The following is a 211,845-nucleotide window of genomic DNA, read 5'->3' as shown; positions in this document are numbered from 1 at the left end:
TATCTCGATATTTCCGTGTTGTAACATATATCTCGATATTTCCGTGTTGTTATATATATCTCGACCACTCCGTGCTGCAACTTTTAGAAAAATAGTACTTTCGGAAAATAATAATATTAGCTTTTGTTATATAACCTGTGAATCTACACAATACATTTAGTGAAGTTGACGCTGCTGAAATTTGAAGGCTGTCTGTATTCCGTTGTGTGCAACCTATGTTGTAAAACCATGATGAGGTTGAATTTCACACAAATCAACTTCCTTTTCTCATAAACGAGTCCAGTTGTATTGATAATTTTATTCAGTAAAATCCCGGATGTTGTTTTGACTGTCATAGGGTTATTGAATCGGATCATTTGTTTTTAATTATGGTATTTAACAAATAATGAAGTATCTTCTCTACTCATTGAGTCTCTTTTCTACTTGACAACAACGATTTTCCAGCAAAACTGTTTCCTATTGTTTGTCCGACCTTGAGAAAAAGATTTTCTGATGAACCCATTATGTATCAAATATAATGGTTGCATGTGGAGTTTCTGCTTCCTCAATTAACTTAGGAGAATGTCGTAATACAAAGAGATAATTGCTGGTGTCCGGGATGAATATTGACTGGAACATTGACTTATTGTCCTATTAGACGATAAACATCACATATACAATATGGGCTATTTTCTCTTTTTCCTTTACATTATAACGCTAACCAACTCCTATTGTGACGTCACGTACGTTACTATAATTTGCGGATACAAAGAGATAATTGCTGGTGTCCGGGATGCATATTGACTGGAACATTGACTTATTGTCCTATTAGACGATAAACATCACATATACAATATGGGCTATTTTCTCTTTTTCCTTTACATTATAACGCTAACCAACTGATATTGTGACGTCACGTGCCTATATTTTGTAACCGACATCCCCATTGTGACATCACGTATCTATAATTTACGACCGACACCCTCTATTTAATATCACGTATTTATTTATTTGTGACCGACAGCATCTCCTATTATAGCTTCACGTAACTATAACTTGCGACCGACATCTCCTTCTGTGACGTCATGTTTCATGGCAATATGGCTTCTCCAATCGGACAAAAGAATTCTGCATTTCCAATCAAAACGTAGTTTTTTGGTAGAAAAGCCTAGATACTCTTAATTGCTTGTTGTTGCGTTTCTCTAACTTTCATCAGTTAGTTTACAATTTGTACTTAGTAAACTCGTGTTTTATGTAGCTTGTAAATCAACTAATTCGAGGTATAGATAGAAACGAGGAGGAACTGCAAATCGTTGAGAAACCGCTGTGGATAAAAATATACAACTTTAATACATTTCTTAATAACTTATGTATATATCGCCCTATCTTATCACACGAAAATTGCACTGAGGAGCTAAACATTTACATGGTTTGTTGTCAGATCAATCCACAATCAGAAAAGTATGAGAGAGGCCTAACTCAGGTGCATCTGTATAGATCTACTTCTTAATCGACACTCCTACACGCAACGGACAGCAACTGGAGCGATCAATTTGCTATCATGAATGTATTTTTTAAATCAAGAAATGACGTGTTTTTATTTCATTATAGGTATTAAGTCGTCAAACGTCGTGCAAGGGATGGAGTCTAATTGGCGCAAAGCTGTAAGCATTATAGCTAACACGCCATTAATTATAGCCGGATGGCGCTATACCATGACATGTGACTCGGTAACTTCACTAATGACTTGGCTTGTTGAAGTAAAACACATGCTTTGACGAGTTCATCTATTGAATATCGATACGTGTAAAGTAGGTAAACAAGGAGTGTTTTGACCTCTATCAGATCAAAAAGAAAATGTACTATTACTTTCGATTCATCCTATTTCGCAAGGTACACAGGAAAGAACTATGACCAGCTTTTCTTTCTTCTTTTGAAATATACGGTATAAAACTTGTATACCTCTGGTTCTTTCCTAAATGGATTGAATAACATGACTTCAATGTCGTATGTTTTTTTTATATAACAATGATTTAATCTTGCTTGTAACAGCATTTTCATTGGCTTAAAAATGTATGTTATCAGCCATTAACGTAAAAAAAATGACGTCGCCGTTTTTAACGTCGCTTTTGATTGGCTAATACAGCAGCGCAACAATTTCTAAAAGAAAAGATTCCATCAATAAAAGTGGATTTCCACAGAGATTTTGTATAGAAGATTAAATTATAAGGATTAACTTGAATATATTTTTCATGTTATGGAGCTATAACACAAAAAAACCCGGAGTGTACTCTCATCATAAACCGCTTCGCGGTTTATTTAGATTACACTTCGGGTTTTTTGTGTTATATCTCCAAAACATGAAAAATATATTAAGGTTAATCCTTAATTATGCATAAAAACACACATTATGGCGTCTTATTTAGATTTGACGTCATGACATTGTATATATGACGTCATGACATTGTAGATATGACGTCATGTCATTGTAGATATGACGTCATGACATTGTAGATATGACGTCATGACATTGTAGACATGACGTCAACATAGCCTCTATTAAACGAAAACTTCCACACTAGTTTCATAAAAATCATTTCAGATGGAAAATCAATTAAATGTCTATAGTTAACGTTGTTCAATTCCAAACGAAACCTTTATTTTACTACGTTAATGCGTCCAGTCTTCAGTCCATGCCATACAAGGTGACGTTTTCATACTATGACAATACATTATGATGAATTTTCAAAGTAGCAAGGAGGCCATTTTGTCGGCCGTTGTCCTTTCAAATTCGCCTTCCACTTATTCCATTTCTGGAGTTTATACAGTGTCACAGTAGTAAAATGTTTGGACTTTGAGTTGATTGAGCTAAAAGCAAACAAGCAGATCTACAGCTGCAAAAATGTTGTTTATAAGAGCGTAGCTGTCGGGCGTCGAAGCTCTTTAATGGAAACGCATGCGTGCGTAAACAGAGTTGCTTCCCCTTGCTACACATTGCCTTCATTTTTTTCCGTCCGGAAGTAGACGTCCAGTGGGGAAACCGGAGGTGTACCCTTGAAGCAAAGACAATTGTGTTTTAACCCATACATGAACATCTTCATATAGTGAAAGCAATCCTCATGTTTTATAATCTGTTTATGTAGAAAAAAACTAGCATACATTCTGAGTGAATCAAATCTATCACATAAATTATGATACTAGCAGGCATAAATTTTCGTCCAGAGATTATCATACTATGACGTCACAAGCATGTCGCACTCCATCGGCCTTCATCGGTTATTTTCGAATGGATGAAAAATAACCAGAAAATCTTGGAACTGATTTCCGTTGCATTATCTCTTTGTCGGTGCTTCATGACTTTTTTTATTTCAGTTTTTGCCACAGGCACAAACAGTTAAAATGCTGATATTTTCTGAAAATCCTTTTTGCCATCAACCAGGTTCTGTTAATATTTCTACCTGGAGATAACTTCAAACAGAGCCGCATTAAACTAAAGGGTCAACGTGTACATTTATTGTTCATCGTCTAAAACTTTTGATTTCCATTTTGAGAATATGAACGAAATAATTAACATTTTTGAAAGTCTGGTTATACCATTTACATACTGTATGTCATTTATGTCGAACTCAACAATAATTGTCCGGACAACCAACCCGAGGTCAGACGCCCTTTTTCAGCAACGTATTACTTTTTGCACAACGTGTGCCGATTTATAACTATAGTTACAGACAGAAAATGTTTAATTTTATTTGGCATCATTACCTGTCGAACCTCGGTGACATTTACAAAATTTGAAATTCAATCTGGTGTTTCAGGATGGAACAGGAATCGATATAACGACAATCACAGTTTCAAATGTTTTTATCTAACAAAAACAAATATATAATATGTACTTTTTTGTATAGCAATTACCTAATATTTTCCAAACCTATCTCAATCTTTCTTTTTGTGCCTTGACGGAAGCACTCAGAGGATTTAATTCTTTAATGTGAAAGGAAGATGGAATATCCGGAGAAAACCCGCGTGGTCGGAAGTGCTACTCTTTTACGGTCAAACTTGTAATACTATGACAGCTTCAAATAATATACATAAAGGCCAAGACAAGCACTCACTACCATATTGCTGTACGATAAGAATTTATTGAAATATCACTTTGGGCCCGGATAGGTTCGGCCAATGAAACCATGGCAAGTTCGGCCAATGTAACACATAAAAAGTCGTAAAATTGGCAGTAAAATCGTATTTTTCAAGCTTTATGACGTTATAATTAAGCCGATTCCTATGGGGGCCGAACTTACCCGAATGCCTGTCAAACATATCCAATGGCGGGGATTGCTCAGCCATCCGATCTTCCAACAGGGAAAATTAAATAATGTTCAAATACGGACGTGCTGCCATAATTCCCAGAACGGACTTTAATAAAAATGGGCCGAACTTGCCCCGATCTCCCCTTTTGTTATGCCGGTCTTAATATCATTAGAGCTTAGGTTTTATTGTTTATTCCTCGACTAGCCGACTTTAATTAAAGTTATCTTATCTATCTGAAAGCAGTATTGTGAATCAGTAGATATCAGAGATCAACAAAAGCTTTGCCTTTTCATGCTATGGATTATTTTAAGTACTGCAATACAAATGGAACTGAACCGTATCCTATCATCGATGGCTTTTTTGGAAAGATTGTAATATAGAAGCGTTATTTGCTAGTATTTCGTCTTTCAAGAAATGATGGGGAAATATATAGGTAAGGTTTTGAAGATTATGGATTAGGTTCGGTTCCTTTGCAAAACAGGAAATATATAAGTGTCTGTTGAAAAGGATTAAGCTAGTATGTGCTTTGTATGAAGGCACAACTACATGCTTATCAGGCCGATCGTTTCCTGTGGATTAGAAACCTGAGTCGAGCAATACAGAATGATTTATTGGTGTTTTTTTTAATTCAAATCTATTATCCTCTTTGGGCATTGACCTGTCGATTTAAACCACTCTGAAAGTAAACCAAATCCGACATGCTCTCGATTTGCCAATTGTCTTCAACGGAATCTATCTTGAATCTTCAAGTATCTTGAAATTCATATTCCAATTAATAGAAGAACTCTCAATACTTTGGATCATTCAGGTTAGGCTTTCGTAGCTAAGTCACTCTGTATTGACTAAATGATATTTATAAATGATATATATCCACTTTGAGTATAACATTATGCAATAATTGTTAGAGATTATCAGTGTTTCATATTATCAACATGTACATATAAAGTTTCTGCCATAAATTTCGATAGGTTTGCTGTTCTCGACACATCCCTACGTCGATTGTATCATTAGAGGTAGCATCGGTTTATTTTTAGTCAAGTTGGACTTGTCTGTATCAGTAAATCTTGACTGATTGCCACTATCATGGGGAAAGGCTCGCGCATGATATCCTTTTCATCCAAATTAACGATCTCTTAATATTGAGATAATGATGTAGTGGGGCAGGCAGAGAACTTTAACGAAACTGACATACCACAACGCATTTAATTAATTCGTTGCAAACAAGCCTTTACGAACAAAATCAATATAATCTACAGGTGTGTCTTGTCATCAACAAGGGTCGGTTCGTGTGAACTAAAGCCAAAATGCACAGTCGATGGAGAAACAGAGCCAGAATTAACAACGATAAAAATGAAAACTAAATTCAATAGGTTTCATAGAAATAATGCAAGATATATTTATCGTTGACATAAGTACAAAATATGAGCTATATTTTGGACAACACTAATTACTAGTGTTAATGCAATGAGCGGTACTCACAGCTATATCGATTGTATTTTTAAAAATTCACACCCATAAATTAAAATAACCTGAAATACTGTCTCAAACATAACTATGTATAGCATCGCTGACTGAATAGATGTCATTTAAACTCGATGGCATCATAACGCTGGCAAAAAGGTGTCGTATGACACAAGTTATATCGGCGTTTATTCAAATTCATCAACACCATTCTAAGCACCAGTCAATCAGGTTACAGTCGTATTGTGAAACAGCATGTGAAACTGTATCAATCAGGAACAGAGTTAATAGAATGTGGACTTTAAAGACCTCAAAAGATCTTTTCATAAATTTTGTTCATTATTTCGTCATAAATATTATACCTCATACCAAAGTGACGAAACGTCTTCGATCTTTATTTTCTGCGCTTTATTTTCCAAGTATGGTCAACAGCGTTACTAATGTATGGCTGTGAACTATTACCAGCATTTTGCACACTGTCTGCAAACCACTACAAAATCAAAGATAAATTGATAAATAAAAATGAATAAATAATAAACGATTGAATGACGGAAAGATATTCCGTTCGCATACTCAATGGAGACAAAGTCTACCAAACTCTGGACAAACATTTTTTCCTCGGACGTACAAATTATAGAGAATCAGAACGGTGATGAAATACATTGTTTAATGTCTTTAGATAAATAGACAAATAGATAAAAACAATTGACTACGTCAACCGTATATATCCTCCTGAACTTAAAATTGTGTACACTGCAGACTTTTTTTCACATCAGCCGCTTATCTCAATCCTCAATAAGAACAATACAAAAAGGCACAGCTTACTGCTAAACATGACGATCCGACTTTTTCAATCGTGAACTTTCCTTTCTTAATAGTAACACCCCTGCTTCCCCCACCTTCTGTGTGTTTCAAGTTACAGATGATTTGTTACCCAAGGGCATATTCAAAATGTCATTATTTCAATGAAAGAACACTAAGTTTCGAGGAAGATGGAGTTCGAGGAAGATTGTGGTCTAGTCCCATGGTCGTGAATCATGTTCTCAATGGTAAATTTTGTAATTCTATGTTCCAGATGTATAAAACGATTTTTTTTAACATTAATGTGCCCTGTGCTTTTTGGATACTATCTCTAAGCGATGAAGCAGGAAAAAAAATACTTTTCTGGAATATCGTTATTTCTTTGTCTTTTTTGTTCCAATAATATCCGTTAAAATCTTTGTTATTTTCATATTCTGCCTAAGTTTCATTAAGCTTGAGTAAAACAAACCGGTTTTGTTCAAACTTTGGTATTTCCTAGAGAGTATTTTTTCAGGAAATGACAGGTTTTTTTTTTAAATATTTATGTTTTAATCTTCTCCAACAAACAGAAATAGTTATGAAAACACCGACACTCGTTTAGGTGGACGCCTTGGTAGTGATAACATTTTGTACGTTTCACCACAAAAAATACCAATCTTCTGAGAACCTTTTGTGAAAATGTAACGAATTAAGAAAACAAAAAGTGTGACCGGTAAAAACGGGAGGGTTTGTGAAATAGAGGTAATGGGACTCTTACATCGAAAGGTGCAATTTCAGTCGAATATTTGTTCTCACGCGGGGCGATTAGATTCGTCTAATTTACAAAGTTGATAGCAGGGCTGTTGTGTCACGTACTTTCTACGTATCGTCAATTGAATTACTGTTCGGGATACCATTTGAAGCACTACCTGACCAGGCTCACCTGCCATACGTTGCGATAACTGTATAATATGTGTCACCATCGAACGGGTGACATATACAAATTAAACCTTGTTTAATGTAATTTATGAATGTCCTAGTAATACTTTGTTTTTTGTTATGTTTCAATATCATGCATTTTAAAGTACTGTATTAAGATTATCTATTGTTGATATGAGCGGACGCTGACCATTAGAAGGAAGTGAGAAGGTCAAAAGTCGTATGGATTTGTGGCTATTTTTAGCACCCTATATAGGAACGTGCACTAGCTGACCCTAGGTCACAAGCCTGCTGAAGATGATGGAAGAACAAGGTGTGTCCCTTCTTTTTACATCATGATCTAATTTTGAAAAAATATCTGAAAGTGAATATTATTACCCACCACCTCCCCTTCTGGCCTCCTTCTCGATATGAGTATTCCTTCTTTAAGGGGCGTTTTCTTATCCCATCTAAGACTTTTAAGTACATTGGACAAAAACTTTAAAAGATAAAGTTGGTATATAAACATGTCGTTTTGAATAAAAACGGCTATTTTCAATTCATTTGAAGTGTTCTAGTTTTTTATGTACTTAACATGTCTTACAAGCTTGCCATGGTGATATTTACTTGGAATCAGGCATACAGATAGTTCTCCCACCTTGCGAATCTAACGTAACAATCTGGTTTCGGATGCTTACTACAAATCAGATTTTTTTTTAAAAACTCCCCGTAAAACCCTTTCGTCGAAGATGACAAGTCATGTATCGGCAAACCTCCTCGAGATTGCATCCAGCCTAGTTGGATATAGACCGGAAGTTCCGGTAGCATGGTAGCTAAATTCAGGCAAAGATAACCGAAGAGGGTTTCAGGCCTAAATGGATCATTATAACAGAAAGGGTTTTTAGTTAAATGTATCCTTATAGGGGAGACGTTTTCTGTGTTGAAGTGAACACAACCGAGATTAACTGAGATTTTGTTATATACATACTAACTTACGGGTGTGATGGAGATATGATTGTGTTAATTAGCGATACTGGTAGCTGTATCTCACTGTGTGCGATGCAGGCTTTCCGGATATCTCGTACCGTTTTCGTTTTTGTTCAAGATGATTTTATGTTAACCTTAAATCCGAGTCACGGAGATGTTTGGAAGAAATAAAAATGGAATCTGAAAACATACTGAGCGAATCCCTAACAATTTAATAAAATATGGCATGCTGGAGTATAGAAAGGGTCATCTCCAGGACCTGCACAAAATGGTTTGACTCAGAAATATAATATGCATGTCGTAACTAATATGTTTTACGGCACGGCCGTTAGTGAGGGCGGAGCCAGGTTGTACTGTAAATGTTTCGGAATATCGGTACTGTAAACTTTCAAGCATTGAGTGATGTGTTGAATGACTAAATCAGACCAGAGACGTGTATTTATACGTCTCTGATCAGACCTACATGTATAGCTATACAGTGTATATTACAGTTAAGTTTCCTTTCTTGATTTCTTTTTGGCTGACAAGATGTTTGATATCTTGAAGTTTTCCGCCTAGGCGTATGATGACATGACATTAATGTGAGAATGCGAAAGGTTCATTAGACTCTATATAAGTATTTAAATTTGCACCTCTTGAATCCATTGCAAAAATCAAGTGCAGCATATTCTACAAAGACATTGAAATAAAACATATTAGGATGGATATTGTTAATCATGTATAATAGCATAGGTATCTGATATCCATGAAAAGATATACATATATATATATATGTATATATCTTCACGAATAAGCCCTTTGGATTACTTCAAACTTAACTTCAATGATTTATAAATATTGCATCCAGAGAGAATTTATGCAAAGTATTTTACAATTTTTGTGCTTTTTATGTGTAAAAATTAATTTGTTCAATGCTATAAAAACTGGATTTATATGAAGTTTCTATTAAAATAAGAAGCATATGCGAAATCACAATTTTTGTCATTTTTCAATACCCATCATTGCAGCCAAGAGAGTCAATAGATCTATATATCATATATATATTGTGGATGAATACATTTGTTTCAGTAACTAACTGACTATATGCTTTATATGTCTCTGCTTTATGTATAGTTTTAGCAATAGAGAAAATGTATTGTTTCCTCAATTAGAATTTGAATCATAAAATTGTATAGTTTGTTTTTTTAAATCGTGCAGATTTGTAAAACAGCAGATTTTCTTTTATTAATAAAAAATAGCTGTGAGATAGTAATCAAAAATGAAAATGTTACAGTATGGATTCAATTTTTTTCTTCAGTCTATTTTTTTCATGCAAAATATCAATAAAAAAAATCTTATGAAAATACTTGTATGTTTTTTATCCTATCGTTTTGCGTCACTGTGATAAACTCCCTTTTTGTTGACAACCAGCACGTTGTTTTGTTGATATTCCGTTTTCTAAATATATATATATACCACTGCAATCTCTACCCAGAGTTGTCGTCGGGAGTGCAAGGACCGTAACTCTGCGTGATAGTCTCGTTCAACCAGACTCTTGTTGTCTGCGCAAGCGTCTGATTGAACGAGACTACACTGCCGATACAATAATATTTCGACCATTCAGAACTAGAGCAATGTAGCCGGTAACGTTATGTCAAGAGAATTTACATCTTTAACCAAATCAAATATTTAAGTATCCTATAGTTAGATATAAGTTTTAAATCTTACAAAAATGTAACGTTTGTTCGAGATTCGGCAAACGAGAACTTGTTTCGAGATCAAGATGGCGGAGACTACAGCGCGTGCGACTGGCGGCCATGTTACGACAAGTTTTTCAGTTCCATAGTTATTGTGAATAATCTTTATTTTTTTTTTACATACGTGTTACCTATAGGGAGAGCTTTGCTCTCACGGGCCCTTTGGGCCCGTGAGAGAGCTCCGCCCTCTATCAAGAAAGGGAAACTCGAAGTCGACACGGTTACTGTATTTCTTAATTGTAAGCAGTCCCTGTAAATCATGCTGTAAGTAAAGATCGAGGTAAGCGGTGGATGTAAAACAGTCTATTGTGTCATTGATCTCAAGTTTAGATATGATTAGCTAATAACAGCACGCATTTGGTATTTTTGCCAGATTCACACCTTTAATCCGGCCGTAATATTAATTGTATTCGTCAGAACATGATGATTATATTACATTCAATATTCAAATAATATAAACATCCTTATAATAAATTTACGGTTAACAAGTTCTATTTTTATTCTTGACTTTTTTGCAATTTCAATAAGATATATCTCATTAAACAAAATAATTATCAGCAGAATGAAATATATCAAACATCTCTTTTATAAGATATATCATGCCAAAGTAAGACACGTTCGTATGTACACGTATGTAAAATCTGCTAAACTCTCCCCTTCCTCCTGAATTCTGACTTATATGCAGCTTCCCTTCCAGGAGGATCAACATACTTCTGACTCTGTCAACATCTGATAAATCTCCTGGCTTTAATTCAGACAAAATTCTCTTAGCTGGCCCACGTAAACACATTGTGAACCGTTTGGCCTTTTCTATATCATCCCATCCATACCAGACATAAATTTGATCAAATGGGTCATGAAATCCCTAAAACTAGATTTGTAACGAACGTACGGGCGGAATCCTATATCCCTCGAACTTTCGTTGCAAGGGGATAATAATTGAATACACACCTTGTATGTTTGGGGTTCAATGTCCCAACAACAGATCAGATCAGATGACGATGGGTACTAAGGGAGACACCGCCGGAAGGAAAGAGAGGAAAAGTGAAGAAAAGACAAAGAAACTACGTGTTGTTATAGGGGCAGCAGTTGAATATGAATTCCTCAATGCCCCTAGCAGTGGGCACAGAAGAAATCTCCCGACTCTGCAGGGGCCTATCACTTATGATTAGTTACCTCTGGTGAACATGCAGTGTGATACAGCAGACCATTTCTCTACTAGAATCTTCAGGTGTTACACACCTTGATATCGCACAGGTATCAGGTGTGTCGGATTGCTGAACAACACGAGAGACCACGATACCTTACTGTATTATACAGTATAAGGATATAAATTCCATCTAATATTTAGTATGTGTAGGAGTTGATGAATGTATTTTTCTTGTTTTGTACAATGTTGAGTGCACTGAATATAGTTAACACTTTCCCTGGCAGTATTTAGGGAAAGACATGGGAGTTATAATGCCGTCATCATTATATTGCAATGACTATATTGCCTATATATGTCATCATCCTTTCATAGTAAAGTAATTTCAGTGTTCATGATTCTTTTATGATTGTTTAAATGTATCTATTTAACTGTTAAGATGGAGAACGTCTACGGAAGCAATCGGAAACCGTCGGCACTTTCTGTAAACGAGAAAATACTTCGGGAGTAGAAGGCGGAGTAATACAGACAAATTCTCGTTTACGGAAAGTGCCGACGGTTTCCGATTGCTACGGAAGGAGACGAATCGGAAGGTAAGACCTCTCTCCGTTACACTCTCCTGTAGCGTGGGCTATGATAGTTAATAATTTACCGAGTTCAAAAATTGAAAAGTCTTCATGGTTTTGATACATCATCAAACGTGTTGTGGTATGTATTAAAATATCATACCGAGTAACTATGCTCAGGAATTCAAAAACCAATTCCAAAGTCGGACAACAAAACATTTCACTGATCCGTTTCGATATCGCAGGGTCTCGCTGTTTTCAGTTCCTTGTCAAATATATAAACAAACTGACGTATCGTCTAAATTCCAAGACGGAATGGGACAACATTTCGGCAAACGATCAAAACAACTCCCAGAAAAAAAGTTTTTGGCCCGAATCACATCTACGTCCATTACATAAATAACGGGGGAAATCGGAACAACCAAGAGTTGGTTTTCGGGTCGTCGCAAGAACGTTCGACAGATATTGCCTCTGGACGGCCTTTTCCTAGAAGCGATGACATCTCTATACATTGTACTTTATATATATGGTAGACGCGCCACTGAGTGGTTTTGCGTCTGATATGATGTACAGCAAGTCTGTTATTTTTCGCCGTCACTTTTCTTGCGCAATGTAAACGATTTGGATGCAGAACCTAATGGCTTTCAGCGTGGACTAGTTAGTGTAAATACGTGTTGTATAATGTAAGACGCCAACTATGTAACAGGAGTGTCACTCAACAACTCGTGCTGAAGTGCACGAACGACCGTCTCTATCAAAATGGCGACTTCAGATCGGCAGGGAGAACACAGTCTCTAATTCAGATATAAATGTGGTTCAGAGTGGTCATTAATTAAGTATTTCTTACTGAATATTTAGAGTTGAAAGTTCATACGTGTTTCCCAGTGCTTCTTTTAGAGAGGTCGGTAAATAGCTATTTCTTTTCGCATGTTTAGAGTGGTAAGTTTATAAAGGTATTTTGATTGATGTATTATTAAGAGTGGTACCTGTTAGGTGGAGGTGTGACACATCTATCCACAAATGTCTGGAGGCCATATATATGTATGTTTTGCCTAGCCTCATCCGATTTTATACTTCCATTTTTCTGGAATGTATTTACATATATATCATTAATAAAAAGACCATTTATGTTGTTGGGTTTTTAAACGAAGACAATAGAATATTTGCATTCACACGAAGAAGAGTCCATACAGGGGAAAAAAAGTTTCAGCATAAATGATAAAGGAACCGACGACCAGGAAATTTGGGCGGACATTGTAAAACCAAAGTGAAAACATATAAGTAAATGTTTGCAAGTCCTAACAATCACAGGATTCTGCAAATCTGATTAGTCAGAATAAAGCCATAAATCTATGTGTGTTTTTATATATTTGTTTTTAGAAAACCATGAAATATAATCCTTCTATATCTGAGTTATCATGTCGTACACTATAGATAACTCTTTGACGTCATTGTAAAACAGTTTAATCTCCTGCTGATCCTTAGTGTAGATCATGGAAACACGGTTATAATGTGAAGTGTTTTTTTAAATGTACAAAGAACTGTCCAAGAAACACTTCCAACCTCTGAAATTGTATTCTTATGAACTGCAGAAAGAGTCGTCAATAAATTTCAGATTTGATGATAGACATACGTACATGAAGAAGCTACATCATTAGGACCGTTTAGAACAACATGAAAAAATATGTTTATGGAGCTAGTCACCCGCCATTATATAGAATAAAATCTGAGTCAGATTATTCACCCATGAAGTTATAGGAGAAAATAACAAGCTAGGTCGATAAAAATATCGTTTTCTAACAATATAATGGTCCTAAAGAACTTAACTAAAAATACATCAGATATCATCTCTCCCGGTTCTTCCTTCAGAACGAAAAACACCATACACAACGCTCAATCTTGTTATGATTGTTATAATGTAGACAAAATATCCTACTGGTTGTCGGTGCAATCTGTCAAACGTAAACGCCCCTGTTAGTAAAAATATGATTTTTGATCGGATCCTCACTTTAGAACAAATGATCGCACAAAGTGCAAGATTCCTTTTCAACAACGACAGACAAATGGTGAAGAAAAGTGGCTATATGTTGAAAGGAACTCAATTTGGGATTCGGGAACAGTTCCCTGATGCCGTGGAGGAGCGACGCAAAAAGCTGTATCGCGTTATGAAGCATCACAAGGCAAATGGACACAGTGTTCAAATGGTCAGAGATAGGCTGTATATTGACGGAGAACCGTACTTCCCAGGTGATGAGTTATACCAACAAACGGAACAAAGTGACCAGGTAACGTACAGTCAGGCGTTACAACAAGGCGCGAACACAGAAACACCGCGCGGGGAGAAACGCGGGAGGACCTCATCGACGCCGAATGGGGATAGTTCCGAGAGACCACAAGCTCGCGCCAGGACATCTTCGCCTCTTGTCCAGTCTCCCATGTTCACCAGGGATAGGGATCTACCAAGTGCGCGACAGTCACCAGCTGGATATGAGCGCGTTCGATCACCGCGACTTCCAGCAGAGGATTTTACCGCGTCACAACGCCACAGTCCGCGTACACCAGACGGTCATGTATCAGGACAGCGACCCACGATACCGCCAAACGGAAGTAGGCATGATCACAACGGCAGGTTCGATAGAGGATTCGGTAATCGACGCGGGAGATAGGAAAACGGGGGGAGTGTGACAGTAATATCTTGGAATGTTTGCAGATCTCTTACTGACAAGCTAAGGGAGGATGGTTTTCTGGACATAGTTTGCAAGCATGATATCATATGTTTATACGAATGCTGGGTTAAGAAAGATGATGTCATAGAGTTAACTGATTATACGGCGCATGTCGTGCCGAGATTAAATGGAAAGGGGGGAGGAATCGTTATATTTTATAAAAATGAGCTAAAAGATTACTGTAATATTGTTGAAAATGTAACGGATAGTATTGTAGTTTTTAAAATATCCCGTGTATTATCACTTGATGACAAAGATACGTATCTATTTATCAATTATTTTCCTCCAGCGAATAGTACTTACTATGAAAACCATGATGTAGATCTTTTTGTAAAACTAGAAGAAAGTATTTCCACACAGTGTAACCCTTACACATGTAATATATTAGCTATTGGAGATTTTAATAGTCGAACCGGAGAAGTTGATGATTTTATTACATCTGATCGAATTGGTAATATATCTTGTAACATCCTATCTAATATCGTGAGCTATTTACCTGATAATAACATGAAAAAACGTACAAGCATGGATAAGACTGTTAACCAATTTGGGAGACAATTAATCTCTCTGTGTAAAACAACCGGTTTACGTATTATAAATGGAAGACACACCGATGATGCTATAGGAAATGTTACTTTTTATAATGCAAGAGGTTCGAGTGTCATAGATTATGTATTAACACACGAGTCATGTTTTGAAATTGTTAAAAGTATTGAAGTTGGAGTTTTTAACATATATTCTGACCATTGTCCGGTCATTTTTTCCATTTGTGTAAATAAAGGTATGTCAGATAACGTGGCTGATGAGTGTTCCGTGAGTCAGCATGAGAGATTACAGCGTGTGAATGTGAAATGGAAGGATGCGAATACAGAGGAAGTTACGAGAGTACTAGAGAGAAATATTGATAGTTTAATAGATATCTGTAATGTATCTGATCTCAGCAAAGCTAGTATTGATATGAGTGTAGATACGTTCGCATGTGAACTTAATAATCTTATTTTACCTTTTTGTACTAGTAGTAATAATGTTATACGTAATAATGTGAGAAACTCAGACAGAGTTGATGATAAACCATGGTTTAACGTACATTGTAAACGATTATATAGAGAGTATAAAAACGCCCTTTACACGTTTAATAATTGTAAAAACGATGAAAATCGTATTAGTCTTACTAATAAGAAAAAAATGTATAAAAAGTTGGAATATAAACTTAAAAAAGAATACAAATGCCATCAAGGTAACATGTTAAACTATATGAGAAAACATAATCCTAGGGCATTCTATAAACACTTTAAAAATCGAAAAAAGAATGTAAAAAGTGAACTGAATGCAACCGATTTTTTCGATCATTTCCAAAAGTTAGCTATATCCAGCCCAACCAATAACGATGACGTTAACGATTTTTTGCTTGAACATGACACTAACGGTCCAAATGTTACATTTGAAGAGTTAGACGTTAATATAACAGAGTCTGAGATATTGTGTGCAATAAAGAAATTAAATACAAATAAGGCATGTGGTCCTGATGGCATTTTAAACGAATACATGATTAAATTTAAGACTGTTTTATTGCCATGCTTAGTTATTTTATTCAACAATATACTCACATCCGGGCACTTTCCGGAAACATGGTCTAAAGGTAATATTGTGCCTGTCTTTAAGAAGGGAGATGCAAATAATACTAATAATTACAGAGGTATTACTCTAGTTAGCTGTTTGGGAAAACTTTTTACGTCAATCATTAATAATAGACTGATGTCATTTGATAAGAAATACAGTAAGATAACTGACGCTCAATTTGGATTTAGAAAAAATCTTTCAACTATAGACGCTATATTTGCATTACAGGCCATAATTAATCGGAGTCTTAAACATAAGAAACGATTGTATTGTTGTTTTATTGATTATACAAAAGCATTTGATTTTATTAATCGACAAAATATGTGGTTCAAATTAATAAGGGAAGGAATTGATGGAAAGTTATTAGTGTTAATAAGGTCTTTGTATAATAACGTAAAATGTTGTGTTAAGTATAATGGTTCATTATCTGACTTCTTCAATTGTGTAAACGGATTGTTTCAAGGGGAAATTTTGTCTCCATTATTGTTTTCATTATATGTAAATGACTGTGAGATGCAATTTTTAATTGACAACTGTCCATCGATAGAAATTCAAACTTTAAATCTGTTCCTGCTGATGTACGCAGATGACATGGTAATTTTTTCGGAAACACCAGAAGGCTTGCAAGACATGTTAAATTCTTTAGAAGCATTTACAAAAAAGTGGGATCTAACGGTCAATACAGATAAAACAAAAGTGCTGGTTTTTAGAAATGGTGGTATTTTAAGAAACAATGGAAATTGGACATATAACGGATGTCCTTTGGAAATCGTAAATGAATTTAATTATCTAGGTATGTTGTTAAATTACAACGGCACTTTCAGAAAAACACAGCAAAAAATAGCAGATCAAGGAAGGAAAGCTTTATTTTCAGTTATGAATGTATGTCGTAATAATTATTTTAATATTGAAACCCAACTATCAGTATTTGATACATATGTAAACAGTATTTTGTGTTACGGTTCAGAAATATGGGGTTTTCATAAAGCCCCGGATGTTGAAAAAATACATATTATGTTTTGTAAAAAATTACTCGGTGTGCGTAAAAATACTTGTAATGCTATGGTCTATTTAGAGCTTGGTAGATATCCATTATCACTGCTGAGGAAATTCAGAATTTTTAAGTATTGGATAAAGATTATAAATACTGATAATTGCATTTTAAAATCATGTTATGAAGACATGTTAGTGCGTAACGACAAATGGGTAATTAATATCAAGAATGAATTATATAGAATAGGTCTAGGTTACATATGGCAAACAGATAACATTGATAATAGCTGTTTGATTATAATTAAAGAAAGACTTTTAGATATTTATAGACAAGATTGTATAGAACAAATTAGAACATCATCAAAAGGATTTTTTTATACATGTCTTAACAAAGAAGTTGGTATACAGGGTTATTTAAGAAAATCGTTTATGAAAGGTTACTTAAAAGAAATAACAAAAATTCGGCTTTCAGCCCATAATTTAAATGTAGAGAAAGGTCGTTATCAAAATATTCCGCGACTTTTAAGAATCTGTACCGCTTGTGATATAGATGATGTCGAAGATGAATTTCATTTTATTCTTAAATGCCCCTGTTATTCTGATTTACGTGAGAAATTTTTAAAAAAGTACTATTGTAAAAAACCGAGCATGTTTAAATTAATTCAGTTATTTAACGGACAAAACACAAATGAATTAGCAAAATTGGCCAAATACATTAAAGCTGCAAATTCAAGAAGAGCTTTATTAACATAAGTAGTTATGCTCTCCGAGTGTTTTGTCTCGTCTGTGTATTTATTAGTATTTTCGATATTTGTCAATGTTATGAGAAAGTATATATATATATATATATATATCATGTATATGTGTTACACTGATGAGTCGCAAGACTCAAAGTTAATAAAGAACTTGAACTTGAACTTGAACTTGATTCGTGAAGTGTCCTATGAAAGAGTAAGAACACTTTACATTTAAGGAGTTGGCTGTCAAAGATCAAGGTTACTGTGACTAAAATAGAATTTGTAATATCCGGATCTTAACCCCAGAATCAATGTTCACACGAAACTCAGATTTGAAGAGTTGCTAAAATGAAAAGGAAGAAACCTTCTAGATTTATGGCATAGTCATCAAAAGTCACGTTTACTAAACAATGGAACTTCGCATAACAATTAACCAAAGAGGCCAACCTCAGAACGAGTGATCGTACTGAAGTTTAAACATAGCATGTGGGTTACCCTAGGTTTGGTTTTATTTTGCGTAACGTCCTATCTACAGCTCAGTCATTTAAGGACGTAGTTCCCCAATGAATAAGGTAAGAATTAACCCTACTGATTTTGGAAATTCTTTGTCAAAGGTGAAGGTCATCGTTAAAAAGGTCACTCTTACTGAAAGAAAGCATGATGTCCCATCCTTTCATAAGTAAAAATGGTTCCACAAAGCTTAATGCAGGTTACGTTTGAGGAAGAGATAAAATGGCCACTCCTTTGATTTCAAATTTCTTTTGGTGAGGTGTAGACCTAATCCTTATCACAATAAAAACACCCATTAAAATTCAAATGAGTACTTGGTTCGTTTTTTTCCCCCCAAAAGACGAATATTTCCAAACTAACAATGCACTGGAGAGGATCATTTATGATGTAACCGAAACTAGGGATCATGTACTACAGTATACATATAAAACTTCCTTGCTTTGGTTAGGTATCAGATATGTACAGACAAATCAACAGCCAGAAGCCATCTCAAGCAATTATTTGTGTTCAGACAAAAATGTGTTCATCTTAAAATAAAAAATATATCGATCCAAAATATGTGGTGGAACATATTCAAAGAAGGGATCAAATGACTATATGGTCTATACATCAAAATGCATGACTATATGTATAGTCTAATCATTATGATTTAAAACTGACAGAAAAGAAGTAAAAAATGGTTCCAGTTTGGATGGAATGAGTATTTAATCAACAGAGAAGATGGTTGGAAAAGATTCGATGTTTGATTCCTTTTCAGGATGGCCACCAAAACATTCATGTTACTGCCCAATCAGTTGTCAGATTCGTAGACAACTATGAATGGAGTTCTGAGATTGTGTGTTTGTTTTTTTATATATATATATTAAAGTTAGACGCCGTATTAACAGCTGATGACATTTACAGATGATGTTTTGCAAGATTCAAGAGTATGAAATGTGTTAGAATAGTGGAGTTGGGGAACTAAGGAAGAAAGAAATGATGCGAAGCTTTGAGTTTGTTTTCCAACTGGTGATTCTAGATTCACAAGAAAACAACTTATTTCAAGCTTTGTCGGAACTTTTTAGCCCTTGGGTGCAACAGTTTTGGATTTTGAAGATTGCTATGATAGCAAATATAATAAAGTATACTTGATGTAGGAGCACACATTACCATAGTTCTTTGACCAACTTGGCATTGACGGTGGTAATCTTTTATTGGATTATTATCATTTGGTGTCGTGTACTGAATCCAAACATTATATTTAGTCTGGCTTTTGTGTCTAGAACAAATCTGACAACAGACGAGGTATTGCGAGTGCCAATACACCCACATTTCATAACCTTTACGAATTCTGACTTTGCTCTCTTGGAGAGAGCTAGTTGTGTTCACCCTCTGAGCCAAACAGTTTGTTTTTGTAAGTAGAAACTGGATTTGATGTACAAGGTCTCTGTCTTTTCTTTTAGTTTCCGGTGATCTTTGATAAATTGGTCCCTGTATCCAATTGAGACATGCAGTCACAATCCTTAGAACCTCCTCAATTATATCAATGAAGCAATTTGATATTAATTAAGTTCTAAAATGATCCAATGCTTAAGACGGCAATGATACAATCCATAGCGATTCAGTAACTGTTCTGTCAATGATAGCCTTCATATCAAAGTGTTGGCTCTGACCAGTCTAAAGATATGTTACATTGGTAGGACATCCCTAAAGCCACGATCAACGACCACAGTGTCGTCTTGCTCCAACCATATGAGCTTGTCCATGATTTTCTTTTGTAATGCTTGCATCATTTTGACATCCAGAGAATGGTCCTTATGTGTCCAAAATGTAGCCATCAGGTAGAACTATGTTCATGAATTTAAGATAACTACGCTCCTTCTGCCCACCGTAAGACATTCTCTGAAGCTTATGGTAAGCCCCTTTTTGAATACAAATATAAGTACCGTCTATGAAGGCACCAAAGAATATTTCTGAGAACAAAGTACTGTGTGAAAGTATGTTCCCTACTCCAATGGTAAGGACCAAGGAACACTGGAACTATAGATTTATTCAATGCTTGTACAACAGAATGAAAGGTTTTTTGAACAAGAGGCCCAAGGGCCTTAGCGGTCACCTGAGTTATATCATAGGTACTGGTAGCTTTATTTTATTGTTTAGATGTGATGTGGAAATCAGCATGTAAACTAAGTGAAATACAATACTTGTCATGTCATCAAAGGATAAGAATTTGAAAATATTGGTAAATGTTCCCTTTGGGGTCCCGCCCTAGCCCCTGGGGATGGGGCAGGAATCCCAATTTTCCAAAGTAATACTCTCATTCACCAAAGATGATTCTGACTAAGTTTGAGTAATTTTCTGCTGAAAATGGATAAAATATATACCCAAAAGTGTTATTTCCCTATATAAACTATAGTAAACTTTACCCCCTCCCCAAGGGAGAACGGATAGCTCGGGGGTCCTGAAATTTACAATTTAAATAAAGCCCCTGATGATCTTTCCATCCATGCAGAGAAAATGACTGTAATACCTCTGAGTCTGGAGAAGAAGATTTTTGAAATATTGGTTAATTTTCCCTTTTGGGCCCCGCCCTGGCCCCTAGGGTTGGGGTAGGAATCCCAATTTTACAATTTAAAACCATCTTCCTCCTCCAAGGATGATTCTGACCAAGTAAAAATAATTTCCAACAGAAAATTGTCAAAATATACCCAAAAGTGTTGTTTCCCTATATAAACTATAGTAAACTTTACCCCCTCCCCAAGGGAGAACGGATAGCTCGGGGGTCCTGAAATTTACAATTTAAAGAAAGCCCCTGATGATCTTTCCATCCATGCAGAGAAAATGACTGTAATACCCCTGGCCCCTATGGTTGGGGTAGGAATCCCAATTTTACAATTTGGTATCCTCATCTACCAAGGATGATTCTGACCAAGTTTGAAAAAATTCCATCCACTGGTTCTTGAGAAGAAGTTGATTATGTAAAGTTTACGCACGACGCACGACGGACGACGGACGACGACGGACGGAAAGTGATTGGAATAGGTCACTTGAGCAAAGCTCAGGTGACCTAAAAACAGGCATGGAAATGCCGAAAAGAGCGGAACACTTAATTACAATAGATATCAGTTTTCATCATAACCCAAAACAGTAAAAGAGCATTTTGTGTATTTTTGGACTTTACTGAAGAAGAAAGAAAAGTGACAAAGTATGAATAGATTTTGAGAAACGGTTCTTTGATCAACCTGTCCAAGCTTTGCAGTCGGGTCATGCAAGAGACAAACATTGGGAGTGGTGGCTGATTGATTCTTTGATAAGACGTACGACACTTCTAAAAGGTCATCAATTATTTCAGATGACCTACTTCATAATTGCGAATTCAAATACTCTCTGTCTTATAGTATAATGTGTGTTCCAAGGGTTCAGGTCATTGCCAATAAGAAGAAATGAGAATACACGTGATGACGCAGAACACCACAATTTATATGTGAAAATTAATTGATTGCCTGGCACGTCCCTTGGAATTAAAATTGTTACAACAAAGACAACATTTTGTATGTGAACAGGGCCCGTAAAACAGGTCATTGATTTTTAACAGAGGAAAACTGCTAGTAGTTTCATCTTCAAAACGTTGTTTCAGATTATCTTTTGCGCAGATACCTAACGTAGCACTTCGGACAAATACTAACTTCTTCATTTGAACAATCTAAGCCATTTTGTTAGTCAGTATAAACAAAAGCCATTTATATTAGGATTTATTTTTTTAACATTTCGTGTACGTTTACATTTACGAGATTTCGCGAAGATACGATGGTGACCTTCACCAATACATTTACTCTTCATTATGAGATGAATATGATCAAATGAGTATGAAATATCCCCTAAAAATAATGTAAAAACGAAAGTCTGATGATAAAATGTATAAGAACAAATTCTAAAAAGTGACAAGGATATTACGTTTGATCTTAAAATTGATTGGTAACAAAAACTTTATCAATCACGCCAAATTTGAATTTGGAATTTGTTGTGACCTAACATGCACTGAAAGGTTTATTGTAGGCTTACAACGAATTTCATTACCAATTAAATGTACCTGTAATCAGGTGCATTGCGTTTTGGTAGACGCCAGGGAGGTGTCTTAGGCCCTCACCCTTTTGGATAACAGTGTACTTTGTTGTGCGAAATGAATACTTTCCACCACTTTTTTTAGACTGAATTTTTGCATACTTATTTGAAATAACACTACTTCTTCATAATATGAAATGTTTGGTATACAAGAATAATGAGAATGAAAAAATACTATATTCTACATTAAATTTTTTGATTCGACCCCAATGCTGTAATTAGGTTAATTAATCATCTAAATAATTAGTAGAGTAATTCAAAGTAATAACATTAGATGTATAAAGGATTGAAAAAAGTAACAACAGCAACATAAATCTCGTAGCACTTCTGAAACCAAATGTATGAAGGGGCAGGCTCCTATGTAACTTTAACATAGCTTGAAATAGCCCCTTTGGTTGAAATCAGACCATGGTTTGAACAGTTATTGAACGGAAATTAAAGCGTGAAAGGTGTACAAATACGCAGCTAGACACATCCAAATCAGTATTTCTCGTTTTACCGTAAAAACTGAGGGAATGACTCAATATGGCAAAACCGATGTTTGATCTTGTGCAAGATCATTTTCTCAAATACTTAAAATGACATGTCTCCGTTTTTGTTAAGGTAAAGATAACCTTGTCTTTACCTACCTAGGAAATGACAGGTCTCACGCGCTATTATTCCGAAAACGTCACCATCTCGTCATCATTTTATCCAGCATAACTAGGGCCGCCTCTTCAATTTTGTGTCACATTTCATACGCCTTTAATGATGAAAAGGCACCGTGCATAGTATTCACCATTACAACTAGTCTCTACGGTAGGTTAGTGCGCGATGCTGAAATTGTAACCCTTCGAGATAAGTATATCTGTCTTCTTCACACGAGAGGGATAGATTTTGTTACTCTAAATAATTGCTCTGTCATTGTAGATTGTATGGAAAATTGAGTGAATATGAAATATAAAACCACAGACACGTTTTTGATGATAAATTCCTTGTATACATAAAAGCATAATTATATTAATTAAATCCATTTCTGTCTATCAATATTTTCAGAGGGGCCTCAATAATCAAATCACCACTGTCACCGGGGAAAGTCGTTGGGTAGTTTAACGGCCGGATTCATTGGACAAAAAGATGACCAAAATGCCCCCCCCCCCCTCAAATTAAAAATGGCCTGATAGTGGACAAACGGATCAGTGGCGACTGGATAAAAGAGGCTCCACTATACACAACCAGACTATCACAATGGTTACATTATGAATGGAATATTCTTTTCGTTTGTATAATCATGTATTTTATACATCAAATTACAATGAGTGCGGAGTCATCCCACAAACTAACATTTGTTTTTAACTTAAATTATTAATTAACATAACCACCACTAATAAAAACTAGTTAAACCTCAATGTCCTTGTTGTTGCATAATTTATGTCATACGAGGATATTTTTCCGATCTAAATTATATTCCATTTGTGTGTTAACTCATTTTCCCCTAAAGACACATTTGAACTCTTCCAATTCAAAGGTTGGAATAGTTCATTATGAAATTTCAGGGGTACCGGTAAATGAATTAATAGTTCCAAAACTCAGTTGCATATTTTGTTCACATTTCCAGACACTTCGAAACTACATTAGGAGTTTCAGACAAAGTTTGAATCTCACATTTCATAAATATGGAAATAAAATATTAAATATCTGCATAATTTTTCGCTTGGCATGAATAACCAATGCAGGCATATGAATAATATAAATACATCAAAAGTGTTATATTCATTACAGAACCATAAAAATGATGGTCCTGATATCTGTTTCGTTACTGTAAAATCAAATAATAATATTTCAAACGTCCCAACAACACAGTAAGGTCATAAAAGGTCACAATGTAAGTCTAAACGGTCCATCAACAAGGTAAGATCATTCTGGGTCTAAACGATAGTAGAAACAGTCAACCCACAAGGGTAGTCGTAATGGCCTAACACAAGTCACGGCATACACAGTCACGACGGTATTCTTTACAGTAAGGTCAAGCATGGTCATATAGTCTAAATTGTCCATCAACACTATCAAGTCACAGTAGGACATTATTCTAGAAGACACACGTGCCCATACAACCTAGGTCTCATTTTCATAAAAAAAAACAATAGTTTGTAAGTAACTGTTTGGTAACAGGGGCACCATCATTTTTAAAAAACACACACATTTTCTATCAAGTTAACCCTTTCACCACTGTAGCTCTTAATGGACTCGTCCAGATCATTGCATGGTAGAATCTACTAATATAACATAGGAGTGAAAGGGTTAAGCTTTATTATAACAACCATATCATTTATTACACCTTCTTGATCCTTTCACCACTATAGACCATAATGGATTCATCTAGATAATTATTGGGTAAAGTCTACTAAAGTAACCTAGTGGTGAAAGGGTTAATTGATATTTAATTATGACTTTATTTTGTGGAATGTTTTGGTTTTGAACTCTGAGGAGAAACTTTTATATATAAATAATATATGATTTTATAAATCTGTTCACTTGTATATTGACAACGTAATATAATATTCTATCAAATTCCATATATAAATCATAGAAAAACATTAGAACATATTTAAGTAACCAAGTAATGAGATGCAATATCAATTAACTGATTCACCCCTAAAGACACATTTGAACTCTTCTAATTCAGAGGTTGGAATAGTTCATTATGAAACTTCAGGGGTCAATGAATTTAAATTTGGTGTGGACGCCTGTCAAAGTAGACAAATATCTGGATAAAGGGAGATAATCAAATTGTTTCCCAAAATAATTACCTGAGTGATTTGATTCTAATTCCGAAATGAATCAATACATTAATTCCGATTAATTTCTAATATAGACTCTCGATAAACTTGATGAAATGTACATAGTATATCTAAATATGCTGCGGTATGAAATCAATACATATTAAATATATTTCCTGACGTTAATACAAAACAACACTTGGCAAGAACATACAATATTTCCTTTTAAATGACTTCTTGTGTAACACTTGTTCTGTAGGCTTCTACACAATATGCATCATTAATATTCTGTGGTAATATATAGTAGTTTCCACATTGTCAATGAGGATCTCCTTGTCAGGAAATTAAACTCCAAATCTTGGAAACATAATTGATAAATGTAACTGTTTCTTGTTTCAATATATTTAAATAAGTACCTGGGAGATGAACTGAATGTTGAACTGAAACTCCTTTTGAATTATTTATCTCAGCATCGCGAAAAATTAATGGGTTACAAGCATATTTGTTATATAGGGTGAACCTTGTCTATAAAGATCATGCGAGCACAAAAAAAACTCTATAAAGCCCCCTCAAAGAAGGGTTCAAGCACCTGTATATGAGAGGGAAAGCAAAACCTTGCCTACAGGGATCACAAATCAAAGAGAGCATAAACACTTGTCTTTAACCCTTTCACCACTGTAGACCGTAATGGACCCATCCAGATCAAAGCATTGTAGAGTCTACTAAAGTTACATAGAGGTGAAAGGGTTAAAGACCGCCAAAGGAAAAGTAAAAACCTGTACAAACCTTCCATATAGACCACCCATGGGACAAGCAAATGCCTCGTCTTTATATAGACCATCAAAACCAGAGACCCCACTTCTGTGTAATTATCACCAAAACGCGTAATGAGAACAACAAGGATCACTAAGGCTGAGCTTTTCTATTTATATCTAAATATCCTCAATCTCCGAAGTACATTTCAATGTCTACTTGATTGATTCCCAAGGTCACAAGGACTAAGGATAACTCATAGAAAATTTGGATGATACATGTTTATGTAAACAGGGGATCTCAACCATTTCCATGTTACGACTGAATTTTAAACAAAAAATAAGACAACCCAGAGGGTGGGGTGGGGGAGGGTGGAGAGGGGGCAAACAAGGCCTAATAAGCAGAACCTTGTGTAAACCTAATTTTGTGTTAGACTGTGGCCTTTGTAGACAGGTTGTACAGACATGTGCTCTCTATAGACAGGCAGTTGTCAACTATTGAGGCCTTTTTGGCAGGTTAACAATTGAGGCCTTTGTGGCAGGTTAACAATTGAGGCCTTTGTGGCAGGTTAACAATTGAGGCCTTCGTGGCAGGTTTTAATGTATAGCTCTCAGTTGAGCACCCCAGTATCACTGCCATAACTTTGTCTATACATGTCCATTAGAAACTGGGTTTATTTTCTGCATGACTATAGCTTCTGATAAATCATTTCTGAAGAGAAAACCATACCTTACAGAACTTTTATGAAACAATAATAAAGGTGAATTATACAAAATATTATCAACAACATTGTTCTGAGTGTATTAAATCAGCAGGGCTAGACTTGGATTAGAAATAGGGTCCTAAGATTCCTTTATACTGTTGCTCTAACCGACTGAGCAACCTGGTCAATTAAAGTGTCCTTGCCCAACTGTGCCTACTGTTATATATCCAACACAAAATTTAAGGGAGGCAACTGTATTTACCAACAAGGAATTCGGATTGATATGTCTTGCCTGTGCCCTCGCTTTGAGCATCAATTCACATATCAGAGAAAATAACTTAAACGCAAAAACTTAATGTTGATGGAGATGCTGACAAAATCAATGGACCATGAAAGGTAGGCCGCATCCAGCGTTTGATGCATGGGCCGAGAAGTACCACCTAAGATGCATTCATATATGGTCCAAGTTTGGTTGGTCTAGCACTTATACTTTCAGTGAAACTAAGTTAATGGCAAAAACTAAATGGCCCTAGTCTTGCTTCCGCTACTTTGTTGTGGCGAGATAAAAAACGAGAGTGCAGCGTGTGGTACTGGGATCCTAAAGATCTGTAATTTAACTGTGTTGCAAATTTGACATAACTTTGGTTTAAAATAAATCAGTTTTATGATCTTAATCAATTAGAAGATGCTCTAAAATATGCTTATCCTTTACAACTTTAAGGGGTATGGTTATATAAGAAAAGAAATTGACAGTAGATATAAAACAACATTTTTTTCTAAAAGGTAGAAAAAATAGATAGCCCATTTTCCATGCTCAAACTGAATTGTGGGTTTATCATTACATTGTGTTTTGGATAAGAATGGTGATAAAATTGTCTTTTATCAAAACATTTTGGTGAATTCTCTTCAGTTGTTTTCCTAAAACTTCAATTCAATATTTCCTGGACGGATAATATTAGACAAAATGCACATTACAAAATTTCCCTTTTGATTATTTAACTTATTTAGGGTACAAGAAACAGAATCTTGTACTTGTAACATATTTATTATGAGATGACATTAAGTAGGCGGTATATAGTTCTAAGTCTTGGACCTATAGAGAACTTTGGTCCTAGATATGCATACCTGTCAACTCTGACCTGAATAGCAAAACGTGAAATCTGATTTTTGAAAATCGAACTGTTCTTCCAGAGTTTGAGATTTTGACCTCTTCGCAGTATAACGTTGTTTCAGCAACCTGTTAAGAATCGACACCTATCTTAAATCAAAGAATTACAAAAATTGTTGATATTCCTTTGAAGTTGTGTGACTGTGTAGGTACCAGAAATTGTATATCATCATGGCTGCCGATGGTAACTGATACTCCTAATTATGATTTAGTCTAGATCTGACTGATCACCCAGTATTGCCTAATTAGCCTCTTACTGTCCGAAACTATGACTTGATATTGACTGTAAAACTTTAATACGAAAATTGGTCAAAGCATAAGATGTTCACACCAAGGAGCACTAGGAAAAAAAAGGGCCAGAGAGTTGACAGGTATGGTATTATGGTAGTAAGTTCATATAACACTAGATATTAATTTCCCGAATGGGTTCACCATCATCTAGCATCACTACGCCCCGGGGCGGAGATTCTTGGTGGGGGGTCCTTGACTGCCTTGAATTGGACCTGTCATAACCTGGAGGAGCTGTGGGATTCCCCTGGGAATACCCTGGGGAGTTTGAATTCCCTCGGGCATACCCTGGGGAGGTGGGATTCCCCGGGGAATACCCTGGGGAGGTGGGATTCCCTCGGGCATACCCTGGGGAGGTGGGAATCCCCGGGGAATACCCTGGGGATGGGTGGTTTCCTCTAGTGTGTCGATCTGGATGTTTATTCCTTGGATCACCATTAAAGTCTAGTCTAGCTGGACGCGGTTGGTGGCTTGCATTGTTTTTGTCATCAGACTGTGGAACATTATAACGATCATCAGATCCAGGCTGTGCTTCACGGTTGGAACGAGGCTGAATGTCAGGGTTATACCTATCCTCTGACCGTGGTGGATTTTCGGTGTTGTAACGATCAACTGACCGGGATTGAGGTGTATATCTCACAGCTGGTTGTGTGTCTCGATTGTAATGATCATTTGAGCGTTGGTTACCGCCTTGGTTACTGTGCGAATGTGGCACAACGTCAGGTTTAATACTAACACTAGACGGTGATGGAACATCCGCCTGATTTCTGTTGTTGGGCCTTCTTTGAACATCTTGATTAAAATGATCACTGGACGGAGGTTTAGCATTTTGAAAATGACGATCTTTGTCATTCCGCGGGGCTGCCTGAGGGCGTTTGGACTCGACAGATCCTGCACCAGTTGTCTTCTGCTGGACAGACATATTGTCATAGTGAGGCGAAATATCTGGTTGATAGGCAGGACCGTAGTCAGGTGTCAGACCTGGGTTCATTTCCTGGTAGAGGGAACCACTGGTATTTGAATCCTGACTACTTTCGGGGTACGCATGTTCTGTATCAAATCTTGGACTTGTACTGTGTGACCTGTTGGTCTGACGAGGGTCTAAGTACTTTGTATAGCCTACATTATGTGGAGGTGTTTTGGTTCTGACAGATTCACCTGAAATAACAGATTGGTCTTCAGGGGAGAGATCGATGTGTTCCGAATCTTGTCGGCTGTAGCCTTGCTTTGAGCTATCTCCATCACCGAATCCATCGTCAACATCTCCTTCACGGAATCCAGTATTATCATATTCAAACGTGATTTGCTCAGAAGAAATGATTTTCTTGTTGTCTTTGGTTGTTTCCTTGGACGCCGACTCTTTACCCTGGCGTGGCCTACGACCGGACATCCTGCGGAAACTGCGCCTGACAAAGTCTCTTGCAATGGCTGAAGAACAGAAAAATATATTTTCTTTACAAAGAAAATGAACATGACACATGATACAATGATTTAAAAATATTTTTTGCTGCACACTTAACAAAATTAACAGATGTGGACAAGCAATGATTTCAACAAGGGAAACCTAGAGAAAGTCAAACTACAAAATTATTTTAAGATCTTATTTAGAGGTGTTTCTGATGCGAATGTTCGCCTGACATAGGAAGGAGTACATTGAGATTTTCGAGGTTCTTATATACCACCTTATAACAACCTAGTTCATAGGTCGTCTCAAAGTGGTTCACAAAGTATTATCCGTGGTTAAAGGGCCTTTGCAACCAGCCAATATCTTTCTCAATTCCCTGGGGAGCATAAGCCGGTGATGCCGTTTTCGGCGCTCACAGATATCATTCAACAATTCTAGCACTGACCAACCACGTACTCATTTACAGCTGAGTAGACTGAAACAAGTGGAGTAAAGTATCTTGCTCAAGGACACAACACAGTGCCGATAATGTTAAATTACTGTTGAGGTAGACAGGTATAATAAGAACAATATTCACATTACCTGTACCATCTACTAACTTATCAGTCAAAAATCACTGTCACCTGAATGTTTGTAGATGGTCGCACGGCCGTATCCATCAGGATTGCGCTTGATGTATATCCCATAGATGACAGCGAGGACGATGACAATGACGACAAGGGGCACAACTACGGCTACAGCTATGATGGCACCAGTGGTACTTTGATCTGTAATCTGTGCATCCCTTGTATCTGTGGCCAAAAAGTGACAGTTACATATCACTGTAACTAAATAATTATAATAATAATAATAATAATTTGAGGTTCTTATATACCACCTTATTACAGCCTAGTACGTAGGTCATCTAAAAGCGGTACACAAGTTATTATTATCAGTGGTAATCGGGCCTTTACAACCAGCCAATATCTTTCTCAACTCCCTGGGAAGCATACAGCCAGATCTGCCATTTCGGCACTCACAGCTAGCATTCAACAATTCAGACACTGCCAAACCACGTACTCATTTACAGCTGAGTAGACTGGAACAAGCAGAGTTAAGTATCTTGCTCAAAGATACAACACAGAGCCGTAACCGTGACTCGAACCCACAACCCTTCGGTCACGAGCCCGGCGTCCTACCACTAGACTACTGTGTCTCCTTCAATTGTATTTCAAGCTAACTTTCAACAAAATCAATTAAATTTGTTAACTGAAAAATAAGAGATGTACACATACTAGTATATTTGAATAAATGCCATTTTATAATTCACAAGGGATATCTATGAAAACTGTTTATTTTCTTAAACATGAGAGACCTAGAAAGCTTGCTTTTACGAACTAAAGTTTTGCCACTTAACAAATTTTGTAACCTTTAAGTTGCATGTAGGTACAGTGTATCTGTCTGTATGCCATCAACCTCTATCCCTTGTTGTAACCTTTTTGTTTAAACTATTTTCATTATCTAAAACACACGACTAAGGACCATGAGGATTGGACACAAGTTTTTCTAAACTTAATACTGCCTTCTCTTATATCTAAGCATTCACTAAAGTTATTTTTCTTAGTGTAGAACTCTTTGTCGAATGGAGTTGCAAATGCATGTAAGGTATGGTATACCCTTAACAATACCATCATAAGCTGAAACTAAAAGAGAAAAGAGCTGCATGCATATGAAGACCAATGTACTTTATGATAAAAACGATAGATATACTGTAAGGAAAATCTAAGTTTTGGAATTTATGATAGTACAGTTTACATGTATTGGCCAAGTCTCAGTTGGGCTGATATGGCATACGAACAACTTACTTTCACAATGGACGCCATGGTAACCAACAGGACATTCACAAGTGTAAGACTGAATCCCATCTTCACACACCCCTCCATGTAAACAAGGATCTCCCAAACAGTCATCAATATCTGTATAAAAATTAAATATGTATTACTTACAGGCAATGAATGGGTGTGTGTTTTGAAATTTGGTTAGAACTCAAATGTTTTCCCTATTACATATATCAGAACCTAAGACTGTACCCTTCAGTTAATTACCCTGGTCACAATTGACTCCAGTGTACCCTTCAGTACAGTTAATTACCCTGGACACAATTGACTCCAGAGTACCCTTCAGTACAGTTAATTACCCTGGTCACAATTGACTCCAGAGTACCCTTCAGTACAGTTACTAACCCTGGTCACAATTAATCCCAGTGTATCCTTCAGTTCAGTTACTAACCCTGGACACAATTGACTCCAGTGTACCCTTTGTTACTTACCCTGAGTGTACCCTTCAGTACAGTTAATTACCCTGGTCACAATTGACTCCAGAGTCCCCTTCAGTACATTTACTAACCCTGGTCACAATTAATCCCAGTGTCTCCTTCAGTACAGTTACTAACCCTGGACACAATTAACTCAAGAGTACCCTTCAGTACAGTTACTTACCCTGGACACAATTGACCCGAGTTCCCTTCAGTACAGTTACTAACCCTGGTCACAATTGATCCCAGTGTATCCTTCAGTACAGTTACTAACCCTGGTCACAATTGACTCCAGAGTATCCTTCAGTACAGTTACTAACCCTGGTCACAATTGACTCCAGAGTATCCTTCAGTACAGTTACTAACCCTGGTCACAATTGACTCCAGAGTATCCTTCAGTACAGTTACTAACCCTGGTCACAATTGACTCCAGAGTATCCTTCAGTACAGTTACTAACCCTGGTCACAATTCATCCCAGTGTATCCTTCAGTACAGTTACTACCCCTGGACACAATTGACTCAAGAGTACCCTTCAGAACAGTTACTAACCCTGGTCACAATTAATCCCAGTATATCCTTCAGTACAGTTACTAACCCTGGACACAATTAACTCAAGAGTACCCTTCAGTACAGTTACTTACCTTGGTAACAATTGACTCAAGAGTACCCTTCAGTACATTTACTAACCCTGGTCACAATTAATCCCAGTATATCCTTCAGTACAGTTACTAACCCTGGACACAATTGACTCAAGAGTCCCCTTCAGTTACTAGCCCTGGACACAATTGACTCAAGAGTACCCTTCAGAACAGTTACTAACCCTGGTCACAATTAATCCCAGTGTCTCCTTCAGTACAGTTACTAACCCTGGACACAATTAACTCAAGAGTACCCTTCAGTACAGTTACTTACCCTGGTCACAATTGGCTCCAGTGTACCCTTCAGTACAGTTACTTACCCTGGACACAATTGACCCGTTTTCCCTTCAGTACAGTTACTAACCCTGGACGCAATTGACCCGTGTACCATTCAGTAGTTACTTACCTTGGTCACAATTGGCTCCAGAGTACCCTTCAGTACAGTTACTTGCCCTGGACACAATTGACTCCAGAGTACCCTTCCGTACAGTTACTAACCCTGGTCACAATTAATCCCAGTATATCCTTCAGTACAGTTACTAACCCTGGACACAATTAACTCAAGAGTACCCTTCAGTACAGTTACTTACCCTGGACCCAATTGACTCCAGAGTACCCTTCAGTACAGTTACTACCCCTGGTCACAATTAATCCCAGTGTATCCTTCAGTACAGTTACTAACCCTGGTCACAATTCATCCCAGTGTATCCTTCAGTACAGTTACTACCCCTGGACACAATTGACTCAAGAGTACCCTTCAGAACAGTTACTAACCCTGGTCACAATTAATCCCAGTGTATCCTTCAGTACAGTTACTTACCCTGGACACAATTGACCCGTTTTCCCTTCAGTACAGTTACTAACCCTGGACGCAATTGACCCGTGTACCATTCAGTAGTTACTTACCTTGGTCACAATTGGCTCCAGAGTACCCTTCAGTACAGTTACTTACCCTGGACCCAATTGACTCCAGAGTACCCTTCAGTACATTTACTAACCCTGGACACAATTGACTCAAGAGTACCCTTCAGTACAGTTACTACCCCTGGTCACAATTAATCCCAGTGTATCCTTCAGTACAGTTACTAACCCTGGTCACAATTGACTCCAGAGTATCCTTCAGTACAGTTACTAACCCTGGTCACAATTCATCCCAGTGTATCCTTCAGTACAGTTACTTACCCTGGACACAATTGACTCCAGTGTACCCTTTGTTACTTACCCTGGAAACAATTGATCCCAGTGTACCCTTCAGTACAGTTACTTACCCCGGTCACAATTGACCCCAGTGTACCCATTGTTACTTACCCTGGACACAATTTTGACCCCCAGTGTACCCTTCAGTACAGTTACATACCCCAGTCACAATTGACCCCAGTGTACCCTTCAGTACAGTTACTTACCCCGGTCACAATTGACCCCAGTGTACCCATTGTTACTTACCCTGGTCACAATTGACCCCAGTGTACCCTGCAGAACAGTTACATGACAGTATCTCCCCTCCGATATCAAAGTTCCGAGGATTAGATCTGCTTCCGGCTGTTTCCTTCACACAGGACCCATACTGGCAGGGACACACAGCTGTAAAGGGCAGACGACCAAGTAGATTAATTCAGACTTTTTATGAAGCATTCTTTTAACAGTTGTAATTAATTCAAACGATGATTGTAACTTTTCACTATGATTTAAAAACTAACTGTTTTCTGTAATCAGTGTCTAGTACATTTAATAAAACATTTAAAGCAGAGCTGGAAATGGTCACAGATTGCCATTGTTTGACATTTGTGACATAACAACTAGGAAAACTTCATGGGACACATACATGTACCCTTCCAATTGCATTCTAGATTTCATTTAGTCAGCATGGGAAATGATGCTTTCATGAAAATTTGCAAGTAATATTGGTAATTGGGTATGACTGATCATTACAAAATCAGATTATTATTTACATAGTTTGCCAGAGGTTCACTTGAATTTAGTGTAATAAATCTCGTTTTATACGTCATTAACATGTGCTGCCCTTGTGGTAGGGAAACAAGATTCTTTGTTTTCCTGAGATGATGCATGTTGTACGAGGACGAAAATACATTAAAGATGAGCAGGCTTCTGTGCCATTGTTGTCGTCTACTTCAATCATTCAGAACTCAGGTATAGTGCTTCTTATTCATTTTTCTAGAGAGGCTCCATATAAATAAGGGAAATATGACCTGGGAAATGTGTTGGTAAACACAATGTTTTGTTTCTCTGTCATTTGATTACATAATCCCATCAGACACACAGCCATTGCATACAATGAAGTTACTCATACACATCACTTAGTCTAAATATTAAAAACGGTGTATTTGCAGTTTTTTTGGTTGAGAATGAAAATAAAAATAATCTCAAAATCATCCCCATTCTATTTGATTTTTGTGAAACATGCTGAAGCTTTAATGAAAAATATATATATATATATAGAAAATATAACACTGTATCCTGTTAAGGATAAAACGGTATTTCCAGCTTGTGATGATGGATTCAGTACTGGAGTTGGTATGGTGTAACTCTGACCAGTACTGGTCAGTGTAAACTTACTCTCACAGGTGTGGCCATAGTACTGGTTAGTATTAACTTATTCTCACAGGTGTGGCCATAGTCCTGGTCAGTATAAACTTACTCTCACAGTTGTGGCCATAGTACTGGTCAGTGTAAACTTCCTCTCACAGGTGTGGCCGTAGCACTGGTCAGTATAACCTTACTCTCACAGGTGTGGCCATAGTACTGGTTAGTATTAACTTACACTCACAGGTGTGGCCATAGTACTGGTTAGTATAAACTTACTCTCACAGGTGTGGCCATAGTACTGGTCAGTATTAACTTACTCTCACAGGTGTGGCCATAGTAATGGTCAGTGTAAACTTACTCTCACAGGTGTGGCCATAGTACTGGTCAGCACACACACAACTGGACACCCCAAGGTTGTTGTGACACTTCCCACCAAACTGGCACGGGTTGTCCACACAGTCATCTGGAGAAATAATTGGTCAAACCAAATTGAGAACATTATATCATATTATTTTAGATTTGTAGGGTTTTCTGTTTGTTAATTAATATAGATTCTAACACTATTCGTTTGCAACGCGTGTTTTGATTGGATACGGACCATGTTCTTATCTGCGATAGAATCATGGTCAATCGTGTTAAGCTCCTCCCATCGCACTTAAACCACACCCCGTTTCTAACCAAAACAATATGGCGTCAAGATCGCCTCATAGCGAAATCCCGCTGATAAGGCTAGTAGGCAACAGAACAGAAACGACCGATGAAATGCATTTGTTGAATTAATTAAAAAGTAAAAAGAACGCATTCCTTGTTCTTACCTCCATTTATTACTGAAACGTTCGTTCCATCCGTGTAAAGGCATCTATTTAGATCCGAAATCAAATCAAACATTTCACATGTGTCGTATGCATTTACACAAAACTCTTCAAAAATTTATTCAAATAATCACCGATTTTGTCGATAAGCACCGATTGGTATGCATACTGACATGGAAATGTAAGAACTTGTTCAATATTAATCTGAATGTGTCGTATAAACTTTGGTAACAGGATGTTCACGAACAATCCAAATATTCCGCCTCGTCAACATACAGATCGAGCTCTCGCCAGTATGGGCAGGGCTAAATGACCGACTTTTGAAAGCTTCTTCCCGATTGGTCAGTCCGCTGCAGAATGACACGTCGCCAGTTCAAGTCTCGACCTGTCGGTCTCGAGTTCAAACACAAATTTCATGTTCTAATCACCAGTATAGCCACTCAAAACAACGTACTATCCCCTAATTAGATAATGATTGTGAAAATTTCACAACCCCTCAACGTTGCTGAATCTACTGTTTATCCAAACAAGAGGACCATGGGCCTCAACATTCACCTGAAACTTGTGTCCCTATATAAAGGGCTTAGTGAGCAAAGAATGATTTCAAAACAATTTGGTCTTGATCCAACAGCGACTTTCAGAGGAGATGTTTTTGCACTCTGTGACCCATTATGGCCCCGCCCCCACATCTCGGCCCGAGGGAGTCAGCCACTACTTTTCAGTACATGTTTGATAATCCTACAACAGGCTGATGATTACCCCCAAACTTCGTTAAAATCTGCTGGAGGGGTTTCAAAGCAAAAAACGAAAATATGATGGTTAACGGCTGATGATGGACAAAAAAACAAAAAAACAATCCAAATAGGTCACCCGAGTTATTCAGGTGCCAAAATATGTCATTGGTTTTATCCTCGGATTGAGTCAAATTTTGGAGATTTACCGTATGTCTACTGTAACTATCGGTGTGTACATCACACATCAATTTGATAGTCTTTGGCGCTATCCCTACAAAACTGTACAAGTTTGTGTGTCCTGAGAAGCGGAAATGACAAAGATTTTTATAAAAATGTTACTAAATACACAAATATCTCATTCATTTTTGTTTCTGATTTTTGTTTCTGGAAATTACAACTTATAATTAAAAATGATAATTTACTTACCCACAAAAATAACAAAGACACTGGCAGAGACCATTTCTGCAACAGAAATAAAAGTTTTGATCTATATAAACATTTATTTAGATAATGAAATCTAGGAAATTTATTGGCTGTTTCCATAGCAACTGTGTACTTTTGTATGATAACAATATTTTGTTTTTCTTTGACAGCACAACACAATTGTTTTATCAACAGGGACTATAATCTGAGACACTCGTTCTCCTGAAAACCAGGAACCTTTTGCCAAATCAATTATTTGCCATTCACAGGTAAAATCCATATTCGCTCAACATTAATTTTGCCCTTCTTGTGTATTTACTATAAATGGTATATGTTGTGTACGCTAGCTGTCACAACAAATTTGAAATTATTAAAGGGGGCGAAATTTTGCCGGTAATTACCCCTAGGCAGCTACTTTACTCCAAGACAAATACATGTACAAATACTGTACTCCTTAGCAGGTACTTTATAATCATAAACAGGAACTTCACAGGTTATTACAGGGGTGGAATTTATACAAAAGGGTTAATGGCCCAAAGGTCCAGGTGAAGTAAAGATTCACTGGTTCTGTTTAAAGTACACTGGTCCAGAAAAAGAGAGCCGGATGCCCAAGCGAATGCCTGAGGCACTTGATACATGGCATGCCCTCAGAAAAGTTTGAAAGAAGCTGTGTGGTGCATTCTGGGCTTAAATGAAGTTTTTAAATCTGCTGAAATTTTAGATAAATTTACAAAATATCTACTCGCCCGGCGGGATAGCTTGTGAAAAAACCTAATGGTCCACCCAGAAAACCAGTGGCCATGGGCCAGGAGACCAGCCTTTGATTCCACTCCTGTTAGTACACCTTATCTTATCAAATACTTACCCAACAAGGTTGTACTTGTCGTGTTTTGAGAGTACAGGAAGAATGGTGTTTCGCGCCCGTAGTCCCAGTGACACTGGCCGGTACGACCTTTATCTACGACAACCATCCACCCCCTAATGGTTTCACATCCTGGGGAGGAGTTTGATGTGATCAGGAAGCGATGACCTTTACCTGATTCTCTAAAATTCAAACGTAGAACTCATTTAGTATCCAGTGGTGTAAAATAAACTCATTACAAGGGAATCTTCTAACTGGCTAAATAAAGATTGGATAGAAACAGGAACAATACCATATTTGCTGTTATTAGCACCCCTACCCTTATAATGCCTTTCCCTTTTTGGGCACTTATTGAATCAAGGCCCCTTTCCCAAACACATGCGACCTACTTTTCTGACCCTTTCTAGATAGCGAAACATGGTGCTACACACTTTATGTCAAGACTGGCTGTTTTCCAGTGTTTCAGCAAAAGAATGAACAATTTTGGGAATTATCGCTAGAAACATGCCCATCTGTTATGTCACAATACCAGCAAATGTAGCAACTTATGTTTGTTACCTTAATAAGCGCCCCCTTCAGCAAACCCCGTTATGACGCCAAAATTTCCCTGGACAAACGGTGGCAGTAAAACAGGATCAGGGAAAGGGCATGTATAGACTTTGCTTGTTGCCCCCAAATTCCCATTAAAGCAGACTGATTTAATAAAATATTTTGAAATGAAATGAACACGGTTGTTCTGTATCTACAGTGTTTTAGCTACAGTGGGACAGGATACTTTAAATGAGTTGTATGTCAAAGACTTACCCTTCAGCACTACAATTAGAGATTAGCTGAGGAGAAAGGTCGGTGTAGCGCTGACCTTGCTGGACGATGTTATCGGCAGTAAACCAAGAGGTCATGCTGTCTGACCAACTGTTATTGAACACAATGTTTACAATCTCCTTCCCATTTCTGTCATACATACCAACTTTCACCTGAAACCAGATTACAGATTGTTCAACATCTTATTTCATTTCAACGGAAATTTAATTGTTTTCAATTCAACATTACATGTTAATAAGTATCAATTTTACATGTTTATAAACATATGCACATATGGAACAGACTATATTTTCCGTTGCATTTAAAAAAATAAAAAAATAGGAGAAAACAAATTAAAATGATAAATGGTAGCAAATATATAGGTTATCTCCCTTGTTAGAATACTCCTGGATAAAACTTTACCCAGATTTAAAATCTGAAATCCAAAACGCATTTTCATGGTTTCTGAGCTTATTCTGGTGGTTGGAAAGAGAGACAAATACTCTTTCACACCCAAGCATGTAGGATAGGGAAATTCGAAATTTGAAAAAGGTGGAATTTCCCTATCCTACACCCCTGGACATGAAAGAGTCTTGAATTCTTATGAATATATAATGATGTAAAAATGATTACATTTTGTATATTTAACTTTGCCCAGTTATTTACAATCCTGGATTTGTATGTTGGCATCCCTAGGGAGAAGAACGAGTCGTGAACTTGGGCGATGCCAGCAGCGTCGTCGTTCAGGTGATGAGACGACGTCCAGAGGTCAAACAAACTTGTTAAGGGAGACACATCCTCACCAGATGCCACCTTCAGGACTACTCTCCAACCTGACAAAGAAAAAGGATCATATAACTCATTACACAATACATCTCCAGCACACACACAGGCATACACACATAGGGAGATATTAGCCAGGTGGCATAGGACTAGTAGTTAGCGACTGAAATGGCAGCTCCTGCAAATTCCTCAATATCGTATTGATTAATATATATGCTAATTGTATTGACTGTATTGAAGTGTAAATCTATGTACTGTAAAGCGCTTTAGAGTGGCTTATGTTAGCTAGATAGGGCGCTATATCAAATGTTGTATATTTTATTATTTTATTACAAGATGAAGGGAGATAACTCAGAATCTGACAAAGGGAAATAACTTAGATAACTAAAAACCTGACATAACTATATATACCTCAAAATTACACTCATTTACAATTATATAATACCATTTTGACCTCACAATTGCAGGGTCTGAAAATCGAGACTAACATATGCTACATTGATGCTGTCTGTTCCATTCATTGAAATTATTCCTATCATTTTGATCGTTTTGACAAATAATCATGAATTTCTTTGATAAAACTCAATCTTGTATATTACAATGTTAAACACTTATATGATGAGTAACAACTAATGATGAGCAATCGGTTTAAAATCACAATGGATAATCAGTTTGTAATCGGAAGTAGTAAACTGATTGATGATCGATTGCATAATCAGTTTATAACTTTATTGGACTGAATACCAAATAGTGTGACAACACTACCATACCATCAATAGACAGAGTTGTTCACTATACACTAGGTTTGGTTCTTTTATAATGAACGGATTTCCAGCAACCTTTATTCAGTTCTGTCAATCATATAGTAAAAATCATAAAAGTTAATGACTTAAGCTTTCAATGCACAAATAGATTGATTTTCGATTATAATCGATCATCAGCTCATCACAAGTCGTGACAGACAAGTTTGCAGAAATAGATGCAACCGACCTCTGCACAATGTGACTGACCCCACCAACAGGACAACAATAAGCTCCAAACTCCGCGACATCTCAGTTTCTGGACCCTGTTCTCATGGACACTGCAAAGGAATGGCAAATGTATATAGTATGAAGATCAACCAGTTTAGAATATGAACAGTGGATGCGGCAACAAAATTACTTGTTATCCTCGTAACAGACTAAGACTTTCAATCTCTAAATTGATTTTTCTATATGTGTACACTTCACTTTACCAAAATGATCAAACAGTTAACTTTTTATTTGATTTTAAATTCCTTTGACATTTTAACATTGACCTTTACAAGAATAATCCAATCAGCTATAGATACTGATATTGTTATATCACAATATGGTATGCTGCAATTTATTACGAATAATCTGGGGAGGGATTAAAAATCTGGTGAGGGATTGATAATTCTGTTGAGGGATTGATAATTCTGTTGAGGGATTGATAAATTTGGTGAGGGATTGATAAATCTGTTGAGGGATTGATAAATCTGTTGAGGGATTGATAATTCTGTTGAGGGATTAAAAATCTGTTGAGGGATTGATAAATCTGGTGAGGGATTGATAAATCTGTTGAGGGATTGATAAATCTGTTGAGGGATTGAAAATTCTGTTGAGGGATTGATAATTCTGTTGAGGGATTGAAAATTCTGTTGAGGGATTGATAAATCTGTTGAGGGATTGATAAATCTGTTGAGGGATTGGTGAGATATCTTGTACACAAGATTTTCATCATAGATACACAGTTAAACATTGTCCTGAAATAAAGGTAAGGGTGAGGCAATTGATTTAGCCCTTTCACCCCTATGTTACTTTAATAGACTCTACCATGCATTGATCTGCACAAGTCCATTATGGTCTACAGTGGTGAAAGGGTAAAGCACCTTTTTCAGAATATATACATTCCGTCTTACTAATTTATTACAGTAGTCTTGCCCAAGTCCAAAATATTTGTTTATACAGGTTGGCCAAAGATTTATGGGAGGAGCTAATTGATTAGCAAATCTGCGTCAATATAGTCGCAAATGTAACAGGAAAGAGAATAGTGTGCTTCCACCGGGGATCGAACCCTCGATCTCCAGGTTCCTAGTCGGACGCTCTACCACTGAGCTAAAGGGAAATTCCCCCTAGCTCGAAGCTAGAAGGCGACCTTAATCTTATGTACAATTGAACCCTGCCACACTAATAACAGACTGTATTCTCTTAAAAAAAAGCACAACATCAAGTGAAAGAGGATATATATATATATATAGTCAATTGATTTGGATTACTGTGTTAGTATATGTATCATCTTCTTTAATGGGAGAAAAAGAACCGCCAACTTAATTATCGTGATTTTAATTTGCAATTCATTATCATGTATTCTAATAACACTCGTTATTTGAAAATAGGAAAAAGACACTCGGCAAACATAAATGTCGTAAATAAACTGAAACTTTACTAACCCTTTCACCACTGTAGACCAAAATGGACTCATCCAGATCAATGCATAGCATAGTCTATTAAAGTTACATAGGGTTGAAAGGGTTAATTAAGTTCACCTGAAAACCATAGCAACCACCTATTATATTATGGGGAGTCTAAGTTTTAAGACACATGACTTACTATATATGTAGAGTATATGTAAATTTCAATTCCACTTTATGTGCTATCTTAGGCTACATTCGCGTATCCCGGTTGAAACGGTACGTGTGGCGCAGAAATTTGCCACGATAATCGAGCACACTTGGACCATTCTATCAGCAGAGCTAAAAATCCACAGTTTCGGAGAATAAAAAACAATGTATCAAGAATATTATGCCCTTCTCTCATGCGTCCACTAAATTACATAACGTATCTTAAAAATTACATGTGACTTGACATTGTTTCAGAAAGAAATAACGCAAATTGGCAATAGTCAGCATTTTAGTTTCGGTCAGGTACGTCTAGACCCCTCAATCTACACGTACCAAATTTTCCTGAGGTCAGCCTCGGTCAAAATCTGAACCTGTCGTTTTCTTTACAGGTTCAAACGGTTCAACCGTATACGCGAATGTAGCCCTAGGATCTCTCTGGTGAAATAACAGCTTACACAAATCTGTTACACCAAAAAGGAAAGTTATAAAAAGTTGAAACTTCATTTTCAGCAGAGTTGTACAAATCTGCAATAATTATGAAACTGACAACTGAACCCCCTATTGACCATTTTGCATGTGATTTTTTTGTTGTTGAAAAATAGACGTACAAAAGGGTAATATAGCTCGATGACACTTCACATTTCACAATCCTCTTATTGACTGCCACAGGGACAACGACGATATACATGTGTATTGTTCAAGAGCAGGAAGTACAACTAAACTTGTTTTTTTTTCGTACTGTGACCTTATATTTCAAATTCGATTTACATATATCACTATATACTTTGATAAAATTACAGGAAGTAAAAGGTAAACAACCGGCCATAATATAGATAGTTGACTCACCTGTATAGTTCACACCTGTCCTCCATTTATCGTAATAAGATTTACCTTACATTCTTACCTTTGTCCGAAGAATTTTATTCTCTGTCGTCTTCAAAAGATCAAAAGTTGTCGATATCATATTCGTTATGGGTAGGCCATGTTTGGGTGTGTTCCGGTAGCTCCCTATCTATGCTTCTGATTCCGGTGTGGCACATTTTAAGGCTACACTTCCGTTTTTCACCTGAGGGGCCCCAAAAGGGGTATTGGAGACAATAAAGACGATAATGTTATGTAACGGAGTACAATTCGAGCACTTCATTTAGTTATATACGGAATATATCAATAGTGTCAACTGCAAAAGATAATAGTTTAAACCTTTCTTATTTAATGTAAATGGAAAAAGGGAAAACACTTTACCGTCAAGTGTATAATCACAAGGACCTACATTTATATGTTGCTTTGTACTTTAAATTTCTGGTCTGCATAGCTGTTTAAAATGTTTTAAATGTTTAAGAGAGCACGATCAATACCAGAAGATATATTTACTATAGTACTGTTACATTTTGTGAATGTGACCCCGGTTTCACGGACGTTCCATTAATTTATGGAAATTCCTTAACTTAATTAAGCTTTCCCATATTTGGAAAGCATTAGTATTTAATGTGAAGAGAAACTGAAATTGTCCAAATCCGACCTTTTTGTGAGACGGAAATTCTTATCATTATATTTCTTTCGTGTATAACTTTTTTTTTTGCTTTAGTAATTAATGGGCAAGCAGCCCAAATTCAGTCACGATCAAATTGGAACTCTTCTTTGTTTGAATACAACACAAAGTGATCTGACTATCTGCCTTATATATATTCTAAATTTTACGATTCTCAAATTTTCAGCGGTAATAAAGTTTGATTTTCTGCATCTTCAACTCATTCAAGTCAAGTCGATTATATATTTTAAACGATAATTTATAAACATTTTACAATCCCAATTAATGTTTGGGAAAATATAGTCCTTAGACTGAAAAATATGAATTTGAGAATTGAGAACGTTCTTATCAAATGTGGCTCCTGGGTAAGTCTTCGTGCACTTGTTAATACAAAACGTGACAGAACGACTAAGAAACCCTGTCGATAGGTGTATGTTTAAGAGAAAACGGAGATCATATCTGCAGAAGGAGGACACCTTTTACGTGTGGGTCATTAATGCCTATTATTCTTTTGGGGCACAGTAGCTATCTAGTCTGGTGGTAGGACGCCGGCCTCGTGACCGAAGGGTTGCGGGTTCGAGTCACGTCATGGCACTGTGTTGTATCTTTGAACAAGATATTCTACTCCGCTTATTCCAGTCTCACTCAGCTGTAAATCAGTACGTGGATGGGCAGTGCTAGAATTGTAGAATGCTAGGTGTGAGCGCCGAGATGGCCCCGGCTGCTGTATGTTCCCCAGGGGGTTGAGAAAGATATTGGCTGGTTGCAAAGGCCTTACAACCACGGATGATAATTTGTGAATCGCCTTCAGACGACCTACGAACTAGGTTTTGATAAAGATATATATAAGAACCCCGAATTATTATTATATTATTATTCTGATAATTTATTTGATTTTACAGAAGACATAATTGACTCTTGTCACACGTATAATAATACTGGACGCAGGCAAAAGCCTGTATGTCCAGATCATATTATAAAATAAAATCTCAGGCCGGTGTACTTAGCATTTTTTTGTGAGGCTTTCATTATGTACTTCAACAATCTTTTTTGTTTTGGGGTATTTCTTTGGTTCCCGTTGTCTTTAAGCACGGAATTAGATCAGATTGCTATCTAAGTCTGTGAGTTAAGTATAGATCTTCAGTTTCGATTGCATTGGCCTATCGAGAGTCTGGTAAAACTAAATATCTTACATCTATGATATAAGAGTCGCAGTTATTTGAAATGAAGTAAACGTCCAATGGCAGAACTTATTCATTGTGGAGTAAAAAATACACCTTCATACTAATTAACCGTACGCAATTAACGCGTAATGGCGAATATTTGTTATTTCTGCGCTTCAGTCACAGTGAATGTATATTAAAATGTGTACGTGCTGATATATAGGGCAAAATGTTGATACTATCTGAATGACCTCATGAAGACACTTTTTGTTGTTAATTTTGACCTATTTCTCAATAAAACGTTAATTGAAAAAGTAAAATATTTATTAATCTTTAGTAATCACCCTTTGGCTGGACACATTTGATGAATCACTGAGGCAGTCTAACTGAGGAACATTTGAGAGGAAATGGGAAATGTTGTAGAATGCTTTTAACAATGTCCGTGATACCGGGACCTGGTCAACCAACTGTAATTTTCGCTCTTTTTTCGGGGTAGCCAAAATTGACATATAATAGCATGATTTTATTCTGACAAATTGAGCAATGTTGCAATATTTTCAGTTTTTTTCTTCAAAACAGTATTTTGGCGTTACAACAGTCTTTACCAGTGTTCATATAATATATGTTCAAATTGTTTTAACAGTGCCTGAATTTACACAATTTCACGGAAGATTGTCCATGCATGTAAAGTCATCTGTGTAACGAATGTTTTCCTGCGTTTTATAAATTTGAAAAATATGTCCGTGTGTAGATGAACCTTCCTTGATTTTACAGTCATATTTCCCGAACGCTGTCTTCATGTAACTACATGATCGCCTATATATGCGTAGTTATGGTAATAATCGCTGCGATACTCACACCTGTAGACCCTCGAACCAGACATGCACACCCTTACGCATACAAACACATATATCTGCTACAAAGGACACCTACAAATATTCATTCTTCACACACACAATAACACAATGGAATCTCCTTCCCATAGCAGCAGTACAATGCACAACACTAGAGGACTTCAAGGCACACATACTCTATGCAGCCCTTGAAGCCCTCATCACACGCTAAAACATACGCCAGCTTTTAATCTTTTATCTTATACTCTGCACAAAAAACCCCCACCTTATCACTGTAAATAATCCCCTTTTTTACACGCCTCTGCCAGGTTCCCAAGGGCATACAAATCACTTTTGATTTAGCCCTTGTACGGTTAAGAAGAAGAGGAAGAAGATATATATGAGCATCGCACTTGATTTGCGTATTCAATATTTGGTCTAAACATGAATACAGGAACTAAAAACTCTCCTTATTCATATATTCCATCATTCTCCGTAGGACTGTAATGTGAAATGGTTTTTCATAACTTTTTCCACATAAATGCTTATAAAATGCCGCGGTTTCATTGTCTATGGCGAAACCAATATATGTTCGAAGAGCACAAATTCTAATGCTTCTGCATTTTACTTGAGAGTGCATGTAGATCATTTGATCGGTATTGGAGTGGCTCGCGCGCATCATTTTACATTTGTTTGGATGAAAACTTATATTAGTTGCATGAATTCTTCATCTTGTGTATTACAATTTTCCTCATCATTGAATGCCCTAAGAATGTATTCGTTCCGGGACTTTTTACACTCGGCCGTTTTCGTTTATCACGATCCAAACAGTTGAAACGGTCAGACGTAGCTTCTGACAACGAGATTTTTTTTTTATATACATTGGGTCGGGACAGAGGAGGCCGGATATATTAATTAGTACTACGTACGATCGGGCCAGAGTTGTTGGTTTCTGAAGTAAGGTCGGCCTAGTAATCAGACCCTGTATTTAGGCGAGCCTTGAAAAAACCTTGCAAGGCCTGCGTAAACGTTTGCAGGTCCGCCAGGATTTATACCAAAAATGTTATATTAAAAACGGTCGAACCGGTTGTTCCGTATACTAGCCTCGTCTGTCAATACACCCAGACCATTATAGTACCTGTGCCCCAGGCAAGGATATAAATTACAAATAAAAATCAGGCGCGGATTTAGGGGGGGGGGCACACCCGGCCCCGCCCCCCTTTTTGGCGGCGGACTGACCTTTTCCGGGCCGGCCCATAATGGTCTGATCTGCCGGGAATGGGAACATATTAACATTTTAAAATTCATCAAATAATGCACGGAGCTTGTATAAAAAAAATCTGGGGCTACGCCCCACACATCCCATACGGCATCCTAGCAAATTTTGTGGGTTTCCGATATCCGATATTTTTACTTTATTTTCTTTATTAAAACAATATTTGTTGGCATCGCTACGCTCGTCTACTTTGTATCTTGACCCTAAAGTTTTTTTGTTTTATTTTACCACCTCCGCAAAACCCCAAGTTGCAACTTGCAACGCTCGGCGGAAATATACTAGCATAAGTTGCATAATTATATTATTGACCGCTCGTTATAGATAATCTGAAAATTAATACTTTTTATTGTAACCTTCCTAACCGCCCGGGCGATATTAATCATATCATTATACAAGAACGATAACGGTTTTTTTCGGCTGACAATATTATGTATAATCGACTAAACATATCCATTCAATTATTTTGGTATTATATATATTGTTGGAACTGTTTAACTATCTTGTATGTACAACATAATATCTCATTGTGGTACTTATAGCTTACCATCGTGTACGTACAAGAAAGTATCTTCACACAGCATACTATTGTGTACGTAGTNGCTAATATTGTATTGAATATGGCAATTTATCATATTCATTAATTAAAGACATACTCTGATAAAAAAAAATGTCAAACCATGACACTTCAACTATAAAATATACATGCTCCAAGTCAGGAACCGTTACATTAGTGCATTTCACAATTATTTTATGTTTTTTAGCAAAAAAAAGGTCCAAAACTTTTTTCGCCTCGCACCGCTCGGCGACAGATTTTATTCTACCCCCCTCTTTCAAATATCCTAGAAACGCCCCTGTATATAGCTATTGGCCTTGGGTGTCTCACTGATTTGAACTAACCGTTTGTTTAGCAACTTAGTGATGCCATGAATAACTCATTAATTAAACAGCAACGATGTTATGGTGTTATTTGTTCTTTTGTACGACAAACGTACAATGTCTGAAGACTAGATTTATATTTTGACGGTGGACTTCTCGTATCCCCCTTGCGGGCGGGACGCCAAATTAGGTAATAATGAACAAGCCCCCTGTGGATTCATACATTTGTCATCACCAGGTTGCCCCTATAATTATACCATCTAACTTCTAAAATACGCTGTTGATAGAGAATTTGAACCGAAACTTTAATTTTCTTTCCAGTACACAAAAAAAGTCTTTGGGCCATATTTAAAATAAGTTTTTTTCTTCTTGTTAATTAAACATAAAAACAATCCTCAGAACACGGAAATCGCTTCCGAGACGTTCTAGAAAACAATTTTTTTTGGGGGGGAGATCCCCCAAACCCCCCTTACGGGGAGGGGGTCTGTACCTCCCCCTCCTTGCTCTACGCGCTCGGGCTGCTGCCTTTCGCAACACACCGTTGACTATTGAGAAAAATTTCTCGGCCCCCCCTTTTAGGAAATCCTGGATCCGCCCCTGAAAATGGTCCTAACTGAACATCGGCCCTTGGTGTACACCGCGTATTACAAGGTTCCATTCCGACTGTTCTCCACTTACATTGTAATCACGTGCACACATGTACACTGACCTTGACATTATGACAAGAAACAGCGCTTCAGAAAATATTGATATGTCATTTTTAGAGTCGAATTTCAACAAGAGGCCCAGAGGGCCTGTATCGCTCACCTAGAAATGTTAGCAAAATTGAATTTGAAATAGCCAGATATTGCTGTAAATGTATCACATGGTTAGTCAGTGGTTATATTTATATGCAATTGGACAAAATCCTGTCATTCCCCTTCACCAAAGGATGCTTTAGACAAACTATGGACATAATCATCCTACAGAAGAGAGATTTTTTTTAAAGAATTTGCTAAATTACCCCTATTGGGTCCCATCCCTCAGGCCCCAGGGGGTCAGACACCCCATTTCTACAAAATCGATTTACCTTCCCGATAGGATCATCCCATGGGAAGAAAAAGGATATTAAAGCTATCCCTCTATATCCCTTATTGGGCCCGCCTTTCTGCCATAGGAGGGTGAGGCCCACCTTTTATACAATATTGGTTCCCCTTCACCACTGGGTGCTTCATATTAAATTTGGACAAAATCCTGTCATTACTACAGCAGAAGAAGGATTTTGATGAATTTGCTATGTTTCCCCTATTGGGCCCTGCCCCTCTGCTCCAAGGGGGCCTTACTCACTGTTTATACAAAATAGGGTCCATTTTGCCCAAGGTTGCTCCAGACCTATTGGGATTTAATCCTATAACCCCTATGGTATAAGAAGGATTTTTAAGCTTTTAACTCTATTTCCTCTATTGGGCCCCGCCCCTCTTCCCCCAGAGGGGCCACAACCACCGTTTATACAAAATTGAGTTCCCTTGGACCAAGAATGCTCCAGACTAAATTAGGATAAAATCCCGTAATCCCTACATTAGAAGAGGGATTTTAAAGGTTTAACCTCTAGTTCCCCTATTCTGCCGCCCCTCTGCCCCCAGGGGGGCCAAACCCACCGTTTATACAAAATTGAGTCCCCTTGGCCAAAGGATGCTCCAGACTAAATAAGGATAACAATCCCTAATGCCTACAGTAGAAGATGGATTTTGAAGGTTTTACCTCTATTTCCCCTATTTGGCCCACGCCCCTTTGCCTCCAGGGGGGCCTCACCCACCGTTTATACAAAATTGAGTCCGCTTGGCCCAAGGATGCTCCAGTCTAATTTGGGATAAAATCCCTTAATCCCTACTTTAGAAGAAGGATTTTAAAGGTTTCACCTCAATTTCCCCTATTCGGCCCGCCCCTTTGTCCCCAGGGGGGCCACAACCACCGTTTATACAAAATTGAGTCCCCTTTGCACAAAGATGCTCCAGACTAAATTGGGATAAAATTCCTTAATCCCTATGGTAGAAGAAGGATTTAAAAGGTTTTACCTCTATGTCCCCTATTTGGCCCTGCCCCTTTGCCCCCAGGGGGGGGGCAAATTCTAAAGAATGTCTATTGCAGTCCAGCACTAAGCTCTGGATATTGTGTATTGACAGTAAATATACGGTCTAGCAGCACTAAGCTCTGGATATTGTCTATTGACAGTAAATATACGGTCTAGCAGCACTGAGCTCTGTATATTATCTATTGACAGTAAATATACAGTCTAGCATCTAGCAGCACTAAGCTCTGGATATTGTCTATTGACAGTAAATATACGGTCTAGCAGCACTGAGCTCTGGATATTGTCTATTGACAGTAAATATAGTCTAGCAGCAGTAATCTCTGGCTATTGTCTATTGACAGTAAATATACGGTCTAGCAGCTCTGAGCTCTGGCTATTGTCTATTGACAGTAAATATCCAGTCTAGCAGCACTAATCTCTGGATATTGTCTATTGACAGAAAATATACAGTCTAGCAGCACTGAGCTCTGGATATTGTTTATTGACAGTAAATATACAGTCTAGCAGTGCCAAGCTCTGGATATTGTCTCTTGACAGTAAATATACGGTCTAGCAGCACTGAGCTCTGGATATTGTCTATTGACAGTAAATATACGGTCTAGCAGCTCTGAGCTCTGGCTATTGTCTATTGACAGTAAATACACGGTCTAGCAGCACTGAGCTCTGGATATTGTCTATTGACAGTAAATATACGATCTAGCAGTGCCAAGCGCTGGATATTGTCTATTGACAGTAAATATACAGCCTAGCAGCACTAATCTCCGGATATTGTCTATTGACAGAAAATATACAGTCTAGCAGCACTGAGCTCTGGATATTGTTTATTGACAGTAAATATACAGTCTAGCAGTGCCAAGCTCTGGATATTGTCTCTTGACAGTAAATATACGGTCTAGCAGCACTGAGCTCTGTATATTATCTATTGACAGTAAATATACAGTCTAGCATCTAGCAGCACTAAGCTCTGGATATTGTCTATTGACATTAAATATACGATCTAGCAGTGCCAAGCTCTGGATATTGTCTATTGACAGTTAATATACAGTCTAGCAGCACTAAGCTCTGGATATTGTCTATTGACAGTAAATATACGGTCTAGCAGCACTGAGCTCTGTCTATTGTCTATTGACAGTAAATATACAGTCTAGCAGCACTAAACTCTGGCTATTGTCTATTGACAGTAAATATACGGTCTAGCAGCTCTGAGCTCTGGCTATTGTCTATTGACAGTAAATACACGGTCTAGCAGCACTGAGCTCTGGATATTGTCTATTGACAGTAAATATACGGTCTAGCAGCTCTGAGCTCTGGCTATTGTCTATTGACAGTAAATACACGGTCTAGCAGCACTGAGCTCTGGATATTGTCTATTGACAGTAAATATACGATCTAGCAGTGCCAAGCGCTGGATATTGTCTATTGACAGTTGATATACAGTCTAGCAGCACTAAGCTCTGGATAATGTCTATTGACAGTAAATATACAGTCTAGCAGTGCCAAGCTCTGGATATTGTCTATTGACAGTTGATATACAGTCTAGCAGCACTAATCTCTGGATACGTTTTCTATTGACAGTCTAGCTCTGAGCACTGGATCTTTTCTGTTGACAGTCTAGAACAAAGTCTTGTAATAACTCTTGATATTACACCCTTGAAAGTCAAGTATTAAGTTCTAATTCTTTCTGTTGATAATCTAGCACTAAGCTTTACAAAAAAATACTTTGCCACCAAATTCTAGACTATCTCTAGCACCAAAATCTAGGAAATAGCTGTATTATATTTTCTGTTGGTAGTCTAGCACCACGCTGTATGTCTTTTTTTTTAAAATTCATTCAAGAACGACTTCCTGCTATACAAATCCATACTAACTTTCCTTGTGGATTTCACAGAAATCAATCTTAAAAATAAGGAAACGTTATTTTCATAAATATGTTTTGGTTTCAAACCAAATTTATTCAGATATGCATACATGTACCAGTACAGTGTTTCAAAAGCAGAAGTAGTCTTTAATAAATACATGAAATGAAAGATGAATATATTCATGAATCTGTATAAAATCCATGCTTGACGCTATCACATATAACAATGCATAAGCTTTATCTCAATGTTAACTATCATAACATGCCCCTGTGTATATCAAATGTTATCTAGACTCACAAGTCCCTTTGTTTACAATATCTCAACCAACATCACAATCTCTCGTCAACAAATTCTTAACTAACATATAATATAAACTCACAGGCCCCTGTGTATGTAAAAATTAATCTAGACTCACAGGGTCATGAAATTTCATAAATACATTTACCATATGAATACCTTGTTATGCAGTCACATAAATTATGTTCATGTAATGTGTGTTTTATCACTCCGGAAATGACATCACAATCAAATAGGAACAAACAATGTGACGTTAGACGTCACATCATTGTGTAGCAGACGCAATTTTCGTCGTTTCAGAGGCGGCCAAGTGCAAAATAATCGTTTCAGATCACAATTATACAGTTTACTTTGTATTACATATATGATAAAAAGAATCTGTCATTCGTTTCCCATCATATTAGATTTATGATACTCGTTACAGGCTCGCAAACATGAAAAATCCAAAACTTGTACATGTATCATAAATCTAATATGAAGGGAAACTTATGGAAGATCTTCTATATATGTGAACAAGTCCAGATAATAAGTTGGCATCACTAGGGAGTAAAAAAGCTACATTAAAAGTTGGTGGTCTATATGCATACCTGGAAGTTCTAGACAAAAACATGCACACAATGTCATATTGGATCACTTTTACAATACAGGTCTGAAATATAAATTTCTTTTTCAAAATGTTGTATTTTTTTTTTATTAAAAACAACAACATAAATAATAAAAAAAAAAATCAAATCAAATGTATATATAAAAATAAATAAAAAATGTACAATATAAAATATCTATAGAACTTCGGTAAAGTTTATGTGGTCACACTTTCTTTTTAATCTCAACTGAAAGCTTTTTAACTTGCACTGTCAGCTTATTGTATTTTTGGGAAGATTGCTCAAAGGGAGATAAATCTGAAAAAAAGGACCTTTTTTAGGCAAACAATCTGTCAAACCTGAACATCACTACCTTTTAAAAGCATGACATAACACTGTAGAATTATACATAACATTTGACATATCACTTTCATTCAACGACCAAACTTTTATCTAAATTTAAGGAAAAGAAAAAAAAGATAATGTACCTAAATTGTAAATAAGACTGTCATTTGAATGAAAAAAAAAGAAACTCGGGCAAAATTGAAACAAAAGGTAGATTTACATGGTGACCCTTGGAAGAGTGTTAGCAGAATAAGACCAGAAGTTCCAAAAGGGTTAATGTTTTCAGCTTCATTGACCACACCCACCATGTGAATCTATATCAATCCAAGTAATGTCAGGTCCTCATAGTGGGAGCCGGCATAGTGACAATAAAACAAGGCACACTGATGAGCATGAAGAATCAAACTCCAACTTTATTTACACAAGGAAATGGAATATTATAAGACTCTTTCATGCCCAGGGGTGTAGGATAGGGCAATTCCACCCTGAGGGATTTTCAAATTTGTTAAAACCCGGGGCTATGCCGATGGTTTTTGCCTAATTTTAAATTCCTGAGGGTGCAAATTCCCTATCTTACAACTTTGGGCATGAAAGAGTATTTTTCTCTCATTCCAAATCACCAGAATAAGCTCAGAAACCATGAAACTGCGTTTGGACTGGCCACCATTTTGGAAATATCAATTTTTTCCCTGACCTTTTAAGACGAAAACGATTAGCCAGCCAGATTAAGCATATCCCATATTTGTCTTAAAAGGTTTAAATTTCATCACGTCACCTTTTTTCGTCACTGCGGCATCGGAGAGTTCCATTGTTGAGCCATTGTGACGTCACTTCACGTGAAATAGGGTGTAAGATAGAAATTTCCTACACCCTTTTCTCTTACCCGGGACAGCTCTATCTTACATGCATGGAAATGAGAGCATAATGTTCCTTTGTCATTTAAAATAGTTTGCAAACAAGGATCAAGTAATACTTCCTGCCAACAAAACCACATACTTTATAAATATTTTTAGGGGTAAATGTTGCCGACACAAGTGGTATAACCGTCTGACCAAGAAGCCACCAAACAGTTAACTGTGGTGTATACAGGCATGTGCAGAAGTAAAAAGCACATTAATAAACTTAATTTTCATATAACTTTTTTGTAAGTATATAAACAAGTATGCATTGTAAGATATAGTGTATACAATGTATACGATGTATATATATACAAGCATAAATTGGTAATAATGAGCTTTAACAGTAAAATATACTTAACGTTATACAATATAATGAAATCAATGTCCTTTATTTCACAGGGACCCGAGTATTTATTACAGCTATATTTGGATCTAAGGTGTTCAGAGTATTTTTTTTACATATTTTAGGGTTCAGATCAACTTTCGGTAACCCCTCCCCCTATCCCAATGATGATATATATGATCTTCACCCCTAAAATGTGTAAAATTACTCAGGTCCCTGTGTTTTATTGGTTACCTGAATATCAAAAGTATTTCTTGGTCCAAGCAAACAATACACTAGGTATAGGTAACACAGCAGCATTAAACTTAAAACACACTGACACCCATCCATTTGACTTAGCATATACAGTACCTTTGATAAGACAGGGGGCCAATATTCTGTTAAAACATGCATGGTCAAGTAGAATATGGACTTATTCCCGAAGGGGAGGATACATGTATGTGTACTCACCTGACCTTCGAGTTTGAGTCCAAAATCATCAATGAAAAAAAAATAAAAAATAAAAATATCAAAAGAAGAAATATCAAAGGCATTTTTATATAAAGTGCACTCCTGTATACCAAGGAATTTTCAATGCTGTTTAATCTTCACATTTTTTGCCCTCCATGATGCAGGCGAATTCATTATTACAGCAAATACATTAAATGTGAAAGGGCGAAATTAACACTGGTCAAAAATTGATTTCATGGATGAAAGTCGAAAGATTGACTGGGTGAAATTTCCGGGTATACTTGAGTATGTATTTTCCTTGTGTGGCCTAGAGTTGTACAGTGGGCTCTGTGTAATACATAGTTCTGGATTGATTTAGAGAGCCTGCTTTAAAATCATTGCTGAATGTATTAAAATGAGAACTAAGAATACATTATGAAGTCTATATTTTGTTCAAATATGCATAGACAAAGATCCATATTGGATAGAGTCCATTTAATACAGAGTCCACTGTATTTCAAAGGTATAAGAAAGATGGTCACGAAATGGCCTTTTTCATTTGTAACATATGTAAGAAGAAGGTTAGGCTTATAACTCAGCGTGGAGTTTTGACTGAATATAAACAGTGCTTTATACATGCACATGTATAATTTTTATTTTTGTATTTTCGATGGCATATATATACATAATGTGATTAAAACTTTGGTCAGATGTCATTGGTCACTTGAGTTGATGACCACTGCCTTCATTATGACAGACAATCAACAGAAAAAAACAAAACCAGATGATGTTAACAGACTGTGGTCCCTAAGCCATAAAACCTGAGGCAAAGGTGGGGGCTTAGATACAGCCCAGGAATGTTGGTGTAAGAAAAATGGTGTTAAAATATTCTTCATTCTTTCCATGCTGTAGATTCTAAACAAGATTTTAAAAACTCCCTCCCCTTTTGTTTAACGTCATAATTATAAATATCATTATACTATTATTTTGAAAGACTTCCTTCCCCATAGTAATACCAAAGACTTCCCCATTGTTTTGTAACACTGCACAAAAGTTTAAAGATTTTCTTTCCCATTGCCTTGTATACTGGAGAAAATTTTAAAGATTCCCATTCCCACTTGTTCAGTATATTGGAAACAATTTTAAAGGCTTCCTTTCTCACGGTTTAGTAAATTGGACCAAATTTTACAGACTTCCTTTCCCCCTGTTTAGTATATTGGACAAAATTCTATTGCCTTCCTTCCCCATGACTGACAAAACTGATGATGATGGTAATGAAGATATACATATTGCGTACCCGTGACCAGATTAAAACTTTTAGTAACACTGGTGATGCCATTTGGCGGGAACAAAACCAGTTCTCCGACCATACAACATCAATGAAACTATGTGTTTTAGTAATTCTCGGCATTCATACTAAAAGACCATCAGATACGCAAACAAGTTTGTTTATGCATTTGTATACAAATTTGTGAACCACAGGATCCAGACAAATGATGATAGTTATATACACAATACATAGTGTAATTTGTCAACAAATTGGTCACATTCTGTCAACTAGCTGTTCCAATTATTTGAGTTTACTAAGGTTTCATAATACTAAGGTCTTATTTGGTAGATTTGATAAGATATGACAGCATTATGACATATATGACAGGTTGTCAGAATACTCAGGGGTCATAATGGACATGTTTCACTTCATCATTCTTAATATTATTAGCAAAACAAATTGGCTATAATTTACCCCCTGAGATGTGAAGCAGTTGGCGTATCATTTAGATAACACAATATATGTGGTCACTGATCAAATGACACAGAACTTATGTACTGTATACCAGACATTTTTTGCTCTGGTTTAATTTTCACTTTTTTTTCGCCCTCTGTGATAAAGGCATGTTTATCATTACAGCAAATATATGTTTAGGGCGAAATTAATTAACACTGTGTGAAAATTGATTTCATGGGCGAGGACGAAAGTTTCCCTCAGTGAACATTTCTCCATATGGTGGATATGCAGTACTTCTACAAGAGGCCCATAGGGCCTGTATCACTCACCTGGATATCTAAGCAATCATGGCAAAATATTCGACAAATGAGATCCAAGGGAATATGCCAGACCCCAATGCCAATCCTTGTAGCATCTGTATTAGATTTTTCAAGCCCAGCAATTTTATGTATGGTTATGGGGTGGGGATCTCAACTGTTTCCAAGCTGTGACTCAGAAACTAGGTCCCTAGGGTTGTGGCCAGACACCAGGATCAATTCTAATATCATGACTGCATTTGTCTCTTTTAGCCCAGCATTTGTATATATAGTTTTGGGGTGGGGATCTCAACTGTTTCAAAGTTATGACCCAGGCGTTAAGTCTGCAAGGGTGGGGCAGACCCTGGGGTCAATTCTAATATCATGACTGCATTCGTCTCTTTATGTCCAACAATTGTATATATAGTTTTGGGGTGGGGATCTTAACCGTTTCGAAGTTATGACCAAGGGGTTAATTAAGTCTCCAAGGGTGGGGCAGTCCCCAAGGCCATCCTGGAAGCATATGTGCATTCACCTCTTTATACTCGGCAATTGTATATATGGTTATAGGGTGGGGATCTCAACTGTTCCCAACCTGTGACTAAGAAACTAGGTCCCAAGGGGTTCAGTCAGACCCCAGGGTCTATTCTAATATCATGACTGCATTCGTCTCTTTATGCCCAGCATTTGTATATATAGTTTTGGGGTGGGGATCTCAACCGTTTCAAAGTTATGACCCAGGCGTTAAGACTGCAAGGGTGGGGCCAGACCCTAGAGCCATCCTGGAAGCAAATGTTCATTCTTCTTTTTATAATCAGGTAATAAACTTTTTTGGGCCCCACCCCTTAGCCCAGGGGGTCAGCCCAACCATTTGTACAATTTTGAATCCCTGCCTCCCAAGAATGCTGCTTCTGACCAAATATGATTGATATCCATCTCTTCGTTCCAGAGAAGAAGTCGCTTAAAGCAATATAGCCAAATTGCCCCCTTTTTGCCCCGCCCCTCAGCCGCCTGGGGGGTCAGCCCCACCATTTGTAAAATTTTGAATCCCCACTACCTAGGGACGCTTCCAGTCAAATTTAGTTAAATTCCAATCAGTGGTTAAGAAGAAGATGTCGTTTAAAGAAATTGTTTACGGACGGACGTCGGACAGACGGACGCCACGGTATGGCATAAGCTCACCTTGGTCCTTCGGACCCGGTGAGATAATAACTGTTTATTTTTTGTGTACATATCAATCATATACCTGGTACCAATTATTTTTCTTCAGATAAAATATGTTTTTGAGTTAATGCCCAAAAGCACATTTATGAAGTTGAGTACAAAAAGTATATATATATATATGTGTGTGTGTGTGAAAATTGACAGAGAACTAACATCATCGTTACGCTTCACTTCTCAGTAGTAAATATTAGCACATTTCTACAAGTAAAAGAACTAGGAGCATTATGGGTCATTTTCGGCCTCATAAAAATTTCAACTTGAATTTATTAACAAATTTCTATAATAAACATCCTATTGATTAATTGAGGCTATCTTTCTTGGTGCAGGTGTTTTTCAATGAACATGCATATATGCCCGTATATGCCCTACATTGCTATGCACAAATAGCCAAAATATGGTATTTTTGGACAGGTTAGTTAGCATGCAGAAATGAAAGCCTCCGCATGTGACAAACAAATATTGCTTTCTATTAATGAACACAGGTATGACAATGTTTAAGCTTGTCAAATATTTATTTGTTTGTTGCATGCAGAGGCTCTTTAAAATTGAAGAGGGTTTGATTAATTTAATTTCTTCAAAATTGCCAATTTTCAACGTAAATAGCACACAATGGACGATATTCACGCATATTACTATGAAAAATGCGGGTTTATACATCGTACCACCATTTGTGTTGCCATATCCTCTTAACCAATTGTCGGATGAATTTGAAATTTCATATTTGCATAACTCATTTATTCCAGATTAGGAAGATAACTAATTCTAAATCCATGATATGGCCAGAAATGACCGTTAATACCCCTAGTCTTTTATTACACTGTCCATATACTGTAGGGGGCTTTCCTTTATGTGGTTTAACTAACCATAAATATCAGGATTAATTAAAATGAATAGTACAATCTTTGTCAGATATCTTTGGTGGGATGGTATTTATACAGGTAACAGAAAATGTTAATGAAGCAGATGAATGACAATTTCTTCACTTCAACAAAAACAAAAGTGTCCAACTTGTTTGTCAGTCTCTCCACAATTATGAAATCCAGTTCAACCATTCTCCCCATGAAAAGGTAGGCTGACTACTTTCATCATTTATACACAATAGTGTGTCATGCTACATTGTTTGAAACAAAATATATGTATCTTCAAGAACTAAGTGAATAATTTCATCTTGGAATCTAAAACCTCCGTTGTCAATCCATCTTCTTCAAGATCTTCAATATCAAGAGACTGAAAAAAACCCAAAACACTTTAAGCTGTATAACTTAAAACACTCCCAGAGATAAGTAGTTATGAGTAATACAAATTTAAAATAAAAATTAAATTGAGTTTTTTTACCCTAAGCATGCTTCAGACCACATTTCGTTTAAATCCCTACATTTGTACTTTTGTACGGAAGGGGAAAGATTTTTCTCTATTTCCCCTATTGGTCCCAGCTCCTCTGCCCCTTGGGGTGGGGGCACATCTTTCATTTATGGATATTGTATTCCCTTTGCCCAAAGATGCTTCTAGAACAAATTTGGTCAAGAAGAAGAAGATGTTTGAAGATTAACCTATTTTCCCCCTATTTGGCCCTGCCCCTCTGCCCCCAGGGGGGCCATACCCTCAAATTATATAAAACTGAGAACCCTTTGGCCAATGATGCTTTAGACCAAATTTGGTCAAAGTTCTCTGAGCCGTTAAGGACTAGTAGCGTTTTAAAGGAAAAAGTTGAAGGATGATGGACACTGCGCCACGGCATAAAAAAAGTTAAAACTTTTTTGGAGATTTAAAGCTGCATACTTTTTCATGTGATTTTTTTTTTACTTTTTGATCGTTTGACATGACTTAAGCAAGTTACAAGAAAGATGGTTTGAACACAGAATCTCTGCTTGAGCAATTGTACTATGATATGTGTCTGAGGCTGACTGACTGACTGACTGATTGATGCAGAATACAACAGGGAAAAAACGTGATTTTGGAACTTATTGTCTTTAGATGTTGAAAAAGAGAAATCATTCCAAGTTCAATTTTAATCAAAATGTCTTGATTTATTTACAGAACAACATTATGCTACTATCAACAATGATTAGCCTAGTTTTTAAAGGAAACATACCTTCGTCACCCCAAGTTCTTCCTGTAATTTTCCCTTAGTACCAGCATATCTCATCCGTTGTTCTATGTTGCATCCTAAAATCACAATATTCCAAAACTAAAATTAAACTAGAAAATGTCTGCAAGACATAAATGACCCTGCTGCCATGTGAAATTAGTTTCAGTGTTATATAAAAAGTTACAACCACTTTGATATTGATACATTGAAACATGCACACACACAAGGTACTACACTTAAAGTTGATAGTTGATTTTAATATTCATATGTTTTTTCTGTATGTTATTACAACTCCATAACATATTGAATGAAGTTGCTAAGTGTTTAAATTGAATCAGTTGATGATTTTCTATAAATAGCAACAGTGACCTTGGCCTTGACCTTGGAACCCTGAAACACAAGGATGTCAGAGGTATACCCATATTTGACCTTTGTATAAAGATTGACCAAAATCCGTAAAAGAATGAAGTTGCTAAGTGTTTAAATTGAATCAGTTGATGATTTTCTATATATAGCAACAGTGACCTTGGCCTTGACCTTGGATCCCTGAAACAAAACGATGTCTGAAGTAAACTCATACTTGACCTTTGTATAAAGTTTGACCAAAATCTGTCAAAGAATGAAGTTGCTAAGTGTTTACATTGAATCGGGACGGGTGTTTACATTAAATCGGGACGGGTGTTTACATTGAATCGGGACGGGACGTACATGGGCAACACTATATACCCCATTTTATGGCGGGCATGCAAATATAAACCCTGTTACAACATTCAAAGGTGCCTGAATTGATAGGCCCCTCCCCCTAAAAAGAATTACCTTTTTTCCCCCTCTATTGGGCCTCTGAGCCCAACCAATTGAGCTAAATGTACCTGGTCACTGGGTATTAACTAAGTCCACTTCAACTAATTCTCTCTGTTATGGACTCGCCCGAGCCCAAAACCTTTAAAAAACTATGAAACTCTCTAGGTTACAGTATCAAGGCTTGATAAAGAAAAATAATTATGTCTGGGAGAAAAGCTGACAAAGAACAAGTACTAATTGTAATGGGGGGCCATTACAGAAGTCCCCCAAACTGCCCCCATAGTCGCAAAGATACATCAGAAAAGGATCACAATGGCATAAAACTACTTCATACTAAATTTGATTGAAATAGAACAATATCTGAATTTCGACCAATCTGAAGCCTCCATGTTGTTGATATGGCAATGAAACCTATATGCAGTCGAATTTGCAATCCCCTAATACCCCTATATACCAATTTTCATAAAAATCAAACAATATATAAATTTTGACCAATCAGAAGCCTCCGTGCGGTAGGTATGAGGTTGGTATGGCAACCTAACCTATGCGCTTGAATTCACAGTCCCCTAATAATCGTATATACCAATTTTTTATCAAAATCGAACAATATCTACCCCATAGTCGCAAAGATGCATCAGAAAATGATCGCAATGACTTTATATATACACCTACATATTTGAATGAAATTGAACAATTTCTAAATTGTGACCAATTAGAAGTCTCTGTGTGGTTGCTATGGTAACGAAGGTATGCGATTGAATTTGCAGTCCTTTAATACCCCTATATATTGATTGTCATCAAAATCGAACACTATCTAAATTTCAACCAATCAGAAGTCTCCGTGTGGTTGATATATGGCAACATAACCTATGCGATCGAAATCGCATTTAAACAAAATCGGACAATAATGGAGTTTGACCAATCAGTAACCAGTATATAGCAGCCATTTTGTCTAATTAGAAAACGGATGTCATGGTTGAGTTCGCGGTAACATCATACACATACAGACCAAATTTAGAATGCATTGGAAAATATCTATAAAACATGTGAAATAGGATAGGTGACATTGGCTATCTTTAGCGAACACATTTAAAATTTTAAAGTCCCAAAAATTTCTAAAATTCATGGCAGCAATTTTGTTGACAAAAGGAAACGGAACAATAACAACAAGTCACTCGACTTCGTTCGGGGTGACTTAATAATAATAATAATAATAAGTAAGAAACAGAACAATAATAAGAAGTCACCCGACTGCGTTCGGAGTGACTTAATAAACGGAGTAAAAACAATAAGTCCCCAAACTTCGTTTGGGGGACTTAATAATGATTAGGAGACACCTCTGTGTGTGTAGCAGACAAAGAAGAATGGATAGGACATGACCATCACTACTTATCTCTGGGAGTGTAGAAGACAAAGAAGAATGGATAGGACATGATCATCACTACTTATCTCTGGGAGAGTAGAAGACAAAGAAGAATGGATAGGACACGACCATCACTACTTGTCTCTGGGAGTGTAGAAGACAAAGAAGAATGGATAGGACACGATCATTACTACTTATCTCTGGGAGTGTAGAAGACAAAGAAGAATGGATAGGACACGACCATCACTACTTACCTCTGGGAGAGTAGAAGACAAAGAAGAAAGGATAGGACATGACCATCACTACTTAACTCTGGGAGAGTAGAAGACAAAGAAGAATAGATAGGACACGACCATCACTACTTATCTCTCGGAGAGTAGAAGACAAAGAGGAATGGATAGGACACAACCATCACTACTTACCTCTGGGAGAGTAGAAGACAAAGAAGAAGGGATAGGACATGATCATCACTACTTACCTCTGGGAGAGTAGAAGACAAAGAAGAAGGGATAGGACACGACCATCACTACTTACCTCTGGGAGAGTAGAAGACAAAGAAGAAGGGATAGGACATGATCATCACTACTTACCTCTGGGAGAGTAGAAGACAAAGAAGAAAGGATACGACATGACCATCACTACTTACCTCTGGGAGTGTAGAAGACAAAGAAGAATGGATAAGACACGACCATCACTACTTATCTCTGGGAGTGCAGAAGACAAAGAAGAATGGATAGGACATGATCATCACTACTTACCTCTGGGAGAGTAGAAGACAAAGAAGAATGGATAGGAGAGACGGCCGTCATCATGTGCATATTTATAGCTGATTATAATGTAGCGTGGCTGATGTTCACAGATTTCCTCCTGAATTTCCTCAAGACTACAGTCCTGAAAGAGAAAAGCAAGTCCGTCATTGCGCATACATCTGGACATAATTCAGAGAACGTCTGAAACAAACACCTTTCACCTGCTGTCTAATTGGATTTTCCTCCACATCCTTTAGATGAGATGTTCCCAATTTAATTCAAAGCTGCCGTGACATCTTTCGGTCACGCAATAGTTGACCATAGTGGGGTATGGCCATAGTTGACTGTAGTAGACCGTAGGTAACCTTAGTTTAACGCATTAAATGTAGCTAGACGTGGTTCAACGTAGTTATAAACGTAGTTTAAACTTCAAGAAACCCATGATTTGGCTGTGGTTAGCCCAACATTTTTGTTCAAAATATCTCTACTGTGAGTTTGGATGCCAAGACCCTACTTTGATCGTAGTGTGAATGTAGTTGACCCTAGTTGACTGCAGTTTTTACTGTAGTTGACCATAGTAACAGGTCAAGCAGGGTCAAATAGGGACAACTAATAGGGTTGGACTACATTAGAAGTACGTTCACAGTACAGTTAAGTACGGTTAAGTACTGTTAACAAGGGTCAACTAGGGTGCTGATTGACTCACTATGTTGAATTACATCTTACTACGTCTAATTATAAGGTCACCTAGGGTCTACTACAGTTAACTACGGTCATCCCCCATTACATTCAACTACATGTACGTGTGTGACCGTAAGATATGACCGTGGCTTAAAGAAACAACTGGTTTATTCCAGCCGAACTGGAATTTTGAATTCAATGGAATACACTATACAACACTTCTCACCACAACATGTACCATGTTTAGAACCAAAGACTAATTATACAAACTACGAATCTCTCTTCACCACAATATAACTGTAGGCCTTTTGTACCAAGTAGTGAAGAACCACAGACATGATGTCAAAATTATTTGTTCCCTTCTCAAAACAATAATTAAATACTTATTGTGCCACAAAGTTAAGATTTGGTAACAAATCATATTAATCGATGGAGTATAATAATTTTACCTACACATTATATTTATTATATTTTCCTTCTCATCGAAATAATTAAAGGCCAATGTACCAAGAAGGTAATAACATGAAGCACAGAACCACAGGTACATCACATATATTTAATGTGCCAAACAAATTGCATGGTCATTAACTCATTTACCCCTGAAGACACATTTGAACTCTTCCAAGTCAAAGGTTGGAATAGTTCATTATGAAATTTCAGGGATGAATGAGTTAATTAATTACTTTAGTTATGTAACCTGTTCAGAACTAAAGATTTATCAAACAAAAATTATATCCTCACCATAATTAACTAGAACACTGACAGGTCAGGAAGGGCCCCGTCTTGTGGCAATATATCCCCCATAATCATCAAGAATTCCCACAAACATTGTTTCAAAGTGTCATAATGAAATATTCACCAGCAAAAAAAACCTAAATTTTACCTTGACCTTTGACCGAGTGACCTTGACCTTAAATCAGTTGACTCTTTGTTAAATTCCGACCAACTTTGCTTCATAAAGTCATAACAAAATGTTCATCAGGGAAAAGATACAAAATTTGACTGTGACCTTTGACACAGTGACCTTGACCTTTGGTCAATTGACTCCTTGTTTAATTCTGATCAACTTTGCTTCATCATGTCATAACAAAATGTTCATCAGTGAAAAGATGCAAAATTTGACCTTGACATTTGAACCTAATGACCTTGACCTTTGACCTTGACTTTTTACCTCAATGTGTATTTTTTTGAACTGGACATTTTGACCAAGTTTCATGTACATCAGTCAATAAATACCAAAGTTATCAGCCAGGAACGAAATTTGTGGACGGACAGACAGACAGACAGATAAGACTACTATTACAGATTACTATAGGGCACCCGTATCTCCGATACGGGCCCTAATAATTATACTCAATTCAAGATTCTGATTCAACATATTAGAAACTACAGACATCAATAAGTTGTTTTTACCTCTAATTCTGTTTCCATTTCTACTTCATCGGTTTCAGCGTTAATCTTCACTGCAGTAGTTAAGAAGGATACATTATTAGAAACATTTATGATCAGAACACACAAACAATACGCATTTTATTTTGCCTGCCAGTCTAGAGATTCAGTAATCCTGATGCAGGATGAATGAAGCTTGATTTCGTAACAAGGCTGGAGTGTAAATATTGATCACATGATTTAAGTTCATCTTGCTGACAAATGACTATATCTGTAATTTCTGAAACGAATTTGCATTTTACCAATGTACCCTCTTTACATATTACAATTAAAGTTTAAATTTACTTACTGTATGAATTAATGTAAAAAAAAAAAAGAAGAAAAAAATAGAGATTTATACAGCATTAAATTTTACGATAAAATTTCTGAACTTTTAACATTTACTTGTCAGAACATTTCCTACAAATAATTATGAAAAATCTAATTTTAAAGAAGAAAAACTTACATATTCTTGCCGCTATTGTTTTTTCCTTTCTGAATCGAAATTTTTTGATCTGGCTTTTGAGACCATCTGGTATAGCGGAAAAGTTGGCAGCAGCAGCCTGCAAAACAAAAGGTAAATTGAATTAACGATAAATGGTAAATATTATGAGACTCTTTCATGCATCCTGAGGGTGGACTTTCTGTATCCTATACCCTTGGGCATGCAAGAGTAATTTTCTTTCATTCCAACCACCAGAATAAGCTCAGAAACCATGAAAATACGTTTGGACTGGCCATCATTTTGAAAATATCAATTTTCCCCCTGAGCTTTTTAGATGAAGACAAATAAGCCAGCCAGATTTAGCATATCCTATATTTGGAAACAGCGCGTATAGCTAGTGTTTGCACAGAAAAATTAATCACATCTTTCTAATGTTTACGGTAAATATATCGTAAAAGGTTTTAATTTCATCATGTCACCTTTTCCGAATTGCGGCAATGGAGAGTTCAAAATTTGTGATGTCACATCATTGTTGAGCCTTTGTGACGTGAAGTCACATGAAATGGGGTGTAAGATAGAAATTTCCTACACTTTTTTCCTACCCTGGAAAGCTCTATCTTACACACAGGGAAATTAAAGAATATAAGACAAGGTCGGGTATAGACAGTTTAATGGTTTATAGAGGCTTTTATAATGGACAAGGCCTGGTATAGACAGTTTAATGGTTTATAGAGGCTTCCATAATGGACAGTGTACTGTATAGACAGTTCAATGGTTTATAGAGGCTTCCATAATGGACAAGGTCTGGTATAGACAGTTTAATGGTTTATAGATGTTTCCAAAATGAACAAGGTCTGGTATAGACAGTTTAATGGTTTATAGAGGCTTTTATAATGGACAAGGTCTGGTATAGACAGTTTAATGGTTTATAGATGTTTCCATAATGGACAAGGTCTGGTATTGACAGTTTAATGGTGTATAGAGGCTTCCATAATGGACAAGGTCTGGTATAGACAGTTAAATGGTTTATAGATGTTTCCAAAATGGACAAGGTCTGGTATAGAGAGTTTAATGGTTTATAGAGGCTTTTATAATGGACAAGGTCTGGTAAAGACAGTTAATGGTTTATAGATGTTTCCAAAATGGACAAGGTTTGGTATAGATAGTTTAATGGTTTGTAGAGGCTTCAATAATGGACAAGGTCTGGTAAAGACAGTTAATGGTTTATAGATGTTTCCAAAATGGACAAGGTTTGGTATAGATTGTTTAATGGTTTGTAGAGGCTTCAATAATGGACATAGTTTAATGGTTTGTAGAGGCTTCAATAATGGACAAGGTCTGGTATAGACAGTTTGATGGTTTATATGGACTTCCATAATGGACAAGGTCTGGTATAGATAGTTTAACGGTTTGTAGAGGCTTCAATAATGGACAAGGTCTGGTATAGACAGTTTCATGGTTTATAGAGGCTTCAATAATGGACAAGGTCTGGTATAGATAATTTAACGGTTTGTAGAGGCTTCCATAATGGACAAGGTCTGGTAAAGACAGTTAATGGTTTATAGATATTTCCAAAATGGACAAAGTCTGGTATAGATAGTTTAATGGTTTGTAGAGGCTTCCATAATGAACAAGGTCTGATATAGACAGTTTTATGGTTTATAGAGGCTTCCATAATGGACAAGGTCTGATATAGACAGTTTAATGGTTTGTAGAGGCTTCCATAACGAACAAGGTCTGATATAGACAGTTTTATGGTTTATAGAGGCTTCAATAATGGACAAGGTCTGATATAGACAGTTTAATGGTTTATAGAGTCTTCCTTACTGAACAAGGTCTGATATAGACAGTTTAATGGTTTGTAGAGGCTTCCATAATGGACAAGGTCTGATATAGACGGTTTAATGGTTTATAGAGGCTTCCATACTGAACAAGGTCTGATATAGACAGTTTAATGGTTTGTAGAGGCTTCCATAACGAACAAGGTCTGATATAGACAGTTTTATGGTTTATAGAGGCTTCCATAATGGACATGTCTGGTATAGACAGTTTAATGGTGTATAGAGGCTTCCATAATGGACAGTGTACAGTATAGACAGTTTAATGGTTTATAGAGGCTTTTATAATGGACAAGGTCTGGTATAGACAGTTTCATGGTTTATAGAGGCTTCAATAATGGACAAGGTCTGGTATAGACAGTTTAGTGTTTTGTAAAGGCTTCCATAATGGACAAGGTCTGGTATAGACAGTTTGATGGTTTATATAGACTTCCATAATGGACAAGGTCTGGTCTAGATAGTTTAACGGTTTGTAGAGGCTTCAATAATTGACAAGGTCTGGTATAGACAGTTTAATGGTCTGTAGAGGCTTCCATAATGGTCAAGGTCTGGTATAGACAGTTTGATGGTTTATAGAGGCTTCCATAATGGACATGTCTGGTATAGACAGTTTAATGGTGTATAGAGGCTTCCATAATGGACAGTGTACAGTATAGACAGTTTAATGGTTTATAGAGGCTTTTATAATGGACAAGGTCTGGTATAGACAGTTTAGTGTTTTGTAAAGGCTTCCATAATGGACAAGGTCTGGTATAGACAGTTTGATTGTTTCTATAGGCTTCAATAATGGACAAGGTCTGGTATAGATAATTTAACGGTTTGTAGAGGCTTCCATAATGGTCAAGGTCTGGTATAGACAGTTTGATGGTTTATAGAGGCTTCCATAATGGACAAGGTCTGGTATAGACTGTTTGATTGTTTCTATAGGCTTCAATAATGGACAAGGTCTGGTATAGACAGTTTAATGGTTTATAGATGCTTCCATAATGGACAAGGGCTGGTATAGACAGTTTAGTGTTTTGTAAAGGCTTCCATAATGGACAAGACCTGGTATAGACAGTTTAATTGTTTATAGAGGCTTCCATACTGAACAAGGTCTTATATAGACAGTTTAATGGCCTGTAGATGCATCCATAATGGACAGTGTACAGTATAGACAGTTTAATGGTTTATAGAGGCTTCCATACAAAGTATATATATGTACAGGTATTTTATAGATAGTAAAAAAGACCTAGGTTAATATATTGTGTCACTGAAGAAGATGGACTCAAATACTGACAAATTAGGTCTTGAATTATAGCTATATTTAAACACTGATTAGATAGATTTGAAGAAGACAGACTTAAACATTGAAAAGATATTCATCTCATGTATAATAACTCACAAAACTTGTAGCGCCCTCGTCTGCACTATAATGTTCCTGTAATGTCAAAGGACATCTTGGTGACATTTAAAGGACAAAACATCCCAGTATGATTGATGTAGATTCAATCATAAATGGCTCTTCTTTAAGATACATTTAGCCTTACTATCTACCTAATTAGGTAATGTCCCTTCCCTCACAAATGTATACATGGATATGTAGCCTTACCATTGTCTACAAATTATGAAATAATCCTACTACTTCTCTCATATACACAAACATCAAATTATGTGGCTTTGTTTAGGTTACATATTATCAAATTTCTCTTCATTCAGATGAATATATGATTAAACCTTTCTATATTCTACGTATATATTGTTTTCCTTAGAAGTAAGATACATATACTTTTTTCCCACTTGAAATATTCTTATTCATTATGTTACACATATGCAACACTGTTGTGCGTAACAAATAACATGATGGCAGTTTTTCATATTTTACACTCTGTACATCAAGCTGCCAATACTTATCAAGATCTTGTCCTGTTGCAGGGATAATCCTGGAAGGGGCCATGGGGCCATAGACCCCTCATAACTGAAATTGACCCCCTCCATCTTCCAATTTTCTTTTAAATTTACATAGAATGTCCCCTCTTAATTTTGATATTCACAAAAAATAAAATGGTAAAAATGGCCCACTGCTCTCCAATTCCAGGATTTTCCCTGAAGTTGCTATATAGGTAACATATATATGTACAAATAATGTACTAGTTGTTTTTATATCAACTTTAAATATGTGTATGTCTAGAAAGTGTATATCAAATTCAATATGACATTATTACATTTAAATGGTTATCTACTTTATATACAATGTTAAGGTATTTTGAATTCACCTTTATACACAATTATAATTTTCAAAGATATGCGATATCAAACAATATATTTTGTAATTTTTATTCATTTTTTTTTTTTTTTAAATAATTAAAGGTGAATCCTATGTACTGTTACTGTATATTTTATCAATATAAGAAACTGCATTCCAAGGCACAAACATATGTTATTAACTGGGTCTATATACATACACCGACAAAAGTATTGCAAAAGACTGTAAAGGGATGTTTTCTGATACTTACATGTACATAATATATCCTTACTTTAATGTATATATACGTGAAAAATGTGAGCTATCATCAATTAATAATATTTTTCATAATAATATTTTATTGATACACATTTTCTTCTGTGATTCAAAACGGAAAAGGAGAAGCTGCAGCCACAAAATGCTGATTCCCTGAAGACTTATTATATCAGTACAATATTTTGTTTATGCTAAATTTGTACTCAGATGCAACATAATACATAATACATGTTATATATTCTGATATCTTCTTACATTTTTTTAAAAGATGTACAGATATACAGAAACAAGAGGCCCATGGGCCTTAACGGTCACCTGATATATTTATACAGAGAGTTGATTTTTGTTTTTAACATGAACAGAAATATTATTCAAAGTGACAAAAAACAATAAAACCACCTTATTCAATATCTAGCATGCAGATTAAGACTGAAAAGTATTTTAAACTAGCACCTCTGATTCTAAACAAGGAAAATGAAGAAATTTTGTTTTAGCACACAGACTCCATTGGGCCCCACCCTACAGCCCTTGGAAGTAGGGATGGCTCAAAATTTACAGAGTATCAAACTGTGAACTTAGGGTTATAATTCCAATCAAGTTATCAACATGTAATATTCAAAGTATCATTTGCCATTATAAACCAGGGGGGAAACGCGAGACCCCAGGGTCATGAAATTCACAATTTTGGTAAAGCACCTTAAGACCCTTCCATCTATGAAGAGTATTTGATTCTACCATATCTGGGTCTTGAGAAGAAGATTTTTGAAATTTCAGTCAATTCAACCCTTTTTAGCCCCACCCATCAGCCCCGGGGGGTCAGTCAGGGCTGATATGTGCATACCATCAAACTGCTATCCAATACTGATAATGCTAACCCAAATTGAATTACTTCCAATGGCAATTAAACAAATGTTGGTCCAAAATGTGATTTCCCTATATAAACTATAGTAAAGTTTACCCCCTCCCCAGGGGGAAACGTGAGACCCCAGGGTCAAGAAATTCACAATTTTAGTAAAGCACCTTAAGACCCTTCTATCTATGAAGAGTATTTGATTCTACCATATCTGGATCTTGAGAAGAAGATTTTTGAAATTTTAGTCAATTTTACCCTTTTTGGCCCCGCCCCTCAGGCCCCTGGGGGCTGGGGACCATATAATTCACAATTTTAGTTGACCTTTGGCCATGGAAGGTTTCTACAAAATTTCATTGAAATTAGTTCAGGGGTTTTGGAGAGGAAGTCGAAAATGTAAATTGTTTACGGACGCACGACGGCCACCGTACTCCGCCGGACAAAAGGCGATCGCAATAGGTCAGTTGAGACTTTGTCTCAGGTGACCTAAAAAGGTAAGCTTACAAGTTAATTATATAAGTCCAATCTTTGGAAATCAAAAGATAGTAGAACTTCAACCTTTATACACAATACAAATACTTGCATTAGAAAAGAAAGACTTAATCAAATAAATACATTATAAAACTCAGTATCTGTCATAATGGACACCACATCTTGAGAAGATGTGGACACCCTACCTAGCTGTGTTTGTTCCTGCAATGTCAAAATTCCTGCCACATACTATCTTTATACTAACCTGTGTAACAGGAAGGAAGTAGTGAGAAAGCTGTGTGCGTTTGATAGAGATGGAACCATTGACCCTCAACTCTCTAGTCGGATGCACAGTTATAGGTGTCAACCTCTAAAACCTCCAATGAGGGAGATCCCCCTCATTCCACATTTCCAATGAGGGAGAAAGTGTGTGAAACGTAACTTAAACTGCTTTGCTCAATTTATCGTTCCCTTAAGTTTTATTGTATCAAAATAACTCTAAAAGACATTCATTTAATTTTCGAAGGAGATTGGTAAATTTTGGACAAAATGAGGGAGTCTCTCTCCTAATGAGGGAGGTTTGACAGATATGTGCTCTAGTCCCGAGATAAAGATATCTCTCTCTAGCCAAACTAGTACAGTAACTTTATGTACTACACATCCTTTACATATCTTGTGAGATAACAAGTTGTAATGACAAGTATTTTTTTCACTGTGACCCTTAGTATATACTAATTTATTGATCAAACAAACTGAATTTACTTTGTTCCTGATACAATGTTTTATAATCAGACTGTAAATTCCCTCAACTTTCTGAGAGTTTCTTGCATAAGCAATGAACAGATTTTTGCTTTAAAAGATATCTATTGTTTTTCATATACAATTTTTGGTAGAATTGATCAGTTTTTGTTTTTGATGTTTTCCACAAGTCTTAGACATTGGATGGATGAAAAGTCAAAATATTGTAAAACTAAAACATTTAAACCAAATATTGTTTATATCATACTTGCAAACTTTTTGAAATTTTTCATGTGGGAGATTATGTGCTATGAATTATACACCTAAGGGGAAAAGTAGCACTTCTAAATGGCATCTTTGGAGCTGTTCTCAACAGATCTTAGAAATTAAGAATAGTTCAGCAAATTCACTTGTTGAAAATACTCAATTTTAAGGTCCAAATTTGCGCGTCTTCCTCCAAAATAGGGCGAGTTATATTAAAAATATATGTATTTATAAGCAATTTTCAATAAAGCTTTTATATAGGGAAGTGATCGTACATGTGATGTGCATTCAACCATTATATAAAATGTTTCTCACACATTTGTACCAGCAGTCTTAAGGCATGCCTCAGTTCCCAACAAACTTGACAGCTAGATTACATGTAGATGTATTATTCTGTTTGGGTTCCACAACCGATTCAGTCCATTTTGGTGATTCGTAATACTCATGTAGGTTGAGTTCTACTAGATTTAATTATCTATTGTTAATCCATCAAGGGCCTTCGACTCTTTTGCGATAATCAGGTTGGGCACAACGGCTCATATGGGTAATGATCCTGTAACTGTTACCCATTTGAGTAACAATTTTATTACATTGTACTGAAATTGGGAATAAAGTGAAATGGAAACACGTAAAGTTCTTTTAAATATTATGAACAAAAAAGGGTGTCAATCTTTCAACACAATCCAATAAAAGATACATTGAGATGCAATTGTGTGCAAAAATATGATAATTCAGTTGTCTAAATCTTTGAGAAAATGACAAATTGTATCACCTCCATCACTTATAGTGTGTTGTAGAGTACATGTATCTATACATAGCACACAGAAAAAGTCATGCTCACTGTCACATTTACACTGGATGATCCCATTGACTACACACTGAAGTCAATGGAGAACGAAGTCAGTGATGTGGTTTGTCATTTTCAAAAAAGTTAGACATCAGAATTGATAACTTTTTGTGTACAAATGTATTTCGTTGCGTTATTCATTGGATTTAGTTGAAAGAATAACGCCCTTTTTGCTCCAAGTTTTTAAAAGAGCTTTGTGTGTTTTTATTTCACTTTATTCCCCATCTCAGTAATAAAATTGTTACTCAAATGGGTAATTGTTACCCAAATGCAGGATTATTATATGAGCCGTTGTGCAAAACCTGATAATGGAGCTCGAGCCAAGCATTTGATTTGGTGGTTGACAGGTCCAGTACATTCTGCCGATTGAGCTACATATAATAGATGTATATAGCTATAAAGACCTATATAGGTAAATTCCCCTATACATTATAGCTGTATTGAGCTTTATTTTCTCAGATTTCAACTCTCATTAAATGAAAGCAAAGCAACATAAAACAATAAGGTTATGGTAATGTTGACTACAAAAAGCATACAGTTAAATGTTTATTTTCATTTTTCATAAATGTAAAATTTCCGATTTTTTTACATCATTATTTTTTTTTAAAGAATACTTATATTTGATGTCTTTCGTTATCAACCTTATGATACAATCTTATTTTAAAAGCGACTTTGTTTCGTTTTCCTTACAAAAGAAAATCACATGAAAATAGCTCAAAAGACCTATTACAGCTATATAGCTCAATCGGCAGATATACTGGACCTGGTTGAGGAATATTAATACTACTGAAGTATTTATAAAACATTTTACACCATTCTATGACACGTTACATGACATTTTGTGATGACAATGGGCCTAAGAGTGTTGGTATTCAGAGTAACCACGGAATCAGATAAGACTCATTGGAGTGACTGATGACAATACTATGATGATGGTGAAGCAGATTTTTCAACGCCCCTCCCCTAACAACCGGTCACAGTCTAAAACCTTATGTTTTCTGGTATTTGTGCCGGAAACCTATTATTTTGTAACATGACCTGTCTGCGATTTTCAAAACACATCAGCATTTTTCAAACATTCCTTAATTGTCCATAAAACACACTTGATAAACTTACCATGGCTTTAACCTAAAGTTGACAAGAGACCGGAAATAGGAAGTGAAATTGTGATTTGTACATATTACAAAATAGAAAAAATCGTTTTATACGAACAATATTTGGTCAATCATATGTTGTGTTTTGAATTTCAGTAAAAACAAGAATTTTTGGTGTATCACTTTTAAACATTATTATTGTTTAGTATAAAAAAAAATATTTCATAATTTTAACAGAAAAAAATAATTGCTTTCGTTTCGGATAAATCTAGGATAGTAAAACCCACGTGGATATTGTTGTCGTGTGCTGTGACTATACAGTAGGGCCTAAGTATCAGACGATGTATTCGTGCATGCGTATTTTATGACATTAAGGAAAGATAGAAAAGGTTTTGGTCACGTAATTATCACTTAACGAAACGATTGTGTAAGACTGTATCTTAATCGACAAACCAATAACATAATATTATTAATATAAAAGAAATCATCACAGCCTGACACAGGTGTCTACTGTCTGTTGTCTACAGTACATGTATATACCTTATTCACTGTATTAACTACGTATATATAGATCGATGATTTATTTGAAAATCTGTTGACATTGAGGTTTAGCGTTGTTTAAGTAACAGGTTGGAGGTAACATGTAGAGTGGTTGTCAGGATTCCCACGTTGGTGTACTATATATATAGGATACCAGTTAAATTTAATGCAGGCCCCCAGATTCGAATCTAAGCCTGGCAGTGCATTTTTCCTGTCATGTTACACACATGGAAAAATGCATGGCCAAACTGAGATTCAAATCCGGGCCCTCCAAACTCTTAGATGGATGCTTTAACCAATTGACTTAATTACTTGCATCATGTTGCAGGCGAATGACCCAGCTTGTCCAGTCAATTCTGCTACGCCCCCTCCCAGTCAAACAAAGGCTTCCCTATACCACCAACAATGGCTATATTTCGTTGGGTGCCAAATGTAACAGGACAGGACCCTTTTATATTAAACTCTAGATGGAATATGTTTTAACCAATTGAGCTATCGAGCTGTACCTCGGGTAAATGCTAGCAATCGACCCAGTACAGTTCCGTTCATTTACAGATTATATCATGTGACATGTCCCTGTGTCTGCCCACAGCACCTGTAGATTAGCCACAGTACACTCGCTAATCAGCCTGTGAAAAACATCTAATTACTACCTGCTTGATCAAGGTTCATTTTGCTGTTTAGAATATCTTGAAAGGTTAAGCTCATATAGCTAAAAATATTTTAATTGGTAACAAGACTACCGATGTAAAAATTGTGTCAACAATTTCAGCACTAACCTTTTTAATTATCTTGGGATAAGATTTAATTTTACATTTTCCGTTAGGAATTTTCATATGCTTTTTTTTTTTTTTCAAATTAAGATTGAACCCCAAAATTACTCCAGATGACATGTAAGATATAGAGAGCTCCTGGATTTGATTCTTTTCCAAGAAAAAAGTGAATTCCACCAAGAGCCTCCAAGAGTGCTTTAATGCCTCTAGTGGGAGGAATATTCAGACATTATAAAAAAAGGCCTCCCAACCAGCCAGCCCCACCCCACCATCAACCCAATCCTGCTTTCAAAATTCCTGAGTGTGTCCCTGAGTAGCTAAACAGACTGTCCAGTAGATTCAGTTCTAGATATCCTTTTCATTGTCACTCTGTTGGGATTGAGATATTACATCATATGATACGTTCTTGCTTGTAAAATATGACAAAGATATTCTTATTCTTGTAAATTGTGAGTTAATGTGCAAGGAATAAGTAATGAAGAATGTGAAGGAGGAATTGTTTTATTTTTCATTTCTGTTACAGGGGATCATGATGACTGACAGTAACTATCAGCTCCTGAGAAGTCCACACATAAACAAGGAGAAATTAGTAGATGATGTTGTTTATAAAATTACACCAGTCATCTCTGACGATAATTTCACCAACCCTGAGCTTTTGCCCTTGTTAGGATTTTTGGAAAATATTGTCAACAACTTTTCTGTGAATGATGTTGTAGTGACGAAAGTTTGTGATGATACATCTGATAGAATTTGCCTTCCTATACTACGTAAACTTCACCCATCATTTGACAGTCGGTCCCACAATCTCGTCTTGCTGTCCAGAGTGGGGTCACTACAGGCCCTCTGTGCCCAGAGGGGTTCACCTAAAGTCTTTGTGTCTGTTCTCCATCTGTGCTCGGAATCATTGAATTATCACATTCTTGAAAGGACTACATCTACAAACAGAAAGTCTGAATCACAATCAGAATACCTTGATGTAATTTGTGCTCTTGAAGTTGTGAAAAATTTGATTAGAATTTGCATTGAAGAAGAGTTTCAGCAAAGGTTAACCAAATTTGAGGTGCCATTAGATAAACATCTTGAGGAAGTGTTTAAACATTTGTTGAACATTTTACAATTATTTGACCAGCAAACGATCATACACATGTCAAGCCAGAGTCTTCTCTTATTGCTGAAGTTTGATAATGGTAAGCCAACAGGACGATTGGCAGCTTGCTGGAACACTATCATATCTATTTGGAAAGAAGACAATCTTAGCTGCAAGCCTAGCATGTTACTTTGTTCCTTAGCGAACTACTTCTTGCCTGCAGAAGGCAACATGGTGGCCGAGGTGGACCTACGGAAATTCACGTCATACTGGAGTATCATACAGGCAGGGTTTGGTAGTGAGAACACGCTAGTCAGGAAACAATGCATGTACTTATTGAAGAGGACAGTAGACTTGTGTCAGCAAGGAGGGGTGGACGTGAAACTACAGGACACAACAGAGCACCCGCCAAAGTTCTGCTGGACCAAACTGGGTGAGGCAGGTCTGAGTAAATTATGGGAAGATGTTATCATGCTTGTGGAAACCTTGGAGGAGAAACAGGTATATAAACACACTGTATTCAAAAAACGTAATCACCATACATTCCCATATTGTTAAATCATGAAGGTATATTGTAAGATTGAAATGAAATGAACATCATTTGTAGTTGTCAAACCTAGGGTGAAAGTAAGTATTATATGTGCAGACAGTACAATTAATATTGTCATTCAGCATGGTTGTCCTATTATGTACACCAAAAGAAATAACTTCTACACAGGAGCGGAATTAAATATATATTGACTGTTTTGATTTCTGTACGGTAGAAGCGAGGTGTTTACATCCTTGTATAAGTGGCGACATGATATAAAATGCTATAAGACCGTATATTGTATTACTATTGTAGGTCCATGTCGTCAGCCCTTTACTTCCTAGAATGCAGAATCTGATCAAGGCCTCATCAGTGGACCAAGGTAATAAGCTCTAAACTTTCACAGAATACAGAATCTGATTGAGACCTCCTCAGTAGACCAATGCATTAAACATTGCTAGAATACAGAAAAACCAATCAAGTTTTAAAATTAGTAAAAACAATTCACAACACAACATATTCATTGCTTGGCCTAATCTTGTAGACATACCTTTGCATACCTCCTGGTTGACGGCCTTGATCAGACGAGCCTTGAAGCACGAGAGTGTTACCATAATGAGGTGGGCAGCAGAAACAGTATTGTTTTTAGACCTGGAGTTATGTCCCCTCCTTTACCAGGGAGAAGAAAAGGTATCAGATTCTTAACATTAAAGTATTGAACTTTGTATTAAACTACAAATTCTCATTTTAATTAATATTTCATCGTTGGAGTTCAAATTCTTGCAAACAGTATCTTCTTCCCTGCTGCTACTGTTGCTGATTGACGAGTGGGACGACCTGTCGGATTTATCATTTATCGCAAAAACAATATGTTCATCGTTTGTATCACTTTTGTTAGTATTTTGTTCCACTTGGAATTGTATACTATTGATATTTCCTTGATAAGTTTCTAAGGTAAGTTTCTTGGTATTATTTATGTAAATGACATTCAATTATTTTCTATTGCAGTATATTTGTGGAGAATTTCTTCTAGCCATTCAGGACAGTAAACATTTCAGCAAGTAAGTCATTTATATTTTGATTTTGGGTGGAATCCGTTTTGCATCCATCTAACTAATGTACTATTTTCTTCAACATTTGTTTTCAATTTCCCCTTGAAAGAACTTAAAAGGTGTTAAGTGATTAAAAGCAATGGCACAGATTTGACAATTACCTGGTTAGTATGAATTATATTTTATTTTTTTGGGGGGGCGGGAAGGAGGAGAGGACATCAAGTATTACCCACGAATATCCTGTCCCGCCCAGTCCTGTCCCTTAAGATTTCCCATCTTTATCGATATCATCACTCGAATCATGACATATCTTAACAGATTTTGATCAGTCTTCATACAAATGTCAAATACAGGAATACTTCAAATGAGTTTTCATTTCACGGTTCAAAGGTCATCATTACTATTTATAGAAATTTGTCCACCAATTTAGTAACATCACTCCAGTAACTTCATTTCATGACAGGTTTAATCAGACTTCTTGTAAATGTTAAAAAGTTCAGGGTTCCAAAGTGAGGCCAAGGTCACAGTTACTATTTATAAAATTGTCAAGCAATGACATCGGGGGCATTTGTGTCATACAGACATGCTCTAGTCTTTACTAATATTAACCCTTTCACCCCTAGGTAACTTTAGTAGACTCGAACATACATTTATTTGGATGAGTCCATTATGGTCTACAGTGGTGAAATGGTTAAGGACGGGAACTTTGTAGTTTAATTTGTCTGTGAATAATTTTGATAAGGAATCGGCATATTTGTAACAGTAATAAACAATGTCTTCTTCAGACCTACAAATGCCCTCCAAGGTACAGCTTCCAATGTCGGTCGGGGATTGACGGACTTCTTTGCAAACTGTTGGAGAGCACTGAAAACAGAAGAGAAGCGGGGTAATTTGACCTTCAAATTGTATTTTACTTCAGAATATCTCAATGTATTCAAGCCTAGGACATAATCGAGCTATACATCTGTATTTAAACAGTAAAACCCTGATATATTGCCACAATTTTGTCTATTTAATCTTCAGCATTACATAAATGATTTGATGATAAAACCAGGACCCATAAGTTGTTAGGCAGTAACAAAAAGGAGGCCTTGAATATGTAATAAGGTGACAAATACAACGATATATGATGGTTTCTAATAAATGGATGGTTCTTACTGTACTCATAGACTTGTCTACACCACAGGACCAATGCTTTTATCGTGATAAACAGGTGTTAATGTAACTCAGGTTCAGTTAATCTAAAATGGAAATGTATTAAGTTACTTGAGACCTTAAGTCAGAGGTCACCAGCTACATAGAACAGAAATGTATTAAGTTACTTAAGGCTTTAGGTCAGAGGTCACCAGCTACATAGACTAGAAATGTATTTAGTTACTTGAGGCATTAGGTCAGAGGTCACCAGCTACATAGAATAAAAATGTATTTAGTTACTTGAGACCTTAGGTCCACGGTCACCAGCTACATAGAACAGTAATGTATTTAGTTACTTGAGACCTTAGGTCAGAGGTCACCAGCTGCTTTATACAATTCAATATTTGTAATACTAGCCTGCAGGTAAATTTAGAAAAAGAAAAAAAAAAGATGAAAACTAATCTGACATACACTTTTTAAAAGTAGATGTATGTAATAACACTTTTGACAGCCCTGACATAAATTCTAATTACCCCTTCTTTCTGTCTTAGAAATTGGGGCCTGAATGATTTATACTTACTTGCGGAACAAGACTGGGTCGATCATCGGCGACCAGGTAGCTCAATTGGTAGAATGTCCGTCTAGAGTTTGGAGGGTCCTGGTTCGAACCCCGGTCTGGCCGTTGCATTTTTCTGCTCCTGTTACAATTTTATTGTTCTTTTTTATTTCAGTGTCGTTCTTCCGAGATGTCCTGCACACCATGAGTGGGATCTCGTGGGGCCCACTGCCCTTCCTGTTCCTGTGTAAAGGGCTATCCTATGTCCCTTCTTCACCCCTACTAGACAAGGATATCATCCTCAGTTTGAGGTACGGTACATGTCAAGGTAACATCTTGATAGGTTTGATGGCTTGTGTCCATTCCTCAATTAAAATATATGTGGCTGTTTAGTTTCAAAATGTGTCTCCTATTTATCTGATGACAATATTAAAGAAAATGAAAAAGTAACAACACAAATTCTTCCTACTCAAAGAGGAATAACATATAATTAATAGCATCGCAACATAAGTTAGTGACTCGGGGGGGAAAAGTCTGATGTTAGAATATTAATTACTCATGGTGATTAGGTACAGTCAACTATAGTAAAAGGCAGATAGGAACTACTGTTTTACAGTAGTAGGACAAGGAATAGTGATAAAGATAGGGCTGTCGCTGGGGCTGGAACCCACGACCCTTGGCTTTCCAGCCCGATGCTCTACCGCTGAGCAAAAAGGAAATTCCCCACAGCTGACGCTTGTAAGGCAACCTAATCATTGCACATTTTTTACACTATTCCCCCTTTTCTTCAAACACCAACCCAGGTTCTTTGACTCCCGCCAAGGGTTCTCCTACCTTGAATGGGGAGGGTCAACAACACCAGTTTGAAGTAGGGCGAGGAATAGCTAGTATTAGTGATAAAGATAGTGCTGTAGCTGGGGCTAGAACCCGCTTAGAATATTGTGCTAAACTCCCGATTGCGCCAATGGTAGTTGCCATATATTGTTTTCTGTAGCATGAGTTTTCTATGAGTACGTCGAGTCACTATGAGGTGAGAATTAACATGTGATCAGTGGTGAGCTTGCATCAACATTTTGTTTCCAGGAAGACCATGAGCGCTACCCTCAACACAATACACAGCTATATCCGGGGTGCTGCCCAGTGTTATTTTGCCGAGGCTTTGGTCAACCTAGTCGACACAGTAAGTTAATGATAAATATTTTAAATCATAGTGATTTATGCAGGACAAGGATATATTATAGATCATAGTCATTTATGCACGACAAGGATATATTATAAATCATAGTGATTTATGCAGGACAAGCATATATTATAAATCATAGTGATTTACGCAGGACAAGGATATATCATAAATCATAGTGATTTACCCAGGACAAGGATATATTTTAAACCATAGTGTTTTATGCAGGACAAGGATATATTTTAAACCATAATCATTTTTGCAGGACAAGCATATATTATAAATCATAGTGATTTACGCAGGACAAGGATATTTTAAATCATAGTGATTTATACAGTCAAGGATTTATTTTAAATCATAGTGATTTAAGCAGGACAAGGATATGATGTCCTTTGATATTTACCCAGATAAAGTTTGATGTTATTTGAGTCCTGATCAGCATTTAAAAATATTGCCAAATCTAAAGATTACGACACTTAATTCAACAAATAAATAACAGAAATCGTATATTATAAACTTTTTCATGGGTTTATACAAGTGTTCTTGGTATTGAAACATGCTGAGGGCTTCCTAACTGGAAAAGCTTGCTTTGGATTGCTTTTCACGTACAAAGGTTAAAGGTCAAGGTAGCTGTTTTAAAAAGAAAATCATTTTCTGCACAATAACTGGACTTTCATGGGAAAACCAAACTCAACCATTACACAGGGCTTCCTGTCTGGACGTGAATTGATTTTACGGTAAAAAAATCACTGTTACTATAAATAGAAACAAATTCTGCAAAATAAATACCTTGTTATTATTATGGTAAACAGGTTTATTTGCATTTCAGAGAAGTGTACTGCCTAAGGAGTTGGCTGCCGTGTTAGCAGTGTTTTCCATGAGCGAGAGTCTACAAAGGGGAACAACCCTGTGGAAAAAAGTTGTCAATCAAATCGAGAAATTTTGTGGAGCTGATACAGAGAATTGGACACATTCTGACATCCAGAATTACCTACATCAAGAGACTACATCCTTTGTTCAAGTAACAGAAGGTACGATAAAGATAAAGATACTCCCTATCTCTGGTGTTGATAGCAGGTCTGTGAGAATTAAGATCTACAGTTAGGGTGCATGTGGTTGTACCTTGGTAACAGCTAATTTTGCAGCATTAAAATATTCAGTATTTACGAAGTTTGAGGGGAGTATGAATGTGTCATGGAACTCTCTGTTATAATAGGTACACTCCGCTCTAGAAAACCATCCAGAAGTGTGTGAAGTCTTCATCACTTTTCAGTAATTGGACACTGGTGGACCAGTATGTATATGGTCTGACTTCAACATCCATGGCAACTTGTGTCAGTCATCTGAACCAGGTCTTAAAAAAATTGTAAAGATATTGTTTATTTTGGGATACCCCTTAGGTGAAAGTATTGAGAGTCTGCCTCAAATTTAGTGTTACATGTTTGTATGTCAATTAAAAAAAGTAAAGCAATACAGGTAGAAAGATCCCGTTGATATTTCTTTTGAATAAAATAATATTCATCCATTGTTGTTTCCCTCCTGCAGGTTCAAAGTTCCTTTGGGCAGAGCTGGAGGCTGTACAGATTGTACGCTTCACATTTTTGGCTGTGGATGCGAAATTGTTGCCGTTGGTAGCCGATATCAACAAACCACAGCCATCTTTATCAGGGATTCTGGGAGAGTTGACAGAGATAGCGAACACAGTGAACAGTCGACCCTACCTGCCTGCACACAAAGCAGAAAGGGCCATAGAACTGTTGCTGTGTTTTGTGTCAGAACTTGGTACACTTACAGGTAAGTTAAAGCCAAACCGGCCTATAAAAAACCCAGAGTAGGGAATGCAAAGGTGGGCATTTAAGGGAGGTCTTCATAGACAGGTAGCCTTCTAGACCAGAGGGCAAACAGATGGGTGTTTTTTATAGACAGGTAGCCTTCTAGACTAGAGGGCAAACAGATGGGAGGTTTATATAGACAGGTTGCCTTCTAGACCAGAGGGCAAACAGATGAGTGGATTTTATAGACAGGTTGCCTTCTAGACCAGAGGGCAAACAGATAGGTGGTTTTTATAGACAGGTTGCCTTCTAGACCAGTGGGCAAACAGATGGGAGGATTTTAAAGACATGTAGCCTTCTAGACCAGAGGGCAAACAGATTGGAGGTTTTTATAGACAGGTAGCCTTCTAGACTAGAGGGCAAACAGATGGGTGGTTTTTATAGACAGGTAACCTTCTAGACCAGAGGGCAAACAGATGGGAGGTTTTTATAGACAGGTAGCCTTCTAGACCAGTGGGCAAACAGATGGGAGGTTTTTATAGACAGGTTGCCTTCTAGACCAGAGGGCAAACAGATTGGAGGTTTTTATAGACAGGTAGCCTTCTAGACCAGAGGGCAAACAGATGGGAGGTTTTTATAGACAGGTAGCCTTCTAGACCAGAGGGAAAACAGATGGGAGGTTTCAATAGACAGGTAGCATTCTAGACCAGAGGGAAAACAGATGGGAGGTTTTATAGACAGGTTGCCTTCTAGACCAGTGGGCAAACATATGGGAGTTTTTTTATAATCAGGTAGCCTTCTAGACCAGTGGGCAAACAGATGGGAGGTTTTTATAGACAGGTAGCCTTCTAGACCAGTGGGCAAACATATGGGAGGTTTTTATAGACAGGTAGCCTTCTAGACCAGAGGGCAAACAGATGGGAGGTTTTATAGACAGGTAGCCTTCTAGACCAGTGGGCAAACATATGGGAGGTTTTTATAGACAGGTAGCCTTCTAGACCAGTGGGCAAACATATGGGAGGTTTTTATAGACAGGGAGCCTTCTAGACCAGTGGGCAAACATATGGGAGGTTTTTATAGACAGGTAGCCTTCAAGACCAGAGGGCAAACAGATTGGAGGTTTTTATGGACAGGTAGCCTTCTAGGCCAGAGGGAAAACAGATGGGAGGTTTCAATAGACAGGTAGCCTTCTAGACCAGAGGGCAAACAGATTGGAGGTTTCTATAGACAGGTAACCTACTAGACCAGAGGGCAAACAGATGAGTGGATTTTATAGACAGGTAGCCTTCTAGAGCAGAGGGCAAACAGATTGGAGGTTTTTATAGACAGGTAGCCTTCTAGAGCAGAGGGCAAACAGATGGGAGGTTTCAATAGACAGGTAGCATTCTAGACCAGAGGGAAAACAGATGGGAGGTTTCAATAGACAGGTTGCCTTCTAGACCAGAGGGAAAACAGATGGGAGGTTTTGATAGACAGGCTGCCCTCTTGACCAGAGGGCAAACAGATGGGAGGTTTTTATAGACAGTTTCCCTTCTAGACCAGAGAGCAAACAATTGGGAGGTTTTTATAGACAGGTTGCCGTCTAAACCAGAGGGCAAACAGATGGGAGGTTTTTATAGACAGGTAACCTTCTAGACCAGAGGGAAAACAGATGGGAGGTTTTTATAGACAGGTAACCTTCTAGACCAGAGGGAAAACAGATGGGAGGTTTTTATAGACAGGTAGCCTTCTAGACCAGAGGGCAAACAGATGGGAGGTTTTAATAGACAGGTTGCCCTCTTGACCAGAGGGCAAACAGTTGGGAGGTTTTTATAGACAGGTAGCCTTCTAGGCCAGAGGGCAAACAGATGGGAGGTTTTTATAGATAGGTAGCCTTCTAGACCAGAGGGCAAACAGATGGGAAGTTTGTATAGACAGGTAGCCTTCTAGACCAGAGGGCAAACAGATGGGAGGTTTTTATAGCAAATCCCTAGAAACACTTATGGAGAAATTCTGAAGCTTCGTGTTATTACCTGGTGGTCTTTATGACTAGGTTGTTCAGTTGTAAGTAATGAACTGCTTTCCAGTAGGCATTTATGTATGTGCACATGCTTTACAATGAATTCCCCTTTGTTCAGTTGGCATTCATATTACCTATGAATGCCAACTGAAAGCAGTTCAATACTCAATAACTTATATATGTGTACCATGTTGAAGTATGTCAATCTCATTAAAAATTAAAATTAACTTATGAAAATTCAGCATTTAGGTAAAAGGAGTGTATTTATCGTATAGGCTTGTTGAATAAATAGAATATCCATCTGTCCAGGGAGGGTCAGTAGTATGCATTGGGAGCCTCATTTAGGACTGTGATGTTTAAAGAACAATTAACTTAAATGTGTTTTAGTTGCATTTCGTTTTGTAATGCAAAAATACTTGAGCATATTTATTATGTTTATATTACCTGTAACTTTAAATCTAGTGGCATGGTTTAAATATAATAAAGTGATTTTGCTCACATTTGATCATTACAGCTGACAATGATGCGTTGTACAGCATTGTCCGGGAGGGGCTGGCGAGTTGCCGGGCAGAGCTACTGTTATTTATAGAGCAGAGGATGACAGGGGGCTGGAGAGAGGTGAGGATAATTCTGCCATCTCTACACGTGATTGGCCCCAAGTGTATCTCCTAGTATTACGTATAATAGATTATTGTTCTCCCACCTCTGAGAAATCACATAACAATATCTTTGAAAATAAAATTCAAAAATTCTTACAATGACCCTTTTTACAAAATAACAGAGTGAAATACCTTTGACATTGTTTTATGCAATGAAATAGTTCAATTTGAGCAAGATAAAGGTAATTCTGTTGATTTCAGAAGTTAAAAAAGGACAGTGAAAAGTTGATTATCTAATATTTCCAAATATGTTCTAGATTAATTTGTATTTTGTCTGGAATATGTACTTCAATTATTCAACTTTCACAATGTTTTTGTCAACTTTACCAAAATCCAGGTTATGGAGGATATGAAAATTCTACCTCGAGTGTAAAATCTGAAGTCACAGCTGTGATGAGAATCACCATATGATCCCATACTCTATTAATTATACTGTCCTATAATGTCATTCAGTCATTCAGCTATCTAAGTAAGAGATGTTTCATAATAAGAAATAGTTGAATTCCAAGATTGATCAGCACTATGCAAAGTAATTTGGTAACTTTCAGGAGGTCTGTGTTGAAACCTTTGAAATGTATAAAGATTTCAAGATGAAAGTTTGTTGGTTTGGTTGTTGTGTCCTAACAACAGTTAAAATTATGTGATATGTAACATGATGGAAGATGCTTTTCAGTTCAATCAAACTAATCTCATCTGATGGTATATAATGATGAGGAAAATGCAAACTGAGATTCAAACCCAGATCCTCCGAGAACAACATGTATGTTTTACCTTTCTCCATAAAACTGATATGTAATATTTAATTTCAGACTAATGATCTCCCAAGCATAGAACTCTGTGAAAAAGCAGTTGCTATGGTGACGAGGTGTTTCCATGACAACAGTTCAGTGAGCTGTATCCACCGCCTTGTCACATGCTGTTTACAAACCCTCAGACAGGTGTCTGCATTGCCTCAGGTGAGATACATGGTTACATTTATGGCCCATTTCAAATTTAATACAAATGTTTGTTATATCTGTACCCTCTGTAAACCATGGCATAGTTATACTCAAACAGGTCATTTTGTGGCCCCTAAATAACATGCCTGGCACTTTATAACACTGCAAATTAAACAATTACATAACTTTCCAAACAAAACAACATGATTGAATATTTTTTGTGTCATAGCTATAGTGATAAGATGATTTAAGTATTGAATAAGAATTTTAAAAATTCTCATTATTTAAAGGGAAATATTCAACATTAACAGAAAAAACATCTAATATGCTGTGATATGCACACCATTCTATCCTCTCTACTGGTTCCTCTCAAGAACTTGGCCAATTACTTAAACGATTTGTGATAAACTTTCTACTGTATGGTTCCTACCTATTTGTTCCCCAGGTGAGTATGGAAGGACAGATCCAGCTGGTAGGGGCTGGAGCAGTCCTCGGTGCTGTGGCCACTGTACACACTGTGCCCTGGAAGGGCCTGACGCCACAACAGCAGGCCCTGGTTGAGGATATTCTCCGGTTTACACAGGAGGTAGACATCACAGTATCACTCACAAGACCATCGACAGTGGAGAGGTCAGTAACACCTTGTTTCAGAGAAAACAACAGTTCATTAGAAGTTGTTTCACATGGAGTTGTAAGGAAATTATTTCATAGAGAACTACAGTTCTGTATGATCTTGTATCAGAGGGAGTTGTAGGGACCATGAAAACCTGCAAACCTGCATCCTCGATACTCCAGGGGTTACACTCACTTTCGCTCTTTGCACCCCTGGAATATGTCATACTTAGTAGCAAAATCGAAGGCTCATGAGTGAGCACCACCTTGTGGATGAGACAAGAAGACTAGTTTGATCCTTTGATGTACATCAAAAGATTAAGAAGCTCGCTTTCGCTTAATGGTAAAATTGAAGTTGAGTGTCGCTCCTCTGTAATTTTCAAAGGACAGGTATCAGCCTGGAGATTGGTCAGGTTATTTTTACCCGAGACCAATCAAATAGCTAGCATGTGCCTTCAATTTTGCGATGACATATTTCAGGGGTGTAGAGAGCAAAAATGAGTATAACCCCTGGAGTAACGAGAATGAAAAACCTGTAGTCTATAAACTACAGTGAAATAAACTGCTTTAGGACCATAAAATTTCAACAAAATAAAAAGGTTTATTCAAATCATCAGAGGCCATTTTGATTGGTCATGATAAGAAACAATTACTTTCAATTCTTGAATCATACTGGTTATGAAATTATCTATTACTTGATGTGCGCAAGTAGGAAATTAATTTCACAGGGCTATGAAAGTATGAAAGGATTTGTAAACTTAATTTGAGGTACAAGTAGTAGCAAATCCATCGCTGCTCTAGGAAGAATGTCATTCACCAAGGACACCATTCTAAAAAAGGGAGAGAGAAAATGGAGTTTCAGTTCCCTTGCTCAGTATCTATTAAGAAAACAACCTATTTTTAAACACTGTAGACATTTTCAGTTTTAAGACTTCCTTTAGCAGATTCACAGTACAAATATTTGATTGATTCAAACTTTCTGAGCATGCTGGTACATTTTAAGTCAATTTTAGTGTTATTACTGGTAACATTCATGATTCCACTCAAACCACAAAAATCTTGAAAGGGAATAATACTTGGCAGAAGTTACATGTTGTACAATTTTTCAAACCTATGATATAAGAAGTGACATATTTAATGTTGACCTATGTTTAGTCGTGAGGAGTGGGGCCGGTTCTCATCCAAGTTCCTATCGTCCCAGTGGACGCTGCAGCTGCTGTACCTGACCCTCGGACGACCTCTACATCGCCCAGCCACCATTCTCCTGGACCTGTGTCTCGAGTGTCTGTCCCTCACCAAGGCAGACACAGTCTTGGTGGTGTTAAAATGCATCAAGTCACTCCTGCCTCTGGTGAGTCAGCATCAAGTCACTCCTGCTTCTGGCCAGTCAATGTCAAGTCAGGGACGTATACTGTCCCTGGTGAAGTTAATAAAAATAATAATTATTCGAGGTTCTTATAATTAAACTGCTTTATCACCACCCAGGTCTACTCCTATAACAGAAGAGGCCGCTGGTCAGACTTTTTTCTATCAGATATGATTTTGCTAACTGCGATGACGCCTGTCAAAAGTATCTCGCCGTATAAACCTCTAACAATGTTGGAGTAAACCTAGTTCCTAGGTCGTCTCAAAGCGGTTCACAAATTATTATCCTTGGCTATAGGGCCTTTGCAACCAGCCAATATCTTTCTCAACTCCCTGGGGAGCATACAGCCGGTGCTGCCATTTCAGCGCTCACAGCTAGCATTCAACAAGTTTGTCACACTCATTATAATTTCTTACAAATACATAAGGGAGGGGTTTGAATTGAACGAAGGCTGAAGAGGTTATACACTTGTTCTCAAAGGTCAAAAGTCAAACTTATTTTCACTCTGTTTGGTTTTTGAAAATTAATTTTCCATGTAATTTCATATTTAGTGATGATTGGTATTTCATTATAATTTTTGTTAGTTTTTACCTAACAAGTGACACAATGAGGAAGCACATGCTGCTGAGACAGCAAGGTAAAAGTCGCAAAGTTTCCTAGCTAAACATCAATTGTAAAATGACCGATGTTTCCCTGTTTTTATGAAACAACCACTTTGTTTTATACGCCTGTAACATAGGTGGATAGGAACAGTAATTATTTGCCTTTTCCATCGGACCCACCATATGTCGGTCTATCTGTATGACATACTAATTATACACTGATTTTAGCTCCATTGCTCTTAATGCTTGAAGTCGGTGATTACCTGAATGCATTAACTGAGTTCTTAAATCGGGACATTTAAACACTATTTGGCAGAGTTATGAGCCTTTTTTATTGCCAAATAAGGACATTCCGTCGAAAATGCATGAATTTTTAATTGTTTGTTCAAGACTCCTACCTCAAAGCCAAGGTTCTAGTTTTAGTAAAAGCAACATCGACCACATTGACCACAAAAGTGTAATCCTGAAACACAGGATAGCTTGTACCATAAACACAGGATAATTTGTACCATAAACACAGGATAGCTTGTACCATAAACACAGGATAGCTTGCACCTGACCGTAAACATAGTAAATGAATGGCAAAGTCACAGTCACCAACAAACGGTGAACACGGTGAAACACATTTATATCGTATGTCACTACCTGCTTCCAATATATCAATACCCTTCCGAGGGTCTGACAGGTGTATCATGCTTTCGCTCTTGGTTAGACTTTAAGTTCCGTTCCATTTCTTTAGAACGGCTTTATGTTTAGCTAATTCATGTCCATAAAAAAAAAAAATACAAATCTTTTCCAGTATTTTCTGATCATGGTGTGATAATTACACCATGATTATTATTTGTAATATTGAATTGAAAGTGTCTCACTGTTGTCCGTCTTTTCCTTAGGTAACAAATGAGGGTTCAGTTGCTAAGGTGATCGAGACCCTAGAACTGGCCTGGGTAGTGACCCAGGAGAACACCAGGGGCACTGGTTACCTCACTGTCATGTCTGAGTTCATCACCATGGCCTTCCAACCAGCCCTGCTGTCACTCCCAGAGGACTCGCCTATCGTCCAGAAACTTGCACAGGTATAACCCTAATGAGTCTAGTAGAACTTCAGTAAAGTTGATGGGATAATTTAGAAAACTTACATTCAAGAAATGGTAAGCTGTTTAGTGACAAACCCTGTTCGTATAATCAGGAAAATTTACTTTTCCAAAGAGTTTCAACATTAACATGCTCCCACTATACTACAGTAGTAACATATTTTTGCTCTGCAATTGAATTTAAATAAAATAAATTTTGTTATTTAATACTCGATAATATTTTTTTGAAAAGAATTATAGGTGACAATTTCAATTTGCTGATTAAAATTTATAAATGAGATACATGTTGAAATATGATAAAATATAATTTTGTTATGTGATGATTTAATTTGAATATGATTTTTTAATTATCTATCTAGGGATGAATTATATATCGGGAAAGAAAATTCATGACTTCCAGACCAGGATTTGAACTCGAGACCTTACAATTCTAGACTGACTTCCAGTTCTGTTTATCTTCTGTCCTTCAACATATAGCTTTTAACTCTGAGGACACACAAGACCTTATGTCATCTTCAGTGGGTATGTTAGGTGTCAAATATAAGGATTTGAACCATGAACCTCCAAACTATAGACAAACCTTTTACCAGATTGTGCTAACTGGTCATTGGGATAAACTGATAAACTAGTCCAGGCCGTTGTTCTTTGAGAGAAGATATTTAATCATTAAGCATTCAATATGCCAGCAGTACTAACAAAAATAGAAAAGTCAATATCTTGTTTGCAGAATGCTGATCTGCTTTTGGAGCTGGGAGAGGGGAAGAACGGGCTGTTCCATCTGCTAGCCTCTAATCTCTGCCATGTGTGGGCCGACGCCAAACTGCTCCCTCACATGACCAAGTTCTACTCCATCATGGTATCCTGTTGTCTGTATGGCACCATACACAAACGGCAAGAGAAGTAGGTTACTAACAGGAGAATTAGGTTAAAATACTAAGTATTAATAAAACTAGATCACCTATAGATACTTAATCATACTTTGTAAACTGCATACATTCACCAAACTTGCCATATACTTCTCATGTACAAGGAAAAGTGATTTTTTGATAGATTTACGCGAGTGTCGTGTTCATTTACAAAATGAGACCGAAAAATTTAAACCGTTTTTGTGTCTTGTCATAGTACGTTTTGGGAATTTGAGGAAGACACCAGCAGAATATTTCCAGCCTATCAAAAAAAAACTTGAAACAATTGCATCTTAATTTTTGCAAACTGAGCATCCTTAATATTTTGAAAAGCACCAGTTATTTTTAACATCTCACAAGGGTCCCTTATTTCAAGAAATAACACCTGTTCATTTCCAGTTTATTAAAAAATTGTGAACGGCTCTTAAATTGTACAACATTGTAGTATGTGCTTGTTGGATCTGTTTCAGACAGACGATGGAGTTGAATGCATACATCCAGGCTCTTGGAAACACCTGTTCAGTGAATGAAGTCATGGAAAGGTATTTGCAAAAAATAAAAAATAAAATATTAGGTATCATGAATGCTTTTGAACTTCAGTGTTCTTATAGATCTTTAAATTTAAGGATAACTGATTACTCCAAGCTTTATGATACATGTGTATTAAATTATTTTCGTTCTTCGCCTGTCCACAGGCAAATTGTCTTATGGTTATGAACATTTGTGAAATTGACCTGAATTTAATCTTAATTCGGCCTGAAATTTAGATCAATTTCAGGTTGGAAATTTTCAGGTCAAAAGGACATTAAGTTCGCCAGTGTAGCTACAAGAAATACTGTAAAAATGGACATTTGCATGTGCTGTGAAAATGTTTAGCTGGTTTTGTGTTGTAATAAATATATATTGTGTTGAATATATTGACACTGTATAAAATATATACTACACTAACATTGCCCACATGAACAATGCCACACAGCAACAGTTTTATTAGCTCACCTGGTCCAAGGAGCCATACCGCGGAATACGGTGTCCGGCCGTCAACGTTTCCTTTACAATGAACAGCTTCATTGATTTTGACCAAATTTGGCCTGGAGCATCCTTGGGCAAAGGGGACTCAATTTTGTTTAAACAGAGGGTGTGGCCCCTCTGGGTGCTGATGGATGGGACCCAATAGGAGAATTTGAAGTTTAAACCTTAAAATCCTTCTTCTTCTGAACCATTGGAGGGATTTTATCCAAATTTGACCTGGAGCATCCTTGGGCAAAGGGGACTAAATCTTGTTCAAACGGATGGTTAATTGGCCCCTTTTGGGTGAGAGGTGAAGCTCAAAAGGTGAATTTGAAGTTTAAATCTTTCAAATCATTCTTCTCCTTTACCATTGGAGTTATTTTAACCCAATTTGGTTTGGAGCATCCTTTGGCGAAGGGGATTAAATTGTATAAATGGAGGGTGTGGCTCCTCTGGGTGCAGCAAGATGGAGAATTTGAGGTTTAGATCTTCAAAATCCTTCACCTTCAGTATGTTACCAAAGGTCCAAAGCATCATTTCAAACTTTTGTTTAAACAGAGTGTAGTCCCCCTGGGAGCAAAGGGGAAGGGTTCAGTAGGGTGAACATAATAAATGTTTAAAATCCTTTTCCTTCAGTTTATTTGGAGGAATTTTAACCTAATTTTGTGTAGAGCATCCTTGGGCAAACTGGACTAAAGTTTGTATAAATAGATGGTTGCTTTTAGGGAGCAGAGGGTCAGGCCCAATAGGGGAAATTGAGTTTAATCCAGAAATATGGGATCTTATGAGGGACGAGTGTTGCTGAGAGACAGCACCAATATTTGGAAATAGTTAATAATTTTCCATGGTTGCTTTGTTATCCAGGTGAGCGATACAGGCCCTCTGGGCCTCTTGTTATATATCTGCAGATGAACCTTTTCTTTTATGGTCCTGTAGTGTCCTGTATTCTCTGTAAATGTAAATTTCACACTGTAATATTTTCTTTGTAGCATTCCAACTGATACATCAGTGAGGGCATATGTTATTGCCTTGTTGCTCCGCCTCCAGACAGATAACCCCGCCCACACCACATTGGTCCAGGGGCTGATTGACACTCTGATTGACAGGTATCGGGTAATAACATCAGCTCACAAAGGAACTACCTTCCCGAATTCCATGGCTCATCGTCAGAAAAACAGGGCTTTCCAATTCTTTGTACTTCTGGAACCCTTCATTGTGCAGGTAAAAAGAATAAGTAAATAGTCAGAGTCAATTTGTCAAGTGTTGTCTCACTCCGTTGAGCAAGTTGTGACATTTCAGTTTGGTGTCCCAACCCCTCCCTCACCCCAAAAAGGTGGGGTATTACAGCTTAACGTCCCCACATAGGAGTTGTGAAATTGCAATGTGGTGTCACACTTTCCCATACCAAAGGCATATCTGTCCCCTAATTTAACTATTGTCTGGGTGTTGGGAGGAATGAATGATGGAGAAAACGTGATAGTTTGGGCTGGATAGTGTAACAATCAAATTGGATAGGCGGTAGCTTGTGAATGGGACAAGATGATTTATGATAGATGAATAGTGGCACAATCAAATTAGTGTTGGCTAGATGGTTGAGTCAGAGATGGGGCTTAATTTCTCAAGATGAATACAATACAGGATAATGTGTATAACATGTGGATGTTGTATTATTACACGATAATGTTGTTTTAATATGGGTGTGTGTTACAGTACAACATTTGATATCATGTGGACGTTATATTACAGGATAATGTTGTTTTGATATGGGTGTGTGTTACAGTACAACATTTGATATCAGGTGGACGTTATATTACAGGATAATGTTGTTTTAATATGGGTGTGTGTTACAGTACAACATTTGATATCAGGTGGACGTTATATTACAGGATAATGTTGTTTTAATATGGGTGTGTGTTACAGTACAACATTTGATATCAGGTGGACGTTATATTACAGGATAATGTTGTTTTAATATGGGTGTGTGTTACAGTACAACATTTGATATCAGGTGGACGTTATATTACAGGATAATGTTGTTTTAATATGGGTGTGTGTTACAGTACAACATTTGATATCAGGTGGACGTTATATTACAGGATAATGTTGTTTTAATATGGGTGTGTGTTACAGTACAACATTTGATATCAGGTGGACGTTATATTACAGGATAATGTTGTTTTAATATGGGTGTGTGTTACAGTACAACATTTGATATCAGGTGGACGTTATATTACAGGATAATGTTGTTTTAATATGGGTGTGTGTTACAGTACAACATTTGATATCAGGTGGACGTTATATTACAGGATAATGTTGTTTTAATATGGGTGTGTGTTACAGTACAACATTTGATATCAGGTGGACGTTATATTACAGGATAATGTTGTTTTAATATGGGTGTGTGTTACAGTACAACATTTGATATCAGGTGGACGTTATATTACAGGATAATGTTGTTTTAATATGGGTGTGTGTTACAGTACAACATTTGATATCAGGTGGACGTTATATTACAGGATAATGTTGTTTTAATATGGGTGTGTGTTACAGTACAACATTTGATATCAGGTGGACGTTATATTACAGGATAATGTTGTTTTAATATGGGTGTGTGTTACAGTACAACATTTGATATCAGGTGGACGTTATATTACAGGATAATGTTGTTTTAATATGGGTGTGTGTTACAGTACAACATTTGATATCAGGTGGACGTTATATTACAGGATAATGTTGTTTTAATATGGGTGTGTGTTACAGTACAACATTTGATATCAGGTGGACGTTATATTACAGGATAATGTTGTTTTAATATGGGTGTGTGTTACAGTACAACATTTGATATCAGGTGGACGTTATATTACAGGATAATGTTGTTTTAATATGGGTGTGTGTTACAGTACAACATTTGATATCAGGTGGACGTTATATTACAGGATAATGTTGTTTTAATATGGGTGTGTGTTACAGTACAACATTTGATATCAGGTGGACGTTATATTACAGGATAATGTTGTTTTAATATGGGTGTGTGTTACAGTACAACATTTGATATCAGGTGGACGTTATATTACAGGATAATGTTGTTTTAATATGGGTGTGTGTTACAGTACAACATTTGATATCAGGTGGACGTTATATTACAGGATAATGTTGTTTTAATATGGGTGTGTGTTACAGTACAACATTTGATATCAGGTGGACGTTATATTACAGGATAATGTTGTTTTAATATGGGTGTGTGTTACAGTACAACATTTGATATCAGGTGGACGTTATATTACAGGATAATGTTGTTTTAATATGGGTGTGTGTTACAGTACAACATTTGATATCAGGTGGACGTTATATTACAGGATAATGTTGTTTTAATATGGGTGTGTGTTACAGTACAACATTTGATATCAGGTGGACGTTATATTACAGGATAATGTTGTTTTAATATGGGTGTGTGTTACAGTACAACATTTGATATCAGGTGGACGTTATATTACAGGATAATGTTGTTTTAATATGGGTGTGTGTTACAGTACAACATTTGATATCAGGTGGACGTTATATTACAGGATAATGTTGTTTTAATATGGGTGTGTGTTACAGTACAACATTTGATATCAGGTGGACGTTATATTACAGGATAATGTTGTTTTAATATGGGTGTGTGTTACAGTACAACATTTGATATCAGGTGGACGTTATATTACAGGATAATGTTGTTTTAATATGGGTGTGTGTTACAGTACAACATTTGATATCAGGTGGACGTTATATTACAGGATAATGTTGTTTTAATATGGGTGTGTGTTACAGTACAACATTTGATATCAGGTGGACGTTATATTACAGGATAATGTTGTTTTAATATGGGTGTGTGTTACAGTACAACATTTGATATCAGGTGGACGTTATATTACAGGATAATGTTGTTTTAATATGGGTGTGTGTTACAGTACAACATTTGATATCAGGTGGACGTTATATTACAGGATAATGTTGTTTTAATATGGGTGTGTGTTACAGTACAACATTTGATATCAGGTGGACGTTATATTACAGGATAATGTTGTTTTAATATGGGTGTGTGTTACAGTACAACATTTGATATCAGGTGGACGTTATATTACAGGATAATGTTGTTTTAATATGGGTGTGTGTTACAGTACAACATTTGATATCAGGTGGACGTTATATTACAGGATAATGTTGTTTTAATATGGGTGTGTGTTACAGTACAACATTTGATATCAGGTGGACGTTATATTACAGGATAATGTTGTTTTAATATGGGTGTGTGTTACAGTACAACATTTGATATCAGGTGGACGTTATATTACAGGATAATGTTGTTTTAATATGGGTGTGTGTTACAGTACAACATTTGATATCAGGTGGACGTTATATTACAGGATAATGTTGTTTTAATATGGGTGTGTGTTACAGTACAACATTTGATATCAGGTGGACGTTATATTACAGGATAATGTTGTTTTAATATGGGTGTGTGTTACAGTACAACATTTGATATCAGGTGGACGTTATATTACAGGATAATGTTGTTTTAATATGGGTGTGTGTTACAGTACAACATTTGATATCAGGTGGACGTTATATTACAGGATAATGTTGTTTTAATATGGGTGTGTGTTACAGTACAACATTTGATATCAGGTGGACGTTATATTACAGGATAATGTTGTTTTGATATGGGTGTGTGTTACAGTACAACATTTGATATCATGTGGACGTTATATTACAGGAAAATGTTGATAAGATGTGGAAGCTGTGTATAGAGGTGATGGGCCAGCCCAACCAGCCGTCCATTCGTAACCTGGTCCAATGGCTCATGCTTCGTCTCATCCTCAGGTTCGACTTCCTGGTGGATAAACTCATCCATATGTTTGTAGATGTGAGTATCTACATGTTACCTAACTGTGACCTCCAGAATTCTCTTTACAAAAGAGCTCTCGCTCGTAAAAATTATCAAATAACTTTCATAATTCAAAATTTGATTCATTCGATGGATGTTACATGTACATCAGAATGTCTGAATCTAGTCTAGTATAAATCTGAATCACCTTCTGTATTATGTGAATATTTTCAAAGGAAGATAACTCTACCACAGATCACAGGTATACATGTGTGAGGTAGCTATATAGCATGTATAACCTTTTGTCTAAAACAAGTCATAGATTTATTGTGTAAGGCAACTTATTACCAACACTTATGTTATGTGTACGGTTTACATTTACTTTAACACAAATCACAGGCACAATGTGTGATGCACTATGGTACCTTAAGGCTTAAATTCAAGTAAAAAATGTTTGTTTTGCACAACCTATATACTATACTTTGGTTACACTTCAAATACTTATATCTTTCATTTTGTCTCTCATTCCACTTCAGAAACTTGTATCTTTCATTTTGTATCTCATTCCACTTCATAGACTTGTATATTTCACTTTTGTCAATGCAAATAATCATATGTGTAGCGTTGATAAGAAATGGCTCAAATTATCTTGATATTAAGATGAACTGACATGCCCTAAAATCTGGTTTATGGGAGTAATGGATTCCAGGCTTATTTTCGAGGCCAGCTTACTTTCCAATCTTTTAGTATCTGATCAGTTAGGTATTCAAGAAGTTATTAATTTCTTGTAATTTTTTAACCCATACCAATGACTTAAACATTGCTTCTTCTGTTGTCCCATGTCCTAGTTGATATATATATATAGACCAGAATACCAGGTATACATGTATATATACTATTAAACTTTCAGTTGGACGAGAGAAACACAGTAGTGATATGTGGTCTACTTTGTACAGTAGCTTTACTAGGACCACACCTCAGAGGGAACAGACAGGTAAACAAGTTTGTTGATGTGTATGTTGTTGTTTATACAGCCAGCAAAAGTTGAATGCAATTGGATGAGTAAATGGGTAAATACGTTTTTGACAAAGCCTTGTAGATCATGACAAGGCAGTTTGTTTGTATCATTAAGGTCGGGGTCAAAGCAAGGGTCAAAGTTTAAATCATTCAAATGATTTTCTTGCAATAAATTCTGTGATAGTGTATAGCTTGATTTGTTGTTTTCTGTTTGCTTTTATCATGTTTATCGCAAAAATAGAGCTACAGCGCTAATGTTTCTCTGTTTGATATATGCGACGTTAAATTAAGTTTCTTGTATCTTGTATCTAGGGGATTGAATATTTTTTATGTTACTTTATAGTTGGTAAGCATATTGAGGACAGCAATCTCTAATACACTTCTAATTTCCTCTATCCAAGATCAAGGTCATACAACTGTAATGTCTTTAGCCTTAATGTCAAGGTCAATCTTAAGCATTGTCCTATAGTTTATTGGCAAGCCTATGAGTTTTGTCTATTTTGGTGTTTTGCACTGTACATACAACATAACATTTCTCATAGTTAAAGATGAATTGTAACAAAATATTAACAATGACTCCCTGACCTTGCAGACTCAGTACTACATGTCTGCAGTGTCGGCCGTACTGCCCTGGTGTATGGCACACCACTTTAACACCAGGATCCACGCCCAAGTCACCATAATGAAGTTGTCGGCCCAGTGTCGTGCTCTTGGTATCAGTCAAGTTCTCACAGCATTCCCGTTCCTAGACTCTGTCACACGGTTCATTGAGGAGAGCAAGTAAGGCACAACTACTCAATAATGGAGCACATTTGTTTATCACATCAGAACAGTTTGACTAGTTAAGCCAGAGTTTTTGTTTATGAAAATGGACCTGGTGGCGTAATGTTGTTTTTATACGCCTGTCGAAAGATGGGACATATAATGTTATCATGTTAGTGGCGGGCGGTTGCGCTTTGTGTCTGCTCGATATCTTCATTAATTTTCTACAGATTACATTCAAACTTCATAAGAACGTTAATTACGATAACAGCTCAAACAAGTTTGATAACCATCAATAGCGGTGTCCCCTCAATATATTGAGTAGCTTTCAATAGACTGACTTCAAACTTCATAAGAAGGTTCATTGCCATGATAGCTCGGTTCGATAACCACCATTGTCCAACCGTAATTAATGGAGTTATGGCCCTTTATGTACAACCATACAGGCAACTGCTCATTCAATGTATGACAGGCGTATTATGTTCCGCTATTGCGGTACCCTTGTTTGTCTTATACATTTCTTTTTGATTTTTGATTTCATCTCGAAAAAAGTTGTAAATTGTAAACCTAGATTTGTTTTGAAATAATTGTTCCAAGAAAAAAAAAATCAGTTTTGAGTACACAAATACCTCATGTTATAAGTAACGGTGATAAAAGGTTTTTAAAATATTTCACTATTTATACTGGTTACAGGAACTACAATTCTACAAAAAATTTGACCAAACTGACTGAAAACTTTTTCATGAAGGACTTCGACTTTGAACGGGACTTTAGTATTGAGGTATTTTACACATTACACATGTTATTTCATGAGGGTATTTGTCAATAAGCGGACTTATGATTATTGCTGTCTTTTGTCTCTAACTAGATCTTACATTAATGCAGTGGAATCTTTCTGTTCACAAGCTAAAATACACTGCCACAAACATTACCCCGTTTACACTAGTGATAAGTGTTTGGAGGTTTATTTTCACTCTATCACAGTATCAGAAAAAAACCTTACAGATTACCTGTTTAATAGAACTAAGTAGGACTACTGATTATCAATGATGTAGAAAATTCTACATTATTTTTGCAAGCACTAAACAATGTCACGTTTTGTGCATATGATAACAGCTACTAAGATATAGTTGTTTGACCGTGTTGCAGACAATTTTCCACAGTCTGCCTCGCCTTGCCTGTCTAATGGATGATGAATGGATCTTACCCAACATGTTCCTGGAGGGCAGGATGATGGCGACCAAGGAGGCAGGAACCGAACCCTGGATACCCATCCTAAACCCCTCAGACTCACTGGCCAGCTCCGCGGCAGGCACATGGAAAATTGCAAACAAGTGTAAATATGAATAATGGAAAATTGGTCTTTTAGAACTGTTTCTTTAACTTTTCTTATTAACAACATAAGATAAACTTTATTTATTTAACAATTATGAAACAAGTTTTTGTAACTTATTTTAATCACTCTTGTTGGCCCAGATGTTAGCGCAGGGGTAGTCAACATGAGAGGAAGATTACCTGGAGAAAACCACGTAGTCGGACAGGTGACCCCATATATTTTCATGTCCGATCGGGGAATCAAACCCTGGCTGCATTGGTGAAAAGCGAGTGCTTTATCCACTGTGCTATGCAACCACCCTACTTGGGGTACATTGAATTGGGGATATCACTAGTGGTATCAACCACCCTACTTGGGGTACATTGAATTGGGGATATCACTAGTGGTATATTTGATTACATATTTAATCGTACTACACTGTTGTGATAAGGAACCATGTATATCATTGTATCAATATTTGGATCTGAACTTTTTCACTAGAACTCATTGGTTGTTAATCCACTGGTCAGTCAATGGAAGATTTGAAACAAGAATGATTGGTGAATATTTCTTGCCATTTTACGCTATTGTTATGTGACATTTGTTTGTCCTCAGCATCACTTTTTCTGTCATTGTTGTTTGGTTTGAGTTTTCGGGAAGCAAATGGAATGGTGATAATTATAAGAAACTTTTTACAGAAGTTTAAAGTGAATTTTGAGATTCGCAATAGTGTTCTTTTCAGTAATATAGCCATCACGTTCAATTGTGTTAAGACCCACCCACCACACATTTCTAACCAAAACAAATGACAATGAAGTATGCATCGTCGGATACCCACGACTGATTTACAACACCGGGTGATGAGTGAGTAACGAAGTCAAATCAGCCGTGGGTATCCAATAATGTGTAGCATGTAACATAATGAGCTGTGTAGTTTATTGAAATTATGTTAAACTCTTAACCTTTTTTATCTGGATTTCAAACCCATTCCTGTACAGCCACTCAAAATAAATATCCTATCCCCTTAATGTACCTTGTTATACTGCCACCCTTGGTCTAGCTACCTTCTGGTGTTTTATTGAGAAGTTTGGCACCATATTGAGGGGAAATATAAGGATTTTTAAGAAACAAATGGCATTGTAAAGGGGTTTGGTGATACATTATAGATGGAGAGACATATAAAGGAATTGTTATGAGAGTTGTCAATTGAAACGAGGCATTATGTATCATTTTACTGTATTCATACGAAAATTGTTTAAATAACATGCCATATATACTTGGGGTATTTGAAGCATACTTTCCAAAGATATGCATTTGAATTACTTTAATAAGGATAAAGGAGTACATTGTGTATGTACATTGCACAATGAAAAGTGTCTGGAGTCAATTAACATCAGTATGATGGCATGTGTCATGGAAGTGTAAAACCCTAAGTACTGTGACAGTTACAGCTGCTGGAAATGAACAGGAAGACGAAGAGGAGAGCGGAGACTTCCAGAAGAAGATTATGCCTTGGCGACTGATGACACCTGACGATGAAGCACAAGAGGAACTGGACTTCTGTAAGAAGCGGCATCAAGCAGGAGGACTAGTTCTGGTTACCTCCCTTATAGAGAAGCTCCCCAACCTTGGAGGTAGGTCAGAGGTCAAATATAATCCAACAGTAATACACTAAAATATGTCCCATATAAAGAAGCTCACCAACATCGGAGGTCAAATCTAAACCTAGTGCAATACACAAAAGTAGACAAGATCCCCAAGCTTGAATGCAAGATAGAGGTCAAATTTAGAGCTGTTCGCAAAAGTATCTCCTTTGTAGGCTTTCAAGCTTCCTAATCTTGCAGGGGTTTTGCCAGCTTTTTTGGGAAAGAGTCCCTGAGCAAGAATTGGAAAAATAGTATCGGCATTTGGCAAAAATTCAGAAATTTCATTGATGTTCCCACATGTACAGGTTTGGGAAAAAATCATAAGTTTGGAAAAATTGATCCTGCAATGTTTCAGTAAAATGTATAGCAATAAATAAACAAATCAAAATGTTCAGTGTTTTTCTTTATTCGATTTCAATTTTTCGCTATTTATGTATTTGAATGCTCCATCATGTATGGTAATACTTTCAGCATTGCACATATTACGACTTGGAACTTGTATAAACATGCTTTTAAATCCAATAATGAATTGGGAAAATAGAGACTGAAATTGGAAAAACGCAGGGTCATTTTTCTATTGGGAATGGGTTACTGTACCGGACCCTATAAACACCTGGCAAAAACCCTGTCTTGGAGGTAGAACTAAGGTCAAATCTACACCCACAGCAGTATGTACATCAACTTTTCTTCAAAAGCTTTCAAACCTGGAGTCATTTTTGGGCACAGCTATGTTCACAATAACGAATTTTGTTGAATGGGTAGTTTTGCAGTTGATGTCAAGTTGATTGGAATATCTTTCTTGTTTTATTAGCACTTAGTGAGGTTATGGCATGGTCCGGCGTCCGTCCGGCGTCAACTTTTTACTTTAAACAACTTTTTCTCAGTAACCAAAAGGCCTAGGGTGATGATATTTGGTAAGAAGCATGCTGGGACAAAGGGCTGCCAAGTTTGTTAAAATAAATGACCTTCATCCATTTTCAAGGTCACAGGAGTCAAATATGTTAAAATCTTTAAACAACTTCTTCTGAATAACCGAAAGGCCTAGGGTGATGATATTTGGCCAGTCACATGCTGAAATGAAGGATTACCAAGTTTGTTCAAATAAATGAACCTTGAATTATATTCAAGGTCACAGGGGTCAAATATGTTTAAAACCTTTAAACCACTTCTTCTGAATAACCGAAAGGCATAGGGTGATGATATTTGGCCAGTAACATGCTGGGATGAAGGGCTACCAGGTTTGTTCAAATAAATGACCTTGACTTATATCCAAGGTCACAGGGGTCTAATATGTTCAAAACATTTAAACCACTTCTTCTGAATAACCGAGAGGCATATGGTGATGATATTTGGCCAGTAACATGCACGGATGAAAGTCTAACAAGTCTTTTTGAAATAAATGACCTTGACTTATATTCAAGGTCACAGGGGTCAAATATGTTAAATTCTTTAAGCAACTTCTTCTGAATAACCATTAGGCCGAGGGTGATTATATTTGGCCAGTAACATGCTCGGATGGAGGGCTACCAAGTTTGTTCAAATAAATGACCTTGATTTATATTCAAGATCACGGGGGTCAAATATGTTTAAAACCTTTCAACCACTTCTTCTGAATAACCGAGAGGCATAGGGTGATGATATTTGGCCAGTAACATGCTTGGATGAAGGGCTACCAAGTCTGTTAAAATAAATGACCTTGATTTATATTCAAGATCACTGGAGTCAAATATGTTTAAAACCTTTAAACAACTTCTTCTAAATAGCCAAGAGGCATGGGGTGATGATATTTGGCCATTAACATGCTGGGATGAAGGGCTACCAAGTTTGTTCAAATAAATGACCTTGACATGTATTCAAGGTCACAAGGGTCTATGTTTAAAACATTTAAACAACTTCTAATGAATAACTGAGAGGCCTATGGTGCTTTAATTTAGCCAGTAACATGCTCGGATGAAGGGCTACCAAGTTTGTTCAAATGAATGACCTTCGCCCATATTCAAGGTCACACTGGTCAATATATGTTTTAATCTTTAAATAATTTGTTCTGTATAACCAAAAGGTCCAGGGTAATGATATTTTGCTAGAAGCATGCTGTGTTGGAAGACTCTAAACTCTATTCAATCTTATGTCCTTGTTCGACATTCAAGGTCACGGGCGTCATATGTTTAAATCTTTTAATAGGTTCTTATGAGTCAAACACTGATATTCTGCCTGTAGTTGTATTTTTGTCCGCTTTTAAGATAACAAGTGTGAGATTTATACCAGGTGAGCAATTCAGGCCCATTGGGCGTCTTGTTACTAAAATCTGTAAAAAAAACAAAAAAACCTGCTGTGAAATTAACCCTGTATACAGAAGGTCAAAGGTAAAATCTAAGCCCCATTACAATGCAAATCAACATCCATCTTACAAACTCCCATGAAGGCTATTGGGTCTACGTTACATTTGAAATGACTCGGTCGTGGCTCCTATCCTCAGTCAATGGTCGGTTTATATGCATGTTATCAGAACAAATCAAAAGTCTCAAGAAAAGCAATCTGTACCAGTTTTATTTATATTTACCCCATACTTAAGGGATCCTTCACCTTATAGAAAAATGTTTAATCTTTCCATCGAGTGTTCGAATGATGAAATTATCGGGGTATTATTGTCATTACCCTGGATACATATTAGAACACATACATGAATCATGGAAATGGGATCATGCCCCAGTAGAAAATGAAACACCTGATTGTGGGACATCCTAATAATTAACGGTAAGCTTTATTTACCTCAATTAGAAACTAACAGGTAAATCAAAGCATATGGTCGGTCCAAAGTCCAATATTTACTCTTTGAAGTATGTGACAATATGCACAATCATCCAATGTGGAAGACCCAAAGTCACAGAACTCTTCAGGGTTAAAAGTTAAATAGGTTGAATTATCACCCTAAAACTAATCGGGTTTGGCGATACTCTGTTCTTGAAGCTTTGAGTAATGTAAAAACAAACTGCTGAATATTCCATGAAATAACAATTTGCATTTTCTTCTTTGTCTTTGATAACAACAGGACTGTGTCGCACCAGCGAGATCTTTGGTGTGTCTGAATTTGTTATCGGCAGAATGAAGAACCTTGAAGACAAAATGTTCCAGACCCTCAGTGTGACTGCACAGAAGTGGCTTCCGATCACAGAGGTAGGTTCATTTGATACTTGTTTGTGTTATAAGGTCGGAAACCATAGATTTGTGTTGTTCTCAAGCTCAAGGATACCAAGCTTTAAGATTGTTTAGATACATAACCTTGACCCCCATAGCCAAGGTTATTTTAGTGTTACACTCTTCAATTGCAAGCAACTTGTTCTGTGTCTTCCAGAGGTTAGAGGCTATCAGATGTGTTCATGAAAGTTAGCTAGACTTATATTCAGGGGGCAATCTTTTAAATTTTAAGATGTCACCCCTTCTTATGAACCACATGATTTAAGAGCAAAGCCGACCGAGCTCTTCGGAGATGTAAAATTTGAAGAATATGTACTTAAGTGTATTATGCACAGTAAAATAGGTGATGTGGGCATTACAGATGTAGAAGGGTGTAACTTCTTATTTTGTGATTTTTTCTAAATTGTTGAAACAATGAAGAAATATTCCAGATATTTGTCAGAATATTCTCTTAAGATGATAAAGAAATTAATGAACTCGCACCAATACTTTTCTGTAATAACTTATTGCAGGTGTACAAGAAAAAGCTGACAACATTCCTTACAGAGAAGAAACAGGCCGGTTACACTTTGATAGGAGTGGAGCAGACGGCCAATTCTGTCTCCCTCACAGACTTCCAATTCCCTTACAAGTCTCTTCTACTTCTGGGGTATGAAATTAACATTCTTTCATGTGACATATAGAAAACCATCAATTAAGAATAAAAACCAGAAACTTGGATGTTTTCACCTGGTTTGAAATCACAATATTTTTTATTTTTCTCGTGAGTGCAGTATTTGAAATTAAATGTTTATGAAAGTCTATTTAACTAATGAGGGAAAATTACACTGAAATGTAAATGAAATAAGAGTAAATAACTTAACGTGTATCATTTTCAGTGTTTACAGTTAACAGAGATTTTATATTTAGTTAATATTGTGTATTTCCAGGAATGAGCGAGAGGGAATCCCCGTGGAACTGATTAATATGTTAGATGTTTGTGTGGAGATTCCACAGCAGGGCATCATCCGGTCTCTCAATGTCCATGTCAGTGGAGCTCTGCTTGTATGGGAGTACCGACGTCAGCAACTCGTCATCGGAGCAGATTAACTCTCCCTCAATGTGATTGAAGGTGTGATACTGACAACGACTCGTCATCGGAGCAGATTAACTCACTCTTTCAATGTCAGGGAAGGTGCGAGTACCGATGTCAGCAGAATAACTCTTTCTTTCATTGTCAGGGAAGGTGCGAGTACCTATGTCAGCAGAATAACTCTCTCTTTCATTGTCAGGGAAGGTGTGAGTACGGACCTCAGCAGATTAACTCTCCCTCAAAGTTTGTGAAGGTGCGAGTACTGACCTCAACAGATTAACTCTCCCTCAAAGTTTGTGAAGGTGTGTGAGTACCAACATCAGCAGATTAACTCTCCCTCAAAGTTTGTGAAGGTGTGAGTACTGACATTAGTTGATCAACTCTCCCTCAAAGTTTGTGAAGGTGCGAGTACTGACCTCAACAGATTAACTCTCCCTCAAAGTTTGTGAACAACTCTACCTCAAAGTTTGTGAAGGTGTGAGTACTGACATTAGTTGATCAACTCTCCCTCAAAGTTTGTAAAGGTGTGTGAGGACCAACATCAGCAGATTAACTCTCCCTCAAGGTTTGTGAAAACTCTCCCTCAAAGTTTGTGAAAACCCTCCCTCAAAGTTTGTGAAGGTGTGAGAACTGACATTAGTTGATCAACTCTCCCTCAAAGTTTGTGAAGGTGTGAGTACTGACATTAGTTGATCAACTTTCCCTCAAAGTTTGTAAAGGTGTGTGAGTACCAACATCAGCAGATTAACTCTCCCTCAAAGTTTGTGAACAACTCTCCCTCAAAGTTTGTGAAGGTGTGCGAGTACCAACATCAGCAGATTAACTCTCCCTCAAAGTTTGTGAAGGTGCGAGTACCAACGTCGGCAGTTTAACTCTAGATCTCTCTTTCAAAGTCAGGGAAGGTGTGAGTACCAACGTCAACCATTTGTAAATGAGAACAGATTAAGTTTCCTCTCAATATCAGGAGGTTTCATCATGTATGAGTTTTGATCTCAAGAAATTATTAACAGAAGTGATCAACTTTTCCTCAATGTCACCTATATATAGTGGCGTTGTGTGAATGTGCTAATGTTAAGAACTCACTCACACTGTCTCAAGCAGCAGTACGGACATCAACAACTCACTCACACTGTCTCAAGCAGCAGTACGGACATCAACAACTCACTCACACTGTCTCAAGCAGCAGTACGGACATCAACAACTCACTCACACTGTCTCAAGCAGCAGTACGGACATCAACAACTCACTCACACTGTCTCAAGCAGCAGTACGGACATCAACAACTCACTCACACTGTCTCAAGCAGCAGTACGGACATCAACAACTCACTCACACTGTCTCAAGCAGCAGTACGGACATCAACAACTCACTCACACTGTCTCAAGCAGCAGTACGGACATCAACAACTCACTCACACTGTCTCAAGCAGCAGTACGTACATCAACAACTCTGCAAGCTGATAGTCAAGGTATTGTTGAAGTACCATTGCCAACATCTCTCAGTGGAACAGAAAACTTTTCACTCAGTTCTCAGACACTCAGTGTGATATGTACTGCCTCGGGTCTTGTCGGTTGAACATTCTAGACAAGATCTTCCTATTTATGACTGTAAATAAATGTCAATGATTAAATCAATAAATTTGCTGTATTATTTTTTTGCATTTTGCCAATGATCAAATCAAGATAACTTCCATGTATTATATAAAAAGTCAATAGATGTGGATGTGTCACCTAGTGATGTCAGCTATCCACAGAGGTGGATGTGTCACCTAGTGATGTTAGCTACACAGAGGTGGATGTGTCATCTAGTGATGTCAGCTGTCCACAGAGGTAGATGTGTCACTTGATTTCAGCTGTCCACAGAGGTAGATGTGTCACTTGATTTCAGCTGTCCACAGAGGTAGATGTGTCACTTGATGTCAGCTGTCCACAGAGGTAGATGTGTCACTTGATTTCAGCTGTCCACAGAGGTAGATGTGTCACTTGATTTCAGCTGTCCACAGAGGTAGATGTGTCACTTGATTTCAGCTGTCCACAGAGGTAGATGTGTCACTTGATTTCAGCTGTCCACAGAGGTAGATGTGTCACTTGATGTCAGCTGTCCACAGAGGTAGATGTCTCACCTAGTGATGTCAGCTACACAGAGGTGAATGTGTCACCTAGTGATGTCAGCTATCCCCAGAGGTGGATGTGTCACCTAGTGATGTGAGCTACACAGAGGTGGATGTGTCATCTAGTGATGGCAGCTATCCACAGAGATGGATGTGTCATCTAGTGATGTCAGCTGTCCACAGAGGTAGATGTCTCACCTAGTGATGTCAGCTACACAGAGGTAGATGTGTCACCTAGTGATGTCAGCTACACAGGTGGATGTGTCGCGCGATGTCAGCTGTTCACAGAGGTGGAGGTGTCACCTAGTGATGTCAGTTATCCACAGATGTGGATGTGTCACGTAGTGATGTCAGCTGTCCACAGAGGTGGATGGGGCACCTAGTGATGTCAGCTGTCCACAGAGGTAGATGTTTCACCTAGTTATGTCAGCTACACAGAGGTGGATGTGTCACCTAGTGATGTCAGCTACACAGGTGGATGTGTCACGCGATGTCAGCTGTTCACAGAGGTGGATGTGTCACCTAGTGATGTCAGTTATCCACAGATGTGGATGTGTCACCTAGTGATGTCAGCTGTCCACAGAGGTGGATGTGTCAGTTAGTGATGTCGGCTATCCATAGAGGTGGATGTGTCACCTAGTAATGTCAGCTACACAGAGGTGGATGTGTCATCTAGTGATGTCAGCTGTCCATAGAGGTGGATGTGTCACCTAGTTACGTCAGCTACACAGATGTGGATGTGTCACCTAGTGATGTCAGCTGTCCACAGAGGTAGATGTGTCACTTGATGTCAGCTGTCCCCAGAGGTGGATGTGTCATCTAGTGATGTCAGCTGTCCACAGAGGCGGATGTGTCACCTAGTGATGTCAGCTGTCCACAGAGGTGGATGTGTCATTTGATGATGTCGGCTATCCATAGAGGTGGATGTGTCACCTAGTTACGTCAGCTAGACTGCTACACAGGTTGATGTGTCACCTATACTTTCACCTAGTTATGTCAGCTGTCCACAGAGGTAGATGTGTCACTTGAAGTCAGTTGTCCACAGAGGTGGATGTGTCACTTGATGTCAGCTGTCCACAGAGGTAGATGTGTCACTTGATGTCAGCTATCCACAGAGGTGGATGCATCACCAAGGCTATTTCAACTATCCACAGAGATGGATGCGTCACCAAGGCTATTTCCACTATCCACAGAGATGGATGTGTCACCAAGGCTATTTCAACTATCCACAGAGATGGATGCGTCACCAAGGCTATTTCAACTATCCACAGAGGTGGATGCGTCACCAAGGCTATTTCAACTATCCACAGAGGTGGATGTGTCACCTTGGGTATGTCAGCTGTCAACAGGATCTAAGTTTGCAAATAAGCCATGATGAAAAAAAACAATGCAATATATTTAGTGTTTAATTGACCAGATCAAAGCAGTCTTTTTCAATATTCATTGTTTTTGCCAGGTATTGACCCCGAGTATGGGACTTTGGTAGTACCGTTAAGTACTGTTTGTCATCAAAATCTGATAATCCCTTAATAATAAGATGCACTTTCTAGACAACAAAAAATTGTTCTGACAATAGAAAAAGTAATCCCTCCTTGTCGCCTTTAATGAATAGCAGACAATACAAAAAATAAATGTTTACCTCAAGAATAATTACATTTACTTTTTATAAATGTCTAACCAGAGAGATGCCAACATATAAAATGAGCAGTCAAAAGCTTGGATTTTAAATAAATACAATTTATTTCTGAAATACTTTTAACGGTAACACAATTATTGTTTGATGACAAATAAGATGTAGTCATTGCTGTTAGTTATGGCTATAGCTCTGTTGACGATATAGATTCTGGTTTCGATGGCGCGTGCTCCGTCTCCTCCTGCGCTGGTGAAATCCCTATAGTCCCTTGGACTTGACAGTTTGGTAGCATGTCACAAACTAAATCTAACACAATTTCTGGATCATCTACACCCTTCAAATTATCTAGTTTTAAACATTTCAAATTCCTGAAACATAAAAGAAAACCATAAATACTAAAATAACTTTGTATATATGTAAACAGTGTAATTTGCCCTACACGTCTTTTATAAAATAGGTGCCTTTCATTCATATGTCCCCCACAAAAAGAATGCCTTGAAGACATGAATTTGTGGAAAGGTTGTTGTAAAATAGGTTTTTTCTTCATATTTTAATTTAAACACATTCATTCCAAGAGGCTTAAACATGTAGACGGATAGACCTTTATTGAACTTCATCTGTCGAAGAATATTCCCCTTTATGTTATCATTACATTATCCAACATCTCGAGGGTAGATAGTGGAACAACAAGATTATTGGTGACTGGATTGATAAGGGTAAATAGTGGGACAATCAGATAAGTGGTGGCTGGGTTAATGAGGGTGGATATTAGGATAACCAGATCAGTGGTGGCTGGATTGATGAGGGTAGATAGTGGGACAACCAGATGATTGGTGACTGGATTGATGAGGATAGATAGTGGGACAACCAGATTAGTGGTGGCTGGGTTGATGAGGGTAGATAGTGGGACAATCAGATTATTGGTGGCTGGGTTGATGAGGGTAGATAGTGGGACAACCAGATAAGTGGTGGCTGGGTTGATGAGGGTAGATATAGTGGTACAACCAGATTAGTGGTGGCTGGGTTGATGAGTGTAGGTAGTGTGTAACTTGATAGGTGTTGACTGGATTGATGAGGGTAAATGGTTGGACAACCAGATAAGTGGTGGCTGGGTTGATGAGGGTAGATAGTGTGTAACTTGATTAGTGGTGAGTGGATTGATGAGGGTAGATATATAGTGGGACAGCCAGATTAGTGGTGGCTGGATTGATGAGGGTAGATAGTGGGTAACTTGATTAGTGGTGACTGGATCGATGAGGGTAGGTAGTGGGACAACCAGATTAGTGGTGGCTGGATTGATGAGGATAGATAGTGGGACAAGAAGATTAGTGTTGACTGGATTGATGTGGGTATATAGTGTGTAACTTGATAGGTGTTGACTGGATTGATGAGGGTAAATGGTGGTACAACCAGATAAGTGGTGGCTGGGTTGATGAGGGTAGATAGGGGGACAACCAGATAAGTGGTTGCTGGGTTGAAGAGGGTAGATAATGGGACAACCAGATTAATGGTGGCTGGGTTGATGAGGGTAGATATTAGGATTACCAGATTAGTGGTGGCTGGGTTGATGAGGATAGATAGTGGGACCATCAGATTATTGGTGGCTGGGTTGATGAGGGTAGATAGTTGGACAACCAGATTAGTGGTGGCTGGGTTGATTAGGGTAGATAGTGGGACAACCAGATTAGTGGTGTCTGGGTTGATGAGGGTAGATAGTGTGTATCTTGATTAGAGGTGGCTGGATTGATGAGGGTAGATGGTGGGACAACCAGATAAGTGGTTGCTGGGGTGAAGAGGGTAGATAGTGGGACAACCAGATTAGCGGTGGCTGGGTTGATGAGGGTAGATAGTGGGTAACTTGATAAGTGGTGACAGTGGAACAACAAGATTATTGGTGACTGGATTGATAAGGGTAAATAGTGGGACAATCAGATAAGTGGTGGCTGGGTTAATGAGGGGGGATATTAGGATAACCAGATCAGTGGTGGCTAGATTGATGAGGGTAGATAGTGGGACAACCAGATGATTTGTGACTGGATTGATGAGGATAGATAGTGGGACAACCAGACTAGTGGTGGCTGGGTTGATGAGGGTAGATATAGTGGTACAACCAGATTAGTGGTGGCTGGGTTGATGAGTGTAGGTAGTGTGTAACTTGATAGGTGTTGACTGGATTGATGAGGGTAGATGGTGGGACAACCAGATAAGGGGTGGCTGGGTTGATGAGGGGAGATAGTGGCACAACCAGATAAGTGGTTGCTGGGTTGAAGAGGGTAGATAGTGGGACAACCAGATAAGTGGTTGCTGGGTTGATGAGGGTAGATAGTGGGACAACCAGATGATTTGTGACTGGATTGATGAGGATAGATAGTGGGACAACCAGATTAGTGGTGTCTGGGTTGATGAGGGTAGATAGTGTGTATCTTGATAGGTGTTGACTGGATTGATGAGGGTAAATGGTTGGACAACCAGATAAGTGGTGGCTGGGTTGAAGAGGGTAGATAGTGGGACAACCAGATTAGCGGTGGCTGGGTTGATGAGGGTAGATAGTGGGACAACCAGATTATTGGTGGCTGGATTGAGTATGGTAGATAGTGGGACAACCAGATTAGTGGGATTAGTGGTGGCTGGGTTGATGAGGGTATATAGTGGGACAACCAGATTAGTGGTGACTGGGTTGATGAGGGTAGATAGTGGGTAACTTGATAAGTGGTGACTGAATTGATGAGGGTAGATAGTGGGACAACCAGATGATTTGTGACTGGATTGATGAGGATAGATAGTGGGATAACCAGATTAGTGGTGGCTGGGTTGATGAGGGTATATAGTGGGACAACCAGATTAGTGGTGACTGGGTTGATGAGGGAAGATAGTGTGTAACTTGATTAGTGGTGACTGGATTGATGAGGGTAGATATATAGTGGGACAACCAGATTAGTGGTGGCTGGATTGATGAGGGTAGATAGTGTGTAACTTGATAAGTGGTGACTGAATTGATGAGGGTAGATAGTGGGACAACCTGATTAGTGGTGGCTGGGTTGATGAGGGTAGATAGTGTGTAACGTAATTAGTGGTGACTGGATTGATGAGGGTAGATATATAGTGGGACATCCAGATTAGTGGTGGCTGGATTGATGAGGGTAGATAGTGGGTAACTTGATAAGTGGTGACTGAATTGATGAGGGTAGATAGTGGGACAACCTGATTAGTGGTGGCTGGGTTGATGAGGGTAGATAGTGGGACAACCAGATTAGTGGTGACTGGGTTGATTAGGGTAGATAGTGGGACAACCAGATTAGTGGTGGCTGGATTGATGAGGGTAGATAGTGGAACAACAAGATTAGTGGTGGCTGGATTGATGAGGGTAGATAGTGGGACAACCAGATAATTGGTTGCTGGGTTGATGAGGGTAGATATTAGGATAACGAGATTAGTGGCGGCTGGGTTGATGAGGGTAGATAGTCGTATAACAAGATTAGTGGTTGCTGGGTTGATGAGGGTAGATAGTCGAATAACAAGATTAGTGGAGACTGGGTTGATGAGGGTAGATAGTTGGACAACCAGATTAGTGGTGGCTGGGTTGATTAGGGTAGATAGTGGGACAACAAGATTAGTGGTGGCTGGGTTGATGAGGGTAGATAGTCGAATAACAAGATTAGTGGAGACTGGGTTGATGAGGGTAGATAGTCGTATAACAAGATTAGTGGAGACTGGGTTGATGAGGGTAGATAGTTGGACAACCAGATTAGTGGTGGCTGGGTTGATGAGGGTAGATAGTCGGACAACAAGATTAGTGGTGGCTGGGTTGATGAGGGGAGATAGTTGGACAACCAGATTAGTGGTGGCTGGGTTGATGAGGGTAGATAGTGGGTAACTTGATTAGTGGTGACTGGATTGATGAGGGTAGATAGTGGGACAACCAGATTAGTGGTGGCTGGGTGGATGTGGGTAGATAGTGGGACAACACAATCTTGTTGCCCCAGACACATTTTTGAAGATGCTTTTTTACACTCCCAGTTGCAATTTCAAGATAAAAAGCAAACAATGGTCAGGTGTTCATTCTTACTCTAGGTGGTGGAGCCAGGCCAGTCCTCGCCATGTCAACTTGGGACAGCCACTGATGTCAAGGAATTCCAATGTATCTCGGAAAAGTACAAATTGTGTCAAGTTGAAGTCATCAAGAAAGTCGCTGTCGTGGACACGGATATATTTGATGTGCTGCAGATTCACTACAATAGAGATACCGTCCAGTTATATGAAAGTTAAATTTTACAAAATGTTTGTGTGCAAGTTTTCTTAAGATTTTGTTTTTGTTAAATATACAATATTTCTGCTTTTAGCTCCAAATAAAATGTAGAAATTACGTAGGCTATAGCTAAACTAAATATGTTGCAAAACATTTTTTACTAGTCATAGCATGGAAACAACATTTAAGATTACAACACCGATTGCCTGAAATAAACTGCAAAAAAACACATTCTAGAGTAAGTAAAAAATTGTGCAAAACAGAAACCTTTTACCATCATGCTGTCGCACGATTCGTTTGATGTATATCAAAGGATCAAACTAGTCTATTGGTATCATCCACAAGGTTGCACATACAGAGCCTTCGATTTCAAGAGTTATGTATGATGTGAGAGAGATTAACCTTAGTCTTTAGCTTTCCCAATCAGTGGTGTAGCAAATCATTTTTCAGGGTGTACGCTAACAGAGGGTTGAGCATCAGAGGCGCATAGCGATAGAGGAGGGTATTGGAGGGGAATTCCTTCTCCCATAGCTGGAAAAAATATTCTACCAGGCCCTAGTAGTAATCGCCCTTGTTCTGAGAACTCCTTTTAGTCTGATTATTAACAAGTAAACCCTGATTTTTTATTTGAATATTATTAAATTTTTGCCCTTCACTAAGTAGTTTGTGATTTACATAAACCTTCAAGATTTGTCAATGTTTACTATAAGACATACCATAACAACACTATTTTATCTGACTAAAATTTTCAAGATTTTCAAAAAGAAAATTATTCCATTTTTTTATGATTGATACGGACGTTCCAGTATTTAATCATTAAAAAAAGAAAATAACAAAAGTATATGATTGAAATAAGATCTTTTTTTGAATATTTAAATTTTTAGTGTATGCTTGAGCATACTAAGCACGCATGTATGCTTCGCCATTGTTCTGGTCAACAGTTGCCAGTTCTGAAGTCTTATTGTAATGAGAAATCAACACCAATTGTAAACCTTGACACGTCCTCCATTATTAGTTTCCTTCTTTTGGACGTATACTTCAGATGTTTCACCATCATTTCAACTTTTGAAATAAAAAGAATTCTCAACATCTTGTGTTTTGCTAAAATTCAATTAATTCATTTTAAGAACAGCTGAAACTGGCATCTTCATAAAAACTAATCATAAAAAAATACTAAAGTCAGGCTTTCATATTTTTTCTTAAATTGCCAGTTTCTCATGATATCACTATGAATTCTTTGTATATGATTATTTATTAATAATATTTTGATAAAAAAAAAATAATCCAAGCTCGAGTCAATTCCGAAATTAAAAACTGAAAAATTGTTCAGTCTTGCAAGTTCAAATTCATAAGAATATGTCACGTTGAAAAAAATGATATTCTAACAAGTGCACACCATAATATAGTACAATTCTTACCAAAATTTCTGTATCCTTCGAATACCAGATTAGTTCCTGAGAGGTCTAAGCCTTCTAATTTTAATTTGTCTAGGCGTTGTTCTGGCAGAGGCATTGATGAAGGGTCATCTGTTATTGGGACCCACTCGGGATAATCATCAATTTTCACTTTTCCGCCAATTTTGACAACAAACTGAGCTGCTGATAATTCAGGACCAAAGTTGTTGTAGCGTTTCATGTCGAAGCTGTAAGGAGAGACATGTGTTCTATTAAATTCCTCGTTAGAAAATGTGAATCAGAATCAGTCTGACACAACTGCAAGGCTAATATAGCCTATGGTAAATATCAAGAGACCATTTGGCTTCAGGTTTCTATGACAATTGACCTTTGAACTCCCAAAATGTCTATAGGGCCTGGTATTGGTTAAAGATTAGAGATGATTTAATCTTTCTTTTTGTTAGACTCCCCCAGCTAGCATTCAACAATTCCAGCACTGCCCAACCACATACTCATTTACAGCCGAGTAGACTGGAACAAGCAGAGTAAAGTATCTTGTTCAGTGATACAAACAACACAGTGCTGTGACGCAACTCGATCTGCAACCCTTCGGTCACGAGCCTGACACCCTTCCACGTGCACTGGACTACCCTTACACTAGTAAAGGTTTGCTCCAGTTTAATTTTGCCTTGTTTTGTTTTTGCTCCTGTAACGAGGGCATATTTACCAAGATGATGAATATATATAGTAACACAATCTGACAATACTTAGTGTTTCCACAATCAATAGTGAAATAACACTGGGCAAAAATATTGATTTACTGGTAAAATGTGATATATTTTACACTTGGTGTAATTATTTTCCTGGTATACAGCATAAAAAGTAATATACATACATGATATATTACCCCTGGTGCATGGGTCAAACATGAGTTTCATTTCATACGTGATTAACGCAAAGATTTTTTTCTTTTCAGAAACCCCATGACAAGCTGAAAATGAAAATTCATGGAATTTATATCCCCCACTTGCAGGACATGTAGTATATATCTGCACTCAGTTCAGTATTTTGGTTTGGTTTGTTCAAAAGAATGGAGAATCTTAACCCTTTCAGCCCCATGTAACTTTAGTAGACTCTACCATGCATTGACCTGGATGAGTCCATTATGGTCTACAGTATGGGCCCACTTGTATAAAACATCTCAACTCTTGAGATTTCCCATAGACAAATTACATCGCTTTAGATTTTCCTTAACTTTGAGATGTTTTATACAAGTGGGCCTAGGTACATGTAGATATGCCAGAAAACTATGCAGGTAATTTCTGCGGAAGTTGGGCCAGGGCACAAGGAATGTTAATTGTCAAAAATGAAGCACTTTTAGGGGAGCTATTGCATGGAAAAGAATTAACCAACCAGAAGCTGTTGGCCTTATTAATGATGCATAAATATGCATGCAGTGAATTGGAAATGATATTTAGTCGGCCACTTGCATTGCCAATATGTACATGTACAGATGTATGTACGGTACACAGCACATTTGTTGTGATACTGAACCATTTTGGGGGGAGTTGATGTATCGATGTCACTTGCAAATATGAACATTCACATCAATTTTAGGAGTTATTTCACAAAACAAAATAATCCAATCAGGTATTAATCTCTCACTTGTAATCTTAAAAGTGGACTAAAATACAGCTACAAGCAGAATATCAGTGTTTGATTCATAAGAACCTATTAAAAGATTTAAACATATGACGCCTGTGACCTTGAATGTCGAACAAGGACATTAGGTTGAACAGAGTTTATAGTCTTCCAACCCAGCTGGACCTTTTGGTTAAACAGAACAAGTCATTTAAACATATATTGACCACTGTGACTTTGAATATGGGTGAAGGTCATTCATTTGAACAAACTTGGTAGTCCTTCATCCTGGCATGTTAATGGCCTCAAATTAAATACCTTCACCCTTGGCCTTTTGCTTATTGAGAAGAACTTGTTTAAAGGTTTCAAATATTTGACTCCTGTGACCTTGAATATTTGTCAAGGTTATTCGTTTGAACAAACGTGGGAGCCTTTTATCACATCATGCTACTGGCCAAATAGCATCATCCTAGGCCTTTTGGATATTGAGAAGAAGTTGTATAAAGGTTTTAAACATATTTGACACCTTTGACCTTGAACATTTGTCAAGGTCATTCATTTTAACAAACTTGGTAGCCCTTCATCCTAACATGCTACTGGCCAAAAATCATAATCCTAGGCCTCTTAGCTTTTAAGAAGAAGTTGTTAAAAAGATTTTTTAAGACAATTGACCCCTGTGACCTTGAAAATGGATGAATGTCATTCATTTGAATAAACTTAGTAGCCCTTCATCCTAGCATGCTACTGGCCAAATATCATCACCCTGGGCATTTTGGTTATTCAGAAGAAGTTGTTTTTTAAAATTTTTAACATGTTTGACCCCTGTGACCTTGAAAATTGGTGAAGGTCATTCATTCCAGTTTGCTTCTGGCCAAATATCATCACCCTAGGCCTCTTGGTTATTAAGAAGAAGTTGTTTTTAAAAAGTAAAATATTGACGACGGACGCCGGTGAGCTAAGAATGTAATTTAAAAATGAAACAACCTTTGGCTTTTAATTCTCTTCTGTCGTTTACGATCTTCTAATATCTCCATGACTGCCTCTGTAGAAAAATCTTGATAAGTTGTCCATTTTGTTTCGGGAGTTAATCTGTTAAAAGCCCAAGAATCCATAAAACGTTGAAACCTTTTTTTCTTTACAACTTCTTCCTCAGTACCAGGTAATTGTTGTAAAGTGGACTGGTACATCTTTTTAAAGGTTGTAGACATTCTCTTTAAAGAACTGTGCCTGAAAAGGCATCTCTGGAATAAAACAGATAATTCATTATATATATACAGGTCTTCAATTGTTTATGTAAGAATTTAAGAACTTAATGAAACATGTACTTTGTTCCAATTTTTTACATTTGTCCTTCCATAATCATCTGAAATCTCTGGAATAAAACTGATCATATATTTCTACAGGCTTGAATACTGGAATGGGTCAGTCATCTGCGACCAGGTAGCTCAGTTGGTAGAGCATCTGTCTAGAGTTTGGAGGGTCCAGGGTTTGAACCTGGTCTGGCCATGCAATCTTCTGCTCCTATTGCATTTGTTGCCTGTAACCATCCCTTGTTTCAAGTATTGGGTGAATTATAATAACTTGGCAAGGGGAATCTGATAGTTATACCAGAACCTGGGTAACGTAACTTTAAGTTGTCTTCGGGAGGGAATACTTAGAAAAAGAAGGGAGGAGTGTAGTGGAACTTGACATGGTCATTCATTGGCAACCAGGAAGCTCAATTCAGAGCTCCCTTCTAGAGTTTGAAGGGTCCCGGGTTCGAACCCCGGTCTGGCCATGCATTGTTTTGCTCCTATCACATTTGGTGCCTGTGACCAACCCTTGTTTCAAGAATTGGATGAATACTTTGCAAGGGGATACCCGAACCTAAGTGATTACCGGAGTCTATAGCAGATATCCACCGATCAGTTAAAGCTGTCTGACAGGAAAATTTTGTCTTAATCCGGATTAAGAATTGAATAGGATATTATATTTAGAGATATTTTATTTATAGAGTGTGTACTTATATTCTTTTCTAATATCTTAGATATTATGGGAAGAATTGAAATAGGTCTATAATTGTTCACGTTTGATTTTGAACCCTTTTTATGAATTGGAGTGACCCTAGCTTATAATTTGAAAATGGCAGGAAAAGAGCCTTCAACTATATATATTCATGTTAATTATAAATATTTTAGTAATAGATCATGGAGTCAGTATTTTGTTTGGGAGTTTCAAGATGTCTGGTGAAAGACTATCTAGCCCCATCTGCTTCACGTCTGCATTTTAGGCTCTTTGCACAGATCTAACTTTGATGTAATGTACCCAACATTATGGACTAATATAATCTTCACATGTTTTCAATACAGTACATTTTGTTTTGTTTGCATCTACCCCGACAAAGTCTCACTTACGAGTATGCAGGCTGTACCTTACCATTCATGTTGGAAAACAAAATCTACGGAGAGGCTTTGAGTTTCCTATTTGACAAAGTAGAGCGAAAAAACGTACCTGTCCTGTCAATGTAGCCATGCTCTATCTCGCTTATGACACTGAAGAAAATCGCAGAAGCACTTGCTTGTGGTACAGGAAAGTTTGATATACGTAAATATTTTCTAACTCATTTATTTTCAAGTCATTTTGTTATATTTTTTGGTTTTCTAGAAAAACCAAACCTAAAAGAACAGTGCATAATTTGTGATTGCAGGAGCGACGCAGCTTAGTTTCACTTTGATCGCTATAAATAGCTTGACATGCAAGCCGGCTTGATGGCGACGGTGTCACTTACAAGGGTAAGAAAGAAACACACTTTGTGATAGAACTATTGGCATCTAATCGAGCAAAATATCACAATCACAGGTGATTTGTCACTTATAATGTACCATTCGTTTGCAATTGGTAAAAACATACTGTGACTTATAACTGTTACCACAATCTAACAATCTAATCTAACGTGTTACATGTTTCTGTCAAAAAAATAGTCCTGACAAAAAATGTAGGGTGTGATTTTTTTGTCATGACTATTTTTATTAAGAGAAACAAATGCCTGTGAGCCTAGAACAGTACGATGCAGCAAAATTGTGCATCAATTAACGGATCCACGTGTGATCTTTAACAAAGTGACGATGGAAATGACTTACACTTAAAGCTTTAGCCTGAGTTTCCTCTCACTTAGGCCCTAACACCAGACTAAGACATTTTGACATGTAGATGTCTCATGTGGGGCCAGAGCACGCTGCTATATGAAAACGTGGAATTCTCCGACACCGTTTGGTATCGGAGAGTTATTAGGTGCTGTCAACACAAATCTATTATGACACAATTACAACATACCTCACATATACCTCACATATATCAATAAATAATCTATTTATTGATCCAAATCAGCTCTTTTTATCACCAACAGCTGTTAAATTCCGTCAGTTGAGTCCTTGATTTTCAAGCATTCATAATTAACCGTACTCACAGATCTGGACCGAAAACAGAATATATCATTCTTATTTAGAAGATTTCCGGACCGCGTCTTTTTGTTGATTAGTCACTCCCCAATACCAAACGGTGTCGGAGAATTCCACGTTTTCATATACCATTGCGCTCTGGCCCCACACCAGACATCTATGATGATGTCAAAATGTCTAAGTCTGATGTTTAAGGGCCAGAGAAAACTTGGGCTAACTAGTTACTAATAATAAGTGATCACAGGGAGGTGAATCTAATCTATTATTATCTTCAAAGTGCTGTGATCACAGGGACCTGTATCTATTAACCTGTTCAAAGTGTTGTGATCACAGGCCCAGGCCCAATTGCATAAGTGTCTATGAAAGACAACTAACATTTAATAACTGTACCAGGAAAAGAAAATGCAACACTCAGCCAGACAATGATGTGAACCCGGGGACCTTCAAACTCTAGAAAGACAATACTGTAAAACGAATTGAGCTACCTGGTCACCTGAGCGATCAGCCCAGCCTTATTATAAGTTCTGCTCACTTAACCAAATAGGGCCACAAAGGTATCAGAAATGCTTTGATCTCTTTAATTCACAAAGAGATATAAGTTTCAAATCAAATGTAATAGGAATATCTTTAAATATATCAGAGATATATATCAAAATGATACAAGATATTTCTACAGAATTGTTTTATAAGATTGCCCCCAAACATAATTTTACAACCAAGGTTTCCCCTTGCCAATTAGTGCACACCCAGTACTGAAAACAAGGGTTGGTCACTTTAAGCACCACTGTAACTAGCCCAACTCACACCAAACATCTATCTGTCAAAATGTTTAATTCTGGTGTCAGGGCCAGAGGAAGCTTGGGCTACACTGTATTTTACAGGAGAGAGAGAATGGAATAGCCAGACCAGGATTCCAACCTTGGACCTCCAAACTATAGACGGGACACTCGAACCGATTGACTTGCCAGACATGTCCCTGCATTCTTGAATTTAATATTGTCCCAATTGGCCAATCATAGCAAATGGAGGTTTTTATAACTGTTATTATAATTATGTAGAAGAAAGGGATGGGAAAAGCTAGCCCACATCCTCCTTCTGTCTGTAATAGATGGCCATGGACTCTATCACCATGAGTGACCAAAAGGTACAGTTGTCTAGCTAGAGTTCGGTGTCGGGAATTGGAACCCGGAAATCTGAAACCTAGCCTATGGACACTGTTTGAGTGGTCAAAACTGACACAGTCTAGATTAATAATACAGAATGGCAAATCAAGTAATATACAGTTTAGATCACTGGAATGTACTCATTAGCTATCATTCAACTCATTTACCCCTACATATTTAAACTGGACTCTCCCAGTCTTTGATTTGGTAAGGTTCAAATGTGACTTTAGGGGTGAATGGATTAAACTTCATTAGTTTCTGTCCTGAATACATGGATCAGTACAAGAAAGTAGTTAAATCTTCTGGTTCATAATTTATTTTTTGTAAACATTTTTCTGTACAATATTAGTTTCTCATTTCAGAATTGCCTAAAAGCTGTAAGATGGGGACTGCAGAAGGGAGGCTGCATCCAAGCTCCTCCAGCATGTCCATTGTTCACTAGCACTCCCAACTCAAAATCTGGACTCTGGATCAGGCTGCTGGGTGTCATCAACCAGTAAGTACAGGGCGTACAGTGTCATCAGCCAGTAAGTACTGGGCGTACAGTGTCATCAACCAGTAAGTGCTGGGCGTACAGTGCTATCAGCCAGTAAGTACTGGGCGTACAGTGTCATCAACCAGTAAGTACAGGCAACCAGTGAATCAGCCAGTAAGTACTGGGCGTACAGTGAATCAGCCAGTAAGTACTGGGCGTACAGTGTCATCAGCCAGTAAGTACTGGGCGTACAGTGTCATCAACCAGTAAGTACTGGGCATACAGTGAATCAGCCAATAAGTACTGGGCGTACAGTGTCATCAGCCAGTAAGTACTTGGCGTACAGTGCTATCAGCCAGTAAGTACTGGGCATACAGTGCTATCAGCCTGTAAGTACAGGGCGTACAGTGAATCAGCCAGTAAGTACTGGGCGGACAGTGAATCAGCCAGTAAGTACTGGGCGTACAGTTGTATCAGCCAGTGAGTACTGGGCGTACAGTGAATCAGCCAGTAAGTACTGGGCGTACAGTTGTATCAGCCAGTGAGTACTGGGCGTACAGTGAATCAGCCAGTAAGTACTGGGCGTACAGTGAATCAGCCAGTTAGTACTGGGCATACAGTGCTATTAGCCTGTAAGTACTGGGCGTACAGTGCTATATCAGCCAGTAAGTACAGGGTGTACAATGCTATATCAGCCAGTAAGTACTGGGCGTACAGTGCTATCAGCCAGAAAGTACTGGGCGTACAGTGTTATCAGCCAGTAAGTACTGGGCGTACACTCCTATATCATCCAGTAAGCACTGGGCGTACAGTGCTATCAGCCAGTCAGTACTGGGCGTACAGTGCTATCAGCCACTAAGTACTCGGCGTACAGTGCTATATCAGCCAGTATGTACTGGGCGTACAGTGCTATCAGCCAGGAAGTACTGGGCGTACTGGGCGTACAGTGCTATATCAGCCAATAAGTACTGGGCGGACAGTGCTATATCAGCCAGTAAGTACTCGGCGTACAGTGCTATATCAGCCAGTATGTACTGGGCGTACAGTGCTATCAGCCAGAAAGTACTGGGCGTACAGTGTTATCAGCCAGTAAGTACTGGGCTTACAGTGCTATACCAGCCAGTAAGTAGTGGGCGTACAGTGCTATATCAGCCAGTCAGTACTAGGCGTACAGTGCCGTACAGTGAATCAGCCAGGTAGTACTGGGCGTACAGTGAATCAGCCAGTTAGTACTGGGCGTACAGTGCTATATCTGGGCGTACAGTGCTATCAGCCAGTACTTACTGGCTGATAGCACTACACTGATAGCACTGTACGCCCAGTACTTAATGGCTGATAGCACTGTACGCCCAGTACTTGTACGCCCAGTACTTACAGGCTGATAGCACTGTACGCCCAGTACTGACTGGCTGATATAGCACTGAACGCCCAGTACTTACTGGCTGATATAGAACTGTACGCCGAGTACTTACTGGCTGATATAGCACTGTACGCCCTGTACTTACTCGCTGATATAGCACTGTACGCCCAGTACTTTCTGGCTGATAGCACTGTACGCCCAGTACTTCCTGGCTGATATAGCATTGTACACCCTGTACTTACTGGCTGAGATAGCACTGTACGCCCAGTACTTACTTGCTGATAGCACTGTACGCCCAGTACTTACTGGATGATATAGCCCTGTACTCCCAGTACTTACTGGCTGATAGCACTGAGTACTTACTTGCTGATAGCACTGTACGCCCAGTACTTGCTGTCTGATAGCACTACGCCCAGTACTTACTGGGCGTACAGTGCTATCAGCCAGAAAGTACTGGGCGTACAGTGTTATCAGCCAGTAAGTACTGGGCATACAGTACTATATCAGCCAGTAAGTACTGGGCGTTCAGTGCTATATCAGCCAGTCAGTACTGGGCGTACAGTGCTATCAGCCAGTGAGTACTGGGCGTACAGTAAATCAGCCAGTAAGTACTGGGCATACAGGGAATCAGCCAGTAACTACTGGGCGTACAGTGAATCAGCCAGGTAGTACTGGGCGTACATTGAATCAGCCAGTAAGTACGGGGCATACAGTGAAGCAGCCAGTAAGTACTGGGCGTGCAGTTCTATCAGCCAGTAAGTACTGGGCGTAGCGCTATCAGCCAGCAAGTACTGGGCGTACAGTGCTATCAGCAAGTAAGTACTCAGTGCTATCAGCCAGTAAGTACTGGGCTTACAGTGCTATACCAGCCAGTAAGTACTGGGCGTACAGTTGTATCAGCCAGTGAGTACTGGGCGCACAGTGAATCAGCCAGTTAGTACTGGGCATCCAGTGCTATCAGCCTGTAAGTACTGGGCGTACAGTGAATCGGCCAGTAAGTACTGGGCGTACAGTTGTATCAGCCAGTGAGTACTGGGCGTACAGTGAATCAGCCAGTTAGTACGGGGCATACAGTGCTATCAGCCTGTAAGCACTGGGCGTACAGTGCTATATCAGCCAATAAGTACTGGGCGTACAGTGCGATCAGCCAGTAAGTACTGGGCGTAGGGCATACAGTGCTATCAGCCTGTAAGTCCTGGGCGTACAGTGAATCAGCCAGTAAGTACGGGGCATACAGTGAAGCAGCCAGTAAGTACTGGGCGTGCAGTTCTATCAGCCAGTAAGTACTGGGCGTAGTGGTATCAGCCAGTAAGTACTGGCTGATAGCACTGTACGCCCAGTGCTTACTGGCTGATATAGCACTGTACGCCAAGTACTTACTGGCTGATGACACTGTACGCACAGTACTTACTGGCTGATTCACTGTACGACTGTACGCCCAGTACTTACAGGCTGATAGCACTGTATGACCAGTACTTACTGGCTGATAGCACTGTATGCCCAGTACTAACTGGCTGATTCACTGTACGCCCAGTACTCACTGGCTGCTAGCACTGTACGCCCAGTACTTACTGGGCGTACAGTGCTATCAGCCAGAAAGTACTGGGCGTACAGTGTTATCAGCCAGTAAGTACTGGGCTTACAGTGCTATACCAGCCAGTAAGTAGTGGGCGTACAGTGCTATATCAGCCAGTCAGTACTAGGCGTACAGTGCCGTACAGTGAATCAGCCAGGTAGTACTGGGCGTACATTGAAGCAGCCATTAAGTACTGGGCATACAGGGAATCAGCCAGTAACTACTGGGCGTACAGTGAATCAGCCAGTTAGTACGGGGCATACAGTGCTATCAGCCTGTAAGTCCTGGGCGTACAGTGAATCAGCCAGTAAAGTGCTATATCAGCCAGTAAGTACAGGGCGTACAATGCTATATCAGCCAGTAAGTACTGGGCGTAGTGCTATCAGCCAGCAAGTACTGGGCGTACAGTGCTATATCAGCAAGTAAGTACAGGGCGTACAGTGCTATATCAGTCAGTAAGTACTGGGCGTACAGTGCTATCAGCCAGTAAGTACAGGGCGTACAGTGCTATATCAGTCAGTAAGTACTAGGCGTACAGTGCTATATCAGCCAGTAAGTACTGGGCATACAGTGCTATCAGCCTGTAAGTACGGGGCGTACAGTGCTATCAGCCAGTAAGTACAGGGCGTACAGTGCTATATCAGTCAGTAAGTACTGGGCGTACAGTGCTATATCAGCCAGTAAGTTCTGGGCGTACAGTGCTATCAGCCAATAAGTACTGGGTGTACAGTGTCATCAACTAGTAAGTACTGGGCGTACAGTGCTATCAGCCAGTAAGTACTGGGCGTATAGTGCTATCAGTCAGTAAGTACTGGGCGTACAGTGCTATCAGCCAGTAAGTACAGGGCGTACAGTGCTATATCAGCCAGTAAGTACAGGGCGTACAGTGCTATATCAGTCAGTAAATACTGGGCGTACAGTGCTATATCAGCCAGTCAGTACTAGGCGTACAGTGCTATCAGCCAGTAAGTACTGGGCGTACAGTGCTATATCAGCCAGTAAGTACTGGGCATACAGTGCTATCAGCCAGTTAGTACTTGGCTTACAATGCTATCAGCCAGTAAGTACTGGGCGTACAGTGCTCTCAGCCAGTAAGTCCTGGGCGTACAGTGCTATCAGCCAGGAAGTACTGGGCATACAGTTCTATCAGCCAGTAAGTACTGGGCGTACAGTGCTCTCAGCCAGTAAGTCCTGGGCGTACAGTGCTATCAGCCAGGAAGTACTGGGCATACAGTTCTATCAGCCAGTAAGTACTGGGCGTACAGTGCTATCAGCGAGTAAGTACTGGGCGTACAGTGCTATCAGCCAGTAAGTACAGGGCGTACAGTGCTATATCAGCCAGTAAGTACTGGGCATACAGTGCTATCAGCCAGTTAGTACTTGGCTTACAATGCTATCAGCCAGGAAGTACTGGGCGTACAGTGCTATCAGCCAGTAGTGCTATATCAGCCAGTAAGTACTGGGCGTACCGTGCTATATCAGCCAGTAAGTGCTGGGCGTACAGTGCTATATCATCCAGTAAGTACTGGGCGTACAGTGCTATCAGCCAGGAAGTACTGGGCTTACAGTGCTATCAGCCAGTAAGTACTGGGCGTACAGTGCTATTAGCCAGTAAGTACTGGGCATACAGTGCTATATCAGCCATTAAGTACTGGGCGTACAGTGCTATCAGCAAGTAAGTACTGGGCGTACAGTGCTATCAGCCAGGAAGTACTGGGCGTACAGTGCTATCAGCCAGTAAGTACTGGGCGTACAGTGCTATATCAGCCAGTAAGTACTGGGCGTACAGTGAATCAGCCAGGAAGTACTGGGCGTACAGTGCCNATGAATGTACGGTCAAAGTAGAAGATCTATGTACTTACTGTAATGTATGTATTACCAGAACTAGTATTAATTTAATACAATGGAAGAAGGCATGTGGAAACGAAAATCAACCCCCTCATCTCCCCACCCCCCACCCCCCACTTGATATTTCGAGGGTTATGCTCACTTACATTCCCTGCACCCCTGGGAAATGTCAATATGACAGAATTGGAGGCTGTGGATGAGTAACCATGCAGATGATATAATAAGACATGATCGATCCTTTGATGTACATCAAAATAATCATGCAGCTGCATAACGGTAAAATTGACTGGCATTGAAGTTGGGTGTCACTCCTTGATAATCTTCATAGGACAAGCACCTGTCTAGCGATTGGTCAGTGTTTTATATCTGAAATCAATCAAAGAGCTACCTTCGTGCTTTCAATTTTGTTATGACATATTCCAGGGGTGCAAAGAACGTACATGTCAGTGAGAGTAATTAACCCCTGGGATTTTGAGGATGATCCCCGTCCCACTCACCCCTACCATGCTCCCAACAGCTATATATATACAAAAAAAATATCTTTAAAAGATCTCATATCTGGACTTAAAATTTCATTTGTAAACTCCCAGAACATATCTTACCTCCTTTACCTAGGTAAGTTCCAGTGTCTTCTATGTATAATTATTGAAATATAATACATGTATTATTATTCTTACACCTGTGACATATATAATGTATGTCTTGTTTTACCCAGCATGAGCTGATTTTAGCCTGTGCTGTTACACAATAATATGATTGCTAAGAAATGATAATTCACTAAATGCCTGGACAGAAAATCTAAACACTTGGGATTGAGTATTTTCTCAATCCTACACTGTGACTTGAAAAAAGAAATTCTTTAAATATTGTCCTTTCCTCAGGATGTAGCCTTGTGCTGGAGTCAGGGAGGTGAGTTCGTCGTTGACCTTACTTACATAGTGACTGTCTAAATCTGTGTGTGTGTTTGTCTTACATAGGGTATATCCTTATCGCATCAAAGAAGTAGGACCCGACAGAGCGTGTGCAGAGTGGCTGGTCAAAAATGGTGGTGCTGTCCGGTGGGTTGGAAACCCACACCAGAAGGAAACTGATTTTAACTCACTGTCTCAAGACCTCACCCTGAAAATTGAAGAGATTATTTGTGACAAGGCTGTTGTGTTGCCCAGTGGCTTTGGCTATTTAGGTAAGTTTGGAGATGAAGGAAGAGGCCACTTTAAGGTAAAATGTATTATTACCATTACCATTATTGTTAAATGTTTTTTCAAACCCCTAAGGCTTAGTAAGCAGCATGAAGTGCCGCTAGGGTTTGATCTGTAAACACTTTGTCCACTTCCAGTGCTTCCCCATGCATGAAAGCCTTCAGTTTCAAGTTTATATGAAGCGAGGACAGAACAAGCTGTTGTTTTGTTCCATCTTTGCATACATAATGGTATTTACATAACTTTACAATTGATATTGATCATTTAATTTTGTTAAGAAATTTTACCGGATAATAATATAAATAATATAAACTTTATTTATTGTGCAACAATTATGAAACAAGTTATTTCAACTTATATTAATCACTCTTGTTGGCCCGGATGTTAGCGCGTGGGGGAGGGTCTTAGTGTTGGAGGAAACCGAAATACCCAGAGAAAACCCATGTGGTCGGGCAGGTGACCCCAACCTTTTCATGTCTGAACGGGGAATCGAAACCTGGCCGCCTTAAGCTTGGTGAAAGGCAAGTGCGCTATCCACTGCACCACCCGACCACCCTGAATATATTTTAACCAGAAAATATCAGCAAACAGCAGAGAAACTCATTCAGAATGATACTCTGCATTGTCGTCAAGCGTAACACCATTATAACCTGGTGTAAAATATTGCACTACAATTTATGGCTCTTGTCTGATGTGGCAATATTTAAAAGCCGCAAAAAAATCTATATGTATAGGTTTCTATATAATTCAATGTTTCATGGTATTTCAGTATGATCTGTTAATGCTTATAGCTACCAATGTTTCATAGAACAGTGTACACATGTATTTATTTTTGCGCATGCACCTATATATGTAATTTGCTCGGGTACTTTTTCGGACTGGGGAGGGGGTAAACTTTGCTATAGTTTATATAGGGAAATCACATTTTGGACCAACATTTGTTTAATTTCCATTGGAAGTTATTCAATTTGGGTTAGCATTATCAGTATTGGATAACAGTTTGATGGTATGCACATATCAAAAATCTTCTTCTCAAAGACCCAGATATGGTAGAATCAAACACTCTTCAAAGATGGAAGGGTCTNACATGTTAATAACTTGATTGGAATTATAACCTTGAGTTGACAGTTTGATACTTTGAAAATTTTGAGCCAGCCCTACCCCCAAGGGCTGTAGGGTGGGGCCCAAAGGAGTCAGTGTGCTAAAATTTCTTCATTTTTCTTGTTTAGAATCAGAGGTGCCAGGTTTAAATACTTTTTAGTCTTAAATCTGTATGCAAGATATTGAATAAGGTGGTTTTATTGTTTTTTGTCACTTTAAATAATATTTCTGTTCATGTTAAAAACAAAATCAACTCTCTGTATAAATATATCAGGTGAATGTTAAGGCCCATGGGCCTCTTGTTTAAAGAAGAAAATTAGCTTTAAAAAATATTATATTGTTGTTTGTTTTCTTTGATGTAGCCGGTCACATCAGACTACAGAACATGTGCACATATTGACACACACTAACGTACCCAACTTATAAAATTAATCCTTCAATGTGTTGTTATTTAAGCTTAAACTTTCATATGGAATTATAATCAGACAAGTTCTATTCTAAAGTTATTCAGCTTTAAAAAGAGTTTACAAGTGCACCATATTTCCCTTTTTTTTCAAGATGGATTGAAACATGTTAAAAAGTTTACTTTACATGACTGTGACTATGCGACGGATGATATGGTGTCCTTGTTGTCACTTCACCTACGGGACTCCCTCGAACATCTCCAGATCAGTAGCTGCTCCGGCATCACACAGGCGGGCTTACACCACATTGAACAACTTCAGTATGTCATTACAATCATTTGACCTTTGACCCCTTGATCAGATCTAGACTTTACTTTCCATATCCACCTGCAGTTCGAATACATTTCTGTACATCCATCCATACACAAAGTTTCGTAGTAAAACAAAATCGCAGTTCGGAAGTTCTGGCCTGAACAAGAATCAGATAGTCAGACCTGGTGCAATTCTAAAGGCTTTATCAAAATATAATGAGTTTATAGCTATTCAGAAGTTATTGGCTCTGGTATTAGCAATTAGCAATCCAATGATTTGACCTTTGACCCATTGCTGCATGTGATCTCAACTTTTGAGGTATGGACCAGAAAGTTGGAAATGACAAACTGTAAAGTTTTGATTGATATATTTTTGTCGATCCATATATAAAGTTTTGTAAAACAAAATACCCCCCTGCGGGTACAGAGAAAGAATAGGCCTGCTAGCTGTTAAGGGGAAATTAATGTGGGGCCCCCAGCAGGGTTTGGGGTCTTCTTCAGTGTCTTTTGCTGAGGGGACAGTGAGGAGACCAAAATTGACCTGCTGACCCCACTGCAAAACTTGGGTTACATTCGCGTATCTGGTTTAAATGGTACAGGTGGCACAGTAATATTCCATGATAAACGAACGCACTTGGACCATTCTATAAGCAGAGCTAAAAATGCACAGTTTCGGAAAATAAATAACAATGTATCAAGAATATTGTGCCCTTCTTTCCCACGTCCACTGAATTACATAACGTATCTTAAATACTACATGTGACTTGACCTTGTTTTAGAAAGAAAAAACGGAAACTAGCAATAGTCATCATTTTAGTTTCGGTCAGGTATGTCTGGACCCCTCAATCTACACATGCCAAATATTCCTGAGATCATCCTCGGTTCAGATCTGTGCCTGTCATTTTCTTTTACAGGTTCAACCCTTTCAACTGGTTGAACCGTCGCAAAAGGGGCCTTGGGATCTCTATCTTCTCTATTGTTACCTCTCTAATCTTTCTTTTCTGTTGGTGTATCTGAAGATACCCGTCGTCACATGACCTTAGCTGATGTGAGGATGTGAAACCTCATACACAAACAAACAAAAAACAAAATATTGATTTGTCTGAAGTGGAATTTACAAGAATATTGAAAGTATGGCAGATAGACAGATAATGTGACTGGGCGGAATGCTGTTTTGGGTGCCCCCGACATGGTGTTTCGGTGAGATAGCACTTTAAAGTCGGCATCAGATCCGCGCTATCGCAAGGAGGCAATTACACCATAATACCCTGCCTCCAATAAGCGCAACTCCTCCTTTAACATTTTGTTGGAAATTTTCGTAACTTGGCACAGTCAAACTACATCATATGTATGCGAAGAAATGAATTTTTGATTGAATATTTTTCCTGGAGTGATGGCCCTTGAAACTTCAGTTTTCCACTCCAGAAACCTTATAAGCGCAAGCGGGGGGCATATCCATGGAAGCTTGCTCAGTTTCTCTAGACTTATGTATCTTGACTGTACATCGTTCTAGCAACTTATGTTTACGTTTTCAGGAAGTTACGATCTCTTTTGCTGTTTGACCTGAAAAAGATTGATGACAAGACAGCGTCCGTCAATATATTGAGAAAGAAGCTTCCGTCTGCCTGTCAAATTGACTTTACGGATATACCAAGGGCTGAAACATCAGGATGAAATCTTGATCTAGAGAGTGTTTGTGTGCAAAGTGACATTGAGCAAGCATTCTACAAAATGCTACACTGATGTTGGTGTGAATTTCTGCCAAAAACAAACAATCATTATAATTAATAAGCTTTTTGACATGAACATTGATTTCAAAAGGAAATTGGATCTAATAAATACTTTTTAGCGAATTGCAGTCGTCATTTATCTATTGATGAACAAATACAGAATATATGCTATGGTATTTTTCAGTTAACAGGAGGCCTGTGTATTGGTGATCTGGTTTGAGAATAATGTGTATATCATACAATGGAAGGTATCACATTTGAAAATTGTTTGAATGTTTTATGTCTTATTTTTCTGAAGAAGTTAAAGACTTTACAAGACCTCTGTGACACTGAAATTGACAGGAACATTGATTTCAAAAGGCATTTGGATCATTTTCAAAATGAAATGATTTAATTACAATCTTCTATGCAAATTGATATTTTGATAAATACCTTTGAGCGAGTTGCAGTTGTCATTGAAGTTGTCATTTATCTATTGATGAACAAATGCAGAATATATGTTATGGTATCACATTTAAAAATTGTATGAATGTTTTAGGTCTTATTTTTCCTTAAGGTAATAGGATTGTGTCACCATTTCTCAGCAGAATTTCTTAAAATTTTGTATTTATATTGCTTTAAAGTAAAGAAAATTTTCTGCCACAAAAAAATATAGGTTGTCAGAATTTTAAGGATTTAAATGGAAATTTATGTAAAAATGAGTGAATTTTGAAAAAAATACAAAATAATGTCAATAAAAATGATACTGACATATATTAGTATTGCATTAATGTATATCAATTTAATAAATGCTGAAATTGTGTAAAATTAATTCTCTATACACGATATAAAAATTGACATTTTATAATAAAACCATATACACATAGTAATTGCAGGTAATGGTTATCGTTCTTGAAAAACTTCACAGTAGTGAAATAGGTAGCCGAATTCCTGAAGGAAAGAAAAAATGGACACATGTGACTCATTGATAAAAAAACACCTGAATTAATGCCTGGATTGCTTTGAAATACTTTAATATTGAGAGAACACACTGTTCTGTCAATAATAAACATACAATATTCATCAATTTAATATTAAACATTAGAATTTGCGGAAATTGTGATACTGTCTCCCTACATTGGATTTTCAACTAGGGATGTACTTCCTGTTTCCGTTTATCAATACACTCCAATGACCTTAAGAAGAAATTAAAGACTTTAACATATTTGACCTCTGTGACCCTGAAACTATGCAAGGTATAACTGTAATTTGTAAAAAAAGAAATGGTATTCCTCTACCCCAGTAAGCTATAGGCCAGTCATGCCTTATTGTTAGTCAGGAGAAGTCTTATATATTTGACCCATTAATGAAACTTTGAAAGTTAAATTCAAGGTTCTTTATTTTAGCAAACTTGATAAAGTTTACTAAAATAAAAAAGAATAAGCCAATGTATTCATCTTTAATGCATTTACTTGACGTTTGACCTAATGAAAAAGATCAAGGTGACCCAATAACATTGTACTCCATAACTCCCTCCTGTGATATCTTCAACAGTCTAAAGTTTACAGCCCAAACAAGATGTCACTGAAAGTTTTGACCTTATTTAAAGGTGAAGGTTACAGTGACCTAATAACATTATACTACTTACCTTCATTATGTTATTCAGATATACTTCAAGTTTCATCAAGAAATTTCAAGGATTTGGTTGTTAAAGTGTTTAACAAATTTGACCTGTGACTGTGACCTTGTCATTTCACAAACTTTGTAGCAATCAATATCAGCAAGTTTCAGGGCAGAAATTATGAGTTAAGGCCTTTTTGTTCTTAAGAAGAATATGTTTGAATGTTTTTAAGATGGAAATAATGCCCAATGTGTTACAAAACCTCCCATGATAGCCCCCTTTAATAACATATTTCTTTTCTTTTAATATCTCTGTAGATAGTGTACTAAGGGTGCCCCTAAATAAATGGACAGCCAGTTTGTCAGAAGAAGTTGTTTTTCACTGTCCAAAGTTTTGCTCTCTATTTTTGCCGTTGATGGGCCTCAAATAGGACCTGCCCTTTTTTATTCCTTTGCAAATCTGGAGTATCCATCACCTAAGAATACATTCTAGAAAATTTGGTTAAACTCTCTCTTGTAGTTTTTGAAAAGAATTAATTTAAAGAAACAGTTTATGGACAACAGACAGCAACGGATTCAGACGACAATCAGACGACAATCGACAGCAGACTGCAATACCTTGGCACTTCAGACCAGGTCATGAAGTAAGCTATTGATTAATTAATTACAAAACGTAAAATGGTTTTGGAATACAAAACTGTATTTTTATTTGCTAACATGACAAGCATACAATAATATCAATGATTAACCATTTTCAGAAGAACCTTAAAGTAAAGGATATAACAAAGTATAAATAATATGAAAAAAAAATCTTATGGCAAATAACACATAATACACTATGTACACATGCAAAGATAAACTGATAACCAATTGTAATGAGAATTTCTCATATCATATAGACAAGCAGAGTAGTAAGGCTACATTCGCCTATCCCGGTTGAAACGGTACGTGTGGCGCAGAAATTTTCCACGTTAAACGACCACTTGGACCGTTCTATAAGCAGAGCTAAAAATCCACAGTTTCGGAGAAGAAAAAAAAGTGTTTTAAGAATATTATGACCTTCTTTCATCCGTCCACTGAATTACATAACGTAACTTAAAAACTACATGTGACTTGACTTTGTTTTAGAAAGAAATAACGCAAATTGGCAATAGTCAGCATTTTAGTTTCGGTCAGGCACGTCTGGACCCCTAATCTAAACGTGCCAAATTTTCCTGAGGTCAGCCTCAGTCCAGATCTGTACCTGTCGTTTTCTTTACAGGTTCAACCGGTTCAACCGTTTCAACCGGTAACGCGAATGTACCCCTAATGAATCATCTTAAGGATCCCCGTACCACTGCCAAAAACTGAAACTATGCATTCCAAACTTTATTTCCAGCATGTCTATAGCTTTGATAAATCAGTTCTGAAAAGAAAAGTATATCTTGATCTATGTTAGATTTCTGGTACAGGATTTCATACTCTACACCAGATTCGATACATAAAAATTGTTATACAGTGGAACTTTTATTTGAAGTACTAACATATATGTGAAATAGACAAAAAACGAACAACACTATCGTTGAGTGTGAAAAATTGGCATGGCTAGACTGGGATTCCAACCCTAAAATATACTTTTGTTCTGCCAGCAGAGCTAAACCTGGTCGGCAGAGGATGTCCTGGCAAAATAGTACTGTGCTAAGGTGATCTCCAAAACAAATAAAAGGGGAGGTTACTGTACATATGAAAAATAAAACCAGTACATTGCATGGTACAGGGTTCCCTAATGAGATAGAACCATTTCCTTAAAAGAAAAGTTTGTTTAATAAAAAAAAAAATGAATAAATATGATATTTCTTAAAATAAAAGATGACAAAGACGGAATAAGACATATATATCTATAAATGATAACCTAGGACAAGGCTTATATATGAGGTATACATCATCCTCGATAAACAAGGGTATTTTTTGTGTATTTCAAATATTTTCTTCATGAGAAAAAGCACTAATTTTTTGTGTAAATACAGCATTTGTAGAGTACTTGATCAAAATGTAACAAAATCGCACCCTAATACAGTGTATGTTATTGTTGTATGCTACACAATTCTGTATTACAGCGAGTTATGTTTATTGTAACATGTTTTGGGTTGAGTATTTTGATTAGCTATGTGGTTGTTCCGTATTTGAGATTTAAACATGAAGACACAAACATTTATCTGCTATTCCGTTTTTCGTATTGCAGAGTTATCTGCTCTTGTGAGCAGGTATTGATTGTTACGTCATTAGTTTTGTGTGGGAAAATTACGTCGTTTTCTCAAAAACGAATGACGTTACTCTCACAGACAAATGACGTAACAATCATTACCTGCTCACAAGAGCAGATAACTATGCAATACGAAAAGAAGGAATATCACTTGCTCAGGCAAACAGCAGAGTTGTCTCTCCTGGTCAAGAGAATGTAATCTATCTTAATGGCTTATCATACCTGTCCTGGGTCTCTTGTGTGTTACAAATAAACTTATCCGATAAACTATAACAAAGGCAATGTAGTCTAACACAATGATATTATCTTAATGTAAATATTTCTGAGATTACGTGTTTGAAGATCTGTTCTTGTATGTCTGGCAACACCTACATGACCATTGTATCGGTGGCTCCCAATACTTGCCAACGTTTTGAAATTTTCATGTAGGAGATCACACGTGCTCACAATTAAATGCATGAATAAAATGTGTGTATGTACAGTAGTACACCCTAGCGAAAAATATAACACTTTTAAATGGCATCATTTGAGTTATTCTTTCAGGTGAAATGATCAGATCCCCGAAATTAGGAATACTTTAGCAAATTCACTGGGACCAAAATCGGGAGTCTCCCTCCTCCCTCTTAGATAGGGAGTGTTTGCAAGTACACCTGAAAGGGGAGGGGGGGGGGGGCTCATCCCAATATCATAACCTCTTACAACATTGGTTTAAATACTACTACATTTTTTGCAGAAGATATTTGAATAAAGAGTTTTCCATACGAATAAAAAAGTATAATATCACCAACATACAACTTATATATAATTACATGTACATGTAGTAGTTAAATGTAAAATACATCTGAGATTTAAACAAGAATTCCATGGGAGTGGATGTGTCGCCTGCTCAGTGCTTTTAGTAAGAAAAGTGTTTTGGCTTGAGTTATCGCGTAAACAGATATATATGCCAAATTGCAGAAAGTTGAAACTCAACAATTATGTATGTTGAACATTATTGCGTCAAGCATTACCGTACAAAATTTGAAAGGAATTGATTAAATAATAAAAAAAAGTTCTTTCATTTACATTGTATTACACAATGCCCTTATTTGGCAATAAAAGGGGCATAACTCCACCATTAATGCACGTAAACTTCTGAAATGCGAACTTGTCTAAGCTATATCAGTATGCAATAATTTTGATGATGACTATACCTTGTTACATGACTTTTTAGAAACAGCTATCCAACAGACACCAAGAGCATATACTCCATCTGATAATATATTCTACAGTTATCCAAAAACGCTTCGTGAACATATATGACATTTCATTTGGCATTTTTGTTCCTAATACAGACTTTTCCAGGAATCCAACTCGATCACAATCCAGACTTTTATGCTTGGAATGGCGTTAGCTGGATTGTCTAGGAAGAACAAATATGTCTGGATTATTTAAAACACGGCAAGATAACGTCGCAATGACATATCAGGAAATGGCACCAAATTCTTGATTTTTGCTTATTTACAGCAATACTGATAAGTGTATGACATAAATGTCTAAAGTTGTTTTTGGTATTGTACATGTAGATACGGTAATGATAGTCACTTTGGTTGGCCCAGTGGATAGCACACTTGCTCTCACCATGATTACTGGGGTTTGATTCCCCAGTTGGATGTATAAAGTGTAGGGACACCTACCTGACCACGTAGGTTTTCTCAGGGTACTCTGTTTTCCTTCCTAAATAAAGACCTTTTCCATCTGGGCCAAAAATTGAAAAACATGACTTCATAAATGTTGTAAAATGAAAAAAGTTTACTGTTAAATCTAAATTATTTTTCTGACCTTTTGTGTGTTGTGACCTGTTGGCCAAAATAAAGAAAAAAAAGTTTACATTTTGACAAGTACAGAAAATAGAAGCCAACGTGAGTATTTCTTTCAACACAACATTAAATAAATTGATTATATATACAAATGCGACCGTGATAGATTCAGTGAGCTTATAACCAAATATGGGCATATTACCTGATATGGGCTTATTACCAGACATAGGCTTATTACCAGACATTGGCTTATTACTAGACATGGGCTTATTACCAGACATAGGATTATTACCAGAGATGGGCTTATTACCAGAGATGGGCTTATTACCAGTTACTAGATAAATATGACAGGGAGATATAACAATGTGGTAAATATTCATAAATAAACAAAATATATTAACACAGGGGGATACTGTTTTACAGATCATTACATTGTAGTGAAATTTACTGAAATAACTCAATTTATTCCACATCACCGTATGTAGGTACTAAAAAAAATCAATTTTGCTTTCATTTACAAAGAGATTCGACCGCAAAAGTCCTCGCGAAAAAAATTATGAGTGATTTTCAATCAATAAATAATAAAGTTTCAGGGCATATTATGCAACATCAATCTGAGAATTCTTAAAACTGAATATCATCATAGCATTTATGTATAGGAATGATACATTTTCTTTCTATGTTTTACATGTTGGAAGAATGTGAATGTTTTTCATGTTATTTGTACAAAAAAAAAACAGATGGCTTATTTTGTAATGAATGCACTTAATATGTAGAATATACTTGTATTTAGATCTATGTATATCAATTGTATAGGGGGGGACAAAAATTTAAAAAATCCTTACAAAAATTTACATGTGATGGTGATTAGCAAATTTCTTCTTCTTGCAAATGGTTAAGTAATTTCAGTACTCTCAAAAGCTACATAGATCAGTTTAAACAAAGAACACAATACAACTAATTCTGATGTCCCACCCTCCGTTTCAGTGACACCTCAGACCAACAACTACAATGTCCTAACCAATGAAGCAAACATACCAGTAATGCTTTCAACTGACAACTTAAGTCAAACCCTCTGAAGTAAAAAATTCAGCAAAATGTACAACCAACTTCTGATGTCCCACCCTCTGAAGGAAATGTTTCAGCGACAACTGGTGACCCATCCTCTGTAATAATTTCAGTGACGTCTACAACTGACAACTAAAGTCCCACCCTCTGAAGGAAATGTTTCAGCGATATCTTCAACCGACAGCTTTGTCCCAACCTCTGTAGGAAATGTTTCGGAGATACCTACGACCGAAAATTAACGCCAAATCCTCTGCTGTAAGTTTAGTGCCGTCTACAACCTACAACTTATGTCTGACCCTCTGAAGGAAATGTTTCGGTGACATTTACAACCAACAACTTATGTCCCACCCTCTGAAGGAAATGTTTCGGTGACGTTTACAACCAACAACTTATGCCCCCCCCCCTGAAGGAAATGTTCAGTGACATTTACAACCAACAACTTATGTCCCGCCCTCTGAAGGAAATGTTTCGGTGACGTTTACAACCAACAACTTATGCCCCCCCCCCTGAAGGAAATGTTCAGTGACATTTACAACCAACAACTTATGGCCCACCCTCTGAAGGAAATGTTCAGTGACATTTACAACCAACAACTTATGTCCCACCCTCTGAAGGAAACGTTCAGTGACGTTTACAACCAACAACTTATGTCCCACCTTCTGAAGGAAATGTTTCGGTGACGTCTTGAAACGACAACTTATGCCTGACCCTCTGAAGGAAATGTTTCAGCAATACCTACAACAAACACACTAATCACCCACCCTCTTAAGTAACCGTTACAGTGACGTAAACAATACCACCAGAGTTGTATGTGCTACTCTCATTAGAAACATTTCTATAATGACAACTTCTCAGGATGTGTATCTGATATTTCACCTTCTGTAGTAAATGTTGCTTCTCCTGATTGAGGCTCTAATATCGTATTTTGGGGATATGACTGGTGTCTACAATACAGATGTTTCAATATCTGTAGTAAAAATCGTCTCTAATCACATTCATGCTCGTGTGAATGTGTTGGTGACATCAATAATACAATATAATATAATATTCTTTTCCGTCACCTTTAGGAAACGTTTCAGTGATGCCTACAATACCACCGGTGTCTGATGTCCCACACTCTGAAGTAGGCGTTGTCTCTCCCGATTCATGCTTTTCGTAAAGGTTTCTTGCTGATGATAACGGAACACTTTCAAGAAAGCGAAAATTGTCAATAACAGCCAGCATAGCCATAGCATCCAACCAGCAAACTGGAAAAATACAGAAAAAATTGTTTACATCATGAAAATACTACATAATTCTATAATTGTTCCACTCTGTCGAATTTAATTGCATATGGCTTATTTAAGTTGCTTGCTATGATTCTATCTGTCGCCAGTAAGATTAAAAATATTATTGATAGATCCTATAGAACATCATATTACAGTGTGTGTGGTATGCAACACAAAGTTTAGGCCTAATACACACAGTTTCTTGTTCAGCTGTTCAAAGCTATCGTCCAGCAATTTTTGACATTGACCCCTATCTTTGACCTTGACCCTTTGCCTATAGTTGATATATTTTAGGAAAGTACTTTTATCAGACACAAATATCTGTACTTACCTGTGCCAAAGTCATTTCTGTGTAAAAGTTTCTAGTTTCTAGGTTAGATACTTTGTCTGTAAACTGGATATAATCTCCGAACTCACATCTGCAATTTGGGAAACATTATACATTCGTACAATTTATGGTATATATTCAAACTGACTATTAACCTATTATTTATTTGATAATTATCTTTAATAGTGACCAATCAATATGAAAAGGTAAGACAGCGCCAGATACCCACGATGAGTGCATGAGTATCGAAGTGAAATCAATCGTGGGTATCTGACGATGCGCCATACTGTTAAATAAAGAAAATGTGTAAATAGCACATTATATAATTATTGAAAAAAAAAAATGAAAGTAAACCAGAAGTATCATAAGACACTCATCAAATACAAAATTTAACGTCATGAAAGTTTCAACATTTTGTTTATTTCGTCGATAACAAAAATCCACAAAATTAAATCCCCACGAAAACATGTAATTGGTATGACATGAGATAGGGGAAAATAAAAAAACAGAAAAATATAATGTCCCTGAAACAGGCTAGTATATATGAAAACCATGATTTTTTTACCCACGCAAATAAATGATCCTACGGTTCTTACTCGAGAATTTCTGATGGCGGAGTTGTCAGAAAATGTGTAAATAGCACATTATATAATGTGTTACGTACTCAAGAATTTCTGATGGCGGAGTTGTCAGAAATGTGTTACTTACTCGAGAATTTCTGATGGCGGAGTTGTCAGTAATGTGCACCATGAATTGAATCCCACACTGAGTGTCAGGGAGGAAGCAAACAGCATCAGGCAAATCACCATTGACAGGATCGCAGTCACGAAAGCATCCAACCATGAACTGAAATGTTTATAAAAAAGATATCTATGTATTTCAATTTTATATCACGAACAAAGCATAAACATACACCACCTTAACTCAATGTTAATGTCAATGTTAGCAGAATGTCAGATGCCTTAACTACTTGGCCACCGCAGCCCCTGAGCAAATGATGACTGAACGACAGTAATAAAACCAGGTACATGTAATTAGTAATCATCAAAAAGCAAATTCATAGGCAAATAAGTATGTCAAAACCTGGCCAGGCGTTTAATTGCATATATATGGTGGGTGTATTTTTGTTACTGTACAACAGTCCTGAGAAAGCCTTGCTGGATGTCCGCTGTTTGTACTGTCATGTAGAGTGTGTTGTTACATTTCTGTGTCCCAATAGTAGCCATGTTAGGGCTGAATAGCTTGCTGTGTCTCTTAATGTAGGTTTCTGTGATCTTTATGATAAATGTATTGAATGTTATCTGTGAGTTAATTTGTCAAAACCCTGGCACCCCAGGCTCAATTAGCCTGGTAGTGAAACTAGACTCTCTCCTACTATATATACATGTAACAGAGCGCATGATTAATTAAATATAAATCACTGCCTCCGCTAGGGATCGAACCGGGGACCTCTGGCTTACTAGTCTTACGCTCAACCGATTGAGCTAAAGAGAAGTTCTCCATAGCCGAACAATATATTGCGGCTAGTATTTACCAGGGTTACATACACTGTACATAACTACAGCACAAGACCACAATTCCGTAATCGTCAATATTGACAGAGGAAGGTTAAAGATGAAGATGCATTGGATTAAAACTGGAAGCATACAAAATAATATCCTTGTGCAGGGTCTCGCAGGTAGTGCAGTCATGTAATACTGTTTGATGAAATGGCCGCGCCGAAACCGATAACGGTACAAATATGTTATGTCTCTGCTGTACATAGTCTACTTTGAAACTGAAAGTAGACAAATCCAACATCTAAAATGAGAACACATATATATTGTTACCTGTCGGTGTCTTTAATCAGATACGCAGATTCCCAGACGACATAGAACATTGATATTAACATGAGTATGACACCCATGAAGATGTTGAAGCCACAAGCACTGGAAGGACCCCATACGACACTCTCGAGTTCCATCACAGAGGAGTTGGCTTCGCTCACCCATTTTCCTTCGGCATAAAGAAGACAATTTCCACCAAATTCGTTTACATTAACAGCAACGGGTATAAATAGCATAAAAGACACTATGAAGGACACAAAATATGCTGTCACTTGAGACAGGACAAGTATGTTTCCGAGTCCCATGTCGGAAAGATGTCTTTATCGGTCTGTTAAAAAACACAGGCACATGACATGGGGATGTTTACTTCCGGTTTTCCCAGCCTGCATTGCAATATTGATGTCGGCTGCAAGAAGTGTAACGATATGGAAGACGTAGGAGACAATCCAGGTAATCAAGTCGTTCTCTTATTAGTTTATTGATTTAAATGAGTTCCCATTTACCATTCCAATATCGGGCTTTTGTATGGTATAGCAATTTTATGTTTGCATTAGCCATAAGCCTTTATTTTCGTACAAACAGCAGGCTGGGACTGGAATTTTTTTTTGTGGAACCTCTTGTCTAATGTTCAAACATTTACTGTTCGCTCGTTGTGTTCTGAGTGATGAGATGAAAGAGACATATATTTAAGGTAAGACATGTTTTTTTATCAAGGAAAATGAGATGTCACTCAATTTCTAACTTTGCGATGCAAATGGTTTACAAACTGGTCGCATCACCTGTTTTGACGAATCCTAAGTTTACAATAGAATTACCACTTAATCTGATTTTTACAGGAATTACAATCAAACAAGAAATCAAGCAAGAAATCAAACAAGAAATCATAGAAGATGCTTCAAAGGAGGAACCGGAAAAGGAGACACTTCCAGAAACCGTAATTTTAAACACAGAGCTTGAGAAATACTGGAAAGCAGTCCGAGACAATCCGTCAGATTTCACTGGATGGACTTACCTCCTTCAATATGTGGAACAAGAGGTGCTTCAAATCTTCATTTAGCTAGTTACCTAACTATTGTAGATTAAATCAGGTCCGGCACACTCTGTCGATTAAGCTATATAGCTATAAAGCCTAATATAGCTATATTCACCTAAAAATTCTGTTCAATGCAAAGTGATTTTGAAATGGCAATATGTATTACAATAAAAAACTTTTTGAAATTGATTTGTGGAGATTTTAAGTGCAGATTTGGAAAAGTCTTATAGAAGTTAAGAGATAACATTACAATTAGTGAATTACGTACACTGAAATAAGTTAAAATAACTTTATTTAAATTGAGCATGCTTGGCGTAATAACGTTATTCACTTTTCAGCTATATAAATTCATCGAAAAACACTGAATTACTAGGAATACAATATATTTTAATAATTTCCAAATAATGTAGTACATAAAAAATTCTTAGTAATTTTCACCCCTGATTTGAACATATTCAATGAATTTGGACTGTTATTACGTATACATGGATGATTGAGTAAGGTAGTTGAAACTGGAAATGAATAACAAAATTGTATTTATAATTGCAGAATAAAATTGAGGCTGCTAGAGAGGCATACGATGCATTTTTTGGCCACTATCCCTATTGTTATGGTTACTGGAAAAAGTATGCTGACATGGAAAAGAGACACGGCAACCTAGAGAAGGCAACAGAGGTACTGCAGTTAATGCTTCGGTTGTATAATGGTATTCATTGGGAACTGTCACAGAGCAAAAAGGTCACAGTAAATCACTCTCATTTATATGTCAGATGCAATTTTTCACATAAACTAGGGAGAAACATCGTTGATAAATTCAAATATTTGGAAATATATTTTGACTTGTTTAAACAAGATGATGATCAATTTCTGTTAATGTATATCTTGTGAATTTAGAACCTTGTGAATGGGGCCTTTGGAGCACTCACCAAAATGAAGTGATTTTCAGTAATCTTGTGGCACCCATTCTGCAGTACTTTATTTTTTTTAATGGTTATAATTTCCCTTCTACAAATGAACCTGTTCTTGAGGGTGGAGGGAAGCCAGCATTAGTGCAGAATCTCTGATGAAGGTGTGGTTCAGATGGATGTCGGCGCTGGGGTAAAAATATACTTGCTGTTGGGTGTGACAGATCAGGTAAAAAGGATGAGTATTTTAAAGATGGACATAGGCTTCGACATGGTTAAGGACCTGTTACCAATCTTATTTTAGTGGGACTCCATGTAGACACCGTTCAAATTACATTAGTTTTCTTGTCACCTAATTTGTTTGAAGGTATTGCTAGTGACTTTAAGGGTGACTTTGTAGGTGAGTTCTTCATTTATGAATAATGAAGAATTTAGATTTACATGAAATCACTCTTAACATTGTTGCCTATTGATTTACATGAAGGCATTGTTTCCCTAACCCTTTGTTTATTAAGCTTGTCAGTCACCGAGCCTCCTATAAAATCAAAATGTGTTTCTCCTCTCCATAAAAAGTTTTAGTATTATGCCATCATAACACTGCCAATGGCCCCCCTTTCTTTCAAATTTTGTAAATAGCTACTGTATAACATGAAATGTTTGTTGTGTATAAACATTCGTGGTTTTCGTGGTTGCTATTGAACCACTAGAATAAATACAACGAATTTGAATGATGTATGTGTCTACTGTTTGTTGATATAGGATATCCACTAACACTTGCACCATGAAACGATCCAAATAGCTTCAAACCACGAAGGAAAGTATCCACGAACATTTCCTGTTATACAGTATTCGAATACCAACCAAATCAGGGTTGGAAGATGAAAAAGTAAAAGTATTGTAAAACATGGTCTCAAAAGTCGTAAGGTCTCATACACCTGCCATTCCATTTACATGTGGTAAACATGCATGTACTCATCAAAATCCTAGAACTCTACAATAGGTCATTGTTCCAGCCTGTCAGTGGTATGGTATGTATATACCCGGTGCTATAGGAAAATCACAGGTAAGCCTAAGAAGTGGTAAGGTATGGATGCTTGATGCTAGGGAAATCACAGGTAAGCCTACAGTCTTAATTACAGCAAGTCACCAGCATGTGGCCTCTCCAGAGTTCTTAGATCTTGATGAGTCCTTGCAAAGTTAATGGAATGTAGCTGTAGGAAGTGTTACTGTTAGTTTAAGAGGTTTACTTTTCATTTTATTGATGCTTTGGTAAATGGAGAACTTCAGTGTTCACAATCCAAGAAAAGAGCATTTCATCAATTTGATAGCTTGTCTTCTGCTAGCCTTATATTATCAATACTGTCTCCAATACTTTTTTTGTGTGTTTTGGAAAATGTGTATATAGTAGTCTACTAAAACAAAATGATCAGTCACATATTACATATGGATATTGCGATAAACAATTTCAAGTCATTGTTTGAATTGATGAGTGTTGGTAACCAGGGTCTGTAGTTGAAGGCAAGCTATTAAAATGAAAATGTTTTCATCTTGCTGCTAGGTTTATAAAGGAGACCTTTGACAGTGATCAACTGTTTTTCTTTGCAGAAATTGAGTAACCATGACTTTGTCAGTATTCTCTAAGCTGATGGAGAAATGATTGCTTAATTTTCCCCCAATGTTCTTGGCCCTTTGTTCATGAGGGATCTTACAATCTCTTCCTAGTTGCTCATCACAAGCTAGGAACCCAAGACGTCACCTTGAAGGGGAAACATGGTCACCACAGCAGAAGAGAAACACAAAGTTTGTACATCGCGATGACTTGCACAGGAGGTTTTTTCCGATGGTAATGCCGCGAATCACTGTTGGTTTTGTATATTTCATGTTGAATGTGTTGCCGGATTAGATTTGGATTTTAAACAAGGGGAGTAACCATGTACTGATTCTCGGCCCTTTTTCCTCCGCAGGTGTTTGACAAAGGAGTTGTGGCGATTCCACTGAGCATAGAATTATGGCTGCATTATATCAACTTTTATATCGGAGAGTATACCAGCACAGAACAGGGAGAATCCGACATCAGGAAGTGAGTGATCATATTGATCAAATAATTAAGACTAAAGTGCCAGGTAATATATATGTCTAATGACATGACGAACAGTTGTCACCAAAAAAATGTTCAACTAATTGATGATACTGTGAAATTGTTTTGTTAACCTTACATGTCCTCCCCAGGAAACCCTTATCATATTCTTTTTCAATCCAAAATGCAAAAATAGAACATATAAAAGCCCAACAAATTATTGTCAAATATGAGAAATGAAACTGTTTTACCTGTACTGACCTGTTTAAGGCAATTATTTATGTATACTCAGTATAGCCAAAGGGAAGTTTGTGATTTGGAATACTTCTCTTACACTCTGAGTTTGGTGTGATGGTATCATATCCTTTTCATTTAGAAATTTTTAAAAGACTAGTCTATAATTCATTCAAACTATCTATTTTTGAAAAATGGACCCTAGTCAGTCTGAAACAACCCTATATGTCTTATTACCCACTGCTAACACTGTTGATAGAATTAGTTTTACCCGACACCTATTTTCCAACAGATGCTTAAAATCTATCTGTGTTCATCAAAATGTGTCCTTTCTAGGTTGTATGAGAGAGCTTTATCAGCTGCGGGTCATGATTTCCGGTCAGACAAGCTATGGGACTCCTACATATCCTGGGAGAAAGATCAGGAGCGGGTGACCGCGCTGTACACTCGACTGCTAGCCATCCCAACACAGCTCTACAGCCATCACTTTGACAAGTGAGTGTGCCGAGTAAATAGTTCACCTCTGTGAAAAGTAACTTCTGTCAGCAATCTGTGTCTGCGGGTTATAAAATATACTAAAATGCAGCATAAAAAGAAATTGTGAAGGTGCTTCATTTGACTTAGATGTGGAAACTGAATTTTGCGAAATTATCACATAAATTGTATGTCCATCGTTTAAGAAATATGGAATCTTCCCGAGTTGATGTGCAAATATGTAACACTCCTAGGATCTTTACATTCCAGCTTCAAACAGCATGTTTACATGCATAATCCTAAGGAGATTTTGAGTCTAGATGACTTCCTGAAGCTCCGACAAGATGTTGTTGCCAAATCTACAAACATGGATGAGGAAGATGAGGATGCAGTGCCTGTAGGAGATGTAGCCCCTCCTGGGGAGGAAGATGTTCCCCCGGGCATGGAGACGGGAGGAGGAAAGGTAAGGCAACATCAGTAGTGGTTATATGGATTTGAATTTTTAAAACACCATTATGTGACCTAGCTATTTGAAAATTTTCCTCCGTGTAGCCACGTTTGACACTTCCAGGTGTGAAAAACCTACTAGTCTGAAGTGTTAGAGTTGCATCTTTTCACTTTCTCTTTTTAACTCATTCTCCCAACTGTCAATGCCCGTACCCAAGGGTCTTTTTCGGGTTGCATTGGGAAGAGGTCCTTGATGTCCATGGTGGTTTAGCACATGTTTACACCCTCTATTCATATTCAGACAACCAGTCGTCCCCTCATTTGTTTTTATAAAACTCTGCACATTAACGTATCATTTTCTTTTCAGGGGGATGAAGCAGAAATTAACAAAATCAAAGAGAGAATCATTCAGATTCAGGAGGGGACATTCAAGAAGACAGAGGAGGAAGTCAGCAAGCGATGGAATTATGAGGAAGCTGTAAGTGTGACTTGTCCCATACTGGTCTTACTCTTACAACGACAGGACTGGCTGATTAAACAGCATGTTAAACCATCATTCTAGAAACACTTGCTATTTTTGAGAAAGAAAGAGTCAGTCATTGAGCTTATATGTTAGAAATAATCAACATATGTGCATATATTCAGGTGAAATATATAACCAGTGTGAGAAAAGGCTTTATCGGAATAATCAATAGATCATTTTGACCCAAGTTCATTATTTTTCGAATATTTTCAATATACTGAATAATTTATTCCACCATAACATACAAACACCTTGATTATATCTATTTACAACATATTAAAGTAATTAAATGTACCTTCCTGGGACAACTTGATTGATTATCTGGTTATTTTGAATTAAGCTGTTTTGTTCGTGCTCAAAACATTTGTAACATGATATCTTGTTTATATTTTACAAACAAGCTGATTTCAATTTCTGGACTTTGATACAGTGGTCATTTTATGCCTGTTTGATGTGGGGATAGTACATACATGTAGAAACATAGACATTATGATATAACCCCACTTGAGACCCATCTTAGACAAAACTCCACATAGGCTAACTTGTATGCATATGCAATATGAAGGAGGCTTAAAGAGTAGTGTTGCATGTACAGATTATTGTCTAATAACACTTGTTTATTAACCAGTGAAAAGTTTCACTTCGTCGACATTGTGGTAGAATTACAAATTGTACAGAAATGTGTGAAATCATTGTTGTCTCGTTGGCAGATAAAAAGACCCTACTTCCACGTGAAGCCATTGGAGAGATCACAACTGAAAAACTGGAGGGAATATTTAGACTATGAAATGCAAAATGGCAACTATACAAGAGTTGTTACTCTTTTTGAACGTTGCATGATTGCCAGTGCTCTCTATGAAGATTTCTGGATGAAGGTATTTGAAGTTATTTGGATTCTGGTTAATTTTATATTTGAAAATGTTGGGACAAAGATTTAGTATTTGAAACTTCAAAGTCTGGAAAGTCGTTGAAGTCTATTGTCATGTAATTTTGACAAAATAAAATCTTTCTGAAAGTGGTCAAATTACTGGGTGGATAATATATGGATGCTAAAGAAAGGGAAATAGAAAAAAGAGAAACACTAGGCATTGAATATCACCTTTGTTGTCTATTCTGGAATCATGATATCAAGAAACTAATCTGGAATTGTAAACAGAAAGAAATTATACAAAAATAAGTCCTTTCCACATTGTTACCTGTGGCAGAATGTCATATATCCTGTTTATCCACTAAGTATAATCACCTCTAGACATTTATGTTTATATGCAGTATGAATCCATCTGGACACCATCAATCAAAGGTTTACAGATTACTTATTCCTTTTGGGGGAAGATAAATTAACTTCAAATACAAATATTGAATAGTATTTACTGAACATTTGATTTCCCCCAGTATGCCAAGTACATGGAGGACCACGGAGCAGAAGGGGTCCGCAATGTCTATACCCGAGCCTGTAAAGTACATCTGCCAAAGAAACCCTATATCCACTTAGCTTGGGCAGCATTTGAAGAGCGACAGGGTAAGCTGTTTAGTATTATCAGATGTTGGCTCAATATCCTGTATTTATATCTTGAATAGCATTTTACCTCTTTACCTGTGTGGATGTCCGATATTTTAACAAAATGGTATTAATTATTAAAAAAAAGTCTGATTGGATTTACCGTTGATGATATTATCCAAATATGTACTAATTTCTGGTGAATGATTATATGACTTACCTTCCTCCACAGGCAACCACTCGGCTGCCTGGGAGATTCTGGCTAATCTAGACAAGGCTGTTCCCGGCCTAGTGATGGTCTCCATGAGGAGGATCAGTCTCGAGAGGAGAACTGGAAGCAAAGAGGATGCTGAGGCTCTGTTCCAGGAATACATTGAGAACGCTGCACAGCCAGAAATCGGCTCCTACTTCTCAATCAAGTATGCTCGCTATCTATTAAAGGTAAGTTACTGCAGTTACTGCAATTGTGTAAACATAATTCAGCCGACTTCATCCCCAGTAGATAATCCAACCACCTTTGTTTCCAGTAGATAATCCAACCACCTTTGTTTCCAGTAGATAATCCAACTACCTTTGTTTCCAGTAGATAATCCAACTACCTTCATTCCTAGTAGATAATCCAACCACCTTCATTCCTAGTGGATAATTCATTCACCTTCATTCCTAGAAGTTAATCCAGCCACCTTTGTTTTAAATAGCTTATCTAACCACCTTTGTTCCTTGAAGATAATTCAGCCACCTTTGTTTCCAGCAAAGTTGTTGGATTGTGAAATGGTTGCAGTAATGGGTCACACAAAGGCGGATTTATTCTCTAAAACACTAGTGAGACAGCTAACCATTGTGACAACTGGAATAGTGGTGGCTGGGTTAACAAGGATGGGGTGGGGTGTATATTATCGGGAAAATCAGGAAGCAAACAGTTTGTTCCGACATCAAAACAGTATTACACTTTGATTTGTAATCCATTTGATTAAATCAAATTTTTGCAATATTGAATTAATAATATAGTTCTTAAGTGAATATCTGTTTGTGTATTTGTCAAGATTTGTGGAGAACGAGAGCAAGCCAAAAAAATATTAGCAGAGGCTATCGAAAAAGACAAGGTACGTTTATAAAAACAGTATCAAATCTCTTTGCTTTTAGGAAGTATAAACTTTTATTTAGACTTTTCAACTATAGATATGGAATGCTTGTGTTTTAAAATCACTTAAACATGTTTGCATTAATATTCAGTTTATGGCTAGATTTGTTGAAACATTTGAATAAAAAAAATATTTGTAATTGTTTGCCATCTCATCAAACACTAGACGCTGGACTTTCAATTATAAAGGCCAATTAAAGAAATACAATATGAAATGCCAATTAACTGAATTTATCAATGGCTGTATAAGAAAAAATGTCAGATTCTGGAAGTCAAATTAATTATTGCCAGACATGAAAATGTGCTGTAGTTGTTTACCAAAAAAAATACAAATGTTGTGAATATTTAATATCCAAGAGATGTTGTTGATCCACATAGGGTAACCTGAAGCTGTACCTCCAACTGATAGACCTGGAGTACCAGAACTTTCCAGTTGACGAGGAACACATCACAGAGGTGTTTTCTATGATCCTTGAGTGTGAAAACTTCCCTTTAGAAACCAAAGTTAAGATGTCGCAGAGAAAATTAGAATTCCTTGAAGATTTTGGAGGCGAAATTTCAAAGTAAGAATTGATTGTTGTGTGTTAAGGAGTTCCCATTGATGGCCTCCCCATAACCATTTTAAGCTTTGGGTATTGCTCTGCTTTTGAAGGATGCAAGACATTTTCCTGTCATAACGTCTTTGATGAAAAAACTTAAAATATTTTCTTCAAAATTTGTTTTAGTACCGTTAGGATAATCACTTCAAGATCAAGGTCAATATCAGTATCTTGACTTGCATCATTTCTGAACAACTAAAATATTTTAAACCATATACATTTTTTCGTTAGAATAAGATTCATCAGTTTGGATATATCTTTTATGTAATATCAAAGTTTTACTTTATACAATGTACGTAATAAATGTGCCACAACGTTTCAAGACCGACTGGGGATGGTCCCATTGTCAAGCTATGACTGAGTGAGCAATTTGTATTGTTTACCTGTACAACGATGTGACAAAATCGTATATTTCATATGTCACTAGACCCAGGACGTTTCGCCTATTAATAGAGAGTGTATGCACTGTTTTGAACAGATATTTTCTTCTATACATCTTTCCACATGGTTTTACAAACATTATAGATGAATATTGAGTAATTGAGGTTCAAACACCTTCAATGTACTGGTCAGTTGGAGAACATTTTTAGCTTTGTCAGTTTTTCATAGGTGATACGGATTAACCCCTTCACCACTGTAGACCATGATGAACTCATCCAGATCAATGCATGGGCGAGTCTACTAAAGTTGCATTGAAGTGAAAGGGTTTAAAAAGACCAATGTTGTTACTTTCAGATTAAAGGAAGCCTATGACGAACATCAAAAACTAATGAAAGATTTACATGCTGAGCATAAAAAGAGACCACATGAGACATCAGGACATTCACAGTGAGTCAATGCTAATCAAGTTAAACTTAGGATAGGCCTAACATCATCCAGTCAGGTTTAAGGTATCAAACATACAACAGTAGAGCCTATATTCCATGTTCGTCTGAGGACTATTTCATATACTTTTGTTTGTAAGTACATCTTGGGATGGCAGAGTGTCCCTAAAATTGGGTTTTGTGCCCCATTGAACAGAAATATGACACATTGTTAATTATTGATTCCAAATGTTGACCAATAGTTGGGGACAATGGATTGCCCCATTATATATAACAATCAGTTAATTTATTCAGGAGTCTTTATTGATTGTTGTTCCACTAATTTGTTATTTCAGTGAGGAGCCTTCGGAGAAGAGAGCCAAGAATGAATCTGTACAGAACGGAGCCGGGGACATGAGTGTGCCACCTGATGGGGGTCATGCCAACTACCCCTACCACTGGGGAGGATACCAGGTACGTTTGGGATAATGAGGTTGTAATTCAAAGGCTGGCATTTGTTGTGTTGTAATACAGTGAATTTCAAAAAGTGTCTGAAACAGTGAATTTTGGATGTGCAGGGATATTAAAAGGCGTGGCAGTTAGCTTCAGTTACTTCTGCCAATGGAGTGTCATAATTATACAGCTCCTCAATTTTTAGATCAAAATTGCTGTTCAAGATAATTTAGTGGTTACTGTCGTTATTGCCACTTAACATTTGCATAGATAACCAGCTAAATGATGGTCTGTTTTCTATTGTAAATTTGGAGTCATTGTCATCGTAGTTAAATGTTATTACTACCACCAACAAGATACTAAAGCAGGGGTCGACACTAACACTTGTCCGCTAGTCCTGGACTAATAGATTTCAGCAAGGACTAGTGATTCACCTAACCTAACCGGTCCTTGGACCAGGGGGAAATATGATTATAAAATTTGAACATTAAAAATTTAGAAAACTGCTTAAAATAAAATATATTGCATGATAATTGTCAAAACAATTCCTAAAACTTCAGCATATTTTTATTAAGTCCCCTACAGTCGATTACTTTTGATGTTTTGTGCTGTAGATCGCACAATGTTTCTTTATCAGGGAATCTTGGACTAGTTACTTTGACAAAAGACTAGTAAATAAACTATTCAACTAGTCCTGTGGCCTACCAAGCAAACAAAGTTATTGTCTAACCGTAACTACAACTTGGAAAGACGGGGACAGTAATATAGAAATCTTGAAGACAGTTTAACAGTTCTATTCACATTTCACTTTCTGCTCACACTTCACTGATGTCCCTATTTTTGTTTCAGAACTCTGGATATAATTATGCCCCTCAATGGGGAGGACACTACGGGACTGGCTATCACCATGGTTACCATCAGTCCTGACCGACAGCAGCACAGTCTCAAAGCTAGAAAATGACATGGACATTCATAACATCACCATGGACATTCATAACATCACCATGGACATTCATAACATCACCTAATTCAGTCCAGTTCAAAAATGATTACTGTGGCAATCGTGTCTGCAAAGGAAACAATGAACTCGGTGAAATAATAATATGAGCAATGTTATTTGATGAGTAATTCTGGATAGTCAAAGTTTATTCAGTGAATCATAAATCATGTCGGGCCAATGACAATGCAATAATTCGGTGAATTTCTAGGATTAAATAATGGTTGTTGCAAATTTCAGTCAGCAATGCCGGAGAGAAATAGTATTGATGAAATCACAGAATGGATAAAATTCAGTGCTGTGTTATGGGGTGTAGTAATTTTTAGACAATTCTTTGACAAAAATATCTTTGAATGGTAAGCATTGTGTGACTTTGAGCAATTTCTACATATTTCTCTGACAGACTAATGTCACAGAAAGTTCAGCGTTGTATGATGGTCTACAGCAAGTCCCCACTTGTGCTACCGTAGGGCACTATAGGTTTGCACTCCGCTTGTCCGTATTTCTGTCTGTGTCATATTATCTAATTTACTCTGTTACCTACAATTTCCAAATTCTGTATACAAGTGCTTCTTGAGATGGCAGAGAGGCACATCAGAATGGTATACCAGAGGGTGGGGTTAATAATAGAAACTGAACCTAATTAATTAGGGCCCTGTATCGGAGATACGGGTGCCCTAAAGTAATCACATCTGTCTGTATCTGGGGATTTGTCTTAAATTGTCTTTTCTAAATGGATTGATTTTCATATTGGCCACATCCTTTGACCAGAGGAATATGCATTTGTCCTTGCCTTGTTTCTACACTAATACAGATTTCTGTCTGGATAGTTAAAAAAGGAGTACAATATACGTATCCAGAATAACACAACAGTCAACTACGACTTGCAATGACTGTAGAAACTGAACTGTGTTTATGATGTTATTGATACGCAGATCGGCATATTGAATGTCTGCGTTGTGTCTACTAGTTTATGTCATGTGCCGTAAGCTGCATAAAGCTGCTCAAATGTAATGTGTAAGTACATGTACAAACCGCAGGTTAATCTACTAATTTCATTTTCTTATGCATAATGCTGCTTCATTGCAACTACTAATTTTTCTGCTAAATAGCATCACCACCCTCAAACATTGACAGTATTGCAAGGCTTTATTCAGAAAAGTGAAGAAATGTTTCTATGTCCATCATTTTGGGGTTGTGGGAAGTAATGTTAGTTGCTCAGTAGGTTGAATCACTACTCCTTGGTGATTATTAAAAGCGATTTCTTGTGGTACTTTCGGTGTAAATGGTGCGGGGGATCAGATTTATGTTATGTTGTACGAGTACAACACATTGTTGATGTTAACGAAAGTGTTGGATTTTGATTATTGTACTAAATTTGAATAAATTCAACTGATTTTAAAAGCATCTGGTTCTTGTTGAGTCTTCAATGATATTTTCTAAATACATGTACCAGGTTATGTTAAGGAAGCTGCTCCATAGTTTTGCTAATCTACAGGCATTTGCAAGTAATTTTCCTGGTTGAGTTCTGTTATTTCCTCTATATCATGTATAGACATTTGTAAGCTGATGAATAAATCAGAAAATCCCAGTAATGTTTCAGAAAACAAACATCAAGAAGTCTTTGATCAAATCCCCTTGTAATTTGAAAAGGATATTTTTTTTGTGAAAAAGTAAATTTAAAAAAAATCTTTCCTATAGAAGTCTGCTATTATGAATAAAATATAGCAATTCCAAACAAATTCTAACTTTTCTTCACTATCAGATACAACATCTAGCACTGGGATACCCTACCTTAATGCTGATAAATACCTAGACACTACTCACATGCTCATGTGATGTCTCGGAGTGTAAAAGTGCAATACACGTACACCTAGATCTATTTCATGAAGGCTTTATCCAATAGCACAATAAACAAGTCGGTGAAGTGCCATCTGAGATGTCGGATGAGCATACTTATATTGCTTCTATTTCATTGTGCAAACCTTCAACAGGCATATTATATTTTTGTCAAAACTCGTATTAATGTTCACTTGTTGGAAATGTGAACTGAGCAACAAGGGCAGACCAAAGCACCATTAATTGAGGACGAAATAATGAGGTCGCATTACATTAGCATAAAATGACACAAAAAATTGAGAACATAATCTTGGTTGCAAATAACAACCATGATTTCTAGCAGAAGGAGTCATCTGTTCTTGCTCCTAGGAAAATACAGGATCTTGTTTAGCCTGAAACTGACTATATCACCGAGATAAACCATACGTGTAAGAAGTTGTTTCATATCGAAGCTGCAATACATTCACACTTCATTGCAGAGTAATGACAATTTTGAAATCTTTCTCACCTCTGCAAGGTACAAGTGTCTAGACGTCTTAAGCTACAGGTATTTGTTCCATGTTGTCTATATGTACACATACATCTTTCTCAACAAACAAAAGCCAAAGATTTTGAACAATTACATATAAAGATTAGAAATATTGTCATAGAAACTTGTCAAATACATTGTTTTAACAAAATATGTGTCTTTCATAAAATAAGAAAAATTTGATCAGTTTGACAATTTCTTGATCATCAGAACATTTATCATCGTAGAATAGAAGACAGAAAAGTTGTGACTAGTTGAACTTCTTGGAAGAACTTTATTTCTACACAATAGTAGATATCAAAGATGCATCCAATCTGTATTTTCTCTACTATAGGACTAATGACATACAGCCATCCTTTATTTGAGAATCCATTGCTGATTTCTTGGTATAAGCATGTTGACTGTTCCTGTCTATACTCTAGGTACACATGTCCATTCTTGATGGTACAGCAAGTAAATGTACCATTTCTTACACTAAAGTTTCATGTTTTCTGTCCACATGGTAGCTAAATTGTCTGTTCAAAATGAATTGTGTTAATCATAATTTCCATGAATTGCTATCGAGATGTTTTCTTCGTCTCCGTACGGTAGATATAGTACGTCGTACAGAACATCTGTCATTGTCACCAAAACTGGAAAAGAAAGAAGAGTTACCAAGTAATGTAGGAGCAACAGGTTCACACAACATATGTATACCATAAAATTCCAAAAATAAGACGCAGCTTATTTTCATTTTTAGTATTAAGTAATCCTGGCTTATTTTGGAAGCTGGCGTTCCTTCACGGCCGCCTTATTTTCTAAGCCCTTTAGACTGAAAGGTAAGCACAGCTTATTCTCAAGGCCGTTAAACTTTTGATGCCTTTTAATGGTCCGGTGTAGGCCATAGTTCAACTCAACTCTCCAAATTTGGTGCTATAAGCAGTGAAAATGTTGCATATAAATCCTGAATGCATCATCTATTTTATCTAGTTTTCTATTGTCAAGATATCTTTTTCACATGATATGTCAAAGTTGAAATTTCTTCAGGGATGAATGAGTTAAAGTAACGACCTTGAACCAATTTTTTTCCTCGTTGAATTGTCGTTACCCTTGTTTTTTCAACACTTACGTATCTGTCCCTCCGAGAGGACGGATGTGACGGGCTTACACTGTGTCTCGCACAATTTGTCTGGTACAACGTGAACCATCACCTCGCCCTTCAGCTGAATCAGGATCAACAGCTGTTTGTGGATAGGTACCTGTTGACAAACATGTAAAGGTTAAAGGTCATGATGAACCATAACATTACAATGTGTAACAGGAGTAAGAGAAAACTAACGGCCAGACCGGGGTTCGAACCCGAAACCCTCCAAACTCTAGACGGACGCTCTACCAGTCCAGTTCCGCTTCACAATGATTAGGAATTTTGAGATCAAAGTAAAGAGCCACCAAACAGTGTCCAGATACTCATAGAATGTGTAAGAATGGATAACATTATGTCAATACATGATAACAGGTCAAATATTTTCCAGCAAGACAATCTAAATTTTGAATGCTGCCGAATACACACCAGTAAAGGTTCCGCTTCGAATTTGGGTTTCCCGTGTGACATTAACAGCCAGTTGCTTGTGTCTACCTCCACCATCTGAGGCATGAAGTACGGCCGACGGTAAAATTCCGACCGGAAGGCCTTCCCTGCTTTAGGATGACAATTCTCCCTACAACAACAGTAAAACTGGCTCAATACACCATCAGTTGACATTTGACGAAAACAAAAGTAAAGATTACTTAGACCTTGATCTTGTATAATGAACTCGTTATCGGGGATTGTGAAGATTTTTACCCTGTCAACAAATCATGATTTCCTTTGCGAGAACAAATCTCTCAAACTGAGTTGATCTTAATAGAAAATACCTACTGCCCTTAATATCTGTTAATGGTTGGTATGTTTGTACAAAATCCAAATAGGCATTCGCTAAGTATGAAATGCTACAAGTTACCTTAAAAAAACTGTGAATTAATTAAATTTCACCATTTGTTACTAAATTAATATGAAAATGAATTATTATCAAATAAAATAAAGTGACTTAGTGCTAATTGGTGACGCACCACTGTAGAAAGAAGTCCTGGTTTCTGATCTCTGCAAACACTCTCCTGTGGTTAGGGGACTGCTTGTCCTTTTTACCTGTGATGCTGGTCGTCAAGTTACACACAGAGTGTTGCATCATGATTTTATGTTGCTCATACAGCTACAAAAATAAACATAAACCTTGACATAATCAATATTTTCAAAATACTCATTGTGCTGAACACAACCAGGAGGTAATTTTGAAGTGATCAATTGAATGAAATAGGCCTGCAGACTATCCCTTATCTATGACCACATCATTACATAGTCTTGATGTTACAGTACTTTATTGGCAGTTCCTACTTTTGTACACTCCCAGGAGCAATCGTCCTTAAAACTCCAGGGTTATGCTATATCATGTTCTCTGTACCCTTTGTTGAGGATTGTTGCAAGCCCTATTTCGACATGAGAGACAGTCTAAGCGTCTATGAAGAAATCATCGTAAAAGGGAAGGCAATGGTAATCCCACCGCTGCCACCATGTTGATATGTTTGGGTTCTTGCAGATAGGTACGGGTTCCCACAGACAACAACAAGCATGGTCTACACAGTGGACTGCCATCTTGGCTGTATTTTCTCAAAACGAGGTTCCACAAACAGTCGGTACATGTAATGTTAGTAATGATAAACTAACGGAATGGAATCATCAACACCCTTGGAATATGTCATGGCAAATCAAAGTCACACAGTTAGCTATTTGATTGGTTTCAAGTAAAAATGGGAAAAAAATCATCATTAGGCAGGTGTTTTTCCTATAAAGATTACAGAGGAGCAAAACCCAATTTCAAAGCCATCAATTTTCCTGTCGCGCTTCCATGTGATTTATGTTGATTTACATTAAATGATCAAACTAGTCTCCTCATATTACCCACCATGGTGGTGCTTACAGAGCCTTCGATTGTACGTGTGGTGACATGTTCCAGGGGTGCAGAGAACATAAATAAGCAAAATCCCTAAAACTTCTAGTACTGGAAACAATATGTGATCATCTGCATCAGATGGATAAATTATCTTTCAGAATTTACATTTTACAAATAATGTTTACGACATGCGATGCTTTTATGTATTTTTCAAAATATTACCTTCCTTAGAAATGGTCACATTATTTGTCCCCGAGTAAGAATCAAATTATCGAAAATAGTTTCTTGGCAACCAACCTCTGATCTTAACCCTTTCACCACTGTAGACCATAATGAACTGATCCATATCAGTGCATGGAAGAGTCTACTAAAGTTGCATAGGGATTAAAAGGTGGCAAGGAAACGCTTGACAACCCATATTTACCTCCTTAATTTTAGCGACGGTTATGTTCTGTTCTGGCCAACCTTTCAAGCCATCCTCCACGATTACTGGGACGTCTTTCTTCAGATACTCCTCCGCGAAGTAGACGGAGTCGAGGTCACTCACTCTCTCTATGATGTCAATATCCACACAGGACTAGGAAAGCAAACAAATATAGAGTGGATGTGTTATTTGGCTGAGAGGAAGATTTGTTGTTACAGAGCTTTGTTAGTTTATATTGTTGTTAATTCACGAAGTAGATGCAGAAACCTGCATGAAAATACTTATCATACTAACTTGTATAAATGAACAGCAATTGCTGTTTTGCGTTCTCCTATGGATATATGCTTTAAATAGCAATCCAAACTTTCAATTGTCTTTGAATTTTTCAATGCAGTTCATATCTTGACAAGGTTTGGGTTTTGATTGATCTGTTGAAATTATCCAATTAAAAAATTCTGTATTATCCAAGCTATTATCCAAGATAATATCCTTGATAATATCCTTATTTTTAAACTGCAATAATTCTACATGTACATACTTTGCAATCATCCTCCTTCAAGTCATCAGTAAACAAAGGGTTGTTAATCAGACAGTTCCAATCAAACATGGCCGACCAATCCCAATATGGTAGAATCTGGATAAAAAAAAACATGAATAAAGACTTGATTATATTGCTATTTAAGAACATGACAGTATTGAGTACTAGAACCTAGACCAACAAGGTAAAGCATTGCTTACAGCAATCCTTGTTCCCTACCTTTTGACAAACTTTGGTATCAAGAATGAATAAAGGGCCATAACTCTGTATAGTACATATGTAGCGGGCACATTACACCAGAAGTACTGACACAAAGAAAAAAAATTGGAACCTGTATGACTGTTTTACTGACTAACTGTTTTCATTGTGACATTACATTTAGTTTGAAACGGACCTTGCTGCCAATTTATGATACTGTTCAAGGTATTTCATACTGCAGGCTCATGCATTCCTGAAGTATCTGTGTATTCACTATTATTGAGAAAAATGTATGAAAATGCTTCAAATCTCAACAAGAATGATGGCATGTATTTTCATTTGATATTTTACAATAATTCATGCATGAAGCTAACAAGGCTAATGATAAAAGTCCAGCCAGATTACCCAAGTGAGAACCTGTTGTGTTTTGAATGGTGTACTCTCTCACTTGCTTTGTGTTCGGTTGTGATTTATTCAGTGTAAATACATATATGCTATTATTCTGGAGATTTGACACATTTTCTTACATTTATCTCGATAATAGTGAATGCATGGATACTTCAGTAATGCATGTTCAGGTAAAAAAATTCACATTTTTTTTATTCATTGCAGTTTTGCACCACTCAAATTCTGCTTTAAAGAGTTACTTTTCAGAAAAAATCAACAATATTTTCAACAAATAATTTCTGCAAAGGTCATTATTGACATTGTTCTTGACATGGGTATGACAAGCAACTTCCATATTTTTTTTCATTTTGAGGAAATACACTGACATGAGCTACATTAAGGCTAAACGTTACTCAATCGATTATGTACTCCTGGTGAACAAATACCAACTTTTATGTATGCAAGTCGTCCAGAGGAAGCCATCAGTCTATACGCCGGATCGATATACAGCAGAGCCGAGAAAACAGCCACGGCTGCTGTCACGAGAATTAGATGACATCTCAATTTCTTCCGCTTGGCTGATCTGATAGGCCGGAAAAATGGCTCGGCACATCGTTCAATATGTTGTTGACTGTAGCCAGATTCCGTACAAAATCGGTGCAGCAGGCGAATTTCCTTATCCAAATAAGCCAGTTTGTCCTCTAAGGACATATCATTGGTTTGGCTGGTGTCGTCGGTGACAGACTTTGCAGTGGTAGAGGCCATTGCAGAGTTTCAGTGGTTTCACTCCCTCCTTTCGTGATTGATTAAGACGAAGTGGAAGTAGAAATAGCGCCCTCTTCTCTAGTTGACAGTTGTCATGTTCGAAGAAGGATAACTCCGTTTCTATATCGAGCAGAGTAGTACACTGACTATATTATTTTTATTCTATTCAAATCCTTTCCAGAGCACACCATCAAAATTCAACTCCCATTGGAACTAAAACTCAGGTGGTTTTTTGTTGTTGCAAATTACCTACCACCTATCTATTAAATAAAATATTTAAATTTTTCTATGCAGTCAGTCCTATTTCTTGCTCGAGCGGTTGAATTAGAAATTCTTCATGGTGCTGTAATTAAAGTATTTCTTTGTCAGTTGTTAAGAAGACACTCGATCTCATTTCTCTTATCCATGGCTTTCATGTCATCTAAATTATAGCGGGTAAAAATGATTCCCAAAACTTTACAGGCCCATTGGACCAACTTATAATCCGTCACACAGCTTTCCCCCAGAGTTTGGTTTGAGACCTTATTGGCATATTGATAAGTAATTTTAGGTCGGGTAGAAAGAGCTTTCAGAACCAACCAATAAAAAAACAGCAATGTCTGCAAACTATGTAACTTTCTTTTCTTTCTTGCTGATTTTTATACCCTTTAAATCCTTATTTTCCCTGACCATGATAGCCAATACATGTATTTCAACACACAATTAACAGATATATACATATATATATATATAGAAGAGATGCAAGTACTAAAGACTCGTTGAAATTTTTCTTTTTATAATATATATATATATATAAATGTGGTGATAAGGGTCCACCCTGTGTACAGGCACGGAATTAGATCCGAAATATATTAAAGAATTTTAATGGGATTTTTTGTATGGTTCATGATACACAAGACGCTGGTGTTTTCCCTTATAAATCCGCCCTGCATAATCCCAGAAATTGGTTTTCAAGAGTTATTGAGCTCAAAGTAGGTTGACAGTAATCAGAAAGATGTATTTAAGAGTGAAGCGAGTCTTCAATCAAAACTCGAAACTGCATGGTTCATTTAATTCTTCCGAATTCAAACACAGAAGTTGATTTGCCCCTAAGATACATCTGGGGCAGCTCAACTGCAAATGTAGCTAGATAAGAAATCGCTTAACCTAAATACAAGTGAGTCGGCTGGGTATAATTCACTTAGATTTCATTTTTGAACATCTCTGAAACGACGATCGATAAAAAGGCTCTCAACAAACATTTCCTCAGTTTGGCAACAACTTGAAATGTGAAATTATCACTTACTCATCCGGCAACATATCTAATCGAAAATCACCTGTGAATATTGTGGACATTTAATAATGCAATCAATTGTTCGCCGTAGGAGCGAACCATGACGATGTTGCTTTTTTCTGGCAGTGGCTGTGTCAATATTTACCCTGATTTAGCTCAAGCGTCAAGTATTTATGCTCAGATGATATTTTTTTCAGAAACGACAGGAGCTACACCAGTTGTATATGGTCCATAGTCACAACTAACACCTGTTATGTTGATGATGTCGAGTATGGCCCATTAACTGTTGGATTATGTTGATGATGCCGAGTATGGCCCATTAACTGCTTGATTATGTTGATGATGTCGAGTATGGCCCATTAACTGTTGGATTATGTTGATGATGCCGAGTATGGCCCAATAACTGTTGGATTATGTTAATTTTGCTGTGTTTATGAGTTTCATACTAAAGCCAATCAGTTTAATTAAGTTCACTCGTTGATGAAGACAAACAAAAAAACCTCGCTAATATATCACGAAACTTTTGCGAAATAATGCGTAACTCTTGCGATATAACGCCAAATAACGCAAAACAGCGACGCAACGCCTTTTCGGTGTGGGCATAAGATCGGGAAAATTGATAAAATATTGACGTTCAGGCACGTATCTGTGAGGATGGACGTCCTGGGAGAGGCTTAGTTCAAAGTCAATCCTCACTAATTAGTCACGTTTCTTGTCCATGGTAGCAAAAGAAAGAGTATGCCGCATAAAGTTGAGTAAGTTTCCCGTATCGCGAAAGTTTTGTTTTATATCGCTGTTTTTTCTTCTTCTACAAAATCAGAGACGTATGTATTGTAATATACTACGTCTCTGACAAACTGAGCTAGCTCAACAGGCTTTCTTAGTTTAATGTGGTCATAAAAACTGTTGGAGTACATGCACATAAACTTAAAATGCACTGCATGTAGTTTCAAACAATTTACATTCAAATGAAATTTTAAATCTCTACAGTCAAATTAAATTTATTTTCTAGCCAATCGCCTTTAGTCAGTGGTCCGTCATCTAACCAACCTTAGAACATTATTGTTATTGCTCTTTCTAAAAGGTATGTAGCTTCCTCTTGGTTTTTAGCTCACCTATTCGGGAGCCCCGGTGTCCATCCTTCTTAGGTTAAAGTTTTTTCCAGGTAGTGTTAGATCATCACACTCAATCCACAGTTGTCTATTATAAGTTTAAATCATTTATATCGAGTGTAAGCAATGTGCTGGACCATATTTTAGGGGCCAAAAACAGCTTAATCGGACTTAGTTAAATTTGAGGTTAAAGTTTCTGGACAAGTTTTTTTGTGTAGTGTTGGATCACCACCATCAATAGGCTGTTGACTATTTCACGTTGCCTGGTCATATCTTCTTACATGTTAAAGGTACAGCAAAATCTGGTTATATTGCCATCATTTGTTCAAAAAAATGTTGGCATTATAAAGGGGTTTGGCGATAAATTGAGGGAAACGCATAAGGAATTGTTAAGAAAAACATAACTATAAGGGACCTGGAAATATGTTGGCGGTAAGTGAGGTGGTAAATGAAATGACGGACATTATATCGAGGTTTTACTGTACATGTGTTTCTATTTATGTTTGCTATTTTACAACATAAATCATCAATAGGCGAGCTATGCTGTTCTCCAACAGTTCTTCAGTGTTAATTGTGCTATCCCGAGTTTCCTCTGGCCCTGACACCAAACTTAGAAAACTTGACAGATAGATGACATCATATCTGGCGTAGGTGTCAAAATATCCAAGTCTTGTGTTAGGGAAGAGGAAACTCGGGCTATAATTGTACATGCAGTTACATTTTGAGACCGATTAAAAAATTAAACCAAGATGACTGCCAGGCGGACATTTTTGGATTTCACAGTTCAAGTTACTTATCGCTATGTTTTCCAAAGGAGAACTGGACAGCATTTTCTCTAAAGATATCATATGAAGTGGTTCTTTGTTATACATGTTTCATTTTGAAAACTATCGGAACAACAATGGGTCAATTTTGGATTTTTCACATCAAATTTTTATCGCTATTTTTAAGTACTCGAAAGATCGTTCTCAAATTTTAGATTTAGGTTTCCTTTTGCTCTTACTTAGTTTTGAATGTTAAGATTGATTAGATGAACAAGATGGATGTGAGGTGGCCCTCTTGGAATTCAACAGTTAAACTTTGTTACCATTATTTCTCAGAAAGTTTTGAGGAGTCTTTTGAAGTTCATATCTAGGCTCCTCTTAACTTGATTCCTTATAATGCATGTCTGATTTCAGTTTGATCAGGAAAAAAGGATGATCGCACTTAGGCAGACATCTTGAATTTGGCTGTTGAAGTTTGTTCAAAAGCACACTATAGATATTTGTCAATAGGTGGGGTCTTTACGTTCCTTATTGTTTGCATACTATATTCCGTCTTTTCTTAATGCAGAGTTATCTGCTCTTGTGAGCAGGTATTGATTGTTACTTCATTGTTTGTGAGAGTAACGTCAACAATCTTTGAGAAAACGACGTAATTTTCGCACACAAACCAATGACGTAACAATCAATACCTGCTCACAAGAGCTCTGCAATACGCAAAGACGGAATATTTGCCACCAATATATCTTAATGTCCCTTTTTCTTGCTTTCTTAGGAATTCCTTTACACATTTCCCTCCATTCATTACCAAACCCCCATATAACGCTAAATTTTCTCTGGATAAAAAGATGGCAGCATAGCAAGATTTTACTGCATTTTTTTAAAGCTGGCTGATCAGCAGAAAATATTATTCCCAGAGATCAGAATTTTTTCTTGGTATGTTTTAACCACGGTTTTAACATATTCATCACTATGGTCGTTCATAGTGGCAGAGTTTGTGTGTGTGAAGATAAAGCCTGTACACGTGTAAAACCAGGTTTCGTCTCATTAAAACCTCACTCTGAAAGGACACTGTCAAACAGCGGTATGAAGGTTTGACGAAGACGCCACAAGATACATACAACTGGTGACAGGACTCAATCCAACAGATAAAAAGGTCAACCTTATATAGAACCAATGACGATCTTAAAATGGTGGCCACCAAGATAGTTTTCATTATTTTCTTTCTTGTTATTGTTTTCTTGTCAAGTTATAACTATGTAAAATGAATGTTTTTAAACGGCTTGCAAGCAATCTGGGTAGACGGATTGATGATTCCCATCTATTTGGCGTCTGTCTCTGTGCACTTTCATTTACCGTAATTTGATATTTTGCTCTGTTGATTTCTGTTTCCCGGGTGTCTTCGCTTTTGCATGTATGCAAATTCAATACCATAAGAATGTCCTCGTCAGTTTACAAAATGATATTTTACTACATTTGCTCTGGACAATGCCTAGACAAACCTTCTGTGTTCACTGTAAACTAGACCTGTCTTCCGTGGGACAACTTATACCCACGCCGCCTAGGAAGATTGCGAGAAGGAGGCTGTGCTGTAAGGGGTAAGATTTAGTATGAAGAGAGAGGGAAAATGAATGAAATGCACTTGACACACATTTGGTGTACAGTTTTTTGCTACAGTACTGAGTTAGATCCATCCAGTAGTTTCGGAGGAGTATCTGGTACTATATTGGTAAAACTTCAAAACTGGGAAAGTTTAAACCGACAAAAAAAACACCGTTATATATATTAAACATTATTGCTGAACTAGTATTACCATAATTTCATTGAAATCCATCCAGTAGTTTAGGAGGAGTACACGGTACTACATCGCGTCGAACAGACGGACGGACGGACTGACAACCAGCCGACTCCAGTATAATTGTTTCCTTATAACATACATTGGATAGCGTCACCAGATTATTGAGGGAATACGCAAAATCATAACCATCTTGAAATATGAGTCAGTGGAAGGTTGTTGTAGTTAGTGTAAATATAGATTGTAATGAACAATCATGACACATTTTTGATAAATATTCTATGAAAGAAGTTAAGAAATAAACTTATGAAAGTTATTGGAACTAATACTGTTTTCTGTGTGTTGCTGGTTCGTTGCCACAGACATCAATTCAAATTGTTCTGAGGAAAAGGCTCCGCTGGTTGTGTAATAAAGTTTCCCTGTTCCAACAGATTTATTTCGGTGTATATAATCAAAAACATTTTTCATTTTTATTAAAATTATTTTATAGGTCCAGAAATGATTTTAAGTAAATTCACAAATATTATTTTTCATTTTCTTACGATTTATTGGAGTGTACGTTGGGGGTCCAACATGTTTTTGATGCATTTATTGGACCCCAAATGTATTTTACACTCCAAGGAATTTTAAGAAAATGAAAACAATCCTTCATTGTGCACTACAATATAACCCAGTATGTGTCTTAATCATATTTTTCGCTATTAATTTGAATAGCATGTTATAAATAATTTAAAACGCGAATTCAATAACAGATATTGTAATGTTTGCCAGAAAGCAAAGGTATAATAAAGCAACATGAATTTTATGATCATCGACTTCCTTTCCTCAGTTGTGGCAGTTCAAATACAGTTCTTCACATTCTTTAGGACAACTCATACACCAAGTTTGAATTTTGTATGATCAATTGTTGAAGTTATAATCCGAACAATCACTACAGAAAGATGGACTGACAGACACCCCTGTGTGACAGCTTTATCCCCCCCCCCCCCCACCATATTTTGGGGGTATAAAAACAAATTTGCAGTAAGTTTAAATAGTATGAAATCATCACAATATCACCCGGAAAATATTGAAAATAAAAGAAATTAGCCCTTTCAATTTATTTTTGTTGTACAATAAAATCTTGCGTCAGAGTGCTGAGCAGTTGTTTCCTGACACAAAGCGCATTTGTTAGTTGTTTTAAAATCTTACACCCGATAAGGTGTTGAAGGAATAGTGTGTTTTTTCAGTTACTTAATCTCACCATTAGACTAGATTTCTACAATTAAACAATGGCAATTTTCTTCAAATAAACACTCAAAACATTTTTACACATGTCACCACAAATCTGTATTTTCTCAAATGCTCACTTCAAAAAGTTCTTGATTATGATGAATTCCTAAAAGGCTCGGGTTTTATTCTTTACGCCTTGCACCTCCAGAAAATTCAAATCCTTGAATACGTCGTTCCATTTGAGCCTGTTTCTGATTTCTCCTTTTATATAACTCATGCGACTTCTTGTACCATGATGGAGTGTTCTGGTAAAAAGGAGCTGGTCTTTTTGGGAAAAATTGAGTCTTTCCTTTAAAATAAAAGTTCTCAAAGTCATAGTATTCTTTATCTCTTGGAGGGTCATTGATAGCGCCACCTTGTGGTGAAGCAACCACGAGCGGGTAGTTGTGCTTTTCCCTGCGGAACTCTACAACATGCATCTTCATCCGGTCAGCAAGCTCTTGGTGCGTTTCCTGCATTAAAAAAAGGAAACTCATTCAGTAACAACATTGACTATATATAATTCATAATCTGATTAGCAAAACAAATGAAAAGTCCAAATGATCAGGACTAAGCCCCTCCCTCCCCTCTAAACAAACTTCCATTATCACAACTAAATGCCCCTACTTCCAAAGATCAAGACTTAGCCCATTCCTCCTCTCCTATACAAATTTTAAGAAAGCCTGTTACCTGTTGGAGAAGTGCCTTAACGAAGGCTTGTTACCTGTTGGAGAAGTGTCTTAACGAAGGCTTGTTACCTGTTGGAGAAGTGCCTTAAAGAAAGTTTGTTACCTGTTTGATAAGTGCCTTAAAGAAGGTTCGATAAGTGCCTTAAAGAAAGCTTGTTACCTGTTCAATAAGTGCCTTAAAGAAGGCTTGTTACCTGTTGGAGAAGTGTCTTAACGATGGCTTGTTACCTGTTGGAGAAGTGCCTTAAAGAAGGCTTGTTACCTGTTGGAGAAGTGTCTTAACGATGGCTTGTTACCTGTTGGAGAAGTGCCTTAAAGAAGGCTTGTTACCTGTTCAATAAGTGCTTTAAAGAAGGCTTGTTACCTGTTCAATAAGTGCCTTAAAGAAGGCTTTCGCAATGTTGGCTTCGTTACGTCTTCCCTCCACCTTCACATGAAGGTTCTTGATCCCAGCCAGATCACATATAGACTTTATAATTCTGTGACATTTCAGCCCATAACCTGCAACAGACAGCACCACACAATTGATCTCCCTCAAATACAAGAGACCCAATTGGCCTGAATTGCTCACCTGATATCAATCTTACACTTGTAATCTTAAAAGTGGATTAAAATACAGCTACAGGTAAAATACCAGTGTTTGTTTCAAAAGTATCTATTAATAGATTTAATCATGTGACACATGTGACCTTGAAAGTTAAACAAGGACAGTAAGTTGAACAGACTTTATAGCCTCCAGCATGCTTCTGGCCAAATATCATTACCCTGGACTTTTAGATTATTTATAAGTTGTTTAAAGATTTCAACATATTTGACCCGTGTGACCTTGCAAATGGGTGAATGTCATTCATTTGAACAAACTTGGTAACACTTCATCCCAGCATGCTACTAGCCAAATATCATCACCCTAGGCCTCTTGGTTTTTTCAGAAGAAGTTGTTAAAAGATTTTAACATATTTGACCCCTGTGACCTTGAAAATGGATGAGGGTCATTCATTTGAACAAACTTGTTAGCCCTTCATCCCAGCATGCTACTGACCAAATATCATCATCCTAGGCCTTTTGGTTACTGAGAAAAAGTTTGTTTAAAGTAAAAAGTTGAAGCCGGGCAGACGGATGACAAATGCCGCACCATGGCATTAGCTCAATTGCTCTTCGGGCAAGTGAGCTAAAAATGTATGTTGGAATTCATCGAAAATCCAAGTATCACAGAAATATATATTTATGTAAATGTAAAACAGAAAATGGTTACCTCCCTAGCTTTCTGTTTCCCTATTATTGTACTATTACTATATTTTTCCAAGTTATCCTCATTTGAAAAAATTAAAAACAGCAACATCTAATAATTGGGGTTTACCAGAGTACTGTCAATGCAATTATCTACTTTCATCAATTAATTCACCCATTCATTCCAATTGTCTAACCAAAAACATTGAATCTCATAAAGTAATTCACCCCGGTCTAAATTACCAATCATAAAGGTTTGTAAGTATGGCACTTTTCACAAAGGAGGTGCAAATCCGATTAACTTAGTAAGAATATACCCTTAACTAGAGCATATACTCTGCATAGAACAGACATTTTATTAATTTGTCAGATGTAGTATCTTTTTTTTGTATTTTCTTCTGAGAAATTTGTTATTATATATTGGTAAATCCTGATCTACAAAATCATAAACTTGTTTCCATTCCATCTTATTTTTATCAAATAAAAAGTTTACACCTTCTGTCCAATGAAATGAAATAAATATCTTACCTTTATCCTGCTTGTTGACCAGGACTGTTGTACATCCCACTGTAGCACGGATGTTGTGAAATACTGTTTTCAAAGTAGAAAATAATACAATGATATTATAAAACAAAGTAGAAAATAATACAATGATATTATAAAACAAAGTAGAAAATAATGCAATGATATTATAAAACAAAGTAAAAAATAGAACAATGATATTATATAACAAAGTAGAAAATAATACAATGATATTATAAAACAAAGTAGAAAATAATACAATGATATTATAAAACAAAGTAGAAAATAATACAATGATATTATATAACAAAGCAGCCCAAAATACCATGTATATAAAAAAGAAATTGTGGTAATTCATTTTCATAATGCGGCAGATCTGTAATTCAATCTTGAAATTTAACTCGCAAAATATCAAAACCAGATAAATGAAATGGAGTTAAAATTTTAATTAGAATTCTGGTTGTCTGAATAAATTAAGTTCAGTGCTAACTGCTTACAGATATAGGGATAGCGTCTGAGAGTTTCAAATTGGAATGACAGTTGTATAGGAACAACAGTATAAAAATTATATAGAACCCCATGTACAAAAAGCATATAATGTCTGAAAAAGCAATACCAACTCCCTACCAATTGGTACTCCAAATTCAGGATTTCTAATTTACAAAGTGATGTTTAAAAGGAACTGAGTTCATTACTGAGAGAAAGAATTGAATCCCAGGTAAATTCAAGAAAAACTAGACGATGCAGAAAAATATAACACTTGAGCAGGTAAACAAAAATATCCCCTACCTACTAAACGTAGATAACTAACCTGTCACCTTTTTTTTAACTTTAGCCTCCTTCTCCTCGGGTTCAGAATAAATATGGAAGGCAAATCTTTTGGCAGTTATGTTAGAGAAACATGACACATGATCACTCATAAGATGTCTCACTTTATCTCACACAGGAAATGGAACTAACAGAATCTCTCACCCCCTTAGGGAAATCTCAACCCAAAAGGGAAGAAAATGTGAATGTTTGGCAACATAAGAATCTTATATGGCTGTCATACATGTACATGTGACTTTGTACCTACCTGTGTGGCTGTCATACCTGTACATGTGTCTTTGTACCTACCTGTGTGGCTGTCATACATGTACATGTGACTTTGTACCTACATGTGTGGCTGTCATACAGGTGACCTTGTACCTACCTGTATGGCTGTCATACAGGTTACTTTGTAGCTACCTGTATGGCTGTCATACAGGTGACCTTGTATCTAGCTGTATGGCTGTCATACAGATGACCTTGTAACTACATGTGTGGCTGTCATACAGATGACCTTGTACCTACCTGTATGGCTGTCATACAGATGACCTTGTACCTACCTGTATGGCTGTCATACAGGTTACTTTGTAGCTACCTGTATGGCTGTCATACAGGTGACCTTGTACCTAGCTGTATGGCTGTCATACAGATGACCTTGTACCTACATGTGTGGCTGTCATACAGATGACCTTGTATCTACCTGTATGGCTGTCATACAGGTGACCTTGTACCTACCTGTATGGCTGTCATACAGGTGACTTTGTACCTACCTGTATGGCTTTCATACAGGTGACCTTGTACCTAGCTGTATGGCTGTCATACAGATGACCTTGTACCTACATGTGTGGCTGTCATACAGGTGACTTTGTACCTACCTGTGTGGCCATCATACAGGTCAATGTGCTGCAATTGTTGTGACGCCCCATGCCTTGCCTGAAACAATTACAAGTACATTTCGTAATTTCTTCAGGTTTGTAAAACCAACTCATTATTTTATGAAGTATTTTATGCAATTCATTCTGTTTTATTTCAATCCCAATTTTAATGTGGACAACCAAAATTTAACTAATATCTATACAAATACTTTTAGACCACGTCAGACTGTGAATAAAGTCGCCCCAGATGTTGGCAGTCAAACCTGGGCTTGCCCTAATTGTTGATGGTTTGAAAAAAATCACTCTTACTCTATCCTAGATGTTGACATAGGCATCATGCACTGACACAATACATTTGTTTTGCTCGGAAATTTAATGGAGACTCTTGTTTCCGGTAGGGCTGTCACACACAATAATATCGGAAAACAGGTATATCGCAATACACAGGCATGTCATATCGTACCACCAGAGATGAAATATTGCTGTATCGAAATATTTTTCATAGCTTGTTTTTATGTATCTCATTCTGCTTGGTGTTTTAACTTTGCAAATTACTACAAATTCAAACAGATATGCCAATAGGCATAGTAGGTTGGTTTGACAAAAATCTGAAATCAATGTAATCCATATTATATATGATTAAGTTTCTGACAACATCTTATTATAAAATTGAGCAGATCCTTCCTATGACAATATATCGGAACAGGTATCGCAATATATTCATTCTGTATTGCAATATATCGTGATACACTCTCTTGGCGTATTGTCACACCCCTAGTTTCTGTTATAATAATCTTTAAATGATTCAAATGTGTTAGTTAGATTTTCATTCTTACCTTATCGATACAGCGAAACTGAGTCGTGGAAGTTGCAGAAGCATATCCTGTTAGACGAAAACATAACACAATAAATGATTGCTTGAAAATCTTCTTCTTAAGAACCACTTGGCATAGGGTCATAATATTTGGCAATTAGCTTCCTGGTATGAACGCCAGGCAAAAGTTGCCAAAAATAGGATCCTGCTCTTCTTTTAAAGTGGCAAGGAGTTTAATATGTAAAACATTCCAAATCATCAATCCTGATGAACCGAAAGGCCTCATGGCCAGTAGCTTGTTTGCTTAAACTGCTACATAGTAAGCAAACAGATATGGACCTTGATTTGTACTTAAGGTGCTACAAACTTTACGACCAGAATTAAAATCTACCAACAGATATCCATCATGTCAAGAAATGGAATTAAGCCTGTAGCATTAGCTTGCCTGATTTCAAGTTTGTTTACATAGATTTCACCTTTACCCCCTTTTAAGGTCTCAGATGTATAATGTGTTTGGCAACAGCATTGGATAACAGGTGATCGATACTACGATGGCCGATAGCGGCCGACAGAACATTCGTATTAGTAAAAAGTGTTCTGTCTGACAGTTTGTCAAATTATAAGTGGGCATTTTACACATTTTGTAAAAAGTGTAAACTGTCATCACACTTTGTCAATTCATGCATGGCAGTTTACTCATTTTACTTTCACAAAATAAACACTGGGGGAGGATGGAGAGATAGAAATTAGGTCACATTCCAAGGGTTTAAACATAAATCACACGGATTAGACGGTGTTTTTAACTGTTCATTGTGTACACTGGGAGCAAGAGGGAGTTCCTGCTATGAAGTAAGAAAAACGATGCTGTTTAAAAAGTATTTATATTTTACAAGTATATGTATACTGTTTTGAATATGTAAACTTAAGGATTTATTGACGATCACAAGTTCAATACTGAAGGTAGCACTAGACTCTCCTTGTACCAGGATAACCTTTCTTTGTCATGTTACACACCGTATGCTTGATCTGAAGGTCACAAATAGGAGGCTAATAGTTGTTTTAAAAGTTGTTTTGATAGAAATGATGGCATAGTCAAAGTCTGCATACATTTTAACCGTAATGTTTGATATACTCTTTTTATTAATATAGCACAGAATTGTTACAATCTTGATACAATAGTTCATACCATTAACTTAACTTATCCGGGAGAACACCGTAATGATAATTGTAATTATTGTACAAATGTAATACTCAGTGACTATTGACAAATTAGTAGTATACATATCATGTTATTTTCAGTGACATTTCAAAATGCAGACTGAACCTCAAGACAGTAAGTATACTGTAGTGGTATTAAATGTTCAACCCTTCGATTTGATGTATGCGTTGTATCTCCTAATACACATGATGTATCCACTGATACATGTAATAGTATAATAATATATTTGAGATATACGATATGTATTACATTTTATCGTTGCGGACATATGTTTGCGCAGTCATTAGCTCCTTCGGGTGTCCGTTGACATAAGTATGGTAAATGCTCCAATCCCTTTCGAAAATTCAAATAATATGCGGTTTATTTCACACACAAAATTTCACGAAATATATGTCATTAAGATAATGTTCACGAACTGAAACTTCATATAAAAATGGAATGTGAAATTGTTTTGCATGCCTTATAAGCTGAAAGTGAGGAATATGTCGAACATTTTATTAATATAATCAATACTGCTTAGTTTTCAAAACGATTTTCGAAAATATCAATTTCTACCACGTCACAATCATTGAGCTGTGGTATAAAATTTGCAGAAAGCATGACATGTCTAGCATTTTGAACAGTCAGTACTTTCATGTGATTAATTTCTACGCTACTATGGATTATCTTTTGTTCATTTTAGTCACTCAGCCCTTGGAATGTGACCCTATTTCCATCTCTCCCTCCTCCCCCAATGTTTATTTTGTGAAAGAAAAATGAGTAAACTGCCATGCATGAATTGACAAAGTGTCATGACAGTTTACACTTTTTACAAAATGTGTAAAATGCCCACTTATAATTTGACAAACTGTCAGACAAAACACATTTTACTAACATGAGTGTTCTGTCGGCCGCTATCGGCCATCGTACGATACAGATCCAATAGGCCTCTTGTGTTTACTGTTATAGCAACACATTTGGTATCCACCTGACCTGTCCATGTCCGAACAAACGGCAAAGTCAGTCAACTGTCGATAAATAATGACAACCTACCCGTCAAACCGTTATGATTCACGACCAGTTGCTCAACTCTTACATAGTTACAGTCAAACTTCTATATCAAAATCAAACTAGAAAGATTTAAATTTCTCCATGTGTCAAACTTACAGCAAAAACAAGATCCCATTCTTAGGTTGAAAGTCTCAATGTTTTGGAATTTTCCCCGATGTTTCCGTTAAGTTTGAAACCTTGAGTTTGACTGTTTAATAAAGCTATAACGTACCTGCTAAACCTTTGCCGTTCCCTAACACGACAAGGGTGGTAAAGGACCTCTTTCGACCCAGCGTTCCTGTCATGTTGGCGACAATTGATTGCTGAAAATAGAAATTATACTAAAATTCTGCACCTGACAGAGACTTGAACAAGGACAAACAAAATAATTGTTTTTTTTTTGCACTCCACTTCCTACCAATAAGGACTGCTTGTCAAAATATTTGTACTAAAGTTATATAATGGCAATATTTAAGATAACAACAGTACTTGTTGTTTAAAATTTGGGTATATGTTAGTAAAACAAGAATTCCACAGGCAACTCTAATGAGATTATGAGGACGGGATCTATTTATATTAACGGTGACTTCGAGCAACCGAAGGGATGTCGAGTTATCGCATGGAAACAGATATTCTATTTATAGTAATGGTGACCTAAATGACCTTTGGACCTGAAAAGCAATCCCAAGTAAGCACTAATGGTAAGGAGGCACTGTATGAAGTCTGAGCTCGATCAACCTAAAGAAACTCAAGTTATCGCACGAAAATAATTTTCTATTTATAGTAACGATGACCTTGACCTTTGACTTTCGGACCTGAAAAGAAATTCCAAGTATTACCTATATATGTCACCTTGCCTTGCACAAAAACCGATTTGGCACTAAAGCTGTGGGAAGTTTCTTTCAATTTTTGTTTTTTAACCTATAATTTTTATAAGAAGCTCTCCAATTACTCTTTGCAATTATTTAAACAAGGGATCCCAGTGGGATCTTGGCGCTCACCATAGTACCATTTTCATTAGTTCTATGTCGGTTTGATCTTTTCTCTTCTTTTCTAGTTTCTGGTCCATCAGTTTGCCTATCCGCCATCTTAATCAATCTTTCGATCAACCTCAAAAGTTAACATGCACAACTCAGGACCAAGGGAAACCTACATATCAAATTTGAGAAAACTTCCTCCAGTAAATTCTGAGAAATAGTGCTAACAAACTTTCATTCTCAAATGCAAGATGGCTGCCTATCGGCCAACTTAGTTTTGTGATCAGTCTCAAAATACAGTATGCATAACTAAGGACCATGTGGAACCTTTATGTGAAATTGGAGAAATATCCAACCAAAACATTATGAAAAATAGTGCTAACAAACTTTCATTCTCCAATTCAAGATGGCTGGCTGCCGGCCGGCCATCTCGGTTTTGTGATCAGTCCCAAAATAAGATATGCATAACTAGGAACCATGGGGAACCTTTATGTAAGATTTGAGAAAGATCCCTTTGGTACATTCTGAAAAATAGCGCTAACAAACTTTGACTTTCAAATTAAAGATGGCTGCCTGTCGGCCATCTTGGTTTTGCAATCAGTCCCAACAAACTATATGTATATCTAGGGAACTTTCTTGCGAAATTTTAGAAAGATCCCTCCAGTACTTTCTGAGAAATAACGCTAACAAGAATTGTTTAAAGACGTACAGACGGACGATGGAGAACGAACGCAGGATGATTTGAATAAAAACGCTGTTTAGAAGTACGACACCAGTTGACGTTGACGCCAGAAGTCAACATGTGTGATTCCTATCAGCCTAATGGGGACTCAAACACTGTCATATGCTCTAGATGGTTAAGCACAATTTTTTTTTATTGTAATCAATAAATTCAATAAACTTACATGAACACACACTGCCTCGAACCCTTCAAAGGTAACTGAAAATAAAGACAATTAAATTAGAAAGTTTGAACAATAAAATAAAAACAAGTGTACAACAGCAAAACAAAAGGAGTAATGGTTCTGTATTGCTGAGCTGTTATATAATTATACACATGTACTAGCAAAAGATATTTAATACTGAAATTTAAAATTCTGTAAATGACTGACATCTGTGACCTAGAATATCAGTTAAGATCCTATGTTTGGATGTTAGTAGCCTTAAAAAACTGCCTACCAAAAATCCATGTCTTAAAATGATACCGCATTTGATGCATATACATGTACCTTGATTTTGTGTCAAGATACTGATTTATGCATCATTGAATTTCCTTTGTCCATGGGCATGGACGCACAGTCCTGGTGCCAAACAGTAGACCGAATGGCCCAGTTTAGATTGTCTTACACAGCTTTTTTGGATATTAAATTGAAATTGGCCAAATAGTTTGTGAGGAGAGCCGATAGGAATTTTGTTGGTAAAAGTTATGATTTCTATGGACTAACCATGCCATGAGCAAATCAGCCAATCTGACTGACCCCTTTAACCTAATTACCCATCAGCCCCAGGAGGGTCAGCTCTTTATAAGTAAAAAAAATTGAACCCTATGGGTCTATCATGTTTTATTACAACTTGGTTAAAATCTGTTCAGTACTTAAGTAAGAGATGTCCTTTTAAAGAAAATCAGCTTAATTGACCTCTTTCAACCCTGTGCCTCAGCCACAGGAACATCAACCAATTTACAATTATGTAAAAAAAAAGACCTTAACCTAGTGATTCCAACAACAAAATCTGGATGCATTATGTTCAGCAATTAAGGAGAAGATGCTGTTTATGCAAAAGTGGACTGACAGCAAAAGACAACCACCACTTAAAAATCACCCTGGTACTTTGTACTAAGTGAGCTAATGAGGTCAAAATCTCTTCTCCCATACTCAAAGGGTAGTCTTCAATTTTAGCTCATTCACCCCTACATATTTAAACTGGACTTGCTTAGTCTTTGATTTGATTAAGTTCAAATGTGACTTTAGGGGTGAATGGGTTAAAGATTAACCACTACTTCCCCTGGTACTTCATATTTTGTGAGCTAATGAGGAAAAAATCCCTTTGCCCATACTTAAAGGGTAATCTTTAAATTTAAAGATTAACCCCCATTTTCCTATTCTGGTCCTGCTTTTCTGACTTAGGGGAGCCACGCCCTTAATTTATACAACAGCGAAAGAGATACTCTGTAAACAAATACGATGGATATGCACTGAATGTAACTGCTTTGCAGTAAATGTCATTGTTGTAAGAGTAAATATAAGCTATAGAGTAAATGTAATTGTTGTAAGAGTAAATAGCAGCTATAGAGTAAATGTATTTGTTGTAAGAGTGAATAGCAGCTATAGAGTAAATGTGATTGTTGTCAGAGTAAATATAAGCTATAGAGTAAATGTACTTGTTGTAAGAGTAAATAGCAGCTATAGAGTAAATGTAATTGTTGTAAGAGTAAATAGCAGCTATAGAGTAAATGTAATTGTTGTAAGAGTAAATAGCAGCTATAGAGTAAATGTAATTGTTGTAAGAGTAAATAGCAGCTATAGAGTAAATGTAATTGTTGTAAGAGTAAATAGCAGCTATAGAGTAAATGTAATTGTTGTAAGAGTAAATAGCAGCTATAGAGTAAATGTAATTGTTGTAAGAGTAAATAGCAGCTATAGAGTAAATGTAATTGTTGTAAGAGTAAATAGCAGCTATAGAGTAAATGTAATTGTTGTAAGAGTAAATAGCAGCTATAGAGTAAATGTAATTGTTGTAAGAGTAAATAGCAGCTATAGAGTAAATGTAATTGTTGTAAGAGTAAATAGCAGCTATAGAGTAAATGTAATTGTTGTAAGAGTAAATAGCAGCTATAGAGTAAATGTAATTGTTGTAAGAGTAAATAGCAGCTATAGAGTAAATGTGATTGTTGTCAGAGTAAATATAAGCTATAGAGTAAATGTAATTGTTGTAAGAGTAAATAGCAGCTATAGAGTAAATGTAATTGTTGTAAGAGTAAATAGCAGCTATAGAGTAAATGTAATTGTTGTAAGAGTAAATAGCAGCTATAGAGTAAATGTAATTGTTGTAAGAGTAAATAGCAGCTATAGAGTAAATGTAATTGTTGTAAGAGTAAATAGCAGCTATAGAGTAAATGTAATTGTTGTAAGAGTAAATAGCAGCTATAGAGTAAATGTAATTGTTGTAAGAGTAAATAGCAGCTATAGAGTAAATGTCATTGTTGTAAGAGTAAATAGCAGCTATAGAGTAAATGTAATTGTTGTAAGAGTAAATAGCAGCTATAGAGTAAATGTAATTGTTGTAAGAGTAAATAGCAGCTATAGAGTAAATGTAATTGTTGTAAGAGTAAATAGCAGCTATAGAGTAAATGTAATTGTTGTAAGAGTAAATAGCAGCTATAGAGTAAATGTAATTGTTGTAAGAGTAAATAGCAGCTATAGAGTAAATGTAATTGTTGTAAGAGTAAATAGCAGCTATAGAGTAAATGTAATTGTTGTAAGAGTAAATAGCAGCTATAGAGTAAATGTAATTGTTGTAAGAGTAAATAGCAGCTATAGAGTAAATGTAATTGTTGTAAGAGTAAATAGCAGCTATAGAGTAAATGTAATTGTTGTAAGAGTAAATAGCAGCTATAGAGTAAATGTGATTGTTGTAAGAGTAAATAGCAGCTATAGAGTAAATGTAATTGTTGTAAAAGTAAATAGCAGCTATAGAGTAAATGTCATTGTTGTAAGAGTAAATAGCAGCTATAGAGTAAATGTAATTGTTGTAAGAGTAAATAGCAGCTATAGAGTAAATGTAATTGTTGTAAGAGTAAATAGCAGCTATAGAGTAAATGTAATTGTTGTAAGAGTAAATAGCAGCTATAGAGTAAATGTAATTGTTGTAAGAGTAAATAGCAGCTATAGAGTAAATGTAATTGTTGTAAGAGTAAATAGCAGCTATAGAGTAAATGTAATTGTTGTAAGAGTAAATAGCAGCTATAGAGTAAATGTAATTGTTGTAAGAGTAAATAGCAGCTATAGAGTAAATGTAATTGTTGTAAGAGTAAATAGCAGCTATAGAGTAAATGTAATTGTTGTAAGAGTAAATAGCAGCTATAGAGTAAATGTAATTGTTGTAAGAGTAAATAGCAGCTATAGAGTAAATGTCATTGTTGTAAGAGTAAATAGCAGCTATAGAGTAAATGTAATTACTATAAAAGTACATGAAAATTTGTTTCAAGATTAATGTAACCGTTTAGCTGCACAGAGATTGCCTTTAGAAACATCAGGAGCAGATCCAGATGGGCAATAAAAATTAAATTTAAATGAATCAAGGAAATTATAAGAATCAATGCAATAAGTGGTTGCTTGACTTACACTGCCCTTGCGGTTTCGGGGGTACAAGTCTTTTCCCGACAACACGCCTCCCAGTATAGCCTCGCTGCAACGGGAACAATTTTTCTCTCTTCGGTCTTTTTTTAGTATGGGTATCTGTTTTGTCATCAATTTCTGCACCTTCTACTTTCTCTGAACTGATATTCGTTTCTAATCCCTTTTTACCGATTGCTGGGTAAATCATTTTAAACTTTCCTGAAAATGAAAATATATTAATAACATAAAGATACATATTACGGTAAAGTCACAAACAAATATATTTGTACATCTATACATTTTATATATAGGTCTCATAAGTAACAAGGCAGAACATTGCAAGGCAATCCATAGTCCCCCATTGGTTATGATTTCTATACTAAACAAACAGTACAATTAGCATACAGTCACAGTGAGGATATATATATTGACCTACTTCTTGTACTCCGACATCCCAAGATGTCATTGTACACAAAATCGGGTTACTCAAGGTGAAATAGTATAGAAGAAATGCCCCTGACAACCATTTTCAAAAGTTAAGGTCAAAGGTCAAGTCAAAGGTCACTGTGACCTAGTTCTTGCACTTTGGCATCCCAAAATGTTCTTGTACACAAAAACTGGTTACCCCAGGTGAAAAAGCGTAGAAGATATGCCCCAGACAAATGTTTTCAAAAGTGAAGGTCAAAGGTCAAGTCATAGGTCACAGTGAGGTCATAGTGACCATCTTTTTGCACTCTGCACTTCGCCATTCCAAGATGTCCTTGTACACCAAATTTGGTTATTCTAGGTGAAACGGTATAAAAGATATGTCCCAGACAAACTTCTTGGACGGAAGGAAGGACAGAAGACAGGACGGATGGACGGCAGACAGACGGACGGAGTGCAAACCTATAGTTCCCCCCTCCCCCTGGGAACTGGTGGGGGACTAATAACAACAGTATAATCCAATATGGGTACTTTATGAGTTTATCTAAACAAACAAAAAGTGTGTTGGGTATATAAGCAAAGAAGTAATAGCGACAGTGTAGACAAAGGAATTTGTCAAATTTTCAGGCCAATCCGCCCCTTTTTCAAGACATAAACGTGAACACATAGATATAACCTTTACATATATATATATATATATACACGTCCCACGTGTATATTTTCCTCCCACCTCTACATATGTATGGTACACATGTTCCATATGGATAAGTCATACGTGTATCCTACATGGACATGCTCGGTGACTTTCACTTCAATGACATCATAATCACATGACAACTTTGAAGTATGACATCACACACAACAACAAGAGGCCCATGGGCCTAAACGGTCACCTGAGTCTACAGTATTTATTTTTGTTGTTGAAATATGTACCAATTTGAGTAAAAAATAGTATAATGTTAACTTAACTTTGTCAGGACCATGAGTCGATCATTCCTACAAACTTTCAGTTCAATCGGCCTAGCAGAACTTGACTTTAAGTTTGAAATGTAAAATGTTAACAGACGACGGACGACGGACGACGACGGCCGAAAACGGATAGCAATAGGTCACTTGAGCTAAAGCTCAGGTGACCTAAAAATCCCATCAAATTATGACATCACAATCACAGGATGATGGTACATTATGACAAAACAATCGAAAAGCCCATCATAACGTTGTTTATGTCTACTTTGCTATCACCAATCGACGCCACATTATGAACATATTAATAATTATTACACCAGCTTGCTAGTGATTCCTGCTTCTTTAAATCTCCGGTATACCTATGTTATACCAGACTTTTTCTGCTCTTTGGGCATTAGATTTCCTGTATGTTATCCAGAAAGTTTTGCTAAATTTGCTTTTTTACACAAAAAAATGGTTGATACATTGGACAAAACAAGAGGCCCAAGAGGGCCGGTATCGCTCACCTGAATTTTTAAGCAGTCATAGCAAATATTATCATTAAATATTATATTGTACTACAAATTTGTCACTCGCAAACTTTGTCGGCTCCATCTGTTGAAACTACCAGGCAAATATTATTATAAGATTTTATGCTTTTTGGCCATCGTTCTTCTTCAAAAGTTGTTTGACATATTTTTCCCTGTGACCTTGTAAGTATGTCAATTCATTTTCCTTTTCAAACTTTTATAGCTCTATCCCAAGAAGCTACCAGCCAAATCTTATGAATCCATTCCTTTTGGTTCTTCAGAACAAATCCTTTGAAATGTTGTTGACCTCTGTGACATTAAAAGTAGGTTGAGGTTATTTTAATTTGCAAACTTGGGTGAGCTCTAACCCAAGAAGCCACTAGCCAAATATTATAATTTTATGCCTTTCGATTTTTCAGAAGTCGCTTGATGCTTTTGACATATTTGACACCTGTGACCTTGAAGAAGGTCAAAGTCATTTTCATTCTCAAACTTTGTCAGGCTCTATCTCAGGAAGCCACAAAGCAAATATGAAGGTTCTACACCTTTTAGTTCTTCGGAAGAAATGTTTCAAGAGTTTTACATATTTGACCACTGTGACCTTGAATGCAGGTCAAGGTCATTTTAATTCTCAAACTTTGTTGGCTCTATCCCAGGAACCCACCAGCCAAATATAAAGATTCTATACCTTTTGGTCCTTCAGAAGAAGTCGTTTAAAGAGTTTGACATATTTGACCCCTGTGACCTTGAAAGCAGGTTAAGGTCATTTTCATTCTCGACCTTTGTCAGGCTTCTACCAACAAAGCTTTCAGCCAAATATCATGACCTTAGGCATGTCCGTTCTTCAGATGAAGTTGTTAAAAGGAAAAGTTGATGGACAAGGACGGACGGACGGACGACAGACGCCGCACCATGACATAAGGGCAGGTGAGCTAAAAACTAAGTATTATAAAATATCGAATCTGCATAAGACCTAATAGATAATGAACCTCAAAGTTTTGGTATCCAAACATGTGAAAGTTTACCTCCTTCCCCAAACTGCTTTACGACCCTGAACCTCTTGCGTTTTCCTTTTGCACGGCCCTTCATCTTTCCTTGGTTACTAACTCCTTGTACACTGTCCCAGACCTGCTCAGCTGATACTGTGTTAATGAAAGAAACAACTTAGTTAATCCAGCAATTCAGGATATATGTCACAAGTCTACAAACTAATGTCCAGACCTTCAATTACGACCATTTTTTTTTAAAATGGACGAAGGACGACGGTTGCTGCACCACGGCATAAGCTCATTATGGTCCTCCGGACCAGGTGAGCTAACAATATATATGTGTATTTGTTTCTATGATATTTTTGCACTGGCCTGTCGGACCTTTGGCTTCACAAACTTTACTGGTCCAACAGATAATTTACTGGCCTCGGGCATTGGACCATCGGCTAATTTCAGTATTTTATAAGGTATATGTGTAAGGGTATTTTGTACTTTTGCATGATTGGCTTATTGCTGAGGTATATAAGACATTTGTAATGCCTCATCTAGACATTTACGAAGCTTACCTCTTGGGTTGAGATTTTTCTGTCTTCCCCACCAAGGTGAGGAAAGCTTATCTATTACATCCAAGCATGCTATCATAAGTATCTACATACCATGTACATAATACAGGCCTTTTTTATGGCCGATTATGAGCCAGTTCCCCTCTCCAATTTCAGCATTTATTTTCCCCTGTTTCAGTTAAAAATTCCCCCCACTTATAACTGAAATAAAAATGAACTACCACATAAATATCTGTCTTGATTTCATTTTCATTGTGTTCATGTTGTCATTGCCATTCTTTTACAACACCGTTTGCAGCTTGCCCTATTTAGGCTATTCAATATCATAACAGTCACACAAACACTTTATTCTAATGTATATTCGGTGGTCGATTCAAAGTATTTATAATGAACAACAATACAAGATACAAAATTTTAAGATGGCATCCGTGCCTCCCTTTCGTACTCTCCTCCTGGCTCCTGCCTGCGGCCACCCTCCCGCCGGCGATCATGTCAACAGATCCAGACCAGATTTCCCCCTATTTCGATAAAAAGGAACTAACTTTCTATTCCTGCATCAACCCCTGATTATAAGCGTGGAATGTTGGACCACCATTTATTTCATATTTTGAAAAATTGCATCAAGCTAATCAGTTTTTTTTATAAAACTGGGCCCGGTATTTATATGACGTAGCCATAATCACTCATTTTCCTCTAAAGCTAACTGATAATTACATCTGTTGAAGAAACTGGCATCTCTGGTGATGATGATTGTGGTGGGGCGACAACATGTCTCCAGAAGTGGTCTACTCACAGTCCCGGTCAGCAAGCTGTTCACCTCTGAAAAATGTTTCAAATATTTTTCTTAATTCCTGGTGCGGTGGATATACCAAAGTAATTTCTGATTTAGTAATAATGTACTGCTTCATAGCAGGGCTTTAAATTTTGCAACAAATCTTTTCTCTTTAAAATTTGCTTCTACTGTTACTATATATGTATCTTGACCACGGTAACGTAATACGTATCATATCATCATGTTAATTAATGTATCATTGCAGCCATTCTACATATAGTACATGTGTCAGCAACAAAACTACCGATACAAAATTCATATTTACTGTAGAGCCCTTCCACTTTTCTACTGGATTTTCAGAAGTAAGTGAGTCCAACATACATAAATCACGAGACCAGTGCCTGTATTCATGAAACCATACTCACGCTCAAAGTCAGATTCTGTGCTCAAGTTCAAAATCACATTTTGTCAATGATCTGAAAGAATTTTGGCGCGACTTATAATCAAACAACATATTCAACGTTTCCATTGAATTTTTTGACCGTATCATTTTATTTAAGCGATCTACAAGAAAATCAGTTTGAGCACAAAATCCATGTTTGAGTTCGAAACATTTTCATGAATTCGTGCCCATGACTCAAATACCCGAGTCAAAAAAAATCTGTCTCTGAACATACATTGCTTTTAGTCTATACTGATGTACGGGTTACAGCACATTTAGTGTATCCTAATGTGTGCTGTGACCCCCATTACAGTATGGCATATGTTTGTTGTGAACCCCTGTGCATGAAAGTAAACAGGTAAAGACCGTCAGAGGACACCCCATTGACAATGCACTGCAGCTATATTCCGGTAAGACATATGTTCAGTCACAAGCTTGAATGGAAACATTTAAAGCAGATATGAAAAATGCAAACATTGTTTTTCCCCTATTTGGTCTACCTAGTGCACGAGTCGATCTGAGGATTGACCGTCCCAACAACATGCCGAAGGCGGCCATGTTGCTCCTTCGATCAGTAGCCTTTATGTAACAACTGTTTTGATTGGTTGTTTCGTATCAAGTCGTTCCGGCCTCTCCAGGTCCGGCCCCCTAGTAGTTCCGGCCACTACCCTGTCCGGCCCTAGTAGTTCCGGCCCCCTTGTAGTTCCGGCCCCTTAGTCGTTCCGGCCTCTATATAGTGTTTTCCTTCACATATCACCATTAAAATATGTTTTATGATTGGATCGAATGTTTACATAGATATGGATGTAACAGTTTTACATTTTGCATCGTGTTTATTGTACAGTGTACAGGTTGTCGCCCTTAGCCCGTTACATACATTGATCAAAAGACAAGAAAAACATGATACATTATGTTCATTATGTAATATTTGATACAATCAACAATAACAACATATATTTAATAAATAGCAAATAATAGATTATGACATATGTTCACATATTATTACGACACACCAAACTTTCATACATTATTTAATTATATAGCACAAAATGTTTTTTTTTTTTTTTTAATATGTTGTACATTATTACATCTAGTTAGACCAACATATACCAAAATATTTTAGTTTTAAATATGTAAAATACTTCACAGATATTTGCCGTGTACATTTTTGGAAGTTTTCACAATTTTTTTAGGGGGTAGGGGTAATGAAAATCCTGATGGGATACCATTTAACAGGTAAACTGTATGTATTATATAAAGAATAATACATGCCTTTTTCCATATCACACCCAGTATCAACCCGAGACTGCAATATCAGCCCAAGGACCGAAGTTGATACTTGGTGTGATATGGAAAAAGGCGTGTTTTATTCTGTTTGTTACATATTTACTAATAAAAACTACTATATTATGATTTAATTTTCTTTTTGAAATATTGAAAAACGGAAAAAAATCCAAAAGGGGTGTGATATGGGTTTTGCGGGCTGATACGGGTTTTGGGGCGGGGGCTGATGCGGGTTTTGGGGTGTAATACGGCGAGGGCTGATATGGGTTAGAGCAATTGTGTCGTATCGCATATACAAAAAAAAACACGTATTTATCAGTAAGTATGTAATCAAATTACGCTGCAATTAGTTTGATGTTGACCTTATATTTCCTGTAAACAGACTTGACTAATTGGCTAAAGTCATGAATTCACAATTTTCGATCACAATTAATTCACAATACTATTTGTCCATTGTCATTAACACACTTCACTCAGGGAAGCCTGGGGCACACAGCTTGGACACAGCCCGGGGGGACGCGGATGTCCGTATCGTATGCTTGTAATACGGCGAGGGCTGATGGTCCACTTTTTTCTCCCTGAAACTGTTTCTGGCGCGGCGGTGACGAGTGAGGACCTGCTCCTCCACCAGGCGCCTGGTGACTTCTACCGTGTTGGACTCCTTCCGAAGAAGGGGTACCAACAGGTAGAAGTGTAGCATTGCTCGGCCTGCCTTCCCGTTGAAGCGTCTGTGCCAGCCTTTAAACAAAAAGCAAATAATATTAGATGTTATTGCTAGAGTACGATGTTTTAACATGATATATTGCGTCATCTTATTATCTTGTGTTTCGGCGCTATATTACCAGTGTGACATTTTTCGACCGAAATAATACGATATATTTAATATTTGGAACCATATAGCCGTTACAGCAACTAACCTTCGCAGTCATTATTGGTGGGGATGCTTTGGCGGAAGACGCTCCATTGCCGCACGCTCCAGCTATGATTTCGCAGCCAGGCCGTCTCCAGGTATGAAACAAGGCCCTCTACCGCTGGATTAGGAAGCTAAAACAAAATTAAGATATTCTTATATATTTATATATACTTATACGTACATCATGTTCCCGCGGTCACACTGCATTGGTCATGGTATTTATTTATTTGTAATTATAGAGCTAACGAACCTTGCTAAACATGTGATGCCCATAAAAGAACTTACATAATTGATGTGTACAGGTATATGTATTCCTGTTCCGGAAAATAACAAACTATTACGAGCTAATAAATCATATCAAATGTCCCGAAACTTTTTAATTTATAACTGAATATTTTACCTTGGCGGTCAAACTCTCGAATGCCTTCTCGATGTGTCCTGGCGGGAGGTAGGGTAGGCCGAGGAGCTGTTGGACGAAGACGTACAGACCCTTCTTCTCACAGTAGGTTGTTTTCAATCCAAGGTCCTGCACTTTCCGTATCACTGCCTGGGCCCAGTGGAAATAGCAGCCGGTGATGTCCACCTCCGGATATACTACCTTCACTGCGGACCACACGGCTGGAAAAAAAGGATATCATCATTGTAAATTGATGAAAGATATGTATAATCATTATCGCGCTTTTTTTTCTTTGTTACATAGGGCATTGTGATATTACATAATTTCATTTTTCGTTGTACATTTAGATATTTACATTTTTTTAAAATATTAAGCTATTTTCTCAATAGTTCCTCACCAGCTTCGAAGTCCATCACGATGCTCCGTACGTTAAGCGTACCAATGGCCTCGTTGATGTGGCGGAAAACCTAAGAGTAGGTGGATACATTTATAAATTTTGAATATAACATTTCACATTTCTTACGGATCAATGTATTTCAGGGACGAGTAAATAAACAATGTTCCAGTGTTTGCAATTACGTCCGATATGTTTCTGACAATGTATTATACGATTGAAAGTAAGAGATTTCTTTGTTTATGATCATGTGGAGACGGGAGTTTAATGACACTTTAGACATGGTTATACTTACGGCCAGATAATCGATCTTGCGCATCCTCGACATAAGGATATAGATGAGGGGCACCTGCTTCATGGAATCCTCTTGCTGAATGAAGGCATGGAGGCTATAAATCTGCACGAAGGGGCACCGAACAACCTTAAATGTCCCATCTAGATACCACCTAAAAATTTAATATCAATTATTAACATTAAAATGTACAATATTTATTTAAGGATTTGGCCAAAATTATAATAACATTGTTAATGCCCTTTCGAAATGTAAATTAATTCAAATACGTTTATCAAGATGGACGCAGGAAACATACCTCTTTGCCGACGTAGGAACTCCTGCTGCAATGGGGTTCCAAAGATGATGTGGCGCTCCCCGTCGACGCGAATGTCACCCATGAGGCCTCGCACCCCAAGAATGCAGTGTCTATCTGCAATACATATAAGTTGTTCATCTTATTTCATGTAAGTGTATATACATGTTAAATATTTCCAATCATTTTTTTGTCCAGTGGAGGCATTTTAAACCAATTCGTTTAGCAGCATATACAAACAATTTGTGTTTACAATTCCATACCTCAAAGTCGAGATCGATTGGCTCTTTCGGACGCAGTTTTTCTCGGACTCTGTTGGCGGCGCGCTGTATGTGCGACGGGTTTGGAAGATTAAAATCATCAGGTGTAACCTCCTCTGCCATGACGTCCTCTGTTAAGGCGCCTGCCGACCGATAGGAATGTACACGGGCCTGTTCCTTCACCTGAAAATATATCAATCATGCATTTATAATATATAGTGATAGGAGAATAGAAATGGATGAATTGATACATTGAAGTTAACAGTTGATACTTAGCACGAACAGATGAATATGGTTTTGTCTATGTACTTACAATTGCTCGCACTTTCGCATTAATCAGCGTTCCGGGATCTGGTGCGTGGACGTGGGCAACCTGGCCAAACCTGAACTCTTCGCCATGCTGCAGTACACTGGCTCTGCACCACAGGGACACGCTTCTAACACTGCACGGCCATGCCGTGGATGTCCTTGTCGTTTTCTATATAATAAAAAAGAAACCATAACTAATTATGCGAAAGACATACAATAGCTTTCTGAAGTAAAGAAAATAACCACTAGGACTCGATATTTCAACCGGAGTGAGATACATGACAGACAGGCTTTGCACATACCTTCACCGTGTAGCTGTAGCCGTCTGAGCTGACCAGCTTCCGGCCTCCTCTCTTTGTTCCTCCCTCCACAACCTGGTATGTTACCGCGACATCTTCCACGACGGAGACGTCTATGGCGGGTCCTTCGTCTAAATCACTAAAAGGCAATTACATATATTACCAACCAATAACTATAATAAGGTTTATCACTATATGAACCGTGTTCCCACAAGAAAGTATATTTTTTTTAAATCAATTACATATATTGTCAACCATGATCTATAATAGGGTTTTTCACTATATGAACCGTGTTCCCAAAAGATAATATTGTTTACAATTTCTTCAACTCACCTCTCATGGTGGACCTCCACAGGCTCCAAGGGAACGTCACCCACGTTGAACGAGACGTGAAACTGCCCTCTTGGTGTCGAAGGCGATGTCGGTATTGGTGTCCTATTGGCGGGGGGCGGTGCTGTCCTAGGGGCAGGGATCGGTGCTGTCCTAGGGGCGGGAGTCGGTGCTCTCCTAGGGGCAGGGGTCGGTGCTGTCCTAGGGGCAGGAGTTGTCTCCCATAAAACACTCGACGTTACTTAGTACTGCTCATTTCCCGCAATAATGTATATCTTTACCATAGGCAAGAAGAGAAAAAAACGAAAAAAAAAATGTTTATGATATTTTAATAAATAGATTGGTTCAGGGTAAATAAGATGCAAGCAAACCCTGATAAATTTCAAGTTTTGGCTGTTGGTAAAAACACTNGTTTATGATATTTTAATAAATAGATTGGTTCAGGGTAAATAAGATGCAAGCAAACCCTGATAAATTTCAAGTTTTGGCTGTTGGTAAAAACAACTAAATTTTTATGTACAAATAAGTAAGATTTGCAGGAAGGCATCCCAGCAACTGAATATTCTCAAACGTTTAGGCACTTTTTTGAACAGACTGAGTAAATTAACCATCTTTCATCTTCAACTTCAACTTCAACAGGATAATCTAAAACGTTCAATATACGGAACATTATTAAGAGGCGTCAGAGAGATCGGTTAAAAACAATTCTTTTTATTTATTTTTTATTTTTTAGAAATTTATGATAAAAACAACATGTACACTTAGAATTTGTAAGAGAGGAGATTTGCCTTCAGTGTTGAAAGGTCTGCATTGTCGGCGATGAAGGTTGGAAGGCTGTTCCAGGTACGAATTGTTCTAGGAAAGAATGAATTTGCATGATAATTTGTGGCGTTGTGTGGAATCTGGAATTTGTGTTGTCGGGTTCGCTGGAGAATTTGGAGGTTGCCATCATATGCCACAAGGCTGTTTATGATTTTATATAGTAATATGGTAGAGGTCATTTTACGGCGTTGTTCAAGGGATTGCCAGTTCAGGGTTTGGAGCATTTCTGTAACACTACTGGTATAGTTATAGCACCCAAGAGTGTACCTGGCGGCTCTTTTCTGCACCATTTCAACTGTATGGGTAAGGTTTGCCTGCCATGGATCCCAGATGGGGCTACAGTGTTTTTACATTGGTTTTTACATTGGTGGTTTTAATGTTTCTCCGAAAGAATCTTAGGGATGAATTTGCCTGGTTGGTAATGTTATTGATGTGGGTGTTCCATGAAAAGTTTGTAGTGATGGTTAAGCCCAGGTATTTAGCCGAATCTGCTTGCTTTAGAATTTCTCCATGGAGAATATAGTTAAATTTGTGTGTCAGCCTTTTTTTTTGAGATGTGTAGAATTTCACATTTATCAGGGTTGAATGACATTAACCAATTTTGTTCCCACTTTTCCAGAAGATTTAAGTCTTTTTGTAGTGTTTCTGCATCAGAGTCGGATGAAACAGTTACATAGACAATAGTGTCGTCTGCAAAAAGTCTAACTTGGCTTGTGATAGAGTCTGGTAGATCATTTATGTAGATTAGAAAAATGCAGGGCCCCATGACTGAGCCTTGGGGAGACTCCAAAGAGGACAGAAAAGGATGAAGATATGGTGTTACTTACAGCAACTTTCTGACTACGGTCAAGGAGGAAATTTTGGACCCAAGCAATGATTTTGCTGTGAATACCGAAACGAGGAAGTTTTAGAATGAGTCGGGCATGGTCGACTTTGTCGAACGCCTTTGAAAAGTCCATAACGTCTACATCTGTTTGATGACCTAGTGCTAAATTATTATAGATGTCTGAGGTAAAAGCGAGAAGTTGTGTTTCGCAGCTACGTTTGGAGCGAAAACCATGCTGGAGAGGGCTGAAAAGATTATAGATGTCGGCGTGAGGCATGATGGTTCTGGTAAGGATGGGTTCCATCAATTTACTGAGGATGCAGGTTAGCGAGATTGGACGGTAATTTTGCGGTTGTTTTTTTTGGTCACTTTTTAAATACAGGGGCTACAATGGCAGTTTTTCAGTCTGAGGGAACTACACCGCTCGACAGGGAACAGTTAAAGAGATCTGTGATAATTGGAGCTATTTCAGCATAGACATGTTTAAGGAAATTTGGAGAAATTTTATCAGGACCTGTGGCTTTCTTGGGGTCCAGGTTTTTTAGAAGTTTAGAAACACCAGGAATTGTGATATTGATGTCTGACATGTAGTTTGCATGCTTTTGTGAGGAATAGAGGTCAAGTTCACAGAGATGCGATAGTTTAAGTGGAACTGGGTTGGTAAAGACAGAGTGGAATTGTCTGTTTAGTGTTTCTGCTTGGTAATTTGGGTCAGAGTATGTTATGCCGTCGACCTTGAGTGGTGATACCCCAAAATTATCAGATTTTTGTTTTTTAACAAAGGACTAGATTTTTTTACTTGGTTTGGCCTTGTCGATATTTTCAGAGTCATCGATAACAATCGATTCCACATAAGCCCAATAACTTTGCCGTATTTTTCTTTGAATTTCTGTTTTAATAAGTTTCAGTTTTTGATGTAGTTTTGATTGGTGTGCCAAAGAAGTGCTCTTAATTTTCTTATAAAGTTTGTCACGTTTTCTGATAGATCTTTTTATGTCTTTATTTATCCAGGGTAGGTTATCCTTTGATTTGGTCATTTTTGTTGGAACACGTAATTGGATAATACTATCTAATTTAGTTTTTATGATTGACCATTTTTCTTCTGTTGTGGAATTCTGGGTAGTCGACAGGTATAAAGTATTGAAAGAAATTAGGTCAGTCTTAATGACATCCCAGTCAGCTTTATTATATAGCTTTATTTGACGAGGTTGTTTCCGTTGTTGGCCAAAAGTGACAAGGATTTCATGAAAAACTATGTCATGATCCGCAGCTCCAAGACTTGGTAGGGTTCTAATTTCGTGGACAAGAGATGGCTGATTGTGAAAGAAAAGATCAAGCGTATTCTCTTTACGAGTAGGTATTTTTACAACTTGTTCAAGGTTGTGATTTTCTATGATGGTAAAAAAATCAGAATAGGGTGCAGTATTGCAATTGTTTTTATAGCATTGTTGTTGCCAGTCATATTTAGGGAGATTAAAGTCACCAAGTAGCCACGTGTGGGCATTTCTAGGGACTCGTTGGAGGGACAGGTCCAGTTGTGCAGTGCTATCAGGGTCAATTTCACTTGGTTTATAGTAGGCAGCCAGGTAGATGGACTTCAATCCGGAGAGATTTATTTTTGCCCAAATTATTTCGCATTTAGAATCTAGCTCTGGTTGTTCTTCTGATATGAGTTCTTTAGTAATTGCAAGGAATACACCACCACCTTTTTTTTTTATCGGGACGGTCTTTCCTATACCAGTATGAAAAAGATTTCACAACTATATTAGATAAACATGCTCCAGTCAAAACACAACAACCTAGAAAAACACCTTTGCCATGTATGAACAATGAACTAAGAAGGGCCATATACCGTAAACGCATGATATACACCCAATATACAAAGCAACGAAATCCAAAAACATGGGAAAAATTCAAAAAGCAACGAAATTTGGTTACAAAGCTTAAAAAGATGTCTATGAAAATTTATTTTTTAGAACGTTGGTGGATCAAAAAATGACAATTTCTGATCAACAATTAAACCTTTTTTCTCAAAGAAGTGTCATTCTGGAGGACAAAGAGTAGTCGTATTTGAAAACAATCAAATTGTTAATGATACTCAACAGGTATCAGAACATTTTAATGCTTTTTTCTCTACTGTTGCTAATAAAATCGGAAGTGATGTGGTATATGACCCTTTAAATCACCCAAGCATTGTGGAAATACAAAATCACAGTGAAAACATCCACTTTGATTTTCAGAAAATAACATCTGACAAAGTTGAGAAAATTCTCAATAAAATTAATGCAAATAAGCCAGAGGTGTGGACGGTATATCAGCTAAAGTTGTCAAATGTTGTAAATCTGTTGTTTCGCCTCAGCTGACATCATTAATAAATATATCAATAGATACAGGTTTATTTCCAGATAGATTGAAAGAGGCGCAAGTTACACCTCTACACAAGAAAAATAGCCAGTTGGGCAAATCAAAGTATAGACCTGTCAGTGTCCTGCCCATTTTTCCCACAAATTTTGTAAAGGTTTTTTAGATACAACTGGGTGAATTTTTTGAAAATATTTTTAATCCTTATCTATGTGCTTTCCGTCGCGGCCATGGATGTCAAACCACACTACTAAGACTACTTGAAGATTGGCGTTTAGCACTTGATAAAAAACTTTATATTGCTGCTGTTTTGATGGACCTTTAAAAGGTTTTGACTGCCTCCCACATGAAATTTTGCTTGACAAACTGTCTCGGCTCATTCAGTTTCTCTTCTAAAATCATATTTGTCTGATAGAAAACAACAGATAAAATTAAATTCTGTTCTAAGTAGCTTGGCTGACATCCAGACAGGGGTACCCCAAGTATCTATCTTTGGGCCACATCTATTTAATATTTTTATAAATGACATATTTTTATTTATTGAAAATGCCTCAATGTACAATTATGCAGATGATAATACCCTTTCATTCTGTAGTCCTGATTATGATATTTTAATTTCAACATTGGAATCTGAGTCACTTCAACTAATAGATTGGTTCAGGGTGAATAAGATGCAAGCAAACCCTGATAAATTTCAAGTTTTGGCTGTTGGTAAAAATTCTTATTGTAAAAATCCTTGTATTCGTATTCAAAACACTGAAGTGTCATGTGAAACAACTGTTAAATTGCTTGGCATAGATATTGATTACCAACTAAATTTGTATGTACAAATAAGTAAGATTTGCAGGAAGGCATCCCAGCAACTGAATATTCTCAAACGTTTAGGCACTTTTTTGAACAGACTGAGTAAATTAACCATCTTTCATTCTTTCATTTTAAGTAATTTAAATTTTTGCCCATTGGCATGGCATTTTTGTACAGAGAAAATTTCTAAAAAAATAGAAAAAGTGCAAGAAAGAGCACTCCGTTTTGTATATGAAATATAGTTCATATGAGAATTTACTTGAAAAAGCGAAGATGCCTTCTCTGCAAGTCAGAAGAATGAGAACAATGATAATTGAAACTTTTAGAATTGTAAATAAGCTGTCACCTGTATGTTTACAAGATTTATTAAAGGTAAAACAATCTAAATATTTTTTCAGACATAATAATATATTGGACACTCCAAATATAAGAACTACAACCTATGGTAAGAAAAGTTTTAAATTTGCTGCTGCTACATTGTGGAACAGTCTTCCGGACCATTTCAGGACGGAAAACAGTTTCTCTCATTTCAAGAGTCTTATACAGTCCTGGAATGGTTCAGAATGCCGCTGTTCTGCATGTAGATAAGCTTTCAGTTAATTTCAACGTGCCTTTGTGTTATTTTGTCCATTTTTATTGCATATGCTTGCATATAAACTGCTCTGCCATTTTTAGTGCTTGCTTACTTTTTATGTGTGCTTTCTCTATTTTTAGTTTGATTACATGATTTTGTTTTTATGTTGTTGTATAATTATGCTTGCATGTATTCGGTTGAAAGCTCATTAGAGCTTATGCTTTGTAGTTTGTAACTATACCGAATTTAAATAAATATTCATATATAGTACAAATAAATGTATTTACTCCTACCATTTTTGTTTGTTTTAGTAAATGGCCCAGTAACTCAGAGTAAAAGATTGCTGAACAACTTGTAACTTCTTTTCGTTGTAGATACACTAATGAGTACTAACACTTTCAACTCTAAAGTTACCTTAAAGCAGTTTAAAATACAAAATGTCATACAAGAGTTGCGCCCCTTCCTCTGGAGATTTTTCTTGCAAATCATTCTAGGACTCATCGGTGCTGCTAGGGGGTATCCGAAGTTGACTAGCTGGAAATCCGAATAGGTCAAAACAGAAGACAAGGTGCGTAAAACCTCTTATGATTATTTTTTTTAGAGGATTACTGGTTAATTTCAAATTAAGTAATTAGTAAAGTGTGTATATTCCGTCTTTGCGTATTGCAGAGTTGTCTTATCTTGTGAGCAGGTATTGATTGTTACGTCATTGGTTTGTGTAAGAAAATTACATAGTTTTCTCAAAAATTGATGACGTTCCTCTCACAAACCAATGACGTAACAATCAATACCGGCTCACAAGAGAATATAACTCTGCAATACGCAAAGACGGAATAATGAACCATGCCACTTGGGGACTAGTCAACAACCACTGTCTACACACACGCAGGTGTATACAGTAAATTGAGCTTACTGCATCATACAGCTGTTTCGTCCTCCTTGCTAGGGACCCAAAAGTTGGAAATCAAAATTGGTCAAAATCGCAGGGAAAAAATATATACATACAGCAGTATAAATAGAACAGTGTGCATACATTTCGATAAGAAAGTATTAGAATAGCTTATCTTACTTTTTTTTTGTAATTTGTTAAATGAACAAGCAGACATAAGATTTTTATGTTAATTGAACACAACTAAGTTTGGTATGTCCACGGAATTAGATTGTTGTCTAAGTCCGTGGTATGTCTATGGAAACTACAGGGTTTTCTCCGCCAAAAAAACTCATTCCAAATTAGAGACAAACTTTTAGATTTTAATAAGCTGTCGGGAGGCATATACAATTTACTGAGGGCCTCATTCCAAGTAATATATAGAAACAGACTTCCGAGAACGTATTTGCGTATTAATCACGCCGCATAGACAACTTCCACTAGAGCTTATCTAGAACTCATGATTGAGTGGAAGTGCGGAAAACCACGAGAAACTGCGGAAGTTGTTACATGAAATAGTCGGTAAAAGGATTTCAACTTCCCAGACATCAGCAGAGATTCTAGGAACGAAATGAGATAGTATTGAAATACATTACTATTAATTCGTACAAATCTTCTCTTTCAACATATATGTGAACATAACTTGACTGAAGCGCATTTTTTTTATCTTATCGTTGTACCAACGACGAAAATTTTGTATTACAGCTTCAATGATTCGGGGAAAATGACAACTACGAGCTTCAATTTCCAAACTTGGATTAAGAAGCGCAAGGAAAAAGTTTAAAAAAATAAATTAAAAAAATCGATGAAATATATTGGGGAATTTAAGAAAAAATAGAATTGGAAAAGCATTTACCAAATTCATTAAATTATTCGAAAATTTCATTGATTGAGTGATTAATTGATTTATCGTTGAAAGATAGGAAAGAGAAGCAAATTAGTAAAAGAGAGATTTGGTTTTCTTTAACCAACAAACAAAATTTGCTATTGACATTTACACACTAAATAACATTAAAAAAAAACTCGCTTCCCAGAAAACTAGTATCCGGAAGTGATCAAACAGTTAGACATAAGTACAACAAGGGCATAAACCAGGTGGAAATGTATGCCTAAGCTTAATAACATAAGCTGAAACAGACCCGAAGTCTATCTGGCCACAAAAAAGTATCAAATATAACAACTGAAGAAACGTTTACTTGCAAAAATCTGCTCATATTTATACAGATGAAGAAAACAGAGTGGATCGGGAAATAAAAAAAAATAAGAGAAAGGTTTCTAAGGAATTGACAGATCGAGTAACTTAGATAATACAGGTTACTAAAGCATTACAGAGTATCAACAGATATAGAATCAAGACTGGACAATGTACCATTTAAAACAAAAAACAAAAAAAAACAAAAAAAAAACAAAAAACAATTGATTCAAGAGATGCAATTTCAGTGGCATTGTTATTCAATCAAAGCCTTGCATCTAGAAGTATTCCTGGCGATTCATTCTCCATAGGGGTTTGACCACACTTTATAAGCTTAGTGTTGTGTAAACTTCCTGTTCAGAGGTTCCAGGTTCGAATCCCGATCTGGCTGTTGCATTTTCCTCTCCTGTAACCCTATAACATTCGCCCATTTTCGGTGTTTTTTTTGTATCAAATTTTGAAAATACATATAATCACAGACTAGGAAAAAAGGCTCCAGAATGAATGTTAAAATTAATACAAGAAATATACCAGTTCACTGACAAATGTTACGACACTAAATTGGAACATAATTAATCATTCAACGCAAAACAATTTTGCATCTTTATTCTCATTTTGGACAAGAAAATTACATCTCGTTCAGTATTCGATTAGGATAAAGTGTTGCATACAGTTCAGCTGTATACATAGTGCCGCATAGCTATACAACGAGCCTTACTGATTGGAACGAGAACATGTCTTGCTTACAGAACCATCTAATACACGGTCACCGAGAGCTTATCAAACGACATGATTGACATGGAATGAAACATGCATTGTAATATGCCCAAACTATGCCCAATACTAACCATAATCTTTATATATTTTGCATGATAAACAACGACAATAGTGATCATGGTGATATACAAATTCATAGGAAACGAAGTAACACCTTTTTTACGATACCATGTTCCATATTGTATAGGCATAATGTGAGGTTACTCCCCCCTCTCACAATTATCTGTATGCGTGTCAAATAGCAGACGATATCGAGTGAAATGCACAATGCATGACATTCCTGATCCGACATGATACTATGACACATGGTCTATGTTACAGTTAACATATCATGACTCATTCATGAATTTCCTCCTCCTCCTCCTCCTCCTCCCCTCCTCCTCTCCTCCCTCCTCCTCTCCTCTCCTCCTCCTCTTCTCCTCCTCTCCTCCTCTCCTCCTCCTCCTCCTCCTCTTCTCCTCCTCCTCTTCTCCTCTCCTCTTCTCCCTCCTTCTCTCCTCTCCTCCTCTCCTCCTCCTCGCCTCCTCCTCTTCTCCCTCCTCCTCTCCTCCCTCCTCCTCTCTCTACTCTCCTCCTCTCCTTCTCCTTCTCCTCTCCTCCCTCCTCCTCTCCTCCTCTCTCTACTCTCCTCCTCTCCCTCTCCTTCTCCTCTCCTCTCCTCCTCCTCTCCTCTCCACCCTCCTCCTCTCCTCCTCTGTCTACTCTCCTCCTCTCCTTCTCCTTCTCCTCTCCTTCTCCTTCTCCTCTCCTCCCTCCTCTTCTCTCTCCTCCTCCTCTGTGGTAAAAGTAAATGGATGCAACAGATGTCACTATTACCTCACAGTTATTTTTTTCCAATCATTGATGTCATTTTGGATCACCTTGTAGCGTATGTCATTGGTCTAGGTTTCCGCCATGTTTTGTCGAAAGCTGCCGGAAAATAACCCGTACAATATAGGGTTTCCAAAGAATGCAGATTGATGAAGTCTATGGACAAGTTTTATGGTCGTTATCAGGATGTATGGGATATGTATGGGAAATATACTTTTTTTGGGGGGGGGGGGGGGGGGGGGGGGACGTTACATTACTTGGATTTGACTGAGATTACATGCCTGATGTCGTCGATGAAGCAGAGGACGGCTACCCTTCCGGAACATCTGGTCGTATTCACCTGTACTTTTTCAAAGTCCCCTTGTCCTTGTTCATTTTCTGCCATAGTTTAGTCGATTTTGAGTCATTTCGAGATTCGCATCATTGCCTGTCGTTTCAGATAGAGTCCTATATAACTGCATGTCTCTAAAAATATCTTCCGATTCGATGTGTGTCACGCCCACCCATTTGTTACAATGACACACCTTTCAATGCTTTGAAACTCGAGATTAGAGATATGTGACTGACTTGCGTTAACGTGAAGTTATACCATCTCAGTTAGTGTATTGCTATTAAACTCAATATTACTTTCATTAGTTTTTACATTATATGGTTGCATACTTTTAGAAACAATTTCATTTGTTCTGATCATAAAAACAATGTATGGTTTTGAATATTTCAAAATGTTAATGTTTTCATGCCTTATAAAGTCAACGTTTTAATTTGTATACTATTCATAAATTGAATGTGCATCAATGAGTACGAAGGTATTAATTAAGATCTAATATTTCGGAATGGTAAGCGTTCATTGCTTCACCGACGACATCATCATGTAAATCTAGGTTAAAATTGAAATTATGCCAGGCCACTAAAGCAAGAACCGGAGCAGTGGCAACGAAACAAGAAAAAAGAAACCTACTTCTACTTGAGTTCATGGTTATGACCATTCACTTGTCAATGGTTTTCATCATTGTCATACATTTCTGGAAACGCTGTACTTTGTGCTTGTTCGTCGACAGTTAATATCTATCACGGAAATCGTGGTATTTTGAGTTAGCCCTAGAAAACTCTCATAACTGAGATCAAAGGCGACGTGCATGAAAACCACAGGTTTCAGTCTCATACTTAAAAGCGTCTGCCAGAACAAAAGAAGCGACATATTGTATTAAAATTAGAAATGACAAATTAAATGACATAATAGAATTGTAATAAAAAGGTATATTGTATACCATTAAAAAGGTATTTTCATAATAACCAATAACAATCAAATCTGTTAAATCAGAGCCATCTCTGTTGGAGTGGAGAGTGTCGCAACGTAAATGTGACCCTGATTAGATGGTACCAAGAATCGCAGTTAGGAGTATGGATATGGATTGTGAAGTTTCAGGATCCAATACAAATGAGGCAGGTCCGTATACATATCATTAATTGGTGTTTAATACAAAGCGTGGTTAGCTAATATTTAGTCTGTCTTTTTTGCAAGTTGGAAATGTAAAAGCGTTTGCAGACAAAGATTAAGTTATTAAATGCTTTACAGACACAACTATCTATTTTTTCATTCGAAATGTTGAGAGTGGTTGGGACACAGGAGTCCAAAATACGGACTTACTTATTCTGTTAGGAATGGTGGCCTTGGTAGGACGCTCTCGTTTTGCCAATTGCCTGAAGTGATCGTCCACAGAATCCAATAGTACCTTGAAATTCACAATGCAATTGTTAGTACGAATATCTTTCAGGAGAAAAAAGTACAAATTTTTCCGATAACGTTAATTTGCAATTATCTTGATGCCTGTTATGGCTATACAGCACTGTATTCAGGGGGAAACTTTCCCATTATGATAGTTTTTAATTTCTTTTTTGGGAAGTTGCGGATAGGTGGGAACATTATCCTGCCAATATCAGTGTGAAACACTCTAACAGTATATACACAGTCGTGAGGTGTTTTTTTTCAGACCCTACCGTGATGACGTATTTTGATATCAGAATGGTACACAATTATTAAGTCAATGACATTTGTAGAACCTATTGAAAACCACACTAACAAAATAATTCAGTATTTCGGTACATTTTCTTGTGTGTTTCATGTTTGATCCAATGTGACGTCAATCTGAAACTTGGCAAGGTGACGCCAATCTGAAACGTGGCAAGGTGACGTCAATCTCAAACGTGGCAAGGTGACGTCACATTGAAGCATTAGACAATAGCGCAATTAGTTTGGAATATATTTCAGTTTTCGAAATCATCCATTGTTAGAAACAGGTAATATGGCAACATTGAGATGCATATTCAGAGAAATAGATAAGGCATCAATGATAAGCATATTTAGAAATACAGGATCGGACAACAAGGAGAATTTTCATTAGAAACAAATGATAAGGCAACACGGAGAATCATAACAAGAAATAGAAGATAAGGTAACATTGAGAATGATAACAAGAAATAGGAGATAAGGCGACATGGAGAATGATAACAAGAAATAGGAGATAAGGAAACATGGAGAATGATAACAAGACATAGGAGACAAGGCGACATGGAGAATGATAACAAGAAATAGGAGATAAGGCCACACGGAGAATGATAACAAGAAATAGGAGATAAGGTAACACGGAGAATGATAATAAGAAATAGGAGATAAGGCAACACGGAGAATGATAACAAGATTTAGAAATACAGGATCGGACAACAAGGAGAATTTTCATTAGAAACAAATGATAAGGCAACTCGGAGAATCATAACAAGAAATAGAAGATAAGGTAACATTGAGAATGATAACAAGAAATAGGAGATAAGGCAAAACGGAGAATGATAACAAGAAATAGGAGATAAGGTAACACGGAGAATGATAACAAGAAATAGGAGATAAGGAAACATGGAGAATGATAACAAGACATAGGAGATAAGGCGACATGGAGAATGATAACAAGAAATAGGAGATAAGGAAACATGGAGAATGATAACAAGAAATAGGAGATAAGGCCACACGGAGAATGATAACAAGAAATAGGAGATAATGCAACACGGAGAATGATAACAAGAAATAGGAGAAAAGGCAACACGGAGAATGATAACAAGAAATAGGAGATAAGGCAACATGGAGAATGATAACAAGAAATAGGAGATAAGGAAACATGGAGAATGATAACAAGACATAGGAGACAAGGCGACATGGAGAATGATAACAAGAAATAGGAGATAAGGCAAAACGGAGAATGATAACAAGAAATAGGAGATAAGGCAAAACGGAGAATGATAACAAGAAATAGGAGATAAGGAAACATGGAGAATGATAACAAGAAATAGGAGATAAGGAAACATGGAGAATGATAACAAGACATAGGAGACAAGGCGACATGGAGAATGATAACAAGAAATAGGAGATAAGGAAACATGGAGAATGATAACAAGACATAGGAGATAAGGCGACATGGAGAATGATAACAAGAAATAGGAGATAAGGTAACACGGAGAATGATAATAAGAAATAGGAGATAAGGCAACACGGAGAATGATAACAAGATTTAGAAATACAGGATCGGACAACAAGGAGAATTTTCATTAGAAACAAATGATAAGGCAACACGGAGAACCATAACAAGAAATAGAAGATAAGGTAACATTGAGAATGAAAACAAGAAATAGGAGATAAGGCAACACGGAGAACGATAACAAGAAATAGGAGATAAGGCAACACGGAGAATGATAACAAGATTTAGAAATACAGGATCGGACAACAAGGAGAATTTTCATTAGAAACAAATGATAAGGCAACACGGAGAGTCATAACAAGAAATAGAAGATAAGGTAACATTGAGAATGATAACAAGAAATAGGAGATAAGGCAAAACGGAGAATGATAACAAGAAATAGGAGATAAGGCAACACGGAGAAACATAATGACAAATAGGAGAGCTGGCAATATTTAGAAACAGACATATAGAAGCTGTATAGATTACTTGTGAATGGACAGAAATTCTGAATGGAAAAAGAAACCAACTTTGAGTCGGATGTCACGTGACATGTATATACACGACTAAACGTACGGTATGTCCGTCTATAAAGCCCCGGGGTGTTTGTCCTGCTCATCCGGCCAGTATTAATCGCAACTGTCCCGGGGGCGCTGCGCCGGACCGTGGGGTCAGTCTACCGAGCTTGTGGTCACTGTTGTGGGAAAATAGCCAGTACCGACCCAATTAAAATGACCGTAGGGCTTGGTCAAGTGCTTCTTTGTAAGACCAACGGTCACTTTGTTTATGTTGCCATTCTTTTCTTCGCTGGTTTGTTGTTACAGAATGTGATCATTGAAGGACATAATTCTAAATAAAACTGAAATGTTAACACCGGACACAGACGTAAGGTGGAGTTTTAAATTTTGTTTTTACTTGTCAATTAACAGTAGTTGTTGTCCGCAAATACCTTCGGGTGTTAATGTGACAGCGACCGGATGACATCATCTTTAAAACTTCCATGTGAATTGTGCAGAATCATTGCCGCCAATTAACTAACCCGGCTTCTGTTCGAACTAGCAACGTGTACGACCGAAGACATTCCCCGTTTTGGTTGGTATACCTATATTATGCAGCATCCGAAATATTGTTGGTTGGGCAGTGCTAGAATTGTAGAATGCTAACTGTGAGCGCCGAAATGGCAGCACCGGCTGTATGCTCCCCAGGGAGTTGAGAACAATATTGGCTGATTGCAAAGGCCCTATAACCACGGATAATAATTTGTGAACCGCTTTGAGACGACCTACGAACTAGGTTGTGATAAAGAACCTCGAATTAGTATTATCATTATCATCATTATTATCTTTAAATTAGTTGTTGATATTTTCGTTCTTAGTTTTGGAATATAAAGCATCCGGATTAATTGACTAAAAATCATGTCTTTCTCTAAGAACTAAAATAATACTGCATGTGTTTCATTTACAAAATGTTTAGAATTTTGCATACACAGAATAAAAAAAAAGATATCCTTAAGCTATTTGAAATGCATATTCATATATCCGCCAGGGGCATCGGAACAGTTCCGGAATCTTGGGTATATATTGAATTCTTACGGATGTGTTTACAATAAGAAACAACCTTTCGTACCTAGACGGAAATTCGTCTTTCATGGTGTATGTAGGTACTTTTTATTCATGTGTGTTTGTGTTTATCTCTCTATTTTAATCTCAATGGTTTGTATACCGACACTGACGTTTTACTCTCCAGTAAACATACACACTGCTTCCAATAACTCCAACGGCGAATGTTTCGTCTTTAATTATTTCTTAGATTTCACAGTGGAAATGGTGTTTTCCAAATGAATCAATTTGTCAATACCTGTGACCAGGGAGAAGGGAGGGTTGGCTTGTCCATCATTGTTCTGTGCAAGTCAGCCACCGCTCGTATTGTCGGGCACCAATCAGCAGATGTAAGAAATGTTTCCGCCGTAGCTTCATATCCCGTCTACTTCCCGCGGTCATTGTCGCGCGCCGCTGTTGCATATTTCGTCAGTTCCGGTACGATATTGGTCGTCTTTTGATGGCAAATTGATCAATAGACAACGACAGATTTCTTCAGGTGAGGGAACGATGCAGTATCCTTTCTCACTGTTCTGAGGTCTGCGTATATGAATGGGGAGTCAAAAAGATCGGTCAACTTTCTACATGGCGCGTTTTCTTTCGTTTCATAAATCTAAAGCATGCATAATTCATAGCAACATGTTCACCGTCGTCATTGAATGCAAATAGACTTCGATCATTTAACAACCGTTCTCATTAAACATAAACATGCTATCGGTGCGTGTCCAGGTATTTCAATATACAAGCTTGCTCGTCTTTTACATTGCCTTCACAGTGCGTGTATCGACAGCGAAAACCTTTGTCATTGAGAATAAAACAATAATCAATTAATAATCGCCGATCGATATTGAAGAAATGCCTCATTTACGATGAATTGCTTTTTCCATTTGAGCAAGATGAGGGATGTCCGGCCAATATGGACGCCAATGTTGGTTGTGAATAGGGCGTCGTGGTGAGACAGAGCACATGTTTATTGGGACGCTATTCTAGAGACCGACAGAAATGCAACATAATATAATGCTATATTGTGCTAAATTGATACATCGCTGAGGGATGATACTGCGAACGATCGAACGCCCATTAGCGCTAAAAAGTAGTCGCAAAGGCAGACATTCTATCGGCAATAACAACAGACGGCATCTTAAACCTGTATACACATCTCGAACCGCTGATTGAAAAATCTCGAGTATCAATTAAGCAATTAAGTATCGTAAATGGTATTTGCTGAGGAGGTACGTAAAGTGATGTCTTGCCGTTACCGACTTAGACGTTCGTATTATCATTGTTCGTCTTGTAATTGTGATATCCATTATCGTTTATAATAATGAAAAACACTGTGAGCTAAGTCACCGATGTCTAGGAAGAGAATAAAATCTTTTTTGAATCGAATGGTTTTCTTTAAGCTCAGTATCGATAACTTCATCAAGACTTGATGTATAATCTTTATAATAATCAATTAAACATAATTATTTCATGAATGCTATAAAATGAAAATGATGATTTGATGGGACGAGTCGTAATAACGTAATTTCTTGTCATCAAATACACGAAAAGGGAAACTGGGCGTTATCCACTCGACAACCACAAATGCAATGCTACAGGGCTGTTGTTCGTCGCCCGTGCTGTTCTGACCACCTAACACTGGTTATGAAATAATAATAAAATATGAACGTCCATTGTCGACAATTGGAAGATGTAAATTTATACAAATATAAGCTTGTAAGAAAGGGAGGGTTTACGTCAATTTGCAACATTTATCTCAGAATGTTTTAGAAAATGTTTTAATTACGTTCCAAAATTTGAACCGCTCGCAAAACGTAAATTATTTACTCTACGGTATTACAATCTCAACTTGTATTGGAATGTTACCCGAACGCATTTCAGGATTTTGTTTCGGTTCGTTCCGTCAAGCTATTAACAGGGATAAAACATGTAATACCTTAATATCCACACGTTTCGTATGCTCGACTGGAGACGACCCAAATTTGGCTGTAGTCGATGACAATGTTGTAAGTGTATACCTAATCGGTAGGGATTCGGACATTCTGTACAAACCCTGGGCGCAAACTCACTGTTGTACATGATACATTATGCACAACTTTGTCAAGAACCCGTGTATAGATTGCCCATAATTATTTAATTCATATCAATCATATTCAAGCACCATATTCAAAAAATGCGTCTTTATTACATTAAGTCAGTGAGATAAGTTGCTAATATTAAAAGCATTTTATGCGGTTTGCCCCGGTATTCAAAGCATAATGAATGGCCGCCCTCGAGTTGACTTTTGTGTGCGACTCCAGGGGTGAGACAGCGAGCCCGCACACATTCAAACGCCCTCATTTACATATCCCTTACACTGCCGACAAACGTCAACAGTATTGCTTCCTTTTGGAATAGTTCCATTCATTATTTACTATCATGTGGTTGAATTAAATTGCAAATGTCGACCACAGTCCTCAATGAAGGACCTGAAAATTATTGGAAATGTCAGCGAGAACACTGTCAATAGCGAGTCACTTGCCCGTTGAGATGCAATAGATATTTAAAACAGCCTTTCGTGCTGTTTTGCTTCGTGCATGACTACCTTTTCGCACCGACTCACCCCATTGAATATCGTCGCTTCTCGAGCTAGTGATGGTAGCAAACGGGCGCAGAAGAAAGTGCATGCCACATGGCTTTTGGAAAAGATTAAATTGTGTGGAAATGTTAAGCTGCTATGTAGACAAACATGGCCGCTTGATCCATCCAAACAGTTGTTCCGATACACTAAAGTAAACGCCACGAGATTTAAACTGATTGGGACAAACCTTTTCACGCTATTTAATATACTTCTTACACCAACGATGGTTCCTATACTGGCATCATTATACACATAATTAATTTCTAATAAAGGAGATTAGCATCTTTTAGTTTTCGGATCACACGTAATCCGCTTTGCCGGGGCAAACAGATTCAGGATGAATGGCGTAAATTGTCGGTAATGGGAACGAACACCAGAATACGAGAAGTGACAAGGGGGAAAGACAAAATCAGCTTAGTGAGACTGCTCCATTACATACCCTATGAGGCATTACTCTTTATTGTCGACGGAGCGTATTTATACGCGATGAAAACTAAATCTGTCCCATTACATACACAGAAGTACGAGTGGAAACACAAATATTGGATATCGCATATATAATGGTAGGTATAGCTGATGTTCAAATAATGCAAACCATCATATTTCTAACTGAATTATTCTTTATTTATGTACTATGTAAAGTATGAATCAATGTGTGGAATTATGATTTCATTAACATGCATATGGCTGTGTAGGAAAGACATAGATGATGGGTGTTTTCTGTATGATTCCGATCAGGAATTTGACAAAAGGATTTCTATCTCAAAAAGAAAATTGATGATGGAAAAGAAAAAAAAAGAGATACGGATGGATTAAAAGGACAAATGTAAAAAACATTCGGACAAAAATATCAGCAGGAACCGTAGGAGCAGCGGTGGAACAGCAGCATTTATGAAGAATAACGGGGAAAATATCCGTAGAGGAATGCTTTGGGGAAAAAAGGACGTTTCGGTTGTGTATCAAAGGGGAATATATGAACCTAGAGGAAGCGTGAAAGACAACATAAGAGGCAAAACTCCGGAAGTGAAAAGTGAAGAAACATCGCCAAAGGTTCAGAAACGCAAGATAATCTTCGATAAGAAAAGGCCATGCTTATTAGTTATCTACAATAATTTTCGATTGAATTGTTTGCGATGAAAAACTACAATCATTTACCTTATTTAACATTAAACGGCAAGCATTATCAACTTAATGTGGATCATTTAATTTTTTCGACTGTTGACCTACAATTTGAAAGTAAAACAGAACAAAAAACATGCCAAATCGTCAACATACAAAGACAAAATATACTACAATCTTTACTCATTAATAAAAACTATACCACAGCTTCAATACAAAATATACCACAGCTTCAATACAAAATATACCACAGCTTCAGCACAAACTATACCACAGCTTCAACACAAACTATACCACAGCTTCAATACAAAATATACCACAGCTTCAATACAAAATATACCACAGCTTCAGCACAAACTATACCACAGCTTCAACACAAACTATACCACAGCTTCAATACAAAATATACCACAGCTTCAATACAAAATATACCACAGCTTCAGCACAAACTATACCACAGCTTCAACACAAACTATACCACAGCTTCAACACAAAATATACCACAGCTTCAATACAAAATATACCACAGCTTCAGCACAAACTATACCACAGCTTCAACACAAACTATACCACAGCTTCAATACAAAATATACCACAGCTTCAATACAAAATATACCACAGCTTCAGCACAAACTATACCACAGCTTCAACACAAACTATACCACAGCTTCAATACAAAATATACCACAGCTTCAATACAAAATATACCACAGCTTCAGCACAAACTATACCACAGCTTCAACACAAACTATACCACAGCTTCAATACAAAATATACCACAGCTTCAATACAAAATATACCACAGCTTCAATACAAAATATACCACAGCTTCAGCACAAACTATACCACAGCTTCAACACAAACTATACCACAGCTTCAATACAAAATATACCACAGCTTCAATACAAAATATACCACAGCTTCAGCACAAACTATACCACAGCTTCAACACAAACTATACCACAGCTTCAATACAAAATATACCACAGCTTCAATACAAAATATACCACAGCTTCAGCACAAACTATACCACAGCTTCAACACAAACTATACCACAGCTTCAATACAAAATATACCACAGCTTCAATACAAAATATACCACAGCTTCAGCACAAACTATACCACAGCTTCAACACAAACTATACCACAGCTTCAATACAAAATATACCACAGCTTCAATACAAAATATACCACAGCTTCAGCACAAACTATACCACAGCTTCAACACAAACTATACCACAGCTTCAATACAAAATATACCACAGCTTCAATACAAAATATACCACAGCTTCAGCACAAACTATACCACAGCTTCAACACAAACTATACCACAGCTTCAACACAAAATATACCACAGCTTCAATACAAAATATACCACAGCTTCAATACAAAATATACTACAGCTTTAGCACAAACTTTACCACAGCTTCAACACAAACTATACCACAGCTTCAATACAAAATATACCACAGCTTCAATACAAAATATACCACAGCTTCAGCACAAACTATACCACAGCTTCAACACAAACTATACCACAGCTTCAATACAAAATATACCACAGCTTCAATACAAAATATACCACAGCTTCAGCACAAACTATACCACAGCTTCAACACAAACTATACCACAGCTTCAATACAAAATATACCACAGCTTCAATACAAAATATACCACAGCTTCAGCACAAACTATACCACAGCTTCAACACAAACTATACCACAGCTTCAACACAAAATATACCACAGCTTCAATACAAAATATACCACAGCTTCAGCACAAACTATACCACAGCTTCAACACAAACTATACCACAGCTTCAATACAAAATATACCACAGCTTCAATACAAAATATACCACAGCTTCAGCACAAACTATACCACAGCTTCAACACAAACTATACCACAGCTTCAATACAAAATATACCACAGCTTCAATACAAAATATACCACAGCTTCAGCACAAACTATACCACAGCTTCAACACAAACTATACCACAGCTTCAACACAAAATATACCACAGCTTCAATACAAAATATACCACAGCTTCAATACAAAATATACCACAGCTTCAGCACAAACTATACCACAGCTTCAGCACAAACTATACCACAGCTTCAACACAAAATATACCACAGCTTCAATACAAAATATACCACAGCTTCAATACAAAATATACCACAGCTTCAGCACAAACTATACCACAGCTTCAACACAAACTATACCACAGCTTCAACACAAAATATACCACAGCTTTAACACAAAATATACCACAGCTTCAATACAAAATATACCACAGCTTTAGTACAAACTTTACCACAGCTTCAACACAAACTATACCACAGCTTCAACACATAATATACCACAGCTTTAATACAAAATATACCACAGCTTCAATACAAAATATACCACAGCTTTAGCACAAACTATACCACAGCTTCAGCACAAACTATACCACAGCTTCAACACAAAATATACCACAGCTTCAACACATAATAAACCACAGCTTCAATACAATATATACCACAGCTTCAATACAAAATATACCACAGCTTCAACACATAATATACCACAGCTTTAATACAAAATATACCACAGCTTCAATACAAAATATACCACAGCTTTAGCACAAACTATACCACAGCTTCAGCACAAACTATACCACAGCTTCAACACAAAATATACCACAGCTTCAACACATAATAAACCACAGCTTCAATACAATATATACCACAGCTTCAATACAAAATATACCACAGCTTCAACACATAATATACCACAGCTTTAATACAAAATATACCACAGCTTCAATACAAAATATACCACAGCTTTAGCACAAACTATACCACAGCTTCAGCACAAACTATACCACAGCTTCAACACAAAATATACCACAGCTTCAACACATAATAAACCACAGCTTCAATACAATATATACCACAGCTTCAATACAAAATATACCACAGCTTCAGCACAAACTATATCACAGCTTCAACACAAACTAAACAACAGCTTCAACACAAACTATACCACAGCTTCAACACATAACAAAGTAAAACGCGGCGTCAACATACAAGAAGGAATTCAATACAACGTCAACACGCAAAAACAAAATACACCACAGCCTAAAAAACACATGATATACCACTGCGTCAACACTAAGGCATACAATGTACAACAGTGTTAACAACAAGAAAAGACACGGCGTCAACGCACACAAACAAAATATGTCAGTTTGCCAACACATATTGACAAAAATGTACCACATCATCAACACAATGAAAAAAATAGATAACAGTGTCAACAAACAAGTACAACATATACCACAGCGTTACACATATTGACAACATATACCACAGTGTTACCCATATTAACAACATATACCACAGCGTTACACATATTGGCAACATATAGCACAGCGTTACACATATTAACAACATATACCACAGCATTACACATATTGACAACATATACCAGAGCGTTACACATATTGGTAACATATACCACAGCGTTACACATATTGACAACATAAACCACAGCGTTACACTTATTGACAACATATACCACAGCGTTACACATATTAACAAAATATACCACAGCGTTAAACATATTAACAACATATACCACAGCGTTACACATATTGACAACATATACCACAGCGTTACACATATTGGCAACACATACCACAGCGTTACACATATTGACATCATATACCACAGCGTTACACATATTGACAACATATACCACAGCGTTACACATATTGGCAACACATACCACAGCGTTACACATATTGACAACATATACCACAGCGTTACACATATAAACAACATATACCACATCGTTACACATATTAACAACATATACCATAGCGTTACACATATTGGCAACATATACCACAGCGTTACACATATTGACAACATATACCACAGCGTGACACATATTGGCAACATATACCACAGCGTTACACATATTGGTAACATATACTACAGCGTTACACATATTGACAACATAAACCACAGCGTTACACATATTGACAACATAAACCACAACGTTACACATATTGACAACATAAACCACAGCGTTACACATATTAACAACATATACCACAGCGTTACACATATTGACAACATATACCACAGTGTTACAAATATTGACAAAAATATACCACAGCGTTACACATTTTGACAACATATACCACAGCGTTACACATATTAACAACATATCCCACAGCGTTACACATATTGACAACATATACCACAGTGTTACAAATATTGACAAAAATATACCACAGCGTTACACATTTTGACAACATATACCACAGCGATACACATATTAACAACATATACCACAGCGTTACACATATTAACACCATATACCACAGCGTTACACATATTGACAACATATACGACAGCGTTACACATATTGACAACACATACTACAGCGTTACACAGATTGACAACATAAACCACAGCGTTACACATATTGACAACATATACCACAGCGTTGCACATATTGACAACATATACCACAGTGTTACAAATATTGACAAAAATATACAACAAAGTTACACATTTTGACAACATATACCACAGCGTTACACATATTAACAACATATACTACAGCGTTACACTTATTGACAACATAAACCACAGCGTTACACATATTGACAACATATACCACAGTGTTACAAATATTGACAAAAATATACCACAGCGTTACACATTTTGACAACATATACCACAGCGATACACATATTAACAACATATACCACAGCGTTACACATATTAACAACATATACAACAGCGTTACACATATTAACAACATATACCACAGCGTTACACATATTGGCAACATATACCACAGCGTTACACATATTGGCAACATATACCACAGCGTTACACATATTGGCAACATATACTACAGCGTTACACATATTGACAACATATACCACAGCGTGACACATATTGGCAACATGTACCACAGCGTTACACATATTGGTAACATATACTACAGCGTTACACATACTGACAACATAAACCACAGCGTTACACATATTGACAACATATACCTCAGCGTTACACATATTAACAACATATACCACAGCGTTACACATATTGACAACATATACCACAGTGTTACAAATATTGACAAAAATATACCACAGCGTTACACATTTTGACAACATATACCACAGCGTTACACATATTAACAACATATACCACAGCGTTACACATATTGACAACATATACCACAGCGTTACACATATTGACAACATATACCACAGCATTACACATATTGACAAAAATGTACCACAGCGTTACACATATTGACAACATATACCACAGCGTCAAAACAAAGGGACAGAAATAAAACACCGTGTCATTAAACATTGACAGCGTTACACATATTGACAACATATACCACAGCGTTACACATATTGACAACATATAC

General features: G+C 37.2%; 9 protein-coding genes across 11 annotated transcripts; 3 read left to right on the top strand and 6 right to left on the bottom strand.

The window, feature by feature from the left end:
- Positions 1–23,525: 23,525 nt before the first annotated feature.
- Positions 23,526–43,217, bottom strand: LOC110450441. The gene is made up of 11 exons (XM_021497975.1): positions 43,064–43,217; positions 40,527–40,617; positions 39,387–39,586; positions 38,757–38,926; positions 37,956–38,134; positions 37,094–37,129; positions 35,480–35,584; positions 34,021–34,158; positions 31,490–31,600; positions 30,269–30,436; positions 23,526–29,668 (listed from the first exon to the last, which is right to left on the bottom strand). The coding sequence occupies exons 2-11, from the start codon at positions 40,585–40,587 to the stop codon at positions 28,356–28,358; spliced, it is 2,481 nt and encodes an 826-aa protein (XP_021353650.1). The 5' UTR covers positions 40,588–40,617; positions 43,064–43,217; the 3' UTR covers positions 23,526–28,355.
- A 14,621-nt stretch (positions 43,218–57,838) lies between these two features.
- LOC110450484 (glia maturation factor beta-like) lies at positions 57,839–74,139 on the bottom strand. The gene is made up of 6 exons (XM_021498036.1): positions 74,086–74,139; positions 65,483–65,579; positions 65,002–65,051; positions 62,917–63,049; positions 59,998–60,071; positions 57,839–59,132 (listed from the first exon to the last, which is right to left on the bottom strand). Exons 1-6 carry the CDS (start codon positions 74,086–74,088, stop codon positions 59,055–59,057), a joined length of 435 nt encoding a protein of 144 aa, XP_021353711.1. The 5' UTR covers positions 74,089–74,139; the 3' UTR covers positions 57,839–59,054.
- Positions 74,140–74,362: 223 nt separating this feature from the next.
- On the top strand, positions 74,363–106,475 carry LOC110450440 (probable methyltransferase TARBP1). Its single transcript, XM_021497974.1, has 28 exons — positions 74,363–74,463; positions 75,900–76,964; positions 77,308–77,374; positions 77,537–77,682; positions 78,001–78,053; positions 78,830–78,930; positions 79,910–80,045; positions 80,818–80,914; positions 81,744–81,945; positions 82,460–82,708; positions 85,200–85,303; positions 86,154–86,300; positions 86,728–86,912; positions 88,050–88,245; positions 89,753–89,935; positions 90,681–90,853; positions 91,329–91,400; positions 92,856–93,087; positions 96,623–96,772; positions 97,644–97,727; positions 98,343–98,530; positions 99,206–99,293; positions 99,662–99,848; positions 101,273–101,461; positions 104,523–104,647; positions 105,181–105,317; positions 105,598–106,142; positions 106,460–106,475. Exons 1-27 carry the CDS (start codon positions 74,428–74,430, stop codon positions 105,755–105,757), a joined length of 4,752 nt encoding a protein of 1,583 aa, XP_021353649.1. The 5' UTR covers positions 74,363–74,427; the 3' UTR covers positions 105,758–106,142; positions 106,460–106,475.
- Positions 106,476–109,572: 3,097 nt separating this feature from the next.
- Positions 109,573–119,294, bottom strand: LOC110450439 (ATP synthase subunit s-like protein). Of its 3 annotated transcripts, none has more exons than XM_021497970.1 (5): positions 119,255–119,294; positions 117,749–118,005; positions 115,148–115,371; positions 113,550–113,712; positions 109,573–109,851 (listed from the first exon to the last, which is right to left on the bottom strand). In XM_021497970.1, the coding sequence occupies exons 1-5, from the start codon at positions 119,273–119,275 to the stop codon at positions 109,668–109,670; spliced, it is 849 nt and encodes a 282-aa protein (XP_021353645.1). In that variant the 5' UTR covers positions 119,276–119,294; the 3' UTR covers positions 109,573–109,667. The 3 variants fall into 3 exon arrangements, with proteins under 3 accessions (XP_021353645.1, XP_021353646.1, XP_021353647.1); XM_021497971.1 differs by lacking the exon at positions 119,255–119,294 and adding an exon at positions 119,180–119,252; XM_021497972.1 differs by lacking the exon at positions 119,255–119,294 and adding an exon at positions 119,158–119,206.
- A 143-nt stretch (positions 119,295–119,437) lies between these two features.
- LOC110450483 (ATP synthase subunit s, mitochondrial-like) lies at positions 119,438–131,491 on the top strand. The gene is made up of 5 exons (XM_021498035.1): positions 119,438–119,535; positions 121,727–121,860; positions 127,601–127,806; positions 129,482–129,647; positions 131,174–131,491. Exons 1-5 carry the CDS (start codon positions 119,497–119,499, stop codon positions 131,310–131,312), a joined length of 684 nt encoding a protein of 227 aa, XP_021353710.1. The 5' UTR covers positions 119,438–119,496; the 3' UTR covers positions 131,313–131,491.
- A 4,789-nt stretch (positions 131,492–136,280) lies between these two features.
- On the bottom strand, positions 136,281–141,870 carry LOC110450438 (transmembrane protein 179-like). The gene is made up of 4 exons (XM_021497969.1): positions 141,502–141,870; positions 140,381–140,518; positions 139,676–139,763; positions 136,281–139,323 (listed from the first exon to the last, which is right to left on the bottom strand). The coding sequence occupies exons 1-4, from the start codon at positions 141,801–141,803 to the stop codon at positions 139,162–139,164; spliced, it is 690 nt and encodes a 229-aa protein (XP_021353644.1). The 5' UTR covers positions 141,804–141,870; the 3' UTR covers positions 136,281–139,161.
- Positions 141,851–154,091, top strand: LOC110450435 (pre-mRNA-processing factor 39-like). Its single transcript, XM_021497967.1, has 15 exons — positions 141,851–141,948; positions 142,335–142,534; positions 143,081–143,206; positions 145,401–145,516; positions 146,084–146,242; positions 146,492–146,684; positions 147,036–147,146; positions 147,902–148,066; positions 148,584–148,710; positions 148,922–149,130; positions 149,733–149,792; positions 150,209–150,393; positions 151,165–151,257; positions 151,589–151,706; positions 152,535–154,091. Exons 1-15 carry the CDS (start codon positions 141,852–141,854, stop codon positions 152,610–152,612), a joined length of 2,037 nt encoding a protein of 678 aa, XP_021353642.1. The 5' UTR covers position 141,851; the 3' UTR covers positions 152,613–154,091.
- On the bottom strand, positions 153,640–160,376 carry LOC110450436. Its single transcript, XM_021497968.1, has 7 exons — positions 160,014–160,376; positions 158,979–159,074; positions 158,441–158,593; positions 157,139–157,278; positions 156,600–156,747; positions 156,159–156,288; positions 153,640–155,682 (listed from the first exon to the last, which is right to left on the bottom strand). The coding sequence occupies exons 1-7, from the start codon at positions 160,326–160,328 to the stop codon at positions 155,585–155,587; spliced, it is 1,080 nt and encodes a 359-aa protein (XP_021353643.1). The 5' UTR covers positions 160,329–160,376; the 3' UTR covers positions 153,640–155,584.
- A 5,978-nt stretch (positions 160,377–166,354) lies between these two features.
- Positions 166,355–184,292, bottom strand: LOC110450434 (28S ribosomal protein S5, mitochondrial-like). Its single transcript, XM_021497966.1, has 11 exons — positions 184,184–184,292; positions 183,184–183,288; positions 181,943–182,059; positions 179,023–179,235; positions 175,585–175,619; positions 173,935–174,025; positions 171,477–171,523; positions 170,641–170,698; positions 168,965–169,027; positions 167,574–167,710; positions 166,355–166,993 (listed from the first exon to the last, which is right to left on the bottom strand). Exons 1-11 carry the CDS (start codon positions 184,239–184,241, stop codon positions 166,664–166,666), a joined length of 1,254 nt encoding a protein of 417 aa, XP_021353641.1. The 5' UTR covers positions 184,242–184,292; the 3' UTR covers positions 166,355–166,663.
- Positions 184,293–211,845: the final 27,553 nt, after the last annotated feature.

The sequence above is a fragment of the Mizuhopecten yessoensis genome, unplaced genomic scaffold, assembly GCF_002113885.1.
Source record: "Mizuhopecten yessoensis strain PY_sf001 unplaced genomic scaffold, ASM211388v2 scaffold5229, whole genome shotgun sequence".
NCBI lineage: Eukaryota > Metazoa > Mollusca > Bivalvia > Pectinida > Pectinidae > Mizuhopecten > Mizuhopecten yessoensis.
The sequence above is the reverse complement of the archived record's forward strand: the minus strand, read 5'-3'. Positions and strand labels throughout refer to the sequence as shown.

Bases quoted from the DNA above. Each gene is read 5' to 3' on its own strand.
- LOC110450441 (XM_021497975.1), bottom strand. From the start codon at position 40,587: ATGTCGCGGAGTTTGGAGCTTATTGTTGTCCTGTTGGTGGGGTCAGTC. The intron at 38,927-39,386 runs GTAATCATTTTT...ATCTGGTTTCAG, and splicing joins CAAAGTTAAATATACAAAAT to GTGAAAGTTGGTATGTATGA. The intron at 31,601-34,020 runs GTAAGTAACAAT...ATTTTTATACAG, and splicing joins TGGGGTCAATTGTGACCAGG to ATATTGATGACTGTTTGGGA.
- LOC110450484 (XM_021498036.1), bottom strand. The intron at 60,072-62,916 runs GTAAGTAGTGAT...TTGTGATTTTAG, and splicing joins TGTCTTCTACTCTCCCAGAG to GATGCAACATAGAACAACGG. The intron at 59,133-59,997 runs GTATGTTTCCTT...GGTTTTTTTCAG, and splicing joins AAGAACTTGGGGTGACGAAG to TCTCTTGATATTGAAGATCT.
- LOC110450440 (XM_021497974.1), top strand. From the start codon at position 74,428: ATGACATTAAGGAAAGATAGAAAAGGTTTTGGTCAC. The intron at 78,054-78,829 runs GTAAGTCATTTA...TGTCTTCTTCAG, and splicing joins GACAGTAAACATTTCAGCAA to ACCTACAAATGCCCTCCAAG. The intron at 80,915-81,743 runs GTAAGTTAATGA...TTTGCATTTCAG, and splicing joins TGGTCAACCTAGTCGACACA to AGAAGTGTACTGCCTAAGGA.
- LOC110450439 (XM_021497970.1), bottom strand. From the start codon at position 119,275: ATGGCTACATTGACAGGACAG. The intron at 118,006-119,254 runs GTACGTTTTTTC...GTTTTATTCCAG, and splicing joins TGGCTACATTGACAGGACAG to AGATGCCTTTTCAGGCACAG. The intron at 113,713-115,147 runs GTAAGAATTGTA...TCTCTATTGTAG, and splicing joins CGAAGGATACAGAAATTTTG to TGAATCTGCAGCACATCAAA.
- LOC110450483 (XM_021498035.1), top strand. From the start codon at position 119,497: ATGCAAGCCGGCTTGATGGCGACGGTGTCACTTACAAGG. The intron at 127,807-129,481 runs GTAAGTTTGGAG...TTTTTTTTCAAG, and splicing joins CAGTGGCTTTGGCTATTTAG to ATGGATTGAAACATGTTAAA. The intron at 129,648-131,173 runs GTATGTCATTAC...TTACGTTTTCAG, and splicing joins CACCACATTGAACAACTTCA to GAAGTTACGATCTCTTTTGC.
- LOC110450438 (XM_021497969.1), bottom strand. From the start codon at position 141,803: ATGGGACTCGGAAACATACTTGTCCTGTCTCAAGTGACAGCATATTTT. The intron at 140,519-141,501 runs GTAACAATATAT...TAAACATTTCAG, and splicing joins CTGATTAAAGACACCGACAG to TTCATGGTTGGATGCTTTCG. The intron at 139,324-139,675 runs GTAAGTACAGAT...GTATTTTTCCAG, and splicing joins CAGAAATGACTTTGGCACAG to TTTGCTGGTTGGATGCTATG.
- LOC110450435 (XM_021497967.1), top strand. From the start codon at position 141,852: ATGGGGATGTTTACTTCCGGTTTTCCCAGCCTGCATTGCAATATTGAT. The intron at 147,147-147,901 runs GTAAGTGTGACT...TCTCGTTGGCAG, and splicing joins GATGGAATTATGAGGAAGCT to ATAAAAAGACCCTACTTCCA. The intron at 148,711-148,921 runs GTAAGCTGTTTA...CTTCCTCCACAG, and splicing joins AGCATTTGAAGAGCGACAGG to GCAACCACTCGGCTGCCTGG.
- LOC110450436 (XM_021497968.1), bottom strand. From the start codon at position 160,328: ATGGCCTCTACCACTGCAAAGTCTGTCACCGACGACACCAGCCAAACC. The intron at 159,075-160,013 runs GTTGGTATTTGT...TTTTTTATCCAG, and splicing joins GACGACTTGCATACATAAAA to ATTCTACCATATTGGGATTG. The intron at 157,279-158,440 runs GTAAATATGGGT...TTATTTTTGTAG, and splicing joins CCGTCGCTAAAATTAAGGAG to CTGTATGAGCAACATAAAAT.
- LOC110450434 (XM_021497966.1), bottom strand. From the start codon at position 184,241: ATGGCCGCCTTCGGCATGTTGTTGGGACGGTCAATCCTCAGATCGACT. The intron at 171,524-173,934 runs GTACGTTATAGC...TTCGTCTAACAG, and splicing joins GAACGGCAAAGGTTTAGCAG to GATATGCTTCTGCAACTTCC. The intron at 169,028-170,640 runs GTAGGTACAAAG...CTTTGAAAACAG, and splicing joins CCTGTATGATGGCCACACAG to TATTTCACAACATCCGTGCT.